The sequence below is a fragment of the Lepisma saccharinum genome, chromosome 3 (assembly GCF_977018435.1).
Source record: "Lepisma saccharinum chromosome 3, izLepSacc3.1, whole genome shotgun sequence".
Taxonomy (NCBI): Eukaryota; Metazoa; Arthropoda; class Insecta; order Zygentoma; family Lepismatidae; genus Lepisma; species Lepisma saccharinum.
The window spans coordinates 73,710,007-73,998,364 of NC_139231.1; the positions used below are offsets into that span (position 1 = coordinate 73,710,007).

At 38.1% G+C, this 288,358-nt stretch overlaps 6 protein-coding genes across 15 annotated transcripts in view; 3 read left to right on the forward strand and 3 right to left on the reverse strand.

Moving 5' to 3' along the window:
• Positions 1-610: 610 nt before the first annotated feature.
• Zpr1 (zinc finger protein Zpr1) lies at positions 611-189,557 on the reverse strand. Of its 9 annotated transcripts, none has more exons than XM_083118794.1 (8): positions 43,734-43,855; positions 18,776-18,916; positions 14,884-15,136; positions 12,598-12,755; positions 8,790-9,066; positions 7,376-7,536; positions 1,988-2,257; positions 613-843 (listed from the first exon to the last, which is right to left on the reverse strand). In XM_083118794.1, exons 1-8 carry the CDS (start codon positions 43,845-43,847, stop codon positions 730-732), a joined length of 1,488 nt encoding a protein of 495 aa, XP_082974920.1. In that variant the 5' UTR covers positions 43,848-43,855; the 3' UTR covers positions 613-729. The 9 variants fall into 9 exon arrangements, with proteins under 9 accessions (XP_082974928.1, XP_082974920.1, XP_082974927.1 ...); XM_083118801.1 differs by lacking the exon at positions 43,734-43,855 and adding an exon at positions 189,540-189,557 and having other exon boundaries at positions 614-843; XM_083118798.1 differs by having other exon boundaries at positions 614-843; positions 43,695-43,845.
• LOC145985575 (uncharacterized) lies at positions 61,213-64,431 on the reverse strand. Its single transcript, XM_083119645.1, has 3 exons — positions 64,251-64,431; positions 62,415-62,571; positions 61,213-61,672 (listed from the first exon to the last, which is right to left on the reverse strand). The coding sequence occupies exons 1-3, from the start codon at positions 64,429-64,431 to the stop codon at positions 61,213-61,215; spliced, it is 798 nt and encodes a 265-aa protein (XP_082975771.1).
• On the forward strand, positions 99,172-199,607 carry LOC145985138 (uncharacterized). Of its 2 annotated transcripts, XM_083118792.1 has the most exons (15): positions 99,172-99,343; positions 142,011-142,226; positions 146,932-147,132; positions 147,630-147,830; positions 149,150-149,362; positions 155,876-156,079; positions 161,176-161,373; positions 166,190-166,381; positions 167,555-167,767; positions 180,535-180,720; positions 183,013-183,189; positions 186,959-187,129; positions 188,439-188,621; positions 192,434-192,618; positions 198,918-199,607. In XM_083118792.1, the coding sequence occupies exons 1-15, from the start codon at positions 99,259-99,261 to the stop codon at positions 198,930-198,932; spliced, it is 2,640 nt and encodes an 879-aa protein (XP_082974918.1). In that variant the 5' UTR covers positions 99,172-99,258; the 3' UTR covers positions 198,933-199,607. The 2 variants fall into 2 exon arrangements, with proteins under 2 accessions (XP_082974918.1, XP_082974919.1); XM_083118793.1 differs by lacking the exon at positions 166,190-166,381.
• A 4,492-nt stretch (positions 199,608-204,099) lies between these two features.
• On the reverse strand, positions 204,100-216,636 carry RpS29 (ribosomal protein S29). Its single transcript, XM_083119947.1, has 3 exons — positions 216,472-216,636; positions 209,145-209,244; positions 204,100-204,180 (listed from the first exon to the last, which is right to left on the reverse strand). The coding sequence occupies exons 1-3, from the start codon at positions 216,531-216,533 to the stop codon at positions 204,172-204,174; spliced, it is 171 nt and encodes a 56-aa protein (XP_082976073.1). The 5' UTR covers positions 216,534-216,636; the 3' UTR covers positions 204,100-204,171.
• A 34,832-nt stretch (positions 216,637-251,468) lies between these two features.
• LOC145985849 (uncharacterized) lies at positions 251,469-282,825 on the forward strand. The gene is made up of 8 exons (XM_083119948.1): positions 251,469-251,687; positions 260,870-261,040; positions 274,815-275,000; positions 275,293-275,490; positions 276,496-276,663; positions 277,733-277,900; positions 279,242-279,423; positions 282,667-282,825. Exons 1-8 carry the CDS (start codon positions 251,597-251,599, stop codon positions 282,691-282,693), a joined length of 1,191 nt encoding a protein of 396 aa, XP_082976074.1. The 5' UTR covers positions 251,469-251,596; the 3' UTR covers positions 282,694-282,825.
• A 1,357-nt stretch (positions 282,826-284,182) lies between these two features.
• Positions 284,183-288,358, forward strand: part of LOC145985140 (uncharacterized) — a 41,839-nt gene continuing 37,663 nt past the window's right edge. Inside the window, exons 1-2 of the mRNA XM_083118803.1 lie at positions 284,183-284,431; positions 286,914-287,081. Of these exons, the coding sequence (XP_082974929.1) occupies positions 284,338-284,431; positions 286,914-287,081 (262 nt within the window). The 5' untranslated portion in view covers positions 284,183-284,337. The remainder of the gene's footprint in view (positions 284,432-286,913; positions 287,082-288,358) is intronic.

Genomic DNA, 288,358 nt, shown 5'->3' on the forward strand with positions numbered 1-288,358 from the left:
AGTGTCGTCGATCTTTTATCTACCTTCTTGAAAATGCGACTCAGATCGCGAAATATTGAATTATTTCTATTCGTGTGGTAAGTGTTTACTGTCTCCTTCATTATTTGTGTGTGTGTGTGTGTGTGTATATATATATATATCCCTCCCTCCTTCTGCCATTACTGGTTTCTAGCGCTGTGGTTGTGTTGTGCATAAAAGCGGCCTAAAAGTTAGCAACATCATTTCCTGTTCCCATGCAGAGTTCCATAATGATATCTTAAAAACAAATTTTTTAAAAAAGTCAATAAATAAATAAATTGCCTGACATTTCCAGGTTTTCCAGGTCTGTTGCCACCCTGATTACATATTTCACACATGTAATTTCATTTCAATCAGATATTTCTTAATCATATTACATGGATCTAATAATAACAATTTAAACTGGTAGATATACATCGTAAAAAGACTAAAATTTCAAGCTCTGTTTTGGCAAAGTGTTCAAGAAAATACATATAAGGTGCTTATGTTGCATACATTAAAACACAATCAGGTTTCAATGACACAACAGAATCTATTAACATGATCAAAATGAACATAAATACACAGTATTACATAGAAAAACTTCTGATGACGTAAAGAAATAACCATATTTGAAACAAGAGAAAACAGTTTATTTGTAATATATTTTCTTAATCATCTTATATACAATACATGCACCATGAGAATATACATACAGAATGTAAGATCGTGTCAACTTTCTTCATAACTTTCTGTTTTCATGTCATTTAAACCCAACTCTTCATTCTGGTCATATGTTCTCTCATACTTTTCCACTGTCAAGTCAGAATCAGGTGGCTCTAAGCTCTGGAAAGAGATCATGACAATAATGACTACTTCATATAAATAAAGAGCTAGATTTCTTTTTGTTTCGTACATGTTAACACACAATATACAGAATAGCAACTGGCAGTCACCTCGGTGGAAGTGAACATTAAGTGATTGGCTTTCAGACGTATCACCAAAGTTCCCAGGCTTGAATTGCAGCCTGGGCTGGTTGTTACTTGTGAGTGTCCCTTCATCAATTTCACCTATCATCACTCATCCTAAATGTTGTGATTAGCCAAAAGTTACACAAAAGCAACACTACATAACACAATACAAATAATAATTGGCTAAATTTAATAGATAACGAAATGTCACAGGATGCTTAGAAACAAAATACAAGCTCCAGAATGTGTTACGTGCAATCCTTGGTTGAACCCTGTTTAAGGTATTGATTTTTTACTATTTGTTCCAACATCCATTTCTCTTCTGTCCATGTTGTAATTAACTAAACAAGGGAGACAAGAAACACTAGCAAAAAAACATACACTAGGGAATTTTTGGTAAATGCTATAATACTGAAAAACCTAAATTGTTGAAATGTGTGATCAGCAATTTATGGCATAATCATAAAGAGTAATAGTTTGATTATGACTAAAGTGTGGCTTACTCACAAATATAAAACTAAATTAATTGTTAACCGCTGGATCTACTGAAATCTTGTAGTTTCCTCTGGACCAGCATCATCAAGTAAATTTGGTAAAACAGATTTTCATTGCCACGTTGCACTTTGAGCACTGAAAAATTCAATTCTCATGAGAATATTCCCACTACGAAATACTGGTTTATGAAAATTGTAGTACGAACTAAAATGATAAATTTAAATTGCTAGGACTTAATATAATTGATGGCACGGTGGTTGAGAAGCACTGATATATGCCGTACATTATTGATATTATTATAATGTTAAATCTTTAGAAGTAAAAGTTCTCTTAAGACTCTCTCTAGACAGAAAGAGGCTGTGATTAGAAAAATGAACATATCTTATGTTTTGAACTAACAGAATGAGTTTAACCCACCTCCCCCAATATTTTTTTTTCATACTTCATGGGCTCCAAGATTTTTCAGCATTATCTTGTACCACCACCACTAACAAAAAGGAAAAAGAAACAAAAGACTTGATTACCTCAACATAACTGTTTCCTGCAGGATCATCCAAAATAAGGGTAACTAGTTTCCTTCCCAACAAAACATCTTCCATCTTTGCTAGGAATTCTTTGAAACGAGTTTTTGTATCTTGCGAGGCACTGTCACCATACCCAAACAAAGTGTCATTCTCAGTCAGCTGGTCTTTCATTGCCGTAAGAAGGCCTTCGACAGTTGTATATCGACCTCCCAACACGCTAGGTCCTGCTTCAAGCTCTAGTTCAGGTACAAGTATTGAGCAGGTATCGGACTACAAAAATATAGAGTAAAGGGAATTTAAAAATTAATAGAATGGATTAACCTTTAGAGGATGGCTTGTTTTGATCGAAACTACCCAAATTATACACTTCGTGATGGCTGGTTTCAATCAATGGCAGTAATTAACACACAGTTTCTTGAAAACTCCAGATGGTGTTTCAGTTTTGTCTTTTTTGTTAAGAGCAATTATTTTGATTGGCTTGATTTTTTTATATGTTGAAGTAGGTCATAATAAATTAATATTGTGCAATATTGAGACCTTGAAAAAATTTTCCCTTCCCTATAGAAAATGTCAAAGTTCAAGGTCAGACTGCCCATTTTTCATGAAAAGTGAAACATGGGTAAGTTCAGAGTGCTGTATCTTTGGAAAGCAACAAAACCCCAAACTTCTGTTTTGATATACTGTTAATATAAGACTGTTTGCTTATACAGGGTGTCATTTTAATGGCGCTCACGGACCACGGAAACTTATAGAGGACATCAAAACAAACAACTTTTCTCAGTAACATTTTTCTCGTTGGTGCGTCGTTTTGGCGCTACAGTCGTTCAAAAAAGCCTGTTTTGCCGCCTGAATGCTGACAACCACACACAACATTTGATTGCATTTGTGACGTCATATCCCGTCGTGAAGCGATGCGTTCCAGGGTTGCCAGGAACACACATATTCTGTAAAAAATGACATAGTTACAATCAGCCACATTATGTACCGTAAAAAAACACGAGAAAACACGTTTTTTAACCTAACAGGAAGTAAACAAACGATACGAAAAATGGTAGAAAGAAAATAGAATTCAAGTGGAATTGGTCATATCGAATTTTGTCTCAGTTTACATATCAAATATTTTCAAATCTAGTTACCAAGTTGGCATCTACAATTTAGTCTATCCACTTCCTCCTTCTGATACTAGTTGTCTGTGACACACTGAACAGATGACAAAATAGAAATGAAAGAACTCAAAATTCCAAAGGTAAGCAACAGATAATATAATGTATATTCAGAGCATTATGAGGCAAGTGTCAAAAATGATTGAAAATACAGGGATATAAGTAGTATTAATACAAGTTCTAAGACGACTATGTGTTTATCTATGCACCGGATACACATGTAATAGTTTGCAACTGTGAACAGGGTAGTATATTCGGTACTGATTCATCATTAGATTGTTACTGTGGTTGTACTTGTTTTAGCCGTAATGTAACAACATGAACCTCGGATACTTCCGTTATCAGCACAAAAGTACCGCATGGCATCTGGATAAAAACCTGTACATATCAACCTTGCAACAAGATTTGCAAATATTTGACATGTAGTTGGGCGTAAACAGCCACGTGTAAGCTGTAAGTCCAATAAAATTTATTGTTGTTGATATTTTAGATGTAGGCTGAGACAAAATCCGACATTGACATTTCATTTTGAATACGTGTTTTACCATTTCTTATATCGATGGTTCACTTCCCCCTTCCCCTGAGAGATGACTGCTGATCTTCTGGCTGGTAGGCTATGATGTTCGGTCTTCTGGACGCGTCTCTAGCTTCGTTTTACAGCTAATAATGTGGTTGGTAGTTTGTCATTTTTCACAAAATTTGTGTTCCTTGCAACTCTGCCGTACGCTGTTTCGCCGCAGGATATGACGTCACAGGTACGATGAATGTTGGGTTGGGTTGCCAGCATCCAGGCGGCAAAACAGTCTTTTTTGAACGGCTGTAGCGTCGAATCGACGCACGAACGAGTGAAATATTACTGGGAAAAGTTATTTGTTTTGATGTCCTCTATACGAATCTGTGGTCCGTGGGCGCCATTAAAATGACACCCTGTATACATTCAATTGTTTTGATGGGACATTGTTGCTTTCCACTGTTATGCGGCAACAGAGAGGATCCAAAATGCATTTTTTTCCTGTTTTCGGCCCTTAATATCTTGGTTAAGCAACACTACCCCAAAGATTTGTGTACTGGGCATTGAAGCTCACTATTAGGACAAGCTACCTGATATAGCACATTACTGGGATATTGATGCTGTTAGCAGATATAACCATTTGAATACTCAAAAATTGCAAAATCAGTAACTTTAGAATTAGACTTATCTCAAAACAGCATCAAGCCAAAAATAAACTATGTATGCCATCTTGTAGCTGAATATATGTACTAACACATGGAAATGAAAAACTTTGGGGCCTCGTCCCATTTTCGAGAAAAAAGAAATTGAAATGTTAAGAAATGTCAATGTAAATTATAGCAGTTCCTCCCCTATCAAAAAGTGGAACAGTCTTTCTCCTACTTTTCATTGTTCCAAATGGAACAGCACATGTCTTGACAAGTTGTGGGACAGTTTCCGTTTATCTTTCTTGAGTTCCGGGTTTGATGCAAGGTGGAGGTACAAGTTGTTTGGATTCCACTTTAAACTGCAAGTCCCCAGTCCCGATTAGCCTTCCTGTGCATAAACTGGGCTTAAAAACAATGCTCTACTAAGTTCTATATACAGTGGCATGCCAAGGACTTTCAAAAAGGGATGGGGGCCTATACATTCTCTTAGTAGGCAGTCATCTTTTGCCATCTTTTCTTGCCTGTGACATTCATTTTACTGGGCCAAAGGGAGGGGAGGGGGGTATTATCCACACCAACCCCATCTTTAGGCATGCCACTGAAGAGTATGTTCGCAAAATATTCTGTATTATTGTACCAAAGAAAACTTAACTTTCTTGTAAAAGTCTGTACACGTAGCACTATGCTGTGTGTGCGAGGTTCCCAAAATAAACAGATTTCAATTCAGGTAGGCCTAAGAGCAGATCTTCGTGGTGGAGTGGTTACCACAGCATGTCACAATGCCAGGGGACCCGGGTTCGTATCCTGGTCTGGGAATGATTGATTATTCTTTGTGAGTGTCGCTTCATCAATTTCATATCATCACTCACCCTCACTGCCGCAATTTCCACTTTCTTCCACCTAAACCCAAGATTTTTGAAGATCTTTAATAAACTGGTTGCCTGCCCTTTATATCTGATGGTTTTCCTTAATTTTGCAAGCACAGATTTTATTGTTGGGACTTGCCTGTCTACAGTGTAAAATTCATTAATTGTTCTCAGAACAACGCACATGTCAAAATCATCTACCATATCTGTACACGGGCGTGGACGATTTTTATTTCTACGGGGCGCACTGTATGATGATGATATTCCAGCACGAACCGCCAAACTTTCCTTAATGGATTTTACCGTACTTAAGACACCTGTTGCAACACAAACACGGTCTATAACTTTTTTAAGAGGCAACTTCAAATCATTTTTGTCAGCCTCTTCTTCCATAAATTGCAAGACGTTTGCGACAACTTCACACGCTTGTCTCCTAAGCGTACTATGGTAAATTTTGGAATGATAGCAGGCATATTTCATGTGTGAAACACATTACAAAATCGCACTTCTATACACTCAGCAGCAAGCTCAAGCCAAGCACCAGATCCTCGCATCTCGGCATCACTTTCATGAATGATTTCTAAGCATGTCATTCTGCGCAACCTGCTACAACACCGCCACAAGCAGGAAAACCATTTTAGGCTTGCTGACTAGCAAAGTGAGAGAACTCAGAGCTGTTCCGAAAACGCATTGCCTTTAAAGTGTGCCTGACTGTGTTTGGTCCACAGTAATCGAGTGGTAGGGAAGCAGGATGACACAGCGAACACATTTGGATGACATTATGTTTGGCCGGGTCATTGGCAGATTAGAGGCCAGCCAAAGTCAACGAGATGGACCAGGAGTTGTAGTCGCCAGTAGTGTCATTTATCGGCTGTGGAGATGATTCCAGGTGGACGGAAACATTCAACGGCAGTATGGGCAAGGTTGACCACGTGCTACAGGATCGTTATCTTGTTTTAAATGCCCGAAGATGCCCAACCAGCACAGCACCTGCACTGGCTAGAGACCTCGTAGCAGCCTCTGGGATACACATATCCCGTCAGACTGTGTTTCTTCAGCTTCGAGAGGTTGCTCTGTATGCAAGGTTACCCATCAGATTCATTCCCCTCACACAAAAACACCGCATAGCTCGATGAACATGGTGTATTGCCCACCGTGATTGGATCCAGGAACAGTGGGGTTCACAGATGAGTCTCAGTTTAGCCTGGAGAGTGATTCTCGGCACACCTGTTCATCTGGAGCACCCCTGGGACACATTACAACCCTGCCAGTATTGTGAAAAGGTGGTGCCAGTTTTTTCGTCTCGGGGTGCATCATGTTAGAAGCATGTACGCTGCTGCATGTGTTTCCATGGTGTACTGTGACGGCTGTGGTCTATAGGGATGGCATCCTGCAACAGTATGCAAAACTTTTCTGCGGTGCATATGGACCTGGGTTCCATCTGATGGATGATAATGCCAGACCACACAGTGTGTGCCTGTTGGAGGAGTATGTGCAGCATGAGGATATCACACGTCTGAAGTGGTCCGCTCACTCACCGGAACTCAATCCGATTGAACATGCATGGGATGCTATAGGCTGCAGTATTGCAGCTCTAACTCTACGGACCATGATAAACCTACGAAGGGCACTTGTCCAGCAATGGGATTCATTACCACAGGACATGCGGGAGGTCTGATTCACAGTATGAGGAGATGTTGTTCTAGCACCATCCACCACGAAATGTATGCCATGGTGTATGACATCACACCATATTAAGTGCTGCCCACCATCATTTTCCACTTTTCCTGTATACCTTGTATTAGTATTACTGTCATGTGTTTCAGTGTTGCAGGGCACGTTTTACTGCATCAATTATCACAGTGACAAAATGTTTTCTAGTGGATCTCGCAAATCCCTTAATATATGGACATGAGTGTACACAGTTTTCACAATTGTCCATGTTAAACATACTTCCATAATTTCAAAAAAGTTGATATTTCATGCCACACCATTAAACATCATAAAATTAAGAAAGACAATTAACAAGACCAACCAATATGCAACTTCTTTCAGTGATCCAAATTTTTACCTTGATCTTGATCTTTTCTCAGGGGCGGAAAAGCTATAACCAAGATCAAAAAGTGACTTGTATGCACATGGCATGGAGGCTCAAAATAAAATATAACATACAAAATTGCACAAAATATCATTGAATGTACCTTTAGAACATCACGTTTGAAGTTTTCTGCTCCTTTCACTTTTACTTCAATTCGCAAACCCATGGGCTCTATACCAGCTCCAGACTTTACCTCATTGGTTCGTAGACCACAAACATCACAGTTTGTTGCCATTATAACAACTTCTTTAAAACAAGGTATTTCTACATTGGATTAAGGAAATTAATCATACACTAATTACTTACATTCTAAATTCAAGAGAGTACAAGATTAGTACACATTTGATAATTTGATTTGATTTTTGTTATTAGCAGTGCTTCTGGCTAATTCTGACTATGAAGATGAGTGATGAAATTGATGAAGAGCACCCATGCCCAGACAACACAAATAAACAGCATGGTGAAACACACTTTAAAATGACATTGCAGTCATATGGTGTTGGTAAGTACTGGCTTGTTCCAGTTGATGTCAGAAGAGGATAGGTTTTTCAATTTGATTATGTTGTACCAAGATGAATAAAGATTTCCACATAAATTATAGTAGCTGCAGTTTCATCCTCTTCATCTCTCAACTACAGGGTGGAGTCGAAAGCTTGGACAGACTTTTAAAGAGTTCTTTTTTACTGCGCTGTTTATTTGTTTTGCACGGTGTTTAACAGAAATGTTGTCGGCACATGATGTAAGAAGTTTCTTAATGTCAAAGTGATGACCAGGCTGGGATTCAAACCCAGGACCCCTGGCATCATAGTGAGTTGAGTTAACCATTCCACCATGGAAATTGGCTCTATGGGAATATGAATCATGTCTGTTCCATATGGCTTTCATAGATTACATTGCATGGTTCTGAGTGCAATACATTGAACCCAATATGGCAGAAAATAGTATCTCTCAAAAATAATCAAAGTAATTACAATACAATGATTGTAGCCTGTGATAATGCATGGTGAAAGTAATTTAGTATACAATATCATGTACTATCAAGTAGTGGTGGTGGCCAGTTCTGACCTGCACCCCTACGTTTCTTCTGGTTGAATGACAGGCCAACTAGTCCCTGGAAAACATCTCGTCATGAAACCCACGAGAAGACAAGAACAGCAAGGTAACATGAGTTAAAAATTGTGAGGTGGAATCTTAAAGAGTTCGAACAGACCTGGAGTGGAATAAGATTGTTGAAGGTATATGCAGCAAGGTTATTAAAGGAAATACGGAAGGCAGGCAAAAACAATGAAAGGCCAGAGAAACAATGGGTAGAGGATAACCCGAGGCTAGTCATTCCTTCATATTTCTTCTTCCATCTAATCATCATCCTTCCTCATCATTGAGGACAACTGAATAATCAATGTGTAAAAACAAGATTTATCCAATGTGAGAAAAGTAAAAAAGCATTACATACAAGCATGATATTTGGGAAGGGGGGAGGGAGAGAGATTAGCCAGGTTACGTAAATAAAAGGATACTTGTTACTTTCATGTTAGTCTTGCATGGCACATTGCACTTGGGGTTTGGACAGTTGGTTGGAAACTGAAGAACTTCCCCTTGCATATCTTCAAATGTAACTTCATCTGCTGGCTTCACCAACTCAACTTTCTCTGCACCAATCTCTTCCTGGTCATACAAACCAAGCAAGTGGTTCTGCTCCTTGCTTCTCACAAACTGTAAGGATTCAGAGTTGGGGTCCTTCTGTGGGGCACTGGGATTCTCAATGAAACTGTTCCCACTTATATCCTCCATTATCTGTAAAGGTAAATTATATATGTATAATAATAAAAAAAAACATTACTGGATTTTGCAGACATGCAACCTTATTGTTTTGCTGCATTTACTGAAATAGTAAAGTTCAATTTAAAACAACAGTGAAATATCTCCTACCAGCATTTTCTCAATGGACCAATATTGGAATGGGGTATCACTACAAACTATACACACAGTTGGGTCAAATATTTATAATTTGATCACTTATTTCGACATCTTCAAGTGTTCAAAACTGACATTGAAATTTTTTTCAGGCTTACGTTTGAATCTGGCAGCCATTTTTAATCAGCAGCGTGTGGTGATTTTAGCATTTTCAGACCTTCACAATAATCACACTAATTACGATTGTATAATTAATATAATAATTAATCTATAATTCCAAATGTAATGACTCAAAAAAACAATTTTCTTCAGAAATAAATGCCCTTTCTTTTTGTTTATTATTATTTTTGCTTCCCGATTAGTAGTTTCCATGCTATACTAAAATAAATCCGATAGATGTTTTTCATAATTTCTTATCTTTAGAGTTGAGTTTGAGTTGATGTTTTAAGTCCACTTTGTGCACAGTAAGGCTAATCAGGACTGGACCTACAGTTTAGAGTGGAATCAAAACCACTATGTGCCTCCACCAGGTATCGAACCCGGGACCCCTAGATTACAAGGCGACAACGCTACCACTGCGCCATCTGGGAGGTCCTCTCATCTTTAGAGCATAAAATAACCATGAAGGGGCAAAACACCTTCACAATATTTCTCATGTTTACTGTGCGGTGCCGGGTAAGCCCAAAAATTGTTAAACATATGAGGTGCCTGGGTCCTCTTTGTTTCTATAAGCTCCCCAAAATTGATAATTTGAAAAAAATCCAAAGTTTGATGTACGAAATGGGGGACTTCATAAGGATGCTTTCATTTGGTCCAGATATGCTGTAGCTCATCTTTATATTCAATAGGCATGATTTGGACATTGTAAAGTATTTCAGGGCTAGACTTGTGATTCAACTGCATTACAGTAGGCCATTATCTGGTTATATTTTTACACATAATTTGGATGCGAAAACATTTCTGGGAATAGATTGTTGCGTTCTCAGGTGATATTTTAGCAACCTATAATTTAATACACAGTTTATTCTACATATTATATGTAGCGGAGTATTTATGATTTTAATAAGTGAACGTAAGATTTTCTTAATTCTTAAATGATAAAGTGTTCATAATAAAACGTTTGTGTAATATTTTGTTATGTGATAAATTTAATTATTTAAATGCTGGCACATTATATAATATGTGAATTGAGCAATAGTTACAAAAATTACAATCAATTTCATGTTTAATGTTGAAAAATTACGTAAAAAATTAATGCTTTCAATTTGAATTTGAATTTAAAATTTTGGGTGCATAATAAGCACTAAGGCTATTTTGCACCCATCACATTATACGGGGTCCAGCCCCTTATCGTTACACAGAACACCTCTAACGATGCAGAACTAAAATAAAATCATAAAATATTAAAATCTTCTGACTTTCGTTAAAAGCTGAGGCTGTAAAGGAGCACTCAGCACGAATAAGGACAAAACACAGGACAACACAAACAAAATTATACTGGCCATGGGGCCAGTCGCCAGAGCCTCGTTAGTCTGTAGTCCGGGGTGTACTATGTGGAAGTGAAGTTGACTATTGGGTGCACTACGAGGAGGGAGCACCCCTTACACCCCTAAAAAATTAATGTAAATTTTAGAAAAAGTTATAAATATAAACAATTGAATATCCAGTATTGGACTTCCGTTAGAGAAAAAAATATGTCCATTAATAGATATCTAGTACTGGGGATTATGGATATCCAATGCATACCCTTGGATATTTGTGCTGCATGTTCCATTATTGTAGTTTTGAAGTTGGCAATAGGGAATCTTGTACCCTTGAATTCAAGATGATTCTCTTAAAGGAGGAGGAGGGATTTGGTTATGTAATCCAAGACACAAAAATTAATCTAATACATAAATATAATGCTTAGAACATTTTCACTCCAAGTGTTTTAAAGATATTCGGGTAGTTCATGAATTTTGACCCTGTACCTACATATAATACATAGTTTCATATTTATTATACATTTTTTATAAGTCTACATTTCATATGTATTTATAGTTATCTTTTGCCTTGCAGTTTCTTCATTTGCCAGTTCCACACGTGCTTCATTTAGTATTGTGAAAGGGCTATTTTGGGGTACATTTAATCTTAAATATTTTTCTTATTTGGAAAAACACCTTCACCAAATTTTAATATTATGTTGAGCATGAAGAGTTCTCACTGTGGTGCAAATTTCAGATTTTTCCTCCATCCCCCAATTGGGGATACAGGGTATCAAACTTTGGATTTTTTTTTCAAAATTTTAAATATTGGGGAGCTTGTAGAAACAAAAGGGGGGGGGCAGACACCTCATATGTTCAAGAATTTTCAGGCTTACCCGGCACCGCACAGTAAACATGAGAAATATGGTTAAGGTGTTTTACCCCTTCATGGTTATTTTGTGCACTAAAGATGAGACATTATGAAAATACATTTGGAATCCTAGAACAAAAGTTACAGCGATTAGTGTGAAGGTCTGAAAATGCTAAAATCACTGCATGCCGCTGATTAAAAATGGCTGCCAGATCTAAACGCAGGCCTGAAAGAAATTTTCACTGTCGGTTTTGAACACTTGAAATATGTTAAAATAAGTGGTCAAATTATAAAGAGTTTCAAAAATGGTGAGGCGACAAATTAATTAGAAATTGGTCGAAATGGTATGGAATGACCCAGTTATGTACTTGTGAACGTGCAGTTTTGTTTTAAATTGAACACACTGTAGTTGAATAAGCTGCAAAATACAGAAAAGCACATGAACGACGTTGTTTTGAAGGGGAAAAGCTAAGTATTCAGTTACTGTTGAGTTCTTTGTAATGGATATTAAATAATAGCCTGTATTCATGTTTGGAGAATAAAATACACTGTTGATAATAATTAGACGTAAGCGATCTGAACATCAACAGCGGTCTGGTGCATTGCATTTAGCTCCCGCTACTGCAATAACTTAATCCCAGCATACACAGCAGATGAACTGGCTACACTAGCGCTCCTAGCGGCAGACAGGGAAACGACAGGAGCCGGAAACCAACCCAGCAGTGAAGGAATGAGTTCCCAAGCGGATGGTGGCAGAGGCCACTGAAATTAATAGAAATTCTACAAGTAAGTTTTGCGGAAAAAGCTAGTAACTTGCTTATGTCTAATTATTATTGATAGCTTGTAATTATTATCAGATAACACAAGAAGCTTTTTTTAAAAAAGTATTGCAAATTCAAATCCTAGTTTTCAGAAAAATATGAGTAGCAGCATCCTGTCTCTCATAGACCTGATCTGTCACTAGTGTAATCATTGTAGCGGTTATTATAGTGTTACATATGATGCATAAATAAATCAAAGTTAGTCTGAAAAATAAATGAAAGTTTGTTTGAAAAATATTTAAAAATAAATACTTACCAGCGTGAATGGAGTTTCAAGACTTCGTAATTTCTGGATCCTGTCTAGAAATTGGTCTATTTGGCTAGCTGCCTCTGGGTTTTGAATCCTTCTTACAGGCTGATCTTGCTTCAATCCTGTCATGGCTCGACTGAGGATACCTTCCACTGTTGTTACTTCTGCATGAAAGACAACCAAGATTAGGGCTGAGCCGATAACAATGTTGATATATCGGTAGTGGCCATGGAATTTATTCACAGATACCAGCTAGCCAGGTTGGTGGCCTAGCAAGTTAAGTGGATTTCCTTTGATCTCACCACCGAAGTTCCAGGTTTGAGTCCCAGCCTGGGCATGGGTATTATTTACAAGTGTCCCTTCATCAACTTCATAATCACTCATTCTCATCATTGCGATAAGCCAAAAGTGGCAGAAAGTGATGTACAATAACAAAAATACAAATACAAATAAATACAAATACAGATAACAGCTGATACTCTTCCAGTTTGAGTATTCATGGGATTATTTCTCTTGTAGTCTGTGCAACAATTTTGAGGAGTCTAATTATCCTGGAAATTTTGCAAAATTTGATATTTACAATGTTCAAGCATTGGTATTGGTGAAAATCAGAATATCAGCATTGGCATTACCATTGATTCAAAGTGATATTGGCTTAGCTCTAGTCGCAACCAACCAGTGATCGAAGCATGTTTTACACCAAGTGGGTCCAGAGTATGATGATATACAGTGGTGGAAAGGAATACTTAACTCACGAGGTTTTAATACCAGTAGCCTTATGGGTGAAGTATTTTTCTTTCCACCACTGTACCTTGATATGCTGTCAGGAGTGTGAAGTAGGGAATAAAAATTGTATAGTTGTTGCTTGAGAAGTGTTGAAAGTACAATACCTTCTGTACTCTGTTACAGAAGCCTGTGGACCAATCGGTCGAAAACAGATCTTCTGCGTAAGTAGTGACTCGAGAGGGCTCAACCAATGAACCTCCAAGAGGGAATGGCATTCCATGAGGGGGCAACATGACTGCACCTACTAGCCATTTGCAGCAGCATGCATTGCTCTTTATTAAATAAAAATACAAGTTTAACTTGCGTGTAGTTTAAAAGGTTTCTTTCGACTCCCTCGCAGGGTCCTTCTTCAGGGTTATCCAATAAGGTCACATTAAAAGGGTGAAAACAATCATGTAAATGGTTAAAACAATTAAAGGATCAATCTTCTTCATTGATTCAAAATGTAGGTTTTTAAAGGGAACCTTTTAAACTAAACGTAAGTTAAACTTCTATTTTTATTTAATAATTTGCAAGCTGTGGTTTTGTGAATGTTTAAGAAATTACTTGGGCACTGCTCTCTACTCACTTCCTCCCCTTCTCTACTGTTATGCACAGGCTCTACAGGCCTCTGAAGCAGACTGTAGCTTCGAGTTAGAAATTCACAAATTTTTGAATTTGAATATAAAATTTTGGGTGCATCAGCATGTAGGTATTTTGCACCTGTCACATTATACGGGGTCCAGCCCTTACCACAACAAAAATAGCATAACTGTAATGTCTCTCTACTAAAATATTCTGACTTAGGTTAAAAGCTGAGACTGTAAAGTGGCACTCGGCCCAAACAAGGACAAAACACAGGACAACGCATACACAGTCCTACGAAGATTATACTGATCGTAGGTTCAGAGGCCAGAACCTCGTTAGTCTGCAAATGCAGTCCAGGGTGTACTACGTGGAAGGATCACCCCTTACCCTAAATATAGAATTTTCAAACTAGAATTATGACAACAAATTGCTCCAAAATCATAATATTATATTACTGGCTGGTTACTCTTAAGACGATGATAAAGTTTAAATATAATTGGGACATTTTCAAGTATGTTGGAAAAAGTCATGTATCATTGCATGATTTCTAGGATATTTAGACTCCGCAAGACATTCAGACTTTGAAAATGTTGTACAGGTTGCTGTATCAAGATAAAATTACACCTAATTCTTTCCGATACTGACAACACTGGTTAGTATCAGGTGACACCAATACATCTGCATTTTTACAACAAAATTCAGGTCTGTACTGCACATGGTAACAGAGTAATTGTTTCTTTTTTAAAAAAATTGGTAGCTGGTAACCACATTTACATTTTCTGCATAGGTGCCAAAAGAGCAAATTCTGCTGTGAATGTTACTATACAGGTTATCTGCACAGATGTATGTATACCTACAATCATTGAATCAGAATTGAAGTTCACAAGAGACAGCAACTTTAATAAAAACTAGAAAAGGAAGAAATAAAACATACCGTACCTCCCTTCTGAGACTGAGCAGGAACCTCAAAGTTAATTTCAGGAATCTTCACAGAGGCATAGTCCGACTTAACAACCTGGCGATTGAGATCTTGCATCTCCTTCACTTGTAATGTAATCCGAATACCCTTCTCCTGAATTTTTCCTCCGGGTTGAATCTCATTATTTTGAAAATTGCAATGCTCACACTCAAATGACATAAGGATAATTTCTTTATAGTATGGAATCTTTGTGAGCAACAGCCGTGTTATTCCCTACAAAGATGATGACTTAATTACTTTAAAATCACTCATCAATTTCAATTTTTTTTAAAAAATATTGCCAAAAAGTGATATCAGGAAGACACTTTATATCTAACATATACAGTAAAATCATACTAATACAGTGCGTCCATTTCGATCTGCAGCCGAGAGATCGGGAGAAACGTGGCGGGCGGCGCTGACGGAGATGCCGACATTTGAGACCTGTAATGCCCGCTTATTTTTGTGGACATCTTGCAAAACGAGCACTAACCTGTGTTATAACACGCAAAAGTTCTTCTGTAATTCTTCCAAGTTCCACCCTTATATACACAAATAAATACGCTTTAGAAATTATATTAAGAGCCACAGATAATACTCTGTAAAACATTTTAATCATAGTTTTGACCAGTAACGCCCTGCTTAAGTTCATATCCTTGAAAGAGTTTTGTGTCGATGGGGATCGTTTGGAGGTTTCGAATGTGCAACACTGTATCAAGATTACGCTGCAGACGAACCGTTAAAAGCTAATGGTGTTCGTGAGCTTCCTTCCACTCCGAAATCTCCTAGCTCAAGTTTTTTGTTCCTTCGCGACTACAGAGCTGTGAATATAATGGCAGGCAGATGTAAACCAAGAGCGTGTTAATTTCGTACTGTGCGTAAGTGTTTTATTCTTGGTTACTTGCCGTTACTTGTTTGTGTTATTGCAGTGTGTATGTGTGTTGTGTCAGTCAGACGATTGGAATGCCAGCCGCAAGGTTCACATTAGAACAAAGAATTTTTATGTATGACACTTACGTGAAAACAGACTCGTGTCGAGACGTGTGTAGGCAATTTGTACAGAAATTCCCAGGCGTTTCACCTCCACATAGAGATACGGTTAGACATCTTGTCCTTAAATTACGAGAAACTGGATCGTTAAATTTTAAAACACCTAAGCAAAAACGACGGATTCTAACCGAAGCAAAACTCGATGAAATTGGTGCAGCGTTAGAACGTTCTCCAAACAAACCTCTACGCCGTGTTTCACAGGAGATGGGCATGTCAAAATCATCAGCACATACAGCCACTAAGCTACTAAAATTAAAACCGTACAGAGTTTCTATAGTGCAAGAATTACGGCCCCCTGACAACGTAAGTAGAGTAAATTTCTGTAATTGGGTTTTGCAGAATATTGTAGATGGTATTGTTGATCCACAGTTAATAATTTTTTCGGATGAGGCATGGTTTCACTTGCGTGGTCATGTTTGTTCACAGAACAATAGATACTGGAGCACTGAAAATCCCCGAATAATACACGAAGTTCCGTTACATGATGCAAAAATTGGTGTGTGGTGTGCTGTAAGTGCCAAAAGAATAATAGGGCCTATATTTTTTGAAGACACAATAAATTCAGAGAGGTACCGCACACAAATACTCGCGCCGTTGTTTCAGTTGTTATCAGATAATGAGAGACAATATGGGTATTTTCAACAAGATTCGGCCACAGCCCATACCGCTGCTGCTTCTTTGGACGCCATAAGGGAGGTGTTTGATGACAGAATAATTTCAAGAGGTTTATGGCCTTCACGTGCGCCAGATCTTACCGTATGTGACTATTATTTGTGGGGAACCTTGAAAAATAGAGTCTACCGAAATAACCCTCATAGCATCGACGAACTAAAAAACAATATAAGGGCAGAACTAGGAAGAATTACGGAAGAAGAACTTTTGCGTGTGAATCAAAATTTCATCAAACGATGCCAGGAATGTGTGAATGTAGGTGGACATCACTTTGAACAACTCTTATAACACAGGTTAGTGCTAGTTTTGCAATATTTATATAAATGTCTGCATATGTCCATAAAAATATGCGGGCATTACAGGCCGCAAATGTCGGCACCTCCGTCAGCGCCGCCCGCCACGTTTCTCCCGATCTCTCGGCTGCAGATCGAAATGGACGCACGGTACATATAGAGAAAGAATAGACATTGATAATAATAATACAAATAAAATAACTAAATATGCTGACCAAGGCAGTAATTTATTTTATTAAAAACAAACTAAATGTAACGTTTCAACCTTCTAGCAAGGTCTTCTTCAGACTCTGTATCAAGTACAAAAGTAACAAGATACAAAAACAGGGTATTATATATACACAAACATTACTCCCTCCAGACTATTTAGAAAGTTGTTTGGAACTTTCTAGCAGGTGACTTTCACTTGTCAACTTTACTTTCACCTAAAAGGCTAAACACAATTACTTCCATATAGAATGTGGTTGGACTTTTAATCTCACGCTCTTTTCCCTTCATTTTTCTTCCTTCTCCTCTCCTCTTTCTCTCGTCCTTTCCACTCTTTCTAACATCTTCTTCCATTCTTTGTTTAACTTCAGTCTCCCATTCCAGTTCATTGTGTCTTCTTCACCTTTCTTATCTATTTCCTTGGCTTCCTTCCATTTTCTCACTAGCATTCTCTTCTCCCTTCCTATCTGCTTAGCCTCATTCCACTCTATGTCATCCTGTTTCAAACAAAGAATGGAAGAAGATGTTAGAAAGAGTGGAAAGGACGAGAGAAAGAGGAGAGGAGAAGGAAGAAAAATGAAGGGAAAAGAGCGTGAGATTAAAAGTCCAACCACATTCTATATGGAAGTAATTGTGTTTAGCCTTTTAGGTGAAAGTAAAGTTGGCAAGTGAAAGTCACCTGCTAGAAAGTTCCAAACAACTTTCTAAATAGTCTGGAGGGAGTAATGTTTGTGTATATATAATACCCTGTTTTTGTATCTTGTTACTTTTGTACTTGATACAGAGTCTGAAGAAGACCTTGCTAGAAGGTTGAAACGTTACGTTTAGTTTATGTTTTTAATAAAATAAATTACTGCCTTGGTCAGCATATTTAGTTTTTCATAATCATGGAAACAAGGCTTAATGGTGTTATAAATAAAATAACAAATTCAACACATATACCTATACTCTGTCCATAGCAACTGCAAAGTTGATGTAAACAAAGACATATGGCCTTGGAGAGAACTTTGATTTCAATGGCAACTGTTCCATCTGCTCTACGGATGAGCTGAGTTGAGAATCACGCAATGAGGACGTTCACAAGTCACATGCTATTGTTTACACTCACTTATTTCATGCTACATATAAAAGTAAACAATAACTCTGTTAAAATAGAAAGAAATATGGAAAGACACTATCTTATGCCTTTGCTGGACAATATATTTTATTCATATTATTTCTTTTCAAATTAAGTGCAAAACAGAAGAATTCTGTACTTTTTGTATAGTTAGTATTCTCTTTTCTTAAATTAACATCACAAATAATCATATTAAATAGACGTAAAACTTGAGATATAAGTAAATAAGATGATTTGTAAAGCAATTGAATATACAATTAATCTTAGGAATTTTATGTGTTTTTTGTCATTAAGTTTCTGATCAAAAAGCACACCTACATATTTTTTTTTACCTAGAGTATGTGATGCAAATATCCACTTTGACATCTAAAAGTGAGTAATCACCCCAAAAGACAATGTCTAAACTAGCAATAAACTTTCACTTCATTTAGTGAGAGGTCATTAATATGCTGCTGATCCTATATACCATACATTCAGAAGAAGTTGGAAGAAGTTTACTCATAACAAATATGATTCCTGCAGACAGAAACTCACATTTTCTCCACAATTCATACACAGACTCTCAATTTCTGTTGCTTCCAGCTCAGGATCATCTGCTGTTAAATCTCTAAATACTGGTTTCTCGCTTTCTCCCATTTTGTTTTCACTGGTTTCTGTCATATGGATGGTGACTTTCTACAAATAAGGAGTATTATTACTTCATACTTATTGTTCATAAAGAAAACTAAGCAAAACTTATTTATATACATTCTTCATATAAATCTTGAAAAAGGAACATTATATTGTGTCAAAACTTTGAGCAATAAGAAACTTAGTTACTGAAAAAAAAATAGTTTCATTTAGTGCAATTAAGAATGTGACTACGTGGATAACAAAAATTACCTCAACAATCTAGAAGCATTTAATATTAAGCAACTTACTTAATTTTGAAAGGCACTGAATGTTCCATTCACTCACTTAAATACTAGGCATATAACCAATTGCTTACAATACTTTTTGCCTTTTAAAAAGAATGTACCTAGGTATTTTTTACATTACCTCATGTCATGTAAAGTCATGTCCACATTACTCTTCAATATTCAGATGAATATTTTGAATTTCTTCAAGTTTTACAGTATTCAAGTAGTAAATTTTGTGATGCAAACTAAAAACTAGTTCTGATAGTAATTAGGATAATATGGACATACACTTTACTAAACGATCAAATAAAATTAGCACCAATTTTACTGATAAACCTGTTCCAGATCAAATAGAACAAAAAGTTACCCTTCAATGTTCTAATTGTATGTTGTTGTTTTCTTTTTAGAGGGGGGGCAAAGTTTTTTTTGTTTTAAGTCTACTTTATGCTCAGGTAGGCTAATCAAGACTGGGTCTACAGTTTAAAGCAGGATCAGAACCAGTATATGTCACCATCAGGGATGTAATCTAAGACCTCTTGTTTATAAGGCAATGATGCTACCACTATGCCATTGAAATTTAGTGAATGGCTATGGGACAAAGACTCTGAAACATTACTCAAACACTATACTCTGAAACATTATTTTGAGTTTCTCATTTAAGTTGCGACAAATATCCTTCAACAGTTCATTTCTTACATTTGCTTTTATTGCAATGTATTTATTTAGCATGGCCTGAGTGATTTTACCCTTCACCCATATCTTGTTTTGAGACATTGGATTGTTTGTCTTTTATAGGGCTCACCAGAGGCAACTGCCATATATGTAACTGCTGTTACCTGCAGAAACAGTAAGACATAAGAAAAGGAGAAAGTTCTTTAATTCTGCTAAAAATACTTTACAAATTAGCAAGAGAATGCAACGTATTTGACACAGCCGTCTAACCCATGGTCACTTGCTGCAAGGGCTGGACCCTCCAATGTGTCGTGTTTGTAATGTTATTTTAAGTATTAGGCATATTCTTGTTGAATGTGCCAAATTTGTTTTCCTCAAGCAGACTTTTAATCTTCCCAACAGTTTGTCACCCCGGTTGGGAGATGACAACCAAGTTTTATTGAATATTTTTAGCATTTTTGTGAAGAACTGGACTCTTCCACTGTCTGTGAAAGAGCTTTTAGTTCATTCTTACTTTTTAATGTGTTGCGTTTGTTTTGTGCAGGCCCATTTACAGCCTTGCACTTTTAATGTTTCCAAAGGGCTTTTTACACCCTTTATTTTAAGTTTTAGGTAAGTAATCTTAGATAAGGGGATATTTCCCTGTATACATTGAAGGGTGCAAAATGGCGTAAAGTTCAGAGGAACCCATAATTCAATCAATTAATAAATCTTTGAGATTTGTAGTCTTCCACTGAACAGAGCGGGATACATGGAATGGCGAGCCACCCAAGAGCAGACATTGACCCCAACATGAGGGGTAGGAAATACTGAGGGTGGGTTGCTTACATTAAGGGGTGGTTGTTACTGGGGAAGAGGAACAGAACAGCCAATGGAAAACACGCATGAGAATCCAACCCCATATACTGTGGTTCTTTTTGCGCTTGAGCAGGCTTCACGTCTTCTGATGCATGACCACTGAAAAGACTAGCGGCAGAATATGAACTTCCACCTGAAAGCATGGGAGTTTACGCACAACAGATGCATTATAATCCTTTGGAATTAATGGGAACATCATGATCACACCTTTATTTTCCATTGCTTTTCTGTGTTCTCAAGTTCTGGCAATAGAAATTAATGGCAACTGAAAAATGCATGAGAGATTTAACATGTGTTGTTGTCGTACCGGTCTGGGTGTTTATTAACACCACTTCTCTGCACATTTACTGTGGGTATGCCATATTTTACTATTAGCATTAATTATATTCGAAAAACTTTCAATGCTAGCCAATGTACTAGAAATCACTGACACAGACTTTTTGTTGAATTACATTCAGTCAGAGTCTTGAAGTCGTAATAAAGACAGCTGGCCAAATGTTCTACATTACTATGTTCAACTATTCTGTAGGTAGTTGTTTTTGACAGGTAAAAATTCCACGAAATCCACTACACTGGGGGTTGGGGTCATTCTGTCTTTTAAAGGGGTGGTTGCAAACTATTGGTCCACAACACAAAATGACCAACTGCGTGAGAATGATTGAAGTTATGATGAAACTGAGCTCACCACCATGTTTCCTGTCAAAGTCTAACCTATTTTGATATGTTACATGACCACCTTTTCATTTAAGAAAATGATGTTGATTCCAAGATGGCAGCCATCTTGGTAGCATGGTCTGGATGTTTTTACCCCTTCCCAACATCATGTCTTGCGACATTGGGTTTATTTGTATGTCTGGCCTTTAAATGGGTGGTTCCAAACTAGTGGATCACCCTGTATACAAACTAGAGTTGCAAGCTGTTTTTTTTTTCTTAGATAAAAAGCTGGCTTTTGGGGGGGGGGGAATGGAAATTTTGGCTTTTTACCAATTACAGCTAACTTATTTCACTTGAAGTTACTGTCTTGAGTTTACAGGTTTGTAGTGACATATTGTACAACTAGCAAAAAAAATTACATGATGAAGCAGCCAAGAGGCAGATATTGGCCAATCCCAGTGCAGGTTCACCACCTCTATTTTTTAGATTTTTCCTCTTTGAAAATAAATTACATTGTTCCCTAGGATGTTCCCAATATTTCCGTATTACTTCTGTTCATAACATAAATGTAATGTAACAAGGAGACAAAATGTACTTGGTGGGGATATCAGACGCCATCTTTGAATGCATCTCATTCGAGACACTCATGTCAGTGACAGTGTGCAATTGGTTGGTAATGATGGTAATATCTGAAATTATTGCATTTAATAAACAACTGCACTTCTACAAACAAAAAGAATTAATAAAAAAATACTATGGATTTTGTGAGTTTTAGTGAATGATAAAATATATGTGAGACACTCATGCAATAATTGGTTATTATTTTTTATTAATGATAGTAATTTTTGTAATTATTATAATTAATAAATAACAGCACATATATAATCAGCAAAGGAAGCAGTGTTTCAATAATAAAATGGTTTCTTGAATTTTAGTGATGATAAAAAAAAAAGGTGTGGACCTGTGAGCCTCTCCCCGGTATATACAGTAAGTTGCTTGTACGGCACAGGTAAGCTAGGGTTAAAACTAAACGTGTAGTCCTGATGAGCATAACTGACTATGAAATGGACTTTAAAAAAGCTTTTACATGTTTGTATCTCAATTAAAATGTTGATGTCATAAAATATGAAACAAATGTTAATATGAAAATATTTGATGTTGCGGGACAATTAAAAAATCTTTACTGTTGACAACACATATGCAGACGTATACGTATTACGTGAATCTGTGTATATATCCTGTTTAATGGAGCTTTGAGACGGAAGCGATATGTTGCTCTTGGAAACCAACACTTAGAAGTAAATGTAACCTATCGAACCGAAGCAACATAAGCTGCAAGTGTCACTTGTCACTTGGCCTGTACCATTTTCTCAGGGAACTTTCAGACCAAAGCAACAGACCTTTTGAACCAAAGTGCGACAATGAGCTAAACATGTCATTTGCATTTTGCTCTGATTATACTGTTTTCTCAATAGCATGCATCGTGCTGCTTTGGTCTGTTGTTCTTGCATGCACAATGATTTTTTTTGCTTTATACTGCAAGAGACTGTGTCACTTGTCATCTGTGACTTCAGTCTGAAGGCTCCTTCAGTGGCATGCATCACGTCACAAGTCTTGTTTGCGCATGCGTGTGGGATGCTTGCTTACAGACTGAAGGGGTCCAAGTCACTTGTCACTTCATTCTGTTGCTTTAGTCTGAGTGTTCTTTATACTTAACAAGATTGTTTGCTACTTCATCCGAGACTTAAGACTTAATATAGTTTGTAAATCACAGAGAACAAATTGCAAGTACTGTTGTTGGAAAAAGGCTCTTTTATAGAAGGTTCCTTTCATAATAATGAATGGTCCTCTGGAGTAGAATAAAGTAATGCTGTTGCCTTGTGATAAGAAGGGGTCTGAGGTTCCTCAGTGGAGGCAGAGTGCTTCGGATCTCATTTCAAACTGTAGGTCCAGTCCAGATTTCATAAATAGATTTTTTTTACATTTGTGGCCAGTCTTATTTGTTTCTGCTTCAGTGCCAGTGTTTTTCAACCGCCGGGCTGCTAAAGGTCTGTTGCACCCAAGGGTTGATGACTAATCTAAATCTAATTTCATATTTGACAGCAAGTTTATACATAATTGAAGTATGATTGTGCCATAGTTGATATATTAATATTAATTGAGGGTGCATCTTCATTTCCATATAAACTCTAAAGATCAGAAATGTATTTATGAGTGAAATTGTTGGGATCAGGGCATCAACTTGTAACAAATAAATTTACTGGTCTGTGGTCTCACAAAGGTTGAGAACCAGCGCAACAAGTAGCCAAAATACATCACGAGTTGCCCCGTGACCAGGTTTAGTGCGCATTTAACCAAATTATACATGATGTACTGGAAAGCCAGAATATGAATATATTTTACTAAACACAAAATTTAATGTAATGAGATTTGATACTAGATTTTCAAAAGGTAGAGCAGTATTTTTTTTCTTTTTTTGCTTCATGTAGCCTATGTAGCCTATTCGTATAACAAATTCAAACGTTGAAAATCATATCATACTTTTAGGTTATATTAAAAACACATACAAAACTATTCTAGTTCTGTGAATATGTTTATACTACATAGCCTACCAAAATATGAAGATAACACTGAAAGAACCGATCATTAAAAAAAGCCAGTTTTTTTTTACAACACTGTCTAGCTACAAATTTCATATTGCCAATTGTATTGTATATTTAGAAATGAGTGTCTATTTTACAGTAGGGAGATAAACAAAAACCCAACCCAAAAAGCAGCGGAAAAAAATCTGTTTTCTTTCCAAAGAAGCCACTTTCTTTTGGACCACTTCCAACTCTAATACAAACATATGTAAATCTACTAAATATACCTATGTTGTAGCACAAAAATTCATGCAGTTACTTTTCTGAAATAGTCACAAATATAATCATTGGCACTCTCTGTTGATAGTTATAATAAATTAAGAAAGGTCTTGGTAATGTGCAGTAGTGTTTTTAATTAAGGTCTCCATTAGCGTGTCTCATAAATTAGCATAAATTTTATACATCAGCCATCAAAATTTCACAACTTTCTTTTCATTATATGTCAGAACATATTTAGAGGATTAGTGAAACATAAATACAGACAAGTTCAAAAGGTCGCCTTTGGCTAAAATATTAATTTATGCAATTTGATGTTTTATGCAGTAAGAAACTAGTTTTGTTTATGAAAAATCATTTTTTACAACAATGGGAAACACACATAAGTCTTTGGTCATTTTTTATTTGAATCTGCACACTTTGATTGGCTTGCAGAACATTGACCTGTGAATGTTGCATGCTGAAATATTATTATCTTCTTAGTGTACTACACTCCTGTAACGGGAGTCAGGAGAAACATATAGAAGCAAATCCTGAAAACTCTGACAAGTAGCTGTACAAGTATATAAGGCCCAGAGAAGAAAAAAATGATATGGTTTCTTACATAGATCAAAGCTACAAGTATATAAAATGTCGTTGAAATCAGTGTCGGTGGGTGACAAGGTGTGTGTAATTTGACATGGAAAGACCAGTTTAATTCTCATCTGTGTTAGATTGTTATTATTATTGATTTACTTTACTTCGCTTTTTGTGCCACTTTTGGTTAATTTGCGAAGATGAGGATGAGTGATATGATGAATGGACACTCACCAACATCCATACCCAGGCTGGGATTCAAACCCGGTACCTCTGACACTGTAGTGTGATGTGCTAACCACTCCACCACAGGGGCCATGTAGGGCTATATTCACAAGTAATTACTTCAATCATAACATTGTCTTTTATCTTATTTTATTATAGCCCTATTCATTGGCAGTATTGTTGAACTTACTGCTAAGAAGCTATTTTAAAATTAAAAATAGGTGTGACTACTACTGTTACCAGGTAGTGAGAATAGCAGAAAGTGCTGAAGACCAGAAATTATATGATTAAGTGTTGGGAAGTATTTACAGAAGTAATGGAGCAATTGAAGGTGACGGGAGTGTTCTCCGATTTATTTACTAGAGAATGTACTAACCAAATAAGTTTTCCGGATGAAGTATCAGAGGTTCTGATGTCCCAGTCACTGTTTGAAATTTGGATATTGTGTGTGTAAGGTGTAATATATTGCTTTTCATAATGGCGATATTTCTCCGGAAAGAAGTGAGGAAGCCATGTTTTGTGGAATGTAGCCACTGAGTTGGGTTGTCTACAGTGTTGCCACACAGTGTGTTTGTCACTTGAAGAGGAAGGGCCGGTTGAGAATGGCGGGACAGCAGAGTGTGAAGATTGTAAATGTTGTGCAACTGCATTGCTGGAGTGTGGAGGAAAATGGACTTCAGCTGATAAAGAAACTAATTAAGTTTGGTGTCCTACCGAAAGAAGGTGATTACATGTATCCCCGAGGACATGTTCTTAGTTTGTGCAAAGACAGTTCACACATTGATAAGTACTCATGGAAGTGCTATAAAAGTTTTGTAGGGTGTGGCAAGACTGTATTCACCGTTGGATTGTACACACTACAAACTTTGAAGGTAAGCTTACTGTTATTTGAAGTATGTTTGCCAAACCTAACCTAACGTTACGTCAAATTTTCAAGTTACAGACGTGACCGGGAAATTGTAATGTCAGATTCGTGTTCAGGAGGCCTCATGTAGAAAGTATACAAAATTTCAAACAAATCAGGGAACACTCTTGTCATCTTCAATTAAGCTGAAGTAATTTTAATGCTAATAGCCCTAAACTTACCTAACCTAACAATGAAAGCATTTAGGAATGTAATACCCTTCCATACTTATGTCATGTGACATATTAGCAGCATCAATCATTATCAGAACACCCTGAAGTATTTTTTCAACTCCATGCATGCAGAAAAACAAGTACTCGTCTCCTGTATGAAAATAAATGCACACTGACAAAGCTTCACATACCAACAACGAAAAAATACAGACCGGTATAGCAGGGTAGGCCAGGGTGAAGATCATGCGCATTTTAAAATCTTGTGAAAATAGCTCACCACCTGGTCATAAGTTACTATGTTTTTTTTACTAGAAAATTGGGTAACAGTTAGATATAGCGAAAACACATTTCTTCCAATTTACAGGAGAAAAGACAGGAAAGTACTTACGGAATTGAGTTCCTGTGGACTTTTGGAAGCTGGGAATAGTGTTTTTTTACATTCGTGCAACTTATCTGGCCGGTAAATAATGTAATTTTCGACATTCACGTATCTCCGTTGCACCATAGCACGTGCCACCATTACCGTCGACTACGTGAATCAAACGTTCCGTGCGTTCAACCCCCTGTCAGTGTAGCACCACGCGTAGTTTTACAAGATGACGCGTGAGTGTTTTGCTTTTTAAATTTAATTTTCTATGTTTGCCTAACCTAATCTTCCGTGAATGGTTTGTGGATCAATTTTATCCTAAAAACAATCATTTTTCAGTTAAGAAGTGTTAGTGTATAGCCTGACAAGTTAAGTCCCGATATGCGCAGTCGCTGCGGAGCACTTCCTATTACGTCATCCTCCCCACCACTCTTCTACTCACTGGTCTGGTGTTGAGAGTACCAGTGGTTCCAACTCAGCAAAATTGAGCTAAAACAAATGTGACAAACGATTTTCACTATTCAGCGTGATGGTGCATGCTGGCTCCTATTATATCAGTGGTTCATTTTATTTAATCCGGCCTTTGAAAATGTGTGCGATGCGCCGATCGTAAACTGTGGTATTATGCACGTGCGTTAAGGTTTATAACGAAGAGAAACTACAGGGTGAATGACTTCATTTTCTAATTGCCACATCGAGCAGTGGTCTGATTTTTTTTTTTTAAACCGAGTGGGGTGGTGGTTCGTTTGTTTATCGTACAACAATCACTACGAGAAGGCAATCTGATAACACACTTGCCTGTGTTCTAAAGCATTGAAATGTTCATGCTCTTTACTCTTGGCTGCAAGATTCTTACTTTGAAAGAGATGGACTTATGGACGAGCGTGTAGATGAACTGATAATTAGACTTGGTGAAGCCGATTCAGACACGGACACAGATTCATCGGTAGAGACAGACTCGGATGAGTGGGAGAGTGAAACTGAAGGAGAACTGGAAAACATTTAGAAGGTGAGCTCAGTTCTATCGTTTATATATTTTTCATTTTTCTATCATTTTATTTCATACATTTCTTATGCTGGTAAGAAATATCATTAATATAACAATTCATTTAAGGTTTAAAGGGAAAATATCAAAATGTATTTAGAATTTAGCGTAATCAATAGGTAGCGTAGGTGAGGGTATACTATTTATGCCTTTCACATTCAAATTTTGTTGAAAATTCTCAGACGATTCCGCTCCCTCCAGGTTGCAACACTGTGAACCAAAGTCTCCGCAGACAAAGGAGTGGAGAAATGTGATGTGAGGTGCGCAAACAATGGATTGCAGCATCTTGTTTTTAAACTTGTCAAGTTATAGCAACCACGCGGTAGTTTTACAAGATGACGTGTGCCCGTTCTTTTTTTTCAATTCAATTTTCTGTTTGCCTAACCTAACCTTCCGTGACTGGTTTGTGGATCAATTTTTGATTAAAAACCTTTTGTGAATAGTTTGTGCGGCATTTATAGGTTCATAAGTTTGGTAACACTGCATATCAGCTGACGACACTGCATATCAGCTGATGATAGACAACGTGAGTCAAGATTTGGCCACCAATTAGCAACGACCAATAAATACTTATAATGTTAAAAATAACACTTTTTTCATTGAAAAAAAAAGTAATCTGAAGTTGAAAAATGTTCTGCTATGCATATGAGGTAAGTACAAATGAAATTAATTTGAAAATAAAAGAGTTAAATGTGTTTTCGCTCTATCTAACTAGTACCGAAAATTGATCACTCCATCTTCAACCCCTCTGGCTAGACTCTACTTTACGTCCTTATCTGCATTGTGATTGCCTCTTTGAGCTCGCGGTGCAGCAGCCGGCATCTCTTCGGGTGAGTACCTTTTTTGGTACTAGTTTACTATCCTTCGGACAGATTTCTTCATTTCTACAGAAGAAACTGCTTACCGTAATAAGTTCCTGTAGTATTGTCTAACATCTGGAAGGTGTTTTGTGTGATGTGGGAATGTTTCATAGCGGAAATTCAACCATTGACGCATAGCCCCACGAACCATTTCCGGTAAGGTTAGGTTAGGTAGGGTCACAATAGGTTCCAATAGTTAAAAATTGGTTTCGAAAAAAATATGCGTAGCCCCACACACCATTCTTGCATAGCCCCACACACAATTCTCGCATAGCCCCACGAACCATTGACACATAGCCCCACAAAATTTGCGGAAACGTACGTTCTTCAGTTACAAAAACACTTTTTTAAAAAAAAAAATTGATAAAAAAAAACGTGAATACATGTTAAAAAATGATCCGCGAAGCAGATAGGTAAGTACAAATGTCAAAAATTGACGAAACTCAGAAGTTATAGGTGTCCGAAGGATAGTAAACATTTACCCATTTTTCTTTTTACACTTTCTGTTCATGATAGCCCCACTAACCATTCACGGGGATGAGGTATGCCTACAAGGTTAGGTTCGATTAGCACTCATTTCACCCCTAAATATGTGCTTAATCATCGAAAAAATTCCTCAGTACGTTCAATTACTCATATCCGGACAACATCGGTTTTTCTCGATTTACTCCTCCAGGAAATTTTTCCTCGCTTTGGGATTTACGTTGTTGAATTCCTTATAAAATAAGCTTTCCAACGATATACGACACGTATTCCTTAGAAAAAGGACGTAAACTAGTCTTACCCCTCCCTTTCTCCCCCGATAGGCTTGTAATATCATGTGACTGCTCTTCAAGACCTATCAAACAGTCTCTGAATCACTAGTATAAGTGCAATGATTGCCGAAATATTGCAATTTAAAATTAACGAAATGCTGAAAACATGGTAAATTTCTCGTAAGGGACAAACGGATTTCATCAAATTTACAGGAGAAATTACTTACCGAATGCAGTTTCTTTATACTTCTGGAAGTTCGGGGAAGTGTTTTCTCGCATCGTTCATCGATTTTGACGGTAAATCATCTATTTTTCGATATAAATGTGTGACCGATGCACGGAAGTTCTTGCATCCATTTACTTCCAGGTGGATGTAGCCTGTGTGTGATGACGTAATCCTGGTCAGTGTTTCCAAACACGTGTTTTTGTAACTGAAGAAGATACGTTTCCACAAATGGTTCGTGGGGCTATGCGTCAATGGTTCGTGGGGCTATGCGTCAATGGTTCGTGGGGCTACGCGAGAATGGTGTGTGGGGCTACGCATATTTTTTTCGAAACCAATTTTTAACTATTGTAACCTATAGTGACCCTACCTAACCTAACCTTACCGAAAATGGTTCGTGGAGCTATGTATGAATGGTTTGTGGGGCTATGCGTCAATGGTTTGTGGGCCACGTAGGTATTTTTGGGTGCAGTGGGGTGGAAACACTGCATGCTGAGTTCAGTAGTGAAACTGTGATCGCCATTTAGCGTGTTACCGAAGGCAAAAAGAAACTAAGAAAACTTACTCAATATGTCGCAAATAGAGCTTATTTCCGTGAAATAAGCGAAATGCCACCTTCAGCAATGTTTCTCAATGCAGAATACGTAAGTACGAATATTCAAATTAAATGAACTAGCAAATTTTAGCTGTTTGTCCCATACGAGAAATTTACCGAAAACATTTGTCGAAATTGTACATTTTGCATCCTTCTAATTTCGGAATTACAAAGGAATATTATTATACAACTGCTGCCATCATTATTATTTTCTAATTTTATAGTATATAACACTTCCATCATGTAAAAAATCTTTCACGAGCCTCCCTGATGTTGCCTTATTATCAAGGAATCCCAGGGTCAGTAAAAAAAAAATCAGTAGTTTGGAACCAACTTTAAACTATAGGTCCTCCGAAAGCCTACGTGAGTGTAAAGTACTTTGTCCGTCAACTAGTTCTATTTCACCTCGTGATATCATTTGATATTTTCAGCCAATAAATGATATAATTCACATGAACTGTACTAACCAATTCAATTAAATATAAATTAATGTTTTCACATTAACTATAACGTTTTGCAACTACACCCAGAACGGTAATTTCATTGGACAACTTCTACCATGCGTTTGACTGCAACAAATTACCCACGACCACTAGCAATAAAAAAACATAAATTAATAATACTTATTTGACTGTCTTTGTAGCTTTTATATGGAATGAAGGCTTAACATACGTTGAAGAGAAAATTTCTCATTTGTGAAATATAATTCTAATTGGTATTTAAGATCTAATAATATATTTTCTTTTGTTTTCATCTTCTTCTGTGACAATTTGCTTGTCAGCAGTGATTTCACAGAACAGGCGAACACTCATTTTTTACACTGCTCCTTGCGGATCCCGAGCAGTCGGGAAATACCGAATGGTCATTAAAAAGTCGTTAATTATCGACGTTTTCTCTATTATAAATGTCTGGAACTTATCGGAAATTGTTAGTTTTTGTACCAGAAATGCAAAAACAATCACTTAAGGTGAAAATTATCTGTAGAATTCGAGATTTCCAGAACTTCGGGAAATTTCGAACATTTCCCGTCCCGGAAAGTTCCCGACTTTCTCGGGAAATTGCGAATTCTTCCCGTCCCGAATGTCAGGATTTTAAAAAAAAATTCCTGTTTCGATCCCGTTCCGACTCAAAAAATTCTGTCCCGCACACCCCTACATCTTATCATAAATTATATCATCAATCTATTCTTAATATTCTAATTATACAACAAGTTAAATTTGCTTGCAAAAGGAACATCGATACCACGACTGAAAATGAAACTCGTGGAACAATGGAACGAATGGTGCAAGTGCAAGGATCAATTTAAGTTTGTGACTAAGGCCCGTATTCATAGTCGTTTCTCAAGAAAGGAAAGCGTCTTGAGATCTCTCTTAAGACGCCATGCTGTTTCATAAACGTATCTCAAGATACTAGCCAAGAGACGGTTTACTTCACCATCTTGGATAAGAACAGTCTGTGCCAAGAGACACTTTTGGCGTTTCATAGTTCTCTCTCAAGATCCATCTTAAGATTCGCTGTTTCATAGACACTTCTTGGCAGCGTAAGAGCGATATTCGGTCTCTTAAGATCCTGTATTCGCCAAGAGAACGAAACAGGTCTCTTGAGATACAGAATGTTCTCTTGAGAAAATAAAAATGGACGTTGCAGTAAGAAACTATGATGAAGAGGATGGATATTTTGAAGATTTTCTCATTGCAACAGCTGTTTTGTCCAGTTTTTATGCCTCAGTTTTGCATCAGGTATGTAAATTGAACTACTCTCTACGTAATTATCTTAATTTGAGGAAACATAAACCTTGTTAATTGGTTGTACTGCGTCTCTTTCTTCGGTTTATTGATTCATAAAGAAAAGTGTAATCCTGTATTATGATAATATTGCTTCTGCATGAACATTATTTGATTCTGAAGTAGTGCATCGATTTGTTATTCAGTTGTGTAGCAAAATAATGGAATACAATAGGATTTCGGTGCCGTTAACCCAATGTACTCCCTCGAGAATTGTTTTGTTTTCTTTTTAATGGACAGATTTCGATGTTTTACGTAATATTAAATTGGTTCCAACTCGCGGAAAACACAAATAACGGATGTATTTGATTCCAAAGTATGACCGGCGTAAGTTAAAACCTTCCATCTACGGTTACTTTCGCCGCCTTTTATTAGTAAAAAACAGTTTATGTGCACACAAAAAGAGCGAAAGAACACGTCAACTCCAAACCTAACACTCCTAACTTAACGACGAAAAATTTTAGCTCCTGTTGTGGAATGTCGTGCTGGGTGCTATATTCACTTGCACGAAGCCCTCAGGCTGTTTCACAGTAAGGTAACAGACGTACTTTATTTCACAATGACACATCTGTGCGAGCTAAAAATAGTGAAAAACCTCAACATTTAACATAAACCATGCAAGGCATTTACTTTTTTGAGGGAGTACAGATTGTTAAGGGTACCTAGTATTTCTATTTTGGGCAACTACTGGCACAATGTGGTGAGACCAGATATATCTTTCACACATTTTCAATGTATGTATGTCAAATTACTCACACTAACTTGGGAAAATAAACAAGACAATAACAGTTAATCAAACTACCTAACCTGTGCACTATAGAAGTTTCTGATTATTTTTAGACACACAAATGGAATACCTAACTGCCCTCCCTAACATGCAGTGCAAAAGATAGAATACAAGAAAATATTTGTGTCTTAAAAATAAATTTCCACAGTGACAAATCACGAGACCTGGTGAAAATAGCCCCAAAGCTTGGTTCATCACCTGGTGAATGAAGGTAGTCGCTGATTTTATTTTATTACTACAGTATATATGATTACACAAAAATATATGATTTAACATGAACATATTTGAACAAGCATAATTGTGAAATCATGAATATTTCTCTTCTATTTTCCATTCCAAAGGTGTACACAGAAGAGGCTGTATCCCTTCAGATAATTTTTATTTGACATAAATTAATTTAGGTCCAAACTCTGCTTTTGTAATTTCGATATTCTCATAGTACACACGTGCATTTACATAAATCATATTCTACATGTGCCTATAAGCAAATACTGAACAGGTTTTTTGATGAGAATAATTTTACCATCCTGCTCATGTGCACTTATGCAAGTAACTTATGCAAGTAGTTTAGGCAGGTATGTAGCAATTGTTTAGATTTGAATAATACGGAAAAACTTTTACAAACACAGTTATTTTCATGTTATTAACTTCAGAAATGAGTATTTTCTGCATTTCAAAATGCACAAGATATGGACATTTTAATAATCAGGTATGTGTATTGGGTTAATTTGTGGTTAGGCATTAATTTATGTGGAATGAATTTTCTTTACAACTTTCCATGTTCTTATTTTAAATTGTGAGATCAGTCTTAAGGATATTTTGTTGTTATTTTTTCAGGTAGTGCAGGTCCCAAAAGTGAGTTCTTGACTTCGTGGCTAGATGGGCAGGAAGTATTTATGATAATTGATATTCCAAAGGACAAGATGCAATTCTTCATGGCAAGGGATATTCAGCTCAGCTCGACCATACCTCTACAGTCCATTCCAAGACCCACCAGCTGCTCCTGAAAGAGGTACAACTATGCCCATGCTCAGCAGAGGAATGTTGTGGAGAGTACCTTTGGGATATGGAAGCGACGTTTTCCACGTTTGTCCAGAAGACTTGGAAACAGTTCGAGACATTGTTATCGCGTATGCAGTTTTCCACAATATGGGTATCATATACAGTGGCGATGTTGAAATTTTCAAGGAACCTCAGATATCATGTCTGTAGAAATAGAGCCTACACGTGTGCATTGTAACAAAGGAGCTTCTTGTGAATAGACTGTTCATATGAATATAACAATGTGGTCAGCTTATACTTTGTCAAAGACTATTCACTCAGTTTTCAATGTTTCTCTTTTTCTCTCGCACACAATTTTCTGCATCAGCATGTGTGTGTGACAGTGAATTATAGTGGTAGCAATACTAGTTTTATGAGATGCCACCTGGGTATCTCTTCGTTTGATTTTTATTGTGAACGCTGTTTTAGCATTTTCCATGACGTTAAATTCGTATTCATCCAAGTTCTGTGTGCATTGATATACGGAAATATTGGGAACATGAGGTGGTGAACCTGCACTGGGATTGGCCAATATCTGCCTCTTGGCTGCTACATCATGTAATTTTTTTTTGCTAGTTGTACAATATGTCACTACAAACCTGTAAACTCAAGACAGTAACTTCAAGTGAAATAAGTTAGCTGTAATTGGTAAAAAGCCATTTTTTAGATTTTTTGTTCCTCTTTGAAAATTTAAAGGACTTATATAGTTTTGAATATCATAGCAGTTTTTGTAAGGAGAGAAGACTTTGGAAAGAGTTGCCCTGGTGTAGGCCAAAGGTTCAGTTGAGTCTTGACCCTCCAACTTCCCCGCCACCCTCCCAGATCGCACCAGGCCGTCATAATAAATGAACAACTAAATACAATATAATAATAAATGAACACCTAAATACAAAGATTTGTGTATTTACATGTCCATTCCCACTTGCCAAGAGGGCCCACCCAAACCCCAACCCCAACCCCTCAGGTCGTTGTATGGCATGAGATAACACTATAATACCCTTTATCTAAGAGCATATTACATATTATAATTCATTTTAATGGTGAAAGCATTTTTAAAAAAATACTACGTTTAATATGAAAGTTAACACTGTAAAAAGTTACCATGTTCTATACAGAACGTAACACTTTTAAAATACATACTAAGCAAGATCCATAGTCCATAGAGAACTTAACAACCTGATCGCCTCCGACAGCAGGTACCCAACTCTTCCACCACTCCCTACCCTCCGCCCACCCGTTTATGCTTATAATACTAGTATTATACCCGTCCCCAAGGCTGAGCTGAACCTATGGTCAACGTCACCGAGCCACTTTCGAAAAACCGCTATGATATTCCAAAACCTGAAAGGAATGAATATGCTTAGAATTCCTTCTGGAGCATTCACATGCATCTTCGTGTGGTTGCTTTTACTGTTGTTTAGATATTATCAATACTTTAAAGGACTTATATAGTTTTGAAACTATTTATTAAGAATATCTAGAAAACAGTGAAAGCAAACCACATGAAGATTCACGTGAATGCTCTACAAGGAATTCCAAGTATATATTTTTTTTTCCAAATTTTGGAATATCATAGCAGTTTTTGGAAAGAGTTGCCCTGGTGTAAGCCAAAGGTTCAGTTGAGTCTTGACCCTCCAACTTCCCCGCCACCCTCCCAGATCGCACCAGGCGGTCATAATAAATGAACAACTAAATACAATATAATAATAAATGAACACCTAAATACAAAGATTTGTGTATTTACATGTCCATTCCCACTTGCCAAGAGGGCCCACCCAAACCCCAACCCCTCAGGTCGTTGTATGGCATGAGATAACACTAAAATACCCTTTATCTAAGAGCATATTACATATTATAATTCATTTTAATGGTGAAAGCATTTTTAAAAAAATACTACGTTTAATATGAAAGTTAACACTGTAAAAAGTTACCATGTTCTATACAGAACGTAACACTTTTAAAATACATACTAAGCAAGATCCATAGTCCATAGAGAACTTAACAACCTTATCGCCTCCGACAGCAGGTACCCAACTTTTCCACCACTCCCTACCCTCCGCCCACCCGTTTATGCTTATAATGCTAGTATTATACCCGTCCCCAAGGCTGAGCTGAACCTGTGGTCAACATCACAGAGCCACTTTCGAAAAACCGCTATGATATTCCAAAACCTGAAAGGAATGAATATGCTTAGAATTCCTTCTGGAGCATTGACGTGCATCTTCGTGTGGTTGCTTTTACTGTTGTTTAGATATTATCAATAGTTTAAAAGACTTACGTAGTTTTGAAACTATTTATTAAGAATATCTAGAAAACAGTGAAAGCAAACCACATGAAGATTCATGTGAATGCTCTACAAGGAATTCCAAGTATATTTATTTTTTTACCAAATTTTGGAATATCATAGCGGTTTTTAGTAAGGAGAGAAGACTTTGGAAAGAGTTGTCCTGGTGTAGGCCAAAGGTTCAGTTGAGTCTTGACCCTCCAACTTCCCCGCCTCTCTCCCAGATCGCACCAGGCGGTCATAATAAATGAACACCTACATGCAATGTAATAATAAATGAACACCTAAATACAAAGATTTGTGTATTTACATTTACATGTCCATTCCCACTTGCCAAGAGGGCCCACTCAACCCCCAACCCCTCAGGTCGTTGTATGGCATGAGATAACACTATAATAGCCTTTCTCTCAGAGCACATTACATATTATATCATAGGTGTTAAGTTACCGTTCGTTAATTTCGCTCGATTTTCATATGGTATAAGTCCCAAGGAAAATCCATTCAATCCTCATTTCATTACATGTTCACCCCAAAGGCAGAAGACCCGAACCCCTTTCCCCCTTCATTTCCCACCCAGCCCAACCAGGTTGCTATTTTGTGCGGTGTAATTCGTGCAGAGAGCATGATATTTACACCCCCAACACACTGCTCTCTGAAGTCTCTCACCCGATGATGACCGTTAATTCTTTTAAATGTATAATGTCAATTTGGATTTCTCTTTCTACACACACACACACACATGCAAATTTAAACTGTAGGTCCAGTGACAATTACCCTATCATGAGGGTAAAGTGGAATTAGATTAAAGTTTAAAGAATTGTCTCGAGCCTGTTATGTTTTTTTTTAGTAAAGGACAAAGCACTAAGTCTTAAAAATAATTTGGCATAGTAATATATCAAAAAACCTGGCAATTGGGACTGACAATCGCCCCTACAGCCCTCCCAGTGGATCTACACCTGGAGATATGCATAAATCTACTTACTTCTTACATTGGAAGAATATTCAAGTCCCGATTAGCACAACTGTGAGCAGGTAATTTAATCAAAAGTCCTACAGCTAGTGAATCTGGAACCATGGAAGGGAGCTTTCATCAGATCAAATTTTTGTTTCACTAATGTACGTAGATTGGCAATTATTTTACAAATGCCTACCTGTTAGGAAATTAACGTTCCCTGCTTCAGGAATGTGTTTGTCCTGAACTTCTGATCGGATACATATATATATACCTTCCATACGTTAAAAATTTGAACTTTCAGTTTTATAGTAAAAGGTCATGACACTGGTTTCCTAGAGATAAGCAGGCAATGTTGTAACATAACATTACAATTTTTAGTTTTTTTCTAGTTGAACAATATGCCCATTATTTCCTATTATTTATATTATAAAATCAACATTGCAGTTAGGTGATTTTTGTTTGCCAGACAACATGCAACAATTATTTGAGGTTTGTTGTTATTTCTATTACAGAGTTGTTTATTGGAATGCAGACTGGAGATTGTGCTGGTATCATCAACAACATTTAGAAAATGTATCTATTAGTTTGAAGAACTTCACGGAAATTCTCAATTCTGAACTTATTTCGAGAAGAAAGTTACTATTAGGTAAAGTGTGATATTCCTTATGGCAGCATTTTCTTTCTGATACTGAAGATCACGATTCTACTCTGCATAAACATGGAGTGTAATATCTGAATTGCGAAGTGTCAATCTTTTCAAGCATAGGAAACTATATACATGCTACAGAGAGTTTCAAAGACCCAAGCAACTCAAATTTACACCGATTTATAAAGCCTCATGCGTTGAGATGTTTCTAGTACTTTTGATTGCAAGTTCATTCCATATAGGAAATCTAAAAATTAATTAATAGCTCAAGGCGGAATTATTACTTTTCAAGAATGTCAATTTCAGCGGAGAATAGATTATCAGAGATATAAGTAGCAATTTTTATATTGGCTCCAAGTTAATCTGTGGTTTTCGACCAATAGAGGTAATGACAACACTTGATGGATTTAGAAATAGCAATTTTATGGGCAATGAGAAAAAGTGGTATTTTAGTGGCTTATACAAATAAGTTTGGTCGGAAACACTAGCAATCCACAAGTTTCTCAGGAGATCCAAGCAACATGTTCTCAAGTACTGATCATACAACCGAACGAGATATCAAAACATGATTGTTTTTTTATTATTATTATTATTTTGCGTTGCTTTTCTGGCACTTTGTGCTAATTGCGACGGTGGGAATGAGAGATGATGTGATTAAATTGATGAAGGGACACTCACAAAGAACATCCATCCCTGGATTCTAACCACTGGCCTCGCGCTCGCTCTGTGCTATCCACTCTGCCACGGAGGGCTGCTATAAAATACAAAAATGGTAATCAGGATCATTTTGAGGGGGGAGGGTGCATTTATCACTTAGGGTTTTCCCAAGTTCTTTACCGCTTTCATTTGAAAATTTTTATTTTCTCATCATCTCTCCCCCTTTACATACGCCACTGGATATTGCACTTCTGGAAAGATTCTTGGCTACTCTCTTTTAACTTTCCTACGCTCCATTCCAGCTGTATCGATATTGAGCGAGAATCTTGCTCGGCGGCATATCTAAGTAATGTTTCCATGTGAAACGAAATTTACAGTCAAATAAGAATTATTTATATGATTTTACATTGGGTTGGGACCATCCGACTCCCGTGGCAGGGTTGTTAGTACAGCAGTACGAAGCCAGGGGGTCCCGGGTTCGAATCCTGACCTTTGCATGGGTGTTCTTTTTACGATTTACTCCTATTATGACTCTATTGTCATTTCATTAAACTCTTTCTGGTGTACTAACGGGATATAATAGAGCATTACCGCATTACATGGTAAACGAACACGCCCCAGGTTGCTTAGTCCAGACTCTCAATACGTGAGCACGGAAACGGCCGTTTCGTTATCACCCCAACTCGTGAGTAATCGGCGAGTGAAATAAAATTAATAAATAGCATGCGTAACACAAGAAGATACATAGCAATGTGATTCCGGACGTCAGGTCTTGGACTGTGTATTAGAGTTTATTTTTTATGTTATTAGAATATAAATAGTATCCTGAGAGATATTTCATACCGAGGAGATAAACCACAAATGTCGCTTGAAAGCGAGCAGTCGGCAATCAATGCAGTCTTTCGAACCGTAGGGACAAAAGCTCTGACTGCACCGTTTCCTCAAGGAGATTTTACACCAAAGCGACACGCGACAAACGATACGAGGATTTCACAGCAAAGCGACACGTGTCATTCGGTCCAAGGCAACTTTCATACCGAAGCGACACATGTTGCTTGGAAATGAGCCAATCAAGAGCAACATTTCACATCGTTGCGGCATGACGGGAAGCACAGGCCAGCGTTCGGTTGGTGAAATCCTCAAGCGATAAGTGTCGCGTGCCGCTTGTCGCTTTGGTGCACAATCTAAAAAAAGCAAGACTCATTGCATCGCGTATGTGCGAACAACAAACCACGGCAACATGTTGCAAGCTATTGAGGAAAGGGCCCAGTTTGAGCGACGCAGAAGCGACACGTGTGGCTTATCGTGTCGCCTAGATCTGTTGTTGTAATGTGCGGTTTATCGTGTCACCTATCTGTTGTTCGCAAGCAACGCTTGCTAATAGACTGAAGGCACCATGTCGCTTGTCACTCGGTCTCAGCACCCTTCCTTTAAGGAGCTTTCCGACCGAAGTAACAAGTAGCACGCGAATACGCCATATGAGACGTGTCGTTTGCTGTTTGGACCCTCATGTGCAATGAATGCTATTTTACAGTCTGGAAGTGTGTGTCACTATTGTGACAGTGTGAACATCCCGTGTCGCTTGTCCCATTGGTTTGAAAGTTGCCTTACACTCATGTCGATGGCACTAAGAAAGATTTGTGGGGTTCTCCTTGTCGTTTCATGCTATCATCATCATCATCATCGCCGCGATTAGTTTAAAGCGGAAGAAAAGATACAGTGCTTCAGTGTGTATATATCTTTAAAAGAAATGATGATGATGATAATAATAATAATGAACCTAATTCATACACAAAAATTTAGTTGCCAAGAGCATTCCACGCGTATTTTTTCTCCCGTATTATTAACGAAAGTATGACTACAACAGGACGTGGTCGACTGTCTAGAATGTTTGTTAATATCTTCGCGACCACTGTACCAAATATCATAGCAATTATCACATTCATAGAAATGCTTCATGTAAAAGAATCAGACGTTGCAGCGAAAACTCCATTTACTTCCATTATAAGCAGTCGAACACCAAGCACCGGGGTCAACACCAGCGCCTCTAGCGGATCATTTTCGAGTGGAACCAGCCAGAGAGCGCAGATCCGTGCGCGTTTTCCACACTACGTTATTCAAGGCGCTGTACTTACGAGTTCTCGCTAACGACTGAGAATATAGTCTGTGATGCACTCAAAACAAGTTTGTCGTAGAGGCTACACCCAAAGAACCAATCAGATTGAGAATTAAAATCGAGAGTCGCGAAGAATCGATCGATCTTCCTAAAAATCGATTTTGGTTTGTTTACTTTTACTGTCTCATGAAGTTGCCCAAATGGCGAAATTAATCGTAAATGTAAATCTGCACGGAAAAATAAATAGGGAGTTTATTCGAATAGATAATTTTCATGTATGTGAGTGGCACTCCATGAGGATTTTTGGGAAGAAAAAATAAAACAAACCTATGCACTTCAGTGGCGTACGCAAGGGGGGGGGGGTTACGGGGTTTAAACCCCCCCCCTTCAGCTTGTGAAATATTATGAAAAATGCTGTGGAAAAAATAATTAAATGGCCAATTTTTCACAGTCAAAGATCTGGGTCAATAATATTACTATTACTACTACTACTACTACTACTAATAATAATAATTTGAATTATTATTTCCATGCAGCATGGAGAAAAGCACAGCATTCCAAACACACGCGTCTTTCAGAGTGATGCCTTGAAAATAAACACGAGTTTATGAGGTTAGGTTAGGGTAACTATGATTTAAAAGAGAAAAAAGTTGTTTTGTATCTCAGTTGCAACAATGTTCAATACACTGCCGTACGCAGGATTTTTTTTTCGGGAGGGGCTGGAATAGTAAATGTGGATAGCACATGGCTCCGTTTTGGAGGGCAGGATGCATAATAAAATATTTCGTATTTTTGGAGCTTTTCAGTCTATTAAAATTGTATTCAAAGACAAAAATGGTAATCGGGATTCACTTTAAAAGAGGTTTCGCATTTCACATTTTGATTTTTTAAAGTTCTTAACGGATATTTATTTGAAAATTCACCAATTCGCCTTCCCATTGTATTGTTTACAGCAGCACGTTTGAATGTCTCTCTTTAAAATGTGTCACCTTGTTGACTAGACAATTATTCAAACGACAATAAGCTTAACTATTGTAAAATGTTTTGTTGGTAAGAACAGGGAGACAATCCAGATGTGAATTATCGGGGACATTTATGCAGGAAAGAAGCCGGAAAACTTCCAACCAATTTCGTGAATCGAATCCGGATCTCCCGCGTGATTGTCACTTGTCAGACGCTCTACCGAGCAGATCACCGCAGCTCCTTGGATGAGTTCCATACTTTGATTATTTCAATTTATTTTAATATATTTTCTTGTATTTATGGATCTTCTTCACCCTTGAAATGTCTCACCTCGTTGACCAGACAATTATTTCGTAACAAAGAAACAAAAAAATGCTCCCAGAATTTGATAAAAATCGAATGACTAAAAAGTAATTTCGTTCTAATGTTTTCATAAATACTATATTTATGTAGATCTCTACTACTTAATAGTAGTAGTAGCGGTATTAGTAGTATTATTAGTATTAATTTAGCTAATTAATTAATTATAAGTATTATTAATTAATTGTGATTATTATTATTTAATTAAAGTATAATAAAATAATGGTAATGTGAATTTGGAAATTTTTTTTAGAAATAACACCCCCCTTGATGAAATCCTGCGTACGCTACTGATGCACTTACCAAATTCGCTAATAACGTCAAGACTTAATAAAAAGAAAGAAAAAAGTTGTACAATGTTATGAATGGCCAGCCCGATATTTTTTAAAGATATAATGGTAGTTTTCTTAACTTAACTGCATAGAAGGCAGGGAGAGGGAGGGTTGTTTCTTTCAAATTTATTATGAAAGGTGTTTCAGATATGTGGTAACTTCTCTGTCCAAGTTCCGATTGTCAAAATTAATGGTGCAAAGATATTTTTTACACTGCTCGATTTTTTGGTAAATGTCTGTTATATCGGAGACACATTTCTTCATTTTTACAGAAGAAACTACTTACGGAAATGAGTTTCTGTAGTATTTTGAAAGTTCGTGGAGGTATTTTCTCACCGTAGAATGCTGCACAACAAGAAATAAGTACTTTGATATAATAAACTTGCATTTTGTGCAAAGCGACAACATTATGCCATTGTTTCCATTATGTACCTGCAGATGGCGCGAGCGTCGAAAGTCACACGGTCTCGCCAGTGTTTCCAAACATGCCTTTTTTTACGAGAATTTTTTTTTTAACTATGCTTACCTAACCTTGCCGGAAATCGTTCGTGGGGCTTTCGTGAATGATTTTTGGGCGTTTCGTGAATTGTGTTTGGGGCTATCATGAATGGTTTTTGGGGCTATCCGTCAATAGTTTGTGATGACATAATGAACACGAAAGTAGGTATTTTTTCGGTTAAGAAGGTTGAAACACTACACACCCACTCCAAATCGACAAAACACAAGCACGATGCGCGATGATCCACAGCTGTGCGCGCCATATTGTATGTTCCGCAACGGAAGAAAGGTCCCAAAAGAATTACTCGTAATGTGAAAAATCGAAGTTATTTTCGTGTAAAAAGCATAATGGCACCTTCAACTATGTTCCGCAATACACAATTGGTAAGTACGTACAATTTAAAACTGAAAATATCCGATAGAAATGTGTCTCCGATATAACAGATATTTACCTTTTTGGTATCTGTATTAACACATGCTTCATAGTTTTAATGATTTCTTGCTGCACCTCGTGTGAAGAACGATTTTCCCCTTTCATACATACCTACATGATTGTTTGGGAGTGTTTGTGTGTGTGTATACTATATATATATATATAGCAACATATTGTATCTTCAGTTTTTCTTGGTAAATAATATTTTATAAATTTTAAGGGCAAAAATGCATACATATTCCTAAAATGAATGTTTTGCTTGTCTTTGATACAAATAGCTGATTGGTGTCTTACGTTGTTAGGTTAAGCAGGTTAGATTTAAGGCTCTTAGAATTAATAAAACATCCCTAAATACTTTCGTTGAAAAGTTGGGTCAGTCAGGTTTAGGGTTCTTAGTATTATAACAATCTCTCTAAGTGAACAAAACATCTAGTCTCAAGCATAAAACTCCCTTCGAACCTTGATGAAAATCTGCTAAAATTCAGTGTCTTACATAACCGGAAACCAAGAATGGCTATTTGCTGCAAATCACAGGTGCTCGTGTAAGCTCTTTTAAAAATCGAAGTATTTTTCTATTTACTTATTATTTAAGTTCTAATTTTATAGTATATAACACTTGATCATGTAAAATCTTTCAAGAGCCTCCCCGATGTTGCCTTATCATCAAGGAATCCCAAGGTCAGTAAACATTACTCAGTAGTTTGGAACTAACTTTAAACTATAGGTCCTCCGAAAGCCTACGTGAGTGTAAAGTACTTTGTCCGTCAACTAGTTCTATTTTACCTCGTGATATCATTTGATATTCTCAGCCAATATATGATATAATTCACATGAACTGTACTAACCAATTGAATTACATATAAATTAATGTTTTCACATTAACTATAACTATAACGTTTTGCAACTACACTCAGAATGGTAATTTCATCGCACCTACTTGTACCATGCTTTTGACTGCAACAAATTACCCACCATTACTAGTGTTGCCCACGGGACGAGACGGGACAGGCTTTTAAAAATTCGAGACGAGACGGGATTGATCATGTGTCCCTTTGACAAACGAATATTTTCGAGACGAGACAGCATTTCCACGAGACGAGACAGGCTAAAGTCTCGTCTCGTGGGCAACACTAACCACCACCCACGACCACCAGCAATAAAGAAACATAAATTAATAATACTTATTTGACTGTCTTGGTAGCTTTTATATGGAATGAAGGCTTAACATACTTTGAAGAGAAAATTTCTCATTTGTGAATTATAATTATAATTGGTATTTAAGATCTTCTTCTGTGACAATTTGCTTGTTAGTTGTGATTTCACAGAACAGGTGAACACTCATTTTTTACACTGCTCCTTGCGGATCCCGAAAAATCGGGACCAGGATTGGGGAAAAAAAATTCCCGTCCCGATCCCGACCTTTCGGGATCCCGAGCAGTTGGAAAATACCGAATGGTCATTTTAAAAAGTCGTTAATTATCGACTTTTTTCTGCATTGTAAATGTCTGGAACTTATCGGAAATTGTTGGTTTTTGTATCAGAAATGCAAAAACAATCACTTAAGATGAAAATTACCTGTAGAATTTGAGATTTCCAGAACTTCGGGAAATTTCGAACATTTCCCGTCCCGAAAATTTCCCGACTTTCTCGGGAAATTGCAAAATTTTCCCGTCCCGAATGTCGGAATTTAAAAAATTCCCGTCCCGAATCAGAAAATTCTGTCCCGCACACCCCTACATCTTATCCTAAATTATATCATCAATCTATTCTTAATTGGTGAGCCCAACTTGAAGAGTTCAGTATGGGGCTTATGGCAACAGCGTTGCCGCATGGTGCGCAGTACAAGAAAGCTCCAGCGCGCATCGAGCGTCTGCTGTAGTACACGCCGCAACAAAAGTTAGTGGTCAACGGGGCTGTTCACTGTCAAACTTTTCCACTATAGGCGCTAGCCCTGTTGTGTCCCTAAATAATTACGTTCGTCATCTGGTTGCCCTAAGCTTTACATTGGAGCGCGATAGGATGGCTATTCAAACGTTATTTTCAACGAAGGTAAGAATTGCTCGTGTAAATCGATAACAAAAATTGTTTAGCAAACCTTTAGGATTATGTAGCAAGTCATAAGTTTCTGAAAATTACGTTCTCCTGAACCTAAGAATTAATATATTAAAGCGCAACGACAAGGTAGTTCAGACGGGCTAAATATAGTATATTTATGCACAAAGAGCACTAAACTTGACGTTATTTTGGTCATCCCTAGCTGCCATGGGTCTATAATAAAAAATAAAAAAATAGATTTTTACACTACGCTTTTATGTTTCCTCTTGTTGCGACTTGCGAGTATGTGCAATTCAACGGCGGGAGTAGGAATCGGGGAAACTACCCAAATTACAAAGAGAAAATGTATTAATTGGAAGCGCATAATATTTATTATTATACACTATGCCCTATCCATAACTTAATATTAACATAGCTATGTTTTCTTTGTATTAAGCAGACATTTCCCCCTCGTATTTTCGTCCTTTTAAAATTTTAATTACTGTAAATATTAAGAAAGTCCTAGAGGTTGCGAGATATGAAACAGAATGTAACATATTTTTTGTAATAACTATTCTTCTCGATAAGTGTGTATGTCTAAAATAGAGAATCATATTTACTAGCCATGAGGAAAAGTATGATATCACGTAAAAAAATGAGTCGGGTATTAATAACAACTAGCTATAAAAAAGTGCAGTCGCGTGGAATTATTATGTATTATTCTTTACCAGATTCACAAGAATAAAGCACATAAATTGTGAAAATTCAAAGTGACGTAAACAAGTGCTGTGCAAATTTTAAGGCTTTTTTTAGTTATGATATTTTTTCTGTTATTGACGATCGTCTTATTAAAATTCTTAGTTTCAGAACACTGATGTTCCAACATAATTTCCGATGTTAAGATGAAATTAAACTTGCAATTTAATGTAATAGCAGCACGTTCAGCATCAAATTCCCCATATATTTAAATCAAAAGCGTGGGGTCACAACAGGGGTGCTGGCACCTACAATAGTTTGCTTTGACCAGGAACATACAAGAATGCATGACTTGGTGGGAAGCTATTCATTCTTGCAGCTGTTGGTCCAGAATAATGACGGTCCGTGGAGGAAGATTTGAAAATAATTGTTTCCGAATATACTTTTCATATGTCTTGCTCTCTACTTTATCACAGTGTTTTTCTCTCCTTTATGCACAGAAAGGCAAATTGGGACTGGACCTACAGTTTAAAGTGGGATCCGAACCACTGTGTGTCTCCAACGGGTATGAAACCCGGGAACCCTTGATTACGAGGCGACGACGTTACCACTGCGCCATCGGGGAGGCCTCTTTCACATTTTTCGGTGCACTCTCTCATTTGAAACGGAACAACGTTCATTATAATACCGGCATACACCAAAGCACCCCGGTCGTCGCATTTTAATTAAGGGATTAGGGTTCCATACCCGGTGGAGGCATATAAAGGTTCGTATCTCACATAAAACCGTAAGTCCGTCCAGTCCCAATTAACATATCTGTGCAGAAAAGTGAATTTAAAACTGAATTAATCAATTACTAGAGGTGTGAAATAGATGAAGTTCTGTTGTATTTGTGTGAACAATGATAACAGAAAGAAAGAGATAGACATTGGAAATATTCAATCTAAAATGCTCTCGCTTTGTGTCCATCAGTTAACGTTATTGCCTTGCAAGCAACAAGTCCCGGATTAAATTTACTTAGGTATCTCATAAATCTATTCCCTATTTATGCATTTGCGTCAAACTTTACTATCTGGAAAAGAACTGCTCGATCATTTTATGTTCTTTTAATATAATGATATCTAACTTTTTATAATAGTTAGTCATCCTTTGGGAAGAGCAAGTGAACCGGGGGTATTCCCGCTAGATCCGCCAATGCATACAATATGCCTGTTTTCAGAGAAAAATTCCCCAAAACGAGAAAGCGCACACACGAATAATAAATTTCTTGACCTGGCCCCAAGACGGAAGCCTATTCACGAACTTTTGCCTGGCCATTCCCCACCCCCTTCCCTCTTCCCAACACGTGTTTGCAACGAGTGGCAACAGGCGGACGGCTGTTATTTTTGACTCCCCAAATCGCGCTTAACATAAGAAAGGAAAGCGCATTTTTTGAATGTTCTGAATTGTAATAGAAGTTATAGACCATCAAAACCTTACATTTACTCTCCTTTTCGCATATTTATTATTTTCTCTTCGCATGTTAACGACTTTTGTTTCTGACAGAATGGGGGTGGTGATCTCAAAAGTAAAAGCCCATATAACAGCCCATACTGAACTCTTAACTTGGGCTCCTCTATAATTATACAACAAGTTCCATTTGCTTGCAAAAGGAACATCGATACCACGACTGAAAATCAAACTCGTGGAACAATGGAACGAATGGTGCAAGTACAAGGATCAATTTAAGTTTGTGGGTAATATATATAGATGGATTGCAGAATTAAAATCCAAGGACAAGGACCCTTGATTCAATTCATACACACTCCCACGGCAAGTCATAGTTTTTATTAATATATTAAAGAACAGGTCATGTGCGTACCAGCGATGCCAACCCTAGCATAATGGTGCTAAACCTAGCATAATGTAACCATCTTTGGCACCTAGCACCCTGTGTTTGGCATAACAGCCAAATCTAGCATAATCTTAGTCTGTGGCATAATCTGCAACCGTCGGTAGATATTGACCTCAAAGGAAAGTGCTCTGAAGAAATAAAAATAAAAGTAACTGCACATCTCTATTTCAGGAAGTGGACATATTTCCAACAAAAGAGAGTAAACCCGCCCAGGGATCCCGTCCCTCACCAACGCCTTGCATCTCTTCCGCGTCTTCCTGCCATAAAATCGAGGAGGAGGGTTTTGGCGGCTCACCCTCAAAATTTTGTCCTTTCTCAGCACCGACACAAGGGGTGCCATTTGCGGTGCCTGTATTTTTGCGAAGAATGTGTAGTAGAAAGTTGGATTGACAAGTAAAGCTCATGTGGCGCCCTCCTTTGTCGGCAAATTTTGACCATCTTTGTCTTCAGCTTGTATTCCGTTCGGTTCGGTCGGCATCTTACCATTTCGGAAGCCGTCTCCCGCGGCGAAAAAATCGTTGTTCGTGTGTATGATTTTAATTCTTCGTGCGTGCGTCTTTCAGTGTGTTTTTGAGCGTGTGTTTGAGTGTTTTTTCCTGCTTTTTTTTTGTAAAATATATTTGGAACAATTTTGAAAAATGCGTACTAATAGCAAAAGAAGTAACTGTGAAACTCCCGAAAAGAAGAAAGAGACCGTGCAGATTTAAACCAGTAATGGGAGTCGTATGCTCAGAAATATAGAAAGGAGTGGAAAAGAGGCGGTTTTTATTTGTTCGTTTGGCGAATGCCTTTTCTCCTTTCCTTTCTTTCTTTTTTTTTCTTTTTTTTTTTGAAATAATATTAGTTTACATAGAAATGCATTGTATGAGCATTTGTTGGAGGTGGAAATTGATTAATACGTTCTTCCATATAACGCAAAAAATGCAGTAGTATATGAAAGATATTTGTGAATTATACCATAGATTTACACCGCCCCCTCCCCCCCACCGGCAGTAATTGAAAGGTAACGATACTTATACTGTGTCATGTCATCTTCCCTCTCCCCATCTGCTAGAAAAAATATGTGAAGAATTTTTACAAATTGACTGAGCCACATGCCCTAGTTCGACCCTTGGCAAGATATGGACATGTAATTATGTTTTTATTCCATTCCATAGTCCATAGACCATTTCATCAGTTCTTCATCCACCCTCATTTTCTCTCCCAGAGAGACCCTAAGGCAAAAAAGCGACTTAAAATAAATAGATCTTAGGGTGGGATACAATATAACATCTGAAAATAGTAATAAAATATATTGTTAATAATAATAAAATAATAATAATTATTAATAATACTGCCCTAGCACCATTGGGTGGCGTTCTAGCATAATTTCACAGTTCGACCAGCACTTTTCGTAGCTGAGGGGTTGGCAACGCTGGTGCGTACACCAGGGGTGTGCGAGACATAGTGTTGCTCACGGGACGAGACATGTCCCGTCTCGTCTAGTCTCGTGTCTCGTCTCGAAAACGAGACGGTACAGACTCTTTGAAATTCGTGACGGGACGAGACGGAATGTCTGTCTCGTCTCGTTTTCGAGACGGGACACGAGACGGGACGGCTCGTGAAAAGTCTCGTCTCGTCTCGAAAGTCTCGAAAAAATAAAAGCAAAGAATTTAATCAGTTGTCAATGCTTGTTAACTTGGAATAATTTTTGTCATTAGAAACGTCGACAAGCGTGTATTACGTCAAAAGAAGGCTATCCTAGAAAGAGTAATGAATGAATAGCTAGACTTATTTTCGGTACTCTTCAAAACACAGCGTTATTCCCCATTTGTCAATTTATTCCAAGTTAATAATTTTATGTTATGATAATACTCCAGATTTTAATTTAAATTTCGTTTATTAAATGGCGAGGTTCAGCCTGCGGCTGTTCTACCACCTAAATACTATGATACTAATACAATGCTGAATAGCTTATTCAGATATCTATTTTGTGACTTGATAAGTTCCTCGAATGATCAGTTTACGAAAATATTGCAAACTGTAGGAGTCAAGTTTAGTCAGTATCTTGGCGGGTTGTGTTTGTATGTTGAGTGTCAGCCCTAGTTGGGCTCTGACTCATTATTTTCATTGCACTGACGACATGGCAGAATTGTCTGTTATTTTAGTCCTCCCCGAAACTGTCGTTGTTTGGAGGAAGAAAATTGCGAGCTTATATAATATCTTGCTTCGGATCAGATGAGCATTGTCATTCTGCAATATACACAAAAGAGCCAGCAAGGACAACAAAGCATTTCTTGGTGATTCTTAACTAAGCTAAAAACATGTAAATTGCCTTCCTTATTTATTCTTTTTAAAAAAAACTGACAGTGGTGTAGGCAATATAATGTAGGATTATATTTTTGTATGGCTTTAATGAAATCTAGATCTTTTCTGCAGTGATGGCGGCAGCCTGATATAAGTAGGGGGGCTACAGATTTCAGTTTCAAATTCTGGGTGGGCTAACTAACATGGGCGTAACTGAGGTCTAACCAGTGATGTGCGTCTACGCGTAAACAACGATAGTCTACATTCTACACGTAGACTATTTTATACACGTAGATTACGTAATCTATGTAAACAACATGGCGAAAGGTGATAACTTAACAAAGGGCGCCGTGGAATTAAAAGAAAATTATATTGCGTATCAGTTGCTGATGTGTGAAGAAAACTTTCCATACTCTTTCTTCCAAATTCGAACAATTTCTCACCTAGGAAGAAACCTAATATAGGAAATATTCTAGTGTTTTATGGGGAAAAGACCACTCTTGCCTCACGACTGCCATCTGTTGTTGCTTTTTGCATACTATTTATCTTCTTCCATAGTTGATAGAAGAGAAGAGAAATTTTGTTGTAAATAGGATTCTTTTAATTTCGTTAGGAACCAGTACAGTTGAAAATGTCACTTTCCTTTCATGAAAGCCTTGACAATTAATTTTAATGCACTTTAGATTGTCTACGTAGTCTATGTAAACTACAACTCAATGTAATCTACGCGTAGATTACGTGTAGACAACGCATGTAGACGTAAACTTATAGTCTACATGCGTTGTCTACGCGTAATCTACACGAAGATTACATTGGCTTATAGTTTACATAGTCTACTGTAGACAATGCAAACAACAGGGAAGAAATAAATCCCAGTGGCCTTTCAAAGAGAAAGTATTGTTTTCTTCAAATATGTCGATAGTCTGGGCCTATAACCAACTTAAGGCCATCCGACGTAATCAAAGTTATCGAATTTTCACTAACGAGGGGAAAAGCGACTACCGGAAGAAAAACAAATGACAGCCATAGTGAAAACTGACATTATTTTTTACACTGACAAAAGGCAAGGCTAAAAATATTTTTTTGTCTTGTTACTTCATAGGAAAGTGCATGTGACTCTAAAGCAGATTTTTCCACGTGTGAAATGGTAGAAATAGAAGTAAAACAAATCTTGTCATTCTACGGACATCGCATTTTTTTTTTCGCGACAAGTTCATTTTGCAGTTCAATTAGTACTTATTAGTGAATTGGTTGAACGTAAATAAATACTAAAACACTTATTTCTGGACAGTGGAATACTCGACGCTCTCTATGTCCACCTGTTGATGCTGGTTGCTGCTTCTTGAACGATGTGCGTGCCTTGCACGGAGAACGCCGAGCGCCATGTTGTCTACGTGCATTACGTAGATTACATAGTTTAAATAGTCTACATTGTCTACACGTAGAATGTAGACAATCGTTGTTTACGCGTAGACGCACATCACTGGGTCTAACTTGAGGGGGGTGTAGAATAGAAAAGTTTTCCATCCCATAGAAATAATGCCCAGAACAACTGGGTAAATAACTGTTACAGTTGAGAAATCATAAAAATCACTCCTTATTTCTTGTTCCTCAGGTTCCAGGAGGTTAACAAAAATACCTCGGTAAATTTTAACATTGAAAATTTTGGGACGCAAATGCTTCCCCTTTGACCTCGCTAAGTTATGCCTATGTTGACTAATACCAGATAAAAGATGTTTTACCAATGACATATTTTACAACCAGACCCAAAGATAAATCGCTATCTGAGATACATTCTGTTCCATCATATTCAAAAGAACTCTTACGCACAATCTAAAAGGCCAAATAATGTAATATACCATACATATATTTTCTTTATTTTCTCAAGGCATTACCTATTTAGCGGAATAATGCCACAGACTTACTATTCATATTAACATAAAAATACACTATAAAAACTACTCACTCTGAACTCTGGATATAGTACAGACTATTTCTGTGAAAAGAATGCAGCTACTTTTTTTGCTGAAATGAAAAATCAACCACATCAATAAACTACAATAAGATACGTCTTTTTAGGTGGGAGGCAGCTGCAAAATTATCCACAAAGTTTTTGCAAACTTTTTCTCATTGGAGAGAATTAGATAGATCACTTAAAATTTCGGTAAATGTCTGTTATATCGGAGACACTTTTCTTCAAATTTACAGGAGAAACTACTTACGGAAATGAGTTTCTGTTGCATTTATCAAACTTCGTGGAGGTATTTTGTCACTATGGAATGCTGCACAACAGAAAATAAGCACTTTTGATGTAATAAAGTAGCCTTTTGTGCGAAGCGACAACATTATGCCGTTGTTTCCATTATGAACCTGCAGATGGCGCGAGTGTCGAAAGTCACGCAGTCTCGCGAGAGGAAGAAGTGTTTCCAAACGTGCCTTTTTTTTTTACCAGAATTTTTATTTTTATTTTTTTAACTATGCTTACCTAACCTAACCTAACCTTGCCGGAAATGGTTCGTGGGGCTAACGTGAATGGTTTTTGGGGCTATCCGTCAATGGTTTGTGATGACATAATGAACACGAAAGTAGGTATTTTTCGGTTACGAAGGTTGCAACACTGCATGCCCACTCCAAATCGACAAAACACAAGCACGACGCGTGATGATCCACAGCTGTGCGCTTAATATTCTGTTCCGCAACGGAAGAAAGGACCCAAAAGAATTACTCGTAATGTGAAAAATCGAAGTTATTTTCGTGTAAAAAGCATAATGGTACCTTGAAATAGGTTCCGCAATACACAATTGGTAAGTACGAACCATTTGAAACTGAAAATATGCGTTAGAAATGTGTCTCCGATATAAAAGACATTTACCAAAATTCCGTTATCAAGCCGATTATGAAGGTAACAATTGATTTGCCGCAAACTTGAAAATTTTCTTTCACATCCAGCTATTGATGGAGTATGGACATTACAATAGCACAAAGCTTCTAACAACCACCTCACTGTCGCTGAATACATCCACCTAACCATGTAGGCAGCAGAGTATCATGTTATTTTAGTAGTCAGTTGGCGACTTGTGATGGACCAGTTACTTCGTATCAAATGATCAGCGTTCATTGTTGATCCAGTCAGATCTACCGGATCCCCCCTCCCCAATCCACCTATGCGATTTTGGAACACACCGTAATAAAGTAATCCTGTAATATTACTAACGTAGGAGATGCACTTGAACATGGTAATGGTCCTGCCCCAATGGAAGTTTTATAATTGAAACTATTGTAAGATCACCTCTAGTCCTTCTTCAAAAATATGGTGGGAGGCTACAAGAGAGGCTGAGAGCCGATTTGAGGGTGGAGGGACTTCAGCCCCCTTCAAGCACCGTCCCTGCTTTTCTGAAATCTAAATGCTGCTTATACAGTCATATAGTTAAAATGCCTGCATTCAGGTCATAATAATTGTAATTATATTTAATTTAAATAGTATTAATTAAAATATTCATTTTTTTTTACATAAATAGGCAAAAAGCCGGTATGAGGATAGTGCAGCACGTATTCATTATCCAGCTTACATATAGTCAAGCTCGGTAAAATTTGTAAAAAACCGACGTGCAAGGATGTATTTAGGGAGGTCCAGGGAGTCCGGACCCCCCCGAAAGACTTATTAAGTACTAAAATTAAAAATATATTCGTTTAGCCTTCGTTGTATAATTTCCTTTGGACTTATTGGAACACGAGGATTATATTGGGATCATTCAGCTTTCAAGGACAGGAAGGACATATTTAGGGGGTCCGGACCCCACCCCCCCTAGCCGAAAGACTTATTAAATACAAGAATTATATAATGTAAATATACTCGTTTAACATTTGTTGTATTATTTTCTCTGAACTTATTCGAAGACAAAGATCATATTGGGATCATACGGCTTTGAATGACATTACAAAGAAAATTTGTGTACACTACTACTCAAAATAATATGCATAAAATATTAATCAGAAACTTATTACTTTTCTCCAACCACATGTAACATCATTTTTGCTATTCGATAAATATTCAATTATTCATCTATTTGACATTAATTTCATTGCTAGGGCACTTGTTTTTACGTAAATTATTCTGATCTTAACTACAGGTAAGCTATTATCTCTTTACCAATTCGTGTAATAATAATATAATATTAATTTATGTATTGTAATTTGTATTAATTTGATATAATACAATTATTTTAATTTAAACATTACTAGTATTATTATTAATTATCCCTGAGACACTTGCTTCGGACCCCCCCCAAAAAAAAACATATTTCTAGATACCTGCCTGCCGACGTGGTAAGGAAATTAATGTTAAATAGATAAAGAATTGAATATTTATTGAATATTAATATGGATGAATTCATATATATTAATGAACACGAATGCACTTTGTTTCTGTTGCTTTCTTTTTTCATCGAGCAGCGAAGAAAAACAACAGTCGGAAAGCACAGCCAAAAAAGATCCCTTTTCCTTACCAAACTCAAAGATTATCTTCAAACTTTCACTGTGATTGGTTGTTATGAGGGTCACTTTTTATATTTTGACCTTTGGCAACACTGATTGAAGTTAGGCGCGATTTGACGTTTGCACGGAATCGTCTGGCATTATTGACCATAACGTACTTCAAATGTTTTGTCAATAGCTTCATTTGTGTTGTTTATGTTGCCTTGGAGATTGCGCGACAACAATAAAATGGAATTAACTCGTGAACATTTTCGTGCGATGATTTTTTACGATTTTCGACGTGGATTTTCAAGACAAGAGTGCATCGATCAACTTACTTCCACAATTGGCGATGAAGCCCCATCCTTTGCCACTGTGAATCGCTGGTATAACGAATTTAATCGTGGCCGCCATTCGCTCACCGACGAGATTCGCGAAGGTCGTCCAAAATCAGTTGTTGTTCAAGAAAACATTGATGCTGTGCAAAACCTAATACTGCAAGATTGTCATGTGACATACTGTGAGATTGAGGCAACCATAGGCATTAGTTCCACCAGCATATATAAAATATTACATGATCATTTAGCTGTGAGAAAGGTATGTTCTCGTTGGATCCCAGTGGCGTACGCAAGGGGGGGGTTACCGGGTTTAAACCCCCCCCTTGAGCTTTTGAAATATTATGGAATATGCTGTAGAAAAAAATTAAAAATGGCTAATTTATCACAGTCAAAGATCTGCGACAGTAGTAATAATAATAATAATAATAATAATTTGAATTATTATTCCCATGCAGCATGAAGAAAAAAATATCATTCCAAACACAATCTAAGCGGCCGCAAAGTTCAATTTTGCATTTTTTTTTGCAAAAAGTCGCGCAGTGACTCTCGCGAGAATTGTGAAAATTCCTTGCTTCGTCGCAGTGTGCCGACCTTATTGCAAACGTTCTTCCCGGTACTGATTTCACATCCCCTTGTGAACTCTCAAGTGATGCTGAGTCTACATCCACATCATTAAATGTTGAAGAAGTGCTTTGTGAATCACCTAGAAGTGATAAATGTGTTGGAATGTCTATAAACTTACTTTTCAACGAAAACATAGACTCAGTGGAATTTAACAACATATATTCTCGCGCTTCATCATCATCGTGGGCGAGTTCTATAGGTAAAGGTAATGTAAATTCCCCCGTGCATATAGCACCGTGCCATGAAGGCACACGTAGTCGTGTGGTGGGCCCCAAAGATTCTCGATCTCGAACTATTTTGCAGGTCATGTGATCAGCACCATGCTCCGGCAGCCTTCATCCCCCAGGGTTGCTCTCAGGTACCCATTGCTATGAGGCTGGGTGCGGAGACAAGGCTGGATAAATTCCAACCCATTCCGGGAATCGAACCCGGATATCCCACGAAGTTGTCCCACTAGACCAGCGCGACTCCTTGAATGAGTTTCATATTTCGATTTCAATAAATTTAATATATTTGCTTATTTTTATGGATTTTCTTCACACTTAAAATGTCTGACTTATCATATACAAATAACCGTTGACTAGACAATTATTTTGTAACAAAGAAACAAAAGAAATGTAATTTTGTTCTATTTCTTTCATAAATAGCAACTGCATTAGTAATAATTATTATTAGTAATTAAATTAATTAATTATAATAATTATTAATTAATTTATTATTAATTAATTAATTAAATAAATAAAGTATAATAAAACAATGGTAATGTGAATTTGTAGAAAGTTTTCGAAATAACACCCCCCTTGATGAAATCCTGCGTACGCTACTGGATCCCACACAATTTGACAAAAACTCAAGAAGACGCTCGCGTCAATTGGTGCAAACAAATGCTCAATAAATACAATCGTGGTGCTTCAAAAGACGTATATAAGATTGTAACAGGTGACGAATCATGGATATATGCATATGAGCCGGAACGTAAACAGCAGTCGACTGTATGGGTGTTTCAAGATGAACCCAATCCAACAAAAGTTGTTCGCGCTCGAAGCACATCGAAACAAATGGTCGCCTGTTTTTTTTCTGGAAAACTGGTCATGTGGCAACTGTGCCTTTAGAGGAACGTAGAACGGTCAACTCTGAATGGTACACAACAATTTGTTTGCCAGAGGTCTTCGGTCAAATACGGAAAACAAACAAACGCCGTCGGATCATTCTTCATCAAGACAATGCCAGCTGTCACACATCTCGTCTAACAACCGACTTTATGAACAGTCAAAAAATCGAATTGATGGGTCATCCGCCGTACAGTCCTGATTTGGCACCCAATGACTTCTTCTTGTTCCCGAATGTCAAGAATAAATTGCGTGGACAACGATTTTCGTCGGCGGAAGACGCCGTTGGTGCGTTCAAAAACCATATTATGGAGGTGTCTCAAGAAGATTGGAAAAACTGCTTTGACAAATGGTTCGAACGAATGCAAAAGTGTATTGACCATAAAGGAGAATACTTCGAAAAACAATAAAGCAGTTTTCAATGCCAAATTCCTGTTTTTTCATTGTTAGGCTCAAAATATAAATAGTGACCCTCGTACCACAGCATCAGTCAGAGAAGCTATTTGCAATTAGAGTCCGGTCTAGGCCTCCCCGATGGGTAGTCGGCATCGGTGGCGGAGTGGTTAGCACAGAGCGCTACAACGGCAGGGGTTCCGGGTTCGAGTCCCGGGTAAGACATGGGTATTTGTGTTTGTCCAGATGAAGGACTGCAACAATTGATAAGTGTAAAAAGTTGAGAAAGTGTGAATTACGGGGGATACTACCGCTTAGGGGTATTCCTTTTAAAAATTAAAAAAAAGTGTGGTCAGCGCAAAGCGCCTGGGGTTCCGGGTTCGGATCCCGGCTAGGACATGGATGTTTGTGTTTGTCCGTAATGAGAAAAAACAATGATACAGTAAAAAATGGTATGTGTGAAAGTTGAGAAAGGAGAGAATGACAGGGGATACTACCACATAGGAGTATTTCTTTTTTAAAAAATGGCGCAGTGGTTTTAATCAAGGGGTCCCGGGTTCGATACCAGGTGGAAGAACATAGTGGTTCAGATCCCATTTTAAATTGTATGTCGTACCGATTAGCCTTACTGTGCATAAAGTCGACTTACAACACTAATTCAATCCATCAATCCTAGGACAGCTTCTTTGAGAAGAATTTAAAACTTTACTGGAAACATTTATGAACGCAAAGGGGGAAAATGACTTTTGTTTGATTTTCTATATTAATGTAGTTTGTTTGTTTAGCATTTAAAGAAAAAACTGAAATGTGCTCAGCGTCTTTAAGAGTGAAACTACTGCTATAGATCCACCAAGGCATTTGAAACCTTGGCATGGAAGTAATGACCCAAGTGATGTCACGGGAAGCCTGTAGTTCACATATTTTCGGAGGTTTCAGAAGTCTTGGGTGTGGTCGGTCTACACAGTTTATTCTCATTACACTTTCAATGTAAGAGAAATTCCACATAAAATAGTGCAATATAATGAACTAAGTCTCAAAAAAGTTTTGTAGTCTTGCTATGGAAGAAACTGATTTTTGACATGTGACCTCCCTTGCCGTGCGTAATTCCCATAACTTCCCCTTAGTTTGTTATCCCTTCCTTCCTTTCGCTGAAAGAAAAAAAAAATGTTTTCCATAAAACAAATTACAAACTAAATTCAGTCAACTATGTATTCAGACAGTCCCGTAGCTAGACTTTTTTGGCGCCCTAGGCAGGATTGTGGTTTGGAGCCTTCCACCGCACTATAATGCACCAATATTTTATGCTCGTCCTTTGATATTTTCTTATGCCATGGTTTGTGATATTACATCCTACAAAATTTGAAACGAGGAAACAAAAGAAAAACTAATTGAAATAATATAGATAATATTTAAAGATTCATTGTTTACATTTCTGATTCAAGATAAGTTTGGCATATTCAAGAATATTTCAGGTATGTTTTAGTGCCTGAAGAACATATTTTAAAACGTACTATTACTACTACTTTGGGGAACAGAAAATTTCAGCAGTGTGTTAACAGAATATACCCCCGCCAAATTCAAATTTCTCCGTCGCATATTCTGACTTTGTTGTTTGTAAAAAAAAGAAGAAAAAAGCAATGTTGTTTGGAAAAAAAGAAGAAGAAAAAGCAACTTTGAATGGCGCCCTTCAGCTCCCCCCAGTCCCACTGTATGCAGATGCAAGCAACGTTCCATGAACATAAAATTTTAATTAGGAGAGATTGTGGAGACTTAGTAGCTCTGGACTCCGTTTTCTTTAAAATATGAAATAAAATAATGTGAATGTAAATATAATATTTCAATAAGATCAATATTCTGTGTTGTTGTTTAAACATGTGCATTGGACCACCATGGTTATATAGGACAGGACCTACATGCAGTTTTATGTTGAATCCAAACCACTTGCCGAGTTGTATGTAGAACACCCACGTAGCTTCTACGGCCGGAATCAAAACCACAAACTGCGTAGTGGTCAACATCTTGCCATGACACCAGAGCACCAGGATTCGAATGCTGGCCTGGAAATGGGAGTTCTCTGTGAGTGTCTCTCTATCAATTTCATCATATCCTCATCTTCGCGATTAAACAAAAAGAGACGCTAAATAACGAACATGAAGTCGAACCGTGGACTATTGAAACCACAGGGGGACGCACTAGTAACTGCGCCACCACAAAACCGATCACTTTGTTAGTTTGAGATTAACGTCCTTTACAACAGCAAAACTATACAGGACAGGAGTACGAAGGAAGCTTACAGACAGTGTAAGAAAATACCAACTCCAATTACACTAACATGTTACAGTCCGTCATCTTGTGACCACGATGCAATTCAGGTATGGAATAATTTAATGTAGTCAATGAGCCCTGTCCCTTTCGATATTGTTTATCACTTGCATTTCAGCTATGGAGCAGGTTATTGGGCAAAGTGGACATCAAGTTTTTTTTGCTGGGTCTTGAATTTCTTAAATTGTTAAGAAAAAGAGAGAAAATGTATCGGTTTACTGAACTAGAACCAAGGCGTTCGATACCCAGTGGAGTCGTATAGTGGTTCGAACCCCACTTTAAACTGTAGATCCAGTCCAGATTAGCCTTTCTGTGCATAAAGTTGACTTAAAAACAAACACAAACAAGAAAGCGATTCAGAAAATCACGTAGTCTAAAGACGCACGGTTGGGTGTCTGACGGCCATGTGGGAGACCTTGGTTCGATTCCCGGCGTAGGTGATCTAAAGTCGGAATGTTCCGATCTTGACAATCAAAAAACGGCTCCGCACAGGGGCTCGCGCTTTGAAATATTTGATATTATTAACTCTTTTATTCACATTCGTTTCTTGTGTAAAATTGATCACATTAGAAAAGAAGAAAGAAAATCAGCCTACATTAGCAATACAACTGCATGTTCAATCAGCACATGTCCGATAGAGAAATAAAACCGAAGTTTAAAAAGGTGACATGGAGACTGCCGTGAAAAGGAAATTTCCGCCCTTACACAGTTGAATTTCTTGTTTGTGGCCCCCAACCTTCTACCGATGCCCTGTCATAAACTCCATTCTTCGACAGAGTACAGGAAGCATCATTGTGATTCTTTGCATTGAAGCCGAGCGCCGGGGTCTGAAATTTGACGATGTGGAATTTACGATGGAGCTAAATTGAGAACAAATGACAAGAGAAGGATAGACCGTGGCAGGGAAACTTGTCCCGGTCCAGGCACGTATCCAGGAATTCCTTTCGGGGGCGGGGCTCAACACATTTTTTTAAGGGGTATAGTAAGAACCTCACAATTGTATATTTAAGACCAGTGGTGGCAATTGGGTTTCAAACCGGGGGGGGGGGGGGGCGGAGGGCGGTGCAAGGAAAGTTTACTTTCTTTGTGTAGACAAGGCTTAACATTAAGAGGCCATTATACACTTACAGGAAAAAAACCTATTTCCCTTATCTATGGCAACCAGAGCTTTAATCTGTTCAGGCAAAAAAATGGGGAGCAACTATCCCTTAAATCGTCGCCACTGTAAGGCTGTCATTTTAATCAGAACGTGAAATTGGAACATTTTTTACCACTCGACTCCTCTGTTTCCATGCATTAACATTGTGTGCCCGAACCATCTCAATATGTGTGTTTGTCCATTTCTTCTCATCAGGCATAAAAACATCTATGGTGTCTTTGAGTGTTTTTACGAAGCTGTTACACATGCACGAGATGGACAATCCCCTCGACAACGGGAGATTCAAATTGTGGGCTGCGAACTGGACGCAGACAGCTCTCGAATATTTCTCTCTGATTCGAGCCTGAACACCACTAACGTGTCTTGTCCTCCCATCTTTGCGGCTCTTATAAAAACCGAAACCCACCAAATTGTTCAGATTCAGGCCTTAGCACTCACAAGTGTTCAAAAATGCCTGTCACAGCTTCCGTTGTCTTCCTGCAGGTTTGGATATAATCCTTTAGGCTACGGCCAGACGAGCGATATTTACTGCCAGAATTCTGCCGTAAATGTCGCAACTACAATTATCGCAAGTGGGTGGTCACACGGTAGCTGTAAATGTCGCTCTACTCTGCGTTAAATATAGCAACAAAATTTCTGCCCCGGCCAGACGAGCGACATTTACTACGAAAAGCATTGTGTTCAAAACGTGTCTTGAGTTTGCTGAAAGAAATTGCTCCATTCATAGTGGCATGTAACAATGAATTGCCAGTCGAAAGCAGCTCTGTGCTTGCTTCTGATTCGTCGTCGTCGGCAAAAGCGTAAGAGACAGTGGTGGATTCATCCTATTATTAGTGAAAGATCGTACAAAGGAAAGTTTGTGCTTCTTCATAGGAAACTGAAAGACTATCCAGATAAGTTTTTTGAATATTATAGAATGTCTACAAGCTCCTTTGAACTGCTACTTGCAACTGTGAGTGGTAGCCTGAAAAGAGAAGGTACAGTTATGAGGGACTGCATAAGTGTGGAAGAGAAACTCGCAGTTACATTACGGTAAGTTTAGTTTAATATTACTGAAAGTAAAAAGGTAATACATACTACACAGACATTGATAAAACTAGAACATAACAAGATAAAATGTTCTCTACAAATCAAAGAAAGATAACACTGACTCTGATTCAACATCTGATTCAACGGTAGTTCTGGATGATGATGATGTGCATGAAGTTTGGGGAAGCAAATTTGTAGGGGAAACTGCTTGAAATGAACCCCTGCGTTCAGCAGCATCATCGTAAGACTTGAGCAACTGCATGACCTTTATCTGAAATTCTAATTTATCTGAAGGATGTAGTGTTTTCACAGTTGGTAGCAATGATAATAGAAACATTTTGTCAGGATCATTTTCATGTGGGTCGGGCCAGTTTTTTCCAAGAACGTCCAACCATTCCCTCTCAAATGAATCTCCAGATCTCCTCTTTCGTTTGGCAGGTACAGCTTTAAAGTGTTCCGTCGAAGAGGTGGCATTGCTGGTATTGGTCTGCGAGAGTTCTTCCTCTGTTCTGTGGTCAATTTGGTCATCAGTTTGATCCATGTTTCCGGACGTCCTGCAGAACAATATTGAAAAGAAAAACATTCATGTTACAAAAGCATAATACAGAAGAACAGATCAAGAGACAGGCGGGGCATAAGTGTCCAGTCATCAATTTCATCATATCATCACTCATTCCCATCATCGATAATGCAGTGTAATGCAAGGAGTGAAAATATAAACCCAGTCCATCAGGTTCGTTCCCAAACAACATTAAATAAAGGAACGTAACGTGGACCGAGTATTATTCCATGTCGTGAACACGAGACATTACTTCCGACAATCTTCATCTCGTATTTTTCTTTAGCATCACTGCTCAATTTACAGAGATGTATACTCGTGACTGGCATACAAGCCGAAAAATTGCAATGTTGGTTGGGTTGTCTAGTCACACGGCGCATGATGGTCAGACATGGAGGGCTTGCTTCAGTGCTTCTTCAATAGGATCGTTACAACCCAGCAGTGTCCGTGACTGTACATACATACAACTTTGTTAGGTCCAGAACCTCCACCCCATCCCCCCGCTCTCCAACAAGTTTCAGATCAGCCGCGTCTCTGATTTTCACATATGAAATATAGCAACCCTAATCATACCAAAAGTTAACTCCCCCCCTTACGTGAACTATATATACGCCCATGCTTCAAGGAAACAAACGCAAACTGCTGATTTGAAATTTATATATTAATGTACTGGAATGTGAAACAAAATCTATGTCCAACAACAGTTTAGTGTAGTAATTAAATAAGGTAGTACTTACTGCCTAGATTGCAAAGTCGGAAGAAGAAAACACATTTGTTTGTGGTAAACGTAAGGTTTCCTTGTAGTCGCACCACTGCCACTACGTCCATCTTGTGATTTCACAGATCTTGTAAATGCATCTTTCAAGCTTTTCCAACGTTTTTGAACCTCCTTACCTAAATTAATCATAACATTCATGAGGAAAATTCGAACTCTGTTCACACAATTGTTACAAGGAAAATGCTATGTCACAAATGTAACTTTAAAGGTACAAACATTTCAAAACTAGTGGCGTCTCCTGTGTACGTAACTAAATAAACAATTAAACCTGTAAATGATCAGTCATGTCTTTGAAAACGCTTCTCAAATCACTAGTTTCTACAGTTGGCATGTGGCGAAAGTACAATAACAAAGCTATTTGGATTTTAGTTTGAACATGTATTTTATATTGCGTCAACCTAATAAAATCACCACTAGCTTTGAGATGGTTATAGCTACAATATACCACATGACAGTGTCTGAAAACAATTTATGCATAATTGTAACTGAAAGCAACTCTGTAAACACAACGAACATACTCATCTCAGTTTAAATCACAGGACATCAACTAGATGGTACTTACACATTTGTTTTTACAATTAAATTATTCTATATTTAAGATCACTTCCTGCTTTTTTTCAGATACCTGGGTTCTGGATGCTCTTTCCGGACATTGCATTTCGATTTTCTAATTGGTCGTGCCACAATTGCTGACATTGTCAGAGAAACCTGTGTGGCCATATGGCATGGTCTTCATGCTGAATACATGACACAACCGTCTGTGGAGGACTGGCTTCAGATTAGCCACAAGTTCGAAAGCAGAGCTAATTTTCCGCATTGTGTTGGCGCTATTGACGGCAAACACATCAGGGTTATTAAACCCTGGAACAGTGGGAGCGAGTTCTTCAATTACAAGAAGTTTTTCTCCATAGTACTAATGGCAGTAGCTGATTCTGAGTATTGCTTCACGTACATAAATGTTGGAGCTTATGGAAAAGAAAGTGATTCAAATGTATTAAAGGCTACAGATTTGGGGGAACAAATCTATTCTAACACATTATCTTTACCAGAGCCCAAGACATTCTCAAGTGAACATGCAGGTGATCCAATTCCATATGTGTTTGTAGCTGATGAGGCCTTCGCACTCTGCTCAAGTTTGCTGAGGCCATATCCTAACAAAAACCTAACACCTGAAAAGAAGATATTCAATTATCGACTTACCAGAGCAAGAAGATTTGTTGAATGTGCATTTGGCATATTAGCAAATAAATGGCGGCTGTTCCATCGCCCCATTGATGTTAGTCCGGAGTTTGCCGATTGTATTATCAAAGCATGCTGTGTACTACACAATTTTGTTAGGAAGAGAGATGGGTACAACTTTGAGGATACACTTTCATGTCCACTAGAGAGTATACCTGCTCAGGGAACAAGAGGAAATAAAAGTGGTGTTCGGATGAGAGATGCTTTCACTACCTATTTTTGTTCTGATCAAGGATCACTTCCCTGGCAAAACGATTGCTTGTAAAGCTGTTCTCAAAATGTTCAAAACTTTTTCTATACTATGCTCCCCCACCCCTGCATGGAACACACCATTGGCATTGGCTGTAATTATTTACTTTCGTTTAACCCACTTATGAGCATAGTAATACATTATACTATGTTTTCATTTACTATCAATATCATTTCATTTTGTCTTGTTCATTGCAATATTTGTAGTAAACAAAAATCCTAACCTGCTAATTGACGTAATAGTGTAAAAAATAATAACTATGTACTTTGTATTTTCAATACATTTTGATTCGTTTCAAGTACTTACCTATGTCGTTTCTTTCTTCAGAGGTCATATCTCCCCACTTCTCACCAACCACATCCATTGTCACTTTCATCCACGCATCCATCTTCATGTTTCTGTTCTTGTAGTCCTCACAATTCGTGTCAAACAAACAGGGATACTTTTGGACTTCAATTATTACATGTTCACTGTCAATATAATCCATAGTTGTACAGTTCGACAGTTAAATTACCGCAGTAAATAGTGTTGCCCACGAGACGAGACGAGACGAGACTTTGGTCTGTCCCGTCCCGTCTCGTGAAAATGCTGTCTCGTCTCGTGTCTCGTCTCGAAAATATTCGTTTGTCCCGTCTCGTGTCCCGTCTCGAAGGGTTCTGTCTCGTCTCGTCTCGTCCCGTCTCGTTTTGTCCCGTCTCGTCTCGTAAAAGTGATCCGGGATATCATGCCAACAAAAGTCAAAAGTAGCATAAACACGAAATATTTTTCCGGAAAGTGGGATAAAGCTCCAAATATTTTACCCATTGCGTGGTGAGAATAAATAAGGTTCGTTAATCATGAGGACATTAATATTAAAAATGCAGTTTGTTGGTTACTGATTGCTAGCTATCTTATGAAATCTACCTTGTGGTTTTTCTCGCTTCATACAACTGTCTATACATCGTACATTTATACCAAGTTTGTTAGAACCTGTCCCGTTTCCCGCGCTAGCGATCGCTCGACAGTTTTGGTGCCAATGAGAAACGAGAAAAAAGTCCTCTGCTGGGCAGCGAGGAGCGAATGGAAGCCAGAAGAGAGGACCTTACGTAGACGTTGTTGCCACGTTGCGTATTTTAATTTGCTGCCTGGCTTTGGCTTTCCCCAGCGCGGAGTTCAGGCGGTCTTCAGCAGCAACACCGCTTGGTTTATGCTAGAAAAGCCAGCGATCAGCTACCGCTGGAAGCCGGACAGGTTGTAACAAACACGGTATAAGTGAGTGCTCTTTTTCATTACTGCTATACCTTTTGGAAGTCTTGAAATGTTTTCCAATAGACCTTATTTCTTTCTGAATGTCAAACTTCCGTGCACTATGAAAATGTACATTTTTTCTTTAAATTCTAAGCTTGGCGCTGGGGAGCAACAAAAAAGTTTTTAAATGTGTAGTACGAACACAAAAGACTATTTAAAATTTCAATATTTAGTATATTACAAATAGAAAGCATTTATTGTTCTTAATATTGTTAAACATCTTCAATGACATAAGTTTCAACAAGTGTTTCTTTGTGATATTGTGCTGTTTCTTGTGCTCAGCTTATGACGCACATACTTCTTTGTTTTCCCATTAGCCTCTAAGTCCGGTACCACCACCGCTTGATCTCATTTATCCTTCGGCAGGCACGCATCTAGAAATATATGTCGGGGGAGGGTGTCCGAGCCAAGTGTTTCAGAAAAAAATGATGATAATAACATTAACGACAACAATTAAGCAAATGTTTAAATTAATGCATTAATATAATTCATAGGTCTATTCACTTGAATATGTAAATTAACCAATTCTATTATTGTTATTGCATGACATGTTACAAAGATGGTAGAAGAATAGTAATATAACAGCACAAATATTAGCTAATATCTAACTTACGTGTAGTTAAGATCGTCAAAATCTGCATAAAAACAGCTGTCCTGGCAAGAAAATTAATGTCAAAAAAGGTGATGAATTGAATATTTGCTGAATAACAAAAAAAGATGTTACATCCAGTTGACGAAAAATAAAGTTCCTGATTAATATTTTATGCTCATTATTATAAGTAGTAGCGTACATAAAACTTCATTGATACTGTCATTCAAAGCAGTATGATCCCAATAGAATCCTTGTTTTCTAGTAAGTTCGGCAGGAATATGTAACCCTCGATTATGCTAAACAAATATATTTTTTGTTTAGCTAGAGCAAGGCCCCAGGAGGATGCAAGAAGCCTTTCCTGCAAAAGTGTATGTTTTACGAAGCGAAGAAACGTGACAAAACCACCACGTATGGAAGGCAAACCTGCATTAATTTTATATCGCACGTTTACAGAGCCGTGCCTCCTGAAGTTATAAAAATCCCAACTTCAATGATTCTTTTAGACATGCTATAGTTGAAAAAAATATGTTTAGATGCACCCAAAGTGCATCATTATCAGATTATGCATATAACGTGTTATTGGAATCAACATATTTGTATAAATTGGGTGCCTCCCCGATGGCGTAGTAATAACGTCGAGGTCTTGTAATGAAGGGGCCTCGCGTCGATAGTCAATGGAGGCACAAAGTGGATCGGATCGCACTTTAAACTGTAGGTCGTTTCGCGATTTAGCCTATTTGCGAATCAAGTGGACTTAAAAAAAAAATATATCAACCTTAAGAATATTAGAATAAACTAATTCACCTGCAGGTAAGTCAAATTTCACATATCCTTCTTCATCTTCGTTCATAGACTTCCTGCAATACTCTTGTGTTGCATCTCACCAGGTGCGAAAAATGTGAAGTTATTATTTCCTCGTACTGCGTTATTTCTTTTCATAACAGTAAGGCTAAATTCTCGTTTTATCTGAACTTTTAAAAAATGTGCAAAATACGTCTCTATCTTTAAACACCCACCCTTTCCCATTTATGTGTAAAATAATCCCACTCTGTCTCAGAAAACCTCTTCCTAAGATCAAATGAAGGAAACAACTCTCAAGTCTCAACAATTACAAATTTTTGCTTAAATTTCCTATCATTTATACAAACAGTAGCACATATCACGTCCTTTGGTGCAACACTGTCAACAGCTAATGTTACTTTCCTCGTCCTAATCAATTTACTTCCAACCAGTGACGGCGCCAGGGAAATTTGACTTGGGGGGGGTGAAGGCTGGCAACAAAATATTGTAAGGGGCAGTCACATTAAAACGCCCGAAAACACTACACATATATATATACTTATATAATAATAATTATAATTATTATTATTATTATTATAATTATTATATTCATGTATGGTGTTTTGTGTGTGTCTTTTATTTAGAGTGGACGTTTACTGCCTTAATTTACTTCTTCATTACGAGTTTATCTCCACATGATTCGTTTTAATAAAGACATTAATTCTTTTTTATTGGTAAGTTGCGTTGTCTCTAGTGGCCTATTTCAGTATTGAAAGACATTCATAATTTTATAATTCATCGTCTCTCTTGAGATGAAACTACTGATATAAATATTTAAGTTATAAGATAATAATATAATGATTTTCTTGCAAAATAAACGTGACGTTGGAAGAAATGAATCTTCTTAAGTATTAGAAACAATGTGAGGCACTTGGTGAAGTGCAATTCTCCTGTAGGAGAATTCTGCTCTATGTGCTTTGGAGAACACATTGCGCACCTTTGGTACGTCCAGGACTTGACATTTCTTCTCAGTGGCAAGAACAGCCTAATGATGCAGTTTGTATCCAGCATCCTGTTTCGAGCAAGCCTTTTCAAAGATTTTAAGGACAACCATCTTCGTAACGCTGAAGAGTTTTGGGCAAAATTTGTGTTCCACCTTTCAGGGAAATGTTATCACAGGATAAAAAATCAGACAAAGGTTTCAGTTATCTCATAATTCAAGAAATATTCTGACCCTGCCATTACTTACTCTTACTCTACCACTCCAACGTATGTCTGTGCTACACAATTACAGGCACCTATGGAGTTCGTGGGAAGAAGTTCTTCGATTTTGATATGTACGAGAAAGAGCGAACCTGCATCTAATGACTGAAGAGTGGCAAATCCTAATAAGCGTTCTTTTACCTGCCCGCGATATGTTTTGAATCGAATTTTAAGTGTAATTTGCATTTTAAGGTTCACGTTCAATACATTTCCAAATAATATCCCCTCAATAGCTTCAAGAGTATCGAAGAAATCCCCTTTGTTAAGGTTTTCTCAGACTCATCATCTCGAAATTCAAGTCCCTGAATAGTAAGAAACCGCGACGAATCCACAACAACTGACATATAGTGACGGGTTTTCTCCGATCACCATTGGTCCTGGGTTCGATACCCAGTGGATGCCCTTTAAACTGTAGGTCCAGTCCCGATTAGCCTTACTGTGCATAAAGTGGACTTCAAACGCCAAATCAACCAACCAACCAAATCTTGAATCAACTTTGAATGTCTTTTAATAATTAGCGTTGTCTCTAACGACCACGATTAGCATAATTTGCCCGTACTACAGATGATGTCTTGTGGTCCTGAAAATATTCGTGATGTTTTAGAACCATCCACATTCAACACTTTTACCCAGTTCTTAAGACTGGTTAAAACTTAGGTTAATCTCAGCTATTACAGGACATAAATGAATGAGAAATCACCTATGCCCAGGTCGGCGCTCGAATCTTGGACGAAGCAAATTAATATTTGTTAATCAAGTTGGTATTATAAGCAGAAAAGTGATATCATGCAGAATACACCACTTTGAAAAGGTGAAAATCGTCATACTCTTATAAATGAAGTCTCTTATTATTCTATATTTAATTAACTTCAGTTGGGGGGCCCGGGTGGGGGGGGCGAAGTGTCTGACATGGGGCGTCCCCCTGCCCCCTCCGGCGTCGTCACTGCTTCCAACCCTCTAATAACTTCGCTGCTGATAGCCTCACCTTCGAAATGGAAGCTTGTGTGTCGGCGAATAATACAAAGAACTTGTGTTCACTGTCCCTCTTTCATTCAAAGTCTGCCGTTTTCCTTTTCAGCTTTTCCTGCAAAACTTCCTGTCAGCAAGCAAACCAAATTACAGAATTTTTATTGCCCCTCCCTTGCATCAACTTTCATTCCTACTTTAGGCCTGGATTTATGGCACGTACCCGCTACTGCAAGTCAACCTCGCCCTATGTTTGGTGTTTGCCCCCTGAAGCAACGGTGTCCATTGTTCAAAGCGAAACCTTTGTCAGTGGGGAACGGCGAAAAATAGTCTCGGAATACATCCTGGTCGTAAACAAGCTCCCGCCACCCTAACATTGCTGTCAGCTTTCCTCTGAAGTTCGATAAAACTACTTTGTGAAATGTGTTTAATAACGAGTGAAAATGTAGACAGTAGATATTACATGTATTTTGCTCATAAACTTGAAGGCTAAATTTACAGAATAAAAAGAACAGCTACAACATTCCTTCATCTGATTTACAGAAAGGCTAATCGGGACTGGACCCACAGTTTAAAGTGGGGTTCAAATCACAATGTGCCTTCACCGGGTATCGAAACCGGGACCCCTTGATTACAAGGCGACGATGCTACCACTGTACCATCGGGGAATCCCCTCATAGAACAAAGTTTCCTTCTACGACGATTATACAGAACTTGGTACACTTCCTTCATTTGAAATCTATTCTATATCAGCCTCAGTATTTCGTTATTACAATCCAAGGAATAATATTCTCCTTAAATAAGAAATAAAGAAATAAAAAAAAAAACATTGGAAATAATCTTCAAACGGACGTAAAAAAATCGAATCCAACCACCTGCAGAATGCCTGAGGAAAACAACAAGAATTTTCTCAACAAAGACATATCCGAAATTTCCATAACATTCTAATAATTTCGCAACCCGTGCAAATAATCATGTGTTAAAATCTTGTCGTGGTTCCCTGTAAACACTAAAATCACCAAATTACTTCTTTCCATATTTCCCATATTTTCTCCTCCTCTTCAGCTCTCAGCTGTTCGGAGTGGGATAATGCAAGATTATTTGTCCCTAATTATCTCCTTCTCTTAGTATTGCTTATATCTTGGACTCCTTAATAACTTTCCCAACAACTCCTTATCAATTTGAACTGCCATTTTTCCTACAATGCTTTTCCTACTTTCTAATAACAATCACTTGTGTACACCCTTTGATGTAAAAATTAAATAATAAAAATAAACCATATCCGTCGGTCCGTTTATCTTTCCAACCTATAGAGCTCAGACTATTTTTACAAGATAAACCTCGGACGCAGACATTCCACGATCTTTTGGCCCCTCCTTCCACCTTCTCTACCTGCCCTTTTACTTGATGTTATTCAGAATAGTATTAGTATCTGGAGTACTATCGTAACATAAAGTTATTAACCTGGAATATTTTTTTTAAAAAAATGGAGAGTAACGCTGTGTTTCGAAAGAGTATAGGAAATAAGTTTAGGTATTCATTCATGCCTCTCTCTAGAATAGTCTTCTTATTTTGAGTTAATACACGCTTATCAACGTTTCTAATTGAAATACTTTATTCCAAGCAAACAAGTATTTGCAACTGATTAAAAATTTTGCTTTTATTTTTTCGAGACATTCGAGACGAGACGAGACTTTTCAAAAGCCGTCCCGTTACGTCTCGTGTCTCGTCTCGAAAACGAGACGAGAAAGGCATTCCGTCTCGTCCCGTCTCGAATTTCAAAAGGCTTGTCCCGTCTCGTGTCTCGTCTCGAAAACGAGACGAGACACGAGACGAGACGGGACATGTCCCGTCCCGTGAGCAACACTAGCAGTAAATGTGGCAGCTACAAATATCGCTACGCGTGGCCACGCTCACGCGGCAAATACTGCGGAAAAAATGGGTCCCGGCGCATTCCTTCGCGACACGACCTTGAAGACGCGCCAAACTGGCTACAATTACTGCTGCTTCTGGCCACTCCCATACTCTGGCCACTCTGGCCTTAGGCTACGGCCAGACGAGCGATATTTACTGCCAGAATTCTGCCGTAAATGTAGCTGAAGAAATGCACCCTTAGGTCGTAAATGGGAGTGGCCAGAAGCAGCAGTAATTGTAGCCAGTTTGGCGCGTCTTCAAGGTCGTGTCGCGAAGGAATGCGCCGGGACCCATTTTTCCGCAGTATTTGCCGCGTGAGCGTGGCCACGCGTAGCGATATTTGTAGCTGCCACATTTACTGCGGTAATTTAACTGTCGAACTGTACAACTATGGATTATATTGACAGTGAACATGTAATAATTGAAGTCCAAAAGTATCCCTGTTTGTTTGACACGAATTGTGAGGACTACAAGAACAGAAACATGAAGATGGATGCGTGGATGAAAGTGACAATGGATGTGGTTGGTGAGAAGTGGGGAGATATGACCTCTGAAGAAAGAAACGACATAGGTAAGTACTTGAAACGAATCAAAATGTATTGAAAATACAAAGTACATAGTTATCATTTTTTACACTATTACGTCAATTAGCAGGTTAGGATTTTTGTTTACTACAAACATTGCAATGAACAAGACGAAATGAAATGATATTGATAGTAAATGAAAACATAGTATAATGTATTACTATGCTCATAAGTGGGTTAAACGAAAGTAAATAATTACAGCCAATGCCAATGGTGTGTTCCATGCAGGGGTGGGGGAGCATAGTATAGAAAAAGTTTTGAACATTTTGAGAACAGCTTTACAAGCAATCGTTTTGCCAGGGAAGTGATCCTTGATCAGAACAAAAATAGGTAGTGAAAGCATCTCTCATCCGAACACCACTTTTATTTCCTCTTGTTCCCTGAGCAGGTATACTCTCTAGTGGACATGAAAGTGTATCCTCAAAGTTGTACCCATCTCTCTTCCTAACAAAATTGTGTAGTACACAGCATGCTTTGATAATACAATCGGCAAACTCCGGACTAACATCAATGGGGCGATGGAACAGCCGCCATTTATTTGCTAATATGCCAAATGCACATTCAACAAATCTTCTTGCTCTGGTAAGTCGATAATTGAATATCTTCTTTTCAGGTGTTAGGTTTTTGTTAGGATATGGCCTCAGCAAACTTGAGCAGAGTGCGAAGGCCTCATCAGCTACAAACACATATGGAATTGGATCACCTGCATGTTCACTTGAAAATGTCTTGGGCTCTGGTAAAGATAATGTGTTAGAATAGATTTGTTCCCCCAAATCTGTAGCCTTTAATACATTTGAATCACTTTCTTTTCCATAAGCTCCAACATTTATGTACGTGAAGCAATACTCAGAATCAGCTACTGCCATTAGTACTATGGAGAAAAACTTCTTGTAATTGAAGAACTCGCTCCCACTGTTCCAGGGTTTAATAACCCTGATGTGTTTGCCGTCAATAGCGCCAACACAATGCGGAAAATTAGCTCTGCTTTCGAACTTGTGGCTAATCTGAAGCCAGTCCTCCACAGACGGTTGTTTCATGTATTCAGCATGAAGACCATGCCATATGGCCACACAGGTTTCTCTGACAATGTCAGCAATTGTGGCACGACCAATTAGAAAATCGAAATGCAATGTCCGGAAAGAGCATCCAGAACCCAGGTATCTGAAAAAAAGCAGGAAGTGATCTTAAATATAGAATAATTTAATTGTAAAAACAAATGTGTAAGTACCATCTAGTTGATGTCCTGTGATTTAAACTGAGATGAGTATGTTCGTTGTGTTTACAGAGTTGCTTTCAGTTACAATTATGCATAAATTGTTTTCAGACACTGTCATGTGGTATATTGTAGCTATAACCATCTCAAAGCTAGTGGTGATTTTATTAGGTTGACGCAATATAAAATACATGTTCAAACTAAAATCCAAATAGCTTTGTTATTGTACTTTCGCCACATGCCAACTGTAGAAACTAGTGATTTGAGAAGCGTTTTCAAAGACATGACTGATCATTTACAGGTTTAATTGTTTATTTAGTTACGTACACAGGAGACGCCACTAGTTTTGAAATGTTTGTACCTTTAAAGTTACATTTGTGACATAGCATTTTCCTTGTAACAATTGTGTGAACAGAGTTCGAATTTTCCTCATGAATGTTATGATTAATTTAGGTAAGGAGGTTCAAAAACGTTGGAAAAGCTTGAAAGATGCATTTACAAGATCTGTGAAATCACAAGATGGACGTAGTGGCAGTGGTGCGACTACAAGGAAACCTTACGTTTACCACAAACAAATGTGTTTTCTTCTTCCGACTTTGCAATCTAGGCAGTAAGTACTACCTTATTTAATTACTACACTAAACTGTTGTTGGACATAGATTTTGTTTCACATTCCAGTACATTAATATATAAATTTCAAATCAGCAGTTTGCGTTTGTTTCCTTGAAGCATGGGCGTATATATAGTTCACGTAAGGGGGGGAGTTAACTTTTGGTATGATTAGGGTTGCTATATTTCATATGTGAAAATCAGAGACGCGGCTGATCTGAAACTTGTTGGAGAGCGGGGGGATGGGGTGGAGGTTCTGGACCTAACAAAGTTGTATGTATGTACAGTCACGGACACTGCTGGGTTGTAACGATCCTATTGAAGAAGCACTGAAGCAAGCCCTCCATGTCTGACCATCATGCGCCGTGTGACTAGACAACCCAACCAACATTGCAATTTTTCGGCTTGTATGCCAGTCACGAGTATACATCTCTGTAAATTGAGCAGTGATGCTAAAGAAAAATACGAGATGAAGATTGTCGGAAGTAATGTCTCGTGTTCACGACATGGAATAATACTCGGTCCACGTTACGTTCCTTTATTTAATGTTGTTTGGGAACGAACCTGATGGACTGGGTTTATATTTTCACTCCTTGCATTACACTGCATTATCGATGATGGGAATGAGTGATGATATGATGAAATTGATGACTGGACACTTATGCCCCGCCTGTCTCTTGATCTGTTCTTCTGTATTATGCTTTTGTAACATGAATGTTTTTCTTTTCAATATTGTTCTGCAGGACGTCCGGAAACATGGATCAAACTGATGACCAAATTGACCACAGAACAGAGGAAGAACTCTCGCAGACCAATACCAGCAATGCCACCTCTTCGACGGAACACTTTAAAGCTGTACCTGCCAAACGAAAGAGGAGATCTGGAGATTCATTTGAGAGGGAATGGTTGGACGTTCTTGGAAAAAACTGGCCCGACCCACATGAAAATGATCCTGACAAAATGTTTCTATTATCATTGCTACCAACTGTGAAAACACTACATCCTTCAGATAAATTAGAATTTCAGATAAAGGTCATGCAGTTGCTCAAGTCTTACGATGATGCTGCTGAACGCAGGGGTTCATTTCAAGCAGTTTCCCCTACAAATTTGCTTCCCCAAACTTCATGCACATCATCATCATCCAGAACTACCGTTGAATCAGATGTTGAATCAGAGTCAGTGTTATCTTTCTTTGATTTGTAGAGAACATTTTATCTTGTTATGTTCTAGTTTTATCAATGTCTGTGTAGTATGTATTACCTTTTTACTTTCAGTAATATTAAACTAAACTTACCGTAATGTAACTGCGAGTTTCTCTTCCACACTTATGCAGTCCCTCATAACTGTACCTTCTCTTTTCAGGCTACCACTCACAGTTGCAAGTAGCAGTTCAAAGGAGCTTGTAGACATTCTATAATATTCAAAAAACTTATCTGGATAGTCTTTCAGTTTCCTATGAAGAAGCACAAACTTTCCTTTGTACGATCTTTCACTAATAATAGGATGAATCCACCACTGTCTCTTACGCTTTTGCCGACGACGACGAATCAGAAGCAAGCACAGAGCTGCTTTCGACTGGCAATTCATTGTTACATGCCACTATGAATGGAGCAATTTCTTTCAGCAAACTCAAGACACGTTTTGAACACAATGCTTTTCGTAGTAAATGTCGCTCGTCTGGCCGGTGCAGAAATTTTGTTGCTATATTTAACGCAGAGTAGAGCGACATTTACAGCTACCGTGTGACCACCCACTTGCGATAATTGTAGTTGCGACATTTACTGCCAGAATTCTGCCGTAAATGTAGCTGAAGAAATGCACCCTTAGGTCGTAAATGGGAGTGGCCAGAAGCAGCAGTAATTGTAGCCAGTTTGGCGCGTCTTCAAGGTCGTGTCGCGAAGGAATGCGCCGGGACCCATTTTTCCGCAGTATTTGCCGCGTGAGCGTGGCCACGCGTAGCGATATTTGTAGCTGCCACATTTACTGCGGTAATTTAACTGTCGAACTGTACAACTATGGATTATATTGACAGTGAACATGTAATAATTGAAGTCCAAAAGTATCCCTGTTTGTTTGACACGAATTGTGAGGACTACAAGAACAGAAACATGAAGATGGATGCGTGGATGAAAGTGACAATGGATGTGGTTGGTGAGAAGTGGGGAGATATGACCTCTGAAGAAAGAAACGACATAGGTAAGTACTTGAAACGAATCAAAATGTATTGAAAATACAAAGTACATAGTTATCATTTTTTACACTATTACGTCAATTAGCAGGTTAGGATTTTTGTTTACTACAAACATTGCAATGAACAAGACGAAATGAAATGATATTGATAGTAAATGAAAACATAGTATAATGTATTACTATGCTCATAAGTGGGTTAAACGAAAGTAAATAATTACAGCCAATGCCAATGGTGTGTTCCATGCAGGGGTGGGGGAGCATAGTATAGAAAAAGTTTTGAACATTTTGAGAACAGCTTTACAAGCAATCGTTTTGCCAGGGAAGTGATCCTTGATCAGAACAAAAATAGGTAGTGAAAGCATCTCTCATCCGAACACCACTTTTATTTCCTCTTGTTCCCTGAGCAGGTATACTCTCTAGTGGACATGAAAGTGTATCCTCAAAGTTGTACCCATCTCTCTTCCTAACAAAATTGTGTAGTACACAGCATGCTTTGATAATACAATCGGCAAACTCCGGACTAACATCAATGGGGCGATGGAACAGCCGCCATTTATTTGCTAATATGCCAAATGCACATTCAACAAATCTTCTTGCTCTGGTAAGTCGATAATTGAATATCTTCTTTTCAGGTGTTAGGTTTTTGTTAGGATATGGCCTCAGCAAACTTGAGCAGAGTGCGAAGGCCTCATCAGCTACAAACACATATGGAATTGGATCACCTGCATGTTCACTTGAAAATGTCTTGGGCTCTGGTAAAGATAATGTGTTAGAATAGATTTGTTCCCCCAAATCTGTAGCCTTTAATACATTTGAATCACTTTCTTTTCCATAAGCTCCAACATTTATGTACGTGAAGCAATACTCAGAATCAGCTACTGCCATTAGTACTATGGAGAAAAACTTCTTGTAATTGAAGAACTCGCTCCCACTGTTCCAGGGTTTAATAACCCTGATGTGTTTGCCGTCAATAGCGCCAACACAATGCGGAAAATTAGCTCTGCTTTCGAACTTGTGGCTAATCTGAAGCCAGTCCTCCACAGACGGTTGTTTCATGTATTCAGCATGAAGACCATGCCATATGGCCACACAGGTTTCTCTGACAATGTCAGCAATTGTGGCACGACCAATTAGAAAATCGAAATGCAATGTCCGGAAAGAGCATCCAGAACCCAGGTATCTGAAAAAAAGCAGGAAGTGATCTTAAATATAGAATAATTTAATTGTAAAAACAAATGTGTAAGTACCATCTAGTTGATGTCCTGTGATTTAAACTGAGATGAGTATGTTCGTTGTGTTTACAGAGTTGCTTTCAGTTACAATTATGCATAAATTGTTTTCAGACACTGTCATGTGGTATATTGTAGCTATAACCATCTCAAAGCTAGTGGTGATTTTATTAGGTTGACGCAATATAAAATACATGTTCAAACTAAAATCCAAATAGCTTTGTTATTGTACTTTCGCCACATGCCAACTGTAGAAACTAGTGATTTGAGAAGCGTTTTCAAAGACATGACTGATCATTTACAGGTTTAATTGTTTATTTAGTTACGTACACAGGAGACGCCACTAGTTTTGAAATGTTTGTACCTTTAAAGTTACATTTGTGACATAGCATTTTCCTTGTAACAATTGTGTGAACAGAGTTCGAATTTTCCTCATGAATGTTATGATTAATTTAGGTAAGGAGGTTCAAAAACGTTGGAAAAGCTTGAAAGATGCATTTACAAGATCTGTGAAATCACAAGATGGACGTAGTGGCAGTGGTGCGACTACAAGGAAACCTTACGTTTACCACAAACAAATGTGTTTTCTTCTTCCGACTTTGCAATCTAGGCAGTAAGTACTACCTTATTTAATTACTACACTAAACTGTTGTTGGACATAGATTTTGTTTCACATTCCAGTACATTAATATATAAATTTCAAATCAGCAGTTTGCGTTTGTTTCCTTGAAGCATGGGCGTATATATAGTTCACGTAAGGGGGGGAGTTAACTTTTGGTATGATTAGGGTTGCTATATTTCATATGTGAAAATCAGAGACGCGGCTGATCTGAAACTTGTTGGAGAGCGGGGGGATGGGGTGGAGGTTCTGGACCTAACAAAGTTGTATGTATGTACAGTCACGGACACTGCTGGGTTGTAACGATCCTATTGAAGAAGCACTGAAGCAAGCCCTCCATGTCTGACCATCATGCGCCGTGTGACTAGACAACCCAACCAACATTGCAATTTTTCGGCTTGTATGCCAGTCACGAGTATACATCTCTGTAAATTGAGCAGTGATGCTAAAGAAAAATACGAGATGAAGATTGTCGGAAGTAATGTCTCGTGTTCACGACATGGAATAATACTCGGTCCACGTTACGTTCCTTTATTTAATGTTGTTTGGGAACGAACCTGATGGACTGGGTTTATATTTTCACTCCTTGCATTACACTGCATTATCGATGATGGGAATGAGTGATGATATGATGAAATTGATGACTGGACACTTATGCCCCGCCTGTCTCTTGATCTGTTCTTCTGTATTATGCTTTTGTAACATGAATGTTTTTCTTTTCAATATTGTTCTGCAGGACGTCCGGAAACATGGATCAAACTGATGACCAAATTGACCACAGAACAGAGGAAGAACTCTCGCAGACCAATACCAGCAATGCCACCTCTTCGACGGAACACTTTAAAGCTGTACCTGCCAAACGAAAGAGGAGATCTGGAGATTCATTTGAGAGGGAATGGTTGGACGTTCTTGGAAAAAACTGGCCCGACCCACATGAAAATGATCCTGACAAAATGTTTCTATTATCATTGCTACCAACTGTGAAAACACTACATCCTTCAGATAAATTAGAATTTCAGATAAAGGTCATGCAGTTGCTCAAGTCTTACGATGATGCTGCTGAACGCAGGGGTTCATTTCAAGCAGTTTCCCCTACAAATTTGCTTCCCCAAACTTCATGCACATCATCATCATCCAGAACTACCGTTGAATCAGATGTTGAATCAGAGTCAGTGTTATCTTTCTTTGATTTGTAGAGAACATTTTATCTTGTTATGTTCTAGTTTTATCAATGTCTGTGTAGTATGTATTACCTTTTTACTTTCAGTAATATTAAACTAAACTTACCGTAATGTAACTGCGAGTTTCTCTTCCACACTTATGCAGTCCCTCATAACTGTACCTTCTCTTTTCAGGCTACCACTCACAGTTGCAAGTAGCAGTTCAAAGGAGCTTGTAGACATTCTATAATATTCAAAAAACTTATCTGGATAGTCTTTCAGTTTCCTATGAAGAAGCACAAACTTTCCTTTGTACGATCTTTCACTAATAATAGGATGAATCCACCACTGTCTCTTACGCTTTTGCCGACGACGACGAATCAGAAGCAAGCACAGAGCTGCTTTCGACTGGCAATTCATTGTTACATGCCACTATGAATGGAGCAATTTCTTTCAGCAAACTCAAGACACGTTTTGAACACAATGCTTTTCGTAGTAAATGTCGCTCGTCTGGCCGGTGCAGAAATTTTGTTGCTATATTTAACGCAGAGTAGAGCGACATTTACAGCTACCGTGTGACCACCCACTTGCGATAATTGTAGTTGCGACATTTACTGCCAGAATTCTGCCGTAAATGTAGCTGAAGAAATGCACCCTTAGGTCGTAAATGGGAGTGGCCAGAAGCAGCAGTAATTGTAGCCAGTTTGGCGCGTCTTCAAGGTCGTGTCGCGAAGGAATGCGCCGGGACCCATTTTTCCGCAGTATTTGCCGCGTGAGCGTGGCCACGCGTAGCGATATTTGTAGCTGCCACATTTACTGCGGTAATTTAACTGTCGAACTGTACAACTATGGATTATATTGACAGTGAACATGTAATAATTGAAGTCCAAAAGTATCCCTGTTTGTTTGACACGAATTGTGAGGACTACAAGAACAGAAACATGAAGATGGATGCGTGGATGAAAGTGACAATGGATGTGGTTGGTGAGAAGTGGGGAGATATGACCTCTGAAGAAAGAAACGACATAGGTAAGTACTTGAAACGAATCAAAATGTATTGAAAATACAAAGTACATAGTTATCATTTTTTACACTATTACGTCAATTAGCAGGTTAGGATTTTTGTTTACTACAAACATTGCAATGAACAAGACGAAATGAAATGATATTGATAGTAAATGAAAACATAGTATAATGTATTACTATGCTCATAAGTGGGTTAAACGAAAGTAAATAATTACAGCCAATGCCAATGGTGTGCAGGGGTGGGGGAGCATAGTATAGAAAAAGTTTTGAACATTTTGAGAACAGCTTTACAAGCAATCGTTTTGCCAGGGAAGTGATCCTTGATCAGAACAAAAATAGGTAGTGAAAGCATCTCTCATCCGAACACCACTTTTATTTCCTCTTGTTCCCTGAGCAGGTATACTCTCTAGTGGACATGAAAGTGTATCCTCAAAGTTGTACCCATCTCTCTTCCTAACAAAATTGTGTAGTACACAGCATGCTTTGATAATACAATCGGCAAACTCCGGACTAACATCAATGGGGCGATGGAACAGCCGCCATTTATTTGCTAATATGCCAAATGCACATTCAACAAATCTTCTTGCTCTGGTAAGTCGATAATTGAATATCTTCTTTTCAGGTGTTAGGTTTTTGTTAGGATATGGCCTCAGCAAACTTGAGCAGAGTGCGAAGGCCTCATCAGCTACAAACACATATGGAATTGGATCACCTGCATGTTCACTTGAAAATGTCTTGGGCTCTGGTAAAGATAATGTGTTAGAATAGATTTGTTCCCCCAAATCTGTAGCCTTTAATACATTTGAATCACTTTCTTTTCCATAAGCTCCAACATTTATGTACGTGAAGCAATACTCAGAATCAGCTACTGCCATTAGTACTATGGAGAAAAACTTCTTGTAATTGAAGAACTCGCTCCCACTGTTCCAGGGTTTAATAACCCTGATGTGTTTGCCGTCAATAGCGCCAACACAATGCGGAAAATTAGCTCTGCTTTCGAACTTGTGGCTAATCTGAAGCCAGTCCTCCACAGACGGTTGTTTCATGTATTCAGCATGAAGACCATGCCATATGGCCACACAGGTTTCTCTGACAATGTCAGCAATTGTGGCACGACCAATTAGAAAATCGAAATGCAATGTCCGGAAAGAGCATCCAGAACCCAGGTATCTGAAAAAAAGCAGGAAGTGATCTTAAATATAGAATAATTTAATTGTAAAAACAAATGTGTAAGTACCATCTAGTTGATGTCCTGTGATTTAAACTGAGATGAGTATGTTCGTTGTGTTTACAGAGTTGCTTTCAGTTACAATTATGCATAAATTGTTTTCAGACACTGTCATGTGGTATATTGTAGCTATAACCATCTCAAAGCTAGTGGTGATTTTATTAGGTTGACGCAATATAAAATACATGTTCAAACTAAAATCCAAATAGCTTTGTTATTGTACTTTCGCCACATGCCAACTGTAGAAACTAGTGATTTGAGAAGCGTTTTCAAAGACATGACTGATCATTTACAGGTTTAATTGTTTATTTAGTTACGTACACAGGAGACGCCACTAGTTTTGAAATGTTTGTACCTTTAAAGTTACATTTGTGACATAGCATTTTCCTTGTAACAATTGTGTGAACAGAGTTCGAATTTTCCTCATGAATGTTATGATTAATTTAGGTAAGGAGGTTCAAAAACGTTGGAAAAGCTTGAAAGATGCATTTACAAGATCTGTGAAATCACAAGATGGACGTAGTGGCAGTGGTGCGACTACAAGGAAACCTTACGTTTACCACAAACAAATGTGTTTTCTTCTTCCGACTTTGCAATCTAGGCAGTAAGTACTACCTTATTTAATTACTACACTAAACTGTTGTTGGACATAGATTTTGTTTCACATTCCAGTACATTAATATATAAATTTCAAATCAGCAGTTTGCGTTTGTTTCCTTGAAGCATGGGCGTATATATAGTTCACGTAAGGGGGGGAGTTAACTTTTGGTATGATTAGGGTTGCTATATTTCATATGTGAAAATCAGAGACGCGGCTGATCTGAAACTTGTTGGAGAGCGGGGGGATGGGGTGGAGGTTCTGGACCTAACAAAGTTGTATGTATGTACAGTCACGGACACTGCTGGGTTGTAACGATCCTATTGAAGAAGCACTGAAGCAAGCCCTCCATGTCTGACCATCATGCGCCGTGTGACTAGACAACCCAACCAACATTGCAATTTTTCGGCTTGTATGCCAGTCACGAGTATACATCTCTGTAAATTGAGCAGTGATGCTAAAGAAAAATACGAGATGAAGATTGTCGGAAGTAATGTCTCGTGTTCACGACATGGAATAATACTCGGTCCACGTTACGTTCCTTTATTTAATGTTGTTTGGGAACGAACCTGATGGACTGGGTTTATATTTTCACTCCTTGCATTACACTGCATTATCGATGATGGGAATGAGTGATGATATGATGAAATTGATGACTGGACACTTATGCCCCGCCTGTCTCTTGATCTGTTCTTCTGTATTATGCTTTTGTAACATGAATGTTTTTCTTTTCAATATTGTTCTGCAGGACGTCCGGAAACATGGATCAAACTGATGACCAAATTGACCACAGAACAGAGGAAGAACTCTCGCAGACCAATACCAGCAATGCCACCTCTTCGACGGAACACTTTAAAGCTGTACCTGCCAAACGAAAGAGGAGATCTGGAGATTCATTTGAGAGGGAATGGTTGGACGTTCTTGGAAAAAACTGGCCCGACCCACATGAAAATGATCCTGACAAAATGTTTCTATTATCATTGCTACCAACTGTGAAAACACTACATCCTTCAGATAAATTAGAATTTCAGATAAAGGTCATGCAGTTGCTCAAGTCTTACGATGATGCTGCTGAACGCAGGGGTTCATTTCAAGCAGTTTCCCCTACAAATTTGCTTCCCCAAACTTCATGCACATCATCATCATCCAGAACTACCGTTGAATCAGATGTTGAATCAGAGTCAGTGTTATCTTTCTTTGATTTGTAGAGAACATTTTATCTTGTTATGTTCTAGTTTTATCAATGTCTGTGTAGTATGTATTACCTTTTTACTTTCAGTAATATTAAACTAAACTTACCGTAATGTAACTGCGAGTTTCTCTTCCACACTTATGCAGTCCCTCATAACTGTACCTTCTCTTTTCAGGCTACCACTCACAGTTGCAAGTAGCAGTTCAAAGGAGCTTGTAGACATTCTATAATATTCAAAAAACTTATCTGGATAGTCTTTCAGTTTCCTATGAAGAAGCACAAACTTTCCTTTGTACGATCTTTCACTAATAATAGGATGAATCCACCACTGTCTCTTACGCTTTTGCCGACGACGACGAATCAGAAGCAAGCACAGAGCTGCTTTCGACTGGCAATTCATTGTTACATGCCACTATGAATGGAGCAATTTCTTTCAGCAAACTCAAGACACGTTTTGAACACAATGCTTTTCGTAGTAAATGTCGCTCGTCTGGCCGGGGCAGAAATTTTGTTGCTATATTTAACGCAGAGTAGAGCGACATTTACAGCTACCGTGTGACCACCCACTTGCGATAATTGTAGTTGCGACATTTACGGCAGAATTCTGGCAGTAAATATCGCTCGTCTGGCCGTAGCCTTAGGGTGCTGTCGTCTGCCTGCCTTCCCACCTAACCTTAACAAGGCTCTAATTTTCCATCCTTGTGACTTGGATTTTCAAGACTTAGAAAGGTTTCAGACCGAAGGACACGCGATACATGTGGATTGGAATCGGCCAATAAACATCAACGTTTCACACCGTAGCGACACAAAAGGCCGCACAAACCTAATTTCGACTTGTGAAATCCTCAGGCGACACGGTGTGAAATATCCCTTATTAGGCCACTGTCATTGTCACCACGAAGTAGTAGCTTTTGTTGACCACAGAAGAAAAAAATTCTCCTCAAACCGGTGAGAATGCTCCTCAGTTTTCTTCTCTTTCCTATATTCTCTGTGCTTATAAAGCAACCAGAGGACGCTGACTGATCACTAATCGACTGTATGAATTGTCACATTTACCTCTGAAATCTCATTAACCGATTCTTTGTATAGATCAACCGAAAAATTGAATCCTCGTATTTCCAGAGATTAGAAATGACAACGAATCGCCCTACATGTGGAGCTACCTTTGTTGTGTAGCTTCCAAATGCGGACAAGTCTCTACATAGTGCTCAACTGCGCTGCGACAACACCGAAAGCGCAAGAAAAGTTTACGTGCAATATTATCAACAACAGGGTTATAGAATATTCCCCGTCTTGTCTCGACAATTGTCTATCTCCTTAAATCATTGTCACATTATTCAAAAAGCCAAAAACCTAATTTTATCTAGTGTAAAATAAAAAAATTCCTGGGGGAGGGGCCTCGAGCCACCTCAACCCCACCTTGGATACGTGCTATTAACAATAACAGGAATATAAAACAATCTCCGTCTTGCCTCGATAATTATTTCTCTCCTTAAATTATTTTCACATTATTCAAGAAGCCAAAAACCTAATTTTATCTAACGTTAACTGAAAAATTTCCTGGGGAGAGGGTCGAGCCCCCTGTGCCCCATCTTGGATACGTGTTATTATCAATAACAGGGTTACGGAACATTCTCCGTCTTGCCTCGATAATTATTTCTCTCCCTAAATTATTGTCACATTATTTTATTTCACACCACAAGAGACAAGAAAACCTCATTTTATCTAGTGTAAACCTAAAACTTTCGGGGGGGGGGCTCGAGCCCCCTAAGCCCCCCCTCTGGATACGTGCCTGTCCCGGTTGGCATATTGTCTTTTGTGTGAACCTGATCAGCAGCAAAAATAGAAATAAAGATCTAGAGATACTTTTATTTCCGCTTTCTTAAAACTAGTGATGGGCACCATCGACTAATTTCCACCATCGACTAATTAGTCGTTAGTCGAAACAAAATATCGACTAATATTTGTCGAATTAGTCTTTCGACTAATATTAGTCGAATCAGTAGTTAACGACAAATATTAGTCAAAGTGGAACTATATATTTTTCTTATTATTTTCAAATTCCTCCACTCTTGTGCTGAGCTGAGCCAGGCTAAATTGGACTGTTTATAAACGAATGTTTATACACACACACACACACACACACCCCCCCCACACACACACACACATACACACACACATATATATATGTGTGTGTGTGTGGGGGGGGGTGTGGGTGTGTGTGTGTGTGTGTGTGTGCGTGTGTGTGTGTAGGCGCACAGAGAATAGACCCGGTATCTCTTCATTACAAGGTCACGCATGAGAACATTGAGAACAGTCTCTGTGGCCCGAAACGTTGAGTTGTGTACTCACGATGTCAGTCACCATCAAGGTTCCGGCTTCAAATAAAGACGTAAAGACGACATAGGCAGGCCCATAGACGGGAATTATCATGTGTCTTGGGTGGGGGGGGGACAAATCCTAATTGGAACAAAGAAAAGATGCGAAATGTTGTTTGTTGGAGTGTCAGATGTGACCGATAACTTTACTATAGTAGTATTACAGTTAGACATACAATTATAGAGATGCTACATTAAAATCTAAAGTAACGGAACAAATCAATCTCACTGATAGATACCTCGCATACGTCGTACAGCTTCATGTTTGATGTTTACATATATTCTTAGAAGTATTCTAATAGTATTCTAATAGTACTGTATTCCGTAACAGTGTTTTCAAATTTCCTTTAATCAACAGTGGAGGCGAGTTCTTGCTCCCATACTATCCAACACATATTGGTCGAAATTTTTAAAGGGGTGTGACCATTATGTGAAGCTTTTAAAAATATAGTTCTGATCAGTTAAAAATTATTTATTACGATGTAAACTGCCTTTTGTGCAATATTAGGATGAATGAAATACTAGCGAATAAGTTGAAATTGAATAGTCTAAAACGACAAACGTAATTTATTTGTGACAGTAAGCCTTTTTTCGGTATGAAACAAAAAAGTAAGACATTAGTTGTTATTGATTTGTGCATTATAGTCGAAATATTACACCTGAGAAAATTTACCAGAGTATTGCGAAACTGTGTCGAAAGATCATGCCTCGCAATAATTGGTTTCGTCTAACGCGACAATGCGACTATTACGAGATGAAAGATTATTAACCATTTTTGGACTGAAAAAGCAGGGTGCGACGGTCATGCGATGAAATACATGTTTTTTTTTTTAATGCCAAGCCTTATTTACCAAGAAAAGTACACTGCCCCCCCCTTCCCAGTTTTGGTACCCAATCACAATCACTGCTACTGTTTATCAATATCATTCACCAACCATGATACTTTTATATGTAGAAATAATATATTCTGAAATTAAGTGATATTTATTAGCAATGAATGAAGAACATGTCTGAATGTGAGTTAACCAAGAAAATGACATTTTTCATTGCCACTTAAGTCCGAAGAAACTCGGGACAGGGATTAAAAAGATTTGACTGTCCCAACTAAATCTGGATGTCTGGTAGACTTGCATCAATTGTTATAAAACTACCTGGGTACAATTACCAAATATGGCAGACTGGAGCCTGCCTCTCTCCGCGAACAACCCATTCATTTATGCAAGGACGAAATAAAATTAATTCGTCAATTAGTTTGATAGGTTTTATATAGCATCACATTAAAACATTTCATAATTCGAAGGGGTAAATGCCCTCATCGCCCCTTGATTACGCGGATCTACATGGCTTTCTTTGTGAGTTTCGATTCACTAATTTCTTAATCGTCACTCATCATCGTCGTCGTGTTTACTCAAAAGTGGTAGAAAAGCGACTCTAAATAAAAATTCGAATACTATAAGAGGCTTCAATACACCCTTCTCAAGTAATGAGTTGCTGTTTTAAGTCCACTTTATGCACACTAAGGCTAATCGGGACTGAACCTACAGTTTAAAGTGGGATCTGAACCACTTGTGCCTCCACCGGGTATCGAACCCGGGACCTCTTGATTACAATGCAATGACGCTACCACTGCGCCATGTGGGAGGTCCTCTCTCAAGTAATGATTACTTTCCGGTTCGAAAATAAGGTTTACAACTTAGAAGCAATATCATAATGTAAAATGCCTATTTTGTGTAGTGAAACAGCAATAATGAAACAACTTGAAAGAACGTTACTCATACCTGATGATTATTTGTTACAAGTTTCTGCAGTAAATAATCTTATGTCTTTCGTTATAATTTTCCAAATTTTTAGTCGCTTTTCTGTCTCTTTATGCTAATCAGGACAAAGAGAGAATAAATGGTGATTAAAGAAAATTAATGAGTAGAAACTTACAAAGGAACACTCCCATGAAAGGATTCGAACCCGGAGTCGTGATTGGCGGATAATGTGAATGGCCACTCAGCGCAAAGTGAAGATCAACATACAAGGTTGTATTATAGCGAGTGCAGCAAGTTTGAGATTGTACTTTACAGCGTAAAGTTTAGTATTTGCTCCAAGAACATAATTAGTGTTCATTTTTATTAAAACTAATTTTCCCTTGCCTTGCGTGAGAACTGGTTGATTTTAAACTATATTCTTAAGTTTGACATTAGTTTTAAGTTTAAGAATATTTTCATTACGGTACAATGCTTTTAAGATAAGATCTCTAGTTCACATGAAGGCCATACATTGAGATTTAAATATTGCGATATCTTTCTTGCACCACTAATGATACCTAGGGATGGTTAGGTCTTTGAATTCCAAGAAATTCTCCAAGTCCTGAATGCGTATCTCTTGAGAAAAGACACCATTGTAAACACTTTCGCTTTCAATTTGGCATGCTGTGAGGCGGTACCGGAATTTTCCAGTCACTCACCTTTCCAAGAAATTAAATACACCTAGGCCATTCTCCCTCGCATCACTTCTTAGCGATAAGCCCTCTCTACTTCAGTGGTCTACGCTTCGTCTGGAAACGGAATCAGAATCAGTTGTGTTCGATTTCCACTGATATTAGTCGGAAATAAAGTCGATTTCGACTGAAATTAATCGTGTGACTATTTCGACTAATATTAAATGTGAGAAAATTTACTAATGTTGCGAAGTACTTACTTAAAAAAATAATTCTCTGCGTCCAAAGATCATGTGTCGCTCTAACTGGTTTCGTGATCTGATGCGTCAATGCGTTAATGCGACGATTGCGAGATGAAATATTATGCTTTCATAGTGTTAAGCCTTGTCAATCAAGATAGAATCCTCCCCCTCCCCTCAAGTTTTGGCACCCAATCCCATCTATGTTTGAGGGCCTCCCCGATGGCGCAGTGGTAGCGTCTTTGCCTTGTAATCAAGGTTCAACACCCGGTTGAGGCACAAGTGGTTCCGATTCCACTGTAAACTGTAGGTCCAGTAGGTCCAGTCCCGATTAGCCTTTCTGTGCATAAAGTGGACTTAAAACATCAATCAATCAATCAATCAAAACCATCTATGTTTGACTATCAATTAACCAATCATGATAATTAGATGTATAGAAAATGATATATTTTTAAATTAAGTATGTGATAGCAATGATACTTATAATGAAGAGCATGTCTGAACTCCACGAACTCTCCCTCAGAGTGCCCAGACATAAAACACGGAGCAAGGAAACTTTCCACACTGCAACGCCCAGACTCTCGCTCATACAACGTTCAATATTCCAAAGGCTACCGAAACAATTCAACAACATCTCAAACCAAGTAGATATATTCACTGCATATTCGTCTTTTATCACCAACTTGAAAAACATTGTACATAAGTAATGCATTGTGTAAATAATCTGTTTACCTTGGTACTGTCTTGTCTTGTTTATTATTTATATTTTGTTTATTATCTTCCCTTTATTATAATTTTTTAATTTTTTGGTCTTGTTTAGTGTTTAATGTGTTCGTTTTAACACCAGTGTACTTTTTACTGTTGTTTCTTTCCGGTTTAAAATGGCTTCTGCTGTACTGGAAATTTCAATAAATAATTAAATGAAAAAAAAAGACATTTTTTCATCGTGAATGCAGTTCGAAGAAAGTCGGGACGGGGATTTAAAACAAGGACACTCTGGGCTGAATCCGGGCGTCTGATAGATATGCATCAATTAAACCTTTAAAGGTTATAATACTAAAATTATAAAATAACCAAATATTGTAGACTGCAGAGTCCTGGAGCCTATCTCGCTTCGCGAACAACCCATTCATTTATGTAAGAATAAAATCGAATTTCTTGCAAAATCTGAAAAATCGTCAATGTTATTTTCGTAGGTTTTACAGCTTCATATTAAAACATTTCATAGTTGGAGGGGGTAAATGACCCCATTGCCCCACCCCTTGAGTATTAGGTTGGACATGGATGTTCTTTTTGATCAATTCGTCCTCATCGTCGTGGTTACCCAAAGTGACATACATCCTCTATCTTTCTTTATTATTATCATCCTCATTTTACATCGCTTTTATGCCTCTTTAGGCTAATCGGGATGATGAGAATGAATTGTGATTACAGGAAATGGATGAGTGGAAACTTACAAGAAACACCCATGTCCACCACAGGATTCGAACCCGGAGCCGTAAAAGGCGTGAATGTGAATGAACCACCCTGCGCGCTCTGCCACCGATGTTGCTGGCAAATTTGTACCCCATAAGGGGCAGAAAGGTAAATTAACATCTAGCGACTGCAGCAAGTTTGAGATCGTTCTGGACAGCGTATATTTTAGTATTTGCCCCACGAACATAATTAATGTTTATTTTTAATTAAATTAATTTTACCTTACCTTGCATCAGAGCTGGTGGATTGTAAACTCTCTTCTTATATTCGACCGGTTTTTTAAGTTTAAGAATATTTCCATTCCAGTAAAATGCATTTATCATAAACCCTCTAATCCATCTGAAGGTCAGAAATGGATAGTTTTTCTTTTAAAATGTTGCGGTGTCTTTCTTGCACCAACAATGTGCACTGGCCTGTGAATACCAAGAAACTCTCGGAACTATGAATGTGTATCCCTTCAGAGAAAACAAAAATAGCGACTTGAATGACGGTAGGCATCGCCCCCTGGAGGTAGGGGGGGGGGGGATAGAGCTACAGCAGGGCCAGCTTTCCCTTTGCATACCAGCTCTGTCGCGGCATCAAGGGATAAAAGATTCCAGTCACTGACCTTTCCAAGAAATACCTACCAGCTTTGCTTCCCTTCTTGACAATAAGCCCTCTGCTCAAGTAGTCGATTATTCGTCTGGAAATGAGACATGTTCGGTCATTTCGACTAATATTAGTGGGAATGTTCCCGACTGAAATCAGTCGAAATGTTTCCGACTAATATTAGTCGAAATGTTTCCGACTAATATTAGTCGGAATGTTTCCGACTAATATTAGTCGAACGACTAATCCGACTAATATTAGTCGAACGACTAATTCGACTAATATTAGTCGAACGACTAATTCGACTAATATTAGTCGAACGACTAATTCGACTAATATTAGTCGAAAGACTAATTCGACTAATATTAGTCGAACGACTAATTCGACTAATATTAGTCGAACGACTAATTCGACTAATATTAGTCGACTAATTTTTTAAGTCGACTAATTTTCATTAGTCGATAATTTTTTCGATGGTTTTAATAATCGACTAATCGACTAATATTAGTCGACTAATGCCCATCACTACTTAAAACCCAGAGGTGGGGCAGATTTTGCGAATTTTAGCATTATGCCAATGAACCGAAAAAGGCTAACCCGAGACGGTGTGTGAAGAGCGAATGAGTACCCCTGTAGTAGTCAAGGTCCTTTGACCTGCTTCCCGCCCGCTTTTGGGGGGAAAGTAGAGAACCTTCTTCTGTGGTTGCTAATGTTTTTGCCCTTTAGGGGGAGCGGTATGCATGGGATTTTTAGAATATCTCGCCCGATGCTTCAGGAGCAGTTAACTTTTTTTTGATTTTGATTTGATATATTTTATTTTACTTCGCGTTTTGTGCCTCTTGGCTAATTTGCGAAGATGGGGATGAGTGATGAAATGATGAAATTGATGAATGTACATTCACTAACAACCATGCCCGAGCGGGAATCGAACCCGGGACCCTTGGCGTCGCAGCGTGATGTGCTAACCACTCAGCCACAGGGTCCGGCAGGAGCAGTTAACTGAAATAAATTCCTCCCACTTGAAATTTTTCAAATAGCACAATGAGCTCTCCTCCCTCGCTAGATTAGCGACAGAAAGTGATATGGCGTCAAAATTTGACTTCGATGATGGGATTGACCAGGAGTGCCCTCAGAGCGGGATAATGTTTCTTAAAATAATGTAACATTCAACATGTATACATTTTTCTAAACTCTAAAGTATACGTAAAAAAGTTTACACACTTATACCATGCTGCATCAGAACGCACCCAGATTTTTCAATATACAGTTAGCTCGTAACTGGAACTCTGGTGGCGATTATCTTTACTGGCACTTTCATGGCTGCCTCATGCAGCATCGAATTTCCACACTCGCAACTTCACTGTCACATTACACAAGATATGATTCATAAAACTATTAACTTGGTACAGAGGAAGACTTGTTTTGTTTGGCAGAGCTTACAAATGTCCATACATACGTATATGAAAAATAAGCAGCATAGATGCTAGAATTCGCTTGGAGAGGTTGTGTTGGAGAATTTGTGACCAGGATATCCGGTCTACCAGGCGGATAATCTCCAAAACGGTAAGTTGGTGCAGTGGTTAGCGGCACTACCTTTTAGAGCTTGTGTTTTGTAATACGAGTTCGAGTCCTGGGGACGGATCTTTTTTTTTCTTCTTGTCAATTATTTATTTATTACGTGTGTTGCCTTTAATTCATTCTTTATTGTTGAATGATCTTGAAATATTACAGTAAATTTTAAAATTATTTTTACTAGTACCTTCATATTTTTAGAACTTGACCTACAAAGCATGCTCACTAACATGTTCATTTTTCGCTCAATAAACATGCATAGAGAGAGAGGTACAAAGCATGCAGTCAAATGTACAATATTTACATATTAATAGTGTTTATATCAACAGACAGGTATATTATTAATGTTTCGACTTTCGAGTTCTTCTATAAGAAAGTATCTGCGCTTGCGCCTCATAACAGCATTTCCCCAACATGAAATTGAATTGACCTTTATTAGAAGGAAGCCAAGGCTTTCGTTAATTTATTTCGTAAGCATACAGAATGGATACACAGCCATTGTTACAATCACAGATTAGGTTCCAATCGTTTCCTATGGAATAACATGCTTTCGAGCGGGGCGCGCTTATAGTTCTATGTTTAAACGCCAGGCTGTGTGTCAATGGACGCGGTTTGAAACTATACTAATAGATGGCGCGCAGATCGATTCCCTATTTTTCCGCGCTTCAGCATTACCAACATACCATTTTGGGGTACAAAGTTACGATTTGCTAACTGCCAGTTACTTTCACATTGAAAACCCCGGTGCTGGTTAAGAGTGGCGGTTATCTTCAACTGGCAGATAGTTAACAGAAAGAATAACTGGACACTGAAAAAGCGGTAAAAAAGGTAAAGTATTCCCCTGTGCATAGCACCACGCCATGAAGGCGTATAGGGGGTGTGGGGGTAACGCCCCACACTTTCTTGATCCGGTCGTGAATGGGGGTGATGTGATCAGCATCACGCCCCTGACCGCCTTTACCCCCCAGGGTTTCCCCAGGTACCCATGTTATTCGACGCTGGGTAGGCGCCGGGGCCGCTTCCACCGTTAGAAAAGTTCCCGGATTTGAAAAAGCGGCCAAATACAAAACTAACGATGTCCAAAGTCGACAAGATAATGCTGACAGGGACAGTTAAAAGAAGAAGAAGAAGAATTTTGCACTGCTATTTAATTAATCCCGAGGCTTACCACCTCACCACAGATTGACCTCACCTTCACAATGTGATTATTTTCATTTACCATTTGACAATCCCTACAGAACCACATAGAAATACTACACTATGAGGACTGCGGCAGACATGGACATTAGAAACATGTGGCCTGAGGCGACTTTTATGTGGAGGAATGTTTGGACGAGCCTCGGGTTAGGGGGGGGCTCCTATTGATCAACACACTGACGCACGCAGGAAGGGGCTGATGAGGCTACAGCCCCCTTCGAAATGTTGAGAAAATCAAATAAAAACCGGAAGAACTTACGAAAAACAAGAGTGATAAATGCATCCCCCTTATAATGATCCTCGATTGGCTTCGTTGAGAGTGGAAAGTTCTAAATATACGAAATACCTTATTGTGTATGTCAGTTCCCTACAAAGCAGCCAACGGCGAAAGAAATAGTAGGTGAATTGTCCACCACCATTTTCATTAGTCTGTATTACACAATGTGATTAAATGAATTGAAGTAATGACGTCAATAACCAGAGAACAATTCCTGCTTCGAACCAACATAGTTTCATTCCTTAAAACAACACAGGATGTAGAATAAAAAAGTAATGAAAATAGTGAGGACAATTTGCTGTTGACGTACAAGCCACCTTTACAATTCCAGCTCCCCCAGAAAAAAAATCTGCGTACGCCAGTGGTATAAGATTGTGACAATGAGACAGCTGGGGGATAATTTGAAGTGCGGGTACCATCCCCCCTGCACACCCCCTCTCACTTCAAGCACTCCTGACGGCTCGAAATCCACCGAGAGATTTGGCTTCGTATTCCACGTTTAGACACAATGAAATACAGCGAAAGCGCGTCTGCCGGCAAACTGGATGCTACATCCGCGTAAATGGAACCGAGAGCTATGTAATGAAATAAGCTCGTACAATTACACGGACAGTTAAAATTAAAATGAGCACGTACCAGGCACGTATCTAGAAATATGTTTCGGGGGGGGGGGGGTTCCGAACCAAGTGCCTCAGGAATAATAATAATGTTTAAATTAAAATAATTATATTAAATCAAATTAATACTAATGACAATACATAAATTAATATTATATTATTATTACACGAATTGGTATAGAGACTGTATAAGAATAGAGATATAACAGCGCATATTATTCATTACGTAGCTTACCTGTAGTTAAGATCGGAATAATTTACATAAAAATAAGTGCCCTGGCAATGAAATTAATGTCAAATAGATGTATAATTTAATACTTATCGAATAACAAAAACGATGTTACATGTAGTTGGAGAAAAGTTAGTTTCTCATTAATATTTTATGCATATTATTTTGAGTAGTAGTGAACATACGACGCATTACGTAAATCTTTGTAATGTCATTCAAAGCCGTATGATCCTAATATAATCCGGGTGGTGTTAAACCACAATCCTACCTACGGCGCCAAAAATATCTAGCTACGGGGCTGGTGTGTCCTTATTTCTATCTCACATCTTTTCTATCCTCTCCCCCTAACCCTTCTCTATCTATCTATCTCTCTCTCTCTCCCTCTCTGCCAGGGGTCCCGGTTTCGAATTCCGTCCTGGGCATGTGAGTGTCATCATATCATCACCCATCCTCATTTTCGTCGCTAAAAGTGGCAGCTTCGATACCCGGTGCGGAGGCACATAGTGATTCGGATCCCACTTTAAACTATGAGTCCACTTCCGATTAGCCTATCTGTGCGAAGTAAAATAAACCAAATCACGTCCATATGTGATAAGTGAGGTGTTTTTTTTTAAAGAAAGACATTTAGTTCTCAAATAGTTCTCTTATCGCTAGTCATTCTTGTCTTCGCGATTTGCCAAAAGTGGAAGAAAAGCGAAGAAGAAAACTACATCAATGAAGCAATATACGAAGATAAACTTCAATTAATCCAAATAAATATGAGGCTGGTGACACTTTTAATAAATGCATTCATTCTCTCTACGAAAGGTCGTTAATCCGCCACTGCAGACTTCTAAAGTTCTCATAACGCCTACACTTTGTAAAAAAAAATATATGGCAAGATAACTTTGAGATTGCTTCTTTTGATACAAAACTTTACGATGTCGTTAAGAGATTAGAAGCCTAAGGAGAGAATATTTGCACATCATAATTTTTGGTACATTCGTATTGTTGAAGGGTACCTGGAAACGGGTAGGACTTCCAAGGTAGAAAGACGTAGTTGCTACGTATAAGCAAATCTTGGCCCCGCCCTCTCGAATAGAGTGATTTTTATTTTCAGTCCGAATTGCTTCAACTTTTCCTTCTTTCTTTTTTTAAAAATCAAATTTCTCCTATCGTCGTGAAGGAAACTTATGAATGAATGTATGAACGAATGATTGGGTTATTTTACTTCGCGTTTCTGCCACTTTTGGCTAATTGCGAAGATGGGGCTGATGATTGATGATAACATAAAATTAGATGAAGGGACGGACAATCACAAACACAAATGGACAACACACAACAAAGTCCCATAGAGGATTGTACTAGCCATGGTAATGGGTCCCGACGCCAGAGCCTCGTTCCAGTGTGTACTGTGTGGAGGCGAGGTTGACATTTGTTTGGGTGTCTTCGAAACTTATGAAACCCCACGATTTAGATTTCAGATTCATCACTGTTAGAAGTTACCGTAAAATTTACAATATTTATCCGTTAAAATTTGCTTGTTATGTACAAAAACGGGACGCAATCAGTTTTTTTAAATTTCAATTTGAATATTTCATCATGCATAGATAGACATTGTTTATAAATTATAACTGCGTCCACCAAAAATATATTTATAAAAATGAATCGTTGAAATTGCATTAATTGGGGTGATATGTAATGGATGTTAATAGTGTGAGAACGGTCATGGTTAATTGTTTTACGGCATTTGAATAAACGGTCTCAGACCATTATTTCTTCAGTCTACTTTTTGGTAGTATATTTTAATTGAAGCGACTGCATTTTACCTGCATCGATGACGGGCGGGGTCAGTGGTCGCCGCACGATTTCATCGCATAAGATTCCGGTTCGAGTCCCAGACTGGAATGCTTCTTTGTGAATGTGTCCCTTTATGAATTTCATCTAGTCATCATTCACCATCATCGTTGTGATTAGCGGGCCTTCTCGGTGGCGTAGTGCCATCACTTTGCGTTGTAATCAAGGATTCCAGGGTTCGATCCCTGGTGAAACAGATTGGGCAATGGTTCGGTTACCACATCAAACTGTAGGTCCACTCCCAATTATGTGAACATAAAGAGGACTTAAAGAAACTTATTGACGATGTGATTATAGCCTGAAGAGACAGAAAAATGATGCAGGGGAGGCCATGGCAAAAAGATCCTCTGGGGAAAAAAACGACCATGCTTAATTTCTGCTCAGTTAGTGGTACCATCACGTGATAAAGTCACGAATCATCTCTTTAATTAAGGTTAAGACTATCGGTGTGAGTTTGTTTCACTTTTTACATCCTTCCTTGAAACATTACTGCAGAAAACGTTATTTCTAGAGCGAACAATTTCGAGCCCTGCTAATACAGTGTGTCCGTAAAGTAATGGTGGGGTTTTAAACAGTCATAGTTTTGGAACAAAGCATGGTAGAGAGATGAACGGTACGTCAAAGCAAAGAGAAACTCTCCAAGTTTCTTACCTGTTCAGTAGACTTCGATGTGTGGACCCTTAGTTGCCCTGCAGACGTCACTACGATATTCAGTCTCTTCCCATACGCGGCAGAGAACATCCAGCATGATAGACGAAACAGCTTCAGTGATCCTTGCTTTTAAATGGTCCAGATTTCGAACTTGACCGGAAAACACTTGTGTTTTGACATAACCCCACAAATAGAAATCCATGGGTGTAAGGTCTGGAGACCGTGGGGGCCAGGCAATCCACCCTCCTCGTCCGACCCATCACTGAGGAAATGTTTCGTTAAGAAAATCCCGCACGATTGTAGATAAATGTGGAGGAGCACCATCTAACTGGAAAATGGAATTATCCGGTATTTTGGGCACTGCATACCCTTGTAACATATCCAGGAATGGTCCCCGTTATTATTGTTTGTTCAGCGAAAATGAAGGGGCCAATAACTCTGTCTCGCCCAATAGCGCACCACACATTCGCTTTTTCACTGTCACGCTCATGTTCCATAACGGCATGTGGAGGTTCACTACCCCATATATGAACATTATGCCGATGTACCCGTCCGGAAACATGAAACGTTGCTTCATCACTGAAAATAAACTTGTTGAAAAAATGGTGACTCAGTAGCGAGTATGAGTTGCGAGCTCGTGTGTTCTTCAAACACAATGCGCATGCGCTACCCCTCGCGCCAGTAGGTGTCAGCGCGTAAACTTTCGCATACATAAACTTGGAGAGTTTCTCTTTGCTTTGACGTATCGTTTATCTTTCTATCATGCTTTGTTCCAAAACTATGACTGTTTAAATCCACCATTATTTTACGGACACACTGTATATCGTCTTTCTATGTAGCTTCCCTTCCTCATTTTGCAGTGTGTACTTACATCCTTTTTTCTTGAAAATTTCTTTTCTATATTTTCCTTCCTGTTTTTTTTTTCATTTTTCCTTATTCTCTCCCGCTCTGTCTGCCTGTATCGTTTCTTCCTCTCACTATCTCTCTCTCTCTCTCTCTCACTCTCTCTCTCTGTTTCTGGCGCTTTCTTTCTCTGTCATACGTCTTCATTTCTCTCTCTTACTCTGCATCTCACTACTTTATTTTTTCATTTGTCTCCCCTTATAATGCTACCTCCAACTCTATGCTGACTGCTTTTCTATTCATTTCTCTCATTCTCTTCTCTATCGCTTCTTTCGAATCTCTTCTCCTTTGGCTCTGTTACAACGTTTCCTTCTCATAACTAGGGAGCGAATTTTTAGGTAAAAACACTTTTTCCTTTGCTTCAGAGGTCAGACATGCTCTGTAGTAGTCTCCATATTGCTACGATATAATCTGCGAAATCTTATTTAACATAAAAATGCCCAATTTGACCTTTAACACACATTTCTATGGAAAGAACATAAAATGTACATATTTTAGACATTCCAGACAAAATAAAATTTCCGAACTCTTTGCGTAAAGGCATATTTTGGCGTTGATGCATAAAATACTTTGTGATACTTCAAAATTTATTGAAAGATGGGTTTTTACAAAACGATTCGGGTTCCCCTTGCAAATCTAAGCTTTTTGAGTGGCGTGATAGAAAAACTGGAAACTTACATCCAACTGATTTGCGAAACAGTTAGTGCAATTGAAAGGAAATTGAACTCTTTATGCAGGTACTTACAGACAAATTCCGAAGTCTGTTCGAAGAAAACACGGAGTACCAAAAACTGTGTAAAGTTTATCAGGTTGTGGAGAGTAAACCTGTAGGTGAAATTGATTGTGTACGGGTGTGCATAATATTTCGCTCTTCAAATATGCACATCTGACTACGTGTGATGTGGAAAGGTAGTTTTCACAATAAGTCATTGTTCAGATATAATTGGCGTGTATTTTCAATGGATAATTTAGAATTGTGGTTTGTTGTTAATTGTAATCAATGGAATGCAAAAAGCAACTAACGTTCGGCATCTATTTTGTTTGACAGAAGTTTGAATGCAAATATTTTTGACTTTTAGCCATGCTTATATCCGCTGTTTTTAGAACATAAAAAAATATTTTTTTCAGCTTTTTAGCACCTAAAAATTCACACCCTGCTGATCAAACTAGGGTTGGTGTCGAGACGAGAAGGCACAAGACTTGACGCTGCCTTGATCTCGTCTCGAGTTGTAAAGGTCTGTCTCGTTCTCGTCTCGGTTTTAAAAAAAAATATCCGGTTCGTTCTCGCCTTGAGTCTCGAAATGTACAGTACAATCAACATATGCAATGTGTTACTGCGCAAATTTTCAGGACGTATAGAAAAAAATGTGATTTTATATGACTTCTCGGACTTCTCTATAAATAATGATTTAGAAATCCGCTTGGTATGTCTGAATTTGTCGCATAGTAAAGGAATTCTTATTTCAAACATCATAAATTATAGCTAATCAAAGACTCGGACACTAATCCTCGGTCTTGTCTCGATTTTGCAGAGGTCTGCTCCGTTGTCGGTCTCGTCTCCACAAGTCTCGAAGATAGTATACTCTGTCCCGGCTATCTCTGGAGCAAACGAACAAAAACAAGTCTCTTCGCAAGTATTGACGCGAGACGGCTTCTCCAATGAGCACGTGAGAGGGATGGGATTGTGTGGAGGGGAAAAGCGACTACTGTTACCAGCCTTCGCAGCAGCGTGTACTGCTACACTCTGTCCACTCGCTTTCCCCCCTTCTCTGCCGCTGTGCGCGGTCTTGCTCCGCAGGTTCCGGTGATAAGAGTACGTACCATCTCTATCTTCTCTCGACTTTTACAAGCATAGATGACACGCAAACATAAGTTTTGTTCCACTTACGGCAAAACTTCTGAATTTTGATCTCCTCTACAAAATATTCTCTGGGTGCCCATACATCCGTCACCCTCTCCAACGCATTTCATGGTCTTGTGATAAGCAGACTGTTGACGTACTGCAAGAAAGTGCTTTCCCGTAGAGGATATAAAGATATCTGCGAGAGAAAAGACAAACGCAAAAAACAACAGAAAGAAACCGCAACACGTGTTAACCTTGAAACTTTCCTGTTAACTCACGAATCCCACTATCATTAATGGTTCAAGATACCATCTTCTTCCTCACCTTAACTTTTACTGCTCATTCTTACATTTTTTTCCACGCCCCCGGATAATGGTAAAAAGTGTCACCATAATGGAATTCACAATCGTACGCATGTTGTTCCACGCACCTTTGACATCACACCTAATTTCCCAGATAAAGTTCATGTCAGCGTAAGTAGTTGCATGAGATTATGTATATAATACCACGTTACATGTTTCCCCCTCCCATTCGATAGTTAGCCGGTCAGGGGCAATTTAAACGCAACAGACCAGGTGAAAGCTTTAGTCCTCCTCCAGGCGACGGCGAGCAATTGAAACCGGCGGATAGATGGCGTTGTGCCGTGTGCTAAAGCTTTTTCTTCTATCCTTACTGTTCAGGTGGTGCTCCGCTGAAACAGCTGATGACAATGCCGGTAGGTTTGATAATTTTCTTGTATAATTTTTATTTGGTGTCTGCTTTTAGTGTTACCGATCTGAATTAGCTTCCTTTTTTAATGCGATGTTAACCGCAATTAGAATCCACCCAATCGAAGAAAAAGAGACCTTAATACGAAATTATTTCGTTTCAATTATGCTATAGTTAGGAAATAATAATTTCATTTTCCGAGTAATAGTAACAGCAACCCAGTTACTTTTTTTTGGTTAAAGAGTAACGAAATTGAACCTTCAAACTTGAACAATCAAACAAAAAACTACAATATTATGGCAGATACAAGTATTGAGTTACATTTATCCCTACTAAAGTTTCAAAAACTAGCACTACAAAATATATACATATGAAACTTACACAATAACGTAAATCAAACGTTGTTCGTTACTGGATCAAAACGGATAATCAAATTTGACGGATGTCATTTCAGGCGAACCTAGATTCAAGTTCGCCTAATACAGTTTTTTGAAGTGAAATATTCTTCAATGACAGAAGTTTTGGTTAGTAACAGGGGAATGTTTACTTTATTTGTGATAATAGCATCTTAATACGACCCTTTAAAATTGTTAAATTCATCACAGATATTAAAATCTTTGTTTCTCTAACTTCATAACCACGGGTAGTGGTTAGAAGAGTCTTTTTCTGAGAATTCACATGCAGTGGCGGCGATTGGGGGTCAAAGACAGTATATTTCCCTTTGTCGATAAGGTTTAGCATAGTACGGGGGCAACTGCTCCCCCCCGCCCCCCTAATCGCCGCCATTGTTCACATGCATTGTGTCTTAGACAAAGCTACACGAACAATATCAATGAAGTGCAAGGAAAGAAAACCAAGGAACTTTATGACGAAAGTGCTTCCAATATTCTATAGAGCGACTACAAGAAAAAGAACCTTCGGCCCAAAATCTCTGCGCACCTTCCCCTTCATCAGTTCAACTATGGCCATAAGGCTCGACTGGACCTTTGGCAACCGAATGGATGATTTTTTTTTAAAAAAAATCCTCTCCATTCAAAGAACCGCCGTGATATTCCAAAATATGAAAAATTACATCAAATTAGAATTCCTTCTAGAGCATTGACGTGAATTTTCATGTAGTTTTCGTTCATTGTTGTCTAGATATTATCAATAGTTTAATAGACTTATGTAATCACAAAACTAATGATAATATCTAGACAACAGTGAAAGCAAACTACACGAAAATTCAGGTCAATGCTCTAGAAGGAATTCTAGGCTGATGTAATTTTCCATATTTTGAAATATCAATGAGATTTCTCGAATGGAGAGGAATTTTTTAAAAAATTCGCCTTTACGGTTGCCAAAGGTCCAGTCGAGCATCCTCCAATTCTGACCCTCTCCTCTACGAGGGAAGGCGATGCACAGGAGTTGTGGGTCTGCACAGGCTCTTTTGCCCGTGGATCCATTATAATAACTCTCTAATCATCTGTCGTTTACTATATGACACAGTGAGTGTTTTCAGGGGAAAAAGTCGATTTTAGATTTTTAAAAAAGTAGATTAGGCTGATTTTCAACGGAATCCTCAATCTAAAAAAAAACCTCTTCGGGGCTAGGTTAGGGCGTCTGATCTCCAGTCGAAATTTTCTTGCGATTCTGCGGTATCTAATCTCCGCTTGTACTTTTGGTACACTTTTGGTTAATCGTAACGATGAGGATGAGTGATGATTAGATGAAACTGATGAAGGGTCGCAAAGAACACCCATGCCCATCGAGCCCAAGAACTTCGTTGGCGAGATCGAAAATCGACCACTTAACGCTCGGTAATCAGCGTCTATTATATGGTCCCCCTCTTTATAAATGTTATGAAAATAGTCTGGAAAGAAAAAAATAGTCAGCCAACTCCGCCAAGGAAGCCGACACCGACTGGACCACCGCGACTTGACATTACTAAATAGTTAAAATATACGCGTATTATTAAAATACATAAAGGAAATATTTTTCTATTTTTATATATGTCAGATACTTATAAAGTAGCAAACTAATTTCTTAACTAACTATATAAAAATGTCAATAACTAACAATATAGTTAAAATGGTTTCATTGCGTATAAGTTTTTTGTTTAGTTTTACTTTCTATTGATATAAATCAATTAGATTCCATAGGTATATTTGTCTTGCATTCCGATTTTACTTTTATTGTGCCTATATTGTTATTGGAGAGAGAGAGCGAGAGAGGAGCGACAGATGCTTCTTTGCTGTTTGACAAAAACATTCCCCCGCGGAAATTTTTGGTGGGGAATTTTTTTAGGACAAGATTGTTGGTGGGAGATAACCTCCCTGACCCTCAGGATTTCGCACCCTGAACGCTCAACGCGACGTTGCAAAAATTCTCCCTCAAGATCTCCGTTATCACATGCAGTGTGTAAACTGCTCACGAGCAGTTGGAAATATCTCCTCGACCTACCGCTGGCTCACGATTGACGGTTTGGTGATCTCTGTAAATCGATGAGTACCTTGGAGGAGGCTTGGGGGGGGGGGGGTAAAGACAATTGGGAAATGTTTCTTCGCAGCATCACATCACCTCCACAATGACCGAAATTGAGAATGTGTGGGATTCTACCTTCACACCGTCTATGTAGTGCCGGTGGAGTACGTATACCAGGCGGATTTAGCGGGAGGGACATAGGGGCACGTGCAATCAAGACAACTAAGTATTATGAAATGTGACGATTTCGTAATATACCAACGAACAAGAAATGTTTTAACAACATAAAATAGAATCCTTTAAATAGCCAAATAATGAAACAAAAATACGCTAATACTGGACATTGAAACATGATGCCCAAGAAGTCGAAACTGCCACCCTCCCCGACGACGTAGTGCTAACGTTGTCGCATATCTAGATGTCTTTGGTTCGATCTCCGGTGGAGGCACATTGCACGCTGGTTCGGATCCCACTTAGAATTGTAGGTCCAGCTCAGATTAGTCTATATGAGCATGAAGTGGACTTAAAACGAACTTTCACAAACTTTTTTAAAATATTACCTTGTTTGAGACAAAAGTGGAATATCCTACAAGGTCAAATGTTTCCATGTTTGAGACAGTTTCACCTGACGAAGTTAATTCTCAAGCATCAAGCCACAAGCCTATTTCGTCGTGTTTTAATCATTACTAGTAATTTAGATGCTTTAACTGAATAAAAAAACTGACAAGAGGTAATCCTAGTTCATATAAATAGAACAATCTATAGGCTGTCATGTGATTACAGCATAGTCTGTGATGTTTTCAGAAAAATATCTGGATTCGCATATACCTTAAGAATGACTTACTACAGAATTTGGTTGAAATATGTCACCATCATATGTTAATTGTCAAGGTCAAAGTTTTGTTTTAAGTCCACTTTGTGCCCAGATAGGCTACTTCGGACAGTCAAATGGCACACAGATCCTTAAATACTCGCTTCCTGCAAGGCGCTATGTGTGTTGCCTACTTTACGGCGATAAGTGGATTTTCATAGCAAATTGCAATGGCAACTTCAATCGCCGCCGTAGAGTTAGGCAACACATATAACGCCTTGCAGGTTTCCCATTTTTATTGCCTGTGACTGTGCCTCCACCGGAGACCAAACCCGATATCCCTTGATTACAAGGCGACAGCGTTACTATTATGCTATCGGGGACTCAGCTAAATACATTAATTGTAGTTTCATATTTGCATAAAAAAGCAAGAGTGAAAATACCATATGAATGGCTTATTGCAGAAAGGGACCTGAGTCACTTTTGCACAATTCTGAGAAAAACAAGAAAAATCGTATAATATTGAGAGTGTACGAAAGAAATGTGCTGTTGTTGGCTCAAATTTTTAGCATAATGAATAGTTAATTTTGCAACCCTCAATGCGCCCTCCTGCAGTATGCTGCTAGAGACAGAGGAGATGAAAAAGTTGTGACTCCGATACCTCAAAAATGTGACTCAGGTCCCTTTCTGCAATAAGCCATTCATATGTAATTGTCATGAGCTATTTCATATACTACAGAGCCTATGTAATATTTTAATTGTTCGGTGGACCCCTTCCCCTGTCCTTATTCCGACCCCTGTGGTATACTAGTTTTAATCGTTCATTGGACGATCTAAAATTTCTGTTTACAAACATTAAGAAATCTATTTCATCTTATTTCGGAGTATTTCTTTCCAAGGTCTTAAATCAAGTCAACATATTAATTAGGTCTGTAAAAGTGAAAGTAGTTAATGCGATTTATGAATGTTCACTGGTTATAGTCTCCAAAGTAAAAAAAATACGGTACATCTGGTTCAGGAATACAGACAATTAACTCTCCATATTGGAACCAGCTGCTTCAAAACTTGGATTCCTATGCGATGTGAAGAATGTTGTCAAGTGGATTCGGCTGTTTCGTAATATCTTCACGTGAAGTGCTTGGTTATTTAATTCGTGTTAATTCGACAGTGTACAATATGTGGTGCAATGGCAAACGGTTTGTTTGTAGGCTCCTTCGTTATGTCATCAGAAATAGAAAGCCAATAGTACTCATCAGTTCTGGTAACTTGTTGTACATTCACGAACGTTGTATTTAGGTCATCAGATGTTTGTTGACAATGTTCAAGGGCTCTCATCTTCTTTCCAGTTTGTTGCTGCCGGCTACAGTACAGAACACTTCTGTAAACTTTTCCCATTTTATGCCAGTCAGTTGAGAAATTATTTGCAAATGTCAACAATGATCCTGAATATATGGCGATTTTTGTACTTTTAGATTAACAGCTTTTCTAGGTCATTCTTGGTCAATATTTTAATTCTGTTTTATCGCTTATTTTTAATTGTCAAGAAAGATGCAGCCGACAAGTAATTATGTTATTTTTACTACTATACCAACATAAATCATAACTCTTCATAATCTGTCATTATGAGCAGAATTAAATATATTTTAATTAGAATAACTGTTTCAAAGTATCAGGGGTGTCCACAGGAGGGATTGTGGCGCAGGCTGCGCCATTGAGATTTTGTGGGGCATTTTCCTCTTCAAATAATATAAAATTCAACATTTATACATTGTTCCAAAATATATGTAAACATTTTTACACCTTAAATGCACCATATTTAATCCATTAGATGAAGAAAGGAAAGTATTTAAGGGTATTATCGAAAAGGGGGTGGATATCCAACTCTTACATATTAGGCCTTAATTGACACGTGTGTTCTGGGGGAGGGATTCTGAATTAAACGTTTGGGGGAGGGGCAGTATCCAACTCTAGGTCTTAGATTATGGCGAGTATTTTAGTTAGAGGGGGATTGAGCATTAAATTTAGGGGGTATCCAATTGTTGTGTATTACAATCAGCGTCATCGACGCGACTGCTACAACAGCGTCAGAGGGAACGAAACTCACATCGTGCGAGCTCGCCTCGGTCTACGCGGGTTGATTTCACTGATCGCACGCTTCACCACCACCTCTCTTGGTGAAGTGGCGTGGGTACACTTGATGTTTCGAAGGAGATAAGAGTTCAATAAATAAGTATAATAATAATTATTTGCATTACAGATTTATTTAGGTGTGCACGTGCGAATAGGCAGAAGCCGCTACTGGTGGAGAGAGAGTCCGAACATTCAATTTTGGAGGCTGTATTTAGCGATCCACACGTTTTCGACCCCGAACGTGCCAAAAGAGAAGCTGGAAAAGGACTAAATATATCGGGATCCTAAGAAAGTATTGACACCCCATTAAATTAATATTCTTGAAAGCCTGCAAAGAAATGGATGTTAAAATTTTCTTGCTTGCTTCGCTCGTAATCATGTGTTGCGAGTATGGGTGTTTGTTGCTTTACTGAGGTGAATACTTAGCTGCATTACAAGACATAAGCGATATTCTCGATATTCATTAATAACATCACTTCTTAAAATATAATGCTTACTGTTGGTATACTGCCTACTTTAAAGCAGGTGCATCATTTGGAACAAAAATATATCGAATCCGTATTTCTAACTTATTTTCACAGGAAAATTTTACTTTAACGAGTTAAATTTGCACTGAAGATATAATCCACCTAATTATTGTTATGGGTTACTAAAATAATTATATTTACCCCAAGAAAACGGAAGGAGGGGGGGGGGGGGAGTTCTTTGAAAGAGGAACCGGATTATATTATCGCCCTGAGCTTAAGAATGTCTGGCTGGGGTTCTGTAATGTCTCGTGAAACAATAATTGAATCGATCATACGGTTGGAGCATGTTATTTGGTTTGCCAAGGTTGAATTTTCTATCTTTATCTTAAGTTCTGTAACGATTTGTGTTAAATACTAAAATTGTGAGTTTCATAAGCCCACTCATAAACACTATTTATATGCATATTTACATAATTTAATTTAATACATTTAACCATTCAATGTGCTAGCTTTAAGTTTTTTTCGAAAATCGAACAATAAAAAATATGGACAGTTTAACATGGTATTTCATTCAAATAGACATCAATTACTACATATTCATCCAAACTATTTTGGGAAGATTATGATGAACGATTTTAGGGGAGGTCTTGAGTGATGGACAATCCTGTTTAGGGAGGAGGGGCAGATCAAGTATAGGTGTGTTTCACCTACGTCACAAACTGTTGCATTGTGGGATCGAGCAGCCATGATTGAGGCCGGTTCTTGTAAACATACGGAATTCAGGCGGACGGGCGGGAGATTTCAACCTTGTTTGCGATGGTACTGTGCAGTATTCGGTTTATTAACAGAAACTCACGTTTGTCCTCGAATTTTCCGAGAAAGAATAGAAGGTCCACTTCACGGCACGAGACACGATAATTGTTGATCAGAAGATTCTGCGTCGTCTGGTTGGCGAAAGTAAATCTTGTCAACATTAATGCACAAAGCAAACATTACAGTGTGTGCAGCGAACATTTTCTCTCAGGTAAGGTTAGTTCATATGTCACCTTTCTCTGTGACTTTTAGTACAAATGGATCGAACTGGTGTGTTTAATCAAACTTGCAATAATGTTTCTTTGTTTTTTTGGTAGGAAGGTGCTGATACTTCTGATAAGCTTGATGATAAAAGTTATAATATTCAAAGTTCAATTCATCTTGATAATTGCACGTTTGTAGTTGATTATTTATTATATTTCGTTCGTTAACACAAACTGTTATTAATTGTTATTCGATCCGCATGGGCGTATTTGAGGGGGGGGGGGTTCAACGGGTCCTCCCCTTATGGTTCAGTAAAATTACCAGATTACCTGTTCTATCCGCTTGTTCATAAACATTTCTTCGGACTTATTATATTCTCCTACATCGGAGACGTATAGGATGGGCTATGGATGGGAAGGAAATTACGTAATTCCACACACCAGATGGGACTGCTGACCAAATGTCTGCAATTTCCTAATAGTTTCGGAATTTCTGCGATAAGAAACTGCATTGGGATGGTCAAATCAGTTATAATTTTTCCCCCTCCAGTATGTATAAAGGAATTTGGTTTTTAAAAACGCAGTGAAAGAAAACTAGGGAAACACCGTAACATTCTCAAGTTGTTTGACATAAGATGAACAGAAAAATATCAATACTAAGTAGCGTGACTTGTGGTAACCTGTGAGGAGTTTGAAATATCTTCACTTGTTCGAACCAAATTGTTTTCATGTAGTGCAAGATTACGTTTGGCACCTCAAAAGGTGGACCGTTCAGTACTGTGAACATGGCAGTTTCTAATAGATATTTAAACAAGAAAAAAAACAAAACAAGAGAGAGTTCTGAGAACTTTAATGAAATTCAATCCAAAGCAGAGAAAGTACTTACAGACTATGATGAAGAAACGAAGAGACCTAGAACACCCAGCCGTCAAATCTGAGGGAAAAATGTATCAGGCGAGAGCACACAAAAGAATATTACAAGGTAAACCTTTCGTTTTTCGTTGTTGGACCATTTTCTACTAGAATTGAACTCACGTTTCTCTGAACACAGTAAACACATTGCAAAATTGCAACAACTTATTCCAAAAATGTTAAATGGCTATCCCTCATTCATTGGACAGTGTGCCAAAATGTTGGATGGCCTGATTGATAGATTGGATTTTGATAGCCTGATAATACCTAGGCCTGATATACGCCCCGGATTTTCCGGGACAATCCCGGAATGATATAATTTGTCCTGGTGTCCCGAATAGTTTCTTCGGGATGCACAAATGTCCTCGAATTGGGTGGGAAAGAAGAAATGATTAAAATTATACCTTCCTCAACTATATTTATATTTAAATGCGTAATATTAAAAATGCTCATTTTACTAAACAATCTAACTGTACATTGAACTGCTCCCTCTCAATAATACAAGAATCGTGCTACAAGAAGATGCTGAAATATATTTGACTTAAGGATAGCACCTCCGTCTGTTGGCAGCATTGAATTTCAAATGCAAATCTCTTCCATTCCGTAGCAAGCTGTTTACTGTAAACAGTCAGGGCATGCGTGCCTGCACTGCTCAGTTCGCAGATCTCAAATAAAGTTTCGACATTGTGAGATAGCAGCTTAGTTCATTATGGCACCGAAAAGGAATTTCAAGATTAATGATATACATGGAAGTAGATTTCTGTTTCTTTTTAAGATTAATTGAATGATTGATTTGTTGTTTTAAGTCCACTTTATGCCCAGTAAGGCTAATCAGGACTGGACCTACAGTTTAAAGTGGGATCCGAACCACTTGTGCCTCCACCGGGTATCGAACCCCGGACCCCTTGATTACAAGGCGACTTCTTTTTAAGAAGTGTAAAGAATATGACAATGGCCATGTACATACACACAACTTCGTCGGGTACAGCATCCCCCCCTCCCCAACAAGATTCCGGTCACCAGTGTCCCGGATTTTCCCGGATATAGCAACCCTTATCATACCAAAAGTTGACCCCCCCCCCTTATGTGAACTATATATACGCCCATGGATCCTGAGAAAATGTGCCGGTAGTAGACTTTGCGTACTGTCAGAAAAAAATAACTGCTTTCAAAGTATCCCAAATTGATTGATTGATTTGGTTTATTTTACTTCGCTTTCATGCAAGTTTTGGCTAATCGTAGAGACGAGGCTGAGTGATGATAGTGATGACTGATAAGGTGAAACTTACAAACACCCATGCTCCGCCTGGGATTCGAACCCGGGACCACTGACATCGTAGCACGCTGTGTTAACCACTCTGCCACGGAGGCCGGTATATCCCAAATTGTTAAAGCAAGGAGTGAAATTACTCCTTTCGAGAACCTCAAACATTTTAAATTACAGCGTTTGAACAAACTTAAAAGGGAACAGAGACGATAATGGCGGAGCCTTTGAATTTCAGTTAATCTGTACTGGATGTAAATATTTGAAGCAGAATCCTAACCACTAATAAATACGAAAACAATTGATTCCAGGTAGCGGTCAAGTAAATAAACACACGTGAACTACATTTGGCGAAAGGTTTAGGCCTCTTTTCATTTCGTTATCGTCCAGTAGAGGTCTGCACGGGCCTAAATTGTAAGGCCCGAGTCCGGCCCGGCCCGAGGAAATGAAACCCGAACCCGACCCGAGTCCGATAATAAGTAAACATGAGCAAGGCCCGAGCCCGAAAACATAATTAAAATTACTTTCCAATTCAGCATTTGAAAAAAAAATGGGCACTGTTGTACTTCGTTAACTAGCTGTTATAAAAAAATGTATTCTCATTCTCGAAGTTAACCATAATTTCAATAATTAAAAATTATTTTTCGATGACAATATTCGCTAACAAAATAGCCACAAGGCCCGGGCCCGACCCGGGCCCGAGAAGTTCTGGTTATTTATGGCCCGAGGGCCTGGCCCGAGCCCGTGCAGACCTCTATCGTCCAGTTCATATGGATCTACACAACAAAACTTCGCTTTTTCTCCATATCTTTCTTTGTCGACTGCTCAAAGAGTTTGAACATATGAAAAATTACCGCTATTTCCAGATGGCACGACGTTGTCATTAATTTTATGCAATGTTACCGACATTTTACACAGTATTAACAAACGTACAGTTGGGGCAGGTGTAACGAACGCTACGTGGTGGGTTATTTCCTTGCAGACGACAAGAAACTTGGCCGCGAACATGGCGGCGGTGCTAATCCTGACGTCACATGAAACCCACCTATAGTGTTCAGTAAAGCTAAGGAAAAAGTTACTTTCGGTAGACACGCTGTCGTAATTAAATACAGGGTTATTAAAAAAGAATGGTATAAAAGTAAAGTTAATTTATTTTTAAGTGAAAATAGATACAGAAGCAATTCTGGTGGGAAAGAAGAAAGGAAGGTTCTAAATTTACCTGGACAATTACAAATGTTGTATATGAGCACCCTGGGTAACACGGCAGATGTCAAAACGATAATCCTATCCACTGTCTCCCACGACGTTCCGGGAATTTTTCTACTGCACAGACATCCAGTTGATTCAAACTTCTGCACCCAGCGTGTAATGCAGTGTCTATGTGGTGGTCGTTTTTTGAATTTCGTACGAAAATGTCTTTGAACTGTAACAACTGCCCCTGTTCGTGCAAATTCCATTACGCAATATGCTTGCTCTACCTTCGTTGTTGCCATTTTAGCCATTAACAACAAATAGTGCCTCTAGCGGATTTTACGTCAACTACAACTACAGGCTATAAATTTATAACCTTCCATTCTTCTTTCCCACCAGAATTGCTTTTGTATCTCTTTTCACTTAAAAATAAATTAACCTTACTTTTGTACCATTCTTTTTTAATAACGCTGTACTTTGAGGGAATTACGATATGGTTTGAGGGCGCGAATGATATGATTTGGGGGGAATGGGCACCCCTAGAGGCAAAGTAGTTATTTATGACGAAATTTGCTATATTTCAAGACAACTACTGAGAGTACTATCATTGTATATGCAAAATCCTTAAATTCTTAGATCAAAGCAAAGAAATTTACATGGCTGCTCTTGAAACATTGAAAAAAGATTGATTCACCGTGTAGGAGGAAGGTTGTTCAGGAGTTATAGGAAAACAATACGTTCGAAAGCAATTTTTTTCAATCTTTGGTGGACAATCCAAATAAATGCACACTCAATCATTTAGATGATTAAGAACGTGTGTTTTATGGTGACATGTCAGATGAATTTTAATGTAAGCGAAAGCATGTGTGCATCACTTGTTAAAGATTTTCATATCTACAAAGAAAAAATCCAAAACAAATTTCTCGTCACTCTCAAGGATTATGTGAATTCAATTAAATTGTACCAAAATCTACAGCTAAATTTGAACGCGGGTTCAGTGCGACACTAACGTTTACTGAACAGAAACACAAAATGTATTCGTTTGGATCACCGTAAATCAATTTCGCTGAAACCTTGTTGTTAGTGTTTTATTTTCATGAGATATGAGCTCCAATTACCATTTTAAACCTTCGTTTTCAAAGTTACTCAAACACAAAAATGGTTATCGGGGGCCATTGTAAGTTTTTCTTGACTTCATTACAGCCTTCATTTGATTTTATTATTTTCTGAAAATTTCGGGATGGGTGGCTGTAGCCCATTCAGCCCCCTCTGCGTACGCCAGTGACCTCTGGAGGGGGTGGGGTCCGAGGTGTAAGGACCCCGCAATGTTCTCTCTGTGCTGCTGAATATTTTGTACAATTCCACTTGTACTTATGGGGAGTACAGAAAACTGTTTTTTTTTTTTTACACTTGGTGCCAACGTACTATTTCAGCTATTTGCCACGGGGAATATTATGTTCTACTTACACTAAACATAATGACTTAAACAAAATTATAAGTTTTATTAGTACCAGGACGGGCCACATATATAAAGAACCTAGGCGGGCCGTAGTTTGGGCTGTAAATAGTCGGTTACCCGATTTGATTCATATAATCATAGTTGATTCTCAAGCGAAGTTAAATATCCAAAATGCAAATGCATAGAAAAAGTAGTAGCTATCAGGGCATTAGCTGTTAGAAGTCGCTATTTTGCTATTCTGTTACATTACAATGGCTGTGGACTGGTCGACTAATTTTGTGGGTATGACCCAACTTATTTGTCACAACAACCATGGCAAAGGAGCAAGCGGTAAAGAAAATGCAAGGGAAAGTCTATTGTCTTTCTTTTCGTTTGTAAAACTCAGACAATTTACTCTCAAGCAGGTAGTTCATGCAACATCAGAAAGAAATAGGCCTATGTCAGGCAGTGAAGGGTAAGCAATAGTGACAGCGTTAATAATACGGGCGAAATATTCCCATGTGGGCATTTTTCCCATTATACAAAAAAAGCGCGGTCTATAGAACTTTCACAGAAATTATGTCCAGCTGGCTTCCCTGCTATCGTTGTCGCAGACATAATATTTCGCAAGCTGTAGAAATTAAGGTGTCATTGGCAAATATTAAACAGGTAGATGTCAGCACTGTCGAAATGATGTCATTGTGAATTAAAATAGGGGAAGCAGGAAACGGGTTACCGGGGCACCGGTTGACCGATGAGTTGAACTTGTTCATCGATATTGCTCAAACTGCTTTTCCTTTCCAATTGGAGGCACGCATCTGTCAAGCGTCAGGGTCATACAGGCTATTCGTCAACTTTCCAAAGGATCGATTCTATACATTTCAATGCAAGCAGCCAGCATTTTTTTATAACTGGGCGATAAGATCATGAGCTAAGGCTATTTTCAGCACAGGATGGGCAGTTAGTTTATTTTACGTAGCTTTTCTGCTACTTTTGGCTGATCGCGACGATGAGGATGAATCGTGAATAGGACATTCACATACATATGTGGACGTCTGGACGTTAAAACACAACCCGAACAGAAGATTGGCTGTTGGTTCAGACGCCAGTCCAGAGCATTATTCGCTTACAAAAATACAGCCCAGGGTGCACTAATACTTGGAAGAGAGGTTGACATTTGAGTGCTTTCAGAGAAAATCATCCGTTACACCCCTTAGATATATTGAAAACTATTATCTTAATACATATCACCTGTTGAATACTCTTTGTCGCATATCCACCTGCACTAACTCTTCAGGAGAGCTTATTAAAGCTGGATTTATATGGATTTTGAATACGCTACACGATTTCCGTAAACATTTTATTAATGTTGATAATTCACACCACTTGATATCCAGATACGTTGCTTCGGAACATGACGCATGGACATGTACGGAGCACGATAATGTCATCAACTTACTTCCGACGAAAATTGGAGATACTACAAAACAGTATTCATCCGGAAATATTTCATATTTAATAAAAACTGATTTATGATCTTTCTAAATTATGTATTCCTCTAACTTGGCTTGGCATCACTATCAATTCGATGCTTATTAACTGTAGTTTAGTCTTTCTGGCACTACACTTTTGAAAAATAAAAATGAAAACTATTGTATTGTAATACATATAAATGAAAAAGAATATCAACTCACTTTCAACAGTGAATCACTTGGATACATTGGTCTCCCCGACAGTGATAATGGGTTAACGTCTAAAAATGAGTTCTGTTGAGAACAAACGTATGTCGTGAATCTCTGCCTGACTGATTAGTTGGCAAACAAGCACAGAGTAATTAAGTACATTTATATATTAAAATGTCCTAGGAAGTGTTACATATCTGTACAGGCTACGGAAAGCCACTAACCAGAATGTGCCCTAGGTGGGTGCGGGATCTGTAACCCATTCAGATGAATTCATGAGGTCTGGAAAAATCTGAGATCTTAGTCATCAATATCATACAAACTTGTGATACACTATTAATCAATATCTGACGAGGAACTCCCATGGGACGGGGTGAATGTCTGAGTTCCCCTCTCTAGGTCCGGCTATGGATGCAGTTGACTGGTTGACATTTTTCAATTATCACAATGTTCTCTCTGTCTTTCTGGCACTACACTTTTGGCAAGCTTTGAACTCACAATCAATCCCCCTCTTTACTTCTTAAGCTTTTAACTCTCATAATCTATAAATCCTCACTAATACTATTCATCCATCCGACCCCTATTTCCTCCTCTACTATAGCTTTCTACTTAATATTGTTACAGGTATTCTGTTTTCTACAATATTCTTCATACTCTCTAATCTTTGTATTTGTTGTGCTTTCAAAAATCTAAAAAATCCTATTATTTATCGATTTCCTTTAATTCCATGTAATACTGTAGGCCTATATCCTACTTCAATTGTTACCTTCTCTGTCAATTATTTTAGAGCGTTTATGCACTACTTAAGAAACTTTACTGTCTAATAAGAACTGAAGTCATGGAAAAATGTCAAACTACACATTGTTGTTTGTAGAAACACAAGTACAAAACAAAGTAACGATTATTTTACATAATATCTCCTGTGAAACAACAATGACTTTCAAGAAGTCGTCTTTTCTTAGTTTGTGGTGAATTTTGTGCTCAATTTCTCACTTCCCGTTATCTTATCCTAAGAAAAGGTGGAAATGTAATAACGAACAATCCTCTCCTACTCCATAATTTTCTTCACGATGTGGTTCACCGACGTTGGTAGATGTAGAAGATGATTAGCAGTTTGAACGTTAGAATGCGCTGCAATCGGGCAGTACGTGCTCGTGCCAGAAACTTCCCAGTAAAGAAAAATAAGAAATCCAGGAAACTTACTATGGAGATCCCAGAACAAAGGCACCTTTACATAACTCGGTCGCATTATGTAAGAGTCAGTTTCAAGTTCGAGGTGAAAGCTGGTTGAATTTCAGTTTGAGCATTCACATCTTACTCTATAAGCCAAATACGTACAATTCTGGCGTGATGTTTGTTGATCAGAGAAGGCCATATAGCTGTTCATACAATGATTTGTAGGAATATATGCAGTGGGATGCACAAGTACTGTAGTTATTTTCAATGGGAAGTTCCGAGATCGAAAGTCGACCACATAATGCGCTCAGCCACCTAGCTGGCGTAAAATAGAAAACTTGTAATATTGATTGATTGGTTCATTTGGTGTTTTAAGTCCACTTTATGAAGTAAGGCTAATCGAGACTGGACCTACAGTTTAAAGTGGGATCCGAACCACTATGTGCCTCCATCGGGTATCGAACCCGGGATCCCTTGATTGCAAGGCGACGACACTACCACTGCGACATTTTCTTTTATTTTTTGAAAGGAATACCCTTATGCGGTAGTATCCCCCAACAAACACAAACATCCATGTCCTAACCAGGAATCGAATCCGGGACCCCTGGCGTCGTATCACGCTGAGCTAAACTCCACCACGAAGGCAGACAGTTTTAAGAGAGAGAGAGAGGGATAGAAAGTGTGTGAGAAAGAAAGCGAAATAAGGAAGAGAGAGAGAGAGAAAGAAACTCGTAGTATGAAGAAGCGAGAGACAGATGAAAGAGAAATAAAGAAATGCAAGACAGATTGAGAAAAAGGGTCAAAGAGAGAGAGAGAATATCATAAAACGAGACAACGAATGACAAGAGGAGATACAGTAGATAGAAAAAAATTAAACATTATGAAATATAGCAAGTATAAGAAGAAAGTAATGGTAAAAACTAGAAAGAAGTTACATGAAAAACGGGGAGAATGGGTACAAATAAAATAACCATACCGCATGCGCTGTCGTTACCAGCCTGAATAGGCTTAGAAATTAATTTAATATATTTTATTCCATTAATTTCTGCACCCGACTCACAGTGACAGCCCGCAGTTTCCACGGTTTAACGGACATTGTTACCTCCAGGGGAAGATGGCTAATCCGTCAATACTCAGTGGATTCCGGGTTTGATTTACACTCCTAGTGGGGGAGGGGGGTTGTGGACAGGCATTTTTCTCGCGCGGGGTCCAACCTTTGATAAAGGGTGTTGGAAATTTTTTAGAGGAAAATTAGTAATGAAATAACTACATGCACTTTAATTGTCAATATGTATCATAATTATGTATTCATAAATACTACGTAGTCTTTTGCAAAATGTTATCGAACACGTTAAACTCGCATAGTAGAAAATCACGATTTTCGAGTTGTTACCAGAGCTGCTTATGCACGGGCATTGAAACGTTCCCATCTGTGTGGGATTATCCACCCACCATCGAATTAAGGTCTCCCGCGCTGCAGTCAGGCAGCCGAGGACTAGATCAACGCGGTTCTTTGAAAGGATATTTCTTTTGTGTATATAGCCTACTTAACGCATATTCAACATTTTTATTGTGGCACTTTGCAATTTGTAACGCATATGAACACACCCATAAATTAGCCTCCAAATGGCGTCAAGGGAACCATGATTCGATTCCCGGTTGAGACACATTACACATTAATTCAGATCCCACTTTAGCCGGCCCCCCGTGGCGGAGTGGTTAGCACATCGCGCTACGACACCAGGGGTCCCGGGTTCGAATCTCGGTCTAGGCATGGATATTTGTGAGTGTCCATTCATCAATTTCATCATATCATCACGCATCCTCATCTTCGCAAATTAGCCAAAAGTGGCACAAAAAGCGAAGTAAAGCAAATCAATCATCAATCAAAAAATGAAAAATGAAGATCCCACTTTAAACTGTAGATCCAGCCCCGATTAGCAGCGGTGACGCCAAGGGTGGACCAGAGTGGGAGATAGCTCACACTGTCAAAATGTAAGAGATAAATTTCCCACAAAATTTAATGATAGTATAGTCACCGGCAAAAAAAAAATGGGAACCTATACCCTGAAATACGCGCTTCTCTGCAATGCGTTATATGTGTTACCTAACTCTACGGCGGTGGTAGAAGTTGCCATTGAAAATTTACTATTACAATATACTTATCGCCGTATAATTTGGCAGCACACATGGCACCTTACAGGGAAGCGAGTATTTCAGAATATAGGTGTCCCATTTCTATTGCCAGTGACTGTACATATAATGATGAACATGTATTTTCTTTGAAGATGCGGTCCACCTAAATCTTTGAGGACCATCCAGTGGCCCACTGACGCCAGAAAATGTGGTGCCACCACTGTCGTTTGGCTTATCAGAACATAAAGAGCCCTTAAAACAAACTTTGGCACCCTCTATCGAAACAATTTAAAAATCATGGAAAGACTTTCTGAACATCCTGTATGTGTCCTTCTAGTGTTTTATGGAATGGGTAGGACTAATATAAATACCCATTGGAAGGGTGAAACTAGATAGACCCAGCATGTTTATTTTTAGCATCACGTGACGTCAATCGTATTACAAAAAAAATATAATTCTGTATGACCTTGCTCTATGAAACGCTACCCGGAAAATAATAAAAAGAGTTAAGAAATGCATGGACAAAATTGCGCCAGGACGTTTCGTAATTGCTGGGATTCCAGCAACTTCTTCAGACGGGGAAAAAAAGTTCTCTTTCACACAGGAGAGAAGTATTATTGCACTCTTTAACTAGATGTACTTATATCCGGGAGTAAAGCTTAGTTGAGCAATGACGTACGAACAATGGCTATCTTGGAGATAATGAAGACGAATGATCACAAGTAAGACTAAAAAAAAAAGAAAAAGAAAGGAAGATCAGTTGTAACCGAGCACTTACTATAGATGCCTGTGGCAAGTCTAGAAGATGGAAATACTTGTGATCAAGGGGTCCCAGGTTCGATACCCGGTGGAGGCACGTGGCACAGTGGTTCGGATCCCACTTTAAACTCTAGGTCCAATTCCGATTCTCGGGATAGAGTATAGCTTAGCAAAGTAAGGCCCAGATCTGACATTGTGTTTGTTCTATCACCTATTTCATTAGTTCATCATTCATCTTTAACATCGCAAATTAACGTAAAGATTTACAAATGTGAAATAAAATAACCGAAATAGAAGTGTCGGCGATTAGGGGGTGTAAGGGGTCAGTTGCCCCCCCCCCCGTACTTTTTTCCACTTTTGTTCCCGGACTATAGACTCTCAATACTAAGGCTTGCCTACCAAGACAAAGTAAATTGTCCTTGTCCCTCCCCCTCAGTTTTGGTACTCAATCACCGCTACTGCCTTTACCCATTTCTTTTGACGCCAATCATTTAGACCCTAATTGTTTTTCAAATGTCTAATTTACGATCGTTTCAGTGCTGAATTTAATTCTACAAATATCCCCCCCCCCCCCTTTCACCTATCGCTACCACCTGCAGATTGAAAATTCTGGATAAACCCATGCTTTAGTTTACCCTCTTCGACCATCTACACCAACTTCCAATATTCAAACCGGCAAATCAGTCCCCACATTACAGGGACTTTTGATATAAACGGAAATCTAGTTCCCAGGGATGGCGACTCCTGACAATGTAGCAACAATTAGACCGATCATTTGAAGCACATGGATCTTCTCACCATCAACGCACATTATTATTTAATATTATTCCTTAGCGAAAAAGTTAAGAGAGCAATTCGCTGATAAGGAAGGTAATGACAGGATAATGCTCGTCCCCACACGCCGAAGGTTCCGGTTCGAGCTCTGCCCTGACCACAGATGTTCCTCTGTCGGTTTCAGTTCATCAATTTCATCTAATCGCCAATCATCGTTATCATCATGATTAGCCAAATGCAACAGAGATGTGACGTAAAATAAAACAATACGAATACAAATTTAGCAGTCAGTCCTGTATTTTGCCATCTTTCCTGCATTTAGCGCTTTTTATATGGAGGGAGAATTGGTTAAAAGAGGATTTTTATGACCCCCCACGCTGATCCGGCTGCAAACTCTCCCAATGTAAAAATGTCAAGCTGTATAAAATATTGTACTAAATATTCAATACATGGGAATTTATAGGTAGGTATGCTACCGAGACGGAGACCGAGACTTAAACGAGCTTGTAAAAATCGAGACGAGGTCGACACGTACTGTCCGAGAGACTGGCACTTGATCGAGACTTAGGTATATTTAAAAAACGTACCTAAACACAAATTATTATGGAAATTTGAGAAGAAAGCTTGAGTTGCATCATGTTGTCGTGAATGTTATCTACAGGTACGATTTGACTCTGCGGGAGTAAAAGTTGCGTACGTTTTGCTGTTGCTTGACGCAAAAAGCTCTTCAGTTGCTAAAGCCTAATTTAGCCCTTGCACGCTTCTGTGGCAACGATACTGTGGAATCGACAGTACACGCGTCGTTACGCGAGTAAATTTGATTCTGCAGTTTTATTTCTTGCCTGCATCCCGCATTGTTTATTCCTGCAAGTTGACGCGGAAGGACTTCTTCTCAGTGTGTTTATTATGCAACATACACACACACTAATCACGTGTCATAAAAAATAATCTACAGAAAGCATGATTATGTTAGTACATGAAACAGGAAATGTTCTTGCCTTGTAGCTTAATATTTTTATGCATAGCAACGGTGATCAATATGATGGTTGCTTAAGTGAAAATGAGAATAACCACGAAAACGTATTTAGTATCAATTGATTCCTAGTTCGATTCTCGGTTGGGAGTTCATTTCAGATATTCATATATTTCTTTAAACTGTAGTATATTAAAATGTTAGCCTGTATGTGAATTACCTGTGAATATGTTATACTCTGTCCCAGCTAACTGTGGAGCAGGGCCGCGCATAGCGGCAGAGGAGGGAAATCGAGTGGTGAAAGCGCAGCGTTGCCAACCGTACGGTCCTGATCGTAGAAGTACGAAAATTTCTTGGCATGTGCGGACGTTCGGTCAGGTCCGTGCGCTAAATGTACGGCTTGTCAAAATTTGCACTTGCTGTCTTATCCCTAATATTTCCCTAAGAAATTATTAAACCAAGTGTACGGACCTAGAGACAAAAATACGGCCTGTTTACCATGTGCGTACGGTATTATCTTTTTCTAAAGTTTGCAACGCTGCATAGCGACTCAGGGAAAACGGGAAACTCCAGTCGTCCACGCAATCCCGTTTCTCTAAGTGTTCATTGGTGGAGCCATCTCGCGTCACTACTTGAGCAGAGACTTGTTCTCGTTCGCCTGGTCTACAGTTAGCTGGTACAGGGTTTAGAAGTGATATTATCGAAAATATGCAAAGATGTTTGTGTAGAGTCTATTGTGAGTATCATAATCTTTTTGATAAATTGACTATTGAAGCACTTTTACATTACAACAGAGAGAAGGGATCATAAATTAATTACTAAACTCTTACATGCAGATCACAATGTGATTTTAACTGGACATTATCCATAGTCCAGTGCTTCTACTACTCATACCTAACATTACCTTTCGAGAGATCACCCCTTCTGTTGCCTTCAGGTGAAGACTTTCTTTTTGTCAAATCTACGACAAACTTGTGATGTTACTACATATCCGTTGCGCTACCCAACCACTCCATTCTAAACTACCTTTTGCTCCATTTATAAGCTCCTATTTATATTCTCTGAGGAGGTGGATCATATTTGCTTGAATTCTACACTGGAATGGATTATAGGGTTTCGAATCATTGCTATGAAGGCTGCATATTTGTTTTTTTGTTTCCAATTTGGTTCTTCTTGCAGTACTGTTATGTTGTTCCATTGAATTCTATGTGATTCATTCAATGCATGTTCGGGTATTTTTGACCTTTCTACTTCTCGTCCTCCTCTCTCAGAGGATATCCAGATATATTCCGATATAAGCTCGTATGCATTCACATGGCATGTTTTATATGAATTTTTACTGGCTTCCATGGAGTTTTCTGGTTTATTGCTTGATTCTATGCCTGTTAGAGTTCTGTTATTCCTGAGTTGGAATTCTTAACCATTTCTGCTTTTATATATATATATATATATATATATATATATATATATACATATACATATGTGTGTGTGTGTGTTCTAAAAGTATGATGGGCATTCTATGTAGTGTTGTCCACGGGACGAGACGGGACAGGCTTTTAAAAATTCGAGACGAGACGAGATTGACCATGTGTCATGAGACAAACTAATATTTTCGAGACGAGACAGCATTTCCACGAGACTTCCACGAGACGAGACAGGCCAAAGTCTCGTCTCATGGGCAACACTAATTCTATGCCTTTTGAGTCTTCTTTGTATCTCGCTGTTTGTCTTCTTGGCTTTGCATGGCTCTCTTAGTCATGGTTGTCGATACTCATTGCGTTTCATTGTGTCTTATCATGGGTTCATGTTTCTGTACGAGTGTATTGAATAGTTCGTATGTAAGATTGTCAATCTTAATTCCCCTCCTCACTGTTTCTCGACGTTAAGCCGCCTCGATGGTCGAGCTTATTGAGCTTATTGCTCACCCATGCTTATCAATTTCATCTGATCATCATTTATCCTCATCGTCACGATTAGCAAAAAATGACAGAAAAGTTGGTCAACATAAATAAAATACAAATCGATGATCAATACCATAGTTGATAGATATCCGTGGCGGAGTGATTAACATAGCGAGCTACGACGCCAGGGGTCACCGTTTCGAATCCCGGCCTGGGCATGGTTGTTCCTTGTGAGTGTCCCTTCATCAATTTCATTATATCATCACTCGCCGTTATCGCGATTAGTCAAAAGTGGCAGAAGTAAAAGAAAAATAAATAAAATAAACCAAATCAATCGCACATTTGTTATTAGTAGATTAGTCAGGATTTTTGGAAGTTCGGTACTGGATAATGCATCCGAATTTCTCAACACACTATATTACTCGATAGAGCAACATATATCAATGTTTGGTATTGATATTGATAACACTTACTGACTTGAACTTAGGAGTGTATATTACAACTTAGCAGAATATCTAGATTTTTTAATAGGTCGGCATTCGATTGATCTCACTCATCCTTTGTTTGGATGTTCACAATCAATCGATGAGCAAGTATTTCTCAACCTTTGGCATTAACGGAAGGTCTCAGTGCTTGACAAGTGCATAACAAAGTTTTCTAAAATTCAGACGCCTTTACAACATCAAGAGATGCCGGATAAATTGGACGACAATGTTACATGGCATGTGAAATAATTACAATACATGTCACGGCCAAACAGGGTATTGACAACACTTCCATGCGGGTATACGAGGATAGTTACTGCACATAACTTACATGCTTGACGATCGACAAAGTGATTTTCTTACAGGTGAGTCCAATGGCGGCGATTAGCGTGGCAAGGGGGAGAGTTGCCCCCACTTTTCGCTATGTTTGCCCTCGAACTATGTAAACCTTATCTACAAAGGGAAATATACTGTCTTTGCCCCCCAGTTTTGGCACTTTACCCCCCGGTTTTGGAACCCAATCGCCGCCACAGGGTGAGTCCGTCCGGAATATTCACCGAACAGGATTTGATGACATCATGTAGAAACCCTTGACTTTCTAAAAGAGCCGTAGTCAAGATGTTGGGGGGGGGGGGGCATGCACCACACACACACACACACACACACACACACACACACACACACACACACACACACACACACACACACACACACACACACACAGTGCGATTCGTACCCAGATACGGAGCTCGGTCTCATTTCAGTGTGGATGTCAGCAACCATCTAGACGTTACCTTTCCTGCTTGCTGGATTGGACGGGAAGGCACTATTCGCTGGCCTGCGAGATCATCCGACCTGAATCCACTCGATTTTTCGTCTGGGAATGTTTCAAATCACTTGCTTATGAGACCATAATGGATTCGTACATGGAATTAGTTGCCATGATTGTCGCCGCCAGTGAAGTGATTCGCAACACATAAGGGAGATTTGATAGGGTGCGGCAGAATCTCGTACGCCAATGCCATGCTTACATTGTGGTTGGCGACCATTTTGAAAAACTGTTGTGAGGATATCTAATAGTAGGTTGTTAACACCGGTTTGTCATTGTTGTGGCACTAGTTTCCAGATGAACAAGCATGGATGTTACCTGTCCACGCATGTCACTTATTTGTCATTCCTATGGACGAAGGTACGCGCTAGCACCCAACATGTTGTTGATTGATTGATTGATTTAGTTTATTTTACTTCGCGTTTGCCTCTTGGCTAATTTGAGAAGATGGGGATGAGTGATGAAATGATGAAATTGATGAATGGACATTCACAAACAACCAAGCCCGAGCGGGATTCGAACCAGGGACCCTTGGCGTCGCAGCGCGATGTACTAACCACTCGGCCACAGGGTCCGGCACCCAACATGTTGTGTATGTGTGTGCGTGCGTGTGTATCTATAGTTTTATAGGCGTGCGCACGGGGGGCAAGGGGGCAGTTGCCCCTCGTAATACCCTCACTTAGAATTTTATTGCAAATAAATCTTATTATCGTTATTAAACAATATTATTATCTTTAAAAAATAAAGTATTTTCAAGACGACGAAAGTTCCAAGCATCTACGGCGAGTCTATTTCCTATGTAATTGGACTATTTCCCTTCGTTGTCCAGCAAATTACTTATTATTAAGACTCACGCATTTTATTCTTTGGCCTAGTTGTGTTACACCTATGTGGTCGCAGAATAAATTGGTCACATGGAAACGAATAAATTATGTGTAGTTGTTTTGAATATGTTGTACGAAATCCTGTTTATATGTAAATTAGTCTGAACCACAAAGAAGTAAAATAAAGGGAGAGGCGAACAGAGAACTTTTGTGCCACATAAGCTCGAATTCTTGTAATAGAGTACCCATCAATGCAATAAAACAGTGAGATGAAATGAGGTTTTTCTTTCTCAGACTTTCTTTCATCAAGGCCTTTGCCCTCCTTAATCAGGGGGTCTGTGCACGCCTATGTTTTATCAACTACATAGTTGGGGATAGAAGGGGGATGCTTGTATGCAATGGAGCTACGTGGGGACAATCAGTAGATGGGGGATGCTCAGTGTGCGAATTAACGGGGGGGATGCCGGGAATTTCCCCCACACAAAACATTTTATCCCCGGCAAAATAAAATTATTTTTATCCACGCCAGGGATGTTTTTACTCCCCTCAAAGAAAATGGAACTGAAAGCATATAGTATACCATTTTTAAACTATATAACACACACAACTGAAAAATAATTCGTGTCCAGCACAGTGGTCCAAATGGCAGAAAAGCGTAGTAAATTAAACCACATAAATCAGTCATTCAATTATTCGTGTCCATTCACTGGCAGAGGGGGGCCTGATGAGGCTACAGCCCCTTCCAAAATTTTGAGAAAAATCTACATTTTCAAATAAAACTAACTAATAACTAACTATCTAGCCCTCTTAAACCCGAAGGTTTATGGCTGCAGCAACACAAGCCTTCAATCTGTTCCTATCCTGGACAAGATCAATCCAATCTTTTCCATCCTTACCGATTTCCTTTCGGTCCATCTCAACGTTATCTCTCCATCTTCGTCTTGGCCTTCCTACTGGTCTCTTACCATCAGGTTTCCCAACAAGAATCCTGTAAACTCTTCTTTCCTCTTCCATTCGTGCCACATGGCCTGCCCACATAAGTCTTCTTGATTAATCAGTCTAATAATATCTGGACATGAATACAAATTATGTAGTTCTAAATTATGTAACCTTCTCCACTCACCTGCCTCCTCATCCCCCTAATCGCTGCCACTGATCAGAGCAATGCTCACTGAGCAAGATTTTCGATCTTGAGCAGACAGATCATTTACTTGATGTGTGCTCATTGATCAAAATGTCAGTGCCTTTGAATAATCTGCGATCAATATGTCTGCGTCGAGTGTACAAGATTTCAGCGTTTTTGAAAAGTTGATAATTATTGAAATGGCTGATGTGGACAAAACTGTCGAAATTTTTTTTTTTCACATATTTGTACAACTTTTAAAAAACTACGGTGTATATTTGGAATAAACAACACCTTCATTTTAATACAATTACAAAAAGTGAAAACATAGATTACCTTCTGTTACTTGAACGTGCTCTGTAATTACGCTATATCGCAAGCCGTTAATCGCAAATACTTCTTCATTAGCGCCATCTTCACACAATTTTTCTCTTCTAACTCTTTGCCTCACTAGATCGAAACACAAAAACGATATATCCTGTCTTAAACCTGTGGCGAGCAAGTGAGCCGAACAACGTTGATTTGGCCGTCAAGTAGCTGAGGGAGTTCCTCGCTGAGCGCTAAGATACTCGACACGCCCCTGATCTCCGTCATCTGCGCATTGCGATGACAGGTGCCACAAGTTCACAATATGAGCAAGATAATGTTATCTCAGGTGTCGTCTCATTTATTCCATGCATTCACCATACATTCTCGCAACGAAGTCAGGAGCATCCGCAGAAATTTTACCAGGAGGTTGGGCAGCAATGGACATGATATCGAGACAAGACTTGACAGTGTCTTGGTCTCGTCTCGAAATATATAGTATAAATAACATACACAGCGTATCACAACATAATGAGGTCATTAACGCAATAAACTTTCCTTAATAAAGTTTGTCTGTTGGACGCTTCGTTAAAACACTACGAGTCCTTGAAAAACGTAATTTTATCCTATGTAATTATAACCTGCAGCACAGCCTCACAATTGACTCTAATGGATTCACTTTATAGTTAGCCTACTGTATTGATGTATCTATTAAAAAATCAGTAGTCATGCGCTTTTGTATGTCTGAAAGAGTTGCATAGTAAAGCAAATTTGATTTATGTAAATTTTTCAGTATCATACGAAAGTCTTGAACGAGACCGAGAAACTCGGAGAGTAAGTCTCTGTATCATCTCGATTTACAGAAGTCTGTCTCGTTCTCGGTCTCGCCTCGATAAGTCTCGAACAGTCTGGTCTCGTTCTCGTCTCCATTTTTACTAAGCCGTCTCGTTATCATCTCTAGGCAACGAAGATTTTTTTTCCGGGAAGGGGGGAGGAAAGGTCAAGCAAGAAATTTCCTATTCACAACACTGCTTCAGTTTGAAATTACCGCGTTCCTGCAACGATCTCCCCCCCACCCATAGCCCACGCGCCGGACACCCATGAATCCAGGTAACATGGAAGATAGAAAAATAACGCATTGTAATGCGTTATTCACGGAGGGCAACACTTTGTATCGAGGCTTCTACTGAAATGTATAGACAAATGGAACAAAATTATATTTTTATACCTACATATTATTGTATTATATAATATATGTTTTGCAAAACTGGTGACTATCTTAATTCAAATAAGCGTAAAAAGTTTGAAGTGGTGGTAGGACGCTTCTACTTGTTTTGTAATTTATTCTGAGTTGCACATTTTGCACTGCTGAATAATTTATATTGTCCTATGTTTGTAAACCTCATGAAATGTTTAAAAATATAATCTACTGCAATGGGCATACCCGTGAGCACATGGGAGCAACCCTTGGGGTAAAGGCGACAGGAGCGTGGTGCTTATCACATCCCCTCCAGTGTGGCTGAGATCGGGAACCTCAAGCCCAGTGCAATACTTTCCCTTTTTTAAAGCTTTCCATGGGTGCTCCAGATCAAACACACAGGCACCACAACGTAATAACAATCCATTTTTAAGCGCACATTCGTGCACTAAGCATTAAATATAGCATTGCGACAATAAGCAGGCGGAAACAATTTCTTCTTCACTTGCGACATAATGTGCGACACGGAACTGTGGCTTAAACAGCCAACTTCCTATTTCACATATTTATCAGACTGTTAACCTTTCCTACATGTGATTTCAGCTTAAAATCCCAGCAAGAGTGAAGCGTCTTAATTGTATATAATAACTCTGCTCTGATTTTAACATGTTATTAGCTTTATTCCACAATGGCAATGATACCAGCATGCACCCGACTTCATTAATAATGATGAAACTACCAGCTTCCTTTCAATCACGCATTCGGATATTGACGGGATATGACAGAGAATAAACACACTATTTCGGATGTTGCACTTCCCGCAGGCCAAAGTTCATTCACATCACCTCAACTGCCCTCAGAAATGAGTTATAACTGCTTTTCACACCTGTTTTATTAATTACTGCTTTAAGTGGAACATGTATATGATTAGATACGTAAATAATGTTGAAAACATAGCTGCATGATTATATCATGACATTTACCTGCATGGAAACGAATGATTGGGTAAATTATGGAAGAAAATGGTGGTTATTTCATCACGACTTGGAATAGTTGTCTCAGACAGACATGCACAACATTAGCCACGACGCCTAATTTTTTTAAAAGATTACCTTTACTTAATTAATTACTCTAGACGACAAGTCTACTACTTTACTGTGTTAATTTTATCTTATAGTAGCTACACTTTGCACTGATTTTAGATCTGTTTGACAATTGTTTAAGGACAGAAGGGTTTAACGAAATTTATTATTTTATGAAAACTGACTATTTTCAATGAATGGGTAAGTTAAAACCTTTCGGTGCGAATGAGAGAATGCTTAAGGCTATTTGCACGTTGCTGTAAAAAACATACTTATGATACAAATGGATGATATTCAGCGAACAAATTTCCCCACATTTCATGGCGCGAGATCATTTATCGCCGTAGAGTTAGGCAACACACATAACGCCTTACAGGGAAGCGAGTATTTCAGGATCTAGGTGTCCCATTTTTATTGCCGGTGACTGTACATTCCGCGAGGGAGAGGCGACTAGATGTGGTGTACAGTCATGGAACAAATACTTTCATCATAGACCTTAATATCAGTAGTATTGTCTTATGGGGGAAGTATTTCTTTCCACCACTGTACACCAGAAAGTAACCGCATACTTAGCCATCATTTAATTGCAAATAAAGAAATTAAAGAAAGACTGGAATTAATATGATAGATGAAAGATGGCTGTAAAATTATATGTATCAGATTGTAGATACACATTAAATACTGTGCCACGAAATCCGAATTTGACTCATTTGTAGGTGCGAGACAATTTGTGCTGGCAGTGGTCAAGTTGTAAGAGCTTTCTTAACGCGAAATTAAGCACTAAGAACACGCAGCACATTATCTAAAACTTAATGCGACCTGCATCAGTCAATCTACCTGAGCACGGCAGGAAAAAAAATCGAAAGTAAATATATATAAAATCAATGCCGAAGTGACGCCGGTAGCTCAAAAAAACAACTTGCGCGATTATTCTGCTCAATCTGCTTCCGCTCCTCGCTTATTTCATTTCGAGGAAATTCCTTTCAGTTTTGGGGCGATGCACTGTCGCTGACGAGACCGAAATGGCCTTGTGAAAATGGAGACGACATTAAGACTTAGTGTCCAAGACTCTTGATCTTATTTCAATACATTAGTAGCAATTGTGAACCCGCCCTGCATGATTGCATATATTCATGATAAAAATCCTGTTTCCGGGAGCTCGTAGCGACAAACAGAAAAATGATATGAAGAAAAGTTGTTTCCCTGAATGCCCTCCATATAAGATGAAAGTTTGTGGAGTATATGCTGTTCCGAGACACGAGATGAAACGAGAGCGAGAACGAGACGAAACTCTGCCAAGTTGCTCGTATTGTCTTTTCAAAATATAGCAACTCCAGCGGGAACTTTGAAACGGGTATCTACTAAACAGTAAAAACTGTCAACGTTATTCAGGAAAGCACATAGTACGAGCGGAAAAATGGTATTTTGAGGTACAAGGGTCGGAGTTTGATTTTATGAACAGAAAGGCTAATTGGGACTGGGCCCACTGGTGTACGCAGAGGGGGTGGAGCTGAAGGGACTACAGCCCCCCCGAAATTTTTAAAAAATAAAAAATAAAATGAAGGCAATAATGAAATCGGGAAAAAACTAAAAGAACTCCCGTAACTATTTTTGTGTTTGAATAACTTTTAAAACGAAGGGTTAAAATAGTAATTGGAGCTCGTATCTCATGAAAATGAAATACCAACAACGTGACATCACCGAAACTGATTTACGGCGAAGCATTCGATGATCCAAACAAATATTTAATCTCACTCTGTTCAGTAAAGGTTAGATTTATGGCACTGAATTCGTGTTCAAATTCAGCTGTAGATATTGGTACAATTTAATTTGAATTCACAATGGTGTGTTGGATTTTCTTTATAGATGTGAAAATGTTTAACTAGTGATGCCATGCACATATGCTTTCGCTTACATTAAAGTTCACCAGACATGTCTCTATAAAACACACGTTCTTAATTATGTGTGTGCATTTAATAGGACTAGGTGCGAAAAGAAACCTCAGTCTTCAAACCGGCTATTAAAATGTCCACCAAAGATTGAACAAATTGCTTTCGACGTATGCTTTTCTTCTAACTCTTGAACTACCGTCCTCTTACACGGTGAATCACTCGTTTTCAATGTTTCAAGAGTAGCCATGCAAATTTCTTGCTTTTCTCTGAGAATTGAAGGATTTTGGTTTTGCATAGCTATACAATGATAGTACTTTCAGTACTTAGGGACGTGGGAACTTATTTTGGAGTGGGGGTCAGGTTTTCAAATCCATCAACCAGTTTTTACAATATCTTCCCCCCATATATAATTATTAAATACCTTATTATATTTTATTGTTATAATTACATATTTATTACATAAATAATAAATATATAGTTTTTGAATATATGAATATCCACAGTGACAAAGCCTCATAAGAGATAAGAGGAAGCCCAGAGGCCTCTATTACGGATTATTTAGATCTTACGATAATTACCGCAAATTTCCATTCCTGCATGGCACCCGATCTTCGCATGCAGCAAGGCATTGATTCCTTTAATGATTAATAACATAACTGAAAACGAGCTACTTTTAAAAGGGGGCGAAGTACACCTACAATCGTATTGAGAAAATCCATGTTTCTGAAACTATCTCTTCGATGTGTTGCAAAGAAAGTTGCCCGTGTTCTCATATCATTTTTATAAATCGCAGTAGGCTATAATTTTAACAAAAACGTCGCATACTACAAGAAGAATTACATGAATGAAAGAGTTAAAAAGAAATAATTTAATGCGAGATTTAGTTTATTTTACTTCACTTTTCTGCCATTTTTGGCTAATCGCGAAGGCAGACGATGAGATCGAGGCAATATGGTATATTTTATTATGTAGGCGCTATATTTTTCATAATTTAACATATAAAATAGTTCTGCTTCTAAAATGGTGTACAAAAACGATTCTTTCACCTTTACTGATATTTTCAAATCTCAGACTTCTATTCAGAGATAGAGATTAAGAAATGAAACTATCAGTAATTTTAGAGCATTTGCTAGTCTAATGTTTTACAACGAAGGCTTTCAAATAAATGCATGGTTGGAGAGGGACGAGGTGTTAAATATGGGGCAAGTCGCCAAGCTACGTCAACAGCTTTAAAATTAGACATTTTGATCTGTAATTTTTAGGGCCTGGGACTTTATGGTCTATAAAACTGTAAAATATGTATGTAATTATGTCATATAAATTGAAAAATATGTCATAAATGCATAAATATTCCCAGTAAAGCCAAAAATACTTCTGAATTTCTGATTATAGTATATGAAGTCGGTATCTTCCATGGAAGATCGACTAGGGTGGGGATGGGGTATTAAATGAAGTCAAACTTCCTTTAACCAAAGAATGTAGTGGGAAAATAGTGAGCATATTGTGAGGTTCACTGCAATTATCCTAAGTTTCATTTACTATTATGTCTGATTTACACTTTTGTGGAAACTAAAGCATAATTGGCAGATCGCTACAGCTGAGGTAAATCTAGGCAATCAGTTCACAAACACAACTCTTTTAGGCAGATTTTTAACTATATAGAATCTGAAACACAGCCTAGAAAATTTTTGCCAGAAGAAGTTACACTAAATTCCTGCCTCTGAAATTTCCTTATCCTGCCATCGATAATATACTGCTGGACAAAAAAAAAAAAAAAAAAAAAACGGAGACCGTAATATTTGACATCTGAATTGCAATTAGTAGTGTAATTGGCTATAATATAAACCCGAGAAAGTATGAACCCCCCTCAGGCAGATTTGGCTACACTTAAAACTAGCTCAACATGCCCATATGAGCTGTTTGCTCAAGTGTGGAACTCTGTCTAATCCAAGATTTTTGTAAAAATGCCCTCGGGATTTTCCCGGGAAAGTATGACCCCCCTCAGATTGATTTGCCTACACTTACAAAAGCTACATCTGTGAGATTGTTGTCCATAAGCTTGTTAAAAATATGCCCCTCTTGATATTTTTTTTTGGCTACACTTAAAACTAAGCCAAACGTATTAACACCCACACACCCACCCACACCCACCCACCCACACACCCACACCCACACACACCCACACCCACACACACACACACACACCCACACCCACCCACACACACACACCCACACACCCACACACACACACACACCCACACCCACCCACCCACACACACACACACACACACACCCACCCACACCCACCCACTTAGATGTTTTCAATGCGGTCCGTGCTTAGGCTATATAAAGAGCTTTTGCATCACATATCAGTTAGTATTGTGAGAGTTGTTGAAGAGTAAGGGTGTGTTGTTGCATTGCTCCTCATACAGGTCTGATATTTGACACTTCTTGCTTGTTTGTTGTAATCCACTCATATTTGGAGTCAGGTTTATATCTGCCCCAGTTTGTTATACATGACACATGGTATTAGGTCATTGTTTTTTCTAGGACATGCCTGTGTAGACATGCATTTGTGCTAGGGCAGTGATTCTGTACTTATTTTGCCTTTGTGCATGTAGGCTATCAGCTTTACAACCTGTCTTAGGTTTATTAAGTATAGAGTTTTGATTTGAACCCCAAGAAATTTTATATAAATACCAAAGCCAAAAATATTAACACACATACACACACACACACACTAAATATACAAAGCACACTGCTGAACCCAACTGATATTTTTTATTAAGTATAAAATTTTGATTTGAACCCCAAGAAATCTTATATAATAAACAACAACAAAAATGCCAAATCAAAAATATTGTAATCAATGCAATAAGAATATATCCAGCCCCAATTGGGTTAAGCACCAAAATAATTGTAATCCAGACAAATGCAGAATTCTCACAAAAATATGCCCAAAATGCCATAGAAAATATAGCATGGAATATTTCACTTATACTTGTTCTGCACAGTCATCAACATTTCCAAACAAAATTGATTGGAAATATTTGTGTGATTGCCCTGTATAACTTAGATTGCAAGGCCAAATTTTGTAATTTTTTAGACCAGGAGCTGGATCCTGTGCACCAGAAACAGGCCATAAGATGTTTATCCACTAATTATGTGAGCATCATGGAGCACACAATATACTTTACAATTTTAATCACAGAGGATGATGAAAAATACAGTGTTGTTCCCTTATTGCCCAAGCTGTGCTGCAAGTGCAACAACAAAATTAAATCATGTCTATTACCCAGACATGACAAATTATGAGAAATACATGCACCCTATAGATCCCAAAGATGAGTGGGTTATCACAGACAAGCTGGATGGATCTCACATATGCCTTGTGTATCAGGAGGGATCACCCACTGTGCTGTGCAGCAGGAACACATACAATGTGCAAAGCAATTTCTGTGGCCTGGAGGGCTATGCACAGAGCATTCACCCTGTAATGCAGAAACTGTTCAAAATTATTGATACAGATTTGGATGATACAATTGTTGTACATGGAGAAGTGATAGGGCCCAAGATCCAGAGCAACATATCTTACATACCTGATGGATCACAGGTTTATGTCTATGATATCTACAATGTAACAACAGGAATGTTTTTTAGGCCCTACATGAGAATTCTTGATATGTTGAGAGAGGCTGGGTTCGAGAATACAATTGAGGGCAGAATAGTGCATTTAACTGATGATTTCTGGGCAAACATAGAATCTGAGAAATCAATATTGTTTCCCCACCTGGATCAGATAGAGGGATTTGTGTTTTGTCACAACACAGATTCTCCTGAAATTTCAAACGGCAAATTCAAGTATAGCATATTCAAATACAAAACCCAGTGGTACAAGAACAGGACACTGTCTGGAACACCTGCAAAAATAACAAAGGAGCACTGCAGCAGGTTTTTGGGAAAATATGACATAGTACAGCACCTAAAGAATACAGATGAAATTGTTAGAAACAAGTTTGTAGAAGATCTGCTGTTAAAATCCCTAAGAGATTACATGGATGAGTGCAACATAGATTCAAGCCAGGTTGCAGCTTTGAACAGTTACATGAATACATTCTTCAAACTGCTTGCTGACAACAAGTGTCTTGTTAATAATCAGGAGAAGAAAATTCTGAAGCAATGGACAATTGCTCAGATACAGAACCCATATGTTGATTAGTGCTTGTTGTTATGTTTCTAAAATTAAAAAAATCAGAACAATCATATACAAGAATATTAAGACACTCTGTACAGTTGTATGCAGGGTAAGAATATATAGGATACAGTAAAATATTTATTATAGAACAAGCAGCTGCTTAATATATTTTCTGAGTCAAACCCCTGCATGTCTTTAATCAATATGCACTTAAGCTAAAAGGCATAGGATCAATTTATTAATTGAAAAGTATTGATGTTCTCTGAATAGGATTGTATTCTCTCTGATATTTATGCATGTTGTCTTATATTCAAATATTGTACAGTGCTTATATGCCTGTACTGTTTTAAGCAGGCATATGCCTTACAGTTTTAAGCAGTCATATGCTTATACAAGTGTAAAATATAATATTAAAAAAATTATAAGAATATATAGAATTGTATGTGCCTCACATCTATAAGATTCCCTATAGTTTCTGAAATAATCAAACAAAAATTATTTTCAAAAATGTGTATAATAGCCTAGGGTTCAAATCTCAAACCCACATGCATTAAATAGGATTATGTTTTTTTTTGAAAAAATTATACAGGCATAAAACATAGAGAATTGTATACTCATAACATCTGAAAAGATTCCAGGTTTCTATCACCTATTCTGAGATAATCAAACAAAACATGTATAACAGCCAGGAGGGTTTAAATCTCAAACCCCCGTGCCTGTCACATCATTATTCAAATATATGAATAGAATTATGTTGTTTTTTTTAAAAAAATTATAGAGGCATAAAACACAGAGAATTGTATACTCATAACATCTGAAAAGATTCCAGGTTTCTATCACTTATAATTTCTGAGAGAATCAAACAAAACATGTATAACAGCCAGGAGGGTTCAAATCTTAAACCCCCGTACCTGTACAAGCATAAGTGCAACTGCACATACACAGGTACATATTCATAGGGATTCTTGCAATTGTACTCAGCCACATCTGCTTCTGACCCATATCCTGTGAATACACAACAATTGTACAGGCTCAAGATTATATGTGCCAGAAGCTTTGCTTGTACAGGTACAAGCATAAGTGTCTGTACATATACAGGCACATTTTCATAGGGCTTCTCACAACTGTATATAGCTTGTACAGGCTATACATTCTCTGTGGCCCTACAGTCTTGTGCATTATTCTGTTTAAGAGCTTCTCACAACTATACGGGATATATATTCTCTGTGGCCCTACAGTTTTGTGACTTGTTCTGTCTGGGATTCTCACAACTGTACAGGCTATACAAATTCTCTGTGGCCCTACAGTTTTGTGCCTTGTTCTGTCTGGGATTCTCACAACTGTACAGGCTATACAAATTCTCTGTGGCCCTACAGTTTTGTGCCTTGTTCTGTCTGGGATTATTACAACTGTACAGGCTATACATTTTCTGTGGCCCTACAGTTTTGTGTCTTGTTCTATCTAAGAGCTTCTTACAACTGTACAGGATATATATTCTCTGTGGACCTACAGTTTTGTGCCTTGTTCTGTCTGGGATTATTACAACTGTCTCTAGCATCTAGCCCCATGTCTCTAGCATCAATAGTTTCAGAGATATCAGAGAAACAAAATTATTGATTTTTTTCAAAATTTAAGTATGTTGTTCTGTATCCTATGCTGGATCACACCCATAAGTATAAGCGGCCCAGAATCAATTAAGGCACAAAACTGTAGGGCCACAGAGAATGTATATCCTGTACAATTGTGAGAAGCTCTTAGACAGAACAAGGCACAAAACTGTAGGGCCACAGAGAATGTATATCCTGTACAATTGTGAGAAGCTCTTAGACAGAACAAGGCACAAAACTGTAGGGCCACAGAGAATTTGTATAGCCTGTACAGTTGTGAGAAGCTCTTAGATAGAACAAGACACAAAACTGTATGGCCACAGAGAATTTGTATAGCTTGTACAGTTGTAAGAATCCCTTAGACAGAACAAGGCACAAAACTGTAGGGCCACAGAGAATGTATATCCTGTACAGTTGTAAGAAGCTCTTAGATAGAACAAGGCACAAAACTGTAGGGCCACAGAGAATGTATATCCTGTACAATTGTGAGAAGCTCTTAGATAGAACAAGGCACAAAACTGTAGGGCCACAGAGAATTTGTATAGCTTGTACAGTTGTAAGAATCCTTTAGACAGAACAAGGCACAAAACTGTAGGGCCACAGAGAATGTATATCCCGTACAGTTGTAAGAATCCCTTAGACATAACAAGGCACAAAACTGTAGGTCCACAGAAAATGTATAGCCTGTACAGTTGTAATAATCCCAGACAGAACAAGGCACAAAACTGTAGGTCCACAGAAAATGTATAGCCTGTACAGTTGTAATAATCCCAGACAGAACAAGGCACAAAACTGTAGGTCCACAGAGAATATATATCCTGTACAGTTGTAAGAAGCTCTTAGATAGAACAAGACACAAAACTGTAGGGCCACAGAAAATGTATAGCCTGTACAGTTGTAATAATCCCAGACAGAACAAGACACAAAACTGTAGGGCCACAGAGAATTTGTATAGCCTGTACAGTTGTGAGAATCCCAGACAGAACAAGGCACAAAACTGTAGGGCCACAGAGAATTTGTATAGCCTGTACAGTTGTGAGAATCCCAGACAGAACAAGTCACAAAACTGTAGGGCCACAGAGAATATATATCCCGTATAGTTGTGAGAAGCTCTTAAACAGAATAATGCACAAGACTGTAGGGCCACAGAGAATGTATAGCCTGTACAAGCTATATACAGTTGTGAGAAGCCCTATGAAAATGTGCCTGTATATGTACAGACACTTATGCTTGTACCTGTACAAGCAAAGTTTCTGGCACATATAATCTTGAGCCTGTACAATTGTTGTGTATTCACAGGATATGGGTCAGAAGCAGATGTGGCTGAGTACAATTGCAAGAATCCCTATGAATATGTACCTGTGTATGTGCAGTTGCACTTATGCTTGTACAGGTACGGGGGTTTAAGATTTGAACCCTCCTGGCTGTTATACATGTTTTGTTTGATTATCTCAGAAATTATAAGTGATAGAAACCTGGAATCTTTTCAGATGTTATGAGTATACAATTCTCTGTGTTTTATGCCTCTATAATTTTTTTAAAAAAACAACATAATTCTATTCATATATTTGAATAATGATATGACAGGCACGGGGGTTTGAGATTTAAACCCTCCTGGCTGTTATACATGTTTTGTTTGATTATCTCAGAATAGGTGATAGAAACCTGGAATCTTTTCAGATGTTATGAGTATACAATTCTCTATGTTTTATGCCTGTATAATTTTTTCAAAAAAAAAACATAATCCTATTTAATGCATGTGGGTTTGAGATTTGAACCCTAGGCTATTATACACATTTTTGAAAAATAATTTTTGTTTGATTATTTCAGAAACTATAGGGAATCTTTTAGATGTGAGGCACATACAATTCTATATATTCTTATAATTTTTTTAATATTATATTTTACACTTGTATAAGCATATGACTGCTTAAAACTGTAAGGCATATGCCTGCTTAAAACAGTACAGGCATATAAGCACTGTACAATATTTGAATATAAGACAACATGCATAAATATCAGAGAGAATACAATCCTATTCAGAGAACATCAATACTTTTCAATTAATAAATTGATCCTATGCCTTTTAGCTTAAGTGCATATTGATTAAAGACATGCAGGGGTTTGACTCAGAAAATATATTAAGCAGCTGCTTGTTCTATAATAAATATTTTACTGTATCCTATATATTCTTACCCTGCATACAACTGTACAGAGTGTCTTAATATTCTTGTATATGATTGTTCTGATTTTTTTAATTTTAGAAACATAACAACAAGCACTAATCAACATATGGGTTCTGTATCTGAGCAATTGTCCATTGCTTCAGAATTTTCTTCTCCTGATTATTAACAAGACACTTGTTGTCAGCAAGCAGTTTGAAGAATGTATTCATGTAACTGTTCAAAGCTGCAACCTGGCTTGAATCTATGTTGCACTCATCCATGTAATCTCTTAGGGATTTTAACAGCAGATCTTCTACAAACTTGTTTCTAACAATTTCATCTGTATTCTTTAGGTGCTGTACTATGTCATATTTTCCCAAAAACCTGCTGCAGTGCTCCTTTGTTATTTTTGCAGGTGTTCCAGACAGTGTCCTGTTCTTGTACCACTGGGTTTTGTATTTGAATATGCTATACTTGAATTTGCCGTTTGAAATTTCAGGAGAATCTGTGTTGTGACAAAACACAAATCCCTCTATCTGATCCAGGTGGGGAAACAATATTGATTTCTCAGATTCTATGTTTGCCCAGAAATCATCAGTTAAATGCACTATTCTGCCCTCAATTGTATTCTCGAACCCAGCCTCTCTCAACATATCAAGAATTCTCATGTAGGGCCTAAAAAACATTCCTGTTGTTACATTGTAGATATCATAGACATAAACCTGTGATCCATCAGGTATGTAAGATATGTTGCTCTGGATCTTGGGCCCTATCACTTCTCCATGTACAACAATTGTATCATCCAAATCTGTATCAATAATTTTGAACAGTTTCTGCATTACAGGGTGAATGCTCTGTGCATAGCCCTCCAGGCCACAGAAATTGCTTTGCACATTGTATGTGTTCCTGCTGCACAGCACAGTGGGTGATCCCTCCTGATACACAAGGCATATGTGAGATCCATCCAGCTTGTCTGTGATAACCCACTCATCTTTGGGATCTATAGGGTGCATGTATTTCTCATAATTTGTCATGTCTGGGTAATAGACATGATTTAATTTTGTTGTTGCACTTGCAGCACAGCTTGGGCAATAAGGGAACAACACTGTATTTTTCATCATCCTCTGTGATTAAAATTGTAAAGTATATTGTGTGCTCCATGATGCTCACATAATTAGTGGATAAACATCTTATGGCCTGTTTCTGGTGCACAGGATCCAGCTCCTGGTCTAAAAAATTACAAAATTTGGCCTTGCAATCTAAGTTATACAGGGCAATCACACAAATATTTCCAATCAATTTTGTTTGGAAATGTTGATGACTGTGCAGAACAAGTATAAGTGAAATATTCCATGCTATATTTTCTATGGCATTTTGGGCATATTTTTGTGAGAATTCTGCATTTGTCTGGATTACAATTATTTTGGTGCTTAACCCAATTGGGGCTGGATATATTCTTATTGCATTGATTACAATATTTTTGATTTGGCATTTTTGTTGTTGTTTATTATATAAGATTTCTTGGGGTTCAAATCAAAATTTTATACTTAATAAAAAATATCAGTTGGGTTCAGCAGTGTGCTTTGTATATTTAGTGTGTGTGTGTGTGTATGTGTGTTAATATTTTTGGCTTTGGTATTTATATAAAATTTCTTGGGGTTCAAATCAAAACTCTATACTTAATAAACCTAAGACAGGTTGTAAAGCTGATAGCCTACATGCACAAAGGCAAAATAAGTACAGAATCACTGCCCTAGCACAAATGCATGTCTACACAGGCATGTCCTAGAAAAAACAATGACCTAATACCATGTGTCATGTATAACAAACTGGGGCAGATATAAACCTGACTCCAAATATGAGTGGATTACAACAAACAAGCAAGAAGTGTCAAATATCAGACCTGTATGAGGAGCAATGCAACAACACACCCTTACTCTTCAACAACTCTCACAATACTAACTGATATGTGATGCAAAAGCTCTTTATATAGCCTAAGCACGGACCGCATTGAAAACATCTAAGTGGGTGGGTGTGGGTGTGTGTGTGTGTGTGGGTGTGGGTGGGTGTGTTTGGGTGTGGGTGGTTGTGTGTGGGTGTGGGTGGGTGTGTGTATGTGTGGGTGTGTGTGTGTGGGTGGGTGGGTGTGGGTGGGTGGGTGTGGGTGGGTGGGTGTGTGTTAATACGTTTGGCTTAGTTTTAAGTGTAGCCAAAAAAAATATCAAGAGGGGCATATTTTTAACAAGCTTATGGACAACAATCTCACAGATGTAGCTTTTGTAAGTGTAGGCAAATCAATCTGAGGGGGGTCATACTTTCCCGGGAAAATCCCGAGGGCATTTTTACAAAAATCTTGGATTAGACAGAGTTCCACACTTGAGCAAAAAGCTCATATGGGCATGTTGAGCTAGTTTTAAGTGTAGCCAAATCTGCCTGAGGGGGGTTCATACTTTCTCGGGTTTATATTATAGCCAATTACACTACTGCAATTAATTATGAATTACGCTTTCAGTTAAGTATTGAACATTTGAGAGAAGAACAAACCTAAGACTGAAGGTGAGAGGGGAGATCGTCCCCGCCTCCCGGTTAGTCTAAAATATCGATCATAGCTCGACCTTGCCACCTAAAACTAAATAATTACTTCTCACAACGTAAAAATGAATCACCCGTGAACATAAGAATAAATGTTGTTACCTCTCTCTGAGGTCAAAAAATACGCCATCAGCCCCAAGCATGACGTTTGAAACAAAGAGTAAACTTTTAATAAATATAAATGGCCAAGAAATAAAAGTTTCTTCCCTTTTCACGAGAGGAGATGGTTTATACATTCCAAGGTTTGCAGCGTTAAAGCCTGAAAGGGCAGATAATTGATTGATTGTATATTGAGACGATACTTGTCTGTCTCTAGTCTCGTCTTTTTCTGTCCTTTCACTCAGAAAATATAAATTAGTAAAGAAAACGTAAGGAGAGAAGTAAAACTTACCAGTATTTTGGTTCTACATCAGGCGACTAGTGCAGTGCAGTGATCTTCCGACGCGACCTTGCAGTCCGTGTACTTTCTGCAAATGATTTACACGTATATATCCACAGTTGTATTGCTTGGTGCGGAAGGAAATCCAAACTCAACACTACAATTTGCAGAGTAAATGCCGAAACACGCCTTCTGCAGTTATTTTACTCTGAACAAACAATGACTGTGTCGTCTGACCAAGTCTAAATTTGGAAAGCGAAGGGAGATTAGCATAGACTTGAATTTCCAAGAACTCACAAGGTGCACCCTTTCTCATGGCCGATGACCTTTCTCACAGCAAGTGGTCCTTAAAGGAAGCTCGTGTTCGGAAAGTGCACTGGAAGATTTAAATGTTAAGCTGTACACTCTGTCCCCCTTCCCCGGTGTATTGTTAAATGTGAGCACACTTGCAGGTACAAAACCTGGCAGGTTTCAAAGTAAAACTGGAAACAGAAGCAGGGAATTCCAACGGAGATAATTGTTTTGCAGAGACCTGACAGCGATGTCGTGTGCTTCTTGCTGTTAACGGAAACTTGAGGGCACGTTCACAAATCTAGTGCAAAAATATTTTTCCAAATATTCTTCAAAACCAAGATAACTCTAAATACATATAGTCTCATTTTTTAGGGCGTAACTGGGGGGGGGGGCGGAAGGGGGGAGCAAAATAGCAATCTTGCCCTAACTCTGTGGTTTCTTCACATCAGGCAATACTGAAAGCACTGTGTAGAGGCGGAACAACCACGAGATTAACTTTATTTCTTGGCCATTTAGATTTATTAAAAGTTTACTCTTTGTTTTAGACGTCATGTTCATAGCTGGTGAGATCAGCACCAAGCTCCGGCCGCATTTAACTCCCGCGGAGTCGATTTATGCGGGGATAAGGGCGGAACTCGAACCTGGGTCTCTGCGTGGGGGTCAGAAGCCCTACCGACTAGACCATCGCATCGTCTGGCATTTGCCTCGAATGTTTTCCACCTTTAACTTTTTACCTAGAAGGCTCAAGCTCGACCTGCCCCCTCCCCCCTGATTTGGAAGTCCTTGCGTCCATGCAATGTAGTTGTAGATGGAAAAGAAGAGATTTAAAATTATCTGCCCCTGCCCCTCCTTTCCACCGGGGTACGCTGGGTTTATTGTTTCACACCGACCGCACCTGGACATACAATACCTGGAAGATTCAAAAACTGGAAACGGAAGCAGCGAATTCCTACGGGGATAATTGCACGTTACTATTGATTTGCTGAGACGTGGCTGCGAATCTTATCTGCAAATGGATCTTCCTGTCACTTACTTCTTGCTGGTACTAAAAACTTGAGTCCATGTTCATTTAACTAGTGCAAGAATATTTCTCCAATTTTTTTCAAAACGAAACATAAGTTGGGAAAAAAGACTATCTTGCCCCCCTGTCAGTATTTGTAGAGAGTCTTAAAATACATGAAATTCCATAATAAATAACTACTTTGTTAAATGTTTACCAATCCTTCAAACCTGAACCTCCCAGGAGTCGACTGGGGACTATCGTATCCAGTGATGTGCCCAGGATTTTCGAAAGATTTTGTATACTTTTTCTTGGTAGTCAGCCCTCATTTTGTCATATTTTTCTGCCATTGACGTTCCTTTTTTTAGGAATACTGGCCCAAATGGGGGGTTATAACCCCAACCAACCCCTCCCCCCTTGGGCACGCCACTGATCGTATCGTACCCAAGGTGTTGGATAGAAATGACAAGTCTCACGTAACACAGCTTACATCACGTAACATAATGTTACTTCTGCTTTTCGGATCGAACCAAAACCTTTAAGTTGTATGGGGTGATGTAGTTATTCTTCATTCATCTTTCAGATGGTTATCACTTGCTTGGCCTAAATGTGATATATGCAAGAGGTTACATTTAAAGGAATGGCGATTGAAATTAACTTAAGTTAGATATGGTTTTTGTACTCTCCATGACTGAACCGATATGGATTGATTTAGAAAAGGATATTACTTGCCTTATAATTAGATGAAGATTATTCCCACACTTGTCCTCTCCAATATCACTTGCCTGACCTCCCTGTCAGACATCAATCTCCTCACACACCATTGTCCAATAATTCGTTCTCCCCTTTGCTTCTCTTTTACAATCCACAGTCCTTATTCTCTCTCATATTCTCGCCAACTGTCAACTCCCTGTCAATTCCAACACTCCAAACCTCCTCGTTTCCCAAGTCAATAACCTTACGTTTCCCTCATTGCTTATTCCACATTCCTATCTCTGTTTCCTACTATGCTAAGAATGACATAAGACTTGTCATTTCTATCCAATACCTTGGGTACAATACGATTCCACCAAGAAATTGTTGGTTGCTCTATTACTAACAAGATAGGAGATGAAGAAACTTTGATTTTTTTATTGTCACATAATCTCTGAGAGGACAAATCATCTCTTTCTACTGGACTTTTTAAACTACACCTACAAATTAAATGAAAATTTTGACAGATATATCAAACAGAGGCTGCCTAGACATTTTCTTGAAGTTTCGTGGTTGGTACAGTCATGAGTAACTCATCATCTGAAACTAATTGTCTCTAATCTTGTAAGGCAGGCAAGGAACAAGATGACATACATTAATATATAATTTGCCTGGTAAGTGTATATTCAAAAGTTCCAATATAATAACTTGATAAGTGCTAATGCAACGTTATATATGTAGCCCACATTTAATCTTCTAAATAGCAATGTAATGAACTAACAACAAAAGCAAAATATAAATTTAAAACAAACTTCATGTTAGAAAGCAACCCAGAAAGTTAACATTTTTACACAATTAATGATAGAATGTAGAGAATTTCTTACAGATTAATTTCAAATAACATTTTTTTATTTCAGTGAATCGTGCTGCAAGTGAATTGATGTGCCCAGACAATGTATCAGGATCCATGTTCAGTCAAAGTTGCACAACAGATGGCGACTGTGGTGTTGACTATGTATGCTGCAAAGCCAGCTTTAGATCAATCTGCTACAAAGGAATTCCTAAACCAACCGAACCAACAACAACAACTACTACTACTACCACCACCACCACCACTACTCCATCAACATTAGGTATGAATCATGCTTGTTATACTGAAATGTACTGTATCTTATCAATCCCAAAATAGATTTCTAAATACAACCCTGATTTTTCAGTACTGTGTATTGGAAAGGAAAAGCTTTATAGTTAATAAGAAATGAATCTGGGGTTCTACAGTAGCAATAATTACAAAAATATACCGCGTGAGGCACCTAAAAGTACCATCTGAAATAGCGAAGAAACCAGAAACAGTAGCGATGTGAGGTTTGCGGGAAACAATAATATCAAATGGGGCTCGTAAATCGGAGGTAATATCGACAAATGGGGCATCTGGAGCAAAGTCATATTTTTTTTAATGGAACGATATACAATAACATGCATAATATAAAAGAGCACACGCAGAGAAACACAACACCATTGGTCTCATGCATCTACTGCACATAGGAACGAAGATATGGCCATGTGAAAATATGTAAACAAACTAACAAGTGGCCCACTTGACCGTCAGTACCACGGCATGTAAGACTTCTCAGGTGCCTGACAGAACTGCCTTTACGCAGAGCAAGTTTTGATAGCAGGTCCATGAGATCGTGTTAGTTCATAGCAAGCAGTCGTAGTGGTAAGAGCGAAGATTATGGTGTTCACAAACATAGAAAAAGCGGACATGATCCTGATTTATGGGGAATGCCGAAAGAATGCCTCAGAAGCCTACCGTGTGTACGCAGAGAGATATCCGGACAGACGACAGCCATCTCGACGTCTGTTTGGTAAGTTATTTATTAAATTAAGTGACACCGGAAGTGTAACACCACGAGCACGTGTGCGGAACAAGCCAACTACAGGTGAGGCAGGTGCAACAAATGTTCTCGCCGCTGTTGCTGTGAATCTGCACGTTAGCTCCCGTGAAATTGCCAGGGATGCTGGGATGAGTCAGCGAAGTGTATTGCGCATTCTGCACACACACAAGTTTCACCCATATCATATCTCCCTCCATCAGGAACTTCACGGGAATGACTTTGTGGACCATGTTCGGTTTTGCACATGGATGTTACGACACGACACACCCGATTTGTCACGTATCCTCTTCACTGATGAGGCAACTTTTACCAATCATGGAAATGTCAACCTAAGGAACATGCACTATTGGTCGGTGACAAATCCACATTGGCTTCGCCAAGTGGAACGCCAGCGCCCATGGAGTGTGAACGTGTGGTGTGGTATAGTGGGTGAACATCTCATTGGCCCTTTTTTTATACAAGGGACACTGAATGCTGACCGATACATACAGTTTTTACAACATGAACTGCCTGTACTATTGGAGGACATACCACTTCAGACAAGGAGGGAAATGTGGTACCAACATGACGGGTGCCCAGCTCACAGTGCAAGACGCGCTACAGCATGTGTGGAAAATACATTTCCAAATCGTTGGATTGGACGTGGAGGGCCTGTCAAATGGCCGGCTCGTTCCCCAGATTTGACACCGTTAGACTTTTTCCTGTGGGGAAAGCTGAAGGACATTGTCTACCGGGATGTGCCAACAACTCCAGAGCATATGCAACACTGCATTACTGCGGCCTGTAGGGACATTCCCTACGAGATGTTACATTCTGTGCAACGATCTTTGCGTGGGCGCCTCGTTGCCTGTATCGCAGCTGACGGCCACCACTTTGAACACACACTTTGACAAGTTTTCGCTTCTTACGCAATGGTTCTTCGACATACTGTCATGCTCATTTTCATTATGCTGTAACACTGTCAAATACATGGTGCTGACGATGTCTACTGTATTTTTTCTTCCTTTAACATGTTCTGTCTTCATCTTGTCCAATGGCTTCCGACATCTCATACTTGTACATGCCGTGGTACTGACGGTCAAGTGGGCCACTTGTTAGTTTGTTTACATATTTTCACATGGCCATATCTTCGTTCCTATGTGCAGTAGATGCATGAGACCAACGGCGTTGTGTTTCTCTGCATGTGCTCTTTTATATTATGCATGTTATTGTATATCGTTCCATTTAAAAAAATATGACTTTAGCTCCAGATGCCCCACTTGTCGATATTTTTCGAGCCCCATTTGATATTATTGTTTCCCGCAAACTTCACATCACTACTGTTTCTGGTTTCTTCGCTTTTTCAGGTGGTACTTTTAGGTGCCTCACGCGGTATAGTTCCTTTCAATTAATCCATGGCATAACAGCCCGTGAGAGCCAAGGCCAACCTACAGACTGCTGGCCTCACTCCCACATGCCTCAACAGAGGTGGGCGATTATCCAGTCAGCTACAGGGTGACATTGACGAATCCCGAGTCGTTGTTGTAGGTTTCCAAGACCGGGTTACACTATCATTTGTAGCTCTCCAATTTCCTCACGATGGTGGGTGTTCGATTACTGGTCCCTTAAACTGGCTGAAATCTCAGGAGAAAAGTTGTTACTCTTTTTCCCAGGAGACTTGAACCAGCCAGCAGGCATGCCATAGGTCAAGCCCAAAGCCTGATGCCTTAGACCACACACATCCATGGTGTGGGACAGTTCCTTTGTATTATATATAAAATATTGAGAAACATTTTGGAGATTTTTATTGACTTTCCCTGTTATAATCAGTGGCTTGACTTTACTATTAACATTCTTATTGCTATCAGAGTCCAATTATGACCCAATATATATTAGAAGAATATCTGAACACTTTGCTTGGTTCAGATTCTTGCATTTGTTTATTGTTATTCGTTCTTGTTTTCGGTAGGAAACAAGGGCAAGTAATGTGTGAATTCTTCAAAGAGGATTGCTTTATCCATATTGATAGCCAACTCGTTTCAAAATAGTGGGGAAACAATTTCAATTAACAAAACGGAAAAATCTTTGAGCTTTAACATTTGACTAAATTTCCCACTTATAAAAGATGGGCGCACCAGCAGTAGTGTAACTAACACGCACTGCACCCCCGCAACTTTCAGTTTTGTGCCCCTACTCGTTTTAAAAAAAATCCTTCTTTTCTAATACATTAATTCACGTCTACATTTATATTAGGTATGTACAAATATGAAAATTCATACATATTATGTATGAAAATAAACTGTTACTATAAAAATTACGATATTGTTAAATGACCATTACCAGTTCTCTGTGTTTTTTGATGGAAAGAAATTCTTTTGCCAGTTTGGTCAGTTTTCGAGCCCGATCACTTTGCGCCAGTCCACTCAATCTCACTCTTGTCATTGTGCTTCTCAAGTAATTTTTGATCAATTTTAGCTTGGAAAACGACCTCTCAGCTGATGAAGACGTCACAGGTAGGGCCAAATACAGCACATAAACATAAATATCAGGATTGATATTAGACAGAATTTTGTTTTCTTTCAAGAGAAATTCTGAAACTTTGCTGATGTTCGACATGTTCTTCTTTTGATTTCAGTTCACATTACATTCCGAAAATAAAAATTTCTGTAGCTATATTCATATTTATCCCAGAAATTAGTTAGTAGCGGATTCCACTGTCTGTTGTTGTGTTCCGTTGAGTCGGTGGTGTTTAAAAAGGTGAAGCTTTTTTTGATTTGTTTCATACTCTGAAATCAAGTGTTAACCTGATTTACTAGAATATCTAAATCACGTTAGAAAATCTTTATATCAAAACAATCCAATGGGTTGAGAAAGCCAACATCTTCTGTCAGTTTGCCGAAGAAGTTTTATACTTTTCTTTTCAGTTTGGTAGACACTGTAAGTAGGGAGGGGGAAGGGGGGCAGTGGTCAAAGTCAGCGTTGCCAATGCATTTTCTTCATCTACCCTTCGATGACTTTAACTATCCAGCTAAAGAAGGTTTTCCTCTAATCTAGTAATTCACTTTCCACTTTTCTAGCAATTAACATTTTCTGTCTGCACTTGTAGGGACATAAAAATATAATGTGTTTGGTTAAAAAATATATTTTAACGATGAAAGGGAAAACTTTTGTGAACTATCAGTCTTTCTTAATTTATCATTCTTACTGCACCCCCCCCCCTGCACCACGGGGGTTGCGGAGGTGTTATTTACGCCACTGCTCACCAGGTACATTAGCAGGGCAAAATCACAAAGGGAAAGAATTGCAAGAAAGCACTAAAGTTTTGATCTTCCTAGTAGTTTGAAAGGTTAGAATATGGGGAGACGACACCAACGTATACACTGCTCAGTCAGTTTCCATGACAAAGCAGTCAGCTTATACACCATGAGGCCACAAAAGTACCAGGTTCGAACCCTGATCAAGCATGAGTGGATCATTGTGTTTGTCCTATCACTATCTCATAAATTCATCATTATCATCACAATTAATCCACGTGGTAGCTGACCTCCATGGCAAAGTGGTTAGCACATTTTGCTACAATGCCAGGGGTCCTGGGTTCAAATCCCTACCTGGAAACGGGTAGTCCTTCATAATCCTCATCTTCATGATTAGTCAAAAGTGGCAGAAAAACGAAGTAAAATAAATCCACAAATCCAAGTGATAGAATAGCAATCTAAAATGACCAATTTAGTAATGGTTTACACTGTCCAAGGCACCAGCACCCTGAATACAGCACCTGCCTTACAACTAAATTAAATATTTTTCAATTTTCACCAAATATGAAAACAATGTGAAGAAAATCTATTTTTCACCACTATTGTGCATGCTTATGTACTCCTGTATTTAGATGAAGTTTTGCAATAACATTTTAATATCCTGTAATTCACAGTACACATTTCTAAAACAGAATTTTCTTTTCCAGCCACAAAACCAAAACTTGAGCTGATTTGCCCACCAAATGTAACAGGCTCTCTCTTTAGTCAAACCTGTACAACAGACGATGATTGTGGTATTTATCAGGTATGCTGCAGAGCTAACTATAGATTGATCTGCCACAAAGGAGTCCCCAAGTCCACTGTGCCTACAACTACAGTTCCTACTACTACGACTATAGTGACTGCAGGTAATTTTAAGAAGTTTAGTTATAACTAATTCTCCACTTGTCATGCTAATTTTTAAACACACACATTTACAAAGAATGAGATATGAAACTATGATAATAACCAATTGGATAATAACCAATTGTAGGGCAACATGAAAGAAAGCATTATGTATAGTGACTAGGGGTGCAGAAATAAGGATACATTGAAACCACTAAAATTTTTAGAAGTGCAGTATCTCCCTAAATTTTTTGATCCAAATTGTACCTCCTGTACTTGCCTCAAATAAGTTGACAGATGACCAGGGAGGAGTTCTGGCCAATATTTACAAGGAAATTACAATTCAAATAAAATTATGACTCATTATTGCAGATATTTGTCTGTTCTATATCTCTGTAACAGAATATTTTTAAATGTAAATTACTATACTATTTAGATTCTCATGTTTATGATGGGAAACCTTTAATTTATTGCATGTATAATTGACAATTGTGGATTTATAAATACACCTTCTTTCCAGCCACAAATGCAAAACTTGAGCTGATTTGCCCATCAAACGTAACAGGCTCTCTCTTCAGCCAAACCTGTACAACAGACGATGATTGTGGTATTTATCAGGTATGCTGCAGAGCTAACTATAGATTGATCTGCCACAAAGGAGTCCCCAAACCCACTGTGCCTACAACTACAGTTCCTACTACTACCACTACAATAACTGCAGGTAATAATCTATCTTTCTTAAGTTATCAAGTTAATAGTAGACAAGGAGTTTCTAATATATGAGAGCTGGTTTTATTGGAAATGCTTAGGATTATGCAAGAGAAACTATGCTACTTTTACAAGCATTTGGGGAATAAAATCAAGCTATGTTCAAAATAGTAATTATCTCCTTGCCAAGTCTTCCTTCTCTATAGTACAGTGGCCTAGTGGCTGGCAAAAGCAACCCCCACAATGTAAGGGTGGGGGGTTGAGATGTTCTCTCTGTGTTCAAGAAATTCAAAAGATAGAGGCGTTTATATGGAAAAAATCAAATTATGAAAGAGATGTGGGTCAGCAATGATACAGTTTGAACTGGAAATTCTTTGAGTTGAGCACTGAATAGAAACATCTGGGCTTGGTGGAGAGATCATTGGGTTGCTAGTATAGACTTGGTTTTTATGGACAGCTCCGCTGCACAATATACAGTCGTGTACACTCCACTTCTTCAAGGCAACTGTATCTCCTAATTCTGATGCATGTATGTCACAGACCACCAGCTCTTGCCTGCTCACCACTCAATTATAGTAACCAATACAAATTGTGTGGTCTTTATGAATACCCCCTCCCCCCCCCCCCGCACACACACACAGATATACACACCTATCTATATCCTAATGGCCACACCATATTTCCTCTTTTCACTACACATACCAATTTAGTTATTTTCCTTCATTCTCAAAAACATTACTTAAAAAATTGGAATATCTCAATATACATCATTAGGGCCTCCCAGATGGTGCAGTGGTAGCGACCCCTTGTAATCAAGGGGTGCCGGGTTTGATACCCATTGGAGGTACATAGTGGTTTAGACCTCACTTTAAACTGTAGGTCCAGTCCCGATTAGCCTTTCTGTGCATAAAGTGAACTTAAAACAACAATTCAATCAATTCAATTCAATTCAATCACAATATACATCTTTATACCGTATAAAACTCTTAAAATTAGCAAAGTATCAGCAATTCTATCATGACAATTGCCAAGAAGAAAGATAGGGGGGTTTGAGGGAGCTCCTTTAGTTTGCATATATTCTCTATGGCTACAAAACTTTTATAAAGAAATAGAGTAGTCAAAGATTTTAGAATTAACAGCATATTTTTCAGAAATATTTTTGTTCATAATATTTTTCCAGTTTAAAATTTCTATTTACTTATATGACCTCTGCAAAAGGATTATCATACCTGCTTGAAAACTGCACATGCTTCAATGCAGCAAGTTTGAAATTTTATGTATTTTCAAAGTTGATACAAGTTAGGGTTTATTATATAAGCAACTTCTTTCCAGCTACTTCACCAAGAATTGATTTGGTGTGCCCAGACAATGTGTCAGGGTCTATGTTCAGTCAAGGATGTTCAACAGATGCAGACTGCGAGCGAGGCTACTTGTGTTGCAGAGCTAGCTTTAGATCCATCTGCTACAAAGGAGTTCCTAGACCAACTACTTCAACAACAACAACTCCTACAACCACTACTATTGTTACTAGTCCTGAAACTAGAGGTATGAATATTATTCAAATAATACTCTCTTTTTAATAAATTAATGAAATAATTAACTTATAATTATAAAAACTTTAATTTTCTGTTTAACTTCAGATTTCATATAGTCTAGAATAAGTACGAAAGTTTATATTAATAATACAAGAAAGAAAGGATAAAGATAATATAAAATAGAAATGAACAAAGTGTTGTGTGTTGTTATCAGTGTATTTTAGTTCTGTTATTGCTAAAGCCCAGATTTTTATGTAATATCAACCCCTAAAATATGTACATAAATATGTAATAAAAATGTCTGAAATATGTAAATAATATGTAAATTCATAATTAAATATGTACTATAAATATTTATTCCAAACGTTACTTCCTATTTTTGTTACACTTTTTCCTCACAAAGGGATATGTTTATTTCAAAAAGACTTACAAAAATTGAAGTTACAATATTACAATGCTTACATTAAGTATTTTTTATGTTCTTATAGAGCAAAAATATTAACCACAATTTGAATATATTCAATATTTAATATACAATGTCACACCAGGTACCATTCAAAATGTTCAGTAGTAAATTTTCGTTGCCCAAATTTTTCACTCAAAAAGCACTTACAAAAATTCAGGTTACCTTTGATTTTAGGGCAGGCACTGTATTTAATTATTTAACTTACAATATGTTACCAGGTACATTTCCAAATGTTCAGAAGTAAATGTTTGTCGCCAATCAGATAATATGTTCTTGTACGCAGAGAAACTTCTCTCCACGTCACAAGAAGTAACCGGAGCGTACTTCAGGAGGTGAATGTGGTCGGGAGAAATATCATTGGGAGGGTTAACTGTTTCACCATTGAGAATGCGGCTCACTGTAAATAAGCTGACGTAACCTGGGTTTCTTTCAGTCACTGCATCAAATTTTCTTCGAGCTTTCTCTCCCACATCTCCTCCAACAGCAGACAGTTTCTTTCTTGCATCCTCATATATATCCATGGCTTCCAGGAGAGGAAGCCCAACAGTTTCAAGTTTTTTTATGCTTGTATCAATCCAACCAAAATTGCTGTTTATGTATGCCATATCGCAAGCAAGTTTGGTGTCCTTGAAGAGATTTTGAGCAGTGCGTACCGATACAGCTGAGTCCGCCGAAAATGAGTCAAGCACAGATTTCACTTCTTCAAAATGTTCGTTGTAAAACTTACTTGCCCGGATCCAAGTGCCCCATCTAGTAAGAATAGGTTCCCGAGGAAGTGGTACACCTGGCAATTGTTCCTTGTAAACTTGCACACGTTGTGGTGCCTTCAGAAACACCTTTTTCGTGGAAGAAATAAGTTGGTTGACTTCCGGGAAATTGCCTCTCACCTCCTCAGCAATGCGTTGGAGAGCATGTGCCAAGCAAGTAAAGTGGATCAAGTTAGGATAAAACACTTTAAGTGCCGTAGCAGCTTTTAACATGTATGACGCACTGTCTGTGAACATGAGAAAAACTCTCTCTTCTTGTATGCCATCCGGATACAACAATTTAAGACTGTCATTCACAAATCGTGCTATGGTGGAATGATTAGTACGCTCTAGAACTTTGCATGCAATGAGATGTGGTGTAGATGGAGAATCAGCAATTAGCATTCCAACAATGAAATTACTTACATACCGTCCCAAAGCATCAGTTGTTTCATCGATGGAAATCCACACATAGGAACTGCCTACTTCTGCCCTAGTTGATTCTAAAGTTTCTTTGTAGGAATGTGGAAGATATCGCTTTCGAAGGGTTGACTCGTCAGGAAGTTTACGGCCACAATATTTTTCCAGAAAATCCCGGAACTTCGGTACTTGAATTTTATACCAAGGGATGTTTTCTGCAATCATTGCTTCGCACATTTCCTTGTAAAACACACTGAATGAAGAATCCTCTTGCATCTGGGTTAGTAAAACTTGCTTCTTTTCACTCCGTAGTAGTTTGTTTTTCACATGAAGTGAAGTGCGAACATGTTGATCTAATTGAGACTTCATAGTGCACCCAACTTTTTTATCGCACACTCGACAAAAAATAACTTTACCATCCGTAGTAAATGCATCATCGACTGCTATCCAAGATCGCAACTTTTGAGATAACGAGGAGGTAGGCGGAGCCATTCCAGCTTTCTAAAGCTAAAACACTGTTTAAATACTGAGGCAAGCTCTTCTTAAAACTCCAATGGTTAAAATGAAAAGGCTTCTACGGTTGAGTTAACAATACTTCATTCAAGATTTGTCGCCGCCGGCTGCAAAAATCAAAACGATCACAACAATGTACGGATGAAAGGTAAGTGCATCTCAGCGTTGTACTTGCCACCTTCCATTGTTGGTTCTCTTCGTTCCCTGTGTGTTGCTTGCCGCTCCATGTTACAAACTGGAAACTGAAACACTGTCGAATCTTGATGTAATTGTTCGATGCAGCGAATCAACAAACTGCTATGTACGTACAATGAAGGCAAATCACACTTTTAAGTTACTATATTTTTTTAGACCTGGAAATGGGGAGGGGAAGTGAGAAGATACTTTTTTAACTAGTAAGCCAAAAGTTCATTGGATTTTCCTCTTAAGGACTGTTTTATGTAAAAAACATTTCATATCTTAGGAATATGTAACATTTAGTAAAATATGTAAAAATATGTAATATAAAACTTCACTGTGACATCTCTACTGACGTAATTCGTCAATATATTTTAATTCCACGCTTGTACATATAAGGGAAAAAATATGTAATTACATAGAAATCCGGGCTTTAGTTATTGCATATGACAGAAAGTCAATGAAGTATAAGGAACCATACTGGACCTTTTAGAACAGACAGTGGCGGCGATTAGGGGATGGAATGCAGTTGCCCCACACATTTTGCCACTTTTGCTCCTGCATTATGCTAAACCTTATCTACCAAGGTATTCTTGCCCCCTCCCCCCCCCCATGCCCTTCAGTTTCAGAACCCAATCGCCACTACTGAGAACAGGGATCACTACATTGTCAATCGATATGTTCTCACACACTCACTACTGCCAACAATCTTGAAGGTTGCATCATCATGCTAATTGCACCTCTCCCACAGGCAGCAGACAAGGTCAATAACAGTAATCCAGAAACAATAACAGTACGTAACTCTTTAATATACTAAAATCATTTTCAGCTCATGTGCACTGACATTGAGCATCACTTGGGCATAAATAAAAGTAACAAAATTTAGCATACTTTTGAAAAAAAGCTGATGAAAATACCTTAGGTGTCAGGCATGGCTATCCATGTATGTGTCAACCAGTGGCGGCTCTAAGGGGAGAGCCGCCGTGCCATGGTTCTACCCTCAGAAAAATAAATAGCACTTGCTTTGACAAAATATAGTTAAATTAATACATTTACGAACGAGGAGATTCGAATCTCGTAAGCATTCCAGCTTACGGCCGCCTCAATTCCTTCGCCGCATCCCCAGCTGTTCTCTCACTTGCTCTGGGCCAGCATAGTTTGGCCTGAGCGCAGAGCCATGCACGGAGGCATGAAAAAGTATCCGCAGTTATCGAGTGAGGAGGTGGGGTGGTAGCCCAGTGGCAGCCATGACACAACCAGCCGTGCCAGGTCGCATTGTGGCACGATGCGAGAGCTTTCACATTGTGTTGACATAGTTGCAAACTTCACAGAGAAGTGACTAATCCTGACCGATTTGTAATACTCATTGGAGAAGTAATTCGCGAGAAAGATACTTTCCTGCATACTTGGCAAGAACGAACGTAATATCTTCCCCAAATTTATATAACCATTTAGATAGATGCGTCTAAAGAGCCATCCAGACTTTTTTGTTATCGATTTCTTCCTTAAGAAAAGATATATCCCTTGCTCTCATGCACACAGACACTCATGTGTTGCAACTGACATTGACAACATTGAAGAGATTTACTGTAAGTACAAAATAATTGCCTAAATATCAAAGGGAATTCGCATCACCAGGGGATTTTTTACTTTAATATTCGTAAAAAATCACACGGAAAATCTATCAGTATAAGAATTTTACTTGGAGATATAATTCAATTTCTTGCATTGAATTCTAAAAATTGTAGATCTACAGTTCATTTAGCAGATAATCATATTTCAGTTGTTAGTAACACCGGGTCTCTAATTGTCCAGTGTTTTTCTGTTTAGTGAAGTGAAAGTGTCCAATGGTGTGTGAAAGGAAGGGTAGTTAGTAAAGATGAGTCAGATTAGAGCACTATTAAATACACCGTTTTCCAAGAAACTATACGATATTAAATTAAAAGTTAAACAACGCCAGATTTAAACATCAATTCTATTTAAAAATATCAAAAAAATGGTAAAGGTGACAGGCGTCGAAATTTTAATAGTCGCATTTATTGCTTAGAAACTCTGGGCGACCTCCGCACAGCATGCTTCGACACCAGGGATTGCGGGTTCGAATCTTGGCCTAGGCATCGGTGTTCTTTGTGAGTGTTCACTCATCCTTATCTTCGCGATTAGCCAAAAGTAGTACAAATGCATAGTAAAATAAACCAATCTTAGGAACTCTGAATTTTTGTCTGCAATTTTAGTAAACAAAGTTCCATTAAAATTATCTCTTTCATTAGATTTCTATGACATATGCTAGCGAAAAATTTTCGATTTCTTGATCACGTTGGCACTACCCATCATACTAGTTGCCAGCCGCCACTGGTGTCAACTATGGGTATCTAGTAACTGCCAGAAATTTAAAGGTAAACTTTGGTGAACTGATAAACCTAAGAAGTAAGTAGCAGCTCAAGGCAAGAAATTAACTTGATCAACCTGTCTGGCCATGAGAGATATGACAGTATCTCAGAAACTAGCAAAATGTGTACATCTGAAATTTTGTAAACTTAAATATCTTTGAAATAGAATTATAATGCTACATATTTCTTTAATTGCCCAGTCTGAGTGTTAAAAATAATAATTTCATTATATCTTAAATATTTTTATCAATCAAGAAATTATTATAAAAATTTCAACAGATATTTATGCAGATAGGTGCATAAAGAGAGTTGCAAAAGTGTAACAAGGTGCTATGCTGCAGGAAATTATTTTATGAATTGAATACATGTATTCTTATTAGTGATGGCATTTGCAAGTTTTTTAAACTGCAGAAGATGTCACTTATTGTTAAACATTGTCTTAAAAAAAATGACCAAGTGCTCACGACCATGTAATTAATTTGCAGAAGACTGAGTGTTCAAGAAGTAAGCGTATGTTCCATTTTTGTATGTATAAAATTTGAGAATTTAATTGGAGCAGATAATCAGCCAAAGGCAAGCAGGTACTCTAAGATAATACATCTAACCAGTTGTTCCCTACCTTGCACATTTACCAACCTAGCAATATTGCATTTAACATATGTCAATTATTTTAAGTCTTGGCAAAAAACACAGACACACACACGCACTCACACACACACACACACACACAGAGATATAATATGTATTTGTATATGTGTCTCTCATGTTTTCGTCAAATTGATGTTGGGCCAACGGTGGTGGTTGCCAACATTGGCCCAACCATGAAAAATGAGTCAAAATCAGTTTTAAAAACAACTTTCTCATGCTAAGACACAACTTTCAAGAGTATGCTCTAAATTCTAGAGTGTAAAATAAATGACATGTAAAAGTCTTTCTTTTCGAATATTTCAGTCACAGCACATACTGGAAATGTAATATTTTTTTAATGAAAGTAGAAGGTATTTTTAACTTGCAGTCACTCAACAGACCTTTGTCAGCTGCCATGGATGAAAGAGGTGTTGGGAATTGCTTATTGTTTGTCTCTTTAGCTATAGTAGAATAAGAACATTCTTACAGGTATTATTGAGAAGGTGGAAGTGGAATCACACGAACCTAATCCAGAAGTGGAAGTGAACTGCTTGCTCATTTTGCAGCTTTTTCTTTTTGCAGACTCGAAAATGCACATAAATTCCAGACGATCTGCAAAATTCCCTGACATTTCCCTGATTTTTCCAGGTTTTCCAGACACGTAGAAACCCTGTTGAAGGTACCTTGAGAACAATGATACCATGTGACTGAGAAAGTGTTGTGTATTTTTTTTCTTAAATAATTTGTATTATTGTTTACATTTGGCATCACAATAAATTTTGTATATATCAGAACACAAACATATCCCTTCTTTAGTTTTCAGTACGTTGGTCCAATGTAAAACCATATGTTGGCCCAATGTAAAAAAAAAACATGTTGACCCAACGTAAAAACCAACGTTGGAACCACAGCCAAAATTGCCGTTGCCTAACAGTATGTTCTTACATTTTGCCAACCATTTTAACCACTTTTGGTTACTTGGATTGATATGATTCTTATACTTGTGTCATCTATAATTTTAGCTATGGAACTAAAAAGTAATGATCTTCTTCAAGTTGAACATTCATGCACTTAAATAGGTTACACTTTAAAAGTATAAGTTAATATAAGAGATACAGCTATAGAATAACATGAATATAAAAGTTGAGTAGATTACCAAATTATAATTCACTGCATCTTTTCAGGAACTTCACCTAAAATTGAGTTCATGTGTCCAGAAAATGTGGCTGGTACTTTACTCTCTCAGGGATGTACAACAGACAGTGACTGTGAGAGGGGCTATGCATGTTGTAGAGGCACCTTTAGGTTAATCTGCACTAAAGGAGTTCCTAGACCAACTAAACCGACAACAACGACAACCACCACCTCTACTACACCTGCTACACTAGGTATGAATTGTTCTGGAACTTAATTGTATTAATGTCAGCCTCTGTGGTAAAGTGGTCCAAAAGTAGAAGTCGTAGGTTTGAACCCTGGTCTGGCATGGCTATATCATTGCATTTGTCCTTTCACCATTTCATCATCGTCATCATCAAAATTAAATCAAGAGATGCAAGACTGGCATAAAATAACACATACACACACACATAGAAATAGAAATTGTATTAACAGTAAATTGAATATAATGTTATAATCATTATCCTTCGCCATTTCCTGACTATGGCTGGGTTGGCATAGAAGTCAAGCCTCTCCATTTTTTCCTGGTTTTTCACCACTCCTCTCTTTCCACGGTGTTCCAATTTTGTCTTCTTCTTCTAACACACTCCACTATTTGCTCTTTCCACTGACACCTTGGTCTTCCCTTTAGCCTTACTCCCACTGCTTTTACATTGTAAGCTCTTACTAGTAGTCTTTCTGCATCCATCCTCTTCATGCATCTGAACAATCTCATCTGTGCCTGATCAATCCTGTCCTGAAGCCTCACCATCCCCACTGTCTGTCGGATCTCCTCATTCCTTATTCTATCTCTTCGAGTCTTCCCCAAACTACTCCTTAAAAAATTCATCTCCACCGCCTGCATCTTTCTTTTGTCTCCCTCTGGCATTGTCAAAGTCTCTGCTCCATACATAATTATTGGAACATAGTACGTACTATATATTACCCTCTTGCATTTCATTGGTGCATCTCTGTTCCATTTTAATCTTCAAATGCTTTGATATAGTCCACCACTCCTTTGTCCTCTTGTGTTTACCTCTCCATTTATTCTTCCACTTCTCTCAATTATGCTTCCTAGATATTTGAAACTCTCCACTACCCTCAACTCTTCCATGTCCACCATTATTCTTTGTACATTTCTGGGTCTCTTTCTTGTTGTTATTAGCACCTTGCTCTTTTCTTCACTGAATTTTATTCCGATTTCCTCATTCCAACTATCAAGCTGTCTCTGTACTTCTTCCCCCCTGTTTCCCCATATTACTAAGTCATGAGCAAACAACAGGGCCTTATCTCTTCCTCTCTTATCTTCTTCCCCACCTCTTCGTTAATTGCATCCATTGTAATTATGAAGAACAGTGGGGAAAGATCACTTCCCTGTTTTAGTCCATTACTTATACTGACCTAGTCTGTTCTTCCCACTGGTGTCTTCACACAGCTCTGATTGGCCTTGTATGTGCTCTACACTATACACATTACCTCTTCCTCCACTCCTTTCTCTCTTAGAGCCTTCCAAATCTTTGTTCTGTCCATGCTATCACATGCCTTTTCTATATGTAAGAATGTCATAACCAAATCATTTTCATACTCATAGTACCTTTCCTGTAATTCCCTTCTTATGGTGAATATCAGATCTACTGTTGAACTGTCTCCTCTAAATCCATACTGTTCCTCTCTCATGTTCAGCTGTGTTACTTCCCTTATTCTTTTCTCTAATATTTTAATATTAATTATAATACTATAATGTTAGTAAGAATTAATGTTTTGAGATGCACATAATTTTGTTCAGGACTAGCTGTGCAAATTAACCAAAAAGATGTAAATGTAATAAAAAATGCTACATAGATAAATTTATACTTAAAATATTGGACCAAAATGACTGAAATCAAATAGTAAAGTTGAATATTCACATATAGGTATATCCATTAACACTGAAGTCCCAGCTGGAATTATTTCAATTGACTCCGATAACCAACAGGAGTTCTTAGGTGCTTTGATTGGTGCATTGGAATAAATTGTGTTCAATTGTAAAAAATCAGTGAACTGGAAGGAACTGTGATCATTTATAATCAATGAGTGAAGTGAGGCAAATTGTGTTTCTGTATTTTTTATTATTATTATTCCTTGTGTATTATTTTCTTTCTCTCTCACTTCCTTATTGAGAAGGGTTGGTTTTAAAAATACTCCAATGGAGCAAAACAAGACACATTATGAACATATTACTGTTATTGTAAATTCTACAAGTGAAATGTTCATCATAAAGTAAATCTTTACTTTCATCTCAAAAAATTAAATAACTTAAGCAAAAAGTGTATTACTCTTTCTATTTTTCAATTTATATGTTGAAATGTACTAGCTGTCCACAAAATCAGCCATAAATATAGTGTGTTTAGTGGGGTCGGAACATCGGAAAATATTTCACTTCGGGCGGAGAACGTGCCCTCTGGGGGGGGGGGGATACTACATTAATTCCCGAACCTAAAATGCCCCCGACCCCAAGTTTTTAAGCCCTCATTTGTCTGTAATGGTGTCTTCAAAATGGCGGCCATGATAAATATTCTATTCGTGTTCATTGCAGTTATTTATCATTCATGACATCTTATTTCCACCTAATTTGCAGTTTATAACTGTATTATGATAATGAGAAATTAAAAAGACCCATTTTATCAAATATTATTAGATATGGCGGTCAATATCGCCACGAAAAGTCTAAAAATAACCCTTTCAGCTGTATGATCATGTTTGGGATAAAACCTTATGTTTTGGAGGTTCTAGAACTCAACGGTGATGTCGAAAGAAGTGTCGGACTAAGCCCACGAAATAATATTAGTTCAATTTTTATAATCTGTATATATACAGGGTGTTTCAAAAGTCTGACACCAAAGGACAAATTGCGTTATTAGTGCAGATGGTGAAAAATGGAAAGAGGGAAAGTTGTTGGAAATATGAGGTTTTAAATATAATGTGCGTGAATTTTCAATGTAGCATGCACCGTTGAGGCTGTACGCTGGTACGAGCCTCAATGAGAACTGACATTGGTTTGTTGCCACATGCATCGTCCTTAAAGGGAGCATTTACATTATCCCAACACCTTAAGAGGCTAAGGGTTCATGCAGACTTTGTCTTCGGTGCCCTAGGTTCGCCTTATCGAGTAAGTTGTGTGTCTCAATGAATAAGGGAAGACATCTGGTATTGTTCATCGAAAGGATGGAAGCAGTGGACCAAAACCAGCAGAAGAAAAATATTAAAAAATGTACTGATTTGTATGTTACGGGTTGCTATCTTCCATCATCACGCTGCTTCTCTTCCAGATGCCTCTGGGACACAGCCAAGGGGCCAGTGGCATGCATGGAGGGCGTCGATATCCACATCCAATCTTTTGTCCAATTTTGGCGCTACTCAGGACAACTTGTGGTACAATCATCATTTCTATACCTACTTCGTCCAAAATTTGGTCCCAGTGTGCCGTGAAAATTCTGAAAAAGCAGTGTGACTTCTTATAAGATCAGAGATCCAAGAGACTGCTGCATTTGATAGGAACAAACGCTAAGACCATCCAGATGAACTTGATGGCACTGCAAGGCATCGTGAGAGAAATACAAAGGACTTAACAATACGTGTCAACAGGGAAGTACTCGTATATATCAACCGCAAGTACCTTCTTAGGACGTCCAAGAGTTCACTGCCACTTCGGACGGTGAAGGTGTAGATGATCCAGACAACGTTCCCTCTACGTGGAGAAATAAAAATATGCAGCGAGGGAGGTCCCAATTACTGTATCAGCAACATAGCCACAGTAGCCGTTGTGACAGCAGCTCTAAAGAAACACCGCACAGTGACGGTGGAGGACACATCGAAGGTAGTTCAGAGAAGCAAGTTGTGGTGACAAAGGAAGACAGCGTAACCAGCAGAGGTTAAGGTATCTTAGTATCGCCAAAAGAGGACAAACGATTGGATGTGGATATCGACGCCGTCCATGCATGTCACTGGCCCTTTGGCTGTGTGCCAGAGGCATCTGGAAAAGAAGCAGCGTAATGAGGGAAGATAGCAACCCGTAACACACAAAAAAACTACATTTTTTAATATTTTTCTTCTGCTGGTTTTGGTTCACTGCTTCCATCCTTTCGATGAACAATACCAGATGTCTTTCCTTATTCATTGAGACACACAACTTACTTGATACGGCAAACCTATGGCACCGAAGACAAAGTCTGCGTGAACCCTTAACCTCTTAATGTTGTCTGAGCCCAAATATATTTTAGTGGTGATCTACCCTGATTAGAAAGAAAAAATTAAAACCTCTTTCCTTTCGAAATGTTATCCTTTGTTCATATCACTATTCGCTAATGAACAACCCCTATTTCAGAAAACGTTAGTCACAATTACAGGTTTTGTAGTTGTGTGCTTGTGCATATGTGTGCGTGAGCATGTGTGTCACACACACATACACACATATACATACATATATGCACTTCTTACGTTGCCTCTAACTTTGCACCATCATTCTCACTTTACCGAGTACATTAGGGTGTTGGGATAATGTAAATGCTCCCTTTAAGGACGATGCATGTGGCAACAAGCCAATGTCAGTTCTCATTGAGGCTCGTATGTACCAGCGTGCAGCCTCAACGGTGCATGTTACGTTGAAAATTCACGCACATTATATTTAAAACCTCATATTTCCAACAACTTTCCCCTCTATCCATGTTTCGCTATCTGCACTAATAACGCAGTTCGTCCTTTGGTGTCAGACGTTTGAAACACCCTGTATATATACAGATTATTAAAAAAATTAACTTGTATTATTTCGTGGGCTTAGTCTGACACTACTTTTGTCGTCATCGTTGAGTTCTGGAACCTCCAAAACATAAGGTTTTATCCCAAACATGATCACACAGCTGAAAGGGTTATTTTTAGACTTTTCACAGCCATATTGGCCGCCATAACTAATAATATTTGATAAAGTGGGTCTTTTTAATTTCTCATTATCATAATACAGTTATAAACTGCAAATTAGGTGGAAATAAGATGTCATGAATGATAAATAACTGCAATGAACAGGAGTAGAATCTTTGTCATGGCCGCCATTTTGAAGACACCATTACAGACAAACGAGGTCTTAAAAACTTGGGGTCTGGGGTGTTTATGGTTCGGGAATTAATATAGTATCTGCCCCCCAAAGGGCACGTTCTCTGCCGGAAGTGAAATATTCTTCCATTTTTTTCTTGCTTTCCAACCATACTAGTTATGTAAACTGTAACTACACAATAACAAGAAATGCTTTCAATATAAGTTCTCCTTGTGTTTAAATTACACTTCTTTTTTATTTCAGCAACATCCCCTAGAATTGATTTGGTGTGCCCAGACAATGTGTCAGGGTCTATGTTCAGTCAAGGATGTTCAACAGATGCAGAGTGCGAGCGAGGCTACTTATGTTGCAGAGCTAGCTTTAGATCCATCTGCTACAAAGGAGTTCCTAGACCAACTACTCCAACAACAACTACTACAACCACTACTGTAGCAACAGTGGGTAAGAATTCTTATTTTGTAATAGTTAATTATCTGTCAATGAGAAATTTTACACTAAGAAGATTACAATGTTTGTTTGTAGCTGTCAAGAAAGATGAGATGACTTGCTGGTTGATGATATTTAATTACTGATCCACAGTCACAACTTCGAAGGCCAGGTCATCGAGATATTTTATTGGATTTATTTCAACTAATCATTAATTATCATCATCACGATTAACCTACAGAGGTAGAAAAATTATGTAAAAATAATGAAAATACTAATACAGGGTTAGCCTAAATGATGCATCGGGTTGCAAAGCACTGTGTATTTGCAAGTATATGACGTACAAAGACGGGTGATAGATGAAAAGATAGATACACTCACTAAGTTTCTGGTACATTCTACAAATGTTCAATGTGTGCACCCTGGGTCACCCGGCACACATCCAAACGGTAATCCAGTTCCCTCCATACGTTCACTAGCATGTTTCCATCAATGTCCGTCACAGCAGCAGTGATGCATTCCTGCAGTTCTTGCAGCATTGTTGGCATTGCGGGTACATAAACTTTGTCCTTAACATAATCCCACAGGAAGAAATCACATGGCGTGAGATCTGGCGACCTGGGGGGCCATGGGAACAGAGGAACATCACCCAAACCAGCATGCCCTATCCAGCGATGTGGCAGTTCTCTGTTGAGAAAGGCACGGACAATTGTGCTCCAGTGAGGGGGAGCCCCGTCCTGTTGAAAGATGAAAGTCGAGGAGTCAGCAGTCAGTTGTGGCAACAACCACAACTGCAACATATCCAGGTACACGGAACCTGTCACCGTCTGCTCGATGAAGAAAAAGGGGCCATACACCTTTGTCGTGTATATGGCACAGAAGACGTTCACTTTTGGCAAATTCCTTTCCAACTCCAAACAGACATGCAGCAATTCAGTACCCCACACTCTCACATTGTGACAATTCACCTGTCCCGACAGATGGAAAGTCGCCTTGTCGCTGAATATCAATGTTCCCGCAAAGTCATCATCATCTTCCATAGCTTGCTGCATTTGGGTACAAAACTCCAATCGGTGGGCATAATCATCTGGAGTTAGGTGTTGTAACAGTTGCACATGGTAGGGTTTGAAATGCAAACGACACCGCAAAACATTCCACACTGTTTTCTGCAGAATGCCCAGTTCACGGCTTGCACGAACGGTTGATTTTTGTGGGCTGCGCACAAAGTGCTGTCTCACGCGCTCCATGATTTCCTCAGAGACATGAGGTCGCCCCGTGCTTTTCCCTTTACACAGGCAACCAGTATCACGAAACTGGTGAAACCAATGCAAAATGCTCTGGTGACCAGGTGCAGCTTTTCCGTATTTGCGTACGAATGCATGCTGAATGCTCGTAACCAACGAACACTTTGCATATTCTAACACACAAAACTCTTCTCCTGCATTGCTGCCATCTTGTAGAGTGCCGTCACAGGCCTGCCATCTAGCGCGCACGCGAGCCACGAGGCGGGCTTCTTCAACTTGGTGAGTGTATCTATCTTTTCATGTATCACCCATCTTTGCACGTCGTATACTTGTAAATCAACAGTGCTTTGCAACCTGATGAATCATTTAGGCTAACCCAAATATCAACGAAAGTTACTTCATGCCAAAATTCAGAAAAAAAAACAGTATGAGGAACAAACAGTTTCATTTCGATTATCACCAGGTAAATGTTTATGGCTTAGGGTAAAAACACAGTGAAGCACATCCCTCATCGCTAATTGCCAGAAACTCGCAGGGACAAGTGAAAGGTTCTGTGATTGGTCCACTCAAGGTCACTTCTCCCCTTCGTGGAAGACACCCTCCTCATTTTCCCAGTTTCTTTTGACAGAGGTCCGCTCAACGGAAAGAATGGGGACCAGTTTGAGTGGGAGAGGCTTGTGCAATGGTTTTCGAGGTGCCTGTCCGACATCTGGTTCATTCATTATATCCTGACATTTTTATGGCTTGACCGGGCTCCGTTCGATTAGCAAGGGTCCTTGTGCCGCACTGTGTTATTACCCTTAGGTTTGAGTAAACCAATGCAATTTTCATTAGTGTCAATATTCAGGTTTAAAACATTAATGTACACTAAAATGAACATATTTTTTTGTTTCAAATGCCCATCTACATTAAAATTGTGGGTCAGCATACAAGTCAAGGCTATTCATCTTCTATTCCTCAGCCACTGCTCTTTTCACAACCCCTACTACAAGGGTCATCCAGAAAGTAAGTTCCACAAAATGTAACGGAACAAAACACTTTATTGCAAATTGAAGTACAGGTTTTGAACTATGTTGCAACATAATTGCCATCCCTGTTGAGACACTTATCATAACGAGACACCTTATTTTATATCCCCATATCGAAGAACGATGCCGCCTTTGTTGATAACCAAGTGATTACAGATTATTTTACTGCATCATCATCCTCAAAGCTCTGGCCATCAAGGAAACCTTTCAGGTGCAAAAATAGATGAAAATCAGATGGGGCGAGATTTGGGCTATACGGGGGATGAAGAAATGTTTCCTAGCCAAAGTATGCAGCCTCCATATGGGGATGAGCATTGTTGTGAATGAAAACAACACCACAACTCAACATGCCACCGCTGCTTGTTTTGGATTGTGCGACACAATTTTCGTAGAGTTTTGTAATAGGTGTTGGCGTTGATAGTTTCGCCATGCTCCAAGAAGTCCACAAGCAATACACCTTGTCTGTTCCAAAACACGATGCACAGGACCTTCCGAGTGGTCAGAACCAGTCTGGCTTTAGTCTTTCGTGTGAGGATGTGTGTCTCCACTCCATGGACTATCATTTTGTTTCCGGAGTCTCATGCAACACCCTTGTCTCGTCCCCAGTCATGATGAGATTCAAAAAGTCACCACCCTCCTCACAGTACTGTGCCATCAACAGTAATGCACTCCCCATTCGGTTCTTTTTGTGATCTTCTGTAAGCGAGCGTAGGACCCAGCAGGTACACAATTTGCAGAAGTTCAGTGTGTCCGACACAATTTCATGAAGCAGCGGCAGGGAAATTTGTGGAAAATGTACAGAAAGTCAGGGTGAATCGTCGGTTCTCTTTAATCTTCTCTTCTACAGCTTGGACCAATTCGTCTGTCACCAGAGATGGTTGCCCACTGCGTTTCTCATCATGCACATTGTTCCACCCTTCATTAAACTGTCTAACCCATCTCCGTACCATTGAGGCACTCATGATATGTTCACCATACACTTCACCAATTTGACAGTGAATGTCAGCTGCTGACACATTCCTTGTATTCAAAAACTGTATGACTGAGCGCACTTCACACGTGGCAGGTGTTTCTATTTTCTTGAACATTATCACAACCCACTACAAAGTGTCTGCACTTCAGTCTTCTCTAACACTGATGTCTCTGCCTTGCCAATGGGTCCAACTACCCGGCCCACATGCACACACTTGCTATTGCAGTGCAGCTGTAGCATAAATTGCAAATGGAACTAACTTTCTGTATATGCTTTGTAACTCATCTCTCCACCAGCCTCTTGCACTTTCCCCACTTATATATTTTCAATGGCATGGCCACACCATGTTCATATACCCTAACCATCTCATGTGTACCTGCACTTTCTGTGGAATCTTCTCAATTCTTTATTCGGTTTCTTATGGTCTTCCCTACTGCACTCCTTAAAGATTTGTGTCCATTTCTAGTGGTGTATTTACTCATTTCTGCAAATGAATTTTAACCTGGTCTTTTCGATTTTTCATTCCAACCATCAAGATGTTTCTATACTCCTCCTTCACGACTTTACTCAATACTAAATCACCAACAAACAGTAGTGTTTCTGACTCTTCTTCCCATCCTCTTTGTCAATGACATCTAGTGTGATGATAAAGATGCACTTCCCTACATTGGTTCATTAATCATTAATGATGCTCAACTATTCTGTTTAACATTGATGGCTACACACAGTCTGATGATGAAGATGAATGGTGAGTTGATAAAAATAGACGAAGGAACAAACACAATGAAATGTACATGCCTCTTTTATTATTCAAAGCTAGCCTCATAGCATCTATGTTAAACGATGGAATTCAATGAATGTGTAAAAGGTAAAGGTAAAGTTCCCTGTGCACCTTGCACCATGCCATGAGGTATATATAGGGGTCTCACACATTCTTCGATCTCTGTCATTTTGGAGGTGATGTGATCGATCAGCACCACACTCACCACCAGGTACAAATATATTTGAGGCTGGGTGAGCCCCAGAACCACTTTAAAAGAGGGAAGAAGGCTGGAAAAATTCGGACCTTAGATCACCCACCCAAGGAATAGAACCTGGGTTTCCCACGTGGCAATCAGACATCCTACCAACTAGACCACCATGGCTCCCCGGATATCTTAATTTTTATTTGTGTGCTTTTAATGTAGGTCACTTTCTGCCTCTCTAGGCTAATCGTATTGATGAGGATGAATGATGTAATGAGTATATGAAATTGCTGAGGAGGTACTCGGAACGGAACACCCCCATTCCCAGGCCAGAACTTGGTTCTCTAACCTTCAGTGCTTAGATTATGAGTCAATTACTGAACACTGTCTGCCACTGACAGAGGTCCCAAAACAGATACATTCAGTGAACTTAGAATATACACTCCTCCCCTTAGTTTTATTTCTGACTGAACACAGTCTGTTTCATGTACTTTAATGTTGGAAATTCTATCTGTATGAAATATTAATGAGCTTACTTGAATCCGTATGAGCCAAAGAAATCTCTGTGTTTACATAATAAATGTATTTGCATGAACTTCTACATCTATATCTATATTTCAGCACTAACTACAAAACTTCAATTGATATGTCCTGAGAGTGTAACAGGGACTATTTTCAGCCAGAGTTGCTCAACGGATGATGACTGTGGCATCTTTGAAGTATGCTGTAGAATTAGTTTCAGGTCAATTTGCCATAAAGGAGTTCTTAAACCTACTGTGCCCACAACACCAACAACAACTACCACTACTACAGGTATGAACCTTACATAATGGCCCTCAAATACATGGTGTGAAATCATTGAAGACTGGTGGAGAGCTGGACGATCTTCATTTACACACACACACACACACACACACACACACACACACATATATATATATATATATATATATATATATTCACACACACACCTGAATTTTTATGGTATACATATCTATTCTGTTGATACATGAAAAAAAATTATATCTGCCAACTGGTAAAGCTATGGCAAATATAGGTTTTTAAAATTTTGAACATGAACACCTATTGAAATTGTAATATTATTTTTAAGTCTCATATTTCTTTGATCAAAAAGATTGAAGAATAACATCCAAATAGTGGAAATGCATAATAATTTGTCATTAAAAACAAATAACAAATCAAACTAGAGGGCTGAAAACAATGGTAGAAGTTTTTAAAATGATTTTCTACAGTAAACCACAGTGGCTAGTGACCAATAAAAAATTAGAGGAAACACAATTGACTCTCCAGTTTAGGAAATGCAAATTATAACAATATGTATTAATTTAAACATCTCTTGTAAATAAATAAATTGAGTTTTGGTTACAAATTCTGATTAGGCAACAAAATAAATATCACATAATAAGCAAAATTATATTTACTGTACTGTAATGTACTGCACTGCATGTAAAAATTCCCTAAATTTTGGGACTGCATTTAATAGTGGAAAATTGTAAGTAAAAGAAGGAAGAAAGGTAAGAATTGGGACATTCACAAGCAACCATGCCCGAGTGCTTCGCTCTGCCCACCCAATTTCCTCCCTTTCTCTGTCGTTGAAAAAAAAAAGGAGAAGTTGATAAGAGCACTGTATCATGGAAGGCAGATGATTTCATCTGAAGAAACAAGTAAACGAAGCAGATATTCTTTCAGAGAACTGATTTTTATAGCACATGCTATTGTTACATTTATTTATGTAATGTTAGTATATGATATGCACATGTGCACAAAATTATTTACGTCAATCCTGCCACCTCAAAATATATTTGAAGCTGTTGCCAAAATTCTACCACTGTTTGTTTGTTTTTGGACACTGTTGCTTCATTAAATATATAGTGCAGTACTGCCATTTACCTAATTATGTCATAAATAAAACACAAACATGCCAAATTGCTATAACTTAATAATAAATTCAATATTTTTCTACAGTCACTACCCCTTCATTGATATGTCCTGAAGCTGTAGGACTATCAGGCTCCTTATTTAATCAAGGGTGCACAACAGATGATGACTGTGACAATGGGCATGTGTGCTGCACAGGCAGCTTCAGATCTGTTTGCTACCAGGGAGTCCTTAAATCTACTGCACCAACTACACCTGCTAGAACAACTACTACAGCTAGAACAACTACTACATCTTTAGGTATGAGTCTTCTTAAGATATGCTAATATAATATATATACTACGCACACACGCGAGATATGCTTTGTAGAAATTGGTTTGGAAAAGTGAAAAAATGCAGCTCGACCTAGGTCTATGGCATACCGTGTCATTTCTCTACCAACTGAGATATTGAGCCAGATCTGATTTGCTTGATTTTTCACTTCTGCTGTTTTAGCTGTGAGGTCTCTCTTATTGCACAACGCGAGGACAATCTTGCATTCTGACTTCAGGCAAGGAATGCCTACATTGTTAGGTTAGACCTGTAATATTTGATTCTCTTAGCATAAATACACTGTAAATGTATTATTCATGCTAAGAAAACTAAACCTAACAACTTACGCATTTAGCCTAACAATGAAAGCATTTCCCTGTGATGTCAGAATACAAGGTTGTCCAATAATGGAGACCCTTAGCTTGCCTGTCTGCTTTGAAACACTGATGACGTCAATGGATGGTCCTTAGAATTTCCAAGCTTGGAGCTATATGTTCTTATGATTACGAAATGTACTTCATATAAATTTAAGTGGAAAATGGCAGGGCTGACTTGGTAGCTCAGTTGGTTGTGCAATACTTAGCCCTTTGGGCCCTCCTTGCTTTTATCCATTATTTATTTATATATATACATATATATATATATATATATATATATATATATATATATATATATATATATATATATATATATACTTATTGAATATATTAATATCTACAGTGGCGAAGCCTCATAAGAGAAGGCCCAGAGACCTCTATTACGGAATATTTTATTACTTACAATTCTATTACAGCGTTTAATACACAAAAACTGAAATTTTAGGTCTTACGATAATTACGGCAAATTCCCACCCCTGCCTGGTACTCGATCATCCCATGCAGTGAAGCATGATGGTATTGAGGCATTCCTTTAATGATTAGTAACATAACTGAAAATGCACTACGTGCAAACGTATTGACAAAATCCATGTTTCTGAAGATCTCTGATCAATGTGTTAAAAAGAAAGTTGCCCGTGGCTGTGTTCTCATTTACCATTTCATCATTTTATAAATCATAGTATAATTTTAACAAAAACGTCGCATACTAAAGAAGAATTACATGAATGAAAGAGTTAAAAAGAAATAATTTAATGATAGATTTAGTTTATTTTACTTCACTTTTCTACCATTTTTGGCTCATCGCGAAGGCAGTCGATGAGATTGGGGCAATATGGTATCTTTATTTGGTAAGTGCTATATTTTTCAAATTTCAACATATAAAACATTTGATTCTAAAATGGCATAACAAAACGATTATTTCACCTTTTACTGATATTTTCAAATCCCAGACTGCTATTCAGAGATTAAGGTTAAGAAATGAAACTGTCAGTAAATTTAGAGTATTTCTATGCTATAGTTTTGCAACGAAGGCTTTCAAAGATAGTGTATGGTTGGAGAGGGCCGAGGTGTCAAATATGGGGCAAGTCACCATGCCACGCCAACAGCTTTAAAATTAGATATTTTGATCTGTAATTACCGTAGCAGCTACATACTTGGTATTGCGTTTGAATGAAATCAGTCTGAGGTTTACATGTCTTTCCAGATCAATGGCCCCTCTTAGATGTTTCAGATTTGATAGAAGAACCTAAGACTGAACGTGACCGCCCCCCACCCCCACCCCCACTCCACTACCCCCAACCCCGAGAAGTCTAAAATATCGATCATACCTCGACCTTGCCACCTAAAACTAACCTCCCAACATAAAAATAAATCACCCGTGAACATAAGAATGAACAGTGTAATGGCGTTACCTCTCTCTGAGGTCTATCTAAAACTAAGCCATCAGCCCTAAGCATGACGTTTAAAATAAAACAGTAAACTTTTAATAAATCTAAATGGCCAAGAAATAAAAGTTCCTCCCTTCCCATGAGAGGAGGTGGTTCATACACTCCAAAGTTTGCAGCGTTAAAGCCCGAAAGGGCAGAGAACTGATGGTGTATCAGAAGGATACTTAGCTGTCTCTAGTCTCGTCTTCTTATGTCCTTTCACACAGAAAATATAAATTAGTAAAGAAAACGTAAGAAGAGAAGTAACTCTTACCAATCTCTTGATTCTATATCAGCCGACTACAGTAACTGCAGTGCACTGATGCGTGATCTTGCAGTCTGCAAATGATTTAAATGTATATAAACCATATATGCACAGTTATATCGCTTGGTGTGGAAGGAAATCCAAACTCATCACTAAAATTTGCAAAGTAAATGTCAAAACACGCCTTCTGCAGTTATTCCACTCTGAACAATGACCGAGTCCTCTGACCAAGTCTAAATTTGGAAAGGGAAGGGGAGATTGGCCGAGGCTTGAATATCCAAGAACTTACAAGGTGTACCTTTTCTTATGGCCGATGACCTCTTTGGCAGCAAGTGTCTTTAAAGAAAGCTCGTGTTCAGAAAGTGCACAGGAATTTAGAGTTAAGCTGTCCTCTGTGCCCCTCCCTGGTGCTGATAAGTCCTTAGCTTTTCTAAGAAAAAAAAAATACAAAGTTAAAGTTTTATGAAGGATTTATTCAACATTCCTTCCTTCAATTCGATGCATTTGTTGCTGCGGCCCTGCAGTTTGTTTAGGCCATCTACAAAGAATTCTTTAGGTTGGGTGTCAAACCATGCATATACAGCTACAATTGCATCAGTAATGTTGCTGAATTTTTGTCCCTTCAAGTGTTTCTTTAAATTTGGGAATAGGTAGTAGTCTGATGGGGTCATGTCAGGTGAGTAGGGTGGGTGATCCAAGGTTTCAAACCCTAACGTAGTCAATTTTTGCATTGCAACATTGCTCTTGTGAGGGGATGCGTTGTCGTGAAGGTAGACAACTTTTCGAGACAACTTTCCACGGCGTTTTTTCTTCAGCTCTGAGTGAAGCCTGTCCAGTAATGAAGCACAGTAAGCCCCAGTAATGGTGTGATCTTGTTGTAGATAATCAACAAAGATTACCCCATCCCTATCCCAAAAAAACACTGGCAAGAACCTTTGCACTTGATTTTTGAACACGAAACTTTCTTCGTCTCTGTGAACCACTGTGACGCCATTCTTTTGATTGGTCTTTTGTCTCTGGATCATACAAATAGATCCATGTTTCATCCTCCATGACCAAACGTTCCACAAAATTATTGCCTTCGTGCTCAAAACGACTCTGGAAGCAAGCACCCTTGCATACAAACATTTCGGCACCCACTTGGCCGACAGTTTTGTCATGTGAAGATGATCACGAATAATGACTCCAACACATTCACAGGATATGCCTAGGTCCTCTGCTATCTTTTTAGCAGAAATTCGTTGATCTGCAAGAATCATTTCATACACCTGTTCAATTGTTTCAGGCACAATCACTATGGAGTTCATCTTCAGTCACAAAATGTCCTGTCCTAAATTTGACAATCCAGTTCTTAACAGTAGCATAGCAAGGGGCTTGGTCCCCCATTGTTTGTAACATCTCATCATATATGGTTTTTGCATACTTTCCCTGGAGAAAGAGGAACTTGATCACTGCTCTGCTCTCAACATCACTGAACTTGACTGACTGCCCCGCCCTCTCAAATAATCACCTGAAAAAGAAATAGTTCCATTAGTACCACTGATTTGATTTTTAGTAACAAACATATAGAAACATGTAGCTTTCAAACAAAAAAAGAATTCCCAAACTAGGAAAATGGAAAGGGGGCAAAGCTAAGGACTTATCAGCACCCCCTGTATGCGAGCGCACTTGTAGGTACAAAACCTGGTAGGCTTCAAAGTAAAACTGGAAAGAGAAGCAGCGAATTCCTACGGGGATACTTGATTTGTAGAGACCTGACTGCGATGTCACGTGCTTCTTGTTGTTAACGGAAACTTAAGCGCATGTTCACAAATCTAGTGCAAAAAATTTTTTCAAATATTCACAACCAAGATAAGCTGAAATATATGTAGTCTCATCTTTTAGGGCATGACTGGGGGAGGGGGAGCAAAAAGACAATCTTGCCCATCCTCTGTGGCTTCTTAACATCAGGAAATACTGAAAGCACTTGTAGATAGAGACGGAACAACCAACGGAGGAACTTTCATTTCTTTGCCATTTAGATTTATGAAAAGTTTACTGTTTGATTCAAACGTCATGTTCAGGGCTGATGGCTTAGTTTTAGACCTCGGAGAGAGGTAACACCATTCATTATTATATTCACATGTGATTTTGTTCTTTAACCTGTGCTAATAGCACCGTGCCATGTAGGCACATTTAAGGGATGTGGGGGTAGGGCCCACACAGTTTCGACTCGAACATTTTGGAGGTGATATGATCAGCTCCATGCTTCAGTCGCATGTACCCCCCCCCCTTCCTGGGTTGCCTCCACATACCCATTCATTTTAGGCTGGGTGAGCCCGGGAGCCACTTTTTGTGGGGATAAGGCTGAAAAAATTCTGACCTTAGATCACCCACCATGGAAATTGAACCCGAGTCTTAGTGTGGCAGCCAGATGTCCTACCCTCTAGACCACCGCGTCATCTCGAATTTTTTCCCACCTTCATCTTTTTACATAGAAGGCTCAAGCACCTCCTGCCCTCCTGGTTCGAAGCCCTTGCATCCATGGAATGTAGCTGCAGATGGAAAAGAGGAGATTTAAAATTAGGCGCTATCTCTCTGCCCCCTTCCCATCGGGATATGTGGTTATTATTGTTTCACACCGACCACATTTGTCTGTAAAATCGAAGCGACAAATTTCTAAGGGGATAATTTCACCTTACACTTGATTTGCGGAGATGTGGCTGCGTTCCTTATCTGCACATGGATCTTTCTGTCACGCACTTCTTGCTGGTATTGAAACTTGAGTCCACGTTCATTTAACTAGTGCAAAAATATTTTTCCAATTTTTTCAAAACGAAACACAAGTTGGAAAAAAATATAGTCTCATTTTTAGCATGCAACCAGGGGGGCAAAAAGACTACTTTGCCCCCTCGATGATGAGCGGGGAAGGGGGGCAAGTTTCCCCCCAGTACCGACGTCCTGTAGCGTGGGGAGGGGCTAAGTGAGATTGCACGCGATAAATTGTCTGGAAGCGCACGCGGCAACTCACCTTCAAAAAAAAGAAATCCAAGACCCACTCTTCACATACAAAAAGTAATTCCACCTCCTCCTGCGTCGTACTTCCCCCACAGTGATACGAGAGTTTACGGGCGACAAGTGCAGGAAGCACGAGACAAGAAGGGGAGGAAGGTGACCCAAAAAAAACAACTCACGTTTAGCACGTGCCGTGCTTCAAGGTTTCAAAAAGGGGTCCAACAGCGAATAGGAACATTAACCTTCTCCGCTGTAACAACATTAAAAAAAAGGATAGTATTCCTCCAACGTAACTACTTTTCTCACTTCTCTGTGCAATGTAAATTATATGAAAAGTTGAATACGTGTACACACTTTTTTCTTTTCTTATATAGCTAACTTTAGGATTCTACGTAACGTTAATGACGGGCAACTCTTACTGTTCAAACGTTCCACCAATAATTAAGACGCTACTCAATTCAATTAACAAATATAATTGCATTCAAGATTGTTCTTCATTTTACATTATTTGAATATTACAACAAATCCCCACGTATTGCACTGGGAGTGATTTCAACAACACATTCCTTGATTAACAAACTGAGCGACCAGCGCTCTATGTTACTACGTTACATAAACTCATGTTCAATTTTAACAAACCAGCAAAATCACGAAGCAAAAAAAAGCTTCCACTTAACAATCTTGTCGTGTTATCAATTGATCCTACGTAATAATTTTACTTGCCAAAACATTCATCTCTCTTATACAGTATACATAGCATATCCAAAAAATAATAATAATGCGACGTTCTTCCTTTGCCCAATCAAACAAAAGACCTAGATGGCCTCAATCTTTAACGTAACTTGTACGTACTTATGTATACATTAATATATCGCTTGTCCCCTATTCTTTACGCATCAACTAGTGCTACTTTTACTTATATAGGATCGCTATTAGGACAAAGGGGAAAAAAAGGGGGGGGAGATTGCAATTAGTGCAAGTCCTTTTTTTTTGTTTCCTTTAGTTCTGGTGCGAACACGCGCGCCTTTGTCGTAGCACGAACAAGGTAGTGCTTCTTACAACCACGAGTTCCGCAGTAAAGCTTCAAATTTCTAATTTTTGCCCAATTGTAGATTACCAAGAGAATATAAGCAATTCCCCACACTTCTACTTGCGTTTATTTTACAAAAAGCCAAATTCAACCGAAATGATTGGTTCGTGAAGTTATGCCACGCTAACACCAAACGTACGCGATTTGCGTCGTTACAAAAATGTTCGCCGTGCTACAACAGGGTAGCGAGATAGTAAATCACAGGTCCAACACGTAAAAGCAGAAACGTATATACATTAGTTTTCTCGCAATTTCACTTATTCAATTGGGTTATGTCAAAGTTACGGGGTTTCCAACACTTATGCGACGAACGGCAAGGAATTAACCTTGTTCCCACTTTTCTCGGTCTAGTTAAAGTTTGTACGTACCTCACCACGATTGTAAACGTCCCATGGAACTGCAACGCCTTCCTTTCACAAGAGTCCAAGTGATCACTCCATTTGCCTTCTTCCCATTTAGCTGTCAGCGCAGCAGGCGTGGTTCGGCAGGTCGTGGTTCAGGTACTCTCTAGCCGGTTGGGACTGGATGACGAAGCACCTGGCTGGTGCGTGCCGTTCGAAGCGAGCGAGAAAGACCGAGGTCGGAGGACGAACTGAACTGCAATCGCAGCAGGATTTACAAGCGGGCGTAAGCTGCAAAAACATGCCACCAGGAGGCAGCAGCAGAGAGCGATCGTGAGGCGAAACGCCCTCGATGGCGAAAAATTGAACTTGCAATTTTTTTTTTGTTTTAACAATGTAAGGATTGTAAACCGCAAGGGACAAACGTTACAAATTCCCCCGACAAGCGGAATCAAAACTCCCCTTTAACCAAAATAAGGGCAAGACACTGATCCCAAAAAAAATAAGGGCACCAAGATAAGCCCATTCTATCAACCACAAATTATTACCATAAACATTAAAGCATTGTTACAACCCCCAAAAGATCATCAATACACCTGAAAACATACACATATCCAATCCCAGATTAGAGATTAACTCTAATTAAACTTCGAAAATCACATAAGTCTTTATGAAAACCAAGCTGTTGTTGAGCACGAAGATAACAGGACGTCGTGTACGCCTCCCGGTCGATACACCTGGACTCCTGATAAATGTCGGCGCTGCTTGTAGAAAACCTTCACACCACTGAAGTATGTTACCCATGCGGACTTGTAATAGACTTGGATTTTATGGCTACGCTGAGTACAACGGAAGATGAAAACCATTGACTTTTCGGAAAACGCACACGTAGCACTTCCATCCTCTCAGAAGTAAAACATAGAAAAAAGGGAAAAAAATACAAGAATGAAAAACGAGAAATTGAGAAGGAAGAATAAACAAAAATATAGGAAAGGAGAGGAGGAAAAGTACTACGAAAAGGAAAAGGAAGGTAGCACTATTACAAAAGATGCCAAATCCGGGATAACATTAGGATGCAAGACAGAACAACATCATTTCTCAATAAAGCATAATAAGCAAGATTATCACATATCTACACAAGGATATAAACAAGACTAGCCATAACTAGAAAAGGCAAAATTTGAAATTGATACATAAACATAAAGAATACACTTTCAAAAAGTACATAATATGTATATACAATGACCAAGTAAGGAGATGAGTGAGGAATTACGTTGGAAGAAAGACCTTACTCATAAGAATATCAAAAAATTTAGGAATAAAAAAAAAACTCTATGATGAGCGCGGCTCATAACCAGAGCCTGTGGGGGTAGAAACATTTGGACGACGGCGACACGCAGAAATGGGGTGCCCCCTTCGACGACAATATGTACAGTATGGTGGGCTATCCCGAGGGGTAATTCCCTGAGATGACTGAGGAATGGATGTCAAAGAAGTGACCGACTGATTCCAATGAGCAGTTTTACTAGTTTCAATAGCGAAAATCTCTTTCGCATATTGAGTAAGTTCCGTCAAAGATTGAGGATGGCCACGAAAAAGAAGACAGCCCATGGAAATATGGTTCAAATGGAGGAGAATGGTCTGCAACAGAGTATGTTCGTCCCAAGCAAGGGCAAGAGCGGACGCAGAAGTGACTATGTCACTTACGAAAGGATGGAGATTTTTGTTAATTCTCTGAAGGCGGGTAACGTATTGGTTCACTAACAAAAGGTACTGATGGTTAGGAACCAAACAGTTCCAAATGGTAGATTTAAGATCATCCCATGAAAGGGATTGGGATAGAGCCTCCAACCAGGTATTTCCCAAGAAGCCCGTGCTGCGGCGGAAGGCGTTATGCAATACCCACTCCAAAGGAAATTGGCGAGACCCAATTAGGCGCTGTAAAGCAACCATGAAAAGATAAAGTTTAGGGGGGTCCATGCCGTCGCAGAGTGGTAAGGCATCAATTGCCCTATTCAGATTTTTGATTTTTATCGTATCTAAAGGTGACTGAGAAGGAACCCAAGAACATGCGTTCTGAGGGGCAGATACGGAAACGGAAGACATCGGAGCAAGGGGAGGAGGCGTTGTCAGCAATGGGCGAGTAGGTAGCGCAAATGACGGACGAACCGTAGAATCTGAAAATCTATAAAAGGGTGGTAAGGAAGAATGAGGCTGCGAAGGCAGAGTAGAAGGAACCGAAGACGCTGATGATTGAGAATTTACCAAAGAAGGCACCGCAGGCAAAGATAATACGGTTTGACAGCCTGCGTCTACAACCTTCACGTCATCCGGAGGAGCCATAATTGGCTATGAAATCGCCGTACAAAAACTAAGCACCCAGTGTACAAAAGAAAATACCAGTATTAAGTGAAGGCTACCAAACCAAAGGACTTGCAAATGGTTGTAAATGGGGGAAATGATACCCAACAAAAAAAGGGGGGGGATGAATGGGAGGGAAAAATTTTTTTGGTCAATTAGTACAAAAAAAAAATATATGGTTAATTGTTATATCAAAAGAACCAAAGTTTGCTGCCAAAGTTATATAAAGGGACAAGGAAAAAAAAGGGGGGGATTAATGGAAGGGAAAAAAATTTTGCTTTCAATGATGACAAAAGGGTATTAATTGAATAATCGGAACGAAAAAAAAACCAATGCTCTAGCTACCAAAATTTGTAGCGTGGGGAGGGGCTAAGTGAGATTGCACGCGATAAATTGTCTGGAAGCGCACGCGGCAACTCACCTTAAAAAAAAAAGAAATCCAAGACCCACTCTTCACATACAAAAAGTAATTCCACCTCCTCCTGCGTCGTACTTCCCCCACAGTGATGCGAGAGTTTACGGGCGACAAGTGCAGGAAGCACGAGACAAGAAGGGGAGGAAGGTGACCCAAAAAAAAACTCACGTTTAGCACGTGCCGTGCTTCAAGGTTTCAAAAAGGGGTCCGACAGCGAATAGGAACATTAACCTTCTCCGCTGTAACAAAATAAAAAAAAGGATAGTATTCCTCCAACGTAACTACTTTTCTCACTTCTCTGTGCAATGTAAATTATATGAAAAGTTGAATACGTGTACACACTTTTTTTTTTTCTTATATAGCTAACTTTAGGATTCTACGTAACGTTAATGACGGGCAACTCTTACTGTTCAAACGTTCCACCAATAATTAAGACGCTACTCAATTCAATTAACAAATATAATTGCATTCAAGATTGTTCTTCATTTTACATTATTTGAATATTACAACAAATCCCCACGTATTGCACTGGGAGTGATTTCAACAACACATTCCTTGATTAACAAACTGAGCGACCAGCGCTCTATGTTACTACGTTACATAAACTCATGTTCAATTTTAACAAACCAGCAAAATCACGAAGCAAAAAAAAGCTTCCACTTAACAATCTTGTCGTGTTATCAATTGATCCTACGTAATAATTTTACTTGCCAAAACATTCATCTCTCTTATACAGTATACATAGCATATCCAAAAAATAATAATAATGCGACGTTCTTCCTTTGCCCAATCAAACAAAAGACCTAGATGGCCTCAATCTTTAACGTAACTTGTACGTACTTATGTATACATTAATATATCGCTTGTCCCCTATTCTTTACGCATCAACTAGTGCTACTTTTACTTATATAGGATCGCTATTAGGACAAAGGGGAAAAAAAGGGGGGGGAGATTGCAATTAGTGCAAGTCCTTTTTTTTTGTTTCCTTTAGTTCTGGTGCGAACACGCGCGCCTTTGTCGTAGCACGAACAAGGTAGTGCTTCTTACAACCACGAGTTCCGCAGTAAAGCTTCAAATTTCTAATTTTTGCCCAATTGTAGATTACCAAGAGAATATAAGCAATTCCCCACACTTCTACTTGCGTTTATTTTACAAAAAGCCAAATTCAACCGAAATGATCGGTTCGTGAAGTTATGCCACGCTAACACCAAACGTACGCGATTTGCGTCGTTACAAAAATGTTCGCCGTGCTACAACAGGGTAGCGAGATAGTAAATCACAGGTCCAACACGTAAAAGCAGAAACGTATATACATTAGTTTTCTCGCAATTTCACTTATTCAATTGGGTTATGTCAAAGTTACGGGGTTTCCAACACTTATGCGACGAACGGCAAGGAATTAACCTTGTTCCCACTTTTCTCGGTCTAGTTAAAGTTTGTACGTACCTCACCACGATTGTAAACGTCCCATGGAACTGCAACGCCTTCCTTTCACAAGAGTCCAAGTGATCACTCCATTTGCCTTCTTCCCATTTAGCTGTCAGAGCAGCAGGCGTGGTTCGGCAGGTCGTGGTTCAGGTACTCTCTAGCCGGTTGGGACTGGATGACGAAGCACCTGGCTGGTGCGTGCCGTTTGAAGCGAGCGAGAAAGACCGAGGTCGGAGGACGAACTGAACTGCAATCGCAGCAGGATTTACAAGCGGGCGTAAGCCGCAAAAACATGCCACCAGGAGGCAGCAGCAGAGAGCGATCATGAGGCGAAACGCCCTCGATGGCGAAAAATTGAACTTGCAATTTTTTTTTTGTTTTAACAATGTAAGGATTGTAAACCGCAAGGGACAAACGTTACAGTCCCTGTAAGTAGCTGCAAGTATTTAGAAGATTATCTAGACTTTGTAAGTTCTTTCATAGGGGAGCTATATCCCCGTTGCGACTTCACAGACAAAAATCTGTGACTTTGATGTCATCATGCAAATTCCCTTTGCATCTACATCAACGGTCAACAGCTCCCAATTCTTGGAAATGAAAGGGAGGCATTGTGATTTAATATTGTGCATTTTTTGTGTGATATAAATATCTGTATCATCTAAAGTAGTATGGAGTGTGTAAGGGGATGATTTCAGTACCAGTCAATTAACACTTCAAGATGTACAAAAATGTAGTATCTGTATGATATTTATAAATTTTATGTAACTTAATGACCCCCCCCCCACCTGTGAACACATAATTTACCTTCATTAAATTGATGTTAATTTTTTGAAAAATGGACTTGGTTTTATAATGCCCCCTCCCCACCTGGAGATCAATTCTAGCTAAGGACCTGTGTGGAGCACGAGAGACAAAAAAAATTGATAGCTTGAAGCTTTCTGGAGTAATAACAATTTAAAAAAGTGGCATTTTGTTCTCTTCATTGTAACTTTTGTTTGCTTTGTGTCGAATCTCAGGATACATAACAGCTCTAGGCAACAGAAATAAGCCAAAGAACAATCCCACTAGAAACTCCTAACTATAAGTGACAATTAAAAATTCTATGCAAGATGTATTAAAAAAAACACTCAAAAGAAAATTATTAACTCTACACTAAATTTGCAAATAGTAGACTTATATTTGCATCTTTTCTAATGGAATTAGCATTATAGATAGGCCATGATAAAGATTGATTCAGAAGAGATGTTAGAAACATTAAAAAAAAAAAAAGAAAAAAAGTTACATGGATGGATTAACAAAAATGCAAGAACAAAATTTTATTACTGATTTGAGTTGTTGATCATATAATTAATGCACAAAATATATGTCTGTTGCTTAGCTCAACTGCTTATTAAGAGATCAGCGGGTAAAAAGAAACATTTTCCTATGACTAGTTACTATATTTTCATTTGTAACCGTACGATCAAGTAAGATATTTCACATAGCATATAATGTGAAATGCATGTGTGCACACATGACTTTTACCAAGCTATAATTTGTTTACTCCTCACAAAAGCAAAAGCAAATGCACATCGTTATTGCCTCCAACGGGATGGCATAATGATAAAAAAAATCCTAATAGGTAGTATTTGTATCAGAAAGAATCGGTTGGAATTTACCTCTTAAGCAACTGATACTTTTCCAGTATCCAAGTGTCTCATGCAGCCTGCAAAAATGTTGTGCGACACTTTTGCAGAATTTAAGTAGCCTGAAAATTATGCAAAATGTATAATTGTCTTTACTTTTGCGACAACATTGTGGGAAGAAATGGATTTTGTTATTAAATGGTTACCTCTTGTGTAATTACAACTGTTTTAAAGCAAAACTCTGGTAGATTAGTACGATACAGTTCCAATACCTCAAAATGTATAAATATCCAGAACTTTGGATTGTTGCAATTTTCAAGTATAATTATCAGTATTGGCGTGAATCTGCAGTGGTATCAGTTCAAAGCAGTATCAACTCAGTCCTAAACCTTAGTACCTTTACAACTGTATATATTATATTTTTCCTTTCAGCAACCTCACCTAGGATTGATTTGAAATGCCCACAGAATGTTACAGGATCTTTGTTCAGTCAGAGCTGCACATCAAACGACGACTGTGACATTGGCTATGTATGTTGCAGGGCTAATTTCAGATCAATCTGCTACAAAGGTGTTACTGCGCCAACTACAACTACTACCACCACTACCACAACTATAGGTATGGATCTTATTATATTTTATAAGGAATAAGAATTTTGAACTAGATGTGACTGAGTTACTAATTGTTTTCCGCGAAACTTACTTGTAGAGGTTCTATTAATTTTGGTGGCTTCTGCCACCATCCCCTTGGGAACTCGTTGTTTCACTCAAGCGCATCTTTTATTCCCCTAACATGATTAATTGTCAATATAAATAACATATTGCCTCTGGTGTAAGTCACTGAGTCATGGAACACACTGAATTATGGCACAACTCCAGTTGTGAGGGAAACCTGAAGAAAAGAGGTTAATTCTTTTTTTCTTTTTGGCAAATTTGGTCTACATCCTCTCCATGTATTATGAAACACAATACTGTCAGTATCTATTGGAATCTAAAAGGCTCTCTCAGAACGGACAAAGTTTATTAAACCAATAAATGTACAGTGTGAGAGAGAGAGAGGTGTTCAGTGACAGTGTTCATACAAGACCATTAGCTTTTACAAGGTGGGCCAAAAGTCATGATGATATATTGATAAATTATTATTGTGAAATACAATGCGGTAATAATCAATGCAGAAACTGTATTGAACTGAACAAGATACATTAAAGAATGAAATAGAACATGAATATCTATTAAATTTCACAACATGGCTTTTAACTGCAGCATTCAGAAATCCAGACTCCTGACCCCAGCATTGGGAGTGACTGACCTCTATTGGAAAACAGACAAATTATTACCACACAATGTATGTGAGAAGGATAAATATTCCTCTCAACCTACACCAACTTTTTACATCAATTTCGCTTATGAATAGTAAGTTCTTGCACTATAAATAGTATCCGATCGTGACATTTGGCCCACTGTATAGTAATATTTTCACATATGTTGCTATATTGTTACGAGAGTCACTATTTATATTTTGAGCCTAACAATGAAAAAACAGGAATTTGGCATTGAAAACTGCTTTATTGTTTTTCGAAGTATTCTCCTTTATGGTCAATACACTTTTGCATTCGTTCGAACCATTTGTCAAAGCAGTTTTTCCAATCTTCTTGAGACACCTCCATAATATGGTTTTTGAACGCATAAACGGCATCTTCCGCCGACGAAAATCATTGTCCACGCAATTTATTCTTGACATTCGGGAACAAGAAGAAGTCATTGGGTGCCTAATCAGGACTGTATGGCGGATGACCCATCAATTCCATTTTTTGTCTGTTCATAAAGTCGGTTGTTAGACGAGATGTGTGACAGCTGGCATTGTCTTGATGAAGAATGATCCGACGGCGTTTGTTTGTTTTCCGTATTTGACCGAAGACCTCTGGCAAACAAATTGTTGTGTACCATTCAGAGTTGACCGTTCTACGTTCCTCTAAAGGCACAGTTGCCACATGACCAGTTTTCCCGAAAAAACAGGCGACCATTTGTTTCGATGTGCTTCGAGCGCGAACAACTTTTGTTGGATTGGGTTCATCTTGAAACACCCATACAGTCGACTGTTGTTTACGTTCATGCTCATATGCATATATCCATGATTCGTCACCTGTTACAATCTTATATACGTCTTTTGAAGCACCACGATTGTATTTATTGAGCATTTGTTTGCACCAATTGACGCGAGCGTCTTTTTGAGTTTTTGTCAAATTGTGTGGGATCCAACGAGAACATACCTTTCTCACAGCTAAATGATCATGTAATATTTTATATATGCTGGTGAAACTAATGCCTATGGTTGCCTCAATCTCACAGTATGTCACATGAAGATCTTGCAGTATTAGGTTTTGCACAGCATCAATGTTTTCTTGAACAACAACTGATTTTGGACGACCTTCGCGAATCTCGTCGATGAGCGAATGGCGGCCACAATTAAATTCGTTATACCAGCGTTTCACAGTGGCAAAGGATGGGCCTTCATCGCCAAATGTGGAAGTAAGTTGATCGATGCACTCTTGTCTTGATAATCCACGTCGAAAATCGTAAAACATCATCGCACGAAAATGTTCACGAGTTAATTCCATTTTATTGTTGTCGCGCAATCTCCAAGGCAACATAAACAACACAAATGAAGCTATTGACAAAACATTTGAAGTACGTTATGGTCAATAATGCCAGACGATTCCGTGCAAACGTCAAATCGCACCTAACTTCAATCAGTGTTGCCAAGGCTCAAAATATAAATAGTGACCCTCGTACTTAGTTCTAATTGCATTGGCATATGTGTCTGCAAAAAGCTGTCAATTAAAGTCTAATAGTAATAAAATAAGTAATTATATGCAAATTCTGAAAAAAAAAAAAAATAAACTTCTTACAGCGACACCACCCGAACTGGTATGCCCAGAGGTTGTATCAGGATCACTATTGAGTCAGAGCTGTACAACAGATGACGACTGTGGGGAAGGTGATTTATGTTGCAGAGCAACGTTCAGGTCAATCTGCTACAAGGGAATTCCAAAAACAACTGCACACATAACAACCCATATGCCTTCAGGTATGCATTGCATTCAATTCAGACTCTTGTTCAGAACTGAATTTACAGAACTTTATTGCATTTCCTTGTGTGAAACTAAATTCAGAATGAAAGGAGTATGTTGAACTATTAATATAAGTTTTTTCAAAAACAAATGTCATCTGCTTCTCGTTGACATCTTCAAAATGAATTGAAGCACTGAAGAATACATGAAACGAAACATTTCATTACCAGCAATTTTCTGACACAAAGTCATTAAGGCAAAAAAATTATCTCGATATCTAAATCTCATTGACATAGCAATAACACAAGTAGATCGTTAACACAGGATGAGCTTTTTTTCTTCCTTTCAGATATTGCCATAACAGGTATATTGGAGTTCTCAAATTCCCTAAAAAAACAACTAAAAAAACCTACAAATAATTCGAATTCTGGGATGCTGTTCCATTATATTTTTTGAGAACTGAATAATATTCTTGAGTGGGTGTGCAAAGCATTTTTGTCAGAAATCCAAAACTGAGTTGATTCAATTTAAATCTCTTCGCATGAATATGTGTTTCATTTCTGCCACATAGATTAGTATGCACATCATAACATTGGCTTAAAACACAATACAGCTACGGCCAGATTTAAAGTTTCATTGTCCCCCAGGCCAGTGTCAAAATGCCACCCTTCAAATCTTATTTTCTGCAAATATTTTGAAGGTTGTGAATGTTATGAATATCAGTAAGAGAAACACATTTCCCTCATAATCACTGCCAAACATGAGCACCCACAGGGAGGGTCAAGGAAGATCAGTAGAGCCCCTCTTCACCAGTAAAGATAAATGTTCCTTATTTCTTCTTCCTTTGTCACACTCTTTTGTATCACTTCTTGGCTCTTCTTCTATTTTTTGTATCGTTTCCCTTAATTTTTACCTTCATCAAACCTGTTCTAATTTTCTCGCTTTAATTTTCTTTTATATTCTCACCTCTTCTTTTGCTCTCTTAGCAGTCTTAGACACAGAATCATATAAGCAAGTATGGAGATTATTTTTACCTTTCCTGAAATATGAAGAACTAATATTCGTGGCTCTTAACACAACAACTTTGGAACACCCATCTCAATATTCTGCATTGTGTAAGTATGGTGTTTATAGACTGGCATATTGTAACATGCTAGTTTATCAACATTCGCAAATGGGTGAAAAAATAGTCATAACATCGAGAGAAAAAGCAATCTCTTGCTGAACTAGTAATATGCACTATCATTATATTGGTGTGTTGTGACAAATAAATTGAAATGGCATGCCCTCAAAAATAAAGTATGAGAAAACACAGTGTTAGTATAACTCAATTTTCCACAGATTCTTTTATGTATGTGATCCTGAATTATTAATTACACATGAACACAAGTCTGATTTCCACAAATACCATGAAATTAGCCCTACTCAGCACACTGTTAAATATGCATTTATATGTGTATTTCTTTAAATGTGAATTTATTTTAAATAAGTACATGACTAATTTTGCCCATAGTTGTGTTCTTTGATTTCATACTGGGTCTCTAAATGTTACTTGTACATATGTTGAAATTCAATGTACATACAAGTGACATCTAAAGAACCAGCCTGAAATCAAGGAACACAACTATGGGCAAGTTTGTTATACTTGGACTGTCATAAAATGCATTACTATGAATTTCCTTACATTAAGTGTATGTGATAATTGAATTAATGTGCTTTCTTGTTTGTCTAACTTGAATGTTTCTCCTTAGTAACTCGGCCCACAAGTCTCTTTAAATGCCCAGAGAACGTTACAGCATCTTTCTTTAGTTGGGGATGCTCTAGCGACTATGACTGCTCCCCAGGCTCTGTCTGTTGCGAAGCCAATGGGCGATCAGTTTGCCATCAAGGAATACTACGGAATGCCACAGTGCTTGCATCTCTTACGATTGGTATGATTACATTTGAAACAGCTGCACCAACAGTACAATTTAAGCTTCACTGCACTTATAATGCACAAACTATGTGATCTACAATGCACAAAAAAAGAGCTTCATGGAGAATACAATGCACTTTTCTTTCTAATATATTTGTGTCTCACTCTTTTGTCACTTGTTTGCAAGACTCTGCTAATCATTCCATCTCACAAACAATATTTTATTGAAATTCATTCAAAGGTTCTACCTCTACCTAGGTAGAGAGTAACTATCTCCACAATGAAGTGAGGTACTTCATCTGGCAGCAGCTTCAAATACAAATTTAAAAAACACCTTATGGATACCGATAAAAAAAAAGAATAAAAATGAATTTAAACTTGCTTTAACATATACTCCAAGTCACTTCATATATGCATGTAGATATGTAAACTAGAAATTTTCCACATAGATACATGAGCAAAAGATACATGCTTGACCATGACTCAAACCTAGGTTTGTGGCATACTTGCTCTATCAACTGAGCTACGTGGTTTCACATATTTTTAACAGGTAACATAAAATTAATTCATGAGAATAACTTAAAAACTTTCTATTAGTATTGAAATCATCACTAACTGTGAAATTCAAAGTGGAATCATCATAAGAAATTTCCACAATGTGGATATAAATTATTAAATGTCATTCTCAAGAGTATGAACAAAAGTATAACTTAATTCGACACGAGTACAGGTGAAATTCAGCAATGAAGAAAATGCAACATCTAGCAGATTAAATTTAAAAGAGGTGGATACAATACATGTGCACAAGAGACGCAGTGTGATTACAGCCTGCCATTCATTCACTATGTAATTTTATAGTGAACAACAGGCTATGCTTGTCGCTCATCTTATTGGATAGTAATTGTATGGCAGGCTTCACCCGTCACTCATCCAGAAAGTGTTAAAAAACTTATAAGGTCGATGATGGTAAAGTCAGACTTAAGACTTATCTCGAAATCAACAGCAACAGCATTGGATTTTACCACGATTCACAAATTACATTTCTAAATTACCACTTTTTCTATTATAACCTCATAGTTATTTGTCAAAACAGTATACCAGATAACAAATATGACTATTTCATCTTAGCTAACTTTCCTCTACATAAACAATTTACATGTTTTTGTAATTATAGAGTCACGATGGTCCATTCAGTAAGGAATCTGACTACCATATGAGAGACCCAGATTCGATTCCTGGGGTAGGTAATCTCAGGTGGGAATTTTTCAGACCATGCCTATGTATAAAGCAATTCCGGTCATGCCATGAGCCTTTGTTGCAATGTGCATGGGGAAATAAAAATTTGCAACATATATCCATACTAATAATTTGTTTAATATAACTTCAATTTTTAAATTCACCTTCACATTGTATCTAAAGGAATTAGCTTGGTAGTTATGTAGAGAGAGGTAATTCACTCTAATAAGTTCACGTTTCATTTTCCTGCACAATTTTTGTTCATGATTGATTTCGCCACCTATCTGGTAGCTTCGTCAGGCATGTACTGTTGCATGTACCAGTACATGTCTGACAAAACTAGGTGGTGAAATCGATAGTGAACAAAAATTGTGTTTATTTTCCAGAATGTGATGATCATGAATAAAAATAAAATACAAATACGTAGAGGACATCTTCTTCGCATCAACAAAATTGCATTCCTTACGACAGGATGTACATTTTTTTTAAAATGAAAGTAACAATGGATAATTTTTGCTACTATTATCTTTGATGCTGGCTGTAGCAGTGTAATGACCCGATGCACAACTACAACTTCTTATGCACATCATAAAATTTGCATTTTGAATCTTTTATCTCATTCCTTTCAATTTTAGAATCACATAAGGATAACCTGATATGTCCAGACAATGCAACCAGAAATATCTTCAGTCGTAGTTGCATTGCTGATAGCGAGTGTTCACCTGGTTTTCTCTGCTGTGAGGCCAGAAGACGACTCACCTGTGTTCAAGGGGTTCCAAAGCCAACTCCTGAGCCAACACATAACCGTAAGATCTCAACTTTTATTTCAGTTTTCTTTTTTTTTTTGGGGGGGGGACTGTAACAGCTCTTGAGTCTAACAAGTATACATTAAAAGAGAAGGTAAAAATCTGAATAGAGGCTGTATTAAAATACCAGCCTCCAATATTGTTGTAATATCACTTATAATCAGTTCAAATTAGAATAGAAGGGAATGTCTGAACCCAACCACACTTTTTTTTTCTGTTGGATCTGCAGCAGCTACATAATATTTATACATGTTTTCACACAGTATAAAAATGACAAAATGTGCTCGAGCACTTACTGTAATTGTTTTATCAATATTTTGTGACACTTTTCTGCCACTTTTTGGGTAACTTTGATGATGAGGATACATGATAATCAGATTAAATTTACGAAGGGACATTCAAAAAGAACACTCATATCTAAGCCAGGATTCAAACTCAGGAACTTCAGTGGTGAAATTGAAAGTTGACCACTTAATGCACTTACCCACTAAGCTGGGGTCAAGTACGTATCACTTGCAGGGTAAGTCTCCATCAAAGATGAATTGCGAGCGCTCTCATCTTTTGGTATGAACAGTCTCAGGATCAATCCTCAAAGTTTCAGTGTTAACCAAGTACAGTGAGGATAACTGAAGAACAACTTGAAATAAACAGTAGCAGATTCTGGTCTAGGAAATCACTGACCACACATTGCCCCATGAAATACAGCTTGGCAGACCTTGACCTTTAAAGACTTGTTGCATCCATGAGGTTAATTTTGTTTAGAAAGCTAAGGAAACACTTATAGAAAATTATATTAAAAATGCACATCTTTCCCTTTTACTGATATATTAGATATTCTTTTCATAATGGTACTTTGTTTAGCTGAGTTGTCTATAACTAATGTTGTTTACTCATATTCTTAGTGGTTGGCTTTATTGCTGACACATGGCATAACTTTAGAGGGGAAGGCGATGTTATGAATGAAAATTTTACATTCAAATTATCCAAATTTGTGCAAAAAATTACATGTACAAGTAAAAATTCTGTATGCTAATTCAGCAAAGTCTCTGAATTTTCTGAACATTTACTTGGTCAGCATTTACATGTGAGTCGATTAAATTGTAAATCAATTTGCATTTTTCTAACAGATTTTTACTACTACATTCCTGCATTCATTTAATCTCTATTGAGTGCCCTATATATATATGACATTAAAGCATGTTTGTAACGTAAGAAATAGTTGCAGATACATTCATTCTTATCTTGTAATATGACCTAACTAATTCTTGATAAATGACTTTATTTATATCACTACTTTCTTCCTGTACAGCTGTTTTGGGAGTTCCACATGAGTGTCCGAAAAACCCATTTATGGAACTCCAGCCTGTTAAGGCATGTGAAACTGACGATGAATGTTGGCCGCGAATTTGCTGTCGGGATACCGACGACAAAAAGTACTGCCGTATAGGATCACCTGTTTGGAACCAGCTTACATATGCTCAAAATATGACACGTACGTATTATATATACTAAAAGGGAATCCCTAAAAATTTAAATTTGGTAATTTCAAGAAAGAGAGGGGTGCTTATACAAGTAGCACAAAACACAGAGTTAAATATTTGAATTACCTACACAACTGAATATCAGAGTTAATCATTTATCCAGAAAATACAGATGTTAACCTGAATTATTCAGATATCCAAATATTCACATTATCATATCTGAATGATGGATTAATTAATATCATATTCGGATGAAATCCAGATAAAATTTTATCTGGATTTGGCTAATCCTCATAAATGTAGGGACATTGAGTGGTGTAGTCATGCCAGGATGCATCAAGGTGCTGACCAGGTACTATTTTATGCAGCCCGTGAGCCAGAGCATACCCTTACAAAATGACAGTAAATATTCAGTTTTTAAATTTGATTTATTTAAAATTAATTTGTTATGTGTCTATGCAAACAAAAACTAACATAGCACAATGACTCATTTCTTGTATAACAACATAATAATAAGACACTTGAGATGAAACTCAAAATAGAAGTGGGAAGCTCTACTGGAAGGGTGGGTGTTCTCTTTTTTGTATGAGTAGTTCAATCATTTTTTCTTAAATTTCATCTTTCTGAAGATTTATAATTAGCTGAGGCATCTATTCGTCAAAGTTATGCATTAGTTATGTGTAACTAGTGCATATAATATGATGATGATGATTATCATCATATTAACAACTATGGTACCATATTGCATAGCTTAACATCTTAAACATATTTACTACTAGTATTTTATATCATCGGGGTGCAGTTTGTAAAGAACCACAGTATTATTTATTTTACGACTACACATCTAAAACACAGCAAATGTGCTCACTTGGAAGAGAACGAAATAGGCTATCAGAAATTTCAATAAACAACTGTAAAAATGTACTTACTGTGATGTTCTCCTCTTCTGGATGTTTTAGACATCATGCTTCCTTTATGGCTTTCATACCAATGTTTTCTTCATGATTCTATGAGGTGAAGAAATCATGGGAAGATAGAATTATCATGGCTGTAAACACACAGACTTACATCACTAGTAGTACAAGATACTCATGAATTAATAAAACTATAATTGTACGATACTCAGTGGAAAATTTAGAGCAAATGAGTTATACATAATGGTAAGTTTGAACTATAAACCATGCTGTATATCTTCTGAATATTTTCTTACCAGCATGTTCCCATTTCTGTAGTATAGTACACTGCAATATGTTGGTTTTGTTTTTTCATGTCAAGAAGAAATAATATAATTTTGAGTTTCACAAGACTTGATATGAGAAGTCTGAAGCAAATATCATTAGTGACTAGGAGTGTGAGGATAGGAAATATCTTGGTCAGAATTGGAAATTTAAATAATAATAATAATAATATGGATGTTCAGAATGGAAAATGTTTCCCATTTTCAGAAGTCAGAAATTTTTGGGGAGGGGAAATGTTTAGGATTTCCTGTCACTGTAAAAATCTAAAATTCTGCACACTTTTCTTCCTGAAGCAACTGTTTTTGTACTTCTGGAATAAAAACTGCATCATAGTGCAAAAATTTGAGAATTAAGCACTTTCAATACATGACCATTGAAAGTTTCCTATTTGTGATGGGACATTTCCAAATCTTGGCACTAACATTTTAGATCCTCACACATGTACTAATTATATCTTAATCACAGCCAAGACATGAAGTGCAAATATCCTGTATGAGATACTGAAAATCCTGTCTCTGTTCCTTACCTAATGTAATAGTCAGAAAACATAAACAATTCAGTATATTCTCATTTTGTGGAACATGGAATATCCAGTTTCTTTCGTTATGCATTCAGAACCGTAACAAGAAATTTCACCAATTTGTATCCACCCTTCCCCGAACAGTTGCCATTTTGATGATCATTTTATACAATGTACTCAGGCCACCTAAAAATGGAATCAACCAGCAAGATTTTATGTAGCCAAGTATTGCTTGGTAAATTATCCATGACTATTTTCATTAACCTTCCTCTTGCATCCTGCTGATGCAGAAGTTGTCAGCGTAGTAATACTTATGCATCCAACACTACAATACAATTGGTAAGTTCTTTTATTATTTATCATTAAAATGTGTTCAATAATTTGTGGCTACACTGTGCGGTGTACAGAGGCTGATCCGTCTCCATCCAAACAAAATGAAAGAGGTGTTGATCCTAAGAGATTCCAGCCCGCCACCATCACTCATGCTTGATGTAATGGCCATCTGTGCATACTATTACACGACATCGCAGTTTCCACTGCAGCCGACTTCGTTGCAGCTGTACCAGGGGTAAATTGTTTCACTCCTGCTTGCAGGCTTTCCATAGGTCATGCACGGTGTGACACAGACGTGTTGAAAGGTGCCGTTTGAGAAGTCCAAAAGCACAAAAATCCATCATCAGACTAGCATCTGGACACTTCACTGGAATGTGCTCGAACGGAATAGCATGCATGGATGCCAGTTTCAGCTGCCATGTGTCGGTAGAAGACCAGTGATGTTTTGGCCATGTAACTTGAAGCGGTGGCTCAGTCGGTAACGCGTCTGACTACCATGCTCAAGGTCCCGGGTTCGATCCCCGGCCGGTTCAAATCCGGGAACTTTTCTAACGGTGGAAGCGGCCCCGGCGCCTACCCAGCGTCGAATAACATGGGTACCTGGGGGAAACCCTGGGGGGTAAAGGTGGTCAGGGGCGTGATGCTGATCACATCACCCCCACTCACGACCGGATCAAGAAAGTGTGGGGCGTTACCCCCACACCCCCTATACGCCTTCATGGCGTGGTGCTATGCACAGGGGAACACTTTTTTTTTTACCTTTAACTTGAAGCTTTATCCTGATGCAGTTCCACACGATTGGTGTCTGCTCTATGCAAAACCTGTATTTCTTTTGTGTACACTGGTGATAGGTAATACGCAGAATTGATTTTGACATTTTTTCTACCTGACAAATGATCAGCTTCCCTCCGTAGCAAAATCCAGTCACAATCATGAAACCTTTGAAGAAACGTTCTTTGTATTGACGCACAAAGTGACACCAGTCTTTTGCATCAACACCGATGTAGGTTATGGCCCAAACTTTGCCACAGTCACTTAGGTAAATCCATGCCTCGTCCTTTGTCACAACAAATTTCCAGGGGTCACCAGCTAGGTGGTGCTCGTACAGCCTTCTGCACTTGCTCTTGCACTCCGCGATATGCTGTGGTCTTAAAGCATGTACGCTGGCCTTGCGGACAGTTTTCAGCCTCAATTGCTGATGGAGTGCACAATTAACAGTTGCTTGGTCTACTTTGACCAGTTTGGCCATAACACGCTGTAGTGGTGGATTCTCCCAGGCCACCATATCCCACATCTTTAGTTTCAGAGGCATCCTCTTTGGATGCATTTCGTTGGTGATGTGGGCTGTGGAGGCGGCTGCTGTGCATTTCGTTTAATTATATCATTAACAGTGGCCCGTCCTAACACCAATCCATAGTTCCAACACTGTTCTACTATGCGGGAAATGCTAAATTTGGCATGGAAAAGCACCATAATGTACCCTTCCCAATAGTGATTTGTTTTTGGTGGCATTCTGCCCACTACAACACCTTCACTCTGCTAGACAAAAGCTTACACACTGCTCATTGTGTGTGCAGTTTGAGTGCTCGGTGCAAACCGGTTTGCCAGGTGGCGCTGTCTGCATGTTGTTCGGATGGAGATCAGCCTCTGTATATTGCAAACTTTTCATTGTCTACATTTTTTTCATAATGTGTGACAAAATTTCCAACCTGAGAACATGTTTTATTTTCAGCTGTGATAACAATGTTGGAATACATTCAATGTAGTCCACCTCCTCCCTATTACCTTGATGTGTTCACCAAGCCATGTGAGACTGTCATGGATTGCTTCCCAAGACTATGCTGTCAAGAACAAGGCAAGAAAGTATGCAGGCCACCAGTCAGATCTATAATAGGTCTTATTGTTCAAACTGCTGCAGTAAGTATTGGATTTACATATGTAACAGGGTGAAACTAATAGACAACAGGAACAATAGGTGATCCCTATGCATTTAAATTTTGAGATAACTGTCCCCAAATAAGTGTTTTCTTGTCAGACTGGGTGTCTACAATTTTGTAAAAACAAAATTCCTTGACTTTTCCAGACCAAGAACCAAAATTTTCAAGAGCAACTTATTAGCAAATTTATGTATTTAAAAAATTCATGTATTTAAACATGTGCATAAGAAGGTCACTACATTTTAACTAAATACCAGACTTATACTCAGACTTCACCAAACTTTTGAAAAATTCACTTCTCATGTTAAAAGTAATAACAGGAAGGGCAGCTGAACAGAAATTGACTGTTGGATAGGGGCATCAGGGGTGAAGTTTTACATATTACTTGTCACGTTTTGACTAATGGTTAATATTTTTTTTATATAAAAAATCATAACAGTCATACATAAATAATATACACTTATAGTGAAATTTAGTAACAGACGTATTAATCCTATCAATCAAACAACCTAAAAATTACAACAAGAAAGTGGTAAATGCCAATAGCCACTTACTGTAGTAGTTTTCTACTTGAAAATAGTTCAAAACATGTTTTTTCGGAGTATGTACGAGGGTCACTATTTATATTTTGAGCCTTGGCAACACTGATTGAAGTTAGGTGCGATTTGACGTTTGCACGGAATCGTCTGGCATTATTGACCATAACGTACTTCAAATGTTTTGTCAATAGCTTCATTTGTGTTGTTTATGTTGCCTTGGAGATTGCGCGACAACAATAAAATGGAATTAACTCGTGAACATTTTCGTGCGATGATGTTTTACGATTTTCGACGTGGATTATCAAGACAAGAGTGCATCGATCAACTTACTTCCACATTTGGCGATGAAGGCCCATCCTTTGCCACTGTGAAACGCTGGTATAACAAATTTAATCGTGGCCGCCATTCGCTCACCGACGAGATTCGCGAAGGTCATCCAAAATCAGTTGTTGTTCAAGAAAACATTGATGCTGTGCAAAACCTAATACTGCAAGATCGTCATGTGACATACTGTGAGATTGAGGCAACCATAGGCATTAGTTCCACCAGCATATATAAAATATTACATGATCATTTAGCTGTGAGAAAGGTATGTTCTTGTTGGATCCCACACAATTTGACAAAAACTCAAAAAGACGCTCGCGTCAATTGGTGCAAACAAATGCTCAATAAATACAATCGTGGTGCTTCAAAAGACGTATATAAGATTGTAACAGGTGACGAATCATGGATATATGCATATGAGCCGGAACGTAAACAGCAGTCGACTTTACGGGTGTTTCAAGATGAACCCAATCCAACAAAAGTTGTTCGCGCTCGAAGCACATCGAAACAAATGGTCGCCTGTTTTTTCGGGAAAACTGGTCATGTGGCAACTGTGCCTTTAGAGGAACGTAGAACGGTCAACTCTGAATGGTACACAACAATTTGTTTGCCAGAGGTCTTCGGTCAAATACGGAAAACAAACAAACGCTGTCGGATCATTCTTCATCAAGACAATGCCAGCTGTCACACATCTCATCTAACAACTGACTTTATGAACAGTCAAAAAATCGAATTGATCCCGTACAGTCCTGATTTGGCACCCAATGACTTCTTCTTGTTCCCGAATGTCAAGAATAAATTGCGTGGACGATTTTCATTAGCGGAAGATGCCGTTGATGCTTTCAAAAACCATATTATGGAGGTGTCTCAAGAAGATTGGAAAAACTGCTTTGACAAATGGTTCGAACGAATGCAAAAGTGTATTGACCATAAAGGAGAATACTTCGAAAAACAATAAAGCAGTTTTCAATGCCAAATTCCTGTTTTTCATTGTTAGGCTCAAAATATAAATAGTGACCCTTGTAATAGGTAATTTCTACTGTAAGTACCAGTAATATTCAGTAAACCAAAATGAAGCATAGTTTGTCTGCAACGAATTTAAAATTTGTTATTTTTTCATTACTCATAAACAGGGCTCGAAAAATCCCAGTCGCCAGGTTGCCATGGTGACTAAAAATTTCAGCCTGTCGACTGTGATCTTTTGTTGTAATATTGCCGTTTTTTTAAGTTTGCATGTACGAAATTTTGAAGGTTCTAAGTTCAAATTTGCAATACAGCGAAAGTTAAGAAATGTTTTTTTTTTATCAACGTTGTGAACATTTAATAGAATCAGTAATTATTCCTTACTCTTTGTCCCCAAACCCCCCCCCCCCACCCCATTTCCAGCTTTCTCACATGATTTAGCGATGTTTTGAATACGGTGATGCTCAACATCTTATAGTATGTACAATTGCTAGTAGGTGGTTTCCTGGCACCTGATTTTCAGAGCTGGCGCCTAGCTCTGAAGATTTTTCGAGCACTGCTCATAAACCTACTTTTAGTGCACTACTACAAAAATTTTGATTTTACCAGAAAAACAGCAAATTTCTCTGACATTTCCAGAAAAAGTAAATTCCCCAACTTTTCCAGGATTTCCAGACTGGTAGACACATACAGCGAGTATAGGGAATGTAAAGTTTTCATTGTCTACTCTCTCTCTTACAATTCAGATCCTCTTAAAAAGATGCACTAGTGTTTACCATTATTTGGGGGGCTGAATGTAACTGCCTGCTGACCATTGCCACCCCCTACAAATACATGTTGGGAAGGGAATGTCCAGGCAAAAGTTTGTCAATAGGCTTCCATGTGTGTCAAGTGGTTTATTGATTGATTGAATTGGTTTTAAGTCCACTTTTATTCACAGTAAGGCTAATCGGGACTGGACCTACTTTTTAAAGTGGGATCTGAACAACTATGTGCCCTCAAGTGGTTTATTATTTGTGTGTGCACGCATTCTAGTTTTGAATGATCAGTGAGCTGTGATGAGGCAATGAAGGATGAGAATTTAGTAGCATTCTAAGTATGCAAATCTTTATTATAATACTATTTCCTGTTACGAAATACCAAAATATTTGACATGAACGACATGTTTTTTTGCTTCTTCAACCAAGAAGAGAGGGAAAAAAACTTCTCAATTACGGTCACCCCCTTCCACTGACCAAGGCTTCTGTAACCTACAGTGTTGAACACACACTAGATATGAAGAATTCATAAATTTTGTTGGTACCTACCTGAATTAGTAGCATCGTATAAGTTATCTCTTGGTTAGCCTCATTTGCTCAGTAGCATGGCTACCATCACAGTAAAAGCAATAATCTGTGCTTGAGGTATTGCTACTGTGAATTATGAGATAAAAATAAGAAAAACTTTTGCATTTGGATGCAAGTATACACATCTAAATGTGAATATTTTAATATTAAATTGTATCAGTATGTATACATATACAGGACGATTCATAATTCCCTCTAGAGATTTGAACGTTTCTAGTACAAGAACTATAACACATACAGCAAAAAGGTACACATTAGTAGGAATCTCTCCAAGTTTGCACTCATAACAGACACACAGGTTGCAGTATAATGCAAACATGGGATGCACGAGTGAACACAAAGTGTTCTACATCATAGAATTTACTGAATGTTAGGTCTTTGTGATGGTACAATGGAGATTTCGTATGAAATATCATGTGTTTGTGCTCCCTTTGCCACATGATTTAGCACCACTGTGAGAGAGGATCATGCATGCAGTCGTTAGTATTGATCGTGATATGTTGGGATGTGTGTCAGAACTTCATTTCAGGATTGATGTCTGCCACATCACCATGGGTGCACATACTGAGCACCTGTAAGGTACGTACCAAACTTGGAGATTCTTGGATATACTGATATGCACCTTTTTTCTGTGTTATAATTAGAGCCTGGATTTTAGGCAAAATGCCTATTCGTTTCCGACGCTGGCAGACAAAAATTGAACACAAAAATACATCGATCCAAAGGTTCTTAACATTCTGAACAATACTTTATTTGGCCTATTTCACCTTGCGCTGCCTTTTTCAAACATTTTTGCCTCTTTTGTCATTCAAACAAGACATTTTTTAAAATTATATTTTTCTTCTTCTATTTGATTTTGTTTTTAAATAACCCTTGTTATTCAAATTACTATTTGCAAATACATTTTTAAAGATTTAAGAAGAATTTAAGTTCTCCTCTTCAATTTTCACTGCCTCTTTCTGAAACTTGACTGCCTTTTTTTTCAATTTTTCTTTGCCTTTTTGCCTGCCATTTTTAATACTTTTCAGTGCCTCAACATCCGAACTCTAGTTATAATTCTTGAACTATAAACATTCGAAATTCCAGAGGGATTTTTGAATCACCCTATATATGTTCCAAATTGCTGGAGATGTGCGGAGGGCTCGCGTACTGATAACTACGTAAGAGTAGTGGCGCAGAAATATTTTTTTTTTATTTGGGAGGGGATACAAAATTAAACCTCCACACACCATTTTAGAGCAGCACACATAAATTTCAGTTTTTTAAATGGACAACTTTTATCAATAATTTTATTTCATTATTTTTTTATACAATTTAAGGTAAATTTAAAAACAGACTTTAAAAATAGATAATTCTGAATCATATAAATCTCTAGAGCTCATTTAGAATTTAATGGGACGGAAAAATCAGAAGTTTGTAATATAAAAGTCGCAAACAAACTTACATCTATTCATTTTAATACAGAGTGTGATTTGATGGGGAGATTTCCCCATCCCATCTTGAACCATCACAACCAGATAATTATTTCGCACTCATTGGATAGGTAAAATATTTTATTAAAAATGGAGTTCCAGTTCAGTTGTGGCTTATTACTCTCTGGATGTACTCGAATTAAATTCAGATACATGGGCCTTCAGACGAGTGTGAATGCATGTTTTATAGTGACATGCCAAACCCTCGTTTATGTGAAATGGTGAACTTTAATGTAACTGAAAGCATGTACAGCATCACTAGTTAAAGATTTACGCATCTACAAAAATTCAATACACAGTACCACCTCACTCAAAGACCTTTAGTAGTTGACTGAGAAGTTTGACAAACTTACTCTAGATTCAGTTTATTCTCAAATAGGTTAATAGGAACTGGATGTACAGTTTAAATAGAAATCTCTGCAAATAATTTATCTGATAAAATTATATGGCACTTTCAATGCATGGAAAATATAAATTCTGCTTATATTGATGGTATATGAAAAGCTATAATTTATATAAGCCTGCAGCATGATTTCCTGAAACCAAACTTTATCTTATTCCACATTTCATACTCTGATCACTTCTCACCTCCTTAAGAAGATGGTTGGTTGATTTGTTGTTTTAAGTCCACTTTATGCACAGTAAGTTTAATCTGGACTGGACCTACAGTTTAAAGTGGAATCCGAACCATTGTGCCAAGTGCCTCCACCAGGTATCGAACCCAGGTCCCCTTGATTACAAGGCGACGATGTCATTAAAAAGATTTTCAAGAGCTCTGATGAAGTCTAGTTTAGAATAGATTTACAGTGATTTAAATTCTTTTGGAATGGAAAATAATGTTTGAAACAAAATAAACTCTTTGTGTTGAGGTATTAAATGGTTTCTTTTAAAAGCAACCAATTGCGTTGGTCAAATTGGATTTTCCGATTTAGGGAGGACTGTAACTCCTCCCCCCCACCCCCCCCCCGAAAAATTTTGAGGACATAATGTACCCTGTATCCCCTGTTCCTTCACCACTGAGTAAGAAGAGTACCTGCTTATCACAAGTTTCACTGATACTGATATTTGAGGATGGTAACAATATAAATTTGCTTGCAATACTTATAAAAGCCTGTGCAAAAGAAGCAAGCGAGTGAAAAAAAAATGTAAATTTAAGGGCCTTTCATTATTGGAAGGGAAAATGTACAAATTCTTTGGAAGGGAAAATGTACAAATTTTCACAATTTCATCAACATTAGCATGTATAAGTACAACAATCAGCAATAAATGGCAGTTAAAAAGTAATAACTTGTTCATATGTCAAACTTTCAACAACATTCCATACTTTTTCTTGTAAAAATACTTTTGTAAAAAGCATATTTAAAAAATATCAACAATGCCTATGCTGTTTTTCTCATTCTAGAATGTCATACCTTCATATGTATATACATGAAAACATTAAAAACAAAAATGTAAATGCCATTTGTAGTTTTGGAAAATTGTGAGTTAAATGCCACAATGCCAGTCCATATATGGAATGCTCACATCTTACATGTTACAAATGGTGTTCCATATAGTACGAAAAAGCAGGAATCCAAAGGTCAACTATGTTTGTTTATCTTTTTTATTTCTCTAATGGTTAATTGTTTATTTCAGAATTTAATGGGGTGAAACTAACAAGAGCAAGTATAGAGGAAGACAGAGATATAAAAGGCCCATCAACAGATGACAACGATCAAAATTTTCCACAAAAGGAAAATTGAGTTGTCTACAATAACAAGCAAATTGCTGTTAAACAAAGAATGTGATAAAGGACCATTTTCAAGTAGCCACAAAACTACTCATTTCTAAGTCTGAATAAATTTGCACCATGCTTTACAACCAACCCATACACTAAATAATCAGCATGTTAGTCAAACATACTAGTCTTGTCATATTGCTGTGTGCTTCAGTAGGAAGATGTTTATGTAAATAGAATGCATATATTTATTGTTTAGTGAAGTCCTGATAAAAGAACAAAAATTTTAAAAAGTAAGTTACGCTCAGTATTCTTGAATAGTGAAATTGTCTTGCATGTGTTCATGAATATTTTTTTTTGTTCTCCACAAAATGTATTTTGGAGTGTATTATCTACTAAGCAATATGCATTTTACAACCCAAACAGAATGTATGTGGCTTGGATAAGACTATGATTAAACTTATGATTTCTTGTGGATATCCTCAGCTTCACTACTGTTATAGATATGCTATCTTTTACTGCTTTAGGGATGAATTCCTTGTGTTAAATGTTACTGAGAATTATGTTCTGTGTCTTGTTAATTGTTAGTGTTGTCAAATTTTGTTAAATAAAAGATTATTAAAAAAAACAGTTTTCAGAATTGTTATATACCATTACCGTAAATACATTAATTTTAGATCAAGTAACAAGTAATGGAGATTTTATATCCTCAATCTCAAAGAAGAAATTGTCGATAGAAAGTACCACTTGATTGATTGAATTGTTGTTTTAAGTCCACTTTATGCACAGAAAGGCTAATCAGGACTGGACCAACAGTTTAAAGTGGGATCCGAAGCAGTAGCGGCTTCTGCCTATTCGAAAGTGCACACCCAAATAAATCTGTACTGTAAATCATTATTAACACTTATTTATTGAACTCTATCTCCTTCGAAACATCAAGTGTTCCCACGCTGCTCCACAAAGAGAGATGGTGGGAAACCTGCGATCAGTGATTTCAACCCGTGTAGACCAAGCCGCTCTCGGGGTTTTGAACACAATGTTAGTTTCACTCCGTATGATGCTGTTGAAGAAGTCGCATAGAGGATGCTGATTGGGTCTTTTGGCTTCAGCACCGTGTGAGGGGAGGTTGCATTATTTAGGAAAGCTGTGAACGTAGCGATTGGTGCACGAGCAAATTTAGTGTCGCAAACCAATTACATTGGAGATTGTGTGACCGAGTCGAGGCAACCGATACATTATTGAAAATTGAGGGATTTTTTTAGAAAAGGGACATTTCAATGGTATATTGTCCCTCCGATTCTGTTCCGAGCATGACAGGGGAAGAAAAGAGGAAAGGGGAGGATGGCAACTGAAAGCGAAACTAGTGTATTACATATGCCTGATATTGCCTTTGCTTAGTGCACCTTGGCTAAATTAACTCGGAACCCCTTGATTACAAGGTGATGATGCTACCACTGCGCAGGCTTGAAAGTACCACTTGAGTATTCTCCATTACAAATCTCTTAAGTCATGTTCAGATGCACATGTCATGTCTCTGCTCTTTGCAACTTGCCCTCTGTACACCCAAGCCTGGAGGGTCACATGGTTTGCACCAAGTTGACCAGAGAAGTAGCTGTACACAGGGTCATAACTATTAACTGCAGTCGGCCTACCTTGAAGTTTACAAATTGATGCACAACAGTGTACATATATATGTAAATACCGGATATAATTGCCCATTTATATCTAGAATCCTGACTATGGCCCTGGCCGTACCACCATTATATGTATACATTTCTATTAACCATATCATATAAAGTAGAAATAAACATTAAAGAAATAAAGGATTCCATCATTATTTTTGAAGGAAGAATTTAACGATACTATACAAAAATATATGCATTTACAAAATTCCAGTTCTCTTATTTTTGCACTTTTTTTTATAAAAAATAAGGAACAATGATTTTTCATGTATATTCAGTACTTTGTAATTGTCTGAAAGATTAAATTTCAAGTCGTCTGAAATGTTTACAAGAATGCATTGCATGCATGTATATACGAGGGTCACTATTTATATTTTGACCCTTGGCAACACTGATTGAAGTTAGGTGCGATTTGACGTTTGCATGGAATCGTCTGGCATTATTGACCATAACGTACTTCAAATGTTTTGTCAATAGCTTCATTTGTGTTGTTTATGTTGCCTTGGAGATTGCGAGACAACAATAAAATGGAATTAACTCGTGAACATTTTCGTGCAATGATTTTTTACGATTTTCGACGTGGATTATCAAGACAAGAGTGCATCGATCAACTTACTTCCACATTTGGCAATGAAGCCCCATCCTTTGCCACTGTGAAACGCTGGTATAATGAATTTAATCGTGGCCGCCATTCGCTCATCGACGAGATTCGCGAAGGTCGTCCAAAAGCAGTTGTTGTTCAAGAAAACATTGATGCTGTGCAAAACCTAATACTGCAAGATCATCGTGTGACATACTGTGAGATTGAGGCAACCACAGGCATTAGTTCCACCAGCATATATAAAATATTACATGATCATTTAGTTGTGAGAAAGGTATGTTCTTGTTGGATCCCACACAATTTGACAAAAACTCAAAAAGATGCTCGCGTCAATTGCTGCAAACAAATGCTCAATAAATACAATCGTGGTGCTTCAAAAGACGTATATAAGATTGTAACAGGTGACGAATCATGGATATATGCATATGAGCACGAACGTAAACAGCAGTCGACTGTATGGGTGTTTCAAGATGAACCCAATCCAACAAAAGTTGTTCGCGCTCGAAGCATATCGAAACAAATGGTCGCCTGTTTTTTCGGGAAAACTGGTCATGTGGCAACTGTGCCTTTAGAGGAACGTAGAACGGTCAACTCTGAATGGTACACAACAATTTGTTTGCCAGAGGTCTTCGGTCAAATACGGAAAACAAACAAACGCCGTCGGATCATTCTTCATCAAGACAATGCCAGCTGTCACACATCTCGTCTAACAACCGACTTTATGAACAGACAAAAAATGGAATTGATGGGTCATCCGCCATACAGTCCTGATTAGGCACCCAATGACTTCTTCTTGTTCCCGAATGTCAAGAATAAATTGCGTGGACAATGATTTTCGTCGGCGGAAGATGCCGTTTATGCGTTCAAAAACCATATTATGGAGGTGTCTCAAGAAGATTGGAAAAACTGCTTTGACAAATGGTTCGAACGAATGCAAAAGTGTATTGACCATAAAGGAGAATACTTCGAAAAACAATAAAGCAGTTTTCAATGCCAAATTCCTGTTTTTTCATTGTTAGGCTCAAAATATAAATAGTGACCTTCGTATCCTTGAAAAAGACTAGAAGTGGTTCAAGTACTGAATGGATGAGAGACTAAGGAATTAGGGGTCATGTGCATTTTGTATTCAAAGAAAACAAAATAACATGTGCAAAAAATGTATAGTACTGTGCAGCAAAAACAAAAAATAACTATCCTTTGATGAAGATAAATAAAGTGAGAAGGCAGTTTTCAAGACAACTTTATACGTAGGGGTTAGTCTATAGCATAGTTTCTGCACAAGATGTAACTTAGAACAGTGTGACACTGGAATATGAATGAGGCATTCTTTTCACATAGTAAATATAAGACTACATGACAAGTTAATAATATTAGGGTGGATCAAATTAAAACTGAACAGTGGATGTATTGGGTTATATTTATGTATGTGTGTGGCGACAACCCTGTGTAGAGGTAGAGCGGGAGGTAAGGAAGGAAACCCCTACTACATAATGGACTCGCCCTAGATAGTCGAACGTGATATGCATAGGCTGTCGGGCAGCAGTATCGTCCAAGCACCAATCAAGGGCAAATGACACAGCCTATTAGTCGCCTGGAGTGGTTTTGCGGCATGACAACATGCGGCCATATACGTCAGCTGTTACAAAGAACATGTTGGCGATGTTTGGGTAGACAGTGTTGGAACACTCACCATATAGTACTGATCTATCACCATGCCAGTTCCATATCTTTGGTCCGATGAAAGAAGCATTGAAGGGTCTGCGCTTCCACTCGGACAATGTTCGCAACTGGTTCCAATCTCAGCCAAAGGAGTTCTACAAGCAGTGTTTTCACCTCTTGGTGAAACAGTGGGACAAATGCTTGTGTAACTTTGGAGATTATGTTTGAAATAAACCTTGTTGATTTCATTCTGTGGTCCCTGTTCCATTTTCACTTGATCCACCCTCATATATGCGTACATTGATGAAGAATATACACGTTGGTTACTCTGAAACTAGATTCAAGATACCAATATGTCTTTTTATCACACAAAAATCTTAAATAACAAGGAGATAAGTAAAACTGCTTTACTACTTTCATGGGGTAGGCACACACATGTTAGTAACAGGAAGTTTTCTGATTTATTGAGTTGGAGTTTGAAGTCCACTTTATGCACAGTAAGTAAGGCTAATCAGGGCCGGACCTACAGTTTAAAGTGGGATCCGAACCATTATGTGCCTCCACCAAGTATTGAACCCGGGAACCCTTGATTACAAGGCAAGGATGCAACCGCTGCACCATCGGAAGGACCCTAATAACAGGAAGCAATTGCCAATATCTGTCTCTTGGATGCTACACTCATGTAAAAATTATTTTAGTTGCAAATCTTGGGATTGCAAACCTCTTGAACTCACAACTGTCCTGCAAGTGAAATATGTTGGCCACAATTGGCAAAAAAAGGACAAAATTTCAATTTTTTACCCCCAAAAGAAATATTCCTTCAAAAAACAGTGGATTTATGGCAACTCTACTAATACTTATTAAAACCATCTCAAGTATTCTGTAATTCACAGACATTTTGAATGAAGGAATTAATTTGCTACTTATACATTAATTCATTCACACATATAATATCAATGAAATTCAATCATATATTAAATAATGTATGTTTGAGGAAATAGATGAAAATTTGCTTTGAAGTGTCAAATATATATCCTTCTATGGTTGTACAAGCAGTTTAAAACTTCCTGAGGCACTCTGCATTCTACAATTTTTTTCATAACCACTTGAATGCGTAATTCAGGTAATATTCTTACCAATAAATAAAAGTACAATATACACATTCCCATGTATAATTTATTACATTTTAATTACAAAGTAACATCTTGAGGAATGGGTAGATTGCAGACTTCAATCAAGCTGCAATAAAAGGAAAAGCTGAAATTAGTAATGTATGTGGATATAGCAAAATCAACAATAAAAATTGCAAAATTTGACAATCTGACAAGAGTAAAAAAAAATCCTAGGAATAGATATTTATATATTAGATTTTATCAAACGGTATAGGGGCATTCCATGTCAAATCAACCAATGGGCTGAACCTTGACATCTCACAAATTGATAATTCTTGGTACAGTAGTAGTACCAGTCAAGTTGAAGAAAACTGACGAATTTCAGATATTTAGGCAGTTAGTTTTTGAGTTATAGACTTTCAAAGATGGGAAAATCCCAAAATTTGACTACATTTTGAAATTTTTAAACAGCTGTAGATCAAAAACTATTTGACCTAGAGAGCTCAAATTGGTGTCACTCTCTTCTTCTTTTAATGTGGTCCATTTGATGGGTATTATGAATAAACAAAAAAAAATCTTAAAAATCTGAATCCTAAAGGTTAAAAAATATTTTTATTGGTTGATTTGACATAGAATGACCCTATATATTTTTATAAATTAGTTTCAGCTGAGTGGAGAACTACTTTTCAGGGTGTTTTTTATGTGTATATATAAGGATGTAATTAATGCACAGGGTCCATCAGAACGATCTCCCCTAATCAAAATATAAAGAGCAACATACATCCTATCCCAAATTTTATTTTACCATCACACAGAACAATGTTTGCCATTTAGACATCACTTTGTTTTGAAAATTATATCGTCCAAATGCCTGCCCGCACGAGCTATATACTCCTGAAGCCTCACCCTGAATTGTTAGCATAGCTCATGAGGTCACTGTCACATCAATTCCTCAATTGTCTGCAGCCTGTTTAAAGATCTCAGCCTCCAGGTATCCCCAAAGAAAGAAAGCACAAGGGGACTGGTCTGGTGACTGAGCAGGCCATGAGATGTCACCATGTAATGAGATGGGGATCCATGGAAACATCTGTAAACAACTTCCCTAGAAACTCTTGCCACGTGTGCTGTAGCAGCATCATTGATGCAACAACAGAGGTGCATTTCCATGCCTGTTGAGTCTAGGCTCTAGGATATTGTGAAACACCTCAACATAGTGGGTAAATGTAACGCTGGATGTCTTGCTTCCTCAAAAAAAAAAAGTAAGGCCCTCTGATTCCAAAAAAAAATAACATGCTGACTGTGGAGAGGTCGCTCATGGGGTTGTTGAGGATTTTGTGGGAGCCAGTACCTAAAATTCCGCTTGTTGAAGTAGCCTAATAGGCTAAATGAAAATGAGCTTTGTCACTAATGAGTACAACAGCTTCAGCTAGAACATTTCCCAACATGGTCTCGCAAGCAGCCTGTCATGAATGCCAGTCATGTTCTTTAAGTTCCTGGACTACCATCACTTTGTATGGATGGAACTTGAGGTCTCCGCATAAGATATTCCCAAGGTGAGAGAAAACATGCTTAACAGCTGGACATCATGGAGATCTGGTTTAGAGCCTGTCTTACTGTCACAATATTCTCGCATGTTCGAATGCTGTGATATCTACCAGGTGATTTCAGTTTTAAAGCTGAACCAGTCTACCAAAATTATGTACCCACAACAATAATGTTTTCTTAACGGGAACTCTTCTATGTTGACCTACTTCAAAATAGCCATGCATCACAATTACAGTCACCACTGTTAAAATAGGTTTCCAACACAAACACACACAAGCCCACACCATGAATGCAACCAAAATGGCATGGCCTGTGCTGCTCAAGGATATATGACTTGAGTGTCCAATGCCAATACAGTGCAGGAAAGAAGCGCCAAGTCGAATTGGAGAAATCGTTCTGCCAGCCCTGTATCATAGTTTTGTAAGGTGTTTAAAATGCAGGTTTGGCTTTATTAAAAAGAAAAAAAAACAATTGTTATAAATACTAACATGTCTGTGAAAAGTGGTGATTAGACATTTCATACAATTAACCAATATGTGGTGTTTCAATGAGCCCTCAATATTGAGGTCACTTCTCAGAAGACACATTTTTTTACAACACTTGTGAGACTATGTAAATTAGAGGGGTGTTGGTTTTATCTTACCAGTAATATAAATTACAATTTTAGAGTTTATATGCTCAACATGAATATGGAATTCACATAAATAACCTCTAACAAAATGTGCTGAACAGAACAAATTTCTTATATCTCAATAAAAGCATGTCCATAAAAACACACTGCACATGTTACTGGTACTACCACTGTATCAAAATTATCAATTTCTGAGATGTCAAGGTTCAGGCTGATGCAAAATGGTCCCTGTATAAATCATTTCTGCTGCACAGTGTGCAAATATTATTTTCCACCTTATCATAGCTTCTGCATATATTTTGGGAGTCCACAGTCATTTTGTTAAATGTAGCCAATGATACGAGCAGCTCTCCACTTTGTTATTCAGCCACAGTGGTCCTGTTGGTCAGCTGATTGCCATATGGGACATCTGGGCTCAATTCCCAGTGTGGATGGTTTCAGGTTTGAATTCTTTCAGCAAAGTTCCTGCATGGAGCAGCTCAGGGGCTCATCTACCCTCTAATAAAATTGGTACCTGGTGGGTAAAGGTGGTCCGAGCAAGGTGCTGGTCACATCACCTCAACGAATTGACAAGATTATGAATGCACTAACTCAGCACCTTCCCATATGCCATCATGGCATGTTACAATGTACAGGGGAAGCTTGACCTTTTACATTATTATTAGGGCTGAGCCGATACCAGGGGTATCAGTACGTATTGGTTAATTTTTTTTTCGCCGATACCAAAGGTTCATTTGATTGATTTATCTTAATATGTTTTTTTGTACCACTTTTGGCTAATTTGCAAAGATGGGAATGAGTGATGATAATGATGAAATTGATGAATGTACATTCACAATCACCCATGCCAGGATTCAAATCCGGGAACCCTGGTATCGTAGCACTATGTGCTAACCAGTCCGCCCCAGGGGCCGATGATGATACCAAAGATTTTGAGTGGCTAGAGCAGCCAAGAGAAAGAACTTATTGGTCCAGATTTGTCCCTTTCCTTGTGACAGGTTGGGGTCCCGCACAAGAATTCCATGTATATTTCCGAAAATGTTGCACTCTCCTGGGAAGCAGTTGACTAGATCAAAGGCAGAGCTAAAGTGAAAGCGCTGCACAGAATCGTGACATTGGGGGCATGTAACTGCCTGGTGGTGAACGGTATGTGGACATAAAAGAAGTCATTCATTGCCAATTCTTGCTTGCAAACTCTTGGGTTAAGACAGTGACATTTTCATAACAAGCATTATTAAATGCTAGGCTCATTCCTCTGGGAAAGGGATGAATGTCACTGTGGGAGGGAACAACAGAGAATAATGGACAGCAGGGCATATACAGAGATGCCAAATGAGCAATATACAGGGTGAACCTAAAGTAACAGCCCATTTTGCAGAAATAATTAATGCATGGTTTTTATATTTCAGGTGAATGATACTCCAAGGAGATGCTAACAACAAAAGAACGAATTGTGATTGTAACGGCACGTTTGCGTTGTCAGACATTCGAGGAGGTCAGGGAGACGTTTCGTAGAAATTGTGGACGAGAGGCTCCAACACTAGGTAATATCAGAAAACTGGTGAACAACTTTATGCGCACCGGATCTGTACTCGATGAGCAACGTACAGGTCGACCATCGATGTCGGGTGATACAGTAGCACGTATCCGTAGTCCCACTGCATCAACTCGTTGCCTCAGTCGAGAACTGGTGATACCTCAATCATCAGTGTGGAAAGTGTTGCACTGCACCTTAAAAAAGAAAGCGTACCACGTCCAGGTTGTCCACAAACTAGAACCGGAGGATTACGCTGTACGGAAGGAGGATTACGCTGTACGGAAAGACGTGTGCTACGAACTCTGTGCGGCTGCAGCACAGGATGGATTAATGGAGAACATCCTTTTCAGTGATGAGGCGACATTCCACACCTGTGGAACTGTGAACCATCATAACTGTCGTATCTGGGCTTCTGAACACCCGAATGCTACTATCGAATGGGAATGGAATACACTCAAGGTGAACGTATGGCTTGGTTTCACGAAACAAAAACTCTATTGGCCATTCATGTTTGCAGAAAACACCATCACAGCAGACACCTATCTCGAAATGTTGCAACTGTTCCTCCAGCCACAGCTACAGGATGATGGGATTCTTGATTCCGTGATCTTCCAACAAGACGGCGCACCACCGCACTTCGCCTTGACTGTGCGGGAATACCTCAACAACATGTTTCCAGACAGATGGATAGGAAGAGGATCCACACGTGTTTGGCCATCGCGGTCCCCCGACTTTACACCATTGGATTTTTTTGCATGGGGTTTTATCAAGGAACAGGTTTACAAGAGTAAGGTTGCAAATGTGGCAGTCCTCAAACAACGCATAAGGCACGCATGCGAACTCATCACCGGGGCGATGTTGGACACAGTGTTTCGAGCAACACTGACCCGTTGGGAAACGTGTTTTGAAATTGATGGACATCTCGTTGAACAGCACTGATATGCTGTATACTAATGTTGTAATATCACATTCATGAATACATTATTTCTGCAAAATGGGCTGGGACTTTATGTTCACCCTGTATATCTGTATTTGTGTATATTTTTACGCCCCCCCCCCCAAGATAATCCAAACAATAAAAATTGTGTTTACATTTGTATTTGTTTTGCATTCCTTGTGCAAGCTGTACTCTATACGCACTACATACATACATTTTACTTTACATGCTATAACTTTCTCTCCCATTAAAGATATGTATGTTATTAGTTCAATAATCTTTTCCCTCTGGATAGCTTTTTAAAAATCATATTACACAAACTAAATAAGATTGCAAAGTGGTGTGAACACACCTCATATTAATGAATATATTCTGGTTCCAATCGACAACATCTATGGATCAATACATTTTTCTAAATGATTAAAAAAATAAAAAACTTGCCTTCCGAAACCCAATGTCTCCTGCATATTCTCTGAAACATTGACGGCATAAGTTCAAGCAGTATTTCCTTATCAAGCCATGCCGATTTCCACATGCTCGGCTGAAAGGACAGAATACACATATATTATAAAAGTAAACCATCATTTAATCAAACTAAAAATAAATGTCTGGTGAAGGGAGCATGTGTTCTCCTGAAATGTCACAACAAACAACAGCGTCATTCCATGTAGTCATGGATTTGTCTCAAATTTTTTATACTGATAGATACTTAGTCCAATATGACATGATATGTAATATTAAATTTGTCCAGCAAATATTTTGAAAGTTACGAATTTTTGAAAATTTGAAGTTTTTCAGAAATTGGATGGATGAACGAAAGCACCATGTGACACAAAACATGCCATATCTCGGAAACTATTAGGAGTATTTTGATAATTTAGGTATTGTTGGAGAGGACAGGCATAACAGAAAATGATTATATTACCACTCTTACCTACTCGAAAAGTACAAAAACCTTTAAATAAAGTAAAATGTGATGAAAAACACTCCACTTCGGTTAATTGTTTGATATACATTATTTTTATTTATGTTAAAAGTTCATTTCTAGCATGATTTTATGAAAATAGCCTAAAAAAACACTGACTTGTACTACAAACATTATTTTTAGTATTATAAGCTCTGCTAAGCCTTTTAGTTTCAGTTTCAAGTTTTCCAAAAAAAAAAAAAAAAAACTGACAATTGTAGAACCTCACAAGTATTTAAAGCAATGATTTACATTATCCGAAAAGAAAAAAATGACTGGGTTTTTCTGAAAGAACCCACATGGGAAAACTGGGCTGGGACCACCCAGGCCAACCCTGATTATAGATAGTTGCAACTTCATTAAAGAACACATTTCTTCTTTAGAATAAAGAAGGTATATTAATATGTGATTAATAGCATGGACGTCTGCAGGATTTTTCCACACTTTTCCTGAAAACAACTGTTCATGCACTGAAAACCAAATTGTTTAGCAGCAACAGTCTGAAGTACATAGTAGGTCTTAATTCTCTCTGATAATTTACAATGCATTACAGAAAAGAATCATGTTGCGAGGGAAGTCAGCAAGAATATCTTTAGATCCAATTTTTTTGTAAACTGAAAAGAATATTGATTTAATAGGGTGTAAATAATTCCATGGGGCACCATGGCATTCTCTTTTACATTTTTTCATTTAGATCATTCGCTTCCCAGGGCTGACTCCTACTGCTTCCTAGCTAGGGCTTGACGAGACTAACAAAAGTAGATATTGCAAGCGAAGCGAGAAATAAAATTTATGAGATGCATTTATATATATATGTATAAAATTTGAAATTGAGGGAGGCAATTGTTCCTCTGTGCCCTCTTGTAGTTGCACCACTGTTTCTCACAACATGAAAGAATGGTTTTTCCGATAATTTCCAATCTCCAAAAAATGATAAACATTTCTTGTTTTTATACCTACAACCAGCAAGTGGCCCACAAGATTCACCCATCACAAGGAGAGTTGAACAACTTTCAAATGCACCTGCCTCTTACAATAGAAAATCCAAATAAATCCTGCATGTCTACATATATATTTGTGATGTGGTGCAACGTGCACAATAAGCGTGGAAAGGAGTGATTTCACTAATGAACTGTATATCATCATTTAATAAATCGATATCACGTGATTGAATCGCTTCTACATGATCGCAACATGCACGTAATACAGGTCTACAGAAACTTACTCATTTCTTTTAGCTCACGCCTTTTCCCTATCAAAACTGCTATCCCATTCGAGCCACTTTACAATGACTGCTTCTCTTTTTCATGTTGAGAAAAACACAATTGTAGTTGGAACTCATTGTTGAAAGGCTGCATTTATGTAAACGCTGAATGCAATGCCGCTATGGCTACAATGCAAAATAATGTTTAACATGCGCTCCAAGGTGAAAAATCAAAAGAAATAGTGGTGCTATATTTTCTTTGAAAACGTTGTTCGAAATATATGGTCCCATAAAATGCACATGCACTTTAACTTTTATTGTATTCTACCAAAACATAATTTGAAATCCCTTCCTTGTGTAACTGCCACACCACAAGAGTCAAACATGAGTGCTTAATTATTTTGTGGGTAAAATTTTAGTATCCACAAAACGTATTTCTTCAATTTTACAAGAGAAGGTACAGTAAAAATTTACTATCCTTCGGACACCTCTAATTTTTTCGTTTCGTCAATTTTTGACATTCATACTTACGTATCTGCTTCGCTGAACATTCCTGAAGGTGTATCAACGTTGTTTTGATGAAATTAATTGCAATTTTTCACATTACCAGTACATCTTTCTGATAGGCCTTTTCGCTTGCCTGAGACGAACTAACCTAACCACGTGCCAATGGTTTGCAATTCTTTCCAATTTCTAGATCCTGATACTAACACGACACCAAATTTTAACTGTTTCCTAACCTAACAGAACTAACCTAACCACATGCCAATGGTTCGTGGGGCTAGCGCCAATGGTTCACAATTTTTTTTCCAATTTCTAGATCCTGATACTAACACGACACCAAATTTTAACTATGTTTCCTAACCTAACAGAACTAACCTATTCATGCGCCAATGGTTCGTGGGGCTAGCTATTCTCCGTCGGAGAATTAATTTTCAACGAACAACATGAATTTCAGCTATGAAACATTCCCACATCACACAAAACACCTTAACGATGTTCGACAATGCTACAGGAACTTTTTACGGTAAGTAGTTTCTTCTGTAAAAATAAATAAATGTGTCCGAAGGATAGTAAACAATTACCGAAGGTACTTACCAAACTGACTTTCCGTACACTTTTGAATGGTCGTGGAAATGTTTTTTCCCATCGCTTAATATATTTCCCCGGTAAATCATGTATTTTTGAAGATTAATGTCTCTCCAATGCACGAAAGCTGTTGCCTCTATGTCCTTCTACTACGTGAACCAAATGTTGCATGCATTCGATGATGTAGCCCCTGGTCAGTGTTTCCAACCACGCCGTGTTTTGCAAGAACATGACAACTTTCAAGATAACAATTTTAGTTTGCCTAACCTAATCTTGCTATGCATGGTTCGTGGGGCTATTTATGAATGGTTTGTGGGGCTAAATGCACTGTTCGTAGGGGTATCCGTGTATGATTCATGGGGTTTTCGAACCAGGAAAAAAATACAAAATCACTAACACGAAAATAGATATTTTTCGGCGAAGAAGGTTGGAAACACTGCACACAACTGATCATAGACAACGCTAGTCAAGATTTCCCGTCATATTGTGTGTAACGCTACCAAAAAACCAACTAACAATAATTATTCGATATGTGTAAAATTGAAATTATTGTCGTGAAAAAAACTAAATCCCACCTTCAACAATCCTCAGCAATGCAGAATATGTAAGTGCCAATGTGAAAAACAAGAAAGTAAAGGAATTTCAGATGTTTGGCGGATACTAAAATTTTGGTAAAAGATAGGTATATCTGAGACACATTTCTTCATTTTTACACAAGAAACTACTTACGGAAATGAGTTTCTGCAAGCTTTCAAACATTCGTTGAGGTATTTTCTTTCATCGTGGAATATATTTGACCGGGAAATCATGTATTTTTCAAGAGAAATAACTAATCAACGCACAATTGCCAATGCTTTCGCTACGTGAACTGCATACGTTTGAAGACATAAGCCCTGTCAGTGTTTACAACGCCTTTTTTTCACTATTCTTGACGGTAACAGTTTCATAGATCGGAGACACATTTCTTCAATTTTACACAAGAAACGACTTATGGAAATAAGTTTCTCCAAGGTTTACGATGTTCATCGAGGTATTTTCTTCCTAAAACTTCACCATAGAATGCAGTAAAACAATAAATAATCAGTTTTGATGGAATAATATTGCCTTTTCTGTAGATCGAGAACATTATGCCATCATTTCCATTATGTACCTGCAGATGGCTCTAGCGTCGGAAGTGACGCGATCTCGCTAGTGGAACAAGGGTTTCCAAACGTGCGCTTTTTTTTTCATGAAACGTGCACTTTTTTTCCCAAGAAAATGTCATGTCATGGATGAGACTTTAGGTTATTATCGGGCGTAGAAGATCCCTTGGATTATTGTATAAGGAATTCAACAAACTAAATCCCAAGGCGGGGAAAAATATCCTGGAGGAGAAAATCGAGAAAAACCGATGTTCTCCGGATATGCATGATTGAATGTACTGAGGATATTATTCGATGATGAAGCACATATTTAGGGGTGAAATGAGTGCTAATGGAACCTAACCTAACAGGCCTAACCTAACCTCATAGGCATACCTCGTTCCCATGAATGGTTAGTGTCAGAAAGTGTAAAAAAAAAACGTACTTACCCTACGGATGCCGGAGCACCGACTGCGGGCAAGAAGGATGTGTCATGGAATAAATACGGGAAAGATGCTGTGAAGGTAAGTTAATCTCTTAATTTTTATTAACGTAACCTAAACAAACCTAACCTAACCTGGCATGTTTCGTGACTTGAAAGTATAATTTCAAAAACCTAATAATTCGTGGAACATAGGAATTTTCATGCACAATAGAGCTGGAAACACTAATATTCAAAAACAAAAGAAGCACTTACATTCGCAAAGCAATCGATATCGCACCGTGACATGCTTTCAGTAGCATTCAGGAAAATGGCTTATTTTAGCAGAAAATGTGTTTGTTTTCGTGCAAAAAGCAGAATGGCACCTTCAACTATGTTCCGTAATACATAATTGGTAAGTACTAACCACGAGAAACACAATATATCCGATTTAAATGTGTCTCCGATCTATGAAACTGTAATTTCTTGCCTAACCTAACCTTATCGGAAATGGTTCGTGGGACTATTTGTGAATGACGAACACGTTAGTAGGTATTTTTCGGTGTAGAAGGTTGGAAACATGGTAACATTATCGTATGGGCAAAACGGATTCCTTGAAATTTCCTTCAAATTTACAGGAGAAAGTACTTACGGAAATCATTTTCTTGAGCGTTTTGGAAGTTCCTGAATGTAGATTTGATCCATTTTAATGTGAATGCGTGTTGTTTTCTGCGAAAATCTCTGTCCGACACGCTGTTTCTCCTCACGCCATTTGCTTTTTGCATGAGAGTGCAATGTTCCGTGTGTTAAGACGATGCAACCCCGTAGCCAGTGTTTCAGCCTCGCCGTGTTTTCACTAGAACCACCTGTCGAGTTCGGAACAACCCATTTTTTCCGAATTGGTGTCACTTATCGCACAACATTGTAGCAACATTGTGTTCCGACGTCACAGGAGAGAGGTTTTTTATATTTTTTCTTTGTAATTATGCTAATGGAACCTAACCTAACAGGCCTAACCTAACCACGTAGCCATTCATCGTCTCACGTCTGACGTCAATATTCAAGGTTGGAAGGAAGAGAATTACGAAAGAAAGATGGTTCCGACACGAATGGGTGTCACTTATCGCACAACACTGTAGCAACATTGTGTTCTGACGTCACAGGAAAGTTTTTTTTTCATGTTAGGCAATACAAAGGTAACGCGTCTGTTAGCGAAAATATTATTTTTTCTTTGTATTTATGCTAATGGAACCTAACCTAACAGGCCTAACCTAACCACGTAGGCATTCCTCGTCTGACGTCAATATTCAATGTTGCAAGATGGTTGTGCGTAAAGGAAGAGCATTAACAAATTTCGAAAGAAAGATGGTTCAGACCCGAATGGGTGTCACTTATCGCACAACAGCCTAGCAACATTGTGTTCTGACGTCACAGGAGAGACCTTTTTCATGTTAGGCAATACAAAGGTAACGCGTCTCTTAGCAAAAATATTATTTTTTCTTTGTATTTATGCTAATGGAACCTAACCTAACCACGTAGGCATTCCTCGTCTGACGTCAATATTCAAGGTTGCAAGATGGTTGTGCGTAAAGGAAGAGCATTAACAAATTTCGAAAGAAAGATGGTTCCGACCCAAATGGGTGTCACTTATCGCACAACACCCTAGCAACATTGTGTTCTGACGTCACAGGAGAGACCTTTTTCATGTTAGGCAATACAAAGGTAACGCGTCTCTTAGCGAAAATATTATTTTTTCTTTGTATTTATGCTAGTGGAACCTAACCTAACAGGCCTAACCTAACCACGTAGGCATTCCTCGTCTGACGTCAATGTTCAAGGTTGCAAGAGTGTTGTGCGTAAAGGAAGAGCATTAACGAATTGCGAAAGAAAGATGGTTCCGAATTGCGAAAGGAAGATGGACAATGAACGTGGTAAATCGCAAGGTTATTTCACAAGTTCTACACGTAAATGCGACGTATTAGCATAATTTCAAATAGGGGCACGAAAGTAGATATTTTCCGGTGAACGAGGTTGCACCACTGCATAAATCGACAAAACACTCTCAGAACGCCCCCTAAACCAGTATGCTATCACGGCCATACTGTGTTACAGATTCGAAACAACAAGTAACAGTAAGTACTCGTAAATAGAGAAAATAAACATTATCTTAGTTCGAAATGCATTATTTCGCCTTAAGAAATGTTCCGCAACACGTTAGCAATGTAAAGAAGTCCGAAATATATGATTCGGAGGTGTTTTGCCCATACGATAATAGTACCAAAAAGGGTTTTTGTTTTCATATAAAAAGCATAACGGTACCTTGAACTATGTTCCGCAATACACAATTGGCAAGTACAAACCATGCGAAACACAAAATATCCGATTTTAATGTGTCTCCGATACACCGAACTTTTACCGAGCGTGCATGTTTTTTTTTTTTTGTTTTTTTTGTTTGTTTTTTTAAAAAAAAACGTGAAAAGATTCTGGAGTGTAAGCACGCCAGGTTGTAGATCTTCAGATTGTTAGGTCTGACTGTTTTCATATTCTTATAGAACACCTGCACAATCTGAACCATTGCCTGGATATGTGAACAGGCAATATTAATGCTAACGGACTGCCTAATAGGATTTACAGAATTCTTAGGGTGGACGCACAAAATCCCTAGTATGCAAGCTACAAAAGGTATTTCAGAAGTAATGGCATGAGAAGCACCTGATATAGTAAATTGGTGCTTGAAAATGTGAATGGAGATACGCGGAAGCATATAACGATGCTTCTTCCTTGGTGCTAATAAGCTGGCTTAGCGGTGGATAAACATTTACGTACATCAATATTCAAGCTTTTTACAATAATTACACCTAAGCATGCAAACACACATGGAAAATCAACGTAATTCATCAACAACTGTTCTATACCCCAAATTCACACTATCATGCACTTCAATCCAGTAAATAAAAAATAATACTTACCATGACCTTGATCCTTGGCCATATTTTCTTGGGTGAGAGTACCAAATATTCTGGAAACCCATTTCAGCTTAACTTTATGCTTGAATCAGTATTTCAATAACACGTGGAAACAGCACTTCGCATAAAACACGCTAATTACAAAATGAGAGAGAATCACAGTCTACTCGCCGATTAGCGGGGGCAATTCTTCTTCTTCTTCTTTTATGAGCCGCGGACGAGTGAAGTCACGCAGGTCTTCGTGTACGTCAAGAACCTGTTGGCTGTATGCGCAGTATCCGTAAATATGGCAAATACATACCCTGGAAAAGCCAGGGTCGGATGTTTCCTTTCATAGTTATGTATTTATTAATTGTGTACCTACATTTCTACTGCAATGCGTGAAAGGAAGCCAGTTCGTGCTTCGCTTTACATATATTTTTTAAATTTTATATTATTTGTGGGACAAGCATAGGCGCTGACTTAGGAGGGTGAGGCACTTTCTGGCTCCCTCAATTTCTCAAGAATATTGTCAATCTTGCCTCCCCCACCCTTTTCCCAAATTTGGAAATCTCGTTTTTGCCTTAAACTGAACGCAGAGAAACGCGAGAACTTGCAGGGGTCATTTTTCCAGGGTGTAGTTTTTAAAATTGTTGTAAAAAAAATTGAGTGGAAATGTCCATTGATCTCTGGCGGGGCCCACAGGTTATCAGGGTGCTTTGTAAACTCAAGTCCATTTATTTTCGATTATACAGGTATTTATATCATACAAGTAAAAATGTAACGTCAATCATAGTGCCTACCGTACCCCGGCCGAAGCAATAAAACTCCTCTTTGTTCCCAAGACTATGGATCTGTTGGCATTTGACGCAACTAAGGGCCGTATTCATAGTTAAATCTCAAGACACTGTGTAAGAGATTCTTAGCCAAGACGATCTTGGGAAGGTAATCTCGTCTTGAGACAGTGTCGTTTCATAGTCGTATCTTGAGAAACTCTTGGCTAAGAGCCGCTCTTCCCAAGGAAAGAAACTTTCTCTTCGCCAAGACGACGATCCTGAGATACGATTGCCTGAAGTGATACCAACTTAAAAGAACTGCAAGAGAAATTGTCAAAAGAAACAACAAAACACATTTTGAAATACATTAATAAATTACGTGAAGTTATGAACAGAGTCGTAAAAGTACATTTATTTCGATAAGTGATGATTTTGTTACAGAAGATGAATTACTTTCCTGGCTTTGTATGTTTTTCTTGGGTTAGCGATAGGGTTGTATGTTGGTAGTAAAACAAAAGAAAATCACGCAGCGGTGTGCAGTCAAGACGTAAATTCACTACAGGCGCTGTGCTGTAGCTTCATGTTTTGTTGTTCATATACGTTGATGAAAGAGAAACAAGAACAACAAAATAATTATCTACTCACAAATTAACCAGTAATTAGTCTACATAGAAACGAGTTACATCAAAACTCAGCGTACTCAATTCTGCGTTAATCTATGCTACGCAATTTTTTTTGTCTTGAGAAAAAAGTGTCCCCCCCCTTTTTTTTTGCATACGATCGCTCTCTTTGAAATTCTATAAAAAAGAAATGGGTGGTCCGATTCTAATGAAATTTTATTACGGTGCAACCAATTTTCAGATTTTTATTATTGTCAATTCACGTTGCAAAACAGATTTTTAATCAACGGAGTACAGGGTGTCTACCAAAATAACAAATCCAAAATTCTTGATCTTTCTTCCCTTTTTCTTAACCTTATTTAATCGTTCACTACTTAGGCATAGTTGCAAATTTAGATATTTTATTCAATGAAAAACCCTTACCAGAAGGCCAGTGAAGATGAAAACTGAAGCTGTGCTTGACTTGCTTTAATTATTAATGCATGTAAAAATTAATGCTCCAGATATCATCTTAGATGGGGAATGGCCACATTACGTTATGTAATATTTTTACAAAACTTTATGCATACAAAAATGTAATTCTTAAGAACCAAAGTAAACAAATTTTAAACAAAACTCAATATAATTTAAATTTTCAAATATTCAATATTATTAAATCCCAGGACAGGTATATAACAATTTAACTCGCTACACTGCAAAAAAAAAATAGCAAACATTCTTGACCACAAGCATGATTTCTTGACTGGTAGACAGCCTGGAGTAAATATGTACATGGAACGTGTCCAACACTGTTAGCACTAAGAGCCTGCAGTTTCTATGGTTCAACGGACATCGCTGCATTGATATGTGCGAGAACCATTTCAATTCAACTTTTTTGGGACACAAATTTGATACATTATATATTAGAAAAATCAATTCATTTGTGAATATATATCCATAAGCATAAGATAAAAAAAAAAGTTTTAGTTGAGCAAAATGGGCATTTACAGCTGCAGGCATGCATTTGAGGAATCTTATGAACTTGAAGGTTACCAACCTTACCACTCTTTCACTGTAGCATCAATATGTTTGAACATAATTTCCTTACATCATTCTAATACTGGGATGCTTCTCCATTTTCTACCCAAGTATCAATTTGCAAAAAATGAGAAAGGGCTATCTAGTCCAAACTTACCTGCACATTGTCATGTTCTTTTCAGAAAACCATAGAACAGATGTTGTTCACTTTCGAAACATTCTTTAATTCATTCACGTTTTTTTTATCAAAGTAATTGTAATTTTTTTTAATAAAAGTGTTTTTGTAACTGAAGAACGTACGTTTCCGCAAATGGTTTGTGGGGCTATGTGTCAATGGTTCGTGGGGCTATGCGAGAATGGTGTGTGGGGCTACGCATATTTCTTTCGAAACCAATTTTTAACTATTTTAACCTAAACGTGACCCTACCTAACCTAACCTTACCGGGAATCGTTCATGGGGCTATGTGTCAATGGTTGAATTTCCGCTATGAAACATTCCCACATCACACAAAACACCTTCCAGATGTTAAACAATGCTACAGGAACTTATTACCGTTAAGTAGTTTCTTCTGTAAAAATGAAAAAATCTGTCCGGGGAATATCAGATTAGTACCAAAACTACTTCTATGGATTCGAAATCCCAAGCGGAATACTCATAATGAATTTCCACAATGTGCATATAAATTGTTCACTCCTCTCAAGAGTATAAGCGAAATGCAATGACATAATTCGACACAAGTACAAGTAAAATTCATCAACGAAGAAAGCGTAACATTGAGAAGTTGGAATTTCAAATGGGTGGTTACAATACACGTGAACAAGATATGCGGAGCGATTATAGCCTGGCATTTATGCACAAAATGAGTGTATAGCAGAGGACATCAAATATTCAGAATATGTTAAGAGCTAAACTTTTGACAGAAGACAAAATAAATCTACTGTCATTTAATGAATATCTGAGATGTATCAAAGTTTAATGCAAAAGTGTATAACAATACACTGGGTGTGTTTTTTATTCCATCATAAAACAGAAGGTACAAGATTATGGGATTCTCACATATGAGGAGATGCACAAACATTACCAAACTAATTTATCCCACTCCCTAATCACAGCCTCTCTGCCTTTGCTCATTTACGCTGTACCATAGGCTATAGAAACAAAGTGAGAGTCCATGGTCACAATAAAATGTTCCAGCGAGCTATGATCAATTGAAGGGCTTGGGTGAAAAACATGGTAAGTGACATTTTGGTATTTTTGAGTTACAAAGTAAAATGTGCCATCCTTCAATTTTAGAGTGAAATTGCCATGTCATACAATTTGCATTGGACTCGGTGCAGCCTTCTGAAATTGGTAAACACAACACAAAAACAATTTATCTACAGTATAGCTTCTAATAATATTTTTTCATAATGAACTCGGAAATGACCAAGGTGTCACTTAGCATGTTTTACACACAGAGACCTTCAATTGCTTCCTATGAACATTTCTCTTGCATAAGTTACTCATTATTTTTCAAATCATATAAGGAGTATATATTTTTTTACCCAGTCAATTAGAGTAACATTAGCTTGATGGTACACTATCATCAGGCCTTTTCCCATTAATGAATGATATCAAGATAATTTGATGCACTTACTTACCTCAGTAACTCTCAACTGTACCAGGCTATACTGAATAGTTAAAAGCATATAATTCCTGTTGTAAATAATTTTTGGTGTGATACCACAGATTTTTATGTTACTTTTTTATAGATTGTCTGTGCATGTGTGCACATGGTGCATAAATACTCCCTCCCATGGCTTCCAAGAATATCCACATGATACAAATTCATAAAATTGATTGATTGATTTAGTTTACTTTACTTCGCGTTTTGTGCCTCTTGGCTAATTTGCGAAGATGGGGATGAGTGATGAAATTGATGAATGGACATTCACAAACAACCGAGCCCGAGCGGGATTCGAACCTGGGACCCTTGGCATCGCAGTGCAATGTGCTAACCACTCGGCCACAGGGTCCGGCACAAATTCATAAAAGAACCAAAGGAATTAAGATAGTTAATTTTCCTAGACACATGGACATCACTGAGAAGTTAATTTTACTAGACACATGGACATCACTGAGAAACATTAAACTGTGTAATAAATAAAAATCAAAACTAATTTACAGGTAAAGCACTAATTTATTTTGAGAATAATCTTGTTCACTAGTCATACATAAAGGAAGGTCACATTTCATTATTTTCTTTGACTAAAAAAAAGGGGAAAGAACATAAGTTAAATGAAATTATGTTGTCCACATATACAAAATACACATGTTTTTGGTGACATTAAAACCATGTAGTAAAATGCATGGTTTTAAGGAAAATACAGTTTTGCAGCATAACTTTTTGATATTCTTAGTATCAATCAATAGTATCAATGCACACAGCACTTGGATGAATACGAATTTAACGTCATGGAAAATGCTAAAACAGCGTTCACAATAAAAATCGAACGAATCTCATAAAACTAGGATTCCTACCACTATAATTCACAGTCACACAGACACATGCTGATGCAGAAAATTGTGTGCGAGAGAAAAAGAGAACCATTGAAAACTGAGTGAATAGTCTTTGACAAAGTATAAGCTGACCACATTGTTATATTCATATGAACAGTCTATTCACAAGAAGCTCCTTTGCAGCTCACCATTGTTACGATGCACACGTGTAGGCTCTATTTCTACAGACATGATATCTGAGGTTCCTTGAAAATTTCAACATCGCCACTGTATATGATACCCATATTGTGGAAAACTGCACACGCGATAACAATGTCTCGAACTGTTTCCAAGTCTTCTGGACAAACATGGAAAACGTCGCTTCCATATCCCAAAGGTACTCTCCACAACATTCCTCTGCTGAGCATGGGCATAGTTGTACCTCTTTCAGGATCAGTTGGTGGGTCTTGGAATGGACTGTAGAGGTATGGTCGAGCTGAGCTGAATATCCCTTGCCATGAAGAATTGCATCTTGTCCTTTGGAATATCGAATTATCATAAATACTTCCTGCCCATCTAGCCACGAAGTCAAGAACTCACTTTTTGGACCTGCACTACCTGAAAAAATAACAACAAAATATCCTTAAGACTGATCTCACAATTTAAAATAAGAACATGGAAAGTTGTAACGAAAATTCATTCCACATAAATTAATGCCTGACCACAAATTAACCCAATACACATACCTGATTATTAAAATGTCCATATCTTGTGCATTTTGAAATGCAGAAAATACTCATTTCTGAAGTTAATAACATGAAAATAACTGTGTTTGTAAAAGTTTTTCAGTATTATTCAAATCTAAACAATTTCTACATACCTGCCTAAACTACTTGCATAAGTGCACACGAGCAGGATGGTAAAATTATTCTCATCAGAAAACCTGTTCAGTATTTGCTTATAGGCACATGTAGAATATGATTTATGTAAATGCATGTGTGTACTATGAGAATATCGAAATTACAAAAGCAGAGTTTGGAGTTTGGACCTATATTAATTTATGTCAAATAAAAATTATCTGAAGTACACCTTTGGAATGGAAAATAGAAGAGAAATATTCATGATTTCACAATTATGCTTGTTCAAATATGTTCATGTTAAATCATATATTTTTGTGTAATCATATATACTGTAGTAATAAAATAAAATCAGCGACTACCTTCATTCACCAGGTGATGAACCAAGCTTTGGGGCTATTTTCACCAGGTCTCGTGATTTGTCACTGTGGAAATTTATTTTTAAGACACAAATATTTTCTTGTATTCTATCTTTTGCACTGCATGTTAGGGAGGGCAGTTAGGTATTCCATTTGTGTGTCTAAAAATAATCAGAAACTTCTATAGTGCACAGGTTAGGTAGTTTGATTAACTGTTATTGTCTTGTTTATTTTCCCAAGTTAGTGTGAGTAATTTGACATACATACATTGAAAATGTGTGAAAGATATATCTGGTCTCACCACATTGTGCCAGTAGTTGCCCAAAATAGAAATACTAGGTACCCTTAACAATCTGTACTCCCTCAAGAAAGTAAATGCCTTGCATGGTTTATGTTAAATGTTGAGGTTTTTCACTATTTTTAGCTCGCACAGATGTGTCATTGTGAAATAAAGTACGTCTGTTACCTTACTGTGAAACAGCCTGAGGGCTTCTTGCAAGTGAATATAGCACCCAGCACGACATTCCACAACAGGAGCTAAAATTTTTCGTCGTTAAGTTAGGAGTGTTAGGTTTGGAGTTGACGTGTTCTTTCGCTCTTTTTGTGTGCACATAAACGGTTTTTTTTACTAATAAAAGGCGGCGAAAGTAACCGTAGATGGAAGGTTTTAACTTACGCCGGTCATACTTTGGAATCAAATACATCCGTTATTTGTGTTTTCCGCGAGTTGGAACCAATTTAATATTACGTAAAACATCGAAATCTGTCCATTAAAAAGAAAACAAAACAATTCTCGAGGGAGTACATTGGATTAACGGCACCGAAATCCTATTGTATTCCATTATTTTGCTACACAACTGAGTAACAAATCGATGCACTACTTCAGAATCAAATAATGTTCATGCAGAAGCAATATTATTATAATACAGGATTACACTTTTCTTTATGAATCAATAAACCGAAGAAAGAGAGGCAGTACAACCAATTAACAAGGTTTATGTTTCCTCAAACTAAGATAATTACGTAGAGAGTAGTTCAATTTACATACCTGATGCAAAACTGAGGCATAAAAACTGGACAAAACAGCTGTTGCAATGAGAAAATCTTCAAAATATGCATCCTCTTTATCATAGTTTCTAACTGCAACGTCCATTTTTATTTTCTCAAGAGAACATTCGTTATCTCAAGAGACATGTTTCGTTCTCTTGGCGAATACAGGATCTTAAGAGACCGAATATCGCTCTTACGCTGCCAAGAAGTGTCTATGAAACAGCGAATCTTAAGATGGATCTTGAGAGAGAACTATGAAACGCCAAAAGTGTCTCTTGGCACAGACTGTTCTTATCCAAGATGGTGAAGCAAACCGTCTCTTGGCTAGTATCTTGAGATACGTTTATGAAACAGCATGGCGTCTTAAGAGAGGTCTCAAGACGCTTTCCTTTCTTGAGAAACGACTATGAATACGGGCCTAAAGGCCTGCACAAGACCTGGAGCAGACCCGTTCGCGAGACATCGCTCCTGAAATGCCATGCAACCTGCGCAACACCCTCGCTTGAGCAGCTTGTATGCCCACCTGCACAGATCGTTCCTGGCAGGCATTGTAGACCCGCCGGGTACCCGCAGTCTTACGATACCTAGTAGGTCTCAGTTCGTTCTTTCCATCAACTGCAGACCCCTCCCTCTGCATGACGTAGTTGCTTCGAGTAGAAACTGCACCTGGCCCACACCGTTCTGCAGTGTTGCCAACTGCAATAGATTTTCACTACTTAAAAAAGGGAACTCGAAGCTTCGTAAGCCACATCACCAATGAAATGAGATTTACGAATGTTGCTACCCCCCCCCCCCACACACACATTGAAATAGGTTTTCCGTGGCACAGGATCCATAAGTATATGTCGTAAACAACCAATATACGTATATATAGTGATATAGGACAGGACTGAAACATGTCACGTTCGACGCTGAGGTCGCGAGTCGAACAACACACTTTTCTACTGCGAACACCAGGGCCGTAGCCAGCCAGGGCCATTGCCGTTACCCTCGTTTGGGGGGTAGGGCCAAGTACTTGGATAAACGTGCCAACAAGAACAATCACAATAATAGTAATAAAGTAGCATGAAAGGCATTATAATCCTCATAAATCACGCAAAAAGGGGGTAGAAGTCGGTTCTCACGCGCATTTGTGTTGAAACAGAGGATTAGAAATATTTTTTTTCAACACGTCAATTTCACATTAGCTAATAATGGAAAACAAGCACACAAACTGTTTTTGAAAGAAAGAAAGTGCATGATAAATGCATTCCGAATGTACAGACATATGGCATGTAAAATTTCCATCTACAATATTTTCTTTTCACATGGAGCGACGTATTACATAATCAATTCATCCAACTCGTAACAAACCAACATTAATAGCAAATAATATCACGGGCAGCCATAGCATTCTCTGTTTTAAAACTTTTCTCACTTAGATCGTTCGGCGCTCAGGGCCGACTCCCGCTACCCCTTTGCTACGGCATTGAACTTGATGAGACTGGATAATATTTTATAATATATTTCTACTTTCATAAAATTTGAAATCAAGGGGTTGCAATTACCCCTCCATTCCCCCTCTGCAGGTGCCCTTGGCCGTCTGGAAGGAAAATGCAAGAAAAATATGAAAATTAATTCCATCTTGAGTACCCTTTAGCCCTGCTACTCTTAAATTCTGCTAGTCTGTTTTTTCTTGTACTTTAATGTTTGACCCCCACCCTGACCCTTCCGCTAGACTTAATTTCCGTCCAAGCTTGTGAGCAATGCACCCTACCCCCTCTGGTTGCGCCACTGCGTGCCTGGTTAAGGCACCATGCAATGAAAAGCAATTAGTTTTCAGTGAGGAGATTTTTGTTTGCTCGATCATTCATTTAAATAAATGAAGCTGTAATACTGCGTGCATTTCCTGGCAATAAGATAAAAACTGCTTACGCTGAACTGAAATCGCTAAGTATATAAATTCTCCTTGGAGGAGAGAGCTCCTCCTAGGACCTCGTAGGATTTACGACCTACGTAAGTAGGCAACACTGGCTGAAGCTGTCCACGTGGTGATGAAACACCTGGAGCGACACGCTGCCGGAGGGCTGTTTCCTTCCAGCAGGTTTTGCAGGCGCCCGGGTCTTGTTGAATGCCCAGTTACCTTGTAAGCGCAGAGCGCCTGGAAGACGAAGAACCCGGGTAAAGACGCAAGTCGACTCGTTGCCGTGGGCAGGCGAGCAGGTATACCTGTCCTCGCGGCAAGCGGGCAGTGGGTAGGTAAAATGCACATTATGCTGGCCTCTGGACGCAACTGTGGAAGGAATGTGGATGATGACATTAAAGTCACAGGTATTTGTCAAACGAGAGGCTGCAACAGGTGCAGGGAAGTTACAGATAAAGAAGCTCCCCTAGGAAAGAACTTTCTAAAGTCTACAGAATATTCTAAACACTTGCCGCTCACACACAAGATGAATAAATGTAATAGCTGCTATTCATGTTCTGTGAAATTATCCTCGCGAACTTGTGAACAAAATGTAATATATTTTGTCTACATTTTCATTCTTCACCTCAAAGAAATTAGAATACAAAATAGTTTTACCTAATGTCAAGGGGCTGGCGGCCCTGCCAGGGGAGGGGCTCAGCCCGCCTGGTCCCTGCCTGGCTACGGGCCTGGAGGTATTAATATTTCCCAATTCACTTCACTTGAGATCGAGGTTTTTTGAGTGTAGCCTCAACACAGTTTGAAAACCCCTGGAATTGTCTGTTAACTTCTTATTAAAAAAGGCAAGGAAGACAAGCATTTCTTTTTAAATCATAACATAGATTTTTTCATGGCGACATATTTCTTTCATAAGTATCCCGTAGCTAGAGGGGGGCTCAGTGGTCAATTGCCCCCCTGAGAGCCTGCTTTGCCCCACTGTGAAAAATACACAACACTTTCCTACCTGGAATTCTCCCTAATCTTTACAATTATATCATGTGTTACTCTAGTAACATAACAGACACTTATTGATTTTGTGATTTATTAGGGCGTATGGGATTCCGTATAATGTCGTATCAGGATTGGGGGGTGGGGGGGGAATTCACATTCCAGATTCAGACTTCGGGAAATGATTTAGCAAATTTCAGCATATAGAACAGTTGTGACATTTTGAGTAGTCTTGTATTAAATATGCCTAATGTGTTCGGATGTTTTTCTTGGATGTGTTGCTATGAAGTTTGAACTGCTTAAATTTTTGTTTCCCAAGTCTACCTTTTGGTAATAGTGATTTATGTGGTAGAGAGAGGGAGTGGAAATTTGATTGTTGTTACTTAGCGTTGCTTTTCTGTCACTTCTAGCTAATCGCAACAATGAGTGATGACGTGAAATTGATGAAATACACTCATAAACAGTGCCGCAACCACAGGGGGCATTGTCCCCTCCCGACCATGGACATTGAAGTAAAAAAAACAAGACTAGGAGAATTTAAGAATAGCAGGACAATTGGATACTCATGATGGAATTAGTTTTTACGTGTTCCTTGCATTTTTCTTCCAGACAACCAAGTGCACTTGCAAGGGACACAGAGGGGTAATTGCCTCTCCCCCTCGATTTCAAATTTTATACAAACAAAAATACATTTCGTAAAATTTTCTTGCTCGCTTTGCTCGCAATATCTCCTGTGGTCCAAGTTCAGAGCCATAGCTATGGAGCGGCGGGAGTCGGCCCTGGGAGCCAAACGATCTATACATGAAAAAAAAAGGTTAAGGAGAATGACATGGCGCCCTGTAAAATTATTTGCGCCCTATTAAAACAATTTCTTTCTATGAAACTTAATATGAAATATTAATGATGAGACACTGTAATCCAAGAAGTCATTGATCAATGAAGGGATTCATATTTATTTGTCAGGTGTCAAAACATGTAGCTATTTCAACTATAATATAATACAATTCACACAATATTTTGCAAAATGGCTAACGTAACCAGAAGGCAAACATCGTCTGTAGTGATGCAAGAGTCTCCCCTTTGAAGGAAATGGAGTCCATGGTGGACTAAGGGACCTATGTTTTAATGTTTTAGTAAGTACAAAAGAAATGTATTACAAATTTTTACACAGTTCATCAAGTGTAGATAATATGTAACCATTATTATTTAATTAATTCGATTTTTCTTGCATAACACAACACAATGGTGTTGTTGGATTCTCGTTAGATTTCTTTGTGCGTAAAAATCTTGCATACTGGAAACTAGAAGGAATCATTATGAAGCATGATTTATAAAGGGCTCCCTTAATCAGTTCTGCAGAGAGGCCCAAAGCTGTTGGTACATATTAATCGTCTTTTAACATTATCGACCTGTAAATATCAATTAGATACAGTCCATATTAGCCTATTTATGTTAAACTTTATATTCTTTGGCAATCTGGAAAGGTCGTTATCGAAATATTGCTGTTTGGTGTTGCTCGAAGTTTTTTTTTGTTCGTTGTAGTTTCAAGATATCATCCCTTTTCTGTTACTTATCTCTTTTGGGGAGGGGACAAGTGCCTCTGTGTACCCTGCTATATCTGCCAATGCGACACAATATATTAAAAATGTGCCCCCTCTAGGATTGACTGCGCCCCCTCTCCCCGCTACAAAGAATTCCTGGCCACGGGCCTGACTGCTACGCAGTTTGATAGCCCCTGGAATAGTCGGTTAACTTATCGAACAAAATGCAACTTAGGTAATTATTTCTTTTTTAAGAGGAATAAATGTGGTAACCTTTTTCATAGCTGCTGCGCAGTTTGAAAAACCTCTGGAATTGTCTGTTAAAACTTCTCTAAAAAAAGACAAAGGAAGTAAGGCTAATTGGTACTGGACTTACAGTTTAAAGTGGGATCCGAACTCTATGTGCCTCCTCCGGGTATCGAACCGAGGCCCCTTGATTACAAGGCTACGACGCTACCACTACGCCAATGGGGAGGCCCTAGTCTGAACCAAGTGATCCAGAAATAATAATAATAACAACAGTAATATTTAAAATTAAACGTTAATATTATTTATAGGTTTACTCATAATTATGTGTAAATAAATTAATATTGTACTGTTATTATTACATGAACAGATAAAAATAATAGATTTAAGAATAGAGATGTAACAGCTTGTATTCATTATCTAGCGAGCGCATAGTTACGATCGACAAAACTTATGTAGGGGAAGGAAGGGTAAAGTGGCCACTCTAAAGTTTGATGAATTCTTATCACACCTTTTGAGTCATCAAAGTTATAGAAACATAGACCAATAGTAAGTATAATAATTTTATCTCAGTGTCTTAGTTTTATTGCATTCAGGGGCGCCGATGTGTCAAAATTATTGGGGGGCTCTGATCACGGAAACAAATTAATGAATGACTCACTCCCTCCCTTTGTTAAGTTTTGGTCTCAATGTTCGGAATCTCGTAAAACCCATGAATTCCTTACAAATATTAAAATTATCATTTACAGTTCGAACGCAAAATGTCAATTGTTCACGAATGGATATGTCACAAGTTTCGTCAACTATAATAGCAAAATATTCGCGACTTTAATATCTGCTACCACGGAGCGCCAAACAGATCTCCCTAATATATCAATGATCTTGTTCTGAATGTCATGTGAGAGCCATTTGTAGCCCGAACATCCCATCCACTCTCCTAGTTCACGCACATCATCTTTTGAAACTCTTTTTAGTAAAAATGTTAACAATATTCATTATTATATACTTAGTATATAGTACTAAGTCATGTGTTTTGCTGTCTCTGGTCATAGTCCCCCAAAGTTGATGGTCTAGCTAGAACATTTCAAATGTGTATTTAAAGTTAAGTTCATGTAGCACAATTCAGAGTAAACTTTACAAGAGAAGCAAAATAATACATTAGATCCTTTTAAGCAATATTATTTGGGGGGCTCTTCCCCCACATCAATAACATTGGGTTTGCTTGAGTTCCCCCAAACCCCACGGAGTCAGCGCCTGTGGTTGCATTGATGGGTATCTGTGTGCGCGTATATGTATTTATATGTAATATGTTTATATATTTAAATACATTACATAATCAAATCATCCGCCCCATAACAAACCAACAGCAAAGGTGATATTAATTGTCTCCGAAATGTACGCACTCCTTTCCCTCCAAACCAAACTGTTATAGCAGAAAGTGTCTGAAGTACTTAGTTGTTCTTACCTCTCTCTCTGGTAATTTACAATGCATCACTGCAAAGAAATTGCGAGCGAAGCGAGCAAGAAAATTTTTCGATTCAAATTTTTGCAAGTTGATAACAGTATTGATTTAATAGAGCGCAAAAAATCATGGGACTGGCACCATGGCCTTCTCTTTTACAAGTTTTCTCAATCAGATTGTTCGGCATCCAGGGTCAACTCCCAGCGCTCCCTAGCTACGGCTCTGAACTTGACAAAACTGTAAGAAAAGCAGATATTGCGAGCGAAGCGAGGAAGAAAATTTTACGAAATGTATTTTTATTTGTATAAAATTTGAAGTCGAGAGGACAATTGCCCCTTTGTGCCCCCTGCAGGTGCTCCTGGCCGTCTGGAAGAAATAATTCAAGAAAGACGTGAAAACTAATTCCATCTTGAGTATCGTCTTGTCCTACTACTTGTAGATTCTGCTAGTCTTGCTTTCTTTTACTTCTATGTTTGCCCCCCTACAATTGATTTCCGTCCAAGGTTTGGATCAGGCAATAACCCCCAGCCCCCTTGTGGTTCCACCGCTACACCCCCTTGCCCCGTAGTTGCTTTGAACTTTCATCGGCTTGACAAGACTCAATTTTCTTTAAGAGTATAATATCGTTTAATAACAGCGATTAGATTCCTCTACACTAAATTTCTAGGTGAAAGGATAATAATATAGGGGCATGCATGGAACGTCTGGAAGGGGGACAAGGATGGCCACACCCCCTCCTTCGAAAATGTATATTTCGCACGTATAGTTTGATTTCACTCATAGTAATTCACATTAATTATTATGTAATGGGGACGCAGGAATGTAATAATTTCAAATTCAAATGATGATGAACACTATTATCGGGGTAATATGACCCATGGAAAAATACCCTCTTTGTTCCTTCGTGGAAAAAATCTAGGAACGTCCGTGATTATGGGCGGCATTGTCATAATAAAGTGGACTTTAAAACACCAACTCAATCAATCAATTCACACACAATTGATTTGTTCTTGATAAATTCTTCTCCGTAATACAGTAACTCAGTTCTGTAAAATTCTGTTTTAGAGGTGAATTTTTGTAGGTTCCTCAAAATATAATTTAAAAACGTGTTAACGAAACAAAGTTGTACGTAATTTGTTTATACGTAATTTGCCCTAATTTTCAAGAAATACATTTCATTTGTACGTTCTGAAGCTTCAACAAGCGCCGCGTGACAAAGAAGGCAAAGAGAGGCGGCATGAAATCAAAGGAGAACGATTTGCCACAGTGTTGTTCATAACACAAGACGCATTTTCTTTTGTTGGTAATTGTGATACGATACAACATAAGTAAAAAGATGCCGGTAGCTGATGCTTGCAATGTACCATAATAAAAACACAAGAAAGGTTCTTTCAGTGAAGGTTTTCGGTTGGTGTGTAGAGCAGGAAGATAAAATGTTTCATGCTTGCCAGAATGTAAAATTCACACGGGAAGTTAACGTCAACCTACAAGAAACTTCAGATTCAAACTTCTGGATTCGTTAAATTATCAATTTACGACGGAAATAACATATATTAGCATACTGATACGTACGTGCTTAATTTCGCGTGACGCTTTTTTCCCGAGCTTGCCAACAGCTGACTAGCCTGTCCGTGTATTTGTGCGAACATGGCAACGTAGAAACCCCCCAGCCACATGGCAGCCAACGAGGAGACAGAATTTGGTCACGTTCTGCCGTTCTGCGTTCTGATTGCACGCCGCTTCTTACCGCGTCCGTACTGTAGTAGCTGATGTTCTCGAAGTCTCGTGGTATGGAAGAAGTACATCGACTCGTTCTTTCCGATGTCGTAGTGTAGGTAGAGTGTAACTGCACCACTACCTTTGTGTCAGACCTGCATCAGGCCTTCAGACCGATGTGCGTACGGCAAGACCACTCTCTTTTCAGTCGTGTCTATAATCCCTTGCCCGCTGTTGAGATCTCACTATAATCAGAATACACACTATTTATCCTCCAAGGATTGCTGTTGTAAACACCATGTTGGTGCACATCTTTACTTCCTAAAAGTTGTTTGTTAGCCTGGTGTCCCACAAAGATTGATGTAATATCTTTACTCAGCAATAATTGGAGTTTCTAACGACTGCTTCCTGGCTGTGGTTCTGATAGACAAGAATCGAGAGTAATTCTGCACCACTACCTTTGTGTCAGACCAGCATCAGGCCTTCAGACCGATGTGCGTACGGCAAGACCCCTCTCTTTTCAGTCGTGTCTATAATCCCTTGCTCGCTGTTCAGATCTCACTAATCCCTCTCTATCAGAATACACACTATTTATCCTCCAAGGATTGCTGTTGTAAACACCAGGTCGGTGCACATCTTTACTTCCTCAAAGTTGTTTGTTAGCCTGGTGTCCCACAAAGATTGATGTAATATCTTTACTCAGCAGTACTTGGAGTTTCTAACGACTGCTTCCTGGCTGTGATTCTGATAGACAAGAATCGAGAGTAATTACCTTTGTGGTCATAAATAAAATGTATTAAATTGTATAGAATTGATACGATGCACGAATATGGTAAATTCAAATTTAAGCAATGTTTTGTCAGGAAACAACACTATTCTTGGAAAAAAAATGTGCCTTGTTTGCCCCCCCTGAAAAAAAATACCTTCTGTGCCCCTCCCTGGAAAAAATCCTGCGGACGTCCATGCTTACCAAACATTTCTGTTTTTGTTTTAACGTTCAAGTATGGCTTGAATGTTGTTGTAAGAAACACATCAGCATTACTTAAATATCACTTTAAATCGATTAGGAAGGTGGTATAATATACGTAACACTAATTCAAAGGCTTGGACAAATCCTTATATAGTTTATTATGTTATTTCTAACTTGTAGAGTTAACAGAAAGATTAACCAGGCATTAAAAAATCGGTCCTGAAAATATTAAATCTAACACAATGAATTTGAAATGTTCTGGAAGTAACAACCACTTAGTACTTATATCGTCTGAAAATGTTTAACCCCTTAAGTGTGGATTTTTCTGAACAAGTCATTACTGGAAAATGGGCTTTTTAAAGAAAATTCCGTTCATCACTAATTTCTTCTTCTTCATTATTCGATTCACATTCATTGTCCTGATGCCGTAGTGGTAACGTCGTCGCATTGTAATCAAGGGATCCCAGGTTCGATACCTGATGGAGGCAAATTTCACAATCGTTCACACCCCATTTTAAAACGTAGGTCCAGTCCCGATTAGCCTATATACTCATAAAGTGGACAACTTCAAACAAATGCAACTCAATGGTCACATCACGCATTTAGCCATATTTCAGTTTTCTATTGTGCACGAACTACACCGCACAACAACAGACAACTTTTCTTACGTCTAACTTATATTATCTTTCTTCTTCTAGCATAATCTCACATAACGTGGTTGTTATGTTCTCAACGTCTAGGCGTATAAATACACCATCCGTAGTCGAATATAGTCAAAAGCAACACAAGCGTATAGAAACGCAATCCACACTTATACACCTTTGTCATGTTAAACATAGAAACTTAACTTCATTTCTTAAATTATCAAACACTTATTCACCTTAATATATTATTACACTGTATTACAAATTGTATTTCTCCTGTCTACACTTCCTATAAATTCGCCAAAGAATCCCTCTACTATCGGATTAAAATTATAGATACTCGAGTTGCGTTAATCTATGCTAGTCAATTTTTTTTAGTATGCCTTCTATTTTTTATCGTTGTGAGAACAAAAAAAGGGGCCGGTTTTTCTTAGTTTTGCAAACGATCGCTTTCTTTGAAATTCTGTAAATCAAAAACGGGTTGTCCGATCGTTATGAAATTTTAGTAGGGTGTAGGCAGAAAGGTTTAAAACACAATTATTAATTTTGAGGTTTTCAAAATGTCTAAAAAAAACACGTTATTTTCAATTTTGCCAAACTTTTTTTTATTATTATTATTTTATTCGATAGTCCTACAAATACAGTCGGAAGATAGTTTCCGGTACTCATTACTTGGTTTGTTGTGTTCACTTATCATAAGAACTGAAGCGCGTTCGCAGGGATGGTCAAGGAGTAAGAAAAAAAATGTCTACTCCTTCTCCCTCACAGTAATTTGCAACTGATTTGTCTCTTTCTTTCCTTGTAACTTGGGCCTTGGCGCAGTGGTACCGTTCTCGCCTTGTAATCAAGGGGTCCCGGGTTCGATACTCGGTGGAGGCACATAGTGGCTAAATCACAAGGCTAATCGGCTAAAGGACAAGGCTAATCGGGACTGGACCTACTGACCTACTAGCCTTACTGTGCATAAAGTGGACTTAAAACACCAAATCAATTCAATCCAATCAAATCCTTGTATCTCTTTCTAGCTTTCGACATTTTCTCCGGTTTAGTACCTATTCAATCCTGTTCACTTCCTCTCTTCTCGACCATTTTTTTTTATCCTTTCAATTTTCTGTGAATTTCTTATTTCTCTCTACTGCTATTTCTGTTCCTTCTCTCCCTATCTCTCTCTCTTTCTGTCTTTTCCTTCTAAATCTCTATTCTTTCTTTCTCCCTCTCTGGTTAATTAATTCTCTCTTGCTTTTTCTCATTTTCTACCGCTTCTTTCATTTGTCTTTTCTCCACAATGAGATGTAAACGTGACTGATAACAATAGGCTAGCCTATACGTAACTTAAGGATGCAGCTTTTCCGAATTTGTTTGAAAATTTTCTGCGAGAGTTCATGTAAGAACTATTCAAAATGTCGCTGTATGTTCATAAGTGATACTGCATTCACGTAGTTACACATACACATTTCTTTTGTTAAAATAGAAAGATTTTACTCACTTACTTAAAGGTGCCTGTACGACATACCGTTGCCATATAATGTAACCCTATAGCGCTACACCCCAATATTGGGCCCTGGCTTACCTGACTGGGAACCAGTTAAGTCAAGAATAATTGTAGTTAAATTTGATATAGAATATCATATAAAATATCATATATCCAAGTATACGCACCAACAGAAGATGCCTCTGTGCTTGATAAGGAAGAATTTTATGTACAACTCCAGAGGACAGTAGATAAAGAAGTAATGGAGGGACGGTATGTAATGATAGTGGGAGACTTAAATGCAAGAACAGGTAAAGATAAGAAGGTAGGCCATGGCAGTATGGGAAACTACGGGGGAGAAAATACACTGAATGAGAATGGCAAGAGATTACTGAAGTTTTGTGTAGAAAATCAGTTGCTTCTTGGAAACTCCTTCTTCCCACATAAGGAGGCACATAAAATAACCTTCCAGGCTGAAGGAAGAAATGCTAAAAGCATAATAGACTACATAATATATACCAGTAGTATTAGGAGAAACATAATGGATGTTAAAGTTATAAGAGGTGCTGAACTGGGTACAGACCATAGATTACTAATAGTGGACACACTCTTCACGAGACCACCAAAGTCCAGAATGAAAAAATACCAAACAATTAAGATAAATGAGCTACAGAAAAAAGAGAACAAGGAAGAGTATAAAGAACAGGTAACAGCCAGACTGACAGAAGGACCAGATGTAGAACAACTCGAAATAGAAGACATATGGATGAGAATTAAAAAGGCACCCATAAAAGCTGCCGAAGAAGTATGCGGAAAGAAAATAGTAAATACAAGAAAAAATAAAACATCTTGGTGGAATGAAGAAGTGAAACAAGAAGTAAAAAACAAAAAGGAAGCATGGAAAAAATATATTATGTCTCAGACAGAAGAAGATAGAAGGAAATACATTGAAAAAAGAAATGAGGTCAAGAAAGTAGTGAAGGAAGCTAAAATAACATCCTGGGAAAAATTTGGAAATATGGTTGAAGAGAAAGCTAGAGAAAATAATACAACGCAATTTTGGAAAGTTGTAAAGAACTTGAGCGTAAAATATGGAAAAACAATAAGAACTATTAAAGAAGGAGATAAATTGATCACAGAAAAAAAGGATGTGTTGGATGTATGGCGGAAACACTATGGTGAAAAATTCCAGAAAGAAAATAATAATCCAGAGCAGGTAGGGGTGATATATGGACCATACATGGAGGTTCAAGACCCAGATATAGAATAGGAAATAAAGGAATATGAATTACAAATAGCAATAGAACTGATGAAGACAGGAAAAGCAGCAGGATCAGATGGAATAAATCCAGAATTAATAAAATATGGAGGTATGGAAGTAGTTAAGAATTTAACCAAGATGTTTCAAAGAATATGGAATGAAAACAATACCAAATGAATGGAGAAAAAATATCATTATCCCACTACATAAAAAGGGCAGTAGTTATGACTGTAATAACTACAGAGCAATATGCCTCTCATCAGTCGCTTATAAATTATACACAAGGGTACTAGAAAGACGTCTCAGGAAAGTGGTGGAGGAAGACATGGAGGACGAGCAGGCAGCTTTCCATCCTAAAAGGCAAACACAAGATCATGTATATACTATAAGAACGATTATGGAAAAAGAATTGCCAAGAACAAAGACACATATCTAGCTTTTATAGACCTAAAAACTGCTTTTGATTCAGTCTCAAGGCAATACGTATGGGAAGCATTGAAGGCAAAGAAAGTACCAGTAAGACTACTGAATGCAATAAAAATTGTATATAATAATCCTGTAAGAACAATTAGAGTAGCTGGCGAACTCTCGGTTGAATTTAACATTGAGAAAGGCATAAAACAAGGAGACAGCCTCAGTCCAATACTATTTAACGTCTTTTTAGACGAAATTGCTAAAATATGCAAATGAGGAACACATAGAACGAAAATAGGTATGTGGAGATTAAGGCCAGTATATATCCAAGCACTATTAAATGTCGATGATATCGTACTAATATCAGATACACCTGAGAGACTTCAGCAAGCAGTGGAAGAATGGTATGAAGAACTTAAAAGGAAAGGCATGAAGATTAATATAGAAAAGAGTAAGATCATACAGATGACTAAAGAGGACAAGGAAAATGAAGCCCTAAATATAATATGCGAAGGGAAACACCTAGAGAAAGTAGAAACATATGAATACTTAGGAAGTAGCAGTGGGAAAATTGATCAACAGATAATGAATAGGTCAAAGAAGGCTGCATCAGCATATTATCTAATGAGTAATACTTTAGTGGGAAAAAGAGAGATCAGTACAAAAACAAAAATGCAACTCTACAACTCAATTGTAGTTCCCATCATGGGCTATGGCACAGAGAGCTTAGCACTCCAAGATAAACATTTAAGTAAATTTCAAGCAATACAGATGAAATATCTCAGAAGAACAGTGGGGAAAACTCGAAGAGACAGAATAAGAAATGAAAGAATACGAGAAGAGGTAAAACAAAAGAAGACAATGACTGAAGTAGTAAAGGAACGCCAGGTGAAGTGGTATGGACATGTAAATAGAATGAATGAAGATAGGAAAGCCAAGCAAGTGATGGAGATGAGGGTAGAGTAGCCAAGAAACACACCCAGGCGGGCCACCAGGGGGCGTGGAGATCTGCAGCCAGACTAGGGGGACGGGTTGTCGGCCCGACCAACCCCCAGTCGATGTAGGACTTCGCGACCGGATTACGCTCACTCACTCGGAGCTCCCCAATTTCCTCACGATGGCGGGTTTCCACCGGCCCAATACACAGGCCGAAAATTCCCGGAGATTGAACCCGGGATAGAACCCATGCCGTCCCGCAGCCTCTGTCCAAAGCAAGGTGCCTTAGACCGCACGGCCACGGAGGAGGACACCGTTGCCATATGTCATGAAAAAAAAGTCCATACTTGTGTTAGAGATAATATAAGGTAAATTGATAACATGTAAACCAGATATCTGAAAGAAGATGCGGAAATAATTAGCCTTACTGAGAATTGGGCAGCGAAATTTGTGTTTAGAATGAAGTACGAGATAAGTAAGAAAAAAGAAGCACTGATGGCCGTGTGCACGAACGAAGATCAAATTTTAAACTCGGATCGGGAAAGGATTACTGGAAAATTCCATTGCACCAAGACGGTTCAACACTTGATCGCGATCTAGGAACATCAAAACGAGTTTATCTTCTGATCGGCCATTCGCCACCGTTTTGGTGTCTGATCTTGGTTCACGATACTGACGCTTCGACTGCAGGCAGTTGTTTTTGTATATAAGAAGAGCGGAAAGTGATATCGAGGGTGTGCAAACGCTAGAGATGTTGGATGTACAATGCCGATAATTCGAGAAATGTGTAAACTAAAAACTGCCAAAATAATAATAATAATTTGTGGTTCTGTGGCACAAAGTCGAAATGTTTCTAAATACTGTACTTTCTATCCCAGAACACAAAACATATGCATGTGCAAGGTAAATTACAACAGAGGAAATATGATTGTATAAATTTACGAAAATACATGTTACTGGCTATTTACACGACACGACAATATAAATATATAAGAATTAAGTAATTAAAAATTCAAATACTTACCACAATACATTAATAATAATAATAATAAAATATCTTTATTGAGCGGGCGAGCGTACCATACCATATGAGCGTACGCTGTTCTCTCGCGAATGCATTTCGTAAGGCATTGAAGTCCCCTAGAAGAAGGTTCCATGCTTTCTCCTTATCCCTTTGTCTTGCGCCGTCAGTTCTTTTTTAAGATTATTATTTCTTTACACACTACTACATCCTTGTACTCGTCGACAAGGTTGATAAGTACATTTCTCAAATTCAGATAAGTTTGAGGCCCGAATTACTTTCTTCTCCTACACGTTGATACTTTAACACATCACACTACTCTGTGGGGTTCTTGATTGTCATTTGTTTTAGCCAACCAATCAGGTATAGCCTTACAAATTAATCTCGGATCATTTGAACGGAATCTCGTGAACGTCGTTTTTCGTTGGTGCAATGCAAATCTTTAAACCAAGTTCATTTAGAGTGGATTAAAATTGATCTCGTTCATCTGAACTTCGAAATGATCGGCGTTGGTGCACGCGGCCATGAAGAGGTTCTGAGGAAATGATAATAATATTTCAGATAGAATTAAGAGGCAATGGATATATTGAATGAGAAAATACGTTAAATACACAGGAAAGTCCTCTTACATGAAAAAAATCTCCACACACCAGAGAGTTTCTGTGCTACCGCTATTTCTGAGGTAGAATATGGATTTTTATGCTTGCTTTAGTGAATAAGGGTGTCTCCGGCCATGGGCGTCGGCGGGGGGATCAAACCGGTCGGTCGACCATCCCTGGAAATTTCCATTTACTTTTTTTTCAATTTATGGCAATTTATAAACGAAGCGCTTCATTTCACTTCATTTTGCGTCATTGTTTAAAAATGGTCTTGAGATATCGAATTTGGTACGAAACTTTCATAATTTGCAACACTAAAACTCTGCTAATTTGTAACTTTCACACGTTTCGAAACTTCTTATACTACTGCGTTTGCTGCTGCTGCTACTGCTACTAATGTTAGAAGTAACTATTAAAAATCTTGGTTCTAACAAGTACTATATTATTCATATAATAAATTTATTGGATGCTAAAATAAACTAAACTAAAAACTGCTACTTCTACTACTACTAGTAATACTATTATTATTATTAACAACAACAACATAATTTAAATTACCGATTATGCAATAATTTTAAAAATGAACCCCCCCCTTGACAAACTTCTGCATATGGCACCGGTTTGTCACAATATTTTTGAGGGGAGTGTCCTCGACATGTCAGATTCGACCACCCCCAAAGGAAAATTTCTGGCGACGCCCATATCTCCGGCTGCTTAGAGGTGTCTGGATACACCATAGTAACGTATCATCAATGTCCTCTAAATAGAGAATTATACCAAACCAGAATTCATAACCTCAATCACCGGCCTTTGCTCTCTCAGGCATTCAAAGAATGTCATGTCAGTAATTAGTGCTGATCAACAGGTATTGCAGGGCAATAACCAGGAGATCGGAAGAAGGAATAAGTTGGAGAGCAGTAAAGGGTGTTTTGTCTTGAGTCTTGGAACGAGAAGCAACTGGGGAGATTGAGCGATCCAGCACGGACTGAGTCTAAGAGCTGTCTGCAGGAAACTTCATCATCGGAGATAGGCAGGTATTATCCTATTCCAACCATGTGATTCAGACTTAAAGGTATAAATCCAAGTGCTTGTGTTTTGCCATTTCTAAATGTGCATAGTTAACCTCTCGCTCATTACCATCAAGCTATCTGCCAGGGGCGAGTGCTCAAATACTGAGGTTGAATGATCAGTGAGCTACATCACCCGCTAGAATGGTTAAGGTTCTTGGTTCGATCCCACGTTCCTAGCAGAACGTTACGGTAAATAAGGGTGGTCTCCGGCTGCTATTCGGTGGCCGAGCTCATAGTAGTTCACCCTCCAAGTCGCCTCTTAGTTCCTGGTAGCTCATTGTTTATAATTTCTTTTTTGATGTGTGTGTGAGAGAGAGTGTGTGTGTAGGTGTGTGTGTGTGTGTGAGAGAGAGAGAGAGAGAGAGAGAGAGAGTGTGTGTGTGTGTGTGTGTGTGTGTGTGTGTGTGTGTGTGTGTGTGTGTGTGTGTGTGTGTGTGTGTGTGTGTGTGTGGGGGTGTGTGTGTGTGTGTGTGTGGGCCTCTCTTGTCCCTTTCGACGCTCACTACGGGGCTTGGATACCGGGCGACTCTCCTGCTGCGACGCCCGGGAACTCGGGTGGACTCATTCCCACGTGGAGGACCCAAATAGCCAAATTGGACCTTAAAGGGCCCAGGAAGCACTTAGGTCGGGGGGGAGGGAGCCAGGGAGGGAACATCTAAGGCTGAGAAACACATCAGAGTGAAATCCCTGTTCCGCGGGAGCGCGAAAGAGAGAGAGAGAGAGAGAGAGAGAAGGAAGAAAAGAAAGAATCATCGCAGAGATCTGCGCCAAATTATGCAGCTATCCAGGAACAGGGAGTGCAGCATGCACAGGAAAGTTTTGGATTGATTTGTTGTTTTAAGTCCACTTTACGCACAGTAAGGCTAATCGGGACTGGACCTACAGTTTAAAGTGGGATCCGAACCACTATGTGCCTCCACCGGGAATCGAACCCGGGACCCCTTGATTACAAGGCGACGACGTTACCAGTGCGCCATCGGGGAGGCCACAGGTAAGTTTTGTAGTACTTTGTATAGTACAATGTGATGTAATGAACACATGTAAAATGGGTCTAGGACATTTTGGTTGGTGCCAGGACTTTTTGGTGCAACATATAACTTTATGCACATAAAGAAAATAATGATCTTTTGAATTGACCTCTCTTTATTGTGTCCCTTCATACAAGCAATTTTACATGGAAAAGTTACGAGCAACACCTAGGTAGCGAACGATGTCTGTCCTATCATATGCAGCAACCAGTGTTTCAAGTCGAACACAACAGTCTTTATATCTCTTTCTTGACCGCTAGACGTTTCTACTGATCTGTCCATAGCGAGTTTCGTTCAGAGCTACTTCTCGATGCAGGACTTCCAGGAATCGCCAAATCGTGGGATGGACGTCGGAAACATGCGACTGAAATCCTCGATGCCAGCCCTCTACAGCATTATTTGTTTTTCCATCTCCATTTAGGACAGCTCCGTAGTGATTCCAAAGTCCGACGGAGAACTTCGGCTGACGCCTTCCGCCTCTTCGCTGCGGACGTCCTACGTAGTTGTCTTCGAAGTAATCCAGAACTGGTTGAAGATCATCTGATACTTCACTGCAAAGTTCTTCAAAAGCTTGAGCTACATCCCTTTCTGGTACCAATGCCAGAGCTGGTATCATAAGAGCACTGAAGTGAGAATGCTGCGTCCTTTGCATATCTCATCTGAAACTCTTCCGACTGCAGTCGGCGATATACATTGTGCAAAGTGGAAAAACAAAACTTCACTTGTATTCCTTGGAAGACATGACGAAATGCGTTTGATGCTGCCACTTCCATACCAAGCATTACATGATATGGTCTTGCATTTTGAACCAAGTCAGTGACCTGAAAAAGATAGATAGATAAATAAATAATAAATGTAATACTAATAAATAAATAAATAATAATAAATAAACAAATAAATACATACATAAATGTACCACTACATTAATAGTAATTACACTAAGCAAATGCACATATGCATAAAACAATATACAATTGCAGTCTTTACAACAAACTATAGCAAAATAAATAATTACCTTTTCCAGTAATTCTATGTATTTTTTTTGCTGATTGTTTGCCATCAAACCGGGACCCCTTAATTACAAGGCAATGACGCTACCACTGCGCCATGGGGGAGGCAATATTATCTGGTTATGTGGCAGGAATGACCTTAATAAATTATTTCGTTGGCAATGCGTTTTATTCAATACAGATGTAGGACCATGGAACTCAGTGGCGTGCCCAAGGGGGTGGGTTGATGTGGGTTATAACCCCCCCCCCCCCTTTCGCTAAGTATTCCTAAAAAAGAACGTCAAAAGTAGGAAAATATGACAAAATGAGGGCTGACTACCAAGAAAAAGTATACATAACCCCTCCCTTTCGAAAATCCTGAACACGCTACTGATGGAACTATACAGGCTACGATGAGTGACTTGAGCAATTTTTATAATGCAGTGGAGACATGAACGTTCTCAGAATCACATCTGCGCTTGCATCCAACTGAAGACAAGTCATGATTCATAATTCTAGCCAAGTAAGAAACCGAAACCTTCCGTTTATTTAATATCGAAACTTTATGCTAATAGGATGTTTCTTATTTTCAGGGTTAAAGAAGAACGTAATTTAATTTATAGTTGCCCTCAAATATCAGGTAAATCATAATTTTCTTCATGGTTGGAATTTAAAAGTTATATCGAAGGGTTGTTTTCCTTCTTTAAAAACCGTGCAGCGAAGATTTGATTTTACGGTATGTATGCACTTCACACACTCAAGCCCGATACTTCACCATTATGCACATTATTGTAAATGGTGATGTGTGTAGGCCTATATTATATTTGAAATTGTTGTAATTAACCGAAACGAAAAATTCACCCATCGCTTGCCTATCACGAAAGGTCACGGCACGCCCCTGGGTAGTACCGAGCTCTCTATCTGCACGTGGATTGTATACAGCTGATAAAATAAAGTAGGTGCAACCTTAAATGTTCCATCCGCAAACCATCTTGATGAATTCTTGATAAGTTCCAGGCTGGTGTTAGTTCCAAATAGAAGAATCTTATTGGTCCTCCCTTGGCCAGAATCGTACAACAGAAATTGCTGTCCAGTTTTTGTTATTCTGTATTCTTCTGGAATCTCCAATTCAGAAAGGCTGGTAGGCAGTGGATGCGCCGTAATAGACTGCTGCTTCTTTCTGCGTAGTGTTCTTTGCATCGTGTCAATAGGCTGCAGATGAGATGCCACTTCAGGTTCAGCAGACTCCAAAAATCTCCCCAAAAGTTGTTGACTGCTTTCTTGAGTTTACCTGGCACTGGTCTTCATTTCAGTGTATAGTAATCCGGCGTTTAGTCCACAAACATCTGGTGCATGTGTGTGTTCATTTACAAATTTCACAATTTCACCGTTCACAGTGTGGACACTGCTTTTTCAGAGAGCACTGCCAGTACACTTTATCATTTCTGGCCTTTTCCTTTAAATACGAAAATCCATCATGGATTAGTTTCTTTCCACCATGAGAACTATTCATTACAGAACACATTTTTGAGATGATGAGGAAGTAACTAACATTCAGTATTTATAGTAACTGGAAAGTGAAATTAAATGACAGAGGTAAGAGGTGAAAGGATATAAAGAGAAAGGCACCAAAATGTCGTAGCACCAAAATGACCTGGCACCAAAATGCAATGCAGCGCCTGTAGTGAGAAATGTTAGCTGGGGATAATAGTAATAATAATAATAATAATAATAATAATAATAATAATAATAATAATGATCATGATAATAATAACAATGACAACAACAACAAACCGTCTTTATCAGAGCGGGTGTGTTTCGACTTCGAGGGCCGCTCTTGCATATACCTTTGTCTGGGTGATTATTACAATGCAACAATGATTACATGTAAGCTTAATGGATATGGATTGAATATAAAAATATATATTGAATAAAAAATAAAGAAAGAAAAATAAGGATTACATGTAAAGCAATGGGCATATACAGGGTGTCTCATAAGTAATAGCCGTTTTCGAGATAATTGCGAATGTGTGGTTACAAGCCGCCACTGACTTCATTGTTTGCAGACCCATGTTTACTGAGACTTTTTGCTTCTATTATCGTGTACTTTCACCTGTGTCAGTTTGCGCTATTACTTTTGAGACACCCTGTATATTTAATGTTCGTAGCTGTCATCTATAGTATTATATGTATGGTAATAATAAAGTGATATAAAATAAAATAATGAAGTTTTGAATGTCAATAGCTACAAGAGATTATACGAGCGCAGTTGCTAGTTGGCACGATAGGCATATTTATGAGTGAAAATTTGCTCGTGATTAAGTGCTTCGTTGTCTTGCTAGCAGCTAGCAGATAATGTTTATTTTTAAATAGCTTGGAATAGTATGGATGTTAGAGAGGTTGCAAAAGGAAATTCCATTCTTTAGTGGCAGTTACGGAATACGACTTTCCGTAGGTGGTTGTATTATGAACTGGGACTGGCAATAAAAAATTTTGTTCGTGTTACATGTTAATGCCTGCTCGAATTTGTGTTCAGTTTCTCAATGAGATATCCATGCTGCTTGTTGCTTAGTATCTTGTGTGTTAATAATTGGTATTTAATGAAATTCTTTGTGTTAAACCAATTCCAATTATGTAAGTATTTTGAAATGTGGTCACTTTTTTGAGCTATAAATTAATCTCATGCATGCATTCTGTGGTTTTTATACGTTCTTAGATATGGAACTGCTCCATATCGTTAGATATGTCTCCATAGATTAATCGTAATAATACTAGACTCTCGCACACTTTTTTCTTCACCCAGTGCCTGCAATATTCTTTAAGTGATATCAGGGTTGAAAAGATTTGTTGACCTTTTTTCATCTGCGTTGAAATATGATCTGACCATCAGGGCCGGCGCTAGAAAATTTTGACCGGGTGGGCAAGATCCACATATTGATAAATTAGGGAGGATATATATATATTTCCGGTGGTACTTATATATATATATATATATACTAGCTGATTACCCGGCGTTGCCCGGGTATTTATTTATCCCAATATTCTATTAGACAGGAAAATAATGAATTCTAACTATAGTGTAAAATGTAAGTAATTTTATTTCATCCTGAATGTCACTAATTAGCTTAGCTGCTCCGAAAACTATGGATTCGACACGAATGTAGGTCATTTCTCACCTCCCATGTAAATAGGTGATGAACTTGGAGTTGAACGGCATTGGGAGTGTCCCTATTCATTTCAGCGACCCCGTAAACTATGGATTCCACACTAATATCAGTCGTTTTATATGTCACCCCCTACCTACCTCCATTCCTAGGGATGCCAGGGGTGTCTTGGAGTTGAACGGCATTGAGAGTGTCACTATTCATCTTAGCGACCCCGTAAACTATGGATTCCACATTTATATATCGGTCGCTTTCGCAACACAAATCCATATCAGCCTGAATGTTAGACAACCCGAGAAACACCATCGTTGTGAGGGATTGCATAAAGTTACGGATGTCTGTTTGTGTGGAATTTAATATCGGTCATTTTCGATTATTTTTACATGTCACCCATTCCCACCCCACCCTAGGTGTGCCAGGGATGTCTTACCCCCACAGTATTTGTTTCGAGATTTAAAATGATATGTGTACCAAGTTTGGTTGAAATCGCTCCAGGCGTTCGAGATTTATGCCGGAACACACACACACACACACACACACACACACACACACACACACACACACACCCACACTCACACAATCACACACTCACATACATCCATTTTATATATATATATATATATATATATATATATAGAGAGAGAGAGAGAGAGAGAGAGAGAGAGAGAGAGAGAGAAGATGCCGGGTGGGGCACCTAAAAGTACCACCGGAAATATTTCGTGAACAACAATAAATATTGAAAAACTGCTTTCGCAGATATATACGTAGGTATGAGAAGGGCTCATGAAATTAGTGGACACAATACGTTTAACTACGTAAGGAAATATGGTTTTCAACACAAACTTAATTTTTAAAAATGGAACCCATTTTATTTTTAGCTCATTTAAAAGTACGGAAAAATTCATTAAGAGTGGCCTTTGTTACATTGTAATAGGTCGAGTAGTTCTCAAGTAATTGTAACGTGAAGTTGACGCTTGAAACAAACATTCTCACAAGTTGATTCGTATGTCGTAACATTACATATCCCCCTTTTGACGCCATTCGGGTATCCTAACAAACATGTTAGTCTTCTGCAAACTATGCGTTGTGCTTAGGAAAGTTGGTACTTTCCAACAACTGCGGGTTACAATAAAATGTGTAGTTTATACATGAGTAAGCTTTGACAAATTATCTAAAAGGTTCTGATATATCTTTCGGAGTTAACAAATATTTGTTAATAAAAAAGTATAAATTTTAAACATTCCGCCATCTGTTACATACATAAATGTTAGTACATTAATGTCTTTCTAATTTTTAATTGACGTTTATTCATTTACGTCGTAATTTCTAGTACAATGGAACAATCAACGTTTCTCGTTTCGTCATGACAAATCTCTAAGTTTTCAACTATTAAACTTTGCACCTTATACATTTTTCTTTCTTTCTTTATTTCAAATTGATTTATCAAATTTATCAAATAAAGCAAGGACGTAACAAATTATACTGATTTTAATCAATTAAAACCAGACGTTTGTGATAAGTGTATTTACGTCAGAACTGTTGCTGATAAAATAGTATTTTCAAACTCTGAAAAGGCCGAGATGATACTTATCTATGGCGAGTGTAGGAAAATTGCAGCATAATCGTGCAGGCTGTATGCACGACGGTATTTACGCTCAGCTCTGCCGAAAGGCATAGTGGGATGTGCATTTAAGCTCAACTTCACGTTACAATTACTTGAGAACTACTTGACGTATTACAATGTAACAAACGCCATTCATAATGAATTTTTCCGTACTTTCAAATGAGCTAAAATAAAATGGGGTTTCCATTAAAAAAAACTAAGGTTGTGTTGAAAACCATATTTCCTTACGTAGTTGAACGTATTGTGTCCACTAATTTCATGAGCCCCTCTCATACCTATATATCTGCGAAATAAGTTTTTCAATATTTATTGTTGTTCACGAAATATTTCCGGTGGTACTTTTAGGTGCCCCACCTGGTATGTATATATATATATATACACACATACATACCATATATGCATACATACATACATGAATACATGTATATATACGAGGGATGATCGGAAAAAAGGTTAAAAAGCATATAACTTTTGTTTTATTCACTGTAAAGTAAAATTTATGTGTAAATTAATAACATGTTTGTCTTGTTGCGGGTTTAAGGACTTCGGATTCTGACCATGTATACCCGAGAAGCGGACATCTAAAATGGTGACTCGTCTAGAAAATTGGTCAAGAGTAGAAGTGAGGGCAGTGGTGCGGTTCCTGTGGGCCAAAAACACTACACCTACTGACATTAACAGGCAGATTGTGGAGGTGTATGGGGAGGGGGCAATTTCAAGGCAACATGTAGCGAAGTGGTGTCGTGCCTTCAAAGAAGGACGGACCAGTATTGTTAATGACAACTCTGGACACAGCGGTAGGTCCAGTACCTCAACCACTGACGCGAACTGTGCTCTTGTGGATGAGTGTATTCGTGAGGACAGAAGAAGAATATTACGCTCAATATCAGCTGATCTGAGACTACCATTCGGTTGGCTGGCCACCATTATCTGACATGTGATGATGTCAAAAGAGCTGCCTCACGGTGGCTACGAGAACTTGACGCGGATTTCTGTGCAACCGGTATGGAAAACCTCATCTACCGTTGTGACAAGTGCGTGAATAAAAAAGGTGATTACATCGAGGACTAGTGTTGAGTGCCCTCCATCATCAGGTGTGTTGATCTTCCAGCTATGTCTAACACATACGCCATAATAGGCTTTGTAACCTTTTTTTTTCGATCATCCCTCGTAGTTTGATAAAGATGCATTCTCTCTCTCCCCCTTTCTCCTCTCCCCTTCCTTTCCTGCCCATACTTTCAACTGCTCACTGTGTACTGCGCTTTGTATAGTGGATATAATTGTCTTATCCCTTCAAGTTAAGAAGGAATTTCATACACACTACTCTATTAGATGAACGTAGCAAATAATAGTAGGGTTGTACTGTTGAATTCATGCGAAAGTTATGAAATTAAATTATGGAAGAAATTCTTTACCAATTCAAGAAGAAGCGAAGTTTATTAGGCTACATGAAATATTTACGTTTGTGAAACCAGCGCCGTTCCTAAGATAGGGACAAGGCTTCGTCCTACATGGAAGGAATCCGCCTAGCAGCAAAAATATTAGAAATGTAATTGTAGCATACCCGATGGAGGCACATAGTAGTTTGGATTCCACTTGAAACTGTAGTTCCAGTCCTGATTAACCTTACTGTGCATAAAGTGAACTTAAAACAAAAACTAAAAAAAAATCAAATGTCATTTTAACGCTTATATTCGGAATGCAACTTATGTCCAAATTCGGCATTTACATTTGTGCAGTTTCAACTGGCCTTCTTTATTTGCCACTATTAATGTCCTTTACAAAACGAAGTTCAAGGGTGGGGACAGAAAATATGTAAACACCGATTAACAGTGAAGATATTTTTTTATTGTTCTTTTTCCCCATAAAGCAAATGAATGATCTTTTGAATATGCAGTTTTAATATTGTGAGTTTCTAACTGGAAAGACTGCTGCTTCCTGGGTGAGGAATGATCTTTTACTTGTCCCACGGAATTTTACAAATTGATAAGTGCATATTAATATTTGCATTTAATTAATGTGCTATTGGGAAAGTTTTAAAACAAGCAAGGAACTGACAATTGAAAAATGTTGAAAATATAAAAATTTGCTCAAAATGAATATCGAAAAATCGATGCCATTACAGAAGCAATCACTTACTGAAGTAAATTTTCATCTAGCCAATACAGGAAAAGAGATGCTCCATAAGATGCAATAGAAATATGCATAGCGCTTGGGAAAGCAAATACTTTTGCATATATTGTGCAAAGTAATTTAAATTAAATAAAAAAAGAATCATACGTAGCAATTCTTCTCTTGTTCATAACGCTTTAAAATTCTTGAAAAGAAAAATCATTTATTGACAATTATCACCCGACTTTAGAGGACAAGGCACTTTCTGCTACCCAAATTCCTCAATATCAAATTATAGTTGTCAATATCCCCCCCCCCTCCGCGTCCCGAATAATTATGTGAAGTTGGCAGGCACCCTTTGATTATCATACTTTCGAAATAAGACATCCATTACCCAAAACGCTAGGATAAGGCAGCCTTGTCATGGATCGAAGTTCTTTTCGTACCATATGGAAATAACGCGAAGAAGGTGTTTTTATTTACGTGTTTGGTTGTTTTAGGATATTTGTTTTATCCTGCATGACTTTGTACTCCCCACCTTGGAAAACGTGCTAACTGGATCAGTTTAATATCAGAGATAAAATTGACAAGTATTATTCATAATTTCAACCACATATTTTCAAACTATTTTCCTTATCTTACTCAGTAAACTAATGTAAATCCAAAAACGGGGAAATTTCTTGGAATAATTTGAGAACCTTTTTAGTATCGACAATTTCATAAGAAAAATTTGCAGGAAGTCAGAACAAGAATGTATTATTTTATTTTGTTGAAGCATTCATGTTTTTCTGAACCCTTATGTATTGAACTTCATCAGGTGGGCAGAAGAATTTTTGGGTGGGCGCTTGTCCACCCTCGCCACCCATCGAGCCGTCCCTTCTGACCATTCTATGTGGGAATCCATGACAAAGCCGAGGTTAGTAACGGTCTTTTATAAAGTGAATGGGTAATTACTGAAATTGGGGCAGTGATCTGTGCTTTTTCTGAGCTTCTTTGCAAGAAATTTCGAGCATGTTGTGGCGAATTTCGACTGAGTTGGGTTTAATTTTAGCAAGTTAAATTGTATGCATTCGCATATGGCGTTGATGTCTTCTTGTAGTTGGGATATGGCATTTAAATATTATTTTATCCTTGTATGTATGTAAATTGCTTGTCATCAGCATTTTGGTGATTCTGAACATGTGAAAGGCGTTTGGGTAATTCCACTATATAAAAGGAGAGGTCCAAGAATGCTCCCTTGGGGGACTCCATTACGCATGTTTAACCACCCAGAGGAACAGGTTTTTTTTGTTCCGATAATTACGCACTGCTTTCTGCCAGAAAGGTACGATGTACGATGAAAACCAACTGTGGGTCGTGCTAGTAACCCCAATGCTATGTAATTTAGAACTTCATGGTTTACGCAATCGAATGCATTTGAGAAATCAGGCATACAAGTAAGGTGATTTTGCTTGCATCAATAGCTTTTCGTACGTCGTCAGTAACTTTCAGAGTGGCTGGCTGTTTGGTGCTGTGGTTGAGTCGAAATCCAGCTTCTAAAAAATAGATGTGGCTATTACGTGTGTGAATAGCTGTTAATGTACCTCACTTCGAGCACTGACGACAGGAGGAAACGTCAGAGGTGCGATCAAATGTTATGTTGGGTTGCCAAGATACAGGCGCAGGCGGTAAATTGGATATTTAGTATACCCTGTCCCGGGAACCTCTGGAGCGAGCGAACGAAAACAAGTCTCTGCGCATGTAGTGACTCGAGACACCTCGACCAACGAACACGTGACAGGTGAGAGGGAATGGAATTTTGTGGAAGGGAAAACAGACTGCAGCAGCCACCTGTTTGCAGCTTTGCTCCGCCCATTCACTTGTTTCGCTTCTCTGCCGATATGTGCGGCCTTGCTCCACAGATTCCCTGGATAGTATATATATATATATATATATATATATATATATATATATATATATATATATATACATGAGATGGGATTGAGAACATGGTAGCTCCCATGCCCACTGTAGTAGGCCTACTGTGTAATTCATACAGCATAATTGTGATGCACTAATTTGAATGTTTTGTAAAATTAATTTATTTTCACTAAGAAGAATTAAGGACAAAATAAATTATATTTTAAAGCAATCGAAAAAATGTCAATCGGACTGCACCTTGGACAAAATTGCTGTATAGAGAAATGAATTGCGACACTACTAATTGAGGAGCGTGTACAGTTAAGTTCAAATATAGAGAGTTAATCGATCTTTAAAAAAATGATTGTTCAGTAAACAGCGACGAAGAAAAGAAGCATACGAGATTACTCACATTGAACCACAACATACAGTATTGTTTCTGCAGTTATGTGTCTGTCTTACGGGAAAGATCTATGCAACAATGTTACGCATTCTTATGTAGCATGACATACGAGCAAATGTGGAAAGAGTCGTCAACAATAGTTCCGACCACGTGTTACATTCAAATTTAATCCTGAAATTTCTATCAAGATTTCTTCCACTTCGGACCGATTTCATGCAAAACTGCCACAATGCACAATGTCGTTTCATTGCTGAACGAGCATAATGAAGAAGTAAACTTTGCCCAAGGCATTGGGATGCATTCAACCATTTTGCAACTCTATTTCGGCGACTTTTGTTTGGCATCATTCATGGTCAATAGCATAAGTTTTTACAGTTTTCCCTTCAATAATGTAGACAAGGAGGTGATTTATTTGATACCAATGGAGGGGGTAAAAGCGTAGATTGTTGCAAGTTGTACGGAAAGTTTCTTGTTTTGATGGAGCTGGCTTCTAGGAGTGTTCGCGAGTGACAAGACTTCATTTGTTTAGCCATGACAGGATACATTATCTCGATTTTGTTTTTATCGACTTTAATCCACACACTTGGAGCTCAAGAGTTGAACGAAACAAGTACTGTACCAGGTATGCAAATACTTAATCTAGGAATATTGTTAGGGAAGCACTCAAGCACTGATCCATGCAACCAGAAATTTTGGGAGTGAGGGATATTTTCAGATGGGTTATTCTTCGCTGGTCATGCCTCTCTCTCTTTCTCCCTCATACTATATTTCTCTCTGTGTCTCCTTTCCCTCTGTCTTTTTTTTCTCTCTCTCTATCTATCTATATACTATCCATATTCGTTTTATTTTCTACTGTCTTTTTATCTGCCTCACTTCCACGTAGTACACCCTGGACTGCATTTTGCAGACGAACGTGGCTCTGGCGTCTGGCCATATGGCCAGTATAATTGTGTGTGTTGTTCTGTTTTTTGTACTTATGTGTGCTGAGTGCCCCTTTGTCTTTGACCTATATTCTGTATAACACGAAAAGTTTTGCATAAGCTTTCAGATGTCCATTTAATAGGAATTTTCTCATCACTTCCGGAAAAACCAACAATTTGTTCTAAATAGTTAATCACCATGTGGCATTGTTTTTGAAATCTCACACCAAGCACTAAGTCTAGAGGTATGTTTTGCAAACATGAAAAGTTGTGGTCCACGATAAATTTCCAAGAATAACATGTAACAACTCCTTTCTTAATATTCATGAGGTTATTGTTACCAACTATCACTCGCATGTCAAGATCCCATTCTCGAACAGTTCCCCTAGTCTTTATTCGTTCTAATAGACTTTCACTAATTAAACTGTATGTTGACGCAGAATCTAAACATGCCAGTAAAGTCAGATTATTGATTTTACAGTCAACAAACGCAGCAGTCACATTAGTTTCACCACCTTGTCTGGGTCCTATGTCACTACGCGATCCTTGCAAAGCAAATTGAGCACCTCTCACCTGCATCGGACACCATCGCTCAAAATGATCACTTGCTGAAGATTTACGACAATATTTGGGAGTATAGTCTTTGAATGCATGACCTTTAGCCTTGAATTGTCGTTCGATATTATGCAATCCCAAAAAATCCTTGGACAAATAAGAAAGTTTTTCTAAAACTTTCAACTCGTTCTGCAATTCATTTAAAGTATTAGGTATCCCCTTTAGATACAATTTTTCGGAATACTGGGGTTTAAGTCTATCCACAAGATAACTTACAAATGTACTTTCATCAATATCATACTGCAAAATCTTAGCAGCTCGAATTCTACTCTCGAAATACTCTAAGGGAGTTTCATTGTCTCTTTGATTACCCATTACATACTTATTACATAAATACTGCCTCCCAATAGAAGTTGCATACTTATTTAAGATCATTTGAACTACATCATTCCAAGGGATATTTTCAATTATACATTTCATCCATAATTTACCCATTTCAGCATTTAATTTTGGTAAAACTGCGAGCATAATCTCGTGTGAAGGAAACATTTTTCTGTCTTTAATACCCTGCAATACATACAGAAATCGATACAGGCTTTCAGCATTAATTTCCTTAACTATAGGTACAGTAGCTATTAATTTAGTCAAATTTTCTTTAGCCATTTCCATGTTTAACTTTCTCAAATCGGACCTATTATATAATACTCGTGAGTCATTCCATGCGAAATCAACACAGCCTTTGACCTGACCATCTCCGATTTTCATGAAATTTGGGGAATTGAAACTATGCATGGAACTTAGTAAGTATAAACATTTTTAGTTTCGTGCGTCTTGTAATTGTTAAATTATTCAAGGTCAAAGTTAGCATAAATTGCCCTTTTTGAGCCCGCTTAGCTATACTAAATCTGCTGTAGCTCCGCCGCTATTTTGCCTAGGAAGCTCAAATAAAGCTTATTGTACATGGAATTGAATAAGCTTTCCAGTGATATATAACAAGCCTACCTTTGGATAAAAATATAATTTTGTCACGTGACCTTGACCTTTGACCTTGAATATCTCAAAACATGTCATCACCAAAAATCATGAAAAAAATATATTTGGTCCCTCATTCCATACTATAAAACATATCAAAAAATCATTCTGGGACTGCAATGGGATCAGAAGATACAAAATAGTATGTGTAACTATGTGACTGATAAAAGCCCCATTACATGAAATATGAAGAGTCAAATGTCCCTTAACACTCCCTACAAAATGTGAAGGAGTTATCCTGGGTATAATTGGTCATGAAAGAAATAGGTTAGGCACAGGGAGATCCCTAGCCGTGTGTGTCAAGCGCAGGTCCGGCATATTGTTGACCGCCATATTGAATTCAACGCAAAGATTTCAAAGGAAAGGGGGTGATGTGATATATCAAATGAGGCTAGAATTTCACGAAAAATGAAGTGACGAAGGATTTTCCAACGTATCTTACGCCAGCAAAAAGTTATACACATATCTTTCACTTACGATATATGCACATTATAATGTTGTCAATGTTCCTGTGAGCACACTCGTTGACGTCTCTCACACTCGCATAGAACATTTGGCAATGTAGCATGTGCAACAACATCGCAAGCAGCAACTATGCCTTCTCTCAGATGGTCAATATCAGGGACTTTTAGTGCATGCACCATTCTCTTCAAATGTTTCTGAAGGTAAAAGTCCTCCTAAGATGTTAGATCTGGGGAATGTGCAGGCCTTTCAATAGCTTCCCGTGTGCCCATCAATCTACCTAGAAAATTACCATCAAGAAATTGCGAAAATGTCTACATAGTGTGGTCACACTCTGTCCTGTTTCAAAACTCTCGAAAAGTGCCATATCCCGTAAGCAAGGGTGAAAAAAACTGTTCACTTAACAAATCCAGAAGCCCTCACCATTTAAGGTTCCGTTGTTGAATATGGAACAACCATTTCCGTTCGCCATACATTATACCACATAATTAGCTTACCAGCAACAACCATTCGACTGAGCAAATCACAGGTATTGCATATTATTTTTATTAACTTCACCGTGAACATAAAAATTTGCCTCGTCACTGAAGAATTTTTCATTCCAAAGGAAGTGTCGCGTAATTGTTTGAGATACTTTTCCCAATATTCTTCACTATTCAACTATTTGGTGAATGTAGCTGATTAAAATCATATGCAATGGTGCGTATACTTCTTTCTCTCCCAAGATGTCAGCGTGATCTCGATGAGTTCCTAACACGTTAGGAGCATTCCAATGCTTTGTTTTTAACACCTCGAAAAGGAGAAAATGGTTACAAGCATGCAGTAATAAATTTTTGCTGGTTAAATATACCAGGTGTAGAAGTATGAAACCGGAATTTGTTTGCAAGAAGTAAACGGCTGGTGTTTGCAACTGAGAAACAATATTTTATTCAAAGTAAGCTCCATTGCTAGTTACACATTTCTCCCACCTTTCCGGCAGGTTATGAATGCCACGCCAAAAAAAATGTTCTTCTTTTGAAGCGAACCAGTCCGCGAGCCATGTTCGTACATCTTCATACGAATTGAAGCGCTGTTCTGCAAGAGCGTGTCCCAGTGAGGCAAATAGATGATAATCTGAAGGAGCCAAGTCGGGAGAATACGCCGCATGCCCTAGTATCTCCCATTTGAACGCATCGATCGTTTCCCGGACCCGTTTTGCTGTGTGTGGTGAGGCGTTGTCATGGAGCAGGATGACCTTGTGTTGCCTTGCTTCATATTCCGGCCGTTTGTCACGTAATGCTCGATGTAAATTGATCATTTGCTGTTGGTAGCGATCTGCGTTAACGGTTTCACCGGGTTTTAGCTTGCAATTCGTTGTCTTTGAACTTTTTCGGAGGTTTCCCACATTCCTCGTTTCGCAAGTCAAAATCTCCACTTTTGAATTTCTTGAACCACTCGAAACACTGGTTTTCCCGAGAGCATGTTCGCCGTAAGCTTTGACGAGCATTCGATGCGATTCTGCGGCGGTTTTCTTCAAATGATAACAGAACATCAATGCTGTCCGCAAATCGTAGTTCGTAGGCACAAAACTCGACATGTTCCGGGTGTGCAACACCTTCCTCTGTCTGGCACTCGGGTTACTGTGTTCCGATATAACGTCCTCGGGAGTGGCGGGCAGCAGCTGGCGCTGCTTACGCGATCTTTCGCGCCCCCCACTGCCGGCTAGCACCATTTATCGGCCAATTCCGGTTTCATACTTCTACACCTGGTATGCTGGATAAACCTTCGTCACTTCATTTTTCGTGAAATTCTAGCCTCATTTGATATATCACATAACCCCCTTTCCTTTGAAATCTTTGCGTTGAATTCAATATGGCGGTCAACAATGTGCCGGACTTTCGCTTGACACACACGGCTAGGGTTCTCCCTGTGTCTAACCTATTTCTTTCATGACCAATTATACCCAGGATAACTCCTTCACATTTTGTAGGGGGTGTTAAGGGACATTTGACTCTTCATAGTTCATGTAATGGGGCTTTTATCAGTCACATAGTTACACATTTTATTTTGTATCTTCTGATCCCATGCAGTATCAGAATGATTTTTTGGTATGTTTTAGGGTATGGTATGAGGGACCAAATATATTTTTTTCATGATTTTTGGTGATGACATGTTTTGAGATATTCAAGGTCAAAAGTCAAGGTCACGTGACAAAATTATATTTTTATCCAAAGGCAGGCTTGTCATATATCACTGGAAAGCTTATTCAATTCCATGTACAATAAGCTTGATTTGAGCTTCCTAGGCAAAATAGCGGCGGAGCTACAGCAGATTTAGTATAGCTAAGCGGGCTCAAAAAGGGCAATTTCTGCAAACTTTGACCTTGAATAATTTAACAATTACAAGACGCACGAGACTAAAAATTTTCATAGTTACTAAGTTCTATGCATAGTTTCAACTCCCCAAATTTCATGAAAATCGGAGATGGTCAGGTTAAAAATTGCACATATCTGTGTTGATTTGGCATGGAATGACTATCGTTCGTCTTCATCAGACGACGACGAACTTTCCAAAGGCTTACTTGGGCGTTTATTCACCCACCGGGGTTTACAAGGTACCTTTACGTACGTTTCTACATCTTCCCCCCTCCCTTTGTCGTCCTTTGGCATTTTCTGGAGTGTGTTGAAAGGGTCCAACGAAATCATTTAACAACTGCGAAGCAGAATGTTCTCTACGAGTTGACGAAAGTGGGGGGAAAGGCGGAACAAAATTCCTCCCATCCACTGTTCCCGTAATATCTACTGTCTAATAATTCCGAGAGGTAGCCATATTAACACACAATTTTACAGTCTAACCAAACTAGAAATATTGATAGCCAATTGTACACAAGTACCAAAGACAGAACAACCATGTAACCATGCTCTGCTCTTATAATCCTGTACGTCTCTTATTTCCCCTTTATAAATAATAAAGAAGTGAGACGAGGATTATATTATCTGCGCAGTGGAAGTTATTTATCTTTCAGTAGGTATTTAAGCTATTTAATGTAAACTTAATATTCTTTCATCCATAATCTTTATTAACAAATCATATCATTAAATATACTTTCCAAATTTATATATGCTTCACATGGTTCATTCATAACCAATCAAAACACCTAAGAACCTCATTTTAGTTAACTCAACAAAAATAACTTTGTATAATCTCCCAATTAAATTATAACAGTCCGTCCAATTAGATTGTCAAAAGTCAGTACGTAACGGCTATACGAGTCCGAGTCAACTGCAGCCCCGCCCAATACCCCCACAGCCAACATGACCCGGAGCAATCTACCTTTAAAAAAAACAAAAAAACAAACAAATTCCTTCTCTAGTACTTTTAAGAAGTCGAAATAACTATATTAACGTTAGGCAAATTACACCAGGCCATGCAGGCCCAAAAAGGGTGATACACAGAAATACAGTATACTCAGCCTGTGTCCAGCCTGTGTCCAGAAGTCCTACGCCTCCTCCAGTCAGCAAGGATCTCCCACGCCAAACTCCTCGCTCAACCCTCGCAGAAGCTTAGCCAATGGCATACCCTACCTTAGTCACATGTATATTGAGTCTTCAATACGTCACCAATGAGCTATCGTACACTATGGGCTTACAAGCCTCAGCTTTTATCCGAAGTCAGAATGTTTTAATATTTTAGTTACACGACATTACAGTTATGTTATTTTAGTTATGGTAAGAGGCTGGAGCCCGTATATCGTGGCGGGTGCAAAATAGCCTAAGTGCTGAAGCAACCAAAATTTTAAATTAAATTAAATTCAATTCATTATATATTATCCCTTGATATATTATCCTCTGTCTGTTTCTCTCTCTCTCTCTCTCTCTCTCTCTCTCTCTCTCTCTCTTTACTTCTCGTTTCGTGTTTTAAATTAACCATTTTCTGGTATCCCCTAATGGGTTAGTAGACACACATACAAGTAGTACTACAATATGCATACATATGATAATCATCAGGACCTTCACTTCTTAATAGAGGGAACTAAAAAAATTGTTATATTCTATAAATATTCCATTTTTCTATATGTTTTTACATTAATTTCCTTGGTACGAAGTCTATCCTTACTATCTGCCTCTTGACTTATTCGTGTAATAACAATTTCATAATTATTAATAACCTCTCTTAATGATAATATCATTGGCGTATTTTCCCATGTTACCGGGACGGTTTACCGCCAGCAAACCAACTTATTCCATATACATAGAAATTGCCGAAAAATTTGAAGTTGTAGAACTTTTTTCTTTAATTGCATGCTTGCTTGCATTGGTGTTTTCGGTAAAGCATATAAAATTTTCAGAATACGCCACTGAATAACATATATTTTAATATACGCCTTAATAATAACACGAGTCGTATGGTGGTCCACTCGGTAGGGCGTCTAACTGCCACGAGGGAGACTCGGGTTCGATTCCCGAATTGGGCAATTTCAGGTGAGAAATTTTCAACTATATCCTAGCATGGACCGGCTCTGGGGTTCAAGCAGCCACCAATGAAAAGGTACTGGGTGGTAAAGGCGACCGGAGCGTGGTGCTGATCATGTCACTTCCACAAAAATGTCAGAGACTGCGACTGTGTGAGAACCTTACCTCCACAAGCACACCCCGTCCCGTGCCTTAATGGCATATTAATAATAATAAATAGTATATTACTACTACTACTTCAACTACTAAGGTAAGGTAGGTAAAGTTGCACATGCACATTGCACTGTACCATGAAGGCGCACTATGGTGATGCGGAGGTAGGGCCAATTTTGGAGGCGATGTGATCAACACCACGCTCCGGCTCCAGGGTTGCTACCAGGTGCCCGTTAGTTTGAGGCTGGGCGAACGCGAACCCCAGAATTACGCCCTACCGACTAGACACCTGCGGCTCATACAACAAACAACAACAACTACTACTACTACTACTACTACTACTACTTCATGAGACAATTGGTTAGCACCGGCCTTTGAGCGAAGAGGTCATCACGCTAAAAGCCAGAGACTCCGGTTTCGAACCCTGGTCAGGCAGGCCATGGTGTTCGTTACATCACAAATTTCGTCAGTTCATATTTCATCTTCATCATCGTGATTAATCAAAGAAGTTGAAATTGCGATGTAAAGTAAATAGAAACAATCGGTAAGGGTGCCTGGATGTAGCGAATGAACATAATGTTTAATGTGCCGTTCATACTTATTACTACTGTCCCAACAACAACAACAACAACAACAATAATCTACATCAATCCTAATGATTTCATCTGCACTTACCAGTCTCCTTGATGACGTAGTGGTAATGTCGCCGCCTAGTAATCAAGAGGTCCTGGGTTCGATACTCGGTGGAGGCACATAGTGGTTCGGATCCCACTTTAAACTTTAGGTCCAGTCCCAATTAGCCTGTCTGTGCTTAAAAGTGGACTCAAAACAAAAACTCAGACATCATCATGTAACGCATACATATCACTCATTCCCACAATACATTACTAATGACTTATTACACACACGCGCACACCCACCAACCCCCCCCCCCCCCCCCCACACACACACACTGAATGGGTGAGAGAAAGAAGGAACAGATTGCATAGACTGTTTTTTGGGAAATCAACGAAATAGTTCTGGGGCTGAAAATACTTTATTAATTAAAAACTTTCTATTGTGAAATTATAATGCAAAGCTCTGACAATAGTTCTAAAGCAATACTTTTTGTAAATTGTTAATACGTAAATTGACACAGTTATGAAAACATCATGGAATGTTTTTCTTTTGGTTCTCACTTAAACGTAGCAAGAAATACGAGATGCAGTTTTTAAATTACAGCCCATTTATTAGTTGATATAACATTACTATGAATGCAAGATAAGTGTTCTGACCAAAAAATGTTTACGTTAACAATTCTCGATAATACATCTTAACTAACACAACATTTTCTTCAAATAGGTGTGAACCTGCAACATGAACATTATTTTGAACAGTATTCTCAGCACAGCACTGCTAGTCACTATCAGAATGTTCATCATATGCCGACTACATGTATATAGGCCATTATAAAATGCTGTCTTACAACTCTTTACAGTCGTCTGGTACATAATGCACAATTTCAGCCACGTCCTCAATTTCTCTACTGTTTATTGGAACTTTCCCAACAGAAGCATTACTAGTAGGAACCAGAATCTCACGGCCTTTGTAGAGCTTGAATATTTCACTCCTAATGCAGTCTATAAACTCGTGTGCTGTCACGTATCCTTTTTCTTCTTCCTTGTATGTCAGATACCTGTACTTGATAATTTGAAACACTTCTCTGCTGTTTTGCAAAGTTTTAGTGCTCCTCTTAAACAGTATAGGGTACCATTGCCTAAAGTTGACTATTTGTTGATTTTCAACACTTTTAACTTCAAATGTTGGCTGCTACTTGTCGGTGCTGAGAGCTAAAAGGCAAACATTACACGAATGTTTTCCTTCTTTCACTCAAAGATATTTCCTACTACTACTACGTGCTGAGAGGGAGAATGTTTTCTTTCTCTGTGTCAGTTGATGCAGCTTAGCTTAAGTAAAAAAAATGGCTATCTCCGCTCAAAATGACCAAAAAGTGGAATCTTTACCTTCTTTCTCTCACCCATTACATATTATACATACTACTGAATTCAATGTATTATACTATCATTGTATAAGCTTTATATTATCTTTATTTACTCATTTATTGTATTATCATGATCATTATTTATTCATTGTTTTAATTGATTCCTTATATCTATGACAAGGGTTTGCTGTAAGAACGGCCCATGATGCCGAAACAAGCTTAACAAAGACCCATTCTATTCTTTTAACAGCCCTGCAAGAAGAAGAGCTCGTGTGTCCAGCGGAGACGTCGAGGTCCCTCTTCAGCAGACGATGCCAAAGCGAGGACCACTGCAATCCCGGAGAGCTCTGCTGCAAGGTGGAAGGCAAGATGAGATGCCACAAGGGAGTGCCCAAGTCATCCGAAGCAGCGATGAGAGATGGTAAATCCACGCTGATGAATGATAGAGGCTAATTTGACCCCACCTGAGGAAAGGGAAGAGTGTATTCTGGGAGTGGGTGGGGTGGATGCTTCGTTAGTTGCCTTTACAGTAGAGGGAAAATATTGAATCTAAAATCATGTATAAGTGACAATATTTATACAGTAATTGAAGATCGTTCGCATCACAGACAGAAACAAAACTCTTTCCTTGTATAATCGTTCTAGTCAATTGCAAAATTACGTAGAGTGCAGTATTCCGTCCAGGGCACACTGGTGTATTGCCACAATATGGCAGGTATGCCGCGAACTTTTACCTATTGTAACAAATTAAATTAAATTTTTAAAGTTCCAATTATAGTTTTTTTTATGAGTTTGTATTACTCGTTCTGTCCCTGCAATGACTTAAATAAGATGCCGCTGTTTGTTACACACAACGAACTATCCAGTGGACTGAAATTAAAACATAGAATACACAAGAAATGAGACTCGCTTTGCCAAAGATTCCGTTAGTAAAGTACCAGTCACCTGTGTTCAGCAAGGCAGTCACAAGTATCACGTGGAAGGCATGTGAGTGCGTTTTCTTTTATAAAGGGTGTCTTAAAAAAAACGGGACATTTTTAAACGGAGGAATAGAGAAGAAAATAAATAGTTGCACGAAATTTAATCATGGAAATTAATAATACAGAGGATGCCTTTACATAATTACATACCGCTAAAGATTTGGTTTGGTTTGATTTACATTATTTTACTTCGCTTTTTGTGCCACTTTTGGCTAATTTGCGAAGATGGGGATGAGTGATGATATGATGCAATAGACACTCACAAACATCCATGCCCAGGCCAGGATTCGAACCCGGGACCCCTGGCTTTGTAGCGCGATGTGCTAACCACTCTTTTTTTTTCATTTTAAATCAAACAAATACAGTAAATCTTTACAACTCTTACAGGTATGTTATTCAAGTATTACATTTAAAAAGTTGGCATAATGTGATTTTCTATAATCTAAAGATATTTGTTCATATTCTGGTATTAGAGTTAGTCCAAAGTCCAAGTAATTATAATTTTTTCCCACAGGAAATAAAAACAATAGGTATTGTGCTATTAACCACTGAACTGATTTTTGCTTTGTACTTGGGAACAAATGAAACTCTGGTAAGGTAATGTCTTTTGCTGATACTTGGTTTGGTGAAGTGCGACAAATTCTGCTGAGCATTGTTCTTAATTTTGACCAAGCTGTAACTGCTTTCTTACATTCTGTTATCTTATGGATAATCGAATCTGGAACATGACAATTATAACAATTTGGAGAATTACTGAAACCATACTTATGACATCTATCTGCCGTTACAATTACTTGTTGAATCTCTTTGTACCATATAATTAGATGATGCCTTGTTCGTTAGATGTGTCGCCGTTGCATTATTCCATATTTGTTTCCAATTGTATTTGGGATTTTCTCTTTCGATTCGAACTGTTATTATATTTGCGTTAAGTTGTTCTCTGTAAATCTGTCTGACAGAAGGACTGTCATATGTATGTTGCACAGTCCTATAAAATGTATGAATAGCGAACTCGGTATAAAACTTTAATTCTCTGGGAATGTTTTGTATGTCCATTGGTGCTATTAATGGTACATCTTTTAACACTGTAATTATTATTTGTTGCGTAGTGGAGTCAATTGGAGAATATGCCGCTGAAAGACCTCTTTGGATAAATAATGCTCTTGGTTGTATCGCCACACTCTTTAAGTTCATACCTCCCCTCTTTTCCGGGAGATATAGCTCGCTCATGGCCACGCGGAACACCGAGTCGTGCCAGAGGAATTTACCAACCTGTTACTTTACCCTAGCTATTTGCTTCGCTGACAAGGTCAATGTCTTGGATAGGTACCAAAACTTCGATAAGGCGTAGATGTTTACGTATCTCACTCGCAATTTCAAGCAAAGAAACCTGAGTTGATTTGCACGTAAAGTATATATAACTTTTTCGGTCACTATCCGACTATTATGTTCGATGGTATCTCGGATATTTGTATAAAAATGTATAACTAGTATTTTCACTTTCTGTGCTACACGTACACTAGTGTTATTACTAAACAAATTGTTGACTCCCAAAGGTAACAAAAACGTTTTATTTAAATTTAGCTTTGCGCCCGAGACATTTTCGAAGTATTTCAAGTACTTTTGTGCATTTTCCAAATCCCTTTCGCTATTTAACAATAACGTAATGTCATCCATAAAACTACTAACTTGAATCGTTTTTGACATGACAGAAATGCCCTCATTTATTTCTTGTAATCTTTTAAGTAAGGGAACTAGTGTTAATACATATATTATACTACTGAGTGGACTTCCTTGTAAAACACCTCGTTTCATTTGAAATGTTTTCGTAAGACACCCATTAAGTTTTAGTTTTAACTTAGTGTTTCCGTACAAAATTTGTATCCATTTTATGAAGGTATCTCCGAAACCAAAAGCCCTTAAAACACTGTACATATATTTATGACTAACTCTATCATAAGCCTGTGAGAAATCCACTGTTAAAATTGTTTTGTTGACTTGCTGGTTTTGTGTTGTAATAATTACATCACGTATAGTTTGTAATAAATGATGAATTGTTCTTTGAGGGTTACATGCATATTGTGTGTCCCCTACTAGTTTATGCATGTAAGGAATTAGGCGGATGTTTATGCATCTACTGATAATCTTGATATCGCTACTTAGAATTGTAATCGGGCGGTAGTCAGTAACCACTTTAGGTTTCGTTTTTTTTTTTGAACGAAAACCACAATTTCTGTTCTACTTGAGGACCCTAATTTCCCACTCTGTAATACATCGTTGACCCATTGCGTAAAAACATCCCCAATTAGATTCCAAAAGGTTTGGTAAAAGTCTGAGGACAGGCCATCTTCTGCCGTTGATTTATTTCTGGCCGCTTTGAAAACTGCATTTCTTACTTCAGTGTTCGTAAAGGGTTTGCTAATTTCCGTTCGCTCTTCTTCAGTTAATCTTTCTGTTACTTGGTTCGTGAAGTCCCAAGTGGAGTCTTCGGGATTATGAGCTTGGCCCATTAAATTTAAATAATATTGTAAGAATGTATTCTGAATTACTCTGGGATTAGTTGTAATCTCTCCTGTGTCGTCTGTTATCTCTGTTATTAGGTGACTTTTAACTTGTCTATGCTCTTGTAAAATATGATATAAATTTGCCTCTGCATCATTATCCAAAGGTAGCTTTTTGCTTTTAATTTTTACAATGTTTCTCTTTTTTCGGTGTAGAGAGAGTAATTTTGATTTCATCTCGTTAATGTAAGGCTTATTTACATTACCTTGTAATGCTAGACTTTGTAAATCATGTAACACGGCATAATAGAAATTATACATGTTGTTAAAATCTCTACTTTTTTCTATACTATACATTTTACTAATATACCGAAATTTTGGTTTTACAATGAATTCCCACCAGTCTGTTAGGGTCTTACTGGGTGATCTACGCTTAACTAGCTCTAGCCAAGTTAGCAGTTCATAATTTTTATCCGCCAATACTGAACAATTTAGCATCCAGTATCCTCTTCCCATACATGATTTGTTTTGTTCCAATTTGATTTTTAATATTAAGGCAGTATGATCACTGAAACAAACAGGAAACACACTTACACTTTGTACATTTTCTTTATAACCCTTCGCTATATAAAATCGGTCGATGCGTGAAGAACTTTGAGTTGTAAAATGTGTAAATCCTGGTTGGTCTCTATGGTTACAAACCCATGCATCTTGTAACTTTAAGCCCTTTGTTAATTCATATAGTGCCCGGGAGAAATTATAGCCTGGTTGTTGATCTTGCCTGTCTAGGACGGAATTGAAATCGCCAGCCACTAATGGATTTAATGTATGGGATGTTAATTCTGGACTTAAGATTGTTGAAAAGAAATGTTCTCGTTCATGCTTATTATGACTTCCTGAAGGCATTGCATAAAAACAAAGGACCTAATTCCGCACTTATTAATCTTCCTGATGGGTGGAAGGTGACATTATGTAAATCTATTCTTTGATGCACCGCTATTGCTGTGCCTTGATATGTGGCAGTAAAATTATTATGAACCTTGTACCTTGCCAAGGATGAAAAATTGTCAATGCCTACTTCTTGTAGGAAAGCTATATCAATATCCGACCTTGACAGAAAATCATTTAACACCATTAGTTTTTTCTGACTTTGTAATTTGTTAAGGTTAATCGTTGCTAATGTAAATATGTACATTAGGGATGTCAGCATCTTATTTAAGCAACGCATTAATAATTTTTAGTACTTTATGCTTTGCAATTGTTCCACTTTTGACGCTGGGCAGACTCACTCATATCTCTTCGTCACTACCTGAGACTAGAACTGTAGGCATTTCTTTATCACTTGGTTTATGTGTCCCTGCCCCTATTAGTTCTAGACTTTTTTCCTCTTTTCCTAAAAAAGGGTTCGGTTGAATAGGGTTTTCTCTCTTGGGCTTAAGCTTTACTTCTACTGCTGTACTTACCACGTCATCCTTTTTTTGTTTCTTCGGACGTAAGGTCATATGGTCTGTAGCATTTTTCCTCGCATCCCTGGCGGATTGTGAGCGGGGTTTTTTGGGGGTAGGTTCTGGAAATTCTGCTTCTGCGAACATCGAACTTGTTGGGATTTGGGGGTATTGATTCGGAAATTCGAATAGGGTAATTGGAACTATAGATTCGTTCCCACTTACACTTTCACTTGCACTTTCGTGCACACTTTCCTTGTTCCCATCACTTGCATTATCTTCTTGCGGATTTAACTGTGGGGGTTTGGGGATCTTGGTACTTGCCTTGGTCTCGTTGTCTTCAGTGACTACCATCTGCTCGTGTTGTTCCTTGGGGTCCTCTGGTGTAGCCTGTCGGTATGCCGGTACTGGTAAAATGGTTCGGGTATTCTGGTCTTGAGCAGTTGATTCCCTAGGAGGGTGTGAAGAACTGGGGAGTGTATTAACCACCGCTGCAGCGTATCCAGCAGTGCGTGTCGACCTTGCCACCCTATGCTGGCACTCATCATGTAAGTGGTCCTGTGCATTACATCTAAAACAGAGTTTGGGTTGCCCTTCATACGTGGTCTTCATTTAACATAATGTAAGATGGCACCGGTTTTTGGAGGATGCCCGTTCTGACTGGGTAGGGAAGAGAGGTGGAATAAACTTCATCTCGTACTATTTGTACTATTCCGTATTTGGACATTTCATTTGTTATGGCACTGTCTGGTAATTCCATGGGCACTAGATGAATCCGAACGATTGTGACAGGCTTGTCTGCTCTATGTACTGGTATATCATATTCTCCCGTGTCGTCTGTGAATACGAAAGTTCCTTTACTACGTGCTATTATTGCCGTGCAAAATTGTTCGGTGCTTACTTTAACAAACACTTGGTGTTTTACGAAGTCTACTTCGATACTCAAAACGTCCGCTACGCGCAATTTCACTACATCTCTCATCCATTCATGGATGGCGAGCGTGGTCGGTCTTTGCTGCACACGGGTGAAGGAAAATTGCAAAGTGTTTAACCTTTTGACCGGCATGTCTGAGAAATTACATACGTTCACTTAACGTCACTGATACTGAGCTGCTCGCTTTGCTGTTAATATAATATTCACCTGTCTGTAGAAACTAATTCCGCGTGTTGATTCTACTCTACTTGACGAATGTTCGGGAGCGCTCGCTAGACACGTCTGCTCTCTACCTCGCCTCGTCGCGGAATGAACCACTCCGCCACGGGGCCGGCTACCGCTGAAGAAATGGATAGGTTTATGACTTGATGATAACTTCCAGTGGATGACCTTTTCCTAATCGGCCATTCCTGCAGTCGTCGAGGGACATCCTCCATAGTTCGTCGATGTAACGTGTTCACTGGAATCTGGGTGATTCTTCAGTTGTAACAGGAAGAGTCAAAAGGATCTGTAAGAAAATCGCTCAGATTCCTGTGTACATGTTACGTCGAGTTATGCATGATATCCTTCGACTACTGCAGGAATGGAAAAGGTTGTCATCTACTCAAGCCATAAACCTTTCTTCAGCGGCATGTATTTATGTAATGGCATCCTCTGCACTATTTCATTTCCATGATTAAATCTCTTGCAACTATTTATTACTCTATACCTCCGTTTCAAAATGTTCCGTCCCTTTGAAACACCCTTTATATGACAGCTCGTGGCCTAGCACGTTAAGAGGTCGTCTTTCGTTCTCGCCACCAAAGTTCCCGGGTTCGAATTGCGGTATGTACACGAGCTGTTTTTTGTGAGTGTCGTTTCATCAATATCATGTGATGAACACTCTTTCTCATCGTCCCGATTACCCAGAAATGGCAGGAAAAGCAACGTAAAATAATAAATGCACATATACAATAATGTTATAGTAGTGGTATTTATGCTATTACTGGGACGAGATAGTATGAGGTATTGCCTGTATTACAATTAGGTCAAAATGCCTATAAAATCTTATTGCTCAAGTGTCCTCCTCTATCAAATTTAAGATTTTTGTACAGAAAAAGTTTTTGAGAAAGTATGACCCCCCCTTCTTAGATTGACTTGGCTACACCTGTATCTGTCAGATTGTTATTCATAAGCTTGTTAAAAATATGTCCCTCTTGATACTGTTTTGGCTTTACTTAAAACTAATCCAATAAGCTCATAAGAGCTTTTTGATTACACAGTAGTACACTGTAATATAATCTTAAATACTTGTTCAAAATATTTTTGTACTATTATGTTAATATGTTGACCTGGAATGTTCTGAATATTATAATTTAGGACCAGGCTCAACTCATATATCTAATACTAAGACAATGTAATATGCAGAGGTCTTCTAGAATTGCTCTGTTTGGTTTCGCGTGGGTATTTTTATTTTGCTGAGTTTCTCTGTTTGGTTTCGCGTAGGTATTTTTATTTTGTTGAGTTTCTCTGTTTGGTTTATCGTAGGTATTTTTATTTTGTTGAGTCTCTCTGGTAGATACAGCGTGTGGGTATTTTTATTTGTTGAGTCTTTATTGCCCTATTTTGTTAGGTATAAGTTGTATTTATATTTTTACTTATCACCGAGTGGACATTAGAAAACAGCAAACAGAATTTGATAAGCGACAACAACAGAGCCATCTATGTACAAATGTCTGAACTCGGTGAATGCTTGAGGGGGACAAGTTATTTTATTTTTCAGTACGTCAATATTTTTAACTCTTTTTGCTAGTGAATGGGTTAGGTGACTTGCTACGACGAAGGCCTTCTAGCAATACGAACTTAGCTTGTTCCTATATAAACGTGTCAACGTTCCTATATAAACGTTTCAACGTACGTTGATTCGCGATTAGTCAAACATGTCAAATATAACTGCTATTAGTAAACGTACGAGGAAAATAAGTTTTGTAGAAATTCTCTTCTTAATAAGAATACTATATTACTACCTTTATTACATTAAATATTAATTAATTAATTCTCTAGCCCTCTTGATTCTGAAAATTCGTGGTTACAGTTCAATTTGTACTTATCCTGAGCAAAATTTATATATATTCTATTCCATATTTACAGATTTCTTTTAGGTCTATCTCTATCTTCGTTTTTGGTCCTTTACCATCAGGTTTCCCATCAAGATTCTTGTAAAATCTCCTTTATTCCTTTCTCATTCGTGCCCACCTAAGTATTCGTGATTTAATAATCAATCTAATAATACTCGGAAATTAACATAAATTATGTACTTCTAAATTATGTAACCTTCTCCATTCACTTGTTTCTTTATCCCTTTAAGGCTAAAATATTTTCCTAAGGATCTTATTTTCAAATACTCTCAATATCAATAGAAGAGATCAAGTTTTCGCATCCACAGGCAAAATTACTGTTATTGTATATTTTAACTTTTAGTTTCTTAGATATTAAATGAGAAGACAGAGAAAAATAACATGCATTAAGCCTTCTTTTTCATTTCTTCTTTAATATCATTTTCATTTGCAAGTATTACTTAAATTTATAAACTAGATTAAACAAGTTAGTTTCGGCCTGTACTTTTCTCTTTACTAACTTTCTTACTTGCTTTAAAAAAATATTTTAACATTATTCTTAATTGTATTTACATCATCTGCATATGCTAACAGTTGAGTCACATTACTTCGTTAGTTTTTTTTACCTTCCTAACAGCATATTCTAAGACAAAATTAAAAAACAATAAATATGATGCATCTTTGTTTTATAACCTTTCATAAATTGTACATTTGTCAGACATATTAACAAGATTCTTAGGTAATCCAAATTCGAATAATTTATCTTTTTAGCATCTTTAAATTCAATCAAGTTAGTTTCTGGAACTATAGGTTCTGCTTCATTTATTTCTGATTTATCTCCTACATAAACATTTAAAAAGTCATTAAAGCAATTCTTCCATCTATTTAAAATAGTCAGCTATTTTTCATCAAGTTTACTTTAAGTTGCTACGCCTTTCTAAATTTATTTGCACCTCTGATACTTTTATTTCAATTGCGTTAATTTTACTTTTCAAGTAATCTCTTTTTTGTTACTTCTAAACATGCTGTTCTTTAACCACCTAAGTCTATTTCTATTAGGTTATGCGAACCATTGCTTACTTTTTTCTTGGTTTATACAATATTTAACTGTTGATTCTATTCTATTATGTACGTACTCCCAATTCTTATTTAAGTCTGTTTAATTTAAATACTGCAGATTAAAAAAAAATGTACAATTGTATAGGTTGAGGTTCATTATGTGGAAATAAATTTCATTTTTAAAAAATTCATTCTATGCCAGGGATTTTATTTTTTTATAGTGCCATGTGATTTAATAACTAACTAACTAACTAACTCTCTAGTCTTCTTAAACCCAAAGGTTCGTAGCTGCAGCAACACAGGCCTTCCATCTATCCATCTATATATTCTTAACTATCCCTAGCAATTTCCTTTAGGTCCATTTCAATATTGTCCTTCTATCTTCGTCTAGGCCTCTTACCATCAGGTCTCCAAACAAGAATCCTGTAAACTCCTCTTTCCTCTCCCATTCGGGCTTTGTACCACATAGCCTGTCCACCTAAGTCTTCTTTATTTAATTGTTCTAATAATATCTGGACATAAATATAAATTATGTAGTTCTAAATTATGTAACCTTCTCCACTAACCTGTCTTCTCATCCTTTTTAGGTCCAAATATTTTCCTAACAATCTTATTTTCAAATACTCTCAATTTATGTTCGACCAAGTTTCACATCCATATAATACTACAGGCAGAATTACTGTTTTGTATATTTTAACTTTTAGTTTCTTAGAGAGAAGTAACATGCATTTCCTGAATTAAGCCTACTTTTTATTTTATTTTCTCTTTAATATAATTTTCATTTGTTAATATTACTCCTAAATATTTGAATTTGGAAACTAGTTCAAATAAGTTGTTATCATGTGCTTTCATTAGATATTAAATTTAGATTTTTTTAAAATTAAACGAAATAGGCTGTTTGTTAATATGATATTATTTCTTGTGATACATGTTTCTTGTCCGTGTTGATGTTTTTTTTTGTTTGTTTTAAAAGGATTCGACTTCTTGAAGAGAGGGAAAAGGAGTTACGTTTTTTCGAGAATATCACGCATTCCATGTTTATAAGTAATTACATTTTTAATAGAAAGCATATCTTTTATCAATATTTCATGAGATTTGGTTGCATGCAAAAGTTAATCCGTTTATCTCCTTGTTAGTAATAGTATTTTATTTATATATCATGTCAGGTTAGAAAAAAAGTTAGCGCCTCAGTCAATACGATAAGTTGTGTAATGATGTTGTCTGTTTCAGCATTTGACTCATACCAATCGTACGTATATCGTCTCCTTCCTTCCCTCGCCTCATAAAGCTCGTCCATCCTATCAGCCAACTTTTTGCCTGCAGCCCGAAAAAAAGAATCAGGATTCTGCAACTTTTTAATACCGCTTATTTTGCGAAGATTGTCCATAAAAATCATCTCGCACGGTGGACGAAATTCAGGCACTATTTTGCTTAACTCAACGAGCCTCGCAACATCCTCACCTCCATCGACTGTGTACTCAAAAATCTTGTACAGCAGTTCAAGTGGTAAGTCGGTTATACAAGTTGTCATTTTTACAAGATGTTATTTAAATAGAGGTTTCTCGGTATTTATATATAAATTTTCTCGGGGAAAAATACAAAACACACAATCAAATTAAAATTCAATAAGATTCTATTTATTAGAAAAAAAACATTTTTAAATTTATGATAACTGATAGAATATAACTTAAAAACAATAGTTATAATTATAATAATTTTTTTTCAGCTCTGGTATTTATATATAAATTTTCTCGGGAAAAAATTCAATACAAATACAAATTCATACAAATATCAGATTTCTTGGGATTCAAATCAAAACTCTATACTTAATAAAACTGTAACAAATTGTAAAACTAATAGCTTACATGCACGAAGGTAGAATAAGTATTGATCTACAGAAGCACTGACCTACAGAATCACTAACCTACCACAATTGCATGTCTACAGGGACACGTCGTAATGTGCATGTATAGCAATGACCTAATACCATGTGTTATGTATCGATCTTGTATAACAAGCTAGGAGAGACTGCAACAGCTGCAAGCCTAACTCTAAATATGAATAGATTACAACAAACAAGCTGAATGTCAGACTCCTTTACAAACCTGTATGAGGAGTACTGCAACAACATGTCCCACTAACTGATATGTAAATTCAACCTATTCCCTATGAAAAACTCTATGACCTTACTTGGGTTTTTCTGCCAAATTATATGCTTCTAGGCGTAACCCGGCAGAGCCAGGTTCTATCCCCCGCAATGTGAGTTCCTCTGCCGATCCAGCAAAGGTAAGAAATCAGCACTGTGCTCTGACTTATATAAATTTATAGAGCCAATAAAAATCTTGCTTACTTAAACCAATCAGAAAAACACCACGTAGCCAATCAAAATCTCTGTTTTTTTTAACTATCATATTAAAAAAATGCAAAATATCCTAGTTTCAATTCGATCCAATCGCAATTCACATATCCCCATATCACTGTATGCTTGCCCCCTATTAGGATCCTCTTTTGCCACTAATTGGCAATTTTCTTGAAGAGGTCTAATAGAACAAGATACGTAGGTATGAGAAATATGCAAATTTCAAGATATTTTAGCGAATTACGCCGGCTTAAGCTAAGTTCGTATTGCTAGAAGGCCTTCGTCGTTGCAAGTCACCTAACCCATTCACTAGCAAAAAGAGTTAAAAATGTTGACGTACTGAAAAATAAAATAACTTGTCCCCCTCAAGCATTCACCGAGTTCAGACATTTGTACATAGATGGCTCTGTTGTTGACGCTTATCAAATTCTGTTTGCTGTTTTCTAATGTCCACTCGGTGATAAGTAAAAATATAAATACAACTTATACCTAACAAAATAGGGCAATAAAGACTCAACAAATAAAAATACCCACGTGAAACCAAACTGAGAAACTCAACAAAATAAAAATACCTACGCGAAACCAAACAAAGAAACTCAACAAAATAAAAATACCTACACGAAACCAAACTGAGAGACTCAACAAAATAAAAATACCCACGCAAAACCAAACTGAACAATTCTAGAAGACCTCTGCACAATACATTGTCTTAGTATTAGATATATGAGTTGAGCCCGGTCCTAAATTAAAATATTCAGAACATTCCAGGTCAACATATTAACATAATAGTACAAAAATATTTTGAACAAGTATTTAAGATTATACTTTACAGTGTACTACTGTGTAATCAAAAAACTCTTATAAGCTTTTTTGATTAGTTTTAAGTGAAGCCAAAACAGTATCAAGAGGGACATATTTTTAACAAGCTTATGAATAACAATCTGACAGATACAGGTGTAGCCAAATCAATCTAAGAAGGGGGGGTCATACTTTCTCAAAAACTTTTTCTGTACAAAAATCTTAAATTTGATAGAGGAGGACACTTGAGCAATAAGATTTTATAGGCATTTTGACCTAATTTTAATACAGGCAATACCTCATACTTTCTCGTCCCAGTAATATGGTAAATACCACTACTTGTTATAGACCCGAACAATTCAACGCTGGAAGAATATGTTACTTATTATACATGGGTGACACTAAAAGTTTTTAGATGCGGCAACGCTGATTGCAGCAATACATTGTCTCTAGGATATGTTGAAGTTAGTTATCTGTGAAGTGTGATAATGTTGCAGAATTTATAGTTGTTAATTGTTGTGTGCCAGAAATTGGTCAATTATTGTCGTGTGTGTACAGTAAAATGGATTTAACACGGGAGCACTTCAGAGCAATGATTTTTTACGATTTTCGAGCAGGTTTAACGCAGCAGCAATGTTATGAAAGGCTCCGAAATGCATTTCAGGAGGAAGCCCCATGCCGTGCGACTGTGTTTAATTGGTTTTTAGAATTTCGACGTGGACGTCAGAAACTCAGTGATGAATTGCGTGATGGTCGCCCTGTGACAGCAACTTCTCAAGAAAACGTCGACAGTGTGCGTCGCATGATAGAGGAGGATAACCGGGTGACATATGCAGTTATTAGTGCAACACTGGGTATTGGTATGAGTCAGGTTCAAACCATCCTGCATGACCGCCTTGGTGTCAGGAAGCTCTGTGCCAGATGGATCCCACACCATCTTACTCAGGAGCAAAAGCAGGCACGGGTCACATGGTGCATGAAAATGCTGGACAAATTTAACCAAGGACAATCAAATGCAGTGTATGACATCGTAACAGGTGACGAAACTTGGGTGTACTACTGTTATGAACCCGAGAGCAAACGACAGTCGACGCAGTGGATCTTCCCGGATGAAGACCCACCAACAAAAGTCAGGAAGGGACGAAGTGTTGGCAAACAAATGGTTGCCACTTTCTTCAGTCGGACGGGCCATATTGCAACAGTGCCGCTACAGGGACGTCGGACCGTTAATGCTGAATTGTACACTACGGTTTGTTTACCGGAGATCGTACGGAAAGTTCGTGAGAAACGCTCACGAAGTCGCATTATTGTGCATCAAGACAATGCGCGCAGCCATACAGCAGTACGAACAATTGAATTCTTCAAAGCCTCCAACATCGAAGAAATGACTCATCCTCCTTACAGTCCCGACCTCGCCCCTTGTGATTTCTTCCTGTTCTTCATTTCCTACTCCCGAGGAGGCAGTCACCGCCTTCGTTCAGTGCATTCAAGGGGTGCCTGCAGATGTGTGGTCCCAGTGCTTTCACACTTGGTTTGAGCGGATGAACAAGTGTATCAACTGTCATGGAGAATACTTTGAAAAATTATAGCATTCATACTTTTGGTTTGCAGTGTTTTACTTGCGCGTGTCTAAAAACTTTTAGTGTGACCTATCGTAAACTGTAAGTCCAGTCACTATTAGCCCACCTGAGCATAAAGTGGTCTTAAACGATCTTTGACTTTTGATTAATTTCTTGCTCTCCAATATACATACCCTCCCCCCACACACGCACATACATGTATTTGTGTATCTGTAAATGGTATGTAGCTTCTCCATATTTTATTAAAAGATCGAAACTCATTCATTTAAGGGAGCGTTGCAGCTATCTTAAGTACGCTCTTGTTGGGAAGGGGTTCAAAGCATTAAGTAGTTGCAAACCTGTGCATGAAATAACGCATTTTGAGTTTCCAAAAGCTGTTAGAACTTTTAAGAGTGGCAGATAGCATACTTAACACTCATATTGCATTTTATCTCTTTGTGAAGATGTTCAGAAGGAACCCTTATATTGTCCACACGACATCCAGAAGGCCTTCTTCAGCCTGAAGGCCTACAAGCGCTGCAAATATCAGGACGACTGCTGGGGAGGCGAGGTGTGCTGTGACGTTGACGGCGAAAACAGGTGCTTCCAAGGTGTTACGAAATCTGAGCTCAATCTGGCAGCAGGTTTGAGTGAGTACATTGTCTTAAATGATACTGATAGTTCTCATTTTGATATTTGGACCAGTGTTTGAAATTTAGCGGTCGCAAAACGCCTGTCTTAATTAATCAGGTCTGCTCTGCTCTTTTGGAGACCATATATTTCTTGTGCTTACAAACATTTCTTGGATCTTTTGGTGTAGAAATGTTTCAGAAATCTGATAACGGTTATTTTCATTTAAATTTCTTTGGCCAATTACTTTTTAATGCTATTGTGAATTTATCATATATGTTTATTAATGTAGTCACTCCATTTCGTTTTCAGAGAGCGTACGTGACAAACCGACAGCACAGAACTTGACATGTCCGCCAAATGCTACCAGGACTTTCCTAGGGCATCTCTGCATAGCTGATAGTGACTGTTCGGGGGATGACGTACTGTGCTGTGATGTTGAAGGAGCCCTTCGATGTGCAAAAGGTCTTAACAGGAGCTCCATACCGGAATCCGAACTTCCGATTGAAAGTAAGGCACAAGTAATAATGATTAATGCTTCTTCCTCATATTAACATTTACGCCTGATTTGAGTTAAGTTAACTAAAGTTTGTTACTTCTGAAACTATTTTTTTTTTTAAAGAAACTGCTGACCTCAAAACTAGGCACCAAACTTGAAATGAGGCTCTTTTATTTTCATTCCAACTGACCAGCAAACTCTTGCTAGATTCCATACTTCATTCTGGTAACAGCCAATAAAAAAGCCTTAAATCATGTGACAGCAGAGGCTGAGATATGGTACAAACACGAGATAAGTCTGAATCTCGTTTCCATATTGCCTCGAGACTAGACCGAGACAAAGAGAGACAGACGTCTGTAAAATCGACAGAGACGAGACTCATTGACCTTGAGTTTCGTCTCGTGAGAAACTTACGTAAATTGGAATTTGAAGCATAAGAAAACTTCACCTAAATAAAAAATAGCTGTAAGTAGGTTGTAAAAAACTGCATAATGGTGTGCAATCACCCATGTCTTTAGTTTATTTTTATAAGTATATAATTATGTATTACCTTAAAAAATGTAATATATATTACATAGGGACATCAGATTTACTGAATTACACAGTGGTTAATGGGAGATGGACTGCAGTATATCTTTGACTAGTCTCACAGAAAATCGAACCTAGAATGAATTCACTTCACATGTTGGACATGGGTGTTTCTTTGTTCCTTCAATAATTTTATCTAATCATTGTTCATATCTTCATCGTCAAGATTGCCCTAAAACGTATAGGAAAACGACATGTAAAAAACAGAGTTACAAATATCCCCCTGGAGTTGCCCGGGAGTGATGATTTTGATGGAATAGTGAGCCTCTCTTATAAGGCAGTGGGTAACACTATCTCCTTGTAATCGATGAATCTCAGTTTCGATTCTTGGTGGAGGTATATTTGTTCGGATTCCACTTCAAACCGTAGGTTCGGTCCCGCTTAGCTTATCTGTACCTATGTGCAACATTTTTAAAATTTGCTTCCAGTTCCAGAAGAAGAAATGGTTTGCCCCGTGAAGCCCTTCCGGGTGGGGCCTTCATGTTCCAGGTCCTCGGAGTGCGTCCATGGCTACCTGTGCTGCTTAGTCCAGAAGAAAAAAAGATGCGTTCCCGCAGTTTCACGGGACGACATAAGGAACGTAAAGCGATATAAACGTATGTAACCAATTCTGAAGTACTTTCCTATTGCATTGACCTTGCGAGATTATCCCCGCCTGTAATTCCTTAACATTGCTTTATGCCATTGTCTTGCGGATGTTAATTACGCTGTATATGCTTCTTTGCTTTAACTCAAATATGGTTCTGATTGTATTATTTAACGAGTACTTTCTTAATGAGCGTTTAATGCGCAACATAATAATATGAAAATGATATTCCTGTCTGCTTGGAGCAACAGTCGTCTTATATTTGAATTATAGTTGTATTAGGGCACCTAGAGGTCCCGATGACCCGCTCAATTGTCGCGGTGTTTAACTTAGAAGCGAAATGCGCAATATTTTCTGATTAATTTCATTTTATCATTGTCATCTGATATCTATAACAAATCATACTGCCAAAGTGCTTTTCGTTTAAAACTGTGGCTGTAGAATACTTCCGTTGTAGTTAACATTGTGCCAGAACGCAGTAATGCAATACATCGAAGCTATTCTATTTTACTCTCCTAATATACCATATCTATAGATTTGAACATGTTTATAACATTTTCAAACTGTTTTTTATTATTATTATATTTGATTTTCTGCGTAATGTAAATTTCCTTTTTAAGTATTAAAGACTCTAAACCTACTGATACCAGTGCTGGTATGGTTTTGCAGCTGCTAAATTGAAAACGCTGAATGTTAAGTGCTGAAGCAAAGTATAAGCTGAAGTGTACCGGTTTTTGAAGAATCTGGTCAGCCTAAGCTATATGTATTTAAAATGCATCAGCTTATGTTTTGAAAAACACATTACTGGTTGAAGGATAATCATGTTTGCGGCAAACATTTGGCATCAGTAATACTATTATCGATTTGGTCATTAAAATTCAGTTCTACACTTTGCAAATCCTTGATTAACAATAATAAATAACTATGATAAAGCATATATTCTCAGAGTAGGGTGGAGAGAATTTAGTTCTCTGGGAAAGAAATCGTAACGGACGACCCCTTTCAATTCGTCCACAATAAGTTTACATGTGAAAGCAATTATCTACTCGTAAACTAATTTTATCTCCTTTTTTGCGCAGCTTCGCTCGGAATATTTGAACGAGAATGCATGGAACACAATTTTCCAGCGCTGACGGAATCCAGATTATGTGAAAGCGATGACGATTGTTGGCCCCAGGTTTGCTGCCCAGATATTGATAAGAAGAAACGTTGCCGTTTCGGCTTTGAAATATTAGGAGGAAATGTTCGTAAGTATAGCTACTTAAAACCAGGTCTTCGATTTATTTGATTTGTTTTATTTTACTTCCGTTTTCTGCCAGTTTTGGCTAGACGCAAGGATGAAAATGAGTGGTGATGAGATGAAGTGGAAATTATGAAAGGACAATCATAAACACATGTGGACAGCACAAGCCCCACAACGGACTGTGGGTTGTGGCGCCAGGCGCCAGTGCTTTGTTGTTAGTCTGTAGTCCAGGGTGTACTATGTGGAAGTGAGGTAACATTTAGGTGCTTAGGGAGAAAGTGCAGCCCTCTGATTATGTGCCACTGAATTTTGGACGATTTTGTTTTGTTTCTCTTTCCGTATTATTAAAATTATAGGTAAGCGCCGTCAGGGGCGTGCTGCTGATCACATCTACCCCACTCACGACCGGATGAAGAAAGTGTGGGGCGTTACCCCCACACCCCTATACGCCTTCATGGTGTGGTGCTAAGCACAGGGGAGCACTTTACCTTTTTTTATGATTGTGATTTAAAAAAGTTGCTGTGTTTGTCCTCATAGCATTTGAAAACGAAATGACAATTTTAGAACAAAATTAAAACATGATTCGTTCTCTCTGAATTGGGGCAATTTCATCGCACTTGTAGTTTGAAGTTGTAATTAAGTCAACAAGCTTCCCCCCTCTCTCATGTAAGTATTGGAACTTGTTGAATGGATGAAAATCAGGGAATTATGAAGATTGATAGAAAATTCTACACTCTGTGAGAAATATATGGAATGTCGAATTAAAGTTAATTTTATACTAACTGAATCATTACATTAATTAACATAATAATAGGAAGATTATAATCATCCCAAGCCCCAAATTTAAAATATTTAATTACTTGGGGTATAGATTATATGAAAAAGAAAGGAAATTTTCTTTCACACTTAATTCACCTTAACTTTAATATGTGAGCCGGATATCTTCAATTTCCTAGAATTTCGATCAAACAGCCACCAATTAGACATACTGCTGCCCCCTGTTTGGACAAGAAGCGGCAACTTTAAAATCCCTCCTCCTCGAAGCAGACAACAGGGAAACAAGATTTCGTCAAAATAGCCGTTTTGCGCTGCCAATGGGGGGGGGGGGATTCCTAGCCTGGCCCGGGTTATAGCTTCCACAATGTTATGAAATTAAAACTCCAAGTCAATGAACAAATGGAATGTCGTGGTTGGATCACAGAGCCACACAGCAACACTGTCTCCAATTCGCACGTTGGCACCCTTATTTAAATAATTCGATTTATTTTTGCACACGCGAGTATTTGCAGCACGAACACGAAGAAAATCGTTTTCTAATGTTGCAACAAATCACCTATTTTTTCAGCTTTATTGGAGCTCCTTGAATGCAGCCCGCCACCCAACGACAGGAGCAATGATAAGAAGTGTGAGAAGGCGAAGGACTGCTTTCCATTCCTATGTTGCCAGGAGGGGGAGGAGAAGTTCTGCAGGTCACCTAATATAGGTGGTGCGTTCGGTACAATTGGAAAACTTCTACCGTTGGTGAAGGTAATACTAAATGTATAGTTCTTACTTCATGCATACATTTAAAATATAAACTCATTACCGCCTATTTTCATCACTATTGCTAAGTTTTATAATGCATGTTGTAAATGCATACTTGTTTATTATATATTTTAGCGTTTAATATACAGGGCGTCGCTTCACAACATTGACATGTAGAGGATATGAAGAGGTACAGTTTTCATAGTAACACTTTGTACGTTAAGGCCTCGTTTCGAAGCCGCGAGTACTAAAAACAAAAACAAAACAAAAAACAGACCATCACATTTTGTATAAAAAAAGTAAACGTACTCTATTCCTCAATGAACATTTACTTTCTAAAAGTAAAGATACCACAGGGAGTGAATATCTTATCAAATTATCTTAACCCAATATTAAATATAAATTGAATCCTTGTGTTGTTCATTGTCTTCTAATCAAAGTTTTTTCATGATCTGATATAATACAACAATCCCTGACTAAACCTGTAATTATGCACGTAGACTTGTCTAATTTTTAAAGAAAAACGTTACTTACAACAGATAAATGTACAGAAATTATATAAATTCTTCATTAAATAAACGTTTATAAATTTTAGCTTTTAAGCTTGCTATATTTAACATTAATGTCTTATGTTTCTATTTTTAAAAAATCAAACTAATGTAGTACAATTACTCCTTTCTCATTTGCTGTGTAACAACAACATAATAATTATTTCATTTGGAGACATTTCAGACAAAACTATGAATTTCGAAGCTCTTCTGACAGGATGTTTTGTGTGTGTGTGTGTGTGTGTGTGTGTGTGTGTGTGTGAGAGAGAGAGAGAGAGAGAGAGAGAGAGAGACACTCAATTATTTTTTAGAGCTGAGCCGATACCACCATTTGCCGATACCGATACCTACCGATACCGATGCCGATACAGATACTTGTAAAATTCCAGTATAAAATAAAAAAGCTAGTTATCGAGTCATACTAACTCGTCACATCACTAGGCACGTATTTAGAAATATATAATTTGGGGAGCCAGTCCGAGCCAAGTGTCTGAAATATAAAAACAAAATTGTTTCTATTTAATACGTTAATATTATTATTGGTCGATTCGTAATAATATGTAAATTAATTAATTAGTACTTAATTTCTCCGATGCGTATGGAGTATTGTTGTATGTAACCACAGACTAAGAAACGGAGGAAAGACAACGTTAATACCTATTTTGTTCTTTCTATCTTGACTAAAAAATATTGCTATTACATAAATAGTAAAAAGACACTATAAAATCAGAGATGAAACAGCAAAAATTCATCGTTTAGCTTAAGTGTAGTTAAGACATCTAAAATTTGTGTAAAAACAACTGTCGTGGCAAGGAAATGTATGCCCAGAGAAGTAAAAAAAATGAATATTTATTGAATAACAAAAATAATGATGGTACGTTCATTTCATGAAAAGTAAAGTTCCTGATAAATATTGTACGTACATTATTGTAAGTAGTGGTGTCGCCTTGTAATCAATAGATCGCGGGTCCAACTTTAAAATGTAGGTCCAGTCCCGATTAGCTTATCTTTCTTAGTACTGTCATTCAAAGCCGTATGTTCCCAATCTAATCTCGGCGGAAATTACTTACTTATCCATGTCTTTGATCTTGCCATCTGCTTCCCAGGAGGGTGGGGTTTTATCCAATGTTTCTAGGAAAATCTATGGAACTTACTGTGCTGGTCTCTAAATCTGTCACAAGGAAGGGTGAACGAACTTTTAAGAAGACAAATGTTGAGACGAGCTGTTGCCTTTGCCCGCTCTTCTAGTCACTGAAAATCTTTGGTATCGGATGGTATCGGTAAAAGATAATCAACCGATACTCACCGATGCCGATACCGCCGGTATCGGCTCAACCCTATTATATTTCTTAAATTTCATTTTTCTGGAGATTTATAATCAGCTGAGTCATCTATTAGTCAGTGTTATAAAAAAATGTTAAATGCATATAAGTAGTTATAAGGTAAGTTACCGCAATAAGGCCGGACCACAATAAAGCCCACCGACTGTTTCTCTGAAACTATGAAGAGCGACTGCCAGATGGCAACTTTGTATGAGAGCTGAAAGTACTCAAGGAAGAACATTACCCGTAATTTCGTGTAGTATGAGTCGTCGCGGAACTGGAGCAGTCCGAAGTTTTGTTGCTGTTGCAAAAAAGTGAGATATAACTTTCAAACCACATATTTCGTCTTATATATGTTCATGTATTGTAGACAGTAGGATAATACTTGGTTTGCATGTAACATTAACCGTGTCCATTACAACAACAAAGTGTTTCCCGTTGTACTTTTATTGTACGGAGCTGTAATATTACGAAATGGCATGACGTGCCATGTTGCACAACAAGGCCCAAGAGCTTGTGTGGTATGTGGGACATGGTGTCATAAGGAGTGTGTTGGGATACTACCTCAGGACGAGGACATTTTCACTTGCCCTCGCTGCTAGATGGACTGAAACTGAATTGTAAGCTTAGACTTTTATTTCGTAAGTAGTTAATAATCTGATGAATCTGATCTTATTGCTTTTTTGTGCTTTGGAGCATAGTTTTGTAACAATTTACCATCGAACTTTGAATGTTGCTACGTGGGCCTTATTGTGAAATAGGGTACAGTGGGATCCATGAGTATTACCGTGCAAATTGTCCATCACCATGTTCGTGCACTTTATTTGACCCAATAAGAGCTTCAGGAATTAAATGAAAACTCAAAACAAGCTGTTGACAACTTCTGCACCAGCATACATAAAAATGAATCTCTTAAAAACACATAGGATGTAAGAAAAAAATTAATAAAAATAGTCATGGACAATTTGCAGGGTAATACTTATGGATCCCACTGTACAAAATAAGGCCCATTGCAAACATTTTTTCATCACATTTTAATTTGTATTTTGAGGAATTGTACGACTGCTATATATTGATAGTCTGTAACTAACATAATAAAGTTTCATGTCCTGTAACAATAATTGTCGATTCTTCTAAATTGACAGTTTCAAAGGCAAAAAAAATTAGGTGGGTCTTATTGCGGTAACTTACCTTATATGATGACAATGACAATAATAGGAATAATAAACATCACCACATTATGTAGCTTAATTTATTTACTACTAGTGCTATTTTATGTCATTGTGATGCAGCTTATAATGCACCCCGGCAGTATTTATTTTATGACTAGAGACTACACATCACTGTAATGGTTTTTTTTTTTTTGTAATTTATAGCCACTACCTGCCAAGAAGGAAGATTGAACAAGAAACAAGGAGTTCTCTGCAACAATTGTACGAGGATTAAGATCTCTCAGACAATTTTTAGCTGTTATCCCACTTAAAAACTTGGGTGTAGTTGTGTGTGCTCACTGAAATAAAAAGTAAAAATATCAATTGTTTTATTTTTCCACATGTCTTATATTTAATAAAAACCAGACCCCGATATCCTTACCAATAAAGAAGGGTAATTAAAAGCTAACCCTTGTGTGGCAGTTACAAAGAAAATATAATATTTCAGTCTAGTATTTACATGTATACATGGTATTGCTTACAGAAGTCATCAACAAAAACACTGACGCCATATTTTTTTTTATTGTATCAGATTCAAAGCTGAAAAACATACAAACAAGTCAGCAATTTTGCTATGAAGGTCGCTTCAGTAATTCAAGAATGTTATGCGATGAAAAGTTTCAAATGTTGTCCGATATATATCCTCGAATATTTTCTGATTTTATTAGCTATTCCATACAAGCTCAGTTCATGTCAATCGAATCCCTTGCTTTATTAGCCTATTGCCTCCATTAGAGATGTTACAAGTCATTGAAAAGTTGTGTGGAAATTGTAGCTCAAACACGAATCAAATCCGGTTACCCTTTCACTCCATGACAATAATTTACAGCATTAAATAAAAATGATTTGCATTTTCTTCATACATACATAATTTAAATTCACTTTTCAGTTTTTCTCTTACTTTTCGTAATTTTGATACATCAATTCCTTTCCCAAAATTCGAACCCGCTGACATCATGACATGTATGTTGACCACTCTTCCACCCATCTACAATACTTACTAAGTCACCCTCTGGTTTCTGTACAATATTCACAATATAGATATATTAATTTACGTTCTGGCTGTGACCTCTAGCTACTACGATGACCTGCAAATTATGGTAAGTTCGTGGTAGCTAGAGATTTAATGGAATTTGTAGATTTTGTTGTTTCTACCTGGCGTTTCTCATGATCTTCTTCCAATGGAAATAGTTAATATGCAAATGAATCCTTAACGTATCAAATATTGTATACACAATCCAAACCAATACTTTAGAAAATTTGAGACCACAACCATAACTGAATTTTGAAATGCACACAAGCACATTTAACGATATGACGTTGCAGCGAATGCATCACAATAGGAATAAAAATACGAAAATTTCAAAGCATTAAAATCCGCATTCTCAAGATATTAAACTTTCATATATTTGTGTATTCCATTATTTTATTCAGTTTTCTTGCAGACATAAGTTATGCACCACTGGTTAAAGCCAGCAACAACATAACAATACTCCACTTATGTGTTCTGAAATGTCATTGCATTATTCTGAGGCATTGATTAAGAAATCAGTACTTTGATCTCATATCTAACTTTAGTGTGTGTGAGTTAATGGGCTTTTGAATGTGCAAACCATGGCCGTAATCAAGCGTTCTTGTCACCTATTGTTCTACAGCAAAACATGCGTTGCAGTTCTTTTGATCAGAAAATTAAGAAATGGTTGTTTTGCAAAAATCAAACGGTGCATATACACTGTAATTCACATGATCGACTTTTAAAAAAAATCTTAATGCGTTATAATGTGAAGTGCAAGGCATGAATTACATTTTAACTTTTCGGAAAGACACCATACAGTGATGAGCGTAACAAAATTACATATGGCATTTATGTTAATAACAATTGTGACAATTTTCCAACATAATCTAGAAGCGGCACGACCCAGATATCTCAGTAAGTAAATTGTGGTTTTTTAAAGTTCAAAGAATCATGTTTACGTCGTTATCTACGGTCATAAAGTAGATGAAATTAAGTTAATTGATCATAATTGATATTATTCGTTTAAATAACAATAAGGTAGCTAGTATAATAACAATTAATGTAATTCGTTCCAATAACTTTATTGTTTCCGGAGAGAATTAGTAATAACTATTCAATGACATAATTTAATTTGTTCTGTTTGCAGCAAAACGAACTGAAAAATATTTTTAATTGTGTGTTCCAGAAATGACTATGTATTATAAACATTAATTAAAGCAAAAGTTTACATTCAAAGATACAAGTTACCGAACTTTCATGATAATGCATGAAATTACTGAATTACCAAAATTCAGAAATTACTGAATATTTTTTCCTTCTGGTCGTTTGCACACTATATTCCACTTGATCCAAAAATTTACCACAGAAAAGTAAGGCAGGACTATATGGAGAGAATAGAAAGCTACAAATAGGGTAAATAATTAAATGTGAATACCAGATCTTCAGAGGTGGCGCATGCCAAAGTACTGCTTTATCAAAAAGAGAAAAACCCTCTGACGGTGTCATCGAATTTTCAACCGTAACTGAGCGAAGCGAGCATTGGTGATGCAATCAGCTGCTTGCCATGCATTCCTGCCCATGCGTTGTCAAAATGTGTAGCGTTCTTCAACACATCGTCATCACTTTTATTCAGACAAAGTGTTTGTATCATCACTAAGGGGAAAAACGTGCACAGAGAAAGCAGATACGTAATATTTAACATTGCTGAATACTTTGACAACGAAGGGAGAGAATTTATAAATATCTCAACACAGGTGCACTCGTGAACAAGTCAAGGGAAACATTTTCGTCTACGGTGACTGCGAGAGGAGACTCGCGAGTTGACCGAGGTCTTTCTCTTCTTGGTAGAACTAACTGTCTGTACGAACGGCTTCGTACTACGTATTTAAACTCTTGGGGCAAAAACAGGCTTATACAGGGCTACTATAAATGATTCATTCGATTTCAAAACACTATATGTATTTTCCAAAGTATTGCACATGCAGATATGAATGATACATGAAAATAACTGTAAACTTGCCAAGTTTGCATCGTGTCACACCAGTTGGCAGCACGACTGCAGTGACTATACAAAATGGCGACAAACCGAGAAAAGTGTTTTTGTGTGTTGAGATGTTTATCTGTTATTGCAGTGCAGCGCGCATTCAGAAGAGAGTACAGAAAAGAACCACCATGTAAACAAAGCATTTTGCGGTGATATCGGCAGTTTAAGGACACTGGTTGTCTGTGTAAACAGAAAAGTACGGGTCGACGAAGCGTGTCAGCTGAAACAGTGGAGAGAGTGAGGGTGAGTTACGTGCGCAGTCCACAAAACTCCACAGTCAGAGCAAGCCGCGAACGTGCAATACCGCAATAAACTGTGTGGAAGATTTTGCGACGGCGGTTGAAATTTAAACCTTACCGTCTGCAGCTCGTGTAACAATAAAAACCGGAAGATCGTGGCCGGTGATTGGAATTTTGCATCACAATGCAGGAAGCATTGGAGGACGAAGATTTTGTCGCCAATGTGATATCAGCGACGAAGCAACTTTCCATTTATCGGGGTAAGTTAATCGTCACAACGTGAGGGTGTGGGGCACTGAAAAGCCTCACGCAATTGTGGAGCATGAACGAGATTCGCCGAAGGTGAATGTTTTCTGTGCGATGTCTCAGACAAAGCTGTATGCCGTTTTTCTTCTGTGAGAAGACTGTGACTGGTACCTGTTATCTTGATATGTTGCAGTTGTGGTTGTTTCCAAAACTGAATGCTGATTCCGGGAATTTCGTCTACCAACAAGACGAGGCATCCCCTCATTGGAACATCAATTGTTCGCCGCTACCTAAACGACGAACTTCCACATCGCTGGATTGGGCCTGTTGGTGTGGATGACGTAGTTCTGTTCGCTTGGCCTCCCAGGTCACCTGACGTAACGCCGTGTGACTTATTCCTTTGGAAGGTACGCCAGGAACACTGGTAGAGCTCAGGGAACGCATCAATACAGTACTTCTCTGATGACCATTGGCAGGGGATTGCTACAGAATGTATGTGTGGAACTCGACTAACGCTTGGATGTGTGTCGTGTGGACAGAGGGGCACACATACAACATTTGTAGAACGTGAGGAAAATTTGGTGAGTTTACAGTTATTTTCATGTATCATTCATATCTGTACCGTGCAATACTTTGGAAAATACAGTGCTTTGAAATCGAATGAATTATAGTAGCCCTGTATTGTAACAATGGCGCTGTTTACCTCTGCAAACGAGACAAACCAGGTGGTGTCTCTTTTAGACACGCATATCATCCACTATATAACTCACCTGGGCATTCACTCTCTTCCGTGAGGACACGTGCGCTTGGCATGATTGAATAACTACAGTTTGATTGCTCCTCTATTCTAGATCTTTTGCTTCACCAGGTAAGGAAAAACGAGTGTGTCCAGACAGTCCCCAGAAACCAACATCGTTCAACCGTGTATGCCGCCGCAGTGAAGACTGCACTTTCGGCCATCTTTGCTGTCGAGCAGGGGGTCAAAAACGCTGCTTCGAAGGAGTTTCCGAAAAATTAACTCCTAGCCTCAGAAGAAGTAAGTATTTAATACAGATTGTTTTTATTATTTTCTGGCGTAATCTTCTTCTCCTTCTTCTCCTATGTCGCTGCAGCCCGATATCGAGACCTGGCCTCCATAATAGAGTCTCTCCATGCATCTCTGTCCAAAGCTTTCCTCCTCCAATTTCTCATTCCTTTCACATCTTCCTCCAGCGCCTCCATCCGTCTTCTCCTGGATTTCCCTACAGATCTTCTACCTCCTATTGTACTATAAGCCACTATCTTGGGTATGCGATGTGCATCCATTCTTTGGACATGTCCTGCCCACTCTAGTCTTTTAAATTTAATAAAGTGGGATATACATAATTCTTTGTATAGATGGTACAATTCATTACAATTCATTGTTATATCTTAGTCTCCATCCATCTCTGTCTCTTACTGGTCCCCATATTCTTCCCATAATTTTCCTTTCAAAACCATCCAGGTCCATCTCGGATTTCTTATTGAACGTCCAGCTCTCGCTTCCATAGTACAATGTTGGTCTGATTATAGATTTCTATATTTTAACCTTAGTTACTCTGTGTACTTCCCTGGTTTTGAATATCGGCAATAGGGAAAAATAAACTTTGTTTCCCTGATTTATTCTTCTTTTGATTTCATAGCTTTCTGGCGTAATACTTAATACAAAATACAGTCGAACTGCTAATACTTAAATCCCGTATACTTTCCGAAGCATAAGAAATACGTAGATTAAAAGAAAGCTTTTCAAAATTATTTCAATAATATGACTTGTGTAAATGTTAGTGACAATGTTCTTCATTAGCTAGCATTCTTAATTGAACTTTTTTCTATGATCTAGCTTACCCGCTGCCTATTATAATAAAAGAGCGTTTCTATCCTCTTCAGGTGAATTTGCTTCGTTTTGCCAATGCCGATATCAAACATACAGCATAAAAATTTACAGGTCCATCGCAAAAGGGTATCTTGTCAACACTTAAATTTCTACACTTTTTCAATAAATCCGAATAAGTTCAAAATTAATGAAAATTTTATAGTTGAATTGAAGCAAGACGGCTAAGTATGGTAACATTACATCTCCTATGGATATTTGAGAGGTTGTAGACATATGCACATGGGCAATTTAGACGCCCATAACTTCCAAACGAATGGGCCTAAACTACCATCGGACCCTTTGGAAAATTGTACATCTAATTTTTATACGACTGTCTTTCTAAATAAAATACTGATGTTGAATTTTATTATACGGAAAGGAAGGTGATGTAAAACATGATGATAACCCTTTGATGATTTTTT

Coding starts and splice junctions, on each gene's coding strand:
- LOC145985575 (XM_083119645.1), bottom strand. CDS start 64,431: ATGGATTATATTGACAGTGAACATGTAATAATTGAAGTCCAAAAGTAT. Junction 62,572..64,250: donor TGAAGAAAGAAACGACATAG/GTAAGTACTTGA, acceptor TGATTAATTTAG/GTAAGGAGGTTCAAAAACGT. Junction 61,673..62,414: donor CCGACTTTGCAATCTAGGCA/GTAAGTACTACC, acceptor ATTGTTCTGCAG/GACGTCCGGAAACATGGATC.
- LOC145985849 (XM_083119948.1), top strand. CDS start 251,597: ATGACAGGATACATTATCTCGATTTTGTTTTTATCGACTTTAATCCAC. Junction 276,664..277,732: donor GAACGTAAAGCGATATAAAC/GTATGTAACCAA, acceptor TTTTTTGCGCAG/CTTCGCTCGGAATATTTGAA. Junction 279,424..282,666: donor AACTTCTACCGTTGGTGAAG/GTAATACTAAAT, acceptor TGTAATTTATAG/CCACTACCTGCCAAGAAGGA.
- Zpr1 (XM_083118794.1), bottom strand. CDS start 43,847: ATGCTGTCTCGTCTCGAAAATATTCGTTTGTCAAAGGGACACATGATC. Junction 18,917..43,733: donor CGTGGGCAACACTAGTAATG/GTGGGTAATTTG, acceptor CCTTATTTGTAG/AAAGTCACCATCCATATGAC. Junction 9,067..12,597: donor TTGAAACTCCATTCACGCTG/GTAAGTATTTAT, acceptor TTACCTTTACAG/ATAATGGAGGATATAAGTGG.
- LOC145985138 (XM_083118792.1), top strand. CDS start 99,259: ATGGCGTTGTGCCGTGTGCTAAAGCTTTTTCTTCTATCCTTACTGTTC. Junction 142,227..146,931: donor CACTACTCCATCAACATTAG/GTATGAATCATG, acceptor TTTCTTTTCCAG/CCACAAAACCAAAACTTGAG. Junction 156,080..161,175: donor TACTACACCTGCTACACTAG/GTATGAATTGTT, acceptor TTTTTATTTCAG/CAACATCCCCTAGAATTGAT.
- RpS29 (XM_083119947.1), bottom strand. CDS start 216,533: ATGGGTTTCCAGAATATTTGGTACTCTCACCCAAGAAAATATGGCCAA. Junction 209,245..216,471: donor GGCCAAGGATCAAGGTCATG/GTAAGTATTATT, acceptor CTGTCCTTTCAG/CCGAGCATGTGGAAATCGGC.